The 247,474-nt window shown below is 44.5% G+C and overlaps 2 protein-coding genes across 3 annotated transcripts in view; both read right to left on the reverse strand.

The window, feature by feature from the left end:
* The window catches only part of ZBTB10 (zinc finger and BTB domain containing 10), a gene marked incomplete in the record, with an annotated part of 24,411 nt that extends 23,042 nt beyond the window's left edge, over nt 1–1,369 (reverse strand). The window contains 2 exon segments of the mRNA XM_077492925.1: nt 444–889; nt 892–1,369. Coding sequence (XP_077349051.1) covers nt 444–889; nt 892–1,123 — 678 coding nt within the window.
* Nucleotides 1,370–51,565: 50,196 nt separating this feature from the next.
* On the reverse strand, nt 51,566–211,557 carry LOC143997346 (uncharacterized). Of its 2 annotated transcripts, XM_077492926.1 has the most exons (11): nt 211,490–211,557; nt 205,396–205,459; nt 203,270–203,360; nt 184,435–184,512; nt 153,090–153,204; nt 140,172–140,356; nt 124,082–124,236; nt 120,959–121,121; nt 99,427–99,585; nt 90,030–90,197; nt 51,568–55,016 (listed from the first exon to the last, which is right to left on the reverse strand). In XM_077492926.1, exons 1-11 carry the CDS (start codon nt 211,494–211,496, stop codon nt 54,840–54,842), a joined length of 1,362 nt encoding a protein of 453 aa, XP_077349052.1. In that variant the 5' UTR covers nt 211,497–211,557; the 3' UTR covers nt 51,568–54,839. The 2 variants fall into 2 exon arrangements, with proteins under 2 accessions (XP_077349053.1, XP_077349052.1); XM_077492927.1 differs by lacking the exons at nt 184,435–184,512; nt 203,270–203,360 and having other exon boundaries at nt 51,566–55,016; nt 211,490–211,528.
* Between the last annotated feature and the right edge of the window lie 35,917 nt (nt 211,558–247,474).

Raw genomic sequence — 247,474 nt, forward strand, 5'->3', positions numbered from 1 at the left:
CCCACCCCCCATAAGATGTGACCAGCCTCCAATATCACCCCACCCCCCATAAGATGTGACCAGCCTCCAATATCACCCAACCCCCCCCATACATGTGGCCACTCCCCATAATAAAACGTGACTAGCGGTGACCTCTGTCTTCAATAATTGAGATAACCAGCCCTACCCCTCCCAGGTCCCTGTAAAGTGACCACCTCCTGCAATGTCATGTGATCAGTCCCCAATAATAAATTTGCCCCCCAAACAGGACATGTGACCGGGGTTGATGGGGCAGATTGCACCCCCATTACCTGGTACCGAAAATAAATGCCCCCCCCCCCCCCCCAATATTACACATGAGGTTGGGGCAGATATCAGTGTGGCTGAATAACTACATGATATATATGAGGGTGCCCGTGTGTGCCGGGGCACTTGTCCCCCAAGGTCAGGGCTTGTGGTCTCACCTGTACGGCGGGGTCGTTGAGCCGGTGCTCGGTGGTCTGCCCGTGTCGGACCAGCAGGGCCCTCTTGTAGCTCCGGGTGCCCTTGGTGAGCTCGTCGTGGCCGGCCTGCTCGTTGGAGTGGCACCAGGTACAGGACATGAGGCCGTTCTCCTGGGAGAAGCGCAGCCAGGGGAACTCGTGCAGCCATGATCCCTGGAAGGAGCAGTGCAGGCTGGGGAGAAGGGACTGGGGCCGGGTGGAGGGTAGGAGGCCGAAGCGGCGGGGCCCGTCACCTCCTCCCGGGATCAGGGTGCAGTCCTCGTCCCCCTCCACCGCCTTCCCGCCATCCTCGTCCTCCTCCTCCTCATCATCTTCATCCTCATCACTGCTCTCTCCGCTCACCGAGGGCCCGGTCACCCCTCCGCCCGACACCACCGCCGCCGCCACCTCCTTCGCCCCGGGGTAGGCTCTCCGTCCTCCTCGTCATCCTCCAGCAGGCCCTCCGGCTCCAGCTCCACTTCTACCTCCTCTTCCTCCCCGCCGCCTCCTCCATTCAGCTGCCGGCCCAGAGCCCAGGCCGAGGCCTCCTCCTCCGAGCTGACGCCATTATTGTTGTTATTGTTCCCGGCAACGACGGCGGCGGCGCTCAGACCTCCTCCGCCTCCCCGGAAGGCCAGTGTCCTGCGGTTCATCTCCGCCATGTCACCACAAGCGGCCCGCCCGGTAATATGTGAGGTGACCGGGAGTCCCCCCCGCCGTCCGCCGCGCACAGCCTTCTGGGAGCCGCTTCACCTCTCACACGGCGCGTCCTGTCTTCCCCGTACACAATGGCGCCCACAAACGCCGCTCTCTGCACGGCCGAGGTCGAATGGCAAATGAACAACGGACTGAGCCCACAATGCACCGGGGCGCTGTCCGGAGAGGGGGAGTCAGGGGGGCGGGTGAGGTGGGGGTGGGGGAGCAGCTGAGGGAGGGGGGCGGGGGGGCCTCCTCTATGTACACAGTGCGCGCACACCTCACCCCACTCACAGCGCCGTGCACCCGGACTGAGAGCCTCGAGCAACACACTGCACCCTCAATGAGAGCCCCGAGCAACACACTGCACCCTCAATGAGAGCCCCGAGCAACACACTGCACCCGGACTGAGAGCCTCGAGCAACACACACTGCACCCTCAATGAGAGCCCCGAGCAACACACTGCACCCTCAATGAGAGCCCCGAGCAACACACTGCACCCTCAATGAGAGCCCCGAGCAACACACTGCACCCTCAATGAGAGCCCCGAGCAACACACTGCACCCGGACTGAGAGCCTCGAGCAACACACACTGCACCCTCAATGAGAGCCCGAGCAACACACTGCACCCTCAATGAGAGCCCCGAGCAACACACTGCACCTCAATGAGAGCCTCGAGCAACACACACTGCACCCTCAATGAGAGCACCGAGCAACACACTGCACCCTCAATGAGAGCCCCGAGCAACACACTGCACCCTCAATGAGAGCCCCGAGCAACACACTGCACCCTCAATGAGAGCCCCGAGCAACACACTGCACCCTCAATGAGAGCCCGAGCAACACACTGCACCCTCAATGAGAGCCCCGAGCAACACACACTGCACCTGAACTGAGTGCCCCGAGCAACACACACTGCACCCTCAATGAGAGCCCCGAGCAACACACTGCACCCTCAATGAGAGCCCTGAGCAACACACACTGCACCCTCAATGAGAGCCCCGAGCAACACACACTGCACCCTCAATGAGAGCCCCGAGCAACACACACTGCACCCTCAATGAGAGCCCCGAGCAACACACACTGCACCCTCAATGAGAGCCCCGAGCAACACACACTGCACCCTCAATGAGAGCCCCGAGCAACACACACTGCACCCTCAATGAGAGTCCCAAGCAACACACACTGCACCTGAACCGAGTGCCCCGAGCAACACACACTGCACCCTCAATGAGAGCCCCGAGCAACACACACACTGCACCCTCAATGAGAGCCCCGAGCAACACACTGCACCTGAACTGAGAGCCCCGAGCAACACACACTGCACCCTCAATGAGAGCCCCAAGCAACACACACTGCACCCTCAATGAGAGCCCCGAGCAACACACTGCACCCGAACTGAGAGCCCCGAGCAACACACACTGCACCCTCAATGAGAGCCCAGAGCAACACGCTGCACCCTCAATGAGAGCCCCGAGCAACACACACTGCACCCTCAATGAGAGCCCCAAGCAACACACACTGCACCCTCAATGAGAGCCCCGAGCAACACACACTGCACCCTCAATGAGAGTCCCGAGCAACACGCACTGCACTCTCAATGAGAGCCCCGAGCAACACATCCTACTCCATACTGGGGTCAGTGTGTGAGAACCCCACAATACCTCACTCACCACTGACATCCATCTGCTGACTGCTATGTACACTAATCTGTATGCTGACAGCCTGCTATATATATATATATATATACACACAAACACACACTAAGATCTGTACACTGACAGTCTGCCATGTACACAGTATTTCACAATAGTGAGTACACTCCTCACATTTTTGTAAATATTTTATTATATCTTTTCATGTGACAACACTTAAGAAATGACACTTTGCTACAATTAAAGTAGTGAGTGTACAGCTTGTATAACAATGTAAATTTGCTGTCCCTTCAAAATAACTCAACACTCAGCCATTAATGTCTAAACCACTGGCAACAAAAGTGAGTACACCCCTAAATGAAAATATCCAAATTGGGCCCAATTAGCCATTTTCCCTCCCCGGTGTCATGTGACTAATTAGTGTTACAAGGTCTCAGGTGTGAATGGGGAGCAGGTGTGTTAAATGTGGTGTTATCACTCTCACTCTCCTACTGGTCACTGGAAGTTCAACATGGCACCTCATGGCACAGAACTCTCTGAGGATCTGAGAAAAAGAATTGTTTCTCTACATAAAGATGGCCTAGACTATAAGAAGATTGCCAAGACCCTGAAACTGAGCTGCAGCACGGTGGCCAAGACCATACAGCGGTTTAACAGAACAGGTTTAACTCAGAACAGACCTCGCCATGGTCGACCAAAAGAAGTTGAGTGCACGTGCTCAGCGTCATATCCAGAGGTTGTCTTTGGGAAATAGATGTATGAGTGCTGCCAGCATTGCTGCAGAGGTTGAAAGGGTGGGGGTTAGCCTGTCAGTGCTCAGACCATACGCCCCACACTGCATCAAATTGGTCTGCATGGCTGTTGTCCCAGAAGGAAGCCTCTTCTAAAGATGATGAACAAGAAAGCCCGCAAATAGTTTGCTGAAGACAAGTAGATGAAGAAAATGGATTACTGGAACCATGTCCTGTGGTCTGAGACCAAGATAAACTTATGTGGTTCAGATGGTGTCAAGCGTGTGTGGCGGCAACCAGGTGAGGAGTGCAAAGACAAGTGTGTCTTGCCTACAGTCAAGCATGGTGGTGGGAGTGTCATGGTCTGGGCTGCATGAGGGCTGCCTGCACTGGGGAGCTACAGTTCATTGAGGGAACCATGAATGCTAATATGTACTGTGACATACTGAAGCAGAGCATGATCCCCTCCCTTCAGAGACTGGGCCACAGGGCAGTATTCCAACATGGTAAAGATCCTGAACACACCTCCAAGACGACCACTGCCTTGCTAAAGAAGCTGAGGGTAAAGGTGATGGACTGGCCAAGCATGTCTCCGGATATAACCCCTATTGAGCATCTGTGGGGCATCCTCAAACGGAAGGTGGAGGAGCACAAGGTCTCTAACATTCACCAGCTCTGTGATGTCATCATGGAGGAGTGGAAGAGGACTCCAATGGCAACTTGTGATCATCTGGTGAACTCCATGCCCAAGAGAGTTAAGGCAGTGCTGGAAAATTATGGTGGCCACACAACATATTGATACTTTGGGCCAAATTTGGACATTTTCACTTAGGGGTGTACTCACTTTTGTAGGCAGCGGTTTAAACATTAATAATGGCTGTGTGTTGAGTTATTTGAGCAAATTTACACTGTTATACAAGCTGTACATTGTAGCAAAGTGTCGTTTCTTTTTCACATGAAAAGATAGAATAAAATATTTACAAAAATGTTTGGGGTGTACTCACATTTGTGAGATACTGTACATACACTGAGATCTGTACACTGACAGCCTGCCATATATATATATATATATATATATATATATATATATATACATACATATACATGGATATAACAAGTCTACACACCCTTGGTTAAATGTCAGGTCTCTGTGATGTAAACAAATTATACAAAGATAAATAATTTCAGAACCTTTTCACCTTTAACCACTTAAGGACCGGGCCTCTTTTTTAGAAGGGCAGTTTATAAGTTTAAAAACATTTTGTTTTGCTAAAAAAATTACTTAGAACCCCCAAACATTGTAATTTTTTTTTTTTTTTAGCACCCTAGAGAATAAAATGGCGGTTGTTGCAATACATTCTATCACACCGTATTTGCGCAGTGGTCTTACAAGTGCACTTTGTTTTGAAAAAAATACACTTTTTTTAATTAAAAAATAAGAAAACGGTAAAGTTAGCCCAATTTTTTTTATATATTGTGAAAGATAATGTTACACCGAGTAAATTCATACCCAACATGTCACGCTTCAAAATTGCACCCGCTCGTGGAAAGGCAACAAACATTTACCCTTAAAAATCTCTTAAGGCGACATTTTTAAAAATTCTACAGGTTGCATGTTTTGTGTTACAGAGGAGGTCTAGAATTATCGCTCTCACTCTATTGATCACGGGGATACCTCACGTGTGGTTTGAACACCGTTTTCATATGCCAGCGCTACTCATGTATGCATTCGCTTCTGCACACGAGCTCGGCGGGACGGGGCGCGCTTAAAATATTTTTTTTGTTCTTATTTATTTTATTTTTTATTTTTACACATTTAAAAAAAAAGTGCCACTTTTATTCCTATTACAAGGAATGTGAACATCCGTTGTAATAGAAAAAAAAGCATGACAGGACCTCTTAAATATGAGATCTGGGGTCAAAAAGACCTAATTTTTACACTAAAATGCAATGACAAAAAAAAAATGGTCCTTTAAGAGCTATGGGCGGAAGTGAAGTTTTGACGTCACTTCCGCCCTGCAGCGTCATGGAGACGGGTGGGAGCCATCTTCCCCCACTTGTCTCCATGCATAGACACAGGAAGGATCCGATTGCCTCCACTGCTGCCGACGGCTCAGGTAAGCAGGGGAGGGCACCTGATCGTGGCGGGAGGGGGTGGCCCTCTCCTGTCACCGATAAAAGTGATCTTGTGATGAATCCGCTGCAGAGACCACTTTTATCTTGTACCGGACCGTTGGTCGAACACAGCGATACCAGCGTTATGCATAACAACGATATCCGTCCTCAAAGTGAGAGCATGTGGCGTTTAATGTGACCTATAAACTGTACAACTCAATTGAAATACAAAATGAAATAGGGGGAAGAAGTGAAAAAAAAAAAAAATGTGGTTGCATAAGTGTGCATGCCCTCTTATAACTGGGGATGTAACTGTTCAGAATTGAGCAATCACATTCAAACTCATGTCAAATAGGAGTCAGTACACGCCTGTCATCATTTAAAGTGCCTCTGATTAACCCCAAAATAAAGTTCAGGTGTTCTAGTAGGTCTTTCCTGACATTTTCTTAGTTGCATCCTACAGCAAAAGCCATGGTCTGCAGAGAGCTTCCAAAGCATCATAGGAATCTCCTTGTTAAAAGTTATCAGTCAGGAGAAGGGTACAAAAGAATTTGCAAAGCATTCGATATACCATGGAAAACAGTGAAGACAGTCATCAAGTGGAGAAAATATGGCACAACAGTGACATTACCAAGAACTGGACATCCCTTCAAAGTTGATGAAAAGATGAGAAGAAAACTGGTCAGGGAGGCTGCCAAGGAGACCTATAGCTACAATAATCACTTCCAGCCCAGCCTATAGCAAAATAACTGCCAGGCGCTGGTTCAGTTATCCTGACTGGGTGCCATATGACATCCTTCAGGATAACACCCGCTGCATGCCCGTGGGCACGCATCACGGCGATTGGTGGTGTGGTGTGTCAGTCTGACACACCGCTACACGATCTCAGTAAAGAGCCTCTAACCGAGGCTCTTTACCACGTGATCAGCCATGTCCAATCACAGCTGATCACAATGTAAATAGGAAGAGTCCAGTGATCGGCTTTTCCTCACTTGCTTCTGACAGGTGCGAGTAGAGGAGAGCCGATCGGCGGCTCTCCTCACAGGGGGGTCTACGCTGATTGTTTATCAGTGCAGCCCCCCTCGGATGATGCCACTAGGACCACCAGGGAAGTGGGCAACATGTGGATAGCCAGGTATGTACCCCATGGCCATCCACATGTTCAAATGAATGCCCAATCGGCTTCCTGACGACGCTCAAATGTGAAACACGTAGGAGTTGTGGGAGACATACGGTCCTTGAATACAAGCCAGGAACAGGTCGGCCCAGTGGAGGGAGACTAACACCACCTGCGGAACATCAGTGGCTAGCCCGATTTTAGAACGGTTTTCTCATTGCTGGAAAGGCTTGGTGTCGGCCAATAGACACATTGAAATGTGAGTGCAATAAGTTTTTTATTGATTTTTCCATTAAAGTCAAAACGGTTCCATTTAATTTTGTATAAATATATGGACGTTGAGGAATTGCTAACGGGAGGAATGCGTTGTGGATTGGTTATCCGTTGAATGAACCGAAGGCTTACTGATTGGGGACATCTGGTGAGTGGCCATTCTGCTTGGTGACGGTGGCACAGTTTTGGTTATTTTAGTTGACACACATGGACTTTTGATTAGAAGATGATCGGTGATTAAGAAGGCACAGTTGGAGCAATCGAATTAAAATATCGCACAATAAGGACGCTATATTTTTTGCAATTATAAATTATTGTCTTGTGTATATATTTTGGATAATATGGGGGCACAGTGATTATTTAGTGAATATAAGTATTATTAAGCATACTCTATTGAGAAGGGGGTAGTATAAATAGTGAGTGGGAGGCGCAATCCCCTAAAGATATATATATATACATCATTCACTTACCCTGGTTTTTCTGGGGGGGGGACTAAGACTGGGATTGCAGCTGACCCTCAAGCACAGCAAGGGGGAGGTTGAGCACCGGTACAACTTGGTATTTTTGAATGCCAAATCAGTGCCCACAAATGGGCACTGGCACCAGTATGTACTAAAAGAGAACAGTGATGCCCAGTAATGCCACCCATTAGTGTCAGTGCCACCTATCAGTGACCATTCGTGCCACCCATAAGTACTCATCAGTGCTGCCTTATCAGTGCCCGTCAGTGCAGCCATATCAGTGCCCATCATTGAAGGTGAAAACGTACTTATTTACAAATTATTTTAACAGAAACCAAGAAAAAAATGTTTTTTTTTCAAAATTGTCGGTCTTTTTTTATTTGTTGCACAAAAAATAAAAATCACAGAGGTGATCAAATACCACCAAACAAAGCTCTATGTGTGGGAACAAAACGATAAAAACAATTTGTTTGGGTACAGTGTTGTATGACCACACAATTGTCATTCAAATTGCAACAGTGCTGAAAGCTGAAAATTGGCCTGGGCAGGTAGGTGTCTAAGTGCCTGGTATTGAAGTGGTTAAAGGAGCTGCAGGAATATTTGGCAAGTACTGGCTGTGTGGTACATATGACAACAATCTCCCATATTCTTCATCTGTCTGAGCTATGGGGCAGGGTGGCAAGACAGAAGCCTTTTCTTATGAAGAAAAACATCCAAGTCTGGCTAAGTTTTACAAAAACACATCCGCAGTCTCCCAAAAGCATGTGAGAAAATGTGTTATGGTCTGATGAAACCAAAGTTTAACTTTTTGGCCATAATTCCAAAAGATATGTGCAGTGTTGTTTTTGTGCCAAACATCACCAAAAGAACACCATACCCATCGTGAAGTATGGTGGTGGCAGCATCATGCTTTGAGGCTGTTTTTCTTCAGCTGGAACAGGGGCCTTAGTCAAGGTAGAGGGAATTATGAACAGTTCCAAATACCAGTCAATATTGGCACAAAACCTTCAGTCTTCTGTTAGAAAGCTGAACATAAAGAGGAACTTTATCTTTCATCAGCATGACAATGACCCAAAGCATACATCCAAATAAACAAAGGAATGGCTTCATCAGAAAAACACTAAAGTTTTGGAATGACCCAGCCAAAGCCCAGACCTGAATCTGATTGAAAATACGTGGGGTGATCTGAAGAGGGCTGTGCCCAGGTGATGCTCTCGAAATCTGACAGATTTCGAGTGGCAAATATTGCCAAGTCAAGATGTGCCATGCTGAAAGACTCATACACAAAAAGACTGAGTGCTGTAATTAAATCAAAAGGTACTTCAAAAAAGTATTAGTTTAACCACTTAAAGACCGAGCCTCTTTCTGAGATTCGTTGATTACAAGTTAAAAACATTTTTTTTTGCTAGAAAATTACTTGGAACCCCCAAACATAAAATTTTTTCTGACACCTTAGAGAATAAAATGGCGGTCGTTGCAATACTTTGTCACATCTTATTTGTGCAGCGGTCTTACAAGCGCACTTTTTTGGAAAAAAAATACACTTTTTTGAATAAAAAAATAAGACAACAGTAAAGTTAGCCCAATTTTTTTTTATATTGTGAAAGATAAAGTTACGCGAAGTAAATTGATACCCAACATGCCACATTTCAAAATTGCGCCCGCTTGTGAAATGGCGACAAACTTTTACCCTTAAAAATCTCCATAGGCGACATTTACATTTTTTTACAGGTTGCATGTTTTAAGTGACAGAGATCTAGGGCTAGAATTATTGCTCTCGCTCTACCAATCGCGGCGATACCTCATGTGTAGTTTGAACACCGTTTTCATATGCGGGCACTAATCACATATGCGCTCGCTTCTGTACGTGAGCTAGCCGGGACGGGGCGCGTTTAAAAAACATTTTTTTTCTTATTGATTTTACCTTTTCTTTTTACATTTTTACACAGTTTTTTGTGTAAAAATTGTGTCACTTTTATTCCTATTACAAGGAATGTAAACATCCCTTGTAATAGAAAAAAGCATGACAGGACCTCTTAAATATGAGATCTGGGGTCAAAAAGACTTCAAATCTCATATTTACATTAAAATGCAATAGAAGAAAAAAAAAATTTGTAATTTAAATATTTTAAAAAAAAAAGATCCTTTAAGAACTATGGGTGGAAGTGACGTTTTGACATTGCTTCTGCCCTGCAGTTATAGGGAGACGGGTGGGGGCCATCTTCCCCTCACTCCTCACTCGTCTCCATATCCAGCAAGGTGACAGACGCGATCGCCTCCGCCGCTGTTGGCGGCTCCGGTAAGCGGCGGAGGGCACTGGATCATGGCCGGAGAGGGAGGGGCCTCTCCCTGCTCCGATAAAAGTGATCTTGCAGCGAATCCACCACAGGGACCACTTTTATCTTGTAGCGGACCACCCGCTGAAGAAGAGGATAACGGGGTTATGGCAGCTAGCTGCTGCCATAAATAACAATGATATCCTCCTCCAAAATCATAACGTAAAGCGATCCGGAAGTGGTTAAAATGTCAGGTTTCTGTGATGTAAAAAAAAAAAAAAAAAGAGACAGATAAATCATTTTAGAACTTTTTCCACCTTTTAATGTGACCTATAAACTGCACAACTCAGCTGAACAACAAACTGAAATCATTTAGGTGGAGGGAAGTAAAAATACAAAAATAAAATAATATGGTTGCATACGTGTGCACACCTTTAACCATTTCCGGACCGCCCACCGTCGTTTTTTGTGATGACTTTGAAGGAGGATATCGTTGTTATGGCAGCAGCTAGCTGCCATAACCCCGGTATCCTCTTCTTCAGTGGGCAGTCCGCTACAAGATAAAAGTTGTCCGTACTTAACCACTTCAATACCAGGCACTTTTCGCCCCTTCCTGCCCAGGACAATTTTGAGCTTTCAGTGCTGTTGCATTTTGAATGACAATTGCGCGGTCATGCAACACTGTACCCAAACAAAATTTTCATAATTTTCTTCCCACAAATAGAGCTTTCTTTTGGTGGTATTTGATCACCTCTGTGGTTTTTATTTTTTGCTAAACAAACTAAAAAAGACAGCTATTTTTGAAAAAAAAAAGTTTTTCTTTGTTTCTGTTATAAAATTTTGTTTTCTTCTTCACTGATGAGTCGGCACAGATGGGCAATGATGAGTTGCCACTGATAAGGTGGCACTGATGAGGAGGCACTGATATGTAGAATTGATGGGCACTGATAGGCGGCACTAATATGCAGCACTTATGGGCACCAATAGGTGGCACTGATATGCATCAGTGATGGGCACTGACAGGCGGCATTGATGGGCACTGACAGGTGGAATTGATGGGCACTGATTGGCAGTAAAAGGTGGCATTGATGGACACTAATAGATGGCACTGATTGGGCAGGTACTGGCAGGTATTAATGCTGGGCACTGATTGGCACTGTAATGGACACTGATTGGCACTGTGGTGGGCTCTGATTGGCACTGTGATGGGCACTGGCAGACTTTATTATTGGGGAACTACTGGGTACTGATTGGCACATCTGATGGGGCTGTGCTGATAAATAATGTGCTGATTATCAGCACAGACCCCCCCCCCCCCCGACAGGGAGAGCCGCCGATTGGCTCTCCCTGTCAGCGCAAACCGAGGAATTCCGTTTACTGGCACTTCCTGGTTCTCAAGATGATCTGCTGTGATTGGTCACAGCTGATCACGTAGTAAGAAGCCTCTGTCAGAGGTTTCTTATCAGGATTGGAGATGCGTTGTGTCAGACTGACACGCCGCACTCGCGATTGCCGCGCTCCTCGCCGGCATGTTGTCCTGCTGGACGTCATATGATGCCCAGTCAGGATAACAGAACCACTTCCCGGCCATCATTCTGTTATAGGCCGGGCTATTCTGCAGCTAGCTATGCCCGGAAGTGGGTGCAGATACCTGTATTATACAGGTATCTGCACCCCTCTCCCCCCTGAAAGGTGCCAATTGTGGCACCGGAGGGGGGAGGAATCCGCTGAGCGGAAGTTCCACTTTAGGGTGGAGCTCCACTTTAAATAGTTACTGTATACTGCAGCCAGGCCCGTCACAACAGGACAGGCAAAACAAGCAATTGCTTGGGACGCCGAGCTGGCCTGGGGCCCAAGCCGCGCCGCCGGCCGCTGCTTCCTATAAGCTGCAGCCTGTAGCATGGCCGAGCTCCTCTTCCTTCCTCCTGCAGACTGCGCGGTACAGGAGATTCAGTTTCCTGTTCCCGGCCGGACTGAAACTTCCTTTCAGTCCGGCCAGCCGGGGACAGAAAACTGAATCTCCTGCCGTGCGGTACGCGGTAGGGATTGGGGGTTAAAAAGAATACGGGGGGTAGTAAGGGGGGAGGCAGTCATCAAGACCCATTTAGTAATAAAAATATTAAAAATATGGTAGCTTGCTAACCATAATAAAAACAATTACCATAGCTAGCATAGCATAGGCTTTGCGTGCGTGCGGGGGGGGGGGGGGGGGGGGGGGTTGGGGCCTTCATGTCCATTTTGCTTGGGGCCCCCAAATTCCTTCAAACAACCCTGACTGCAGCATTCCTTAAAGTTTTGGTGCTGATCTTTCATATATGTTCTTTTTGAGTTTGTAATCTTTGACCAACAAAGTAATTAATAGATGTTCTGAAATCCACTAATTAGATAAAGTAGCACAATCCACTCCTTGTCTGTCAGAGCGGCTAGTCTCCAGGCAAATTTGAAATAAAATAAAAAAATCACCGCCACAATTAAGCAGTCATCCATGAATCATTGCATAGATTTTTAAACACTGTATCTATAAATACCTAAAATCTTTTTTTTTTTTTTTTTATGTTTTCTTGCTGCATTCCACGGTACATTGAGAAAAGGAATATATATATATATATATATATATATATATATATATATATTTTTTTTTTTCCTTTTCGCAATGTAAGATACACACACACACACACACACACACACACACACACACACACACACACACACACACACACGCCACTTTATTAGGTACTCCTGTTAAATTGCTTAGTAACACAAATTGCTAATCACGAGGCAACTCAATCCATTTAGGCATCCAGATGTAGTGAAAACGACTTGCTGAAGTTCACACCGAGCATCAGAATGAGGAAGAAAGGGGATTTAGCCTAGGTTCACATTGTTGCGGGTTAGAAATCGTACCGGTTCAGCTGAACTCACTCGATTTCAACTCGGCAATGCAGTCCAACTTCAGGGGGGGCGATTTGACAGACATCTGTGCGGGTTCCGGCACAGATGTCTATACAAATCGAGCCCTGAAGTTGCCAAAAATATTACAGGAACTACTGTTGGGAACCGAAATCGAACGGTGCCATTGTCGTCAAAATAGCCGCCGATTTGGCATGCGTTTTAAAATGTCAAATTGGACCGATGTGAACCTAGGCTTTAAGTGACTTTGAACGTGGTATGGTTGATGGTGCCAGACGGTCTGGTCTGAGTATATCAAAAACTGGTGATCTGCTGGGATTTTCACGCACAATCATCTCTCGGGTTTACAGAGAATGGTCCAAAAATTTGAAAATATCCAGTGAGTGGTAATTGTGTGGAGGAAAATGCCTTGTTGATGTCAGAGGTCAAAGGAGAATGGGCAGACTGGTTTGAGAAGATAGAAATGCAACAGTAACTCAAATAACCACTTACAACCAAGGTATGCAGAATACCATCTCTCAATGCACAACACATTGAACCTTGAAGCAAATAGGCTACAGCAGCAGAAAACTACACCGGGTGCCACTCTTGTCAGCTAAGAACGGGAAACGGAGGCTACAATTCGCACAGGCTCACCAACATTGGACAATAGAAGATTAGAAAAATGGTGTCTGGTCTGATGAGTCTTGATTTCAACTGCAACATTCAGATGGTAGGGTCAGAATTTGGTGTGAACATGAAAGCATGGATCCATCCTGCTTTGTATTAACTGTTCAGGCTGGTGGTGGTGGTGTAAAGGATATTTTCTTGGCCTCTTAGTACCAACTGAGCATTGTTTAAATGCCACAGCCTACCTGAGTATTATTGCTGACCAAGTCCATCCCTTTATGACTACTATCTTCTGATGGCTACCTCCAGCAGGATAATTCACAAAGCTCAAATCATCTCACCACTGACACTGACATGACAATGAGTTCACTGTACTCCAATGGCCTCCACAATCGCTAGATCTCAATCCAATAGAGCACCTCTGGGATGTGGTGGAACGGGAGATTCGCATCATGGACCTGCAGCCAACAATCATGTAAATATGTCAATGTGGACCAAAATCTCTGATGAATGTTTCCAACACCTTGCTGAATCTATGCCACCAGGAATTAAGGTAGTTCTGAAGGTAAAAGGGGGTCCAACCTGGTACTAGCAAGGTGTACCTAATAATGTGACCAGTGAGTATATACAGTGGATATAAAGTCTACACATCCCTGTTAAAATGTCAGGTTTCTGTGATGTAAAAAAAAAATTAGACAAAGATAAACAATTTCAGAACTTTTTCCACCTTTAATGTGGCCTATAAACTGTACAACTCAATTGAAAAACAAACTGAAATAGGGGGGAGAAGTGAAAATGAAAAACTAAAATAATGTGATTGCATAAGTGTGCACACCTCTTATAACTGGGGATGTAGCTGTGTTCAGAATTGAGCAATCACATTCAAACTCATGTTAAATAGGAGTCAGTACACGCCTGTTATCATTTAAAGTGCCTCTGATTAACCCCAAATAAAGTTCAGCTGTTCTAGTAGGTCTTTCCTGACATTTTCTTAGTTGCATCCTACAGCAAACGCCATGGTCTGCAGAGAACTTCCAAAGCATCATAGGGATCTCCTTGTTAAAAAGTATCAGTCAGGAGAAGGATACAAAAGAATTTCCAAGGCATTAGATATACCATGGAACACAGTGAAGACAGTCATCCTCAAGTGGAGAAATTATAGCACAACAGTGACATTACCAAGAACTGGATGTCCCTCTAAAATTGATGAAAAGACGAGAAGAAAACTAGTCGGGGAGGCTGACAAGAGACCTATAGCAACACTAAAGGAGCTGCACGACTAGGGTAGATAAGATCTCACCTGAAACTGACCCCTACCCCTGTCCACCCCAAAATACCTTCTCTTAATTATAAGAATTAACCACAAAAAACATAAGTGGAGTTAAAGTTGCCGAAGTACGTCTTTTATTAAACATACACTTTTTTTTAAATAACACAACATAACCATACATAACATAACCCAGATAGCAATGATTCGAGGTCCCTGACGGTGCCATATCACCAACTTTTTGTGTCTGAGGCATCAGATAGCTGAGTTGCGAGCCCAGCCGCAAAACACTGTCTCAAAACCTCATTCACCCACTGGTCTTAACACCAATATGCATTGTACTGTACAGGCTCAAGGAATCCATACCGCAGATAGGTCCCCACTGTTTTCCCAATAACCACGATTAGACCTCCGTCAAGGACCCCAACCGCCACAGCGACAGAAGTGTAAAAGCCTTATGCCCGATATTTGATGGAGCATACACACGGTCGGACTTTCCGACAACAAGCTTACATCCAACATTTCTGCTGTGTCCGTGGCATTACACTTGTGTGCCCCTCCACACATGAAAAGCACGTTGTATCTTATCCTCCAGACCCAAAAACCATAGGTCAGTACCTACTGCATTAAAGTGAACCCCATCACTTCTAAGGAACTGCCAAGTCTCAGACACCAAATCCAAATGCAGAAATAACCAGACATCAAGACAATGAACTTCCCCACCTCCTTATTAACCTTGATACCATAGAAGCCTTATAAATTTTTTCGACCAATCTGGCCGTCTGCCAAGAGGTGTGTGCCACCACATCCGACCACAGTATGAGCATGTCAGGGAATGAAGTTCAAGGTCTAGAAAATCAAACTTAACATCCCTGATAAGCTCCCTACTGCAGCGGAGACCCAAATCATTGCCCCCCACATGAAGAATCAAGATATCGGGGGCTATGACTTATGGAACTACCTGGCCCCACAGCATCCCTGGGACCCGATCCACTTAATACTTCCCAACTCAGGAGGTAGACCTAACTGCCTGCCATTGGGCCTAACCTCTGCTCTCCTGGTCCCCCAAAAAACACAAAAGAATTTCCCAGGATCCAGACGAGGCATTGCGGGACACCTGCAAAGAAAACAAAATCAAAGTGCACCCCAACAGGAACCAGGAACGAACAACACCAACAGTAGTACAGTAGAAGGAAAAAACCCACCCACATATGCTAGTCTTGAGCCGGGGTCAGCAACCCGTCATCAAACGCGATCTAACATTCGACCACAAGTAGGTGACTGGTAGATTGCATGCTTGCCCCTGCCTTGCCGAACCACAACTGGCTGAGCTGCAGAGGAAAGCCACGAATGCTGGGAACTTGTCAAAAGCCGACAAAGGCACTTTCTGCCCCCGCAGCATGCCCTCTGCTTACGTGCGGCTGCGGGGTATAGGAAGCCTCTGCAGTCTATACAGCGTGGTTTGGGCTGCGGGTCCAGGAAAGTTTCTGCCACCAATGACAACGGGCGGGCAGAGCGTAGAAAGTATCTGCCACTGCTGATATTGGCTGGGGTCTGGCTCTTTCAGTAGGTATCTAATCTGGAGTGCATTGTGCTGACCCCTCCCTCTGTCCATCCAAGGCACTTATGGTTGACATCATGTGGGATGGATGAGAGAGGAGGGCTGACTGGGGTCAGCACAAGCACAGTTAGATCTGCCACAGTAGCTGCAACTCGGCATCAGGTAACAATTTTTGTCATCCCGAGCCCCCAGTGGTGTACTCTCCAAACTCTTCAGTAATGTGTCCCCTGATACCCCAGTGGCATGCCCCCCTGATTCCCCCATAATGTGCCCTCCTGATCTTCCAGTGCCAGGTCATCATTAGCCCCCGTACCATACCCTCCTGACCTTCCTGTGCCAGGCCATCCTGAGCCCTCCATACTATGCCCTCCTGAGCCCCCTGTACAATGCTCTGCTGACCCCCTGTCCTGCTCACCCAAGTCCACTGCCCTACTTTTCCCTGTACACTACCATACCTACTACTAGCCTCCGCACACTGCCCTGCCTACTACTGACCTCTGCACACTGCCCGACCTACTACTGAACTCCGCACACTGCCCTACCTACTACTGACCTCTGTACACTGACCTACCTACTACTGACCTCTGTAACACTGACCTACCTACTACTGACCTCCACACACTGCCCTACCTGCTACTGACCTCTGCCCTACCTACTACTGACCTCCACACACTGCCATACATACTACTGACCTCCATAGACTGCCCTACCGACTACTGATCTCTATACACTGAACTACCTACTACTGACCTCTGTAACACTGACCTACCTACTACTGATCTCTGTACACTGCCCTACCTACTACAGACCTCTGTACACTGTCCTACATACTATTGACCTCTGTACACTGATCTACCTCCTACTGACCTCTGTAACACTGACCTACCTACTACTGACCTCTGTAACACTGACCTACCTACTACTGACCTCTGTACACTGCCCTACCTACTACTGACCTCTGTACACTGTCCTGCATACTACTGACTTCTGTACACTGCTCTACCTACTACTAACCTCTGCACACTGCCCTACATCCTACTGACCTCTGTACAGTACAGTGCGTCCTTTAATGTCTAAAGCTCTGGCAACAAAAGTGAGTACACCCCTAAGTGAAAATGTCCAAATTGGGCCCAAAGTGTCAATATTTTGTGTGGCTACCATTATTTTCCAGCAATGCCTTAACCCTCTTGGGCATGGAGTTCAACAGAGCTTGACAGGTTGCCACTGGAGTCCTCTTCCACTCCTCCATGATGACATCACAGAGCTGGTGGATGTTAGAGACCTTGCACTTCTCCACCTTCCATTTGAGGATGCCCCACAGATGCTTAATGGAGTTTAGGTCTGGAGACATGCCAGTCCATCACCTTTACCCTCAGCTTCTTTAGCAAGGTAGTGGTCGTCTTGGAGGTGTGTTTGGGGGTCCAGATGTTGGAATGCTGCTCTGCGTCCCCATCTCCGAAGGGAGGGGAGCGTGCTCTGCTTCAGTATGTCACAGTAGATGTTGGCATTCATGGTTCCCTCAATGAACTGTAGCTCCCCAGCACTCATTGTCAGAGAAGGGTTCTTTCCAGCTGCATCAGCCATATTGCTTCGCGCATGCGTGGCAGAATGGCGCTCGAAAGCATGCGCATGTGCGGCCTGATGGAACGGCAAACACAATAGCGCACGCCTGATGTGATGCTCTGGTGGTGTTATTTAAAATGGCTTTGGCGCCCAAAGGGGTTACTGGTTTTTCCAGCTTCCCATTTGTATCTGCTTCCTGTTTTCTGCATTTGATTACCCGTTGTGACTTGGACGGTTCCTGACTACTCTGCTATTCTCCTGGATCTGACCCCCGGCCTGCTTAACGGACTTGCCTTGCCTTCTTCAGCGCTTGACCCTCTGCCTGTGACCAGGATTGCCTGCCTTCTCCAGTGTTTGAACCTCGGCCTGCTTAACGGACTTGCCTTGCCTTCTCCAGTGTTTGACCCTCTGCCTGTGACCCAGATTGCCTGCCTTCTCCAGTGTTTTTACCCTTGCTTGTACCTCAGACTTACCTTGTACCTCCTGTATCAGATCCTCAGCCAGTTCCGGAATTCCTGCTAACCTTGGTTCAGCTCAACAGCCATCTCTCAGGAACTCTACTACCTGCTGGTGGCCCGTACCTCTTTGTGTCACCCATTCCCTGTACCACCTCTAGGGGGCGGAGTGTGCTTAGTTGCAAGGGTGAACCTCTCTCGGCATCTCGACCTCGGTAAGTACTCACCTGACAGTACAAACCAACCAGATGTCAGAGGCCGACAGAGCGCGTTCCCCTCTCGAGATCCTGTGCCAGGAGGTCTCAGCACTCACTGATGCAGTCCAGAAACTGCAAGAGGGCTATACCCAAATTGATAGCCGCCTTCAGAAACTCTCTGGACCAACCTTACCCTCAGCCACAGCTCCCGCACCTACCAGTGGGGCCTCCTTCTCTCAGGCTTCCGCAAATCCAACCGTAGTAATGGCGCTCCCCGAGCCCAGGGTCCCCACACCGGAGTGATTTTCAGGCGATCGCAAGAAATACAGAGCCTTCAAGAATGCCTGCTCCCTTTACTTAACTCTTCAGCCCAGGATTTTCTCTTCTGAAGTGGTAAGTTTGTTATCTCCCTTCTAGCTGAAGAACCATAAGCCTGGGCCCACAGCCTGATGGAACAGAGGAGCCCTGTGTTAAAGTCAAGTGATTCTTTTTTTGAGAGCATGGCACAACTATATGATGACCCGCAGTGGACGGCCACAGCTGAAGCAATTTTGCATAATCTGTCTCAAGGGAGTAGGCCAATAGAGGACTACACAGTGGAGTTCCGTAAATGGGCAGCTGATACTGGCTGGAATGAGTCTGCCTTGAAATACCAATACCGTCAAGGGTTGTCCGAGGTCCTTAAGGATGAACTAGCCAGGATAGAAACCCCGGCCTCTCTAGAGGATGTTAGGTGTGACTACAGCAAGTCACCTACTCATCAAGTTATGTTACCGTTTCCCAATTATTATTAGAGTTCTTATCTAAGCAAAGAGACACGGAAAGAAGTTCTCAGTATTTCTGCTCAGAAGACTGCACCCAACTCTGAGACTCTTTATTAACACAGGTCTCTTATATACACAAAAGACAGGCTTCAGGAATGTTGAAACACAACAACAATTTCCATAAAAGGCAATTCTCTAGGCGTCTTCTGCTTTTAGAGCTGATGTGGCAGATGGTCCTTAAGATAAGGTTTCCTCTTATGTGTACGTGACTGCACCCACCCGGACTTAAGGATGATGTGTCTTTAAGATACTGAGAATGAAACAGACAAGATAAGCATTTAGTAAAACATACTGTCAACCATCTTGGTTTTCTTATACCTTGATCCTCACAATTTCCCCCTTTGACATCACCCTTCCCTCTTACCCTGGGTCCACCTGAACAAGTTCTAGTCGGCCTATGTCCAAAGTACTCTCCCTGACCGCGAGTTGTCAGAGGGGTATACACCCATCCCCCTGGATAGTACCAACATCTAAAATTCAGGAAGAGTGGCCTTTCTGAAAGATGGGTGATGTCAAGAAACTAAATCCATCTATCTTATCCAACTTATCAACTTACAAAAGTTCCATCTTTTCTACAGCATTTACCTTGGCTTTCTTGCAAAAACACATAAACAACTTAAAACACAAATAAATGAGAAATATGAATATAAGCACTACTATAATCGTCATTGCTGCCTTCTTGAACCAAGAAAATAACCCTGAGAAACTAAAAGTTCCACCAAAAGGATCCCAGTCACGGCCAATATTACGGGCCTTCTCCTGTAGATCCTTTACTTCCGTGCGGTGTTGTGCAATGATGTCATAATAATCGGGTACTTCGATGCTGGTGTTATGTATCCAAGTACAACATTCATAGTCTTCTGTGGTCTCACAGAGTCCTGTTAATGCTGCACTCATACTTTCAATCGCTAACTCATGTAATTCTATTTGTTTTGTGATGGCTCTGGTCTCTAGATTTAACTTAGTAATGTCATCAGAGTTTTTCTCCAAAATATCATTAATTATTCCAGTATAGTTATTTAGTCGCTTCATTAAGTCTATACCCCATCCTGTCCAGGACGGGAACCAAGCCCATGCCATGTCCTGCTCTAAAAATATTTCTCTTTTGCTACGATATCTGAGGGGATATCTGGGGTGCATACTAGCTTCTAGTAGGTGATCACCTCGTTCATCACCCACTACTCCCATTACTGGTACCAAACTTGCGAGGTAGCACCATCCCTGAGCCCTTCTAGGTATCCAGGTATAACACTTATCCCCACAACAGATGTATATATTGTTTCCTAAGGCTACTGGACTTGAACTGATATTACGTCTATAACGAGAGGTGTATCCATAGAGGGAAAGGTTGGACACTAACCACCTAACCTTATTATCCACAATGTTAGTGAGGAAGTCAGATAATGTCTGGTGTGTACTGGTATTACTGGGGTAGAAGCTTCCATTTAATACGACAATGGACAAGTTAAACTTGCTGTCTTGGCATTCTCTATTTCCTCCCGTTGTGTTCCCTAGGTTGAAACACCAATCAGGGGGAAAGGCGAGGCCATTCGATTTAAACATTACTGTCTTGCTGGTATTTGTTCCAATTATGTTAATGCTACTGTTAGCAAGATCAGTATAATTTATAGGAACTGCCATCAGTGGTATTTTAGCCGTGCTGGGGTGTAATTTACTGCAAACCCAACATTTCTCATATCCTGACTTCCGAGCATAAGCATATTTAAACTTCAGTAATAACATTTTTTTAGAAAATCCTTCATCCTTGCGAATTTCATTCTGTGAGGCAACCAAACTATTGGCCAGGATTACTGAAACAAAAAGAATAAAAAGATACATGTTGTCATTTGCCAACTGGCTCCTTTTTACAGTGTGAAGCGTGGATCCAGGTAGGTTTCCCTTCCAATTTCACTGAGGTTGCTGTAGTCAATAGCACCTGGAAAGGACCCTCGAACCTTGGTTCCAGTGTCTTCCTGGTATGTTTCTTTACATACACATAGTCTCCCGGTTGTAAGTCGTGAGTACCTGTGACAGAATTAGGGTCTGGAAGAGAAGAATACACACTCTTGTGGATTTTAGTTAGACGCTGTTGCAATTGTATCACATATGTAGTTAAACTATCACATTGCAATTGCATACTTTGAGGAAAATATAAACCTAATCTGGGTACACTCCCAAAAAGTATTTCATATGGGGATAACCCGGTTTTTCCTGTTGGAGTGTACCTAATAGAGAACAAAGCTAAGGGTAGACACTCAGGCCATGGTTTATTTAACTTTTGCATGGCTTTTTGTATTTTTAGCTTTATTGTCCCATTTACTCTTTCTACTGATCCTGAACTCTGTGGGTGGTAAGGGGTGTGAAAACTTTGTTGAACCCCTCACATTGCCATCACATTTTGCATTATTTCTCCCGTGAAATGTGTCCCCCTATCCGATTCTATTGTTTCTGGGAGACCAAACCTAGGTATCAGCTCAGTACCGTATATACTCGAGTATAAGCCGAGATTTTCAGCCTCTTTTTTGAGGCTGAAAGTGCCCCCTCGGCTTATACTCGAGTCACCGCTGTCTGACTGCTCGATCAGCGTATCGAGCAGACAGACGGCGGACATTAAAATTCAAAAGCCGCGCCTCCTTCTCCGCCTCCGCCTGTGATAGGCGGAACACTGAATTTCCCAGCAGTCAGTGTTCCGCCTATCACGGACATCCGTTCATTCTCATACTACGGACGAGTATGAGAGGATGTCCGTGATAGGCGGAACACAGGCTGCTGGGAAATTGAGTGTTCCGCCTATCACAGGCGGAGGACGGAGGCGCAGCTTTTGAATCGTAGAATGGCCGCCGAGAAGAGCAGCGATCCATCGGCACGACACGGGACGGAGGAGGCACGGGACAGAGGAGGCACGGGACACCGGAAGGCACGGGACAGAGGAGGCACGGGACAGAGGAGGCTCGGGACGATGGCGGCTCGGGACGGAGGCTTGGGACACAGGTAGGCTGGACACACACACAAGGCTGCACGGACACACACACACACACACACACACACACACACACAGACACACACACACACACACACACACACACACAGGGATGGATGGATGGATGGATGGATACACACACACACACACACACACACACACACAGGGATGGATGGATGGATGAATACACACACACACACACACACACACACACACACACACAGGGATGGATGGATACACACACAGGGATGGATGGACGGACACACAGGGATGGATGGATGGATGGATGGATGGACACACACACAGGGATGGATGGACGGACACACACACAGGGATGGACGGACACACAGGGATGGACAGCCATGTCTCACCCTCGGCTTATACACGAGTCAATAAGTTTTCCAGTTTTTTGGGGGTAAATTGGGGGCCTCGGCTTATATTTGGGTCGGCCTATACTCGAGTATATACGGTAATCAGTATCTTGGCGGTGGCTTTTGCCGTAGCTGATTTCACAGGATAACTTTCTGGCCAGCCTGAAAATAGGCAGATGCACACGAGAACAAATTCAAAAGGGCCGCTCTTGGGCATTTGTATGTAGTCAATTTGCAGTCTCTGAAAGGGATATTGGGCCCGGACCTGATGTTTACGTGGGGTTTTCACTCTCTGTCCTGGGTTATTTAACAGACAGATTTGGCATGCAGCACAGTAGTTCCTTGCAGTACTACTGAATCCAGGGGCTAGCCATCCTTGGCTTACAATCCTATACATAGAATTGGAGCTGACATGAGTGGGCAAGTGGACAGCCGCTGCCATTGCGGGGTATAGAGAAGCGGGTAGACATATTTTTTCTCCCTCTCTCCATACATTTTCAAGGCCTGGTGCAGCTCCCTCCTTAACCCAACGGTCCTTCTCAGTAGTCCCTGCTTGTTCCTGTAGTTCGATCAGCTGCTGCCATGTGGTTTCGGGCATACTCACCTTTACCGTGGCTAAGGTCTCAGGGCTTACTTCCCCTAGAGCTGCCTTCTTTGCAGCTAAATCTGCAAATGCGTTTCCTTTTGCCTCAGTTGTTTTTGCGCTCGTGTGTGCCGCTATCTTCATAATGGCTACTCTTTTAACTTTTTGAAGATTGTTCAGGACTCTTTTGATTCCTTCACCATGTTTAACAGGTGTGCCTGCTGCTGTAAGGTAACCTCTAGCTTTCCATATGTGGCCATAATCATGTGCCACACCGTAGGCGTATGCAGAATCAGTGTAAACGTTCCCTTCTTGTCCCTCTAAGTGTTCTAAGGCTTTTTCTAAAGCTGTTAGTTCCGCTTCTTGTGCAGACATGTGTGCTGGTAGTGATTTTGCCTCAATTACCTGTGTGTCCGTTACCACAGCATAACCTGTGTGATATTTACCTTTGTCATCGGCAAATCTACTACCATCTATGTACAGTGTGTGTTCTGCATTTGCAATGGGTGTGTCTGTGACATGTGGGAACCCCGTGGTCTCTTGTTCCATAAGTTGAAAACAATCGTGTTCATCAGATGTTATGTCATGAAATGAAAGTGTGTCAGAATCCTGAGTTTCTTGTGCTGTGCCTTCACCATTACTCCCCCCTGTGAAATCTGTCTGTAAGGGTAAAAGTTGTGCTAAGTTAAAAGAAGTGCATCGCTGGAAGGTAACATTGGGAGGTAGGAGCAAGGTGCATTGCAGACGCAGCTGCCTCGCCATTGATATGTGTTTTGGCTGAACCTGTGACAAGATGGCGTGTATGTCATGTGTGGTATGTACCACTACAGGATTGTCTAAGACAATTTCTGAGGATTTGTCAATGATAATTGACACTGCTGCGACTGCTCGTACACAGGACGGTGATCCTCTAGAGACAGGATCGAGAGCCGCTGAGAAGTATGCTACTGGCCTTTGTTTGATGTGTTGTTGTGTCAACACCCCTGTTGCGTGTCCCGTGATTTCAGCAATGTACAAATGAAATGTTTTGGTATAGTCAGGAATCCCGATCGCAGGTGCCGAAATTAGTAACTTTTTTAAGGTGCTAAAAGATTTATGACCTGCTTCTGTGAGTACATAGGGTACTATTTTCAAGCAATCATATAATGGCTGCATCAGAGAACTGGCATGTGGTATCCATTGTCTACAATATGACACTATTCCCAGAAACATACGAAGTTGCTTAAAGTTGCGTGGGATATTCATTTGTCTTATGGCCTGGACTCGTTCTTCAGTGAGGTGTCGAGTCCCCTGGGATATACAGTGGCCCAAAAAGACAACCTTTTTCTGGCATACCTGTAACTTAGTTCTATTCACTTTGCACCCTTTTTCAGCCAGGAATTGTAACAATGATAGAGTGGCTTTTAAACAAGTATCGTTATCCGGACAACATAACAATAGGTCATCTACATATTGCAACAATACACAAGTGTCAGGTGGTTGCCATTCCCTATTATTACTTTTAAAGGTTTAGTCAGTGGGGCATCGGACAAAAGACCGTCATAACCACTTATGGGTATGGTGTCACGGGAGGTCATGTGTGGAGGGACTACTGAATCAGATAATAAGCTGCGTGATGCTCCTGTGTCAACTAAACAAGGAATATGTTTACCTTCCACCTTCATCAACATGTGGAGCATTTTATTCTCTGATTCAGCTAGGACTGGGGCAAGTCATGCGGTCGGATCGTCCCTATCGTTGGTACGCCTCTGTCTGTTGTCCCTCGTGTCTCTGTCCGTATTTCCTTCCTGTTCGTCCTTTATTCTTTTCCTACAGTTTCTTTTTATATGTCCCACCTTGTTGCAGTAATAACAGGTAAGAGGTTTACGGGAGGAATTCCCTCCTTCATTGACCCGGGCAACAGTGTTAACTCCCGGTGTCCTTCTGTGTTTAGCTTCTGCTAAATCAGCCTCTATGCCTTGTGCTTTCTGCAACAATGTTCCTCTGTCCCGTATGGCTCTCCATTCGGGAGTACATGCCTTCAATTTGTCACCTATTTGGGGTACTAGTCCTTCCATAAACTGTCGATTGAAAGCCCTAATGGTGACGGGTAAGGCTAAATCTAGACCTTCGTCAGCCATCATGCTTTCCATGTTGAGGTAAAATTCTGTAACAGTCTGACCTGGGGCCTGTTTTATGGGCGCTGTCGAACCCCTTTCCTGCTGTTTCCCTTGGCAAAATTCTCGTAACTGATTAATAAACAGGGGTCTAGAGTCTATATGACGGGGGTGTATTCCTGGTGGATCTGCTGCTGGATCCCCTTGTGGTCTATGTGGAGCAATTTCATTCATAAATTGATTAAACATCGTCAGTGTCATTTTATGTCTACACAAATCTTCCCCATCTTGCCAAGCTGCTTCATGTGTGTCTAGTAATTGTGTCACGAATCTACAGAATGCGGCAGGTTTTGCTACGGGATCAGGAGCATTCTGTATTAATGCCATAAGGGTGTCAGCCGACCAAGGTGTCCATGTCCTCAGAACGACTTGTTGAGTCACTGTAGGTGGCTGTCCTGCTTGACCCGCATTTGGATTATCTACTTGTATTACCCTAGTCCGACTGTGGACTGGAGCTACGGGCTCTGGTCTTTGAGCTCCGCAATGTACACATTCCTGTGCCCAGTCTGTATTCTGGGTACCGCATACTCGGCATACCCATCCTCTTCCTCTTAAGGAAGGATAAAGTTTTGGTCTTTCGTTACCCGGTTTGGTAGTGCTATAAGGAGGTGGAGTACCTTCCGTTTCTACTCCATCCTCGGGAGCTGAAGGGAGACTCTTGAGTCGGACCTTCATGTCCCATCCACCCTGTTCATGACAATACTTCCATCCCTCCTCTTTAGCCCTGTTGGAAACCTTAATTAAACATTGTATTTGTGATACCCATCTGTTCTGCAGGACCTCTCCCTGTCTGTCTCTCTTTATATTCTCCCAACCTTCTACACTTAGCCCATTTTCTCCATCCATTCCAAATTTCTTGAGAACTCTATTCGTGCCCTGTGCCTTGTCCTTCCCATACAACATTGTAATTATGTCTTTAACAGCATAACATTTCTGAGATTCCTCCTGGGGTTTACCATGTGTCTGGCCCATTTTGACAGTCCTGCCTAGGTGACGTTTGGATCACTTACTAAGTGTCTCGTTGCCTTCTCCTCCTACGGTGCCAAAATACTAAAAACCTCTCCTGGATGAGATTTCTGAAATCGAATTACTTTATATGCTAGCCAACTGACAAATATTATGACCAGACTGACGGCTACAACATATACAAGCATTCCTTTTGGTGGCCAAACACATATAACTAGATCTCCGGACTTTGTGGAGACCTTATTCCCTTCCCATTACCATGGAATCTCTCAGCATTCGTTTCTTATTCCTGCTTTATTGAGGCAGTCAGGACTTATACTTTCAACCCGTTTTTAGGCTCATGAATCAAAAAGCGTATATCAAACTTAAGTGTCGGACCCCCAAAGTACTCTTACGAGTTAAAGGCGCATTCCGTTACTCATTGGGATGATATATGTTTCAATTCACACCATACAAACAGGGCTTATCTCAGTCACAACAGACAGATGACAAGGAGACAGACAAGAAACAACGGTAACATAAGTCAAATATTAAATTCAAGACTCGCTTACTACAGAGGTTGGTTTTACCTGAAGAACAATTCAGACAGATCAGGTGGGCACAAATCTAAGAAGCACAGAGTTTATAAGAAAATAAAGCTTTTCTTACCTGCGCAGGTTTTGTCTGTGGTTCCTGATGTGCCCGACCTCTTCGTTCCGTCCTTATGTTCGTTCGCCTCTTGTAGTTTCTTCAGCGAGTCCCTGTTCGGGCGCCAAAATGTTAGGTGTGACTACAGCAAGTCACCTACTCATCAAGTTATGTTACCGTTTCCCAATTATTATTAGAGTTCTTATCTAAGCAAAGAGACACGGAAAGAAGTTCTCAGTATTTCTGCTCAGAAGACTGCACCCAACTCTGAGACTCTTTATTAACACAGGTCTCTTATATACACAAAAGACAGGCTTCAGGAATGTTGAAACACAACAACAATTTCCATAAAAGGCAATTCTCTAGGCGTCTTCTGCTTTTAGAGCTGATGTGGCAGATGGTCCTTAAGATAAGGTTTCCTCTTATGTGTACGTGACTGCACCCACCCGGACTTAAGGATGATGTGTCTTTAAGATACTGAGAATGAAACAGACAAGATAAGCATTTAGTAAAACATACTGTCAACCATCTTGGTTTTCTTATACCTTGATCCTCACAAGGAGTTGATTCAATCAACCACCAAATTGTATAGGCGTATGCGTGAGTGGTGCTCGGAAAGCTTCCAGGGGCCGTGACCTAGCTGGATGCTCCCCAGGCCAATTCCTACCCATCCACGTTTCTCGGCTCCCGCCACCACTTCAGCTCCTGCAGTCATACCTATGCAACTCAAACTGGTCCGTGCTCCTCTTACTCCCGAAGAAAGGCAACGTAGACGCCAATCCAACTTGTGCCTATACTGTGGGGGTGCCAGTCATTTCCTTCGAAACTGCCCAGTGAGGCCTAGTAAGTCTTATCTGCAAATTGCTGTGAATTATCAAGCAACTGGTATTCCCAAGACTTATATTACTCTTTTTATCTCCCTACAGCTAGCGGAAAAGGAAACCTGCCTGCCAGCTATAATTGACTCCGGAGGTTGTAGCTGTTTTTTAGATGTCTCTCTGGCTCAAAGACTGCACATTCCCCTTCAAACCAAAGCACAAAGTCTCCAGGTACATCTGGCCGATGGGTCTCTTCCTCATTCAGGACACATCACTCAGGAAACCAAATCCATCCTCACTACCATGGACTCTGGCCATCAGGAGTTCCTGCGCTTTGATCTCATCTACCCATTTTTCCTGTTATCTTAGGTCTGCCCTGGCTCCAGGTGCATGAACTCCAAATAAATTGGAATACTAAAGAAGTTTCTTTCTCCTCCCAATATTGCTCCCAGCACTGCTTCATCCCTGCTCCTAGTACTTGCTCAGCTGTCACACCTGTGCCTGACAACCTCCAACATGTTCCTTCAGTGTACCTCAAGTTCCAAGATGTGTTTGACAAACAAAAGGCTGATCGCTTCCCGCCTCTCAGGCCTTATGATTGCCCTATTGACCTTATACCTGGCTCTGTAGTCCCTTTTGGCCGCATATTCCCGTTGTCAGAAACCTTTCATCTCCACCAAACAGGGTCATAAAGGACCAACAAAAGGTCAAGGCAATCCAAGAATGGCCAGCTCCGACAGACAAAAAGGGGGTACAACGATTCATACGGTTCGCTAGCTTTTATAGGAGATTTATCGTTGGCTTTTCATCCATTGTGGCACCCAACTAACATGACAACACAACTGTTTCCAATGGTCACAGGAGGCCCAGGAAGCTTTCACCAGGCTAAAATGGCTCTGATGCTCAAACGGGTTGCTGGTTTGACTTCAGCCTCCCGTTTGTACCTGCTTCCTGTTTTCTGCATTTGATTACCCGTTGTGACCCGGACAGTTCCTGACTACTCTGCTATTCTCCTGGATCTGACTCCCGGCCTGCTTAACAGACTTGCCTTGCCTTCTCCAGTGCTTGACCCTCTGCCTGTGACCCGGATTGCCTGCCTTCTCCAGTGTTTGACCCTTGCTTGTACCTCGGACTTACCTTGTACCTCCTGTATCAGATCCTCAGCCAGTTCCGGAATTCCTGCTAACCTTGGTTCAGCTCAACAGCCATCTCTCAGGAACTCTACTACCTGCTGGTGGACCGTGCCTCTTTGTGCCACCCATTCCCTGTACCACCTACGGATTTCTTGTGCATCATCTTTAGAGGTCTTCCTTCTGGGACGACAGCCATGCAGACCAATTTGATGCAGTGTGCGGCGTATGGTCTGAGCACTGACAGGCTGACCCCCCACCCCTTCAACCTCTGCAGCAATGCTGGCAGAACTCATACGTATATTTCCCAAAGACACCATCTGAATGTGACTCTGAGCACGTGCACTCAACTTCTTTTGTTGATCTTCTTATAGCTTAGGCCATCTTTATGTAGAGCAACAATTCTTTTTTTCAGATCCGTAGAGAGTTCTTTGCCATGAGGTGCCATGTTGAACTTCCAGTAACCCAGTCTGAGGGAGTGAGAGCAATAACACCAAATTTAACACACCCGCTCTCCGTTCACACCTGAGACCATGTAACACTAACGAGTCACATGACACCGGGGAGGGAAAATGGCTAATTGGGCCCAATTTGGGGTGTACTCACTTTTGTTGCCAGCGGTTTAGACATTAATGGCCGTGTATTGACTTATTTTGAGGGGACAGCAAATTTACACTGTTATACAAGCTGTACACTCACTACTTTACATTGTAACAAAGTGTAATTTCTTCAGTGTTGTCACTTGAAAAGATATAATAAAATATTTACAAAAATGTGAGGGGTGTACTCACTTTTGTGGGATACTCTATATACACAGTGGGGGTTATTTACTAAAACTGCCTGGTGCAAAATGTGATGCAGCTCTGCATAGAAACCAATCAGCTTCCAGGTTTTATTGTCAAAGCTTAATTAAACAAACTGAAATTAGAAGCTGATTGGCTACCATGCATAGCTGCACCAGATTCTGAGTGCTCCAGTTTCAGTAAATATTCCCCAGTGATCTTGCGCAAAACCTTCAATACCACACCATAATAAGTATATGAACCATAGGTGAAAAATAAATAAATATAGTTGATTATAGTGAATTGAGTGCAATGACGTAGCTCATGCAGTGTTCCAATAGTGAAAGAAGTCTATTAATGATTCCCAAAGAGTCAAAATGCTCACCAACACCTCTGTGCTCCCAGAACTCTCACCTCATAGGCATAAAACATAAGTCTTGGATACCAATCCAATAGGAATCGATAAACGACCCTTCCGGGATCACAGCTGCAGCTCTTCAATAAAGGATTTCGTCCCACATGTAAAGTAGACAAGCCTCCAATAGTGCATTGCCATATAAAACCAACACAGAGATGTAAGTGACAGCATTTTGACTCTCTGGGAATCATTAATAGACTTCCTTTCACTATTTTCACTATTGGAACACTGGCTGAGCTATGTCATTGTACTCTATTCACTATATTCAACTATCTTTATTTATTTTCACCTATGGTTCATATACTTATTATGGTGTGATATTGAAGGTTTTGCGCAAGATCACTGTACATTATATATATCTTTACATGTGTAGTTCTGAACACTTTTAGGTTTTGCAGCATTTCCACTATTTGATTTATTATTGAATTGATTTTTCATGATTACCTGGTAGCGCAGAGGACTATTCATATATTTTATTATTAAATCTTCCCCAGTGCTGTCGGTCTAAGGCCAACCCATGGACATACTCGGGTCAGTGGACAAGATCTTTGTTTCTAGGGGAAAAAGGAAGTGGGATCAGTTGAGTGATGCAGGCGCATGTCCCCTTTGCCCTCCCATTGAAAGCTGTTCATAAATTTACTGTGCAATTATATCTCTTCACTGCCTGGCCTGCCTACAGCTGGTCATTATATAAATTGTGTTATGAGCCATTATCGCCCAGCTCTTTGCACATGCACACAATCTGCCCATTGAGAACATCGGCCATTATTATTTATGACCACACTGTATCATGCACGTTCACATACTTGCTGCAGACCTACCACACCATCAGAGCATGCATGCATTTCTGCTCGTCGTATGTAGGGCAGCCCATTCACTCCAATGGGCTGCCCTACACATCTGAAATGCTCAAAATACGTTTTTGACCCTTTTGAAAAAAAATGCCACAGCCCCATGCACAAAAACAAGTGCTTTTAACCAGGTGCCTGGGGGTGCCATTAAAAATTGGCACTGATGCGTGTCTGCAAAAGGGCAGCTCATTTCCCTGCATTGCAGGAAAGCAAGCGATTTTGTCCTTGTTCCTGCAATGCACCAATGTGATTGTAGCCTAATTGTTCCTGTGGATGAACCGTATTCCACAGGATGGCTGGAAAAGAGCTCACCTATAGGACTGAATAGGGTCATGGCTAATGTTTACTAAAAGAGCAACAAGTGGGATGTTATCAGATGAAAGGCTCTGCGCATGCCAGCCAGGACAATGAAGATAGCTGGAACTGGGACTAAGGTCAATATTTAACATAGCAGGGTTCACTCAGTGGGGTTGGGTTCACTTTTATTGAACTTGTTCCCTAAAGTGGTTATCCCAGTTTGGTTGCTTGACATATAATAATATCATGACCAAACAAACTGCCCAATAGGCATGTTTGCATGTCTTTCACTGGCTTATTTCAACATTGGAGCTGATTATTCCGACTGAATAATGGTGGGCACCCCAAATCACAAGTGAGGGGGTGCTATGCTTGGGGAACAAAACATTTTTATTTTTTCAACAATTTTTCTTTTGGTTTATAATAAATTGAGAAAGGATTAGCTCCTCTGCCAGGTTTTATTGCTGCTGTTTTTGGCTAAGTTTAGATGTGTGGTTGAGCTGTGTTATTACCTCCCCGCCCCCAACCATCCCAATTTAATGCAATAGGTAGCAGATGGGGGTGTTTACATTCTGCGGTCACGATGCTTCACTTCCCACCTGCAGCAAAATCTACCCGACATGCAGCAATCCGTAGGCGGCAAGCCAATGGAATTGGACACATTCAGGCAAACGGGGAGGGGCCAGAAACGCACAGCAATTGCGTGCAATGTAGTGAATTTGTCAGTAAAGTTGGGGTTAAAATAGGTATTGAGGAGACCTCACATCTTCATCACCTGTTAATCACCTCTAAAGTGCGATCCGAAATTGTGCTTCAGAGGAGAGGTAGATTTAGGCCAGCCATACACTATACAATTTTCTTGTATAATTTTCCTTTAGATTTACCAAAACCATATAATATGAGGTCAAACCTAAACACTTTCAATTTGTATGGAATTAGCAGGCCTGGCCCATGCACTACACATAGTTGAAGGTAAATGTTAAGGAATTGAATAAGAAAACAGTATGATGTATGGCCAGCCTTAGACGCATATTTAAGTCTACCTTTTTAAAAGCTATTTTGTTTACCTTTTCTGGAGGTCTCATTCTGGTGGTCACTGGGGCAGAAGATATGGGGGGGGGGGCGTATCTCACCAAAGACAGCAATGAGGATGAAGCCCTTTCCTGCTATATATCAAAATGGAAATATTAAACCTTACCAGTCCTTAGATGTGGTGGCTGTATTAGTTTATTAGTTTTTACTTTTGCTTTATTTTCACATGGCGATTCTGCCAGTGAGACTAAAGCTAGCCATAGATGGTTCAAAATTCAGCTGGTTCAGCAGGGACCGGTCAAATTTCGTTCCATCTATGGCCGTTCTCGTTCGAGAGAAGTTAATCTGATGGATTGCTCTCAAACTGGACTGTTAGAAAACTTTTATTTGATCAACGACTGCAGCCAATCAGCTGCAGTGATCGGTGTATTCTGACAGTGGAGGAGTTCCCGCTTTCAGTGTACAATAGCACAGTGGGAAGAAGCTGAATATTCGCCTTGCCTGTATTGGTGGGGTAATTCGTTAAGCTTAGTGTACACTGCTTAAAAAGTCTTTAAAAAAAACTGACAGTTAAGGCCGAAGCCGCTGTGCTAACAATCCAATGTAAGTACAGCGATCTCCCCTGCTGTTCTATTGTGTTCTAACAGGGGGACAGCCCCCAGCCAGAACACTCCGGTCTGTGCTCTCAGCCATTGGCTGAAAAAGCCGACCGGGAGGCAGTCGGAAGACCTTTTTTGGTCATGCCCCTTTCACAGAAGCCGGCCGAAAGCCCGGGTTTTGTTGGACCAGCTGCAGTACACATGAGCCTAATGTGAGCCGGTTTCCATTGAACCGATCAATGCCGTCTGACATTCAGCCTTTTGGTACAGTAGGGTTGCACCAATACCAATACTATCGGTATGGGTGCCGTTACCAAAGATTTTCACAAGTACTTGTACTCTTGCAAATGCTTTAGTGCCTAATCTGATACCTGTGTTCTCATCAGGGGGGGCGGGCAGCCTCACAGATGATTTGTGCAGAGGTGGGGGCAGTTACAGGCACCAATCTCCCTGTATAGCTTTCAATAAAGCAGCTGACATCCGCTTCTCCTCCTCTCTGCTTTATTAAAAGCTATATGGGGAGATTGGTGCCGGTTACTGCCCCCACCGATGCATGGATCGTACCAACTGTGTCCTGTGTCCTCCTCCGGCTCCCGAGTCCTGCTCTGGTCCCCCTCTGTGCTCCTCAGCTCCACCCTTGTCCTGGATCTGTCAGGATGGAGAGCAGAGGAAGGAGCTGGTAAACATGTCATTTACCAGATTCTTCCTTATCTGAATGAACCGAGTCAGTGATCACTGACTGTCCATTCATAACTGAGTATTGTAATCTGTGTTTACGATGTCTCGGTTTAAGAATGGGGAGCCTCTGTCTCCTGTCCATTCATCTTCAGTGCAGCTGAGGCTGCAGAGAAAGGGACTGGGCAATCTGTGTCCCAAAGCCCCATACACACATCAGATTTTCTGCTGATTTTTGTCTTCAGATTTACCAAAACCATATAATATGAGGTCAAACCTTAGGAGTTTCAATTTGTATGCAATCAGGCAGGCCCTTGCACTACATGGTTTTGGTAAATCTGAAGACAAAAATCAGCAGAAAATCTGATAGTGTGTATGGGGCTTTAGTCCCTTTTTCTGTCTCAAAGTGGAGTTGTCAGGGGTCTGTTTAGACCCTTGATATCTCACCAAAGCCCCCCAACAGGGCTGATAAAGAATACATGAATTAAACAAAAAAAAAAAATTGTAATAAATAAATATTTAAAAGGTTAAATTGTAAATAAAAAAAATGAATCGTAAAAAATAAAATTGTAAAAATAAATAAAATAAAAATAGAAAACTACTGACACAGTCCACGCCTCATCAGTGCCACCTATCAGTGCCCATCAGTGCTGCATATTAGTGTCACTGTCATATGACATTTAAAAAAAGTATAGGTAATCAGTACCAGCGAGTACTTGAAAAAAAGTATCAGTACTTGTACTCGGTCTTAAAAATGTGGTATCAGTGCAACCCTAGTGTATGGGGCTTTAGTTTTTTTCCGATCAGCCCACTGGCTCATCGAAAACATGAACCTTAAATGTCCATTTTTACTGTCCTATGGTGACAACATTTACTCACTGTACTGTATCTGTGGAGAAGCAGTATTGCCATCCTGAGAGAAAACTACAGAAACCTCCCACTTTCATCTTCCCCATAACAGAGGAAAGATGATCTATAGTCTTTAGCGATCGATGTGACAGACCTAGCCAGGGCAGAGGCTTTTGGAGGGGACTGAATGCCAGCCTCTTGCCGATCATGGGCCCTGGCATTTGGGGGAACAGTGCTCTTTGTGAGAAGGTTTTCTTGGATTTGCCCAAAGACTATTCTTGGTTGTTAATTCTGAACAATATATGATCATTGAAAGAGCTGATCACATTGACCTCTGAAGACGGACTGTCTGGTCACCTGGGCTGCTTTAAGTGCTGTGTTAATTAACATGCTAATTATATAGTTGTCTGCTAAGTGTTTACTAGAGGGGAGGGGGGAGTATATAGGAGCTGACCCTACCTTGTTATCTAACCCCTTGTGTTAAAAGTGTATAAAAAGACTCTGTTCTGGTTCTAATAAAGAGTCCATGTCAGCAGCTAAACAAGTGTTGTCTTGTTTTGTGCTTGTGAGCGGTTGGAATATCTGATATCTATATTCAGACTGGGAGGAAGTGGTATATGACGAAAGCACTCAAGCAGAGAGTGCAACGTTTTGTCACAAGCGATAACTGGGAACAATGTTACGGATAAGACTTCAGTACAATCAGGGAGTTATAAACTAAAGCAGCTCATACTAGACATGGGCGCCGTCAATAAATTTGCTTCGTTCTGTTCCGTTTCGATTCGTAATAAAATTAATTCGTACTTCGTATTTCGTGTCCGAAATTCCGTTCTGTTTCGTACGAAATACGAATTGTCATTAACGTGTACGAACGTTCTTTACGATGAATTTAAAGGCAAAAACATTGCTCATTATGCTTATTATGACTTGCAGAAGACTTCTGTGATAGAAGTCAATGTAAATTGCCTGAAGACATCAGTGAAGGACTTTCCTCCTCTCTGGGCAGGCTGCCAAGAAAAGAACAAAATGATACGTTTCTTCTTCAATGGGCTGAACTCCGTGTATAGAAGTTCTCAGTTTAACCATTTAAAGACTAAATCTTTTCTGACACTTGTTGCTTACAAGTAAAAATCCAGTAGGTCTTTCAAACGCAAGTTAGCCCCTTTTTTTTTCGGTCGACCTCTAGGGAGCAGTGACATCAGCAGCGTGACATACAGCAATGACACCTGCACCGTGATAAAGGACTAACTTGCGTTTGAAAGACCTCTGCGCAAATACTGCATCACATAAAATATTGCAACAACCGCTATTTTATTTCCTAGGGTCTCGGCTAAAAAAATATATATAATTTTTGGGGCTTCTGGATTTTTACTTGTAAGCAACAAATGTCAGAAAAGATTTAGTCTTTAAATGGTTAAACTGAAAACTTCTACACACTGAGTTCAGCCCATTGAAGAAGAAACATTGTATAATTTTGTTCTTTTCTTGGCAGCCTGCCCAGAGAGGAGGAAAGTCCTTCACTGATGTCTTCAGGCAATTTACATTGACTTCTATCACAGAAGTCTTCTGCAAGTCATAATAAGCATAATGACTGAGATCCGGAATTCGTAAACAAAAGTTCGTATTCCGTACAGAATTCGGACGCACGGCAATTCATATTTCGGATCCTCCCGAACGTACGAATTTTGAGAAATTCGTACGAATTTGAGATTCGAAGCGCACATGTCTAGCTCATACACGGAGCAAATTTTTTTCCTGCAACAACAGGCTTGGTATTATTTGGATGGTGAGCTGAACTGGATTTCCGCCAGACATATCGTTTGGTGTTGATGCCAAATAATTAAATTTTAGACTCACCTTACCACATTAAACGCACTTTGAAGATTCAAAAGGTGTTATGGTCAGAATTGAATTATATGGCCTCAACACCAAACGATATGTCTGGCGAAACTCAAATACAGCTCACCATCCAAATAACACCATTCCTAAGGTAAAGCATGGGGGGGGGGGTAATATCCTGGTAAGGGGGGTGTTTCTCTGCAACAGGGGCTGGAGCACTTGTCAGGATAGAAGAAAAAATGGATGGGGGAAAAATACCTTCAAATTCTTGTGGAAAGTCTGCTGCCCTCTGCCAGAAAGTTGCCAATAGGAAGAAGGTTTACCTTCCAACATGACAATGACCCAAAGCACACAGCAAAAATGACCACAAAGTGGTTGAAGGAGAAAAAGGTGAATGTCCTTGCACGGTTTAGTCAGAGCCCAGACTTAAACCCCATTGAAAATTTGTGGAATGACTTGAAGACTGCAGTCCACAAACAGTCACCATCAAATTTAACTGAACTTGAGCAGTTCTGCAAAGAAAAGTGGGCAAATACAGTGGTGTGAAAAAGTGTTTGCCTCCTTCCTCATTTCCTGTTCCTTTGCATGTTTGTCACACTTAAGTGTTTCGGAACATCAAACCAATTTAAACAATAGTCAAGGACAACACAAGTAAACACAAAATGCAATTTGTAAATGAAGGTGTTTATTATTAAAGGTGAAAAAAAATCCAAACCATCATGGCCCTGTGTGAAAAAGTGATTGCCCCCCTTGTTAAAACATACTATAACTGTGGTTGTCCACACCTGAGTTCAATTTCTCTAGCCACACCCAGGCCTGATTATTGCCACACCTGTTCACAATCAAGGCATCACTTAAATAGGAGCTGCTTGACACAGTAAGGTCCACCAGAAGATCCTTAAAAGCTACACATCATGCCGAGACCCAAAGAAATTCAGGAACAATTGAGAAAGAAAGTAATTGAGATCTATCAGTCTGGAAAGGGTTATAAAGCCATTTCCAAAGCTTTGGGAATCCAGTGAACCACAGTGAGAGCCATTATCCACAAATGGCGAAGACATGGAACAGTGGTGAACCTTCCCAGGAGTGGCCGGCCGCCCAAAATTACCCCAAGAGCGCAGCGACGACTCATCCAAGAGGTCACAAAAGACCCCACAACAACGTCCAAGGAACTGCAGGCCTCACTTGCCTCAGTTAAGGTCAGCGTTCATGCCTCCACCATCAGGAAAAGACTGGCCAAAAATGGCCTGCATGGCAGAGTTCCAAGGAGAAAACCACTGCTGAGCAAAAAGAACATCAAAGCTCGTCTCAATTTCTCCACAACACATCTTGATGATCCCCAAGACTTTTGGGACAACATTCTGTGGACCGATGAGACAAAAGTGGAACTCTTTGGAAGGTGTGTGTCCAAGTATATCTGGCGTAGAAGGAACACTGCATTTCATAAAAAGAACATTATACCAACAGTAAAATATTGTGGTGGTAGTGTGATGGTCTGGGGCTGTTTTGCTGCTTCAGGACCTGGAAGACTTGCCGTGATAAAAGGAACTATGAATTCTGCTGTCTACCAAGAGATCCTGAAGGAGAATGTCCGACCATCTGTTCGTGTACTCAAGCTGAAACGAACTTGGGTTCTGCAGCAGGACAATGATCCTAAACACACCAGCAAGTCCACCACCGAATGGCTGAAGAAAAACAAAATGAAGACTTTGGAGTGGCCTAGCCAAAGTCCTGACCTGAATCCTATTGAGATGTTGTGGTATGACCTTAAAAAGGCCGTTCATGCTCGAAAACCCTCTAATGTAACTGAATTAGGACAATTCTGCAAAGATGAGTGGGCCAAAATTCCTCCAGGACGCTGTAAAAGCCTCATTGCACGTTATCGCAAACGCTTGGTTGCAGTTGTTGCTGCTAAGGGTGGCCCAACCAGTTATTAGGTTTAGGGGGCAATCACTTTTTCACACAGGGCCATGATGGTTTGGATTTTTTTCACCTTTAATAATAAACACCTTAATTTACAAATTGCATTTTGTGTTTACTTGTGTTGTCCTTGACTATTGTTTAAATTGGTTTGATGTTCCGAAACACTTAAGTGTGACAAACATGCAAAGGAAGAGGAAATGAGGAAGGGGGCAAACACTTTTTCACACCACTGTATTGCAAAGGCTAGATGTGCAAAGTTAGAATAAATCTGTAAGGGGGTGATCCTATTTCCAACTCAGTGATTCTGTTTTTGAATTGTTTTATTTTTTTCTGACATGTGGGTGTTATATCTTTCACTTGGATGTGATAGGTTGCACAAGCAAATACAGTCAGACAAACAAAAACTGTGTCTTGTGTCTGTCTTCATTTCGGGTTGCAAAGCAACAAAATGTGATTATTTTAAATGGGGGGGGGGGGGGATTCTTTTCTATACCCACTGTATATAGACAAGTGTGTAATCTAAAAAATATTTTCTTCCTGACAGAATTTAAAAGTTCCGCCGCCCATGAAAAAAAATGAAAAAACAGCAGCAACTAATACTGTAGCTGCTGACTTTTAATATTAGGAAACTTACCTGTCTAGGGTTCCCACAACATCGGCACCTGAAAGCAATTTTTGGATTGGCTCTCGGGTGTTGCCGCTGGCATTCAAGGTAAGGGAAACCGTCAGTGAAGCCTTTCAGCTTCACAGCTAGGTTCCCTACTGCGCATGCGCAAAGCGAGCTACGCTTTCTAATTGGCCTGGCGGCAGAGGAAGGAGAAGGGGGATCAAACTTCCAAGGGATGGCTCCCCGAAGTGAGGAAAGGTACCTGTCAAAGACAGGTACCCATTCCCCCCCCCTCCCCCTCCTCCTTGAAAGATGCCAAATGTGGCACCGGAGGGGGAAGTAAGCATAAAAGCAGAAGTTACACTTTTGGGTAGAACTTTGCTTTAATTTGCACACAAGCAATTAGTTTGATTTCATGCTTTTCAATGTGACCTGAAAGAAGTAACCCCCCCAAAAAAAAACACAACTGCATATTTGTGATTTATTGCTCTCTGCTTATCTAGATAAAATGGTGCCATAACCAGTGTAAAAGTGCTTGGCAAATATACCTAATACACATAGGCACTAAATATAGTGACAAGCAAAATCTTCTATATCCTGGCCTATAATTCAGAGGTAACCGGGTTAGTCAGCCCTTGGGCTGGGGGGTTTAATTTTACCAACTGCTGCCAGGAGACAGAGAATAAAACATGGAACATATGGCAGATAGCAGGGCTAAGTGGTAGCAGTCTTACAAGAGCTGTTATATACAATTGGCAATTCATTGTACATATTGTTGTCTTTGTGTTTTAGGGAGACGGATATTGAGCTCCAGCCAAATTAGGAAATTTGTTGTTTTAAATTGAATGTGACTCCCAGTTCCATCATAAAGCCTTAAGACAGTTAGCGGAAGAACTGGTCATGGTTCATAATGGTTCTTTTTTTTTTATTATTCATGTTGGTAGAAAAAAGAAAAAAAGACAGCAGCGTGATTGTAATTATATCCCAATCGGATAGATTAGGGTGGAACACAAATGGGTCATGAGCTCGACTGCAAATAGAAAATGTTCCTTGTATCTCTATCAGACAAGCTAAAAGGAAGATTAGCAATAGTGATTGCGACTATAGTAGCTGTTCTTACAGAAGAAGCCACAAATGTAGGGTCACCACAGAGGATGAGGGAAAGAAGCAGCTTAGCCAACACAGCTTAGACTGAGATTTTGCAGACTGAGATTTTCTTTTTTTATATACACAAGGAGATTTTTTTTTGTGCATTTGCTTTTTTATTAATACTAACTATACATGTACTGATGTCTGATCATGTATGGGATACTCTGTTCTTGCTCTATTTTTATCCTATAGGACAGGGTTTCCCAACTAAAGTGCTGCAAGCATTCCCCAGGGGTTCTGCCACTAGGCAGTGTTGCAGGAGACTTAGATCCAACCAACTAATAGTGGCCTTAGTGGTCTTCCTGCTGTGGCTACTGCTGGAAGAGGTCCCAAAGGGTTCTGCCACTGGCCACCTTTGCAGCAGGTTCATGTCTGCCCAACCAAAAGTGTCTTCAGTGTTACCCCTGCTGTGAAATAATGTCTGCCCAACGCTACCACGTATTCCAGCTCCGGGTAACATTGGTTGATATCTGTCCAATGGTACTCTTTGAATTTTGGCATCTTACATCACCATTGTAAGCATGCAGTATGAGATGATGAAAGTAGCTTTGGTTTCTTAAGCTGGCCATACGCTGTGAGTGAATTTCAGCTTATTCATTATGATCTTCAGTCAACCGGTGGCCATGTTGGCACTACTCCATTGTAAAAAAAAAAGTTGTCGGCTGAACAATTCCTGCATCCATATAGATGCAGGCACTGTTCTTAGTATTCCAAAAGCCGCCAAAACCAGCTGTCAAAATACAAATGCCAAAAGAGATTCATCCCCAGTGCATATGGGTCCTTATGGATCAATCCACCTCTCCTAGACCACCATGGATGTATCTATATGTCATTGCTGTGAAAGGGCTTGTTTTGAACCCACAGTTGTGTTTAAAAGTGAGTGTGTATTACTAAAGACATCATCAGCAAATAGATTTTGGGAGTACCAGTACTGGGGGAGCATAAAAAGGACAGACTAGGCTTTTTGGGCAATATTTTCCTGCTAAAATTATTTTAATTTATTACAGGTACTTATATAGCACTGTGTCAGGGCTGGCTTAGCCCTTCCTTCTCTGGGCTGGCTGCTCAGCTGTCGGCTAATTGCCAGCTCTCATCTCTCTCCACAGTTACCAGCTGTTCCTGATCATGCTCGTCTGACCTGCCTACTTAAAGCTGTCCAGCTCACTTCACCTCTGCCTTCACCTTGGTCACATCACAAGAAACCATCTCCTGCAGTTCTGTTTAAAGACTGCCTTGCTGACATCCCTTCTGGCTCCTTATCCTGCTTGCTGTTGCTCTACTTGGATCCCTGACTTCTGGCCTGGCTGATTACCTGATCTGGTTATTGAACTCTGGCCTGGCTGACTACTCTATCCAGTTACTGGACTCTGGCTATGCTTTGACTATGCTTTTTCTATTTACCTTTTTATTTTTATTTAATAAACAAGTGTGATTTAATTGTACTTCTGTCTCGGTCTGATTCATGGTTTCTGGCACACTGTCAATTTACACAGCGCTATACATATATACTGGACATTCACATCAGTTCCCACCCTCAAGGAGCTTACAATCTAAGGTCCCTACTCACATTCATACATACACATAGAAGAGCCAATTAACCTATCAGCATGTCTTTAGATTGTGGGAGGAAACCCACACAAGCACAGGGAGAACATGTAAACTCTGTATAGGTAGTGTCCTGGTTGGGATTTAAACCAACAACCCTAGTACTGCCAGGCTGAAGTGCTAGCAACTTAGCCACTGTGCTTCTAGGTAAGTCACAGACAAAAAGATGTAGACAAAAATGAATGGGCAGATGAATGACAGGATTCTCTTACTCCAATCACAGAACACTTTGCATTCTGGGGAAAAAAATACGACAAATTCCATGAATGGAGGAGGTAGGTGGAAGAGGTGAGCAAGCACTGCAATTCTTCAATGCTCGCAGGGGCTGATATGAACCCCTGCAGTCAGGGGTGTAACTATAGGGGGTGCAGCAGTCGCGACTGCAACTGGGCCCTGTGCTGCAGGGGGCCCATGCAGCCCCCTCTACATATGGCCGGCAGCAGCATAGGCAGCTAGTGGTACCAGTGCACCATGCACAGGGGTGGCTGGAGGTGGAGGGTGACTAGCAGAGCTCCATGCTTGACTATTGCACTGGCTGCTCTTTAGTTGTGCATTCCCCGCATGACCTTGGCTGGCTCCTCAGAGTACCCCTCTCCTGCTCCATGCATTGCCACTCAGTCCGATGTCTGTTCTCCCCAGCCAGAGTCCCCCCCCCCCCCCGAGTCCGGTCCACACTGCACTGCATACTTCTCCCCGGTAAACAAACTTTAAGCACACAGATGCAGTGCAGCCCTATGAGAGCCGGCTTCCCGGGGGACACTGCAGGTTTGTCTGCCAGCCCCCCTCCTCCCCCGTCATACACAGATGATGAAAGGACTTTCTGGGAGATATGCTGATCACCCGTCCAGCACACTGGATGGAGCCCAGGCCAACATGGATGAGTGTGCGGCCTGCAGCTTGGTCATGGTGAGTGAGAGGATCCCATCCCCCACACACCATTACTTACCCCCTCCATCTCCCCCTGGGGACAGGGGCCCCTTCTCATGTGGGGACAGGGATCCCCATCTCCCCTGGGGACAGGGACCCCTTCTCACCTGGGGGCAGTAACTTCATCTGCCCTGGAGAAAAGGACCTCATCTCTTCTGGAGACGGGGACCCCATCCTGCCTAGGGACAGTCCCCCAATGGGGCACCTAAAAATAAAAAATAATAAAAAAATACTACTGATGCCAGTGGTGGAACTACAGGGCTCACAAAGGGCATACCTGTGACCACGCCCTGAAGTTCCACCGTTGGACTCGGAGGGAAGGGCCCTGGCTGGGGTTCAGGGGGGGCCTTCATGGTTTCTTGCATCGAGGCCCTGAAGGTTCTAGTTACGCCACTGCCTGCAGTGCTGAAAGAGCAGCTCTGTGGGGAGGATCTGGCAGGATTGGGGAGTAGATTTCTATACTATGCAGAATCCAGATGAATATGGGACACACTTATACATCAGTTATGTCCCTGGTGCTGTATAGCATAAACAAGAAAAAATTAACTAAACTTCAGCTTTAATTTCCTGAGAGGCTCCCTTTAAGGGCTACACAGCAACTTACAATTTTATATAACTTGGTCCATTCTCTTAATAGTGTATTTTTGGAGTAATCATCTTCTACTTTGTATTTTTGTACCTAAGATTTTTGCAGGGCAAATGTCTTTAAAAATATTTTCTGATAATAGGTTAATTGGCTCCTTTCTAAATTGTCCCTAGTATGTATGAATGTGAGTTGGGGACCTTAGATTGTAAGCTCCTTGAGGGCTGAGTGATGTGAATGTACAAAAATTAAAAATAAGTACATAAATAAAATAAATAATATACATGGTCCACAGCAAAAGAGATTTGGTCTTCTGCATATAAATATATATATATATATATATATATATAAGCAATGGGGGTTATTTATTAAAGGCAAATCCACTTTGCACTACAATGTGCACTTTCAAGTGCAGTCACTGTAGATCTGAGGGGGAAATGCAAGGAAAAAAAAAACAGCATTTTAGCTTGCACATGATTGGATGATAAAATCAGCAGAGCTTCCACTCATTTCAGATCTTCCCCTCAGATCTATAGCCACTGCATTTCCAAGTGCACTTGTAGTGCAAAGTGGATTTGCCTTTAGTAAATAACCCCCAATATTTGCATACATAATAACATTTGTTAATATATATATCGTGAATATACCCAACTTCTATTTTTGTGTATACATAACGTGTAAAATTCATATATTACACATACTTGCCATCACAATGAGGATAGTAATAAGGACTCATTCACGCCAATGGGTTATTCCTGTATTATCTAGGAAGGGAAAACTTTGTGACAGATGGACGCACAGAGTGACCTTCACACCCGGCCATGTACACAGCAGTCACAATCCTGAATCGCACTATTTAAATGATTAGCAATCAGCCAATCAATATGCTCCAGTGAGGACTGCTAAGCAGTTAATTACTGAAATCCAAAATCTTTATCTCTGGTGAGACCATGGCTCTTGTACTGGTCAGTCCTATACTGTCCATTATATTCTACAGATAATCTGAGACAGTGATAGGCAACAGGTGGCCCTGGGCAGAGTCGCATCTCCCCCCCTCCACCCCCAAACACACACCAGATTGACAATAGACACATATGCAGTGCAGATGTTTGTTTGTATGCATTTCATCTAGTTCACCAGCAGGCTTGTGATGGTTACAATTGGGAATTGTTATTATTAACAGTAGAATCTATATGTGCATATAGAATTGCCAGGCATTTGCCTATAAAGTTATGAAATTCCCCAAAAGGCCGAAATGCAAAAATGAGCAGTTCAGGCTTAAAACCCTCAAATGCAGAGCATGTGAAATGCAGCCATTGTGTATTATGGAGAATGTGGAAATGAGCAGCAATAAGCATTGCAGGTTCTCTACAGGAAACAATCATCGGGTCTATGATAAAACTGATTTGCCCTCTTCAAGTGATGCATTTGCAGATGATTTGGCTTGGAGAATGCAATTCTGCAACATTTGTTTTCATATAAATACAGGGAATGTACTGGGGTCTTGATTTCACATGGAAGAATGAAAAATCAAGATGCTAGCTAAAGAGTTTAATGTGACCAGACTCAGGAAACACATGGGTGGTGTATGCGCTTTAACAGTATTTCAGAGGATCTGAAAAAAAGAATTGCTGCTCTACATAAAGATGACCTAGTCTATAAGAAGATTGCCAAGACCCTGAAACTGAGCCAAGACCATACAGCAAACAGGTTCCACTCAGCACAATCCTTGCCATGGTCAACCAAAACTGTTGAGTGCATATACTCAGCGTCATAAATAGACGCATGCTGCCTGCATTGCTGCAGAGGTTGAAGGGGTGGGGGGTCAGCCTGTCAGTGCTAAGACCATATGCTGCACACTGCATCAAATTGGTCTGCATGGCTGTCGTCCCAGAAGCACGCCTCTTCTAAAGATGATGCACAAGAAAGCCTGCAGTTTACTGAAGACAAGCAGACTAAGGACATGGATTACAGGATGTCTTGTGGTCTGATGAGACCAAGATAAACTTATTTGGTTCAGATGGTGTGAAGCGTGTGTGGCGGCAACCAGGTGAGGAGTACAAAGACAAGTGTGTCTTGCTTACAGTCAAGCATGGTGGTGGGACTGTCAGGGTCTGTCAGGGAGCTACAGTTCATTGAGGGAACCATGAATGCCAACATGTACTGTGACATACTGAAGCAGAGCATGATCCCCTCCCTTCAGAGACTGGGCCGCAGGGCAGTATTCCAACATGATAACGACCCCAAACACACCTCCAAGATGGTGGCAACACAAAATATTGACCCTTTGAGCCCAATGTGGATATATTCCTTTAGGGGTGTACTCAGTTTTGTTGCCAGTGGTTTAGACAATAATGTCTGTGTGTTGAGTAATTTTGAGGGGACAGCAAATTGAAACTGTTATGCAAGCTGTACACTCACTACTTTAAATCATAGCAAAGTGTAATTTCTTCAGTGTAGTCAATTGAAAATATATAATAAAATATTGACAAAAATGTGAGGGGTGTACTCACTTTTGTGAGATACTGTATATATCACAAGACAAGCAACCTGCGATTCTCACAGCAAAAAATAGTGGATTGTTCCATTTTTTTATTATAACACTAAAGCCCCGTACACGTGGGCAGAATGTCACGAGACATTTGCTGGTACAAAAATACCGTCCGACATTCAGCCAATCTGTATGTCGGACTGTCTGACAGAAGCCAGCCATTTGGCCAGCTTCTGTCGAATGTGCGTGCTAGAATACCACCAGCAGACCGACTCCCAATCAGAACTCTCAGCCAATGGCAGAGAGCGCTGATCACAGTGTTCTGGCGGGGGGGGGGGGGGGGCAACAACAGCTCAGCAGGGGAGATTGCTGGACTAACCTTGCATTGTTAGTACAGTGACTAACCTTGCATTGTTAGTACAGTGGCTCCCAACTGGAGCTGTCAGTTTTTTTAAAACTGTAGTATGTATCAGGCTCAAGCTCTATTTACAAAGCTGAGAATGTGACCTCCATGAACATTCCCTGGTGGAGAATCAGTCACTCCCATTTAAAACAAATGCACCTAGATGGTTTGTCACAAGAAAACGATGATCAGAGTCACATTCTCTGCTTTATAAATGACCCCTTAAAGCTGGCCCTACACCTGTGGAATTTTGTTAGAAAGTTTCAGAACATTTGTTTGATTATCTAAGAGTTAAAGGGGACGATTTGACATTTGATTTTGACCAAAGTGAGCAAAAAATAAATAAAAAATCCAAGGACAAGGATGGAAAATTTCTGTTGAATCTAATGGGAATGAACAAATTTCTAATTATTGAATTCGCTCCTGGCTGAGAAAAATCGGATCTAGTGTTATGCCATGCACTTGTCAGAGTGAATCTGGAAGTAAAACGTTTGTTTGTTCCAGTAAATTGGATTATATCTCTTCAATACAAAAATCAAGACATTGCCATGATACTCAACCGAAAAGTCATTCATATTGATTTGTGTCCATGGAGGCACCATCAAATGGTTGGATGAGAGATTTTTATACTTTCCAATGAAATGCTACAGGTGTAAATCCGGACTTAGAGTCCCTGGGTGGTTACAGTGAAGCAGTTTCTCCCATTTAGCAGTCAGTTTGAGAAGTGTCATGGTATGATCTTTATCAGTTTCTTCAGAACAGCAGCAGGCAAGAATCTGCAATAAAATACTAACCAGTGGTGAAATTTGGACATGTGCACATAAAAAATGTAAACAACGTACCTTGGATATTCTATTTCTTCTTTCAGTATATTCTGTGGAAGGGACTCAGGAGTTGGTAAAAGTTCATGGGTTAGAGGGTGCATAACTTGGATTGTGTCAGGGCTGGCTTAACCCTTCCTCCTCTGGGCTGGCCGCTCAGCTGTCGGCTAATTGCCAGCTCTCTTCTCTTTCCACAGTTACCAACTGTTCCCGATGATGCTCGTCTGGCCTGCATATTTAAAGCCTTCCAGCTCACTCTTTCCTTTGCCTTCGCGTTGGTCACATCACTAGGAACCATCTCCTGCTGTTTGTTTCAAGACTGGCTTGCTGACAGCCCTCCTGGCTTCTATTCTGCTTGCAGTTGCTCTCCTTGGATCCCTGACATCTGGACTGGCTGATTACCCGATCTAGTTTATGAACTTTGGACTGGCTGAAAACCCGATCTGGCTACTGGACTCTGGCTATGCTTGACTACTCTTTTTCCTATTTACCTTTTTATTAATAAACAAGTGTGATTTCATTGTACTTCTGTATCTGTCTGTTTCATGGTTCCTGACAGATTGCCCTGGGTGCTGACAACTTACACTACACCATTGGCAAAGAATGTATAGGGCCCTGGATTTCACATGGAAGAAAGGTAAATAAAATCAAGATGCTAGCTGAACAGAGGTTAACGTGACCAGACTCAGGAATCACATGGGTGGTGATATTCCTGAGAAATATGCAGAGTAAGGAAAGCAAACTCCTGATTTGTCATTGTAAAACAACGTCTTGCAAATTATAGGCACCCTATGATCAGATCCTAAAGCCCCACAGACACGGGCCGAATATCGGCCAGTTCAACAGAAACCGACTGACATTCTGCCCATGTGTACAGCAGCCTGTCCGGCTTCTGTAGAATGAGCATGGCAGAAAAACATCTGCTGGTCTGCATCCGATCAGCGTTCACAGCCAATAGCTCAACAGGGAGATCTATCTCGGTACTACATTACAGGTTTTCATACCTAAATAAACGAACCATTACGTTCTTTCCTGAAGAAGCCCTATGGTGAAACATGTAGAAAATATGGACGTGACTACAGTAAAATCATTATCATTTATAGGATGTTTTGCACACATCTTCGGCTATGGTTATATTGTATGTACTGTTTTTATGACATTGTTCATTTAATAAAAATTGTATATATTTTTTTTATACATTTTTGATCTATATTTTGTTGCTTTGCACCTTTAAAGTCCCACATCTCCCAAATGTTTCTACTACTACATTGCATACATTGTTAGTACAGAGAGCTTCTCCGGTTTTTTTTTCAGCCCAAAAAAACTCAGAGTGTGCCAGGCGTAAGACTCAAAAGAAGGTGGATTATTCCTTTTTTATTACAACAGTGCAGTCAATTTAAGAAATGTCATTGTATAACCTCAGTTTCTTCTGAACAGCAAGAGGCAAGAACCTGCAAAAAAAAATATAACCAGTTGTGGATTTTGGGCATATGCCAAAAAAAGGTAATAACAAACATCTTGTTGTAAAAGAAATGTATAAATAGCCGCGCTATGGTGTATAAATAATCAATTATTCTAAATAAACAAATTGCGATTGGGCTGCTGCTGACATGTGAGGTACAAAAGATCTTGGATAAAGATCTTGAGTGTTTAAAGTTTACTGCTGGTGAGTGGGGACCCAGGAGGGGAGCACAGGGTGGCACTGGAATCCACACAAACAAGAGTCTACATGTGTATTTTGTATTGAAAGGACTTTATGCAGTTTTGCACTTTATTGCACTTTATATATTTAATTGCACTTTATTTTATGGTTTATTAAGGATATATTTATTGATTATTAATTTGGAGCAGTGCTGAGTATACTAAATTTATAAAACATCTTGTCTTTGCGCTTGGGCTCAACTTAAATATTAAAAAAAAAGTACAGGTTCACTTTAAGAGGACAGATTTCTTGTTGTTGGAAGCATTGTTTACATATAACCTGGCACCATAGCATGTGTATTTTCATGAGAATATGCTGGCAGGAAAGATCATTACTTTTAATTAGTTAACCTTTTGCATGAAAAAAGCATACAGGAGGGCAATAGAAAATACTAGGAATGATCTATTGTATGAAACTAAGAAGAGTTAAATGTCAGATGACACAACTAGGATAATAATCAAATACTCTAACCAACATACAAAAATATGACATGTTATACAAAAATATTGGCATCTGTTATCAATGGATCCCAATGTGGGTAGGTTTATATCTAAAACGCCACCTATAAACTTCAGACGTGCCACCTCGATCAAAGACCATATCATCCACGGTGAATCCAAGGGGGAGGGTAGATGCGACCCTTGCAAACTCACAGGGACATGTGGAGGCTGCAAATTTTGCAGGTACATATGTGTAGGTCACTCATGCAGATTATTATGTGTCATGAGGATAAACACTGCAGTTTGGTTACTTAAGCCCCCCCGATTCCCTCGTGAAGACTGAGAAGAATAAATTCAACACCTTTGCCATCGCCCCAACCTTTGTAACCAGATGTCCTTCCTCATTCTTTATGGGGCCAATATGGTCTGTCTTCCCTTTTTTACTGTTTACACACTAAGGCCGGGTTCACACCGCTGCGATGCGGGAACGCCGCGAATCCGCGGCGTTTTCCCGCATCGCATTACTCCCGCCGGCAGTTCACACTGCCCTATGCGGACGGCTGGGAGTGTCAATGATATGTTAATGACACCCCCAGATCCGTCCGCATATCGCAGTGTGATCTGCCGACTCGCACAGGAATCGGATCGCATGGTGTGAACCCCCATGCGATCCGATTCTGTTGCGGACCAAAAAAAGGGTCCCGTGCGAGTTTGCTGCGGGAGCGATGCGAATTCAGCCATACTATCTGTATGGCTGAACTCGCATCGCTACGGAGATCGGATGTGATTTGCGGTGCGAATCACATCCGGATCTCCCCCCGCAGCAGTGTGAACCCAGCCTTAAAGAATTTCTTGGGATTTTTTTTGCTCTCCTCTGTTATGTGTCTTTCGTGTTCTATCTTAGCCGCCCTAATTGCACCCTTACATTTCTTGTTGCATTCTTTATAATGTCTGAATGCTGATGATGATCCCTCAACCTTGTATTTTTTGAAGGCCTTCTCCTTTGATTTTATATGCATTTTTACATTGGAGTTAAGCCGTCCAGGACTTTTGTTTGCTCTTTTAAATTTATTACCGAATGGGATGCATTGGCTAATGCCCTTATTTAATATGCTCTTAAAGCAAACCCATCTCTCCTCCATGTTCTTTGTTCCTAAGATTTTACCCCAATTCATGCCTTCTAACAAGGTTCGTAGTTTAGGGAAGTTGGCTCTTTTGAAATTCAGTGTCTTTGTATTCCCCTTATGTTTTCTATTTGTGTGATTTATACTGAAGCCAATTGACTTGTGTTCACTGTTTCCTAAATTGCCCCATATTTCCACATCCGTGATCAGGTCTGTATTGTTGGTAATCAGTAGATCCAGTAACGCTTTATATATAGTTGGTACATCTACCACCTGAACCATGAAATTGTCCTGCAAGACATTTAGGAACTGGCGAGCCTTAGACAAATGCGTGGTTCCCTCCTCCCGGTCTATGTCTAGATAATTAAAATCCCCCATTATGAGAACACTTCCTATCCTTGCTGCTAATCCAACTTGTGATAAGAGATCCATCTCCCCTCCTCCCTCAGGTTAGGGGGCCTATAGCATGTTCCCAGTAATATTTTCCCCTTAGCTTCATCTTTTTGGAGCATGACCCATAAAGATTCCGCCTCCTCCTTAGTTCTCTTAGTGATGTCATCTCTCACATTCACTTGTACATTATTCTTGATATATAGGCATACCCCTCCCCCTTATTTACCCTCTCTATCCTTTCGATAAAGGGTATACCCTTGAATGGTTACCAGCCAATCATGAGAGCTGTTGAACCAGGTATCTAAAATTCCCACAAAATCCTTCTTGTACAACAGTATCTCTAGTTCAACCATCTTGTCCGCCAGGCTTCTGGCATTGGTGAACATGCTACGTAGTTTTAGACTGGTCGCATACTATCCTCTTATTGGGTGTTCTGCTGTCAGAATACATTGATCAGCACTTAAAGTGGAAGTAAACTCCCCTATCGTTTTCAGCCAAGGAAGCTGCCATCTTTGCCTCTGTTTAATCTTCAACTGCTATAGTGCTGCACATGTGATTCGTTATGACCCCAGCCATTGGATGGTTTGATATTTGGCTGAGAGCACAGCCAATGTGCAGTTAGCATTCCCGGCATGCCTTTTTTTTTTTAACTGTTTAAATCGATGGGTTTACTTCCACTTTAAGCTGCTGATCAAATGAAAGGCTTCTAGCAGTCCCATTCAACAAAGTCCTTAGTCCATGATTGATCATTAGTTCAACTTCTGTCAAGCGGGAGGGGCCATAGATGGATCAAAATTTGTCAGCTTCCTACTGAACTGGCTGAATTTCGAACCACCAGATTTAGGCCAGATTTAGTATGGATGGAGGAATCTAATGATATTGAACAAGAGAAAACCAAGCTGTCTATGGCCAGTTTTAGGGTAGCCATAGATGGGCATTTTTTTAAACAAATATGGCAAAGATTAAACCTTTATGAATGATCATAACTACATTTGATAAATGCAAAGGATTACTATGTAAAATGTTTTTCCCTAAAATTGTTAATAGTTCTGATTGTGCTGGTGATGATGCTAATTTTGTTCAGATGTCACAGAGGGGTGGGATGTACTAAAACTGGTGCAAAATCTGCTACAGCTCTGCATAGAAACAGCTTCCACTTTTTTTTTTGCCAAAGCTTAACTGAATAAGCTGAAGTTAGAAGCCAATTGGCTACCATGCACAGCTGCACTAGAATCTGATTGCTCCAGATTTATTAAAACATCCCCAATGAATCCATAGCCCCCCATAGTTTTCTGCCATGATTCACTTATTGATAATAACTGTTAATAACCATTGTCTGATGATACTGATTTTACATCTTTTTGGTAGACCAGTTTATTCAATGTCTGAAAGTTTAACAACATGCAATAACAATACTTATGATTGTGTTGCATCTTTATGATATTGCATAAAACAGTATTATATCAATGGACCTACTTAGGAAAATTCTCGCTATTAATCAACTGATTATTACTCAGATAAATTGAAAACAGGCACATTTGCTTGGAGATGGGTTATTAAATCACCATACACATTTTTTGTATTTGATTATTCACATTCAAGAAGAATATTGGGAATCATCACTCCAATATAAACAGTATTTAAAGAAAAGTATTTCCACCAAAAGTCTCCAAGTCAGAATTTTCAGATTAAACTCTTCTTTAGCCCATGAACAAAACCACGTTGGAGGTTATCTTATTCAAAGGTTATCAAAAAATATTTAATGCATTCCTACATTTTACTCTATACTTCCAGTAGACACGATTAGCTTTGTATAAAATGGCACAAATACAATAACTTTGCAATGGCATTAGAAGATATTGGAAATTTGTTTTAAAACAAAATGTATATTTTATGTGAAAAGTGAAAAAAAAGTATGTATGCAACAGATTAAACCATTGTGTCAGCTGAAACAGTACCTAAAGCATAAGTAAACATGAACAATAAATTTATTTTATATGTTTCATTTTGGTCTAGTAAATATACAATTGCAAGCATTTTGTTAAATTTATTTGGTGCAAAAAAAAACCTCTTAGTGCTGCCAGAAATCCAATCCTGCCCTGTTTATTCAGCTGCATTATCTCAAGTATTATCAGCCATAACAAGTTTACTTCAGAACTACAAAACACTTCCCCTTATGTTATGAAGATGATGAGAAGGGGCAGGGGGTGTTCTGCAGTCCTAACGCACTACTAAGGTGAAACTGATTCTACTCTATACATTACAGTGGGTGAACATTGTCTACGTAGGACAGGAAGTGTGTTACTGGCAGGATCACTGGGTTACAATAGAAAAAAGAAGGAAAAAGAAAACAAATGCAGCCAGCACATCTAATTACTAGTAAGATGAGATATGTTTTTCTTGGGTTTAAATACACGTTAAAGTGGTTCTAGAGCCTAAACATTTTTACCCTCCCGGCGGGGATGGCTTCCCCCACCTGCCCCCTTGCCTGAAGCAGACAACTGCATGGCACGAGGGATTCCCCTGTCACCACTGTCTGTGTTGATGGAAATTTCATGCAAATTTCTTCTACAACCACTGTTGTGTATGACATGCCTAAGCAATCTCCTGTCTATTACTTCAATTGACCATCAGAATTTTGTAGATTAGGCAATAAACTGTCAGTTTCAATACAGTTCATTGAAAGATTTAATTGAAAAACAAAAAAAAATCCTATGGAAATGTTATTGAATGTAATCAGATTTTTCCCCAGGTTATATTAAGGCAATTTTAATACTATCTACTAGCAGTCAGTTGAAAATTCCATTTTATGACTTAAGCTGGCCATAGACATTTAGAATCTCGGCAGAGATTCAAACCTTGTAAGATTTTGCATGTGATTGCTGCTGGCGGCTATTATAGCCGCTAGCAGTAATCACTGTGTTCTACCAGTGGGGACAAGTTCCCCCGCCCCCTGCCGAGAGAACACAATGGTTTTGCAGGAGGGATTCCCCAAACAACACTTACTGTGTTGATGGGAGAATCAAGCAATTTCCTTTCCGTCAATCCATGGTTGCAGGAAAGAAAATCACTAATCTATGACCAGCTTTAGGATAGATTGTGATTTTGACAAAAAAATGTAATTGGAGGTTTAACCAGTCTATGAAATTGTGCCATGTGTGGCCAGCTTTATAGAACTTACCAAACCTTGCCCATAATATGTTTTTTTCCCCACTATGTGTAGACAGAATATATTCTTTGACAATAGAACTTCTACCTCACCGTAATCTTTCAAAAAAAAAAAAAAAATGGAGGAGAGGGAAGATAGGCATTCTTTTTTTTTTTTTTAAACAGGGTCACTGTAGAAAATGCCTGGCCCTGTAAAGAAGCATCTATATCTTTATACTTAAAGGGGTTGTAAAGGTTCATTTTTTATTTTCTACATAGGTTCCTTTAAGCTAGTGCATTGTTGGTTCACTTACCTTTTCCTTCGATTTCCCTTCTAAATGTTTTTTTTCTTTGTCTGAATATCTCACTTCCTGTTTCTCCTCAGTAAACTTCTCATCATCATCCGAGCGGTGTTTAGTCAGCCAGAACAGCTTACTGAACAGCTTACTGAGGAGGAACAGGAAGTGAGAAATTCAGAAAAAGAAAACAAAGAAAAAAAAAACATTTAGAAGGGAAGTTGAAGGAAAGGGTAAGTGAACCAACAATGCACTAGCTTAAAGGAACCTATTTAGAAAATAAAAAACAAACCTTTCCCCTTTAATCTACACTCACCTTCATGGCAGCCCATGTCGTGAAATGCTGCCACTTCACTATTTCCCGGCTGCTGCAGGTATTCAACTCTTCCAGATAGGTCGAACACCGGCTCTCTCCATTGCACGCAGTTGTTCCTCCCACCGGTTTGTACATCCTGTAGTAAGGAGCAGTTATTCACACAATAGGGAGGGTGTGAATACTTGCAACAAACTGAAGAGCAAAGATATAGTGATGTTCCAGACCCAGTCCATCGGAAAGGCAAGTAAAGGTGTGCTTCTTTACATTGGCTGGGCTTTTTTTTTTTTAATCAGTGACCCTGTGATGATAGGGTCAACTTAAAGGTATAATTAAATTAAAACTAACATATCAGCTTTAAATACAAAAATGTAATAAAAAAAAGTCCCTATTTCCACTCTATTCATAGAATTATTAAATCAAAGATCCTTCTGTCTTCCCCTCCTCGGTAGTGAGTTCTTTACTGAAAGCATGATCCAGGGTTCAAGCTCGGTGAGCAAAACCCAGGGGGGCAGGTGGGATACACACAATCCATCCCACAATCCTGCACCAGCTCTTTAGTGTCACCAGTGCTGTAAAAAAGCCACGTGAGCTGGTATCGGAATAACAAAAGGATGGAAACTCTCATCTTGCTGTAGGTATATAATCATATATGTCAGGTACATCAGTCTATAATGTTTTAAAGCATGATAAGCAAAAACAAAAAAAATAATCAAGGTGCAAACCCAGAGAAACAGAACACAAGGGCTGATCATACAGACAGAATAGATTTTAGGAGGTTTGCGCATCTCTAGCTGTAACACCATATAGGATACTAGAAAGCTGCTGCCAGGCTTGTTTCCCAGAAGATTCATCCAGATCTCTGTGGAGCTTCAGGCTATTGAAATCGGAGCACAAGCTGTCCACATGACCCTGCATGCGGCGGATTTCATCGTTTTTCTCTGCAATCTAGGAAGAATAAAGACATTTGTTGTTTAATGTACAGAATTACTAACATGCTGTACCATTGTGTGATGTGGGTAGGGTGGTTTATTAATGGACACAGAGAGGATGGCAGCAGTGTAGAATTGCGCATGGATGAGTGACTTGTGATCTTAAAGCACATAAAATGTGACAGTTTTATGTCCAGCTTTGGCTGAAGTCACTGTCACAGTATTTAATGCATTCACCATCCCCAACACTTACAATTATTTTTGATAAACCTAGGCCTGATGTGTGTCACCTCTAAGTTATAATTATGTTTTTTCATTCCCTCACATTTTTTAAACCTAATAACAATGTTTAACAATGATTAAAAAGCAGAATATTATTTTAAACGCAGGGAGTTTCTGAAATCAATTATACCACCAGCACAAACATTACACTACATTTTTGGCAATGTAGATGGAGCACCCTGATGTTTAGGCAGGGTTGCTAGTACATTTACCTGCCAGGTACAATGCCAATGCAATGCCAATGGGACAATGCCTGCCTTGGCCAATTGATAGGAGATCAATTGATTACACCCTAATTATGGAATTGCTGCACTTCTCTCTTCTGTCATTAGATGGCTGGGTATCTGGTGGCACTAGATAAGACAAGGGCATTGCAAGGACATATTAGGAATAGATGGGCATACCTCCCAACTTTTTGAGATGGGAATGAGGGACACCTATCAGCAAAAGTATGCAGGCATAGGGCACACCCCTTGCCACACCCCCTTAAAGGAGAACTGTCTAAAAAAAAGACAAGATTGGTTAAACCCACAAGTACTTTTTATACCACTACTATTCCTTTATATTGGCTTTTGGAATTTACAAATGCAGCAATTTAGAAATCAGATGAGAGATTTAGCACTGGGAACACTTTTTGATAGATACAAAGTGCATTTTATATACAACTATATAGATCAGACCAAAATGAGGGACAAATGAGGAGGAATGAAGGAGAGAGGGACATTGCTTAAAATCAGAGACAGTCCCTCCAAATCAGGGACAGTTGGGAGCTTTGGATGGGGTAGGTCAGGTGATTGGGGTTCTGTGCCACCTGGATGGCGTTCTGGGTGGACATGTGCTGTATTGCCCCGGGCTGTTAGGCCTGAGCCTGAGGCCTATCCTGGGGACATCTGGCTGCTAGGCTTTTTGAGGGCCTATCCAGAAGCAAAAGAGCAGTGCAGGGTTGGAACCGCAGCTTGCAGTCCAACCAAAAGTGAAGGTTTTGCCAGCCAGAGAACATGTCATGGTTGGAGGTAGAGGGGAAGCTGTTGCCACTAAGGGACCATACACCTTGTGACCGGGGACCATTGTGAGTAGCTGAAGCAAGTACCGGAGCAGTACTCTCACCAGCCGGGGACATTAAAGTATTGGGAAACTTCAGCAGGTGTCAAGCCAGGGACCTAGCCAGCGGAGGTGACGCTTGCAGAGCAGTCTTGTGTGCCAAGCCAGGGATTGAGCAGGCCAGTGGGGTGACCCAGCAGGGACACGGGGGCGACGCTTGAGAAACATACTCAGTGAGAGGATTGGAAGAGCTCAGCAGATCCAGTGGGTCTAGGTGATAGAATGGGAGCTCAGTTGAGTGAAGATCGAAAGAGGAGATTTTGCAGGAAGTGAAAGAGTTCATCACAACCTTTGTTAGAAACTGTTCAAGATTGTTGTCATAGGAAACAGCGTGTCTACACACGCAGATGTGGCGTCCGGATGGGTGCCTTTCCTTGCATGGCTGTCTATCTATAGAAGCCTCAGAGAATGCTAATTAATATTGCAACTACTAAAGGATGTCCTGGCCCTAAACCCTCTCTCCCACAGTTCTGTTTAAGAGACAATAAATCTCTTTGCATTCAAGAGGTGTCTGACGCCCATTAATCTACCTTACTTTGCACCCACCATGCCTTGTAACCCACTGTACACAGAAGGATGTCAGCTGTCCCTAACTCTGGAGGTCACCATTAAGCCTGGAGAGTCCTGGGACTTGGCTACATAGAAAAGTCCATACCGTGCTAAGAACCAGCACAAGTAAACTTGAAATAAAAGTCAATAATATATATATATATATATATATATATATATATATAGACATCAAAGCGGAAGTAAACTCTAATGGGTTTACAGGCATACCCCACTTTTAAGTACACAATGGGGTTTATTTATTAAAGCTAGAAAGTGTAAAATCAGACTCACTTCTGCATAGAAACCAATGAGCTTCTAACCCCAGCTTGTTCAATTAAGCTTTGGTAATAAAACCTGGAAGCTCATTGGTTTCTATGCAGAAGTGAGCCTTATTTTGCACTTTACAGCTTTAGTAAATAAACCCCATTGCGCACTTAAAAGAGGGGTATGCCTGTACTTCTTCTTTGTCTCCTTGCAAAGGTAAAGCATAATGGGCTACTATCGCCATACACATACACAACGAATGTTGGCCAGTTTCTATTGAACCAGCCGATGCCGCCCGATATTCGGCCTGTGTGTACGCCCCTTAACTCTATCTAATCCTAACACCAATCTAGGAGGGTGCTACACAATTTCTCTCCAAACAGGTTGAGTGGAATTTAAGTAGGCACATTCTGAGTCATTATACTGTCCAGCACAATAAAAGCAACCAATGCTTCTGATTTCAAACAAGGCTAGTGATTATCAGATGTCACTGCTGTGCTAGGGGGAATAATGAGTACCTCCGGTACTCGTCACACAGGAGATTTTGTGGCCTGTAAGTGGGTCGGGGACAAGAGTGATGGACTGAAAACACTGTGCATGTGTCTCTGCAAGCATCATAGAAACATAGGTTGAGCATTTCAACATTTGCTCATTTGTCATCTTGAAAAAGGCAGCAATGTCTCCAAAATGTTGGTGGTTTTAATGCGGTCCATGTGTTAAATATGCTGTTATATAATCCCTAAGCCTGGCAAGGACCCTAAATACCCAGAATCGTATAGACGCCCAAATTGTAGTAATCCCTAAGCCTGGCAAGGACCCTAAATACCCAGAATCGTATAGACCTATCTCCCTGCTCCAAGTTGATATTAAGATATTAGCTAAGATCCTAGCCTCCCGCCTCAACCAAGTCATTCTGTCCCTAGTCCACCCAGATCAGACAGGCTTTATGCCAGGGAAAAATACAGCAATGAACATTCGTCGTCTATTTATGAATATTCAGGGATCCCACGATGACATGGGGTCGAGGGTCGTGGTGGCTCTGGATGCCGCTAAGGCCTTTGACTCTGTGGAGTGGAACTACTTATGGGAGTGCCTTTCGAGATTTGGATTTGGCCCCAATTTTATTCGTTGGGTTCAACTCCTATACCAATCCCCCAAGGCCAGGGTGTTTGTGAATGGTTGGTTATCGGACCAATTTCCCCTTGAGAGGGGGACCCGACAGGGCTGTCCTCTTTCCCCCATGCTGTATGCACTGGCGGTGGAGCCGTTGGCCATCATGATTCGGGCAGATGCTAATATCCACGGCCTTAAGATTGGTAACCTGGAAGAGAAGATCGGGCTGTATGCCGATGATACCCTCCTATACCTGGCAGACTCGGGTCCTTCCCTGTGCGCTGCCCTTCATTCTATAGAATGTATCGGCGGCCATTCGGGTTTGCGTATTAACTGGTCCAAATCTCAGATCGTTCACGTCTCCACCTCTGAGTCTCCCAAGGGTCTCCTCGATTAAGTACCTTGGGGTGCAGGTGACCAGGTCGCTCACAGACTACACACTCCTTAACATTGAACCCCTATGTACCCTGATCAAGACTAAGACACAGAATTGGGCCAGACTACCACTGGGGGTTATGGGACGCATTAATTTGGTTAAAATGAAACTTTTACCAAAGATACTCTATCTCGTGTGGCATGCCCCCCTATATATACCACAAAAAATTTTCAAAACGATTGAGTCTATTCTTAACTCATTTATATGGGGACACAGCAGACATAAATTATCCTGGAAGCTCCTGAAAAACCCGGCAACGCTGGGAGGAGCTGCTCTTCCAGACTTTCAGGAGTACTACCTTGCCTCACAATTATCCCATTTTTATTATTTCGATAAAAGCGAACTACAACGATATCAGGCACTAATCTGTGGGCATCCTGAAAATCCAGCCCACACCCCCCTTCAGGCAGTACTCAGGGCCCCCTTGACGGGTTGCTCCCCCCGTCATAACGCAGACATGCTGACACATCACCGGAGGGTGTGGGGGGTGGCACTGAAAAAACTTGGGATCCCACGGGTCCACTCCCACACGCCTCTCTGGTTCAACATGCACCTACCTGAACTGCTGTCCATTCCAGATCCTGTGGTGTGGATACGCCATGGGATCTTATATATTTATCAGGTCATGACTAATATGGGAATAAAAACGTTTCAAATGCTCAAAGACGAATTTTCCCTCCCTAACTGTCTCCTTTTTAGATACCTGCAGCTCCGCCATGCCATACAAACCCAATTTATTAGCTCTAACCCATCCTTGGCAGTCCCCTCTATAGTAGATACAGTTACGGGTACTGAGCCAGCTAAATTAATCTCCACCTTGTACTCCGCTATCCGTCTCCCTGGTGTCATGGCCTTGGCCTATGCTGCTAAGGCCGGATGGGAGGTGGACGTTGGGCTTATTGCGGATGAGGATTGGGGTGACATTCTGGGGGATGTGAAATATGTATCCCCCCGGCTGTCAGATCGCCTCACGCAGCTGTATATCATACACAGGACATATCTAACTCCCCAGAAGATAGCACGTTTCAAGCCCATGTACAATCCGGGATGCCGTCAATGTGGTCATACCCCGGGCTCCCTTTATCACCTTCTATGGACCTGTCCCACTATTCAAGCATACTGGATGCAAGTGATACGATTCCTGCACGACCAGATGGGTTCACCTGCTACCCTAGACCCCAAAATGTGCCTGCTCGGTCTGATGCCTAGCTTAGAAGCTGATAAATCTCTTCGCACCTTTTTGCATGAGACCCTATTCCTGGCAAGGAAAGCGGTGGCTAGAAGGTGGATGCAGGCCCTGCCCCCCACAATCCAGTGTTGGAAAAAAGAGGTAAATGATACTCTTCCATATAAGAAGCTGATTTATGTGCATAGGGGGTGTTCACCTAAATACGAAAAGGTCTGGGGTAGATGGTTGGCAGATGGTGAAACGTGTACTTGATGTACTCACCCTTCATCTTCTCCTTTCCCTCCCCCCTTTTTCTTTTTTTTTTTTTTTTTTCTCCTCTCCCCTCCCTCTCCGTCTCTCCCTTTTTCCTTTGTTTTTTTTTATATATACATATATACTATGTGATGGCTCTACCTCTTGTGGGTAGTTTGTTTTATGCTACACGGTTACTGTAATGTATCTATATATGTGCTATTGTTTTGGCCATGTTGGCCTCCGTCAATTTATGTACCAAGCATTCGTACCTCAATAAAGTTGGCTTTTTCAATTAAAAAAAAAATATGCTGTTATAGCAACTAAGACTTCAGTAAAGTTTTATGTTTCAATATGTTTATTGAAAGTTTTTTTCCAAAAAAGACACAGATTGTAGGCAAAGAATGACATCAAAAGGTAAGGTCCATAACACAGATAGAACATATCAGAAAATCAATGACAAAAATAAAGAGATCCAACTAGTATCTCAGTAAAGTTTTGAGGTCTTTACCTATCAGTGTGCTGGTGATTTTTGTATTTTGTATTCGCTGGATCACCATTGGCCATGCAACCTCTTGAAGGAATATAAAGGTATGGTGCTAAATAGATTTTTGTTCAGATGCTCATTTGGGTCATGCAAGAAGCATCAGATGTCTTCACGCTTGTTGTTTTTGGGCAGATATCAGTTCAAGGATGACCAACCTAATATTTGTCAGTAAGCTTTTACGTGACTATCTCAGTGTTACTAGTCGGATGTCTCCTCTGTAACTGTATTTATTTATTATTATAGATTATATTATATATTATTTATTATTTATAGATTTGTGGATTTAACTCTTAGCCCTTGTACACACGGTCGGACATTCTGATAACCAAATCCGATGGATTTTGTCCGACGGATTTTGTCTGAAACTATTGCATACACACGGTCGGACAAAGTTGTCGGAAAATCCGATTATACATAACGTGATGACGTTATTTCGTTACGACGGGACTACGTTCAGGCTAGTAGCCAATAGCTTTGGTCTAGGAATTTGATCTGAGCATGCGTGGCACTTTGTCCGTCGGAGTAGGCTACACATGATCGGAGTATGTCCAATCGGAGCATTTTGTCTGAAAATTTTACGGACAAGTTGGAAAACTTGGTCTGTCGGATACTCCGACGGAAACAGTCCGATGGAGACCACACGCAGTCGGATTATCCGACAAAACGGTCCGATAGGACACATTCCGTCGGAATCTCCGACCGTTTGTACAAGGGCTAAGAGGCAGTCAGTATATAAGAGTAGTACAATCAGCAATCTGCTAAAGTATATCAATTATCCACAAGGACAGTCTTAGAAAACAGACAGATTTGAACTGAAAGGAGAATACAAATAAACCACCACCACCACCACGCATCACCACCAGCAGAAAGCAAAGCTTGCATATGTAATGACTCACTATGATGCCCCCATGTACATATATATTTACAAACTATTGATAGAAACATAAAAGAAGGCCACATACACAATGACTTCACATCAGTATTTTACATTAAATTGAAATCATTCTTAGAGTAATTTTCTTTCAATTGTGCCAAAAAACACTTATGCCCCGTACACACGAGCGGACTTTTCAACATCCAAAGTCCGTCAGACCGAGTCCGTCAGACTATCCGATCGTGTGTGGGCTGCAACGGACTTTAGCTTCGCAAAAGTCTGACGGACTTTAGAAATGAAGCATGCTTCAAATTTTCCCGACGGAACTCCGCCGGACCCGGTCCCCTTCGAAAACTCCGCTCGTGTGTATGCTACTCCGATGGACTAAAACCGACGCTAGGGCAGCTATTGGCTACTGGCTATGAACTTCCTTATTCGAGTCGGGTCGTACGTCATCACGTTCGAATCCGTCGGAGTTTAGTGTGATCGTGTGTGGCCAAGTCCGTTCGGCCGAAAAGTCTGTCAGAACTCCGTCGGAACTCCGGCGGAACTCCTTTGGAAGTCTGTCGGACATAAGTCCTCTCGTGTGTACGGGGCATTATTTGCTACATTTTCCAATATAATCAGAACATACATTGGAAAACCTTCGAAAAAGGACCGCTTTCCAAAACATTGCATTTATATTTTCATGTAATTAATTTTCCATGTTCTAAAGAAGAAAAAAGAAAACAAATTGTTCTATACACAACACTAGTGAAAAAAAAAATCAACAATTCTAAAAAATGCTTCTAGTTTTCTTATACCTATTGGGATATTAGAAAGCTAGAGAGAAATAAATGGCTGGATTGAAAATCGCCTGGGCATCATAACACACATTGTTTAGAATATAATAGATCACATGTGAATTAAAACATGGTGATGAAAGTTAGAGGGAGACAAATAAAACAAAGGATTCATGATGAGATATCCCCCCCCCCCCCCCCCAAGTCCTTTATAAACACATTGAAGGCATCATCTTTACAGGATACATCTGCTGCTGGAGTCTGTTCTGAAATCCACTCAATTTGTTGTGGTACACATTACTTCAGTGGTGCCCTATTAGTTACTGTGTAAAGGAGAGTACTCTACTAAAACAAGGTTTTTGCATGCATTTGCATACATGGAATTGTAACATGGTGCTTTACAAATAGTGTCACAACCGATACAATTCTGACACAACTGTACAGCAATATGACTATTTGTGAAGGGAAAGCGATCACCCCCCGGTCAGCACATGCTGCTGGGATGTTAGCTGGAAAATGATGGTCTTCTCTGCTGATTAAATTTGCCACACACAAAGGGATGTCATCATTCAAAGCCAAGCAGAAGGACCCACACATAATCTTATAATCACTGGTCCAAATCCTTTGGTGGAGGGGGGATTACGGTGTAGGGTTGTTTTTCAGTAGTTGGGTTTGGCCTCTTAGTTCCAGTGAAGGGAACTCTTAAGGCGTTAGCATACCAAGTCATTTTGGACAATTTCATGCTACCAACTTTGTGGGAACAGTCCGGGGATGGCCCCTTCCTGTTGTGCACCAGTGCACAAAGCAAAGTCAGGAAAGACTTGCATGAGTGAGTTTGGGGTGGAGGAACTTGACTGGCCTGCACAGAGTCCACCTCAACCCCATAGAACACCTTTGGGAGGAATTGGAGCGCAGACAGCGAGCCAGGCCTTCTCGTCCAACATCAGTGCCTGACCTAACAAATGCGCTTCTGGAAGAATGGCCACACATTCCCATAGACACACTCCTAAACCTTGTGGACAGCCTTCCCAAAAGAGTTGAAGCTGTTATAGCTGCAAAGTGTGGACAAACTCAATATTGAACCCTACAGACTAAGATTGGAATGCCATTAAAGTTTATGTGCATGTAAAGGCAGGTGTCCCAATACTTTTGGTAATCTAATGTACATGCATACTCATAATATGTTTGAGATGATGACTTCAAACTGAATCTTTTACTGTGCCCATTCAGGGAAAGGTTACATGTTCTCTTGAACAGCCCATCGACTAAAATGTACCTTCCCCCCTGGTCCCCAAGTCATGCTTTTCATCTGTCAGAACCCTGAGTCTAATCCCCCTGTAAGCTCTGTGACAGTGTTCACTACATTCTTAATGAAAAGGGTGATGGTATGGTACAGGTGAATGCAGCGGGGGTGGCGGGGGGTGGGGGGGGGGGGGGTATTAGGAGAACAAGTCACTTTGCTCTTAATAGGAGAAATTACAGTTTCCATTTTAAAGTAAACCTTCCCTAACCAAAACAAGGAGGCTATGATTCTAAGTAATACTACGGTATATGCAAAATAAAATGAAATCATCAAATGTGAGTAGATTAATAACAAACACTCCAAATAAGAAAATATCAAGTGCATAATATGACATAAAGAACAGTGCTAAATTAAACAGTGCAAGTCCATGAATCAGTCCAATCCACTGCAATCATTAAGGAAATGTGTCTGTAGAAAAAAAACAACCACTTTCATTCCTATTTGGGCATTTTCTCACCTTAAAACATGATCCTCATCACTAAGGTCACATATGGGCATATTTTAAGCACAAATACCCATACAGTTCCTGGTGAATAGAGTAAATGTTGAAAAAACATCAAGGAGGAAGCGTGGCTTAGCAATGGCCGAGTGAAGACATCTTCTTGATGTGCTCCTGGCCATAACCTCGGCTACAACGGCATGTTACCTAGCAAAAGACTCTGAACCAGATCGTCAACCCGGAGAAATCGACAGCTTGCTCTACGGAGTGGTATCCAGAGATTTTTCTGGGACCAGTAGCACGCTTCATCAGGCGCCATTACAGCAGACCCACGTGTCCCTTATATCGAGGAGGCCAACACACCTGCCCTGTTCACTCCCCGCTTGACATTCATGAACTGGACCTATCTATGGGGCCGCTTTTCGTTCAGACGTGGCTGGACCCTCCCAACAGATGGGCGGTATACCAGAGGACCTCCGCACTATACTACAGGCCCTCCCTACAAAAACGGACATTGAGGCCCTTATCTGCCGCACTGAAGAGACCAATGGACACGCTATACAGGAAGTGAGGTCGGAGGTACACTCACTCATCAATCAAGTGTTTTCTGGAGAGGCCCAAGTTACCTCCCTGGAGCACCGAGTGATGGTTTGGAACACGCCCGAACAGCTCAGATTGCCACGGCTGTGGATCTACAGCTCCATTTAGAGGACCTGGAGAACCGTAGCTGCAGCAATAATCTGCGGCTGCGGGGCCTTCCGGAGGCCACTGGCGCACAGAACTTGGCGACGACAGAAGGTGGCCATCTTCCAGGACATACTGGGGGCCTCACCCCCCTCTTTAGAGCTTGATAGGGTCCACAGAGCTCTTGGGCCCAAACCCTTAGATCCGGATCGTCCCCGTGTTGTGCCGCCCGCACAGATATACGCACAAAGAACTCATCCTCCGCAAGGCATGGGAGCACAGGGACGTCAATTTAGACGGAGCTACAGTTAAGATACACTCGGACCTCTCCAGGCGACATTGCAGCAGAGGGCCTTGCTGAGGACTGTGCTGGATCTGGCCAGACGAGGAAGCCGCAGTTATCATTGGGGATGACGCAATTTTGTTGCGAAACGCGTAGGGCTGAGCGGTGCGCTACTTATCACCTCGGTTTTGTGACGGGTTCCAGGAGAACGAGTCTGTCCGTGTGCGTCCGGCCGGCGCCACGGACTTAAGGCGCTTTCTTTTTTACACGCTTGTAAGTGTATTTTTATATTTTTAATTTTAAAATAAAAAGGGTTTTACACTATTTTGAGTTTCATCTTTCCCCTATGGTTTTGATGTCCCTGACTCTGAGTCTGTTTGGACTACTGAGTTGAGTGTCCGGGAGTGAGTTTTCTTCACAAGAGTTCCTAAAAAGAGTGAATCCAGGAAGACATCGAGGAACCCCGTTTATCTTGTGGTTGGAAGTGACGTCCATTCCTATTAAGCCCCGTGTGACCCTCTGTAGTGGGGGGTCATTCATATCTGGTAAGCAGTAAATCTTATCGTGTGTTGGTGGTGGATTGAATACAACTACTCCCATATTTGGATTTTCCAGGAAGAGTGTGGTGTTTACTCAGAGGACCCTTACTGGGCCTTACGTTACCCCCCTTTTTGTTTTTATACGGACTCATTGTTCACACATTGGGTGTTTATATTTTATAATAGGTGTGTGTCACTGATTCCTACTATATGTGCCCATCAGCATTTGTGGGTTTTTGGGATCAGGAATCCTAATACTTATATGTTCTGTATCACGTATATGCATATACACATATAGGGTTGTTATACCCCATACAATATTTGTTTTAATATTCATTTGTTTATTTTGCACAAACAGTTGGTTGTATTTACTAATATTCATTTCAACATTTACTTTTATATCATTGCACAAATAGTTGGTTGTATTTGCCTTGGTATCTATTTAGCGCGGCTTATGGGTTTTTTCGTTTTTATTTGCATGTATGTGACATAGCGAAAGCCGCAGCTGAATATCCTCACAGGATTTTCTTTATACATTCACACATTCACACATTCACATTTTTAACCTTAGCGCAGTTATTTTCCTTTTTTTCTTTATCATTGGGGATACCCTCTGGCGGTCACGTTCCGTAAAACAATGACCTCCTTCACCTTGCGCACCCCAACAGACCTGCCAGCTCTCTTCACCTTTTTGGAAATGGACCCTGTGCAGGTCCCGGACTGGCTCTCCATCATCCCACGCCAGACGGGTTGATCGGGCACCACTGCTAACTGGAGCAATCAGCATCCCCGCCCGCAGAGACCAAGCAGGAGTTCCCAGGTGACAACCAGTGAAGGGACACGTGAGTCTTACCAGGGTTTTTTTGACCTGACCCGCTTTATTGGATCACATTGGCTACCAGCATCCCCCCCCCCCCCCAGTTTCTAGTTTCAGTGGCTCCTTCTCGCCGTGTTACCGGCATATGTGACAGATCCCTTACCCTGGAGGGGAGCGCCCCTTAGAAATAGTGTTCATTCTCTCCCATCTCCCTGCTTACCAGGACACATCTTAAACTTGCAAGGATAACTGGGGGATGTCTTCAATATGCCCGCTGTGGGTCTAGTCATCATGGAAGACATTCACCCCCTGCCTATGGCAGGAGATTGAGAAGTTGTGCTACAATTAGATCACCAGAGATTTGTCTTCTAAAGATGACTCTGGAACCAGACACACTATTAATGGAGGGTCTATGAACATGATCATGGGGGTTGTGTGCTGCCCCTCTTGCCCCCCCCCCACTGGTCACATGTGGGGGTCTACTAGTCAGTATCCCCCCCCCCCCCCCTGCCTTTCGCTGTGCATGAGGATTGCTTCCTATAATGTTAATGAACAATGATGAATGTTGGGTGCATCCGGAGGTATGCTTGTGTGTGGCACCATAGACTCTTGTGGGGGCAGGGAATATTTTGGGCCGCGCTTGCGCTACTTGCCTGTGAGACCTAAGTGATAGCGGGTCTGTGGGGAACACTATCGTAACAACCACGGGGGGGGATATGTGCTCTACCACTCCCCGGTGCATGGGGTGACCTATCTGCAATCCCTATGGGCGCCCTGGACTTATTGACACCCCCACATAACCACAAATTTACCTAGAATGTCAGCGAATACGGGCGCCGCTCAGGAATTACACCTCTCTCGCTTGTGGATTAGGGGTCACAGTCTAACAATGACACCCATGCGGAGAGCGAGGGCCATCCTCTACATTTACGATATTCCAGAGGTGGGGGTGAGCTCCCAAGGACAGTCGGACCACCCTATGATTGGGGAATCCAATGCCCCGGGTATCAATCCCACCCCGGGGGGTTGACTTTACACACTCTGGCTTCACAAAAGAGGCAAACTTAATGATGGAACTCATACATTGCCCGAAGTTGAGCCAAGGGATTTGCCCATTTATCACGTTCCATGCCTGTTTAAACCTGTGCGTTCTATGTGTGACCAATGTTCAGCTATTTGTGCTATTTCATGTCTGTTTTTGGTTTTAGTTTGTAGCAAATACATACATGTTGACATATTAAGTTGTAAGTATATAAGTTATATAATCTCACGCAAAAGTCATGGTGGTCAGGGGCAGCCAGCAGGCCCTTCACTGGCTGTTCCTTCCCACTCTCCCACAAAGGCCTGCGCTCGACTACCAGTTTTGAACTGGTGAGCGTTAGAGAACTTTTAGTGCTGTAGTCTTTAGTTTTCCCTCTATAGGGCTGTCTATAATTTTACCACTATATCATTAGGAGGTACACCACAGCTAAAGTGTACCCTCTCTCTTCTTCATATTGTTTTTCCTCTAACCACTACCCCCCTCCCCCACCCCTTTTCAAGACTCCTCCCCCTTCTTACCCTACCCCCCCTCCATCCTTTTTCTCCCTCCTAGTCTTTGACCCTCTCCCTTTCCTCAGACGGGGCAATGGATTCTACAAAAGTAGTATCCCTGAACGCAAGAGGCCTGAATATTCCTGAAAAGAGACGCATGCTCCTAAATGATTTAAAGAGCGCTCATGCTGATGTAGCCTTTATTCAGGAAACACATTTTAAAAATGACAAACTACCTATTCTTAAAAGCAGATTTTTCCCCTTGACATACCACTCCGCCAATCTTGCAGCCAAATCTAAAGGGGTCTCCATACTGCTGTACAACAAACTACCATGGAAATGTCAAGCAGAAGTAATAGACCCTGGGTGTCACTTTGTGTTCCTGAAAGGTCTAGTAGGTGACACACAACTTACCCTGGTGACGTTATACGCCCCAAACGACAACCAAGACAAATTCATCTCACACGTTAAACAAATTGATGGTGTTCACGGAGGGCCAGTTAATCCTAGGGGGAGATTTTAATGTCCCCCTGCTCCCGTCAGCGTATACCTCATCCAGGTACTCTGTGATCCCTCCTTCTCAGAGGGAACAAATATCTAACACCCTACACAAGACCCAATTGATTGATATATGGTGACTGCAACACTCGGGAGAGCGAGATTACACGTTCTATTCCCCGCCACACAAAGTATACTCCAGGATAGATATTTTTCTGATTCCCCATAGCCAATTACATGCTGTAGCCGCCACTACGATTGATCACATCACCTGGTCAGACCACGTCCCCATTTCCATAACTTATATGCTTGAGGGGGGAAACTCAGTTAGGCCCAAATTTTGGCGATTAAATGAGAGTCTCCTACAGATCCCTGAGGTCCTGGTGGAGGTGACGAAAGCCCTAACCCTTTCCAGGAAAACAACACCCAAGACTGCGACCCTGGTTCTCTATGGGAGGCCCACAAAACAGTCCTCAGAGGGATACTTATCAAACACGGAATGTGCATTAAGAGGGAACGGAACGTACAACTATCCAAACTACTCACCACACTTACCTTAGTGAAATCCCGACACAAACATACCCCCACATCTGAACTGGAAAGGGAACTGGGGTTACTACATAAACAAATTACAGACCTACTACGGTACAGAGCTAAGGCAACCCTGCAAATTTGCTGAAAAATGAACTAAGAATCAGGAAATAAAATGTGGGAACTTATTAGCCAGATCAGTTAAGGAACAAAAATCAGCAGCCTACATTCCCCAAATTATACACCCCCATGGTCTAAAAGCTACATTACCGAAACACATATCACGAGAATTCAGGGACTTCTATCACTCATTGTACAACCTACCGAGCAGGGACTCCCCACAAGCGGACATTGACGCATATATAAAATCTTCCCAAATGCCATCCCTGCCCATAGAAGTTCAAGATGATCTAGATTCCCCAATCACCTTAGAGGAGCTCCAGCTTGCCATCAGAACCATGAAACCAAGCAAAGCCCCTGGACCCGACGGATATATCGTTGAATATTACAAAACTCTCCTCCCGATCATTGGCCCACGGATGGTGACATTCTTTAATGCAGTGGGCACAGAAGTTCTACTCCCAAGGGACACCCTAAAAGCCCACATCACTCTGATCCACAAAGAAGGGAAAGACCCAGGTTCCTGTGGGAGCTACAGGCCTATACAGTGCCTTGCGAAAGTATTCGGCCCCCTTGAACTTTTCAACCTTTTGCCACATTTCAGGCTTCAAACATAAAGATATAACATTTAAATTTTTTGTGAAGAATCACCAACAAGTGGGACACAATTGTGAAGTGGAACTAAATCTATTGGATTTTTGAAACTTTTTTAACTAATAAAAAAATGAAAAGTGGGGTGTGCTAAATTATTCGGGCCCCTTGCGTTAATACTTTGTAGAGCCACCTTTTGCTGCGATTACAGCTGCAAGTCGCTTGGGGTATGTCTCTATTAGTTTTGCACATCGAGAGACTGAAATTCTTGCCCATTCTTCTTTGCAAAACAGCTCGAGCTCAGTGAGGTTGGATGGAGAGCGTTTGTGAACAGCAGTTTTCAGCAGCAGTTTTCAGCTCTTTCCACAGATTGTCGATTGGATTTAGGTCTGGACTTTGACTTGGCCATTCTAACACCTGGATACGTTTATTTGTGAACCATTCCTTTGTAGATTTTGCTGTATGTTTGGGATCATTGTCTTGTTGGAAGATAAATCTCCGTCCCAGTTTCAGGTCTTTTGCAGACTCCAACAGGTTTTCATCCAGAATGGTCCTGTATTTGGCTGCATCCATCTTCCCCTCAATTTTAACCATCTTCCCTGTCCCTGCTGAAGAAAAGCAGGCCCAAACCATGAAGCTGCCACCACCATGTTTGACAGTGGGGATGGTGTGTTAAGGGGGATGAGCTGTGTTGCTTTTACGCCAAACATATCGATTTGCATTGTGGGCAAAAAGTTTGATTTTGGTTTCATCTGACCAGAGCACCTTCTTCCACATGTTTGGTGTGTCTCCCAGGTGGCTTGTGGCAAACTTTAGACGAGACTTTTTATGGATATCTTTGAGAAATGGCTTTCTTCTTGCCACTCTTCCATAAAGGCCAGATTTGTGCAGTGTACGACTGATTGTTGTCCTATGGACAGACTCTCCCACCTCAGCTGTAGTTTTCTGCAGTTCATCCAGAGTGATCATGGGCCTCTTGGCTGCATCTCTGATCAGTCTTCTCCTTGTCTGAGCTGAAAGTTTAGAGAGACGGCCAGGTCTTGGTAGATTTGCAGTGGTCTGATACTCCTTCCATTTCAAAATGATCGCTTGCACAGTGCTCCTCGGGATGTTTAAAGCTTGGGAAATCTTTTTGTATCCAAATCAGGCTTTAAACTTCTCCACAACAGTATTACGGCCCTGCCTGGTGTGTTCCTTGGTCTTCATGATGCTCTCTGCGCTTTCAACAGAACCCTGAGACTATCACAGAGCAGGTGCATTTATACAGAGACTTGATTACACACAGGTGGATTCTATTTATCACCATTAGTCATTTAGGACAACATTGGATCATTCAGAGATCCTCGCTGAACTTCTGGACTGAGTTTGCTACACTGAAAGTAAAGGGGCCGAATAATTTTGTACGCACCACTTTTCAGTTTTTTATTTGCTAAAAAAGTTTAAAATATCCAATAGATTTCGTTCCACTTCACAATTGTGTCCCACTTGTTGCTGATTCTTCACAAAAAATAAAAATGTTATATCTTTATGTTTGAAGCCTGAAATGTGGCAAAAGGTTGAAAAGTTCAAGGGGGCCGAATACTTTCGCAAGGCACTGTATCCCTCTTAAATACTGACCTGAAGCTGTTCACAAAAATTCTAGCCACCCGTTTGGCACAACATCTCCAGTCCTTGATATTTCTAGACTAGGTGGGCTTTTTCCCCACTAGAGAGGCAAGAAACAACACCATTAAGGTGCTAAATGTCATCACCATGGCAAACACTAAAAATACCCCTACTGTATTTGTAAGTAAAGATGCCGAAAAAGTATTTGAACGGGTGAACTGGAACTTTATGTTTTAAGTTCTCCATCATATTGGGGTGGGTGAACGGATGCTTGGCTGGATAAGTAGGATTTATTCAAACCCAACGGCACAGCTGAAAGTGAATGGCCTGCTATCAGAACCTTTCCCTATTGGAAACGGCACGAGACAGGGGTGCCCATTGTCACCCCTCCTTTTTGTCCTTTCCCTGGAACCATTCTTGTGTAAAATAAGACTGAACCCCAACATACAAGGACTTACAGTAGGAGATTTTCAGTGTAAAATATCTGCATACGCCGATGATTTACTCTTTTCCCTGATGAATCCCACGATCTCTTTACCTAACCTTCTGAAGGAATTTGACACATATAGTTCCATCTCAAACTTAAAAATAAATTTCTACAAGTCAGAAGCAATGGGCGTCACTGTCCCCCCACTGCTTACTGACCATGCAATCAAACATTAATTTTAAATGGAAAAATTCAGCTCTCAAATATTTAGGAACATATATCCCATCTGACATAACAGGCACATATGCCCTCAACTTTCCACCCCTGCCCAAGTCCCGCTCCCTATTTGAAAATTGGCATAAAGGACTACACTCTTGTTTTGGCAGATGTAACCTAGTAAAAATGTGCATCCTCCCCAAATTTCTCTACCTATCTCAGGCCCCCCCCATACAGACACCTGCCTCCTTCTTTAAGCAGGTACATGCCCTCTTTACCCGCTTTATCTGGGCTCAAAAACAACCCTGATTAAGCCTGAGCTCAAATGTCACTACCGAAACATAACGGGGGTCTTGTGGTACCAGACATTCGACAATACTACCAGGCCTCTCACTTGAGCAGGATATTAGACTGGAGACAGAATGCAGCACACAAACTCTGGACGCAAATAAAACGATCCCAGACTATCATTCCCCTGAAAAGTGTGCTTTGGTGCTACAACTCCCTATCTTCGAGACTGAAATCCCATCCACTGATAGGGACAACGCTAAGACACAGCACTCATATAGCCATGCAAACACTCCTGACGACAGGTAACTCGCCGCTCTATACGATTCTCGGTCACCCGAATTTTACGACTGGCCTGCACACCACAGAGTATGCAAACTTGAGAGATCTGGGATGTGATCAGGCCTCCAGGTTTGTTACGTCGAGTCATTGGCCATCTCCCATGGAACTGATGGACACGACGGGAAGCTAGTGCCTCCTTTTTGGAGGGCAGCACAATTGCACCATTTCCTACACCCACACACTTTTTCTCGCCCATTGATGACTTTTGAAGAATGTGTGGAGTCTGTACCAATATCCCACACACTCTCTAAAATGTACGCTCTACTAAATCCCCCCCCCCCCCCTAAACAACCACGTCTCCTATGCCTGGAAAGATAGGAGGCAGACCTTGATTGTAAATTCTCAGCGACCACTGCTGGCACTGTGAGGGGGATGAGGGCTCATTGCTACACATTTTTAAGGTCCTGCCCTAGATTGGGGAACTTCTGGGGAGACGTATGTCGCATAACACAAAAATTCACAGAATATACAATCCCAGAAGACACGTCTTTCTTCCTGTTACATCGATCAAAGATCTTAGCCAAAATCTACAAAATATGACATCTATTAAACGCAGCCAAGGCACGTATACCCCTTTATTGGAAAGAGCAGTGTCCATCGACTACTGGATATTGGCTCAGGAAAGTTGAGGATATAAATAAAATAGAGGAACTTATACTTGCCACGCAACACAATAGAGAGAAACACAAAGACCTGGAGTCTATGGAACATTTATTCACTCTGAGGGAACAACCCTGCTAGGGTCATAGTACCTCTGGGCCCTGGAATGGTTATACCCCACCTAGCCCTCGCCCTGTCTCTGTCTCTCCTCTCCCCCCTTATCGCCCCTCCTTCCCCCTTCCCCCTTCTCTTATTGTTCCATTATCTACCATTTTTCTACCCTTAATGAACAAAAAAAAAAGGGAGGAATCCTGTCCCTTACTGAAATTTCCATGTACGCTGATATTTCTGAGTATATGCTACACATACCAATAGTATCCATTCTCATGTTAGAGACCTTTAAGAAGAATATGGATGCAACATGATTCATATTGTCAAATACATTGTACTAAATATTCAATGACATGTACATCTCTGTTGTAATGTTGGGATTGCTCCCTATGTTCGTATTTAATAAAAAATATATTTGAAAAAAACAGCAAAAAAAAAACCATCAAACCTGGAACTCCCAACATATGGTAGATGTCATCAGCAAATTATCCCAAAAGTCAATCCAACTGGCTCAAGCAAATCACCAAACCCAATTGACTGGGATCAATATTACCATTCAGGTTCAAGAAAGAAAAACAGAGTAAAAATAATGCTCACTGCTGAATAATTTTATTAAAAAGTAAAAGTTATCCACTTTCTTACTGGGCACTTAAACACCCTTCCTGCCCAGACCAATTTTTAGCTTTCAGCGCTGTGACACTTTGAATGACAATTGCGCGGTCATTCTATGTTGTATCAAAATTACATTTTTATCAATTTTTTCAGACAACTAGAGCTTTCTTTTGGTGGTATTTAATCACTGATGGGTTTATTTTATTTTTGGCAAAAAATTGGAGAAAAAAAACTAAACTACTTCCTAGATTGTTACAAAATTTTGAAAACAGGTAATTTTTCTCCTTCATTGATGTGCGCTGATGAGGCTGCACTGAACAGCACTGATAGGCTGCATTGATGGGCACTGACAGGCTGCACTGATAGGCTGCACTGATAGGAACTGATGGGCACTGATGGGCGGCAGTGAAGGGCACTGATAGGTGGTACTGAAGAGCACTGATTGGTGGCACTGATAAGCGGCACAGATAGGTGGCACTGATGGTAGATGACACTGATTGGCAGCACTGATCAATAGCACTGATGATGAGGCACTTATGGGCATTGATTGGCAGCACTGGTGGGTATTGATAGCTGGCACTGTTGGGCAAAGGTAGGTGGTACTGTGGGCACTGGTAGGTGGCACTGGTGGGCACAGATAAGGGACTGATGTCAGAAGCCGGCAATCGGCTCCCTTCCCCCCACGCTGACAGCATGAGAGAAGGAAAATACTGATTACCGATCTTGTGTTTACATCACATGATCAGCTGTCATTGGCTGACAGCTGATCACATGGTAAAGGGCCATGATTGGCTCCTTACTCTGATCTGTAATCAGCAGAGTCTCACTGACTCGGTGATCACAGAGCGCGCTGCGTGCGGCCCGCAGGGGCATGCATGCTTGGGAGGATGTCCATGGACACCCTCCCAGCAATTAAGGCCCGCGCTGTAGCTCCCCTTTGGGTATAGCGTGGGCGGGAAGAAGTTAAAGTGGTTCTAAAGCCTTCACATTTTTTACTTAATGCATTCCTTGCATTAAGGTAAAAAATGTTTAAGCATCGGCAATCCCCCTCACCCCCCTATTTACCCCTGAGCCCTCATTTGATCCAGTGCTGTGGACGTCTGCAGCTCTTCCCACCCCTAACTTCCATGTCTCATAACATATCGTGAGCCATTGGCTCCCGGTACTGTCAATCAAAGCAAGTGACAAGGGGGCGGGGCAGAGTCCTGCTGTCTCTGTCAATTGACACATTAGCAGTGCTTGATAGCAAGCACGCACCAGTACCCCTTCCCATGGGGCCACTGGACAGAGAGGAGGGGCCAGGAGTGCCTGTGGGGGGACCCGGGAAGAAGATGTTTGCGGCTGCTCTGTGCCTTTAAAAAAAAAAAAGTTTACCTTTACAATCATTTTAAAACTTCACTGTTAGCATTGTTACTCTTATGCCGCGTACACACGACCGGACTTTTCGACAGCAAAGGTCCGACGGAACGAATCCACAGGACAATTCGATCGTGTGTGGGCTTCATCGGACCTTTGCTGTCTAAAAATCAGACGGAACTTTAGATTTAAAACATGTTTCAAATCTTTCCGACGGACTCGAGTCCGGTCGAAAAATATGTTCGTCTGTATGCTAGTCCGACGGACGAAAACCGACGCTAGGGCAGCTATTGGCCACTGGCTGTGAACTTCCTTATTCTAGTCCGGTCGTACATCATCACGTTTGAATCCGTCGGACTTTGGTTCGTCAGAACTCCGTCGAAAGTCTGTCGGGAAAACCGGCGGACCTAGTCCATCGAAAGGTCCGGTCATGTGTATGCGGCATTAGAGCTTTATGTCATATTGTAATTATAATATGTCATATTATGCACTTGATACATCTTTATTTTGAGTGTTTGTTATTCATTCATTCAGATTTGATCATTTTATTTTATTTTGCAAATAGTATTCGTTTTTTTTTAGGACAGATCACTGATTACTTTTGCTTTTTCCAGCTTAAAACCTGGTTTGCAGCTGGTACACAGAATCATTTATTTACATTAATGGAGGCAATGATTCTTGATCTCCATTCGAAAAAACAAAAATACTTATTGCCTGCCTGTTATGCTGGCCCCCTGGCTTCAATACCTTCAAAATAATTAACTGGAAACCAGCATGATTGCCAAGCAACCAACATTTGCAGAATGAGAAGTCAGCAATGGCAGCCTCCATGTTTCTCCCAGGGAGGGTTCTCTTCAAGCTGCTTTAGGAAAATGATCCGAGTATCCTCCCTGGGGGACTTGCCCACAGCACTGTTCAGTGGATGTGAATTCTAATTGAATACTATAGATAAAAAAAGAAAATTAAGTGCTATATTGATGGTTCCTTAAATAGTGTCCCCTAATAAAGCAGTGAGAATAACAGCAATAAAAATGCTGCAATGCTTTATACTAGCAGTCATATCTGGGACAAAGCAGATGCTTAGAATCCTTAATTTACCCTGAAGGTGTACTATATATTCTGCTGGGCGAACAGTAAAAAAAAAAAAAAAAAAAAAAAAAAATGAAACTCTTCCCAGAAATTTTACTCACTATGTAAAAGGTTATTGCAATACAGTGCATTAAAATAGTGGAGAAAAGAAAAACCAAACAAGAACATGAAAGACAGACGGAGCCCTAAGGCCTAGTGGTAGCCAACCCCCCAGAAGACAGACAGAGGCCTATAGCCGGGTGGCAGCCAACCCCCCTTTTCATTGTACTGCAGCTGCCATGAATAGGATTGAGGGGAAACAAGAAATTCAGGTTTACAGACCACACGCTTTTTGTGCTCTGTTTGGCTGGACCCCCAGGCACTGCAACGACATCTGTAACCTGAATTTAACTTTTACTCTACAAAGCCAGTATCTGTATCTGCCAGAAGAACAACAGACACAAAGATCATTAAATCTACTCTGAGATCATGAGCTATAAAGAGAACATAATGCAATCTTAAGGAAATATTTATTTTCTTAATGTTTCGAGCATTTATAAAGAGCCAACAATTTATGCCGTGCCTACATACTATACATTCACATCAATTCCTGCTCTTAAGGAGCTTACAATCTAAAGCTGCCCATCCACTGATCAAAATTCAGCCAGTTCAGCAGGATCTGGATGAATTTTGATCAGTGTGTACAAGTGGAAGAGAATAGATACCCCTAATTATTGCCTCTAAACGTGTTAACTTGTATGTCTGTTAAATACATTGTAGGTCAGGGTAGTGGTCACTGGTGGTTTAGGATCCTGTTGCCGTTTGGCCCCCCATTGGTCACTTTCCATGATTCCTCCCCTCACCCTTCCCTCGCCCAGAGTGACACCCTTATACAGATATACTGAGATGTATGATTTCATGTTTAATATTATTTTTTTTCTAGATTATTCTGTGAATAGTATTGTACATTGCTGCCTCCTGAAGATGTGGATTTTGTCCATGAAATGCGTTGGAGAAAAGTACCAGTATTACATGATACAACTGTATTGTTTGTACTTATGTACAATACAATGGAAAATATTTTATGCATGTTGTCTATGAATATAGAAATACAGTAGTATCTAACACGGTGTGCCCATGTCCCCCATGTTTTAGACTTTTTGTTTCTCTATTTTCTTGATATATATATATATATATATATATATATATATATATATATATATATATATATATATATATATATATATATGATAGAAGTATGGTCCAAACTGCCTAGTGACACCTACAATGATAGGCACCTCATCCCCCAAGAAATTATTTAATACACTTTAGAAAGGGAAGAGGGAAAACGGGGGATTTTTATGCGGTGCTAGGTATGACAGCAGATCTGATTACAATGTGCTTTAAGCTTGTTACCTTACAAGGTTTTCTAATTGTGAGGTTACTATTTTTGATTTAAATTTATCAGTGATGTATTACTAATTTAGTGAATGTCATTTTTTGTTCATATATTAATTATTATTATTGTCTGTTGTTAGTTGCATAATTCCCCTGAGGAAGCAATCTGCGAAACATGTTGGGAATAAGTGCTGTCAGCCTGTCAACCTGTATCTTTGGGATTTCATCTGCTGAGTAACATTGTGTAATTTGTTTTTAATAATCTCACACATCGTATGTGCTGTTGTCATGTTTTTTAATGTATATCAATAAATATTTTTCTATGAATTTTTAGTACATTGTAATCAGATCTGCTGTCATACCTAGCACCGCATAAAAATCCCCCGTTTTCCCTCTTCCCTTTCTAAAGTGTATTAATATATATATATATATATATATATATATATATATATATATATATATATATATATATATATATATATATGTGTGTGTGTATCGCTGGCTCCTGACGAGCAGGCGCTATGGTTTTTTCAAAGTTAACTTTGAAAAAACCACAGTTGGGTTTTGGGGCTAATTTAATCTAAATTTCTGGTTTCAGTACCAGTCTAGCTAGGTTGCACTGGGTTCTCCTTGATCGCAGGTGTCGCTGTCACCGCCGGCAAGGTTGAGAATTGAGTCTGGCTGGGTGTATTGAATGCCATGGTTCTTTCAGAACCAGCCCAGTGGGAGTGTTCTCCTGCTGTGCATTCTGGGAGGTGGTATTGAAGGTACTGACATCACGTGCTTTGGGGTGTTCTGTTCTGTTCTGTTGAAGAGAATATTTTCTATCTGTTTGGTTCTGGTTCTCCTGACCAGCCCCCATGGCCCTCCTGCATTTTCAAGTCTCGGGGCTGGCTAGCCCGAGGCAACACAACTGCAGGGACAGGCCTGAATGGACTTCGGGGCCTATTGATCCAAAGGTGGTCCGGTGCCGTTGCATCCAACAGAGAGGCCCAGCAACTGGAGAAACCCCAGGGGAGGACTCTACAGGAGAAGGCCGTGCGCAAGGCTGGCTTCTCGGAAGGAGCCTGGAGGTTTAGTTGAAGGACACTACATGGATCTACACTCATACGGTATCGCTGGATCGGCAGAGAGATACTAGTACCATATGATAGCTCTTTAAATTTGTCTATGTCCCTCAGTAATGCTAAAGTCTGTGGCAGAGACTTTTCTCAGATATCCTACACTCAAGTCTGTGGCAGAGACTTTGCTTAACACCATACCGCCTGCTAGGCCTAGTGAGAGGAGATCTATCCGAGGGGTTGTAAAATCCAGCTGTGAAAAGGTTGCTTTTCTCTGGATTTTTCCTATAAGAGATTTTTCATTTTTGCAGTCTAAAGTTCCTGAGCTTAATCCTAACTCTCTTCCCTTGTCTAAAGACTCTGTTTCTGGTTCAAATAAATAACTCAAAAGAAGATTGAGTGTCAGTTTCCACATTTCTTTGGGCCATCTACCACGGGAACCCCTAGACGAAGAAGAGGTCAAGAAAGTAACGGTAAGCCCAATAAAACCAGCAGCTCCTTCGGGGGTCAGTGCTACATATATATAGGGATGTGGCACTAATTCTTTTTTAAAAAAAATTTTTAAATCAATTTTTTTAGAAGTGGAATAAACATGTTGGAAAACGTTGCACAATTAGCAGCTGCAGCCACTGATCAGTGATTTCTGACAGCAGTGGGTGTCCTGGCAGAGGTGAAAATATATCTATCTGCCTCATTTGTGGATGGAGGTATTTAGGTATTTAGGTATTTTCATCCAGGTCTCCGCCTCAATAAATAAAAACTTCTCTCTTCAAGTTAAGGGTATATTGTGCTAGTATACATCGTTTACTAGCACATTATGAAAGCCTTACCTTAAAACAAAGCAATCCAGTGGTGCACTGTCACCGCTGACAGGGCTTCCATCTTCACTAAGTCTTCATTCTGGCTTTGCAGGCTCCGGATGTTTAAATGGCCGAGACACGATGATGTCATTCCCGTACATGCGCACGGGAGTCACGGCCGCGGCACAGAGCTCTGAAGGGACAGCATGAGAATACCATCTTTTCAAAGCACATGTCCCAGTGAAGTCACTGGCTGCAGAAACAGTGAATATCACCTAAACGGTGCATGTTTAGGAGATATTTCTTGTACCTACAGGTAAGGTTTATTATAAGCTTACCTGTAGGTACAAGTGTTTAAGCGGTGTTTACTACTGCTTTAATTCCCTATCCCGCATGAATACATACTGTACATACACACACACTAGGGCCACATTAGACAGACACCAGTTAACCTACCAGCATGTCTTAAGAGTTCGGGAGGAATCAGAATGAATCACATGCACAGTGCTTGCTTTCTTATGACATCATCAAGAGATCCTTTGGCTCTTCCAAGTTCAGCCAGTGCACCTACCAATGATGCGCTAGGCACACCCACCTTTCTGAATGAAGGGCTATGTCTCTTGGGATATGCACCTCATAGCCCTTCATTCAGAAAGGAGGGTTTGCCTAGCGCATCATTGGTAGGCACGCCAGTTGAACCTGGGAGAGCCAGAGGGTCCCTCGATGATGTCACAAGCAACATGGTGGTGTGTGGGACCGAGCAGTTGTAGAAGACAAGAGGATTTTAGTGGGAGAACACTGGATTCTCTGAGTGAGTGAATATCTGAAATGTGGACAACAGATCATCTGGTAAGGGGTGTGGGGGCGGATGAAGATCCGCTTTATGTCACTGTGCTATTGTTACTGTGGACAAATCACGAAAAGCTGAAAACAGTAGTTCAATAGTCTTTAATACTGGAGTCTTTAGTACTAAATTACGTAGATCATAGCATGTGTACCTTCAAAGAAAAATGTAAGCTGTATATTTTTTTTCTCCTCATTGCCATGGCAAGATCTATTAGCCCTTGTACACACGGTCGGACATTCCGACAACCAAATCCGTCGGATAAATTCTGACGGATTTAGTCCGGAAGTGGTGTTACATACACACGGTCGGACTAAGTTGTTGGAATTTACGAACGCCAAGAACGCGGTGACGTAAGCTGCATACGACGGGACTAGAAAAGGGAAGTTCAGCACCACGTCCGGCACCCTTTGGGCTCCTTCTGCTGATCTTGTGTTTATCGTGTGTTAGTAGAAGTTTGGTGAGAGACGATTTGCGCTTTTCAGATTTGTGCTTCAGATCGTTACTGCTCTTCAGTTTGTGCTTGTTGGTGCGTATCTGCTTATATCAGTGCGTGTAGTCAGTTAGCATTTGTTGGTGATTGTAGACTATATCTTGGTATATAGTACGCTTTGATTTTCACTGCTTATTGTCTGCTCGTTTCTGTTTTTCAGTTCGTTCTTTCAGGCCTTGCTGTTTATCGGTGCTTTCTGTTGTCCGTTCTGACCAGCCGACCGTTTTCAAGCCATGTTTTGTGTACGTACTCATCGTAGAGTTTGTGCTGTGCAGGGGCTTGGTGTTTTAGCTTTGACACAAGCCTGGTCCTTGAACAGGGCGAGGAGAAGTTCATGGACCAAGAATTGGTTGCTCCAGTGTGACCAGTTCTTGCACATGCCTTTGCTTTGTGAGATGCGGGAGAATAATCCTGATGATTTCAGGAATTATCTCCGGGTGACGGACCCCGTTTTTCACTGTCTGCTGGCTTTGCTGTCCCCTTATATCAGCAGGTAGGATACCTGCATGCGGCAAACCATCACTCCAGAGCATAGGCTCATCGCTACGTTGCGCTACTTCGCGACAGGGAGAAGTCTTCAGGACCTCACGTTCTTGACAGACCTGTTCTGCCATAATTCAGGTCCCGCAGAAGGACTATATGAAGGTAAGTTTTCTCCTTTAACATCACATTCTATGTATTTAATGTTTGCTAATGTGTTGTATTTCTTTCCTCATTCCCTAATTACCATGATTGCAATATGCTATAATTGATATGCTGTGCCCCTTTGTCCTCATGCATGCTGGAAGCTTTTCCAGTTCCTTTTTTTTCCTTCATGCATATTTGCCTTCACTAACTTCCCCAGCATGCTCTTCTGGGGCCATAAACCTATAGCTTAGTCACTTAGCAATGTATTTTGTCAGCTCCATAGTATTGCTTTCCCCTAAACACCCCCTAAAATGTGTACAAATGTTATGTGTGTGCTTAAATTCATGCAGAGTGCCATTTTTATTTTTTTGGTTGGGCCAAACTCATTAGGAACCTCCCTCCCCCCAACTGCTAGGTCAGCTGATAGCAATCCTCTATCTGCTGACTTTACCAAACCCAATACACACTATACCTACCTTTTTTCTGGTCAGATTTATGTATGAATTCACCAAAGCATGTAGTGCAAGGGCCTGCCTCAATACTTTCAAATGCTACAGTTTGAAGTTTTTTTTTCTCCTATTATTATCTTGATAGGTAATAGCAGAATGTCAAAATGTGCTTCCATTTGTTCCTTTTTTTTTGTATTATGACACTTCTTACCTGTCCGGTGGGCTGCCAATAGTGTAAGTAAAGAGGGGCTGGCCAAAGTATCACACATTATTTCTGCATTCAGCTCTCAATGAAGTGGAGAGGGTTACCTGTCCAAAACACCCCCCCCCCCCTCATTCTTTGCAATGGGCCATCAGATGGGGGGAATCTGATAAGGGGACCTTATACTTTAGGCTTTAAATACTCATTTCCAAAAATTTTATACTGATATTGTCCAAAAATGTTTGTTTCTAATCTGCTTGCAATGTTGATGTGCAAAATGACTATTTTTTTTTTCTTGTTTGACTCCAGAGTTTCCTTCAACACCACAGGAATGGCAGACTGTGGCCTCCCACTTTGCCAGCCGTTGGGACTTTCCCAATTGTGGAGGTGCAATTGATGGGAAACACGTCCGCATCTTCCCACCCCCCAAATCGGGGTCCTACTATTATAATTACAAGGGGTATAATAGTATTGTGATGTTGGCGGTGGTGTCAGCGACATATGACTTCCTGTATGTGGACGTGGGGAAAAATGGCCGTATGTCGGATGGTGGAGTGTTCGCACGGACAGAATTATACTGGCGTCTCCAGAGTGGCAGTCTGGGCTTGCCACCTTAAGAGGAGAATGTAGAAGGACTCCCATTCGTTTTTGTCGCGGATGAGGCGTTTGCTCTGGCAAACCATCTGATGCGGCCTTTCCCGATGAGGACCCTCACCCCGGATCAGAGGATCTTTAATGTGCGGCTGGCCAGAGTCAGAAGAGTAGTGGAGAACACTTTCGGGATAATGGTCAGCCGGTTCCGCCTATTTTTGACGCCAATACACATGGCGGAATATAATCTAAATCATATTGTGCTTGCCTGCTGCGTTCTGCACAATTTTTTGAAAAAAAATTCCGTAAACTATGTGGCCTCAGTTGGTCCTGATGCAGACTGCCGGAAAATGTGAACCTCACAGCCCTTGAAGCTGCTCGTCCTGGCTTGACCCCCCCCCCCCCCCAAAGCGCCCGCAAGGTCAGAAACCAATACATGGAGACTTTGTGGGTAGGGGGGCCATTGATATGCCAGACAATGTCTGAAAGGCATTTTTTTAATACATTTTTCTTTGAAACTCCAATAATCTTTGTTTTCATTTACTGCTTGGCTTTGTTTTAGGTGTCTCCTAGGTTTTTTTGTTTTTTTTTGGGCCTTTTTCTACAACAGTGCAAACTCAAGTTCAGAGCAAGATGAGGTGACAGTCTCTTCTTCAGATAATCTTATTATGTTGCGGGTCTGCTACACACACACCTTGTTTTTGTTGATAATGTATGTAGTGCATTACTGAAAAAAAATATTGCTCATTTTCAGCACCATGGCAGAAATATGTGAGGTCATGAAAATGGAGTGATTGGGGAAATGTAAACATCACTGTGGGTGTTATTTACTAAAGCCAAATCCACTATGCACTACAAGTGCACTGCAAAAGTGCACCTGAAACTGCACTTGGAGTGCAAAGTGGATTTGCCTTTAGTAAATGCCACCCATTGCCACAGAAAACAACAACTTTACTACAAATACTGCTTTTGCACATTGAAAAAGGAAGCCACACATTGTTGATAATTTAACATTTTACTCAAAGCACATTCACATGTGCGTTTAGAAAAGGGTTTCACAACAAACCAACATATTTGGTGTATAGAAAACATTATTTTGGGTAACATTTTTCAAACTTGGCATTTTTGTGTAAACAGGCATGTATCAAAGCATAACATACAGAACACAGCAACTTACAAAGTTCAACTTTGAAAAGTGAAGACAATATCAGACATGAGTATGTACAAACTGTGCTGATATTGCCTTCATCGGATGGGGTGTCACCCCATGGAAAAGCCAAATTTGGAAGATGCACACAAATTGAGAATCAAAAAGTGGCCAGTTTCCTCCTGATCCCATGCCTAATGTCAACATGGGCTATCTCCCATCATGGGGTATCAATGTACGTGTTTTGGGGGTATAACCCCTTCATCTCAGCCACTTTAGTAGCAAGGAAGGGGTTGCACCCACAAAACACGTACATTGATCCCCCATGATGGGAGATAGCACATGTTGACACACTGTGTGCATCTTCCAAATTTGGCTTTTCTAAAAATCTAAAAGTGTTTTTGAAAATTTTAAATCGATGCTAGCTAGTTTGGGGTGTTTCACACTCTCCCCAAAACATCAATGATGTTCTTAATTTTTTGGTGTACATCATTGATGTTTTTCTGTATATTCTCGCGATTGCACCCCATTATCTCCCCAATGAGGATCTGGGCACTTTCACTGGTAAAATGCGATTCTTCTTCCACAACATCCACATCACCTAAAAAACAAACAAAAAAAAACACACCGTGTATTATACATATGCAGACATACATTGATTAGCTTACCTGAAGCTGTGGTCTCCGACACTCACCTGTTGTGGTGACAATTTCACCAATTTCGACAATCTCTCCTTCCTCCTCCTCCTCCTCTGCTTCTGGTGTTGGTATTTCCTCTTCTTTGGGAGGTGTGGGGTCCCTGGTGTCCTCAGATGTCTGGAGTCTTCTCTCCCCTATGAGAATGTAAAAAAGGAATATTTAGCACACAGATATTTGAGGGCAGAAATAGGAATATGAAACATTGCTTGGAAGTGTCGTACAAGTTGGCAAAACATTGTTTTTGGAGTGGGCTAACGAATGATGTTTATTACGAACGATTGAACCCATGAACCATAACCCACCTCATAAACCGATCATTCCACGAAGGGATTGTTCCCAGCATCCTCAAACAAGGCATCGTCAAACCTCTACTCAAGAAACCAAACCTGGACCCTCAGGATCCAAACAACCGTAGGCCAATTACAAGCCTCAACACCATTTCTAAGATCATGGAGAAAGCTGTAGTACATCAGCTACAACTTCACCTGGATACTCACAAACTCCTGGACCCGCTGCAATCAGGCTTCCGCCCGGGTCATGGAACAGAAACAGCTCTCCTCAAGATTTGGGATGACGCCCTCGAAGCGGCAGATGACGGAGAGCCGTGTCTCCTCGTACTGCTAGACCTAAGTGCAGCGTTTGATACAGTAGATCACAATACTCTACTCGTCCGCCTCACAGAAGTAGCCGGAGTGCAAGACATAGATCTCCATTGGTTCGCGTCCTTCCTAGGAAATCGGTCACAGACAGTGAAACTAGGAAAATTCCTCTCCGAAACTCGGGCAGTCACCTGCGGAGTCCCTCAAGGCTCTCCGTTGTCACCCGTTCTCTTCAACATTTACATTCGCCCACTCCTTCAAATCATCAGATGCTCAGATCTCTGCTTCCACTCTTACGCTGACGACACGCAACTTTATTTCCGGATCAATGGAAAAAAAGATCACCAACAACAACTTGAAAACTGCCTCAAATCAATAGAGGACTGGATGACCACCAACTCCCTCCAGCTGAACCAATCAAAGACAGAGCTTCTTATCTTACACCCAAATCATAAGCCCGCAACCAAAACCTCCTGGTCTCCACCAACCGTCTTTGGGCAGACTATCTCCCCAAAGACCAAAGCGAAGAGTCTCGGGGTTATTTTAGACGCACAAATGTCAATGGATGCGCAAATAGGAGCAGTAGTCAGTCGATCTCACCATCTGCTGCGCATGCTTCGCAGACTCATCCCTTTTATCCCAAAGAATGACAAAGCAGTGGTAGTTGGAACAATCATTAATTCACGACTGGACTACGCAAACTCGCTTTACATAGGATTACCACAATATCAACTTGCGCGATTACAACTGATCCAAAACACGGCGGCAAGGCTGATAACAGGAAAAAAACCCTGGGAATCCATTTCTCCTTCACTGAGGAGCTTACATTGGCTAACCGTAAAAAATCGGATCACGTTCAAGACCCTTTGCCTCACCCACAAATGCGTGCATAGAGAAGCTCCGCAATACCTAATGGAGAAAATAAATCATTACACACCAAACCGCAGTCTTCGATCAGCCAACAAAAACCTCCTCCTCGTGCCCAAAGCCCGGTATAAATCCAAGGGGGATCGGAGATTCGCTGTCCAAGGGCCTCGGCTATGGAATGCTCTACCAATCAACATCCGCCTGGAAGAAAATCACCTGGCTTTTAGGAAAAAACTCAAGACCTTCCTCTTTTAGCAGATGATCAAAGCTCGCCACAGCGCCTAGAGGCGATTCAGTTCGCATTGTGCGCTATATAAGTATTTCATTCATTCATTCATGAACATGAAAGTGGCCATTTTAAACTGTACAACATTAAATCAAAGCACATGGAGCAGTATGCAAGCAATAATAATAATATAAACACACGACAACTACTTACTTTTTTGAAGAACTCGTTTGAGCCTTCTGGACTGATCCTGCTCCCTCAGTTTCAGGTCTGACTAGCGTTTTCTCAGTTGATCCTTGGATCGTCGTACCCCAAAATTCTTCTGAAGACTCTTCACAACTTTAGTCATGATCTTGGCCTTTCTGATATTTGGGTTTGGGTAAGGTTCATACTGCCCATCATAGTCGTTCCTCTTCAATATGTACACCATCTCCAACATCTCTCCAAAAGACATATTTGAGGCCTTAAATCTTCTCCTCCAGGATTGGCACGTTTCAGGCTTCGGGCTTTCCTAGTCCTCCTCCTCGTTAGTGGAATTATTAGTGCGCACCTGCTGTGCCTCCGCCATGTGCTCTCCCCACTGCGCCGAAAGAGAAGGGGTGGGGAATAGTCTAGAAAGAACGTCAGGGGTGGGAGGAGTTTTACGCATGTGCACTGTGTCGTACGTACGATCTGTGAGCAGAGGGAGAAGCTGACGCGCCGATCGTGCAAACGAAGGTACAATTTTTAACTTTGTACATCACTAGCCTATACTGCTTCTAGATTGAGGCCTGTATTGGGAAAAGATTTAGTCGAGTTTAGCCTGATATTAGGGTTTGTCTTGTGTCTTGCAGAGAATATGGATGGGTTTAACGACCATAGTTTCTTCCCTATGTTCATCAATAAGTACAGGAAGCAGCCCTGTCTGTGGCAAGCTATGCATCCACACTACAGTAACAAATTAAAGAGGCAGGCAGCGAAGGAGAAACTACTGGAGTTTGTGAAGCCGGTGGTCCCCAGGGCAGACACCACCTATTTAAAAACGAAAATTGGTGGCCTGAGGAGTACATATCTGAGGGAGTGCAGGAAGGTGCTGAAGTCCATGCAAACTGGAGCTGCAGCAGATGAAGTTTATGTCCCCAGGCTGTGGTATTATGAGAGGATGCATTTTCTGTCAGACCAGGCTGATGTCAGGGAATCCCTCTCTACCCTTCCTTCCATGCATCCTTCTACGCTACATTCCACCCCTGCTGAGTCTTCCGACGCCCAACCTGGGCCTTCCACTCAGGAAGAACTGGAGGAGCCCAGCTTGAGCCAGGTATAGTATTGCTCTACATATTTTGGGAGTAAAAATGAATGATGTTAACTTGATTTTTGCTCACTAATTGCTGATTTTAGAAAGTGTTTCACATATCAATAGACAGTAGTGGCCAAAAACCTTTGGGCCAAGAATGAAAAATGCTGGGCTCAGAATGATAGTCTTTTCTATTTGTTAACAATTTGCAACAGTCAAGAATCCCAAGTCCCTCCCCTCCGCCTTCCACACAAAAGGGCCAGAAAGGGGGGGGGAATGTGGAGGAGTCAGCTCTGAAGCTCATCGGGTATGCTTCAGTGGCCCTCAAAGCCACCCCCACATATCAAGAGGCCTTTGCCGCCTTGGCTGCCTGCAAACTCCAGCAAATGGAGGAGGGGCAACACCTCTTGTGTGAGAAGCTTATCATACACACCCTCAACAAGGGGTTGTTGGGCCAAATCACAAAAGCAACATACTTGTGTGATTTGGACCATGCTCCTCCTCCTCCTCCTTCTGCCACACCTCCAGCACCACAGCCACAGCCTGGAAGGAAGCGTGGAAGGAAGACCAGAGTGTGATAACCTGGGTTCAGTCTGGTCTGACAGAAGATGCAGCCTCTTGTAGGACCACAGCCTGGGAACATAGATGTCAGATGTTGCTGTTCTGGGTTTCTTGGACTTCAGGACCAGACTGTTCTCCCTCAGATATGTACTCCTCTGCCCACCAATTTTTGCGTTTAAATAGTTGATGTGTGCTCTGGGGGCCAAAGGCTTCGCTAATCTCCCCAGTTTCTCCAGCACTGCCTGCCTCTTTATTTGTTACTGACACCTAAATAAAGGTTTTTTTTTTGGTTATGTGTTTTACTTTAAAAAGGACAGTTTATTTGTGAGTAGGCAGGTACATTTCAAAAATACAAAGTCAAATTAATAACAAGGGACACCAACACCAAACAACCTCCTCTAGATTAAAAAAGAAAACAATAAAATAAAAAGATAATAATGGTGTTGTGGTAAGTTGACACACAAAACACACAAAAAAAATTGCGAAGATGAGCAAACTATCAAAAAAGGAGATGTTGATTAAAAAAACTAACCACCAAATTTAAAACCAAAAAAAACTAAAAAATGATTGGGGAGATGTGATGAATTAAAATATTGTATTCATGAAATGAGGAAAAAGAATACAGATATAAGTTTGGGAGAAGTGTGTGTGAATATGAGCAGCAAAACAACTTCATTCTTGTAGCTTTGTAAATAAAAAGAGAATGCACTGCATTAAAGAATTTTTAACATTGCAGCGTGACGAATGTGCTATATCGATTACAAGCGGTAGTTTTACCTGATCGAGCTCTTCGGTCTCAGAATTTATTGCGAGCATGCTTGGCACCTTGTCCGTCGGACTAGGCTACACACGATCGGAACTGACGGAAAATTTTATAGCCAAGCTCTCAAACTTGGTCCGCCGGATATTCAGATGGAAACAGTCCGATGGAGCCCACACACTGTCGGATTATCCGACAACAAGGTCCGATCGGACATTTTCCATCGGAATATCCGACCGTGTGTACAAGGGCTTACACTAAACTACACTTTATAGTAACAAGACCATGTGTTCACATTAGACCTACTAATGTGACAGCTGATCTGAAATGCAGGTAATGAAAAGCACACAATAGAATTCAAAAATACAGGTACTCACATCAAAAACAAAAGCTACTGGAAGTGTAAACAGGATCCTAAAGCAGAACTAAAATCACTATACTTGCCTCCTCTCTCATGATCTGAAGTACATGAGGGGCAGCCTCACTGGCTGGTATGGAATAACGTAACCCCTGTGCATGCGCAGCTCATTTTTCATGCCACAGAAGACAGGGAGCAGGCAGGTAGGTGTATTTATTGCAGAAAAGTTATTGCATGTCTCTTCTGTAATAAATAGCCTACCTGCATGTATGTATTGTTTTTGTAATGCCTTCTGTTCCACTTTAAATACACTAACCCAGCACCGGGGGGGGGGGCTCAGAAATAATGTATCTCAAATGCTAGAGAATATAAATGAGGCACATCGTTTATATTACAGTTCTGCTTTATTAGCCCTTTAACACAAAAATCTAAGCCTCCTCCCCTATTACTTGAGATACTCATTAACCATGAAGAAAATAGACCCCTCTAAAATACTTGTTCCCTTTATAGGTACGCAGGCATCAACCTATTCTTTTTATTCTTAAGATACATAGGATGGATTCCAGAATGCACTTTTCTATGTGTGAAATGCACACTGCTTTCCATTCTCAGGGAGTGACATAAACAACATTCCAGGGTTCCTGTTGACCTCACATTTGTCCTGACTGGTCATACACGCTAAGCCTCATTTTCCTCCCTTTTCCCAGCCAGGAAGAAGAGTTCAGTGTGCTGCGGGCACATTACCTGTTTATGTAACTGGGAGATGTGCTCCACCAAATGGTTCTTCTCTACACGCAAGAGGGAGTTTTCCTGCTGAAGCCCGGAGTGTTTACTCTGTAAATCTGTCAGTTGCTTGTGCAGTGAACTTCCAGCCATCTCCACAGACTTCCTGCCTTGTTCTAGCTGCAGCACCTGTTAATAGTCAGGTTTAAAAAAAAAAAAAAAACACATTGTTAAAAACATAATGTAAACCCATGCAGTAACCAAAGGCAACGATAAAGGTTTTTAAGTTGTATTCAATTGGTTATGTCAATGGAACATGATTTCTGATTGGTTGGTATGAGGATGCTGCTGCTATAAAATAAAAGTTACAAAGTTACATAGTCAGGTTGAAAAAAGACACAAGTCCACCTAGTTCAACCACAAAAAAAAATAATAATATCATACAATCTCGTATACCCAATTCTATACCTACAGTTGATCCAGAGGAAGGCAAAAAACCCCAGCAGAGCATGATCCAATTTGCTAAAGCAGGGGAAAAAATTCCTTCCTGATCCCCCAAGAGGCAATCGGATTTTCCCCGGATCAACTTTACCTATAAATGTCAGTACCCAGTTATATTATGTACACTTAGGAAATAATCCAGGTCTTTCTTAAAGCAATCCACTGAGCTGGCCAAAACCACCTCTGCAGGGAGTCTATTCCACATTTTCACAGCTCTTACTGTGAAGAAACCTTTCCGTATTTGGAGATGAAATCTCTTTTCCGCTAGACATAAAGAGTGCCCCCTTGTCCTCTTTGTTGACTGTAAAGTGAATAACTCGAAACCAAGTTCACTATATGGACCCCTTATATATTTGTACATGTTGATCATATCCCTCCTTAATCTCCTCTTATCAAGAGTGAATAAATTCAGTTCCTCTAATCTTTCCTCATAGCTGAGCTCCTCCATGCCACTTATCAGTTTGGTTGCCCTTCTCTGCACTTTCTCCAGTTCCCCCGATATCCTTTTTGAGAACTGGTTCCAAAAACTGAACTGCATATTCCAGATTCATTAGTACAGACCAAGAGCAGTCTTTAACAGTATACGTTGGCATGGACCGTAGGGTGAGTACATGGATTGAAAACTGGCTACAAGGGCGAGTTCAAAGGTGGTGATAAATGGGGAGTACTCGGAATGGTCAGGGGTGGGTAGTGGGGTCCCCCAGGGCTCTGTGCTGGGGCAAATCCTATTTAATTTGCTCATAAACGACCTGGAGGATGGGGTAAACAGTTCAATCTCTGTATTTGCACACAATACTAAGCTAAACAGGGCAATAACTTCTCTGCAGGATGTGGAAACCTTGCAAAAAGATCTGAACTAATTAATGGGGTGGGCAACTACATGGAAAATGAGGTTCAATATAGAAACATTTTAAATAATGCATTTGGGTGGCAAAAATATGAATGCGATCTATAGACTGGGGGGAGAACCTCTGGGGGAATCTAAGATGGAAAAGGACCTGGGGGTCCTAGTAGATGATAGGCTTAGTAATGGCATGCAATGCCAAGCTGCTGTTAACAAAACAAACTGAATATTGGGATGCATTAAAAAAAGGATTAACTCCAGAGATAAGACAATAATCTGGCCGCACCTAGAGTATGCTGTCCAGTTTTAGGGCACCAGTCCTCACGAAGGATGTACTGAGAATGGAGAGAGTACAAAGAAGGGCAACAAAGCTAATAAAGCGTCTGGAGGATATTAGTTATGAGGAAAGGTTGCGAGCACTGAACTTGTTGTCTCTGGAGAAGAGACACTTGCGAGGGGATATAATTTCAATTTACAACCTTCCCTGAACAATTTAACTTGAAAGACAGTAACCGGTGTTTAAAGAGGTTTAAAAAGGTTTAAAGAGGTTTAAAAAATAATAATAATTAAAGTCAGCAGCTGCAAACACTGTAGCTGCTGACTTTTAATAAGCGCACTTACCTGTCCAGGGCGCCCGTGATGTCGGCCGCCCGAGGCTGACCCGTCCTTCGGTCTCGGGTCCTGCGCCGCCATTTTGGCTAAGGGAAACAGGCAGTGGAGCCTTGCGGCTTCGTATTGCGCATGCGCAAGTCGCGCAGTGCTTTGTGAAGGGGGCTCGCTGTGTTCTGGGACACACAGTTCCCAGAACACAGCGCGACCCATTACCCAGAAGACGCCGCACGGAGGAGAGAAGACAGAAGATCTCCGCGGAGGAGGAAGAGGCAGATTAGGATGATGTGCCTAGCAACAGGCATTTCTGGTAATTTAAAAAAAATAAAAATTTTTTTTTTTTTTTCAGATTTTCTTCTTATTTTTAATGTATTTTTTTTTCCAGGGTGGCCCTCCACTTTAAAAAAATCACTTTTGCCGTGTTTACATGCCACGTTTTGCCGCGTTTGCATTTAGAATTTTTAAAAAATTATTATTTATTTTTAAAAAAATGTTTAAATAGCAAAGAATTAAAAATGCCTGTAAATTAAAAGTTACCGCGTTTACAAGCTGTTACAGGTGTTTGGCGTTTCAAATGCCTTTGAACATCCGTCCTGAACGCATTTTCTTGCTTTCCAAAACATTCTTCCAAACTCAACTGCCTAGAAACTACTATGACCCTGTGTACATGTACTGATAAGATAACATAGAGAAGAGCCCAGGGGCAGCTGAAAAAAACACTCAACTGCTCCTAAACATACGTTTACCAACAGTAGTGTACGTGAAGCCTAAAAAATAAATTCAAGAAATTTAGCAGTACAGAAAAATTAGGCTTCATGTACACGGTACGTTTTTACATCCTCTGCTGAATGATTTAACTTGACAGATAATAACCCACATTTAAAACATCCGTTTAACGGCATTTTGCCATGTTTTCATTTAGAAGCATTTAAAAAAAAAAAATCTAATTTTTTAGAAGCATTTAAAAAAAATTTAATAAAAAAAAGGTTTTTTTCAAAATAGTTAACAATGAAAAACGCCTGTAACTGCGTTTAGAAGCGTTTGGCACTTGAAATGCCTCTAGACACAGCTTCTGAAACCATTTTTTTCTAAACTCAACTGCCTAGAACAGTGATGGCGAACCTTGGCACTCCAGATATTTTGGAACTACATTTCCCACGATGTTCATGCACTCTGCAGTGCAGTTGAGCATCATGGGAAATGTAGTTCCAAAACATCTGGAGTGCCAAGGTTCGCCATCACTGGCCAAGAAAGACTATAATTCCCCTTTCACACGGACGGCTGTTCTGCCGCAGTTTAGCATGTTTATTTTTTTTCTGTGAAATTCAAGAGTCCAGTCCAGGCACAGCGATCAGCTGCATTTGTACAGTGCAATTACCTGCGTTTATGTGCGTTTCTGTGCAGTTGCGTTCAGCTGCAGATATCTAATATAGTTGTTCCCATAGCAACCCTTTTATTTTTTTTGGTCCCTTGAATCCCTTCTCACGCTGCTATCCGCAGTTGATACAAAAGACTGCGATTACTTGCGGTTATGTGCATATAGCTGCGCTACATCGCACCTGGACGCATTCAATCCTATTTTTTCTATTCACACCGAACCGCATGTAACGAAATCGCAGCTAAACGCTGTCTGTGAATGGGGCCATAGGAAAGCATTGTGTGCTTTTAGCTAAGGTAGAAAACTAGAAAATCCACAGCTAGAAGCACCATTCTATCCCTCCATGTGAAAGGGGTCTAAATGACCCTGTGTACATGTACTGATAAGATAACATAGAAGAGAGTTCAGGAGCAGTTGAAAAAAATGCCCAACTGCTCCTAAACATCTGTCTAGCAGCAGAAGCAGTGTACATGAGGCCTTAAGTTCCTATATTTAGTAATTTAATAAACAGACCTACTGGGCAGCCCTGACGCCATGGTGTTGATTTACTAAAGGCAAATAGACTATGCACTTTGCAAAGTGCAGTTGCTCCAGAGTTTAGCAAATGAGGTTAAGCTTCAGGAAAATAAAATAAAAAATTGAAATTTTGCCTGCACGTGATTGGATGATGGAAGTCAGCAGAGCTTATGCTCATTTACTAAGCTCTGAAGCAATTACACTTTTAGACCCCTTTCACACTGGGTCGTTTTGCAGGCACTATTGTGCTAAAAATAGCGCTTGCAAACCGACCTGAAATAGCCGCTGCTGCGTCTCCTCGGGGCTTTCACGCTGGAGCGGTGCGCTTGCAGGACAGTAAAAAAAAGTTCTGCTAGCAGCATCTTTGGAGCGGTGAAGGAGCAGTGTATACAGCACTCCTTCACCGCTTCTGCCCATTGAAATCAATGGGGCAGCGCGGCTATACCGCCGGCAAAGCGCTGCTTTGCAGTGCTTTGCAGTGGTTTTAACTCTTTCTAGGCCGATAGCGAGGGGGTAAACCCCCCCCCCGCTAGTGGACGAATACCGGCGATAAAATTACGGTAGAGCAGCGCTAAAAATAGCGGCGTTTTACTGCTGACGACGCTCCCGCCCCAGTATAAAAGGGGCCTTAGAATGCAATTGCACTTTGCAAAGTGCACAGTCTATTTGCCTTTAGTAAATCAACCCCCAAGTCTTGTAATTTTAGCCTACAAAAAGACATGTGGTATCATTTTACAATAGCCAGTTAGTTGCTGAGGGCATTTTTGATGTAGATCAACAGCTTGTATAAGGTCTTTAGGCTTTTCCCAGCTGCCAACATAATTATTATGTCTGCAGCAGTGCTGACATTATTATTATTATTATTATTATTATTATAATGCAGGATTTATATAGCGCCAACAGTTTATGCAGCGCTTTACAACTTGAACATGTACACAAACTTTCAGGAGCTAAAGCAGCTGTAACTTTGTTTGCATTTCCCCCCATGGCTGTCAGCTTTACAGCCACCTGATCACTTCTACAGGGAAAGAAGCTGATCAAGCAGAGACTGTGCTCAGTCAGCTTCAAGAGAGTGCAGAGATGATATTAGGGCTCCATTAGTGATCTACTAGTACTTTAATATAAATAAAATAAAAAAATTGTAAATGTCCCCAACTCCACAGCCATGTAGATATAATCCCAACTGTGCACAATGGGGGTTATTTACTAATGGAAAATCCACTTTGCGCTGAAAAGTGCACTTGGAATTAAAGTCGCTGTAGATCCGAGGGGGACATGCAAGGCAAATAAAAAACAGCATTTTAGCATGCACATGATTGGATGATAAAATCAGAAGAGCTTCCCCTCATTTCAGATCTACCCCTTAGATTCAGAGCGACTGCACTTCCAAGTGCACTTTCAGTGCAAAGTGGATTTGCCTTTCGTAAATAACCCCCAATGCATGCTACCATAAACCACACATATTATGTATAGCAGTGCATGCCAAACTGAGAGCACAAAATATTAGAACCATCTTTTACTGTTAACTCTAAACTGATGACCTGTAAAAGCTTTTAGGCTGCTTTCACACTGAGGTGCTTTACAGGAGCTATAGCGCAGCTGGCGCATTTAACCCTTTTTAACCCGGCTGAAAAGTGCTGTAAAAACGATGGTAAAGCGCCGCAATATACTGCTGACACCCCCAACGCCCCAATGTGAAAGTAGCCTAAAATTGATTGTAAAGGTAGAAGTTTTTTTTTTTATCTTAATGCATTCTATAAATTAAGATAAAAAAACCTTCTGTGTGTAGCAGCACCCCTCAGCCCCCCCCCCAGTACTTATCCGAGCCCCATCTCTATCCAGTGATGTTGCATGAGAGACTCGGCTGCCCGGGACTCTCCTCCTCATTGGCTGATATAGCGACAGAGCGCCATTGGCTCCTGCTGCTGTCAATCAAAGTCAGTGAGCCCATGAGGAGATATAGCGGGCAGGGTCTAGCCGGAGCTCTGTGTCTGAATCGATACACGGAGCTGCAGTTGGGCTCAGGTGCCTCCATAGCAAGCTGCTTGCTGTGGGGGCACTCATTCAGGAGGGAGGGGCCCGGACATCCGAAGAGGGACCCGAGAAGTAGTGGATCGGGGCCGCTCTATGCAAAATCCCTGCACAGAGCAGGTAAGTATAACATGTACCACTTTAAGGCATCTTCCATGGACAATTTTGAGTACTGGGAGTTTTAAGTAATCTTTAGGCCTAAAATGTGCATTTTGTCAAGCGTGCAAAAAAAAAAAAAAAGTGCATGTATTGCAGAGATGTACTGCAAATGTTCAAATGTTTTTTTTTGTTTTTTTTCACTGACATACCTTTTAGGATTACAAACACCAGACAGTGACTGGTCATGTATGCACAACCTGGACACCAAAAGATCACTGTCAAAAACCATCAATGTACAAGCTAATCTGGGCAATTGGCAAGTAGAGGGCGTCTACCATAATGATTTATCCTCTGTACAGTGCCTTGAAAAAGTATTCATACCCCTTGAAATTTTCCACATTTTGTCATGTTACAACCAAAAACGTAAATGTATTTTATTGATATTTTATGTGATAGACCAACACAAAGTGCCACATAATTGTAAAGTGGAAGGAAAATGATAAACGGTTTTCAAAAGTTTTTGCAAATAAATATCTGCAAAGTGTAGCGTGCATTTGTATTCAGCCCCCCCAAATCAATACTTTGTAGGGTATTTTGCATTTTGGGTATGTCTCTACCAGCTTTGTACATCTAGAGTGCTATAATTTTGCCCATTTTCTTTGTAAGATAACTCAAGCTCTGTCAGATTGAATAGAGAGCATCTGTGAACAGCAATTTTCAAGTCTTGCCACAGGTTCTCAATTGGATTTAGGTCTGGACTTTGACTGGGCCATTCTAACACATGAATATGCTTTGATCTAAAGCATCTAAAGCATTCTATTGTAGCTCTGGCTGTATGTTTAGGGTCATTGTCCTGCTGGAAGGTGAACCTCTGCCGCAGTCTCAAGTCTTTTACAGACTCTAACAGGTTTTCTTCTAAGATTGTCCTTTATTTGGTTCCATCCATCTTCCCATCAACTCTGACCAGCTTCCCTGTCAAAGAAAAGCATCCCCACAACATGATGCTGCCACCACCATGTGTGTGTTCGGGGTGTTGTGCAGTGTTAGTTTTCCGCCACTCATAGCGTTTTGCTCTTTAGGCCAAAAAGTTACATTTTGGTCTCATCTGACCAGAGCACCTTCTTCCACATGTTTTCTGTGTCTCCCACATGGCTTCTACCAAAACTGCAAATGGGACTTCTTGTGGTTTCTATCAACAATGGCTTTCTTCTTGCCGCTCTTCCTTAAAGGCCAGATTTGTGGAGTGCACAATTAAACCCCCTGGTGGTATTCCCGAGTCTGGCTTGGGGTGGAATTTTTATACCAAAAGCGGTAACCCCGAGCGAGACTCGGGACTGCATCGCTGGATCCAGGAGGACGCTTACTTACCTTCTCCCTTGGATCCAGCGATGTCCCCGCGCTGTACGAGCGGCTCGTCCTCCGCTCGATTCATCATGGAGCCGATCTCCGTTCCCTGCGAGCGTTGCGACGCACGGGGACGGAGATCGGCGCCAAATTCAAAAAGTGAAACACACAGTATACATACAGTATAATGTAATCTTACAGATTACATTGCTGTATGTAATTATTTCACATCCCCTCTGTCCCTAGTGGTTTCTCCAGTGTCCTGCATGCAGTTTTATATAATAAAAACTGTTCTTTATGCCTGGAAACTGGAGATTGTCCATAGCAACCAAAACTGTCCCTTTACATCAAAAATGATTTTAGACCAGCTAGAAAACAGCGATAATAAATTGGAATCACTCGCAGAATTGAGCGATAGCAATTTGTGGAACTGAAAAGTAATGACAGTGACAATTCTGCAACTGAGCAAATTTCAGTGTTTTTGATTTGATTACATTATTGAATAATTTTTATTATTGTTATATTATTATTTGGTACAATTATTTATAGTTATTTATTATATTATAATTTATGATTTCATTTTTCAAACTTTATCATACCCGGGATGTCTGCTAGACTCTGGTTTGGACAGATTTAAGTGAGTTATTGCTAAGAATTACAGGACTACAATATAAAACGCCAAATTTTCATGCAAAATAATTGTACCACTTTTAGCACCTAAAATCCGAAATAATCGTACCGCCAGGGAGGTTAATAGTTGTCCTGTGGACAGATTCTCCCACCTGAGCTGTGGATCTCTGCAAATCTCTGTAAATTGCAGCCCGAAATCGCAAATAGTAGTACAGAAACTAGTTTTTGAAATCGGTGCAGCGCCGCAGATGCGGAGTCGCACCAATTAGGACGGTGCCACTGACATTTTTATTAATCATTTTTTATTATTTTTTTTTTACTAGTAATGGCGGCGATCAGCGATTTTTATTGTGACTGCGACATTGTGGGGGACCCATCAGACATTTTTGACACATTTTTGGGACCATTGTCATTTATACAGTAATCACTGCTATATAAATGCAGTGATTCCTGTGTAAATGACACTGGCAGTGAAGGGGTTAACCAGTGGGTGGCAGTGTAGGGGTTAAGTGTTCCTAGGGGTGTGTTACTAACTGTGGGGGGGTTGGGCTTTCATTTAGTGAACACTGATCTCTGCTCCAATCACATGGAGCAGAGATCAGCGTCACTAGTTGCTAGGCAGAATGGAGAAATGCTGTTTACACGGCATTTCCTCCATTCAGCCGTCCCGTGAGACGATCATGGGTATGCCCGCAGCGATCGAGTCCGCGGGTCCCGCTAACGGACTCACGGGGGTCCCGACCAGCCAGCCCGACCAGCCAGTCCGATGGCAGGGCGGCATTGAAGATTGGACGTTCCTGTACGCCAATATGCCTGCCCGTGCCATTCTGTCGACGTACATCGGCGTGCGCTGGTCAGAAACCGGTTAAACGGTGCCCCGTGAGATCCAAAACTTTATGCCTGACCTGTCTGGTGTGTTCCTTGGCCTTCACGATGCTGGTTGTTCACTAAGGTTCTCTAACAAACCTCAGAGGGCTTCACAGAACAGAAAGCTGAATTTATACTGAGATTAAATTACACATAGGTAGACTCTATTTACTAAGAAGGTGACTTCTGAAGGAAATTGGTTCCACTAGATTTTATCTAGGGGTATCAGAGTAAAGAGGGCTTTTCAGATATTTATTTGTAAAAAAAGAAAATTAAAACAATTTATTATTTGCCTTCCACTTCACAATTATGTGCCACTTTATGTTGGTCTATCACATAAAATCCCAATAACATTTAAGTTTTTTGCTGTAACATGAAAAAATTTGGAAAATATCAAGGGGTGTGAATTCTTTTTCAAGGCACTGTATGACAGACTCGCCATTTACAAGTAACCTTATATCCCATATCTTAATATGTAGGATTTCAGACCCCATATTTTGTTCTTCCTGGTCTGTAAATTTTTTTGTGAAATTCCCGATGATGCCAATAAAAATATAATTTGTCAGAACCTTCAGGAAAATATTGAAACCATTTTTTACCTGTTCCTGTGCTGCAGCAACTTTCTCCTTCTCATCCTGCACCAGTCTTCTCCAGTGTGATAGTTTTAGCTCTAATTGTCTCTCATTCTCTTTCCCTGATACCAGCTCAGAGACCCTTTTTGTAAGGTTCAAACTTTCATTTTCCCTGAGTTGCCGTTCCTAGAAGAATATAAAGGTCATACAAATCTTGCAGTGTATCCAAAAACCTGACAAAATAAAACAGACATAATAGGCACAAAAGATATTGGTCTGTGATTGTAGGTCTCCAGAAACACTAAGCCCTTGTACACACAGTCGGAGATTCAGACGGAATGTGTCCTATCGGACCGTTTTGTCGGATAATCCGACTGTGTGTGGTCTCCATCCGACTGTTTCCGTCAGAGTATCTGACGGACCAAGTTTTCCAATTTGTCCGTAAAATTTTCCGACAAAATGCTCCGATCGGACATACTCCAATCATGTGTAGCCTACTCCGGCGGACAAAGTGCCACGCATGCTCAGATCAAATTCCTAGACCAAAGCTATTGGCTACTAGCCTGAACGTAGTCCCGTCGTAACGAAATAACGTCATCACGTTATGTACAATCGGATTTTCCGACAACTTTGTCCGACCGTGTGTATGCAACAGTTTCAGACAAAATCCGTCTGACAAAATCCAACGGATTTGATTGTCAGAATGTCCGACCGTGTGTACAAGGGCTGATAACTGACTTTTTGTGGGTAGATGCCAAGTGGTAGAATCAAAAACTAAAATCTTTTATTTGTTGGGGACACTGGTGACAAGATAGCTCTGTTAAGGTTCCGGACCCTGGCATCCCAAAAAGACCATTATGATGGTGTTCTACTACAACCTTTGGAGTTAGGCTCGGTTCACACAGGGGGCGACACGACTTGCCGCGCCGCGACCTGACAAGTCGCCCCCGTTCTGTACTACGGAACCGTTCTAAGAGGAGCGACTCGAGTCGCTCTGACTTAGAAAAAAGGTTCCTGTACTACTTTTGGGCGACCTCGGGCGACTTGCATTAACTTCTATACAGAAGTCGTTTGCAAGTCGCCGCTGAGGTCGCGGCAGGTCGCGGCGCGGCAAGTCGTGTCGCCCCCTGTGTGAACCGAGCCTTAGTGGATATGATACAATAACACCATATTTTGCTATGAAAATACAAAATACAAATAGGGAACACAAAACATACTCTTTGGCCTTCATGCCACAAGGTGGCAAGACATGGTAAATGGGCTTCACGAGCCATCATTGTACAAACATGCAAGTTTGTGCCTAAAAACAGAGGAGAGGCCACAGTAAAAGCAAGAAAAGCTAATATATTCTTATGTTTGTTCCCACTTATTTCTTTCTCTCCCATAACGAATCTTGTGAGGGTCTTCCTCTGTATCCTTTGAGCTATTTCTGCATTCAGCATCACATTTGTTACAGGAGTGATCAGCAACATTCCTGTCCAGAATTTCATTTCTACACAGCTAGTTGGCTAAATGGCAATAACATCCATGCACAGTCTCTGCCTAGCTTAGTGTATTTTTGTTAGTGGAAAAGCGTACTGTGTAATTAAGGTTTGCCCACTCCAAGCCTATACATAGAGAACTAAACAGCTAGTAGACGAGGGTGGCAGCATGCCTAATCTACAGTGTCTTGAAAAAGTATTTATACCCCTTGAAATTTTTCACAATTTTGTCATGTTACAACCAAAAACATAAATGTATTTTATTAGGATTTTATATGATAGCCCAACACAAATGCCACATAATTGTGAAGTGAAAGGAAAATGATAAATGGTTTTCAAAATGTTTTACAAATAAATATGTGAAAAATCTGGCCTGCATTTGTATTCAGCCCTCCTGAGTCAATACTTTGTAGACCCACCTTTCGCTGCAATTAAAGCTGCAAGTCTTTTTGACTTCTAGAGAGTGACATTTTTGCCAATTTTTCTTTGAAAAATAGATCAAGCTCGGTCAGATTGAATGAAAAGCGTCTGTGAGCAGCAATTTTCAAGTCTTGTCACAGATTCTCAATTGGATTTAGGTCTGGACTTTGACTGGGCCATTCTAACACATGAATATGCTTTGAGTTAAACCATTCCATTGTAGTTCTGGCTGTATGTTTAGGGTCATTGTCTTGCTGGAAGGGGAACCTCCTCCCCAGTCTCAAGTCTTTTGCAGACTCTAACAGATTTTCTTCTAAGATTGTCCTGTATTTGGCTCCATCCATCTTTTCATCGACTCTGACCAGCTTCCCTGTCCCTGCTGAAAAAAAAAACATCCCCACAACATGATGCTGCCACCAATATATTTCAAGGTGGAGATGTGTTCAGGGTGATGTGCAGTCTTAGTTTTCCGCCACACATAGCATTTTGCTTTTAGGCCAAAAAGTTCCATTGTGGTCTCATATGACCAGAGCACCTTCTTCCGCATGTTTGCTGTATCCCCCACATGGCTTCTCACAAACTGCGAATGGGACTTCTTATGGCTTTCTTTCATCAATGGCTTTCTTCTCGCCACTCTTCCATAAAGGCCAGATTTGTGGAGTGCACGACTAATAGTTGTCCTGTGGACGGATTCTCCCACCTGAGCTGTGGATCTCTGCAGCTCCTCCAGAGTTGCCATGGGCCTCTCGGCTGCTTCTCTGATTAATGCTCTTCTTGTCCGGCCTGTCAGTTTAGGTGGACGGCCATGTCTCGGTAGGTTTGCAGTTGTGCCATGCTCTTTCCATTTTCAGATGATGGATTCAATAGTGCTCCGTGAGATGTTCAAAGCTTGGGATATTTTTTAGAACGTAACCCAGCTTTTAACTTCTCCACAACTTTATCCCTGACCCGCCTGGTGTGTTCCTTGGCCTTCATGATGCTGTTTGTTCACTAAGGTTCTCTAAAAGACCTCTGAGGGCTTCGCAGAACAGCTGTATTTATCCTGAGATTAAATTACACACAGATGGACTCTATTAACTAATTAGGTGAATTCTGAAGGCAATTGGTTCCAGTAGATTTTCGTTAGGGATATCAGACTAAAGGGGGCTGAATACAAAAGCACGCCACACTTTTCAGATATTTATTTGTAAAATAATTTGAAAACCATTTTTTATTTCCTTCCACTTCACAATTACAGTATGTGGCCATTTGTATTAGTCTATTACATAAAATCCCAATAAAATACATTTACGTTTTTGGTTTGGAACATAACAAAATATGGAAAATTTCAAGGGGTATGAGTACTTTTTCAGGGCACTGTATACCTTGATTAAAAAAATCAAAAGTTTAGAGATAATAAATTGAAGGATGAACAGTGGCAACATCCAATTAGGTATAGTCACCAGTGGTGTGTTTTGACACCCGACAGGCTATCAAAATACAGTAGGCACAGTCCATCTGTGCCCTAAAAAATGGATTGAACAATTGGTTAGAATTTTTTTGTTCAGCCTGCAGGCTAAGCGAAAACTATCGATAAGTGTATGGATAACTTACAGTGGTTGTAAACCCTCTCATATACCCAGTGAAGTGAATAGCCTCAGATGATATACAGAGATAAAGAAAATTCTCCAACATAAGTTTTACTTGTTTATCTGCAGCCATCTCTTTATCTCTTCCCTACAGCCCTTCAAAGGAGCACAATTGTGATAAAATCCTTCTGCATCTGTCAGGAGCAGAGAGGAGGGGGTGGAGAGCTGCAGTTACAGCGCCTATACACTATGTAAGAGCTGATTGGATGAAAGGGACACACCCCCTCCACACTGGGAACAGGAATGAAGGAACATGCAGAGCTGTGTTGTGAATAGACAAGCTGTGTGCTGAGTTCCCTCCCCCATCACAAATTTTATCTCATGTGTTCCAGCTAGGAAGCGGGGGTGATGCTTGAGAAAGATACTGAGTGCTAAAGTGGAAGAGCTCAGGGGATCCAGTGGCTAGTGGATCTGAAGTCTAGTGAGAGAGAGACTTGGAGCTCATTGAGTGAAGACCCACAGTGAGTGAGTGTGGGGTAAGGAGAACTGTTTGTGTTGCAAATAGTTGAATACCATTAGTGACTGTTACAAGATTGTTGCCATATGAGACAGCAGTCCCATCTATACAGAAGTGGAAGCCTTCACCTGTTTATCTGTCCACCTATAGAAGTCCCCGAGTCTGCTAATTATCTTTGCATCTACCTAAGGGTGTCCTGGCCCTAACCCTCTCTCCCATAGTTCTGTTCAAGAGACGATAAATCTCTTTGCATTCAAAAAGTGTCTGGCGCCCACCTGTTCATTTTGCATTACACCCACCATTACTTGTAACCCATTCTACACTGAAGGATGTCAGCTCTCCTTGACTCTGGAGGTAACCATTAGGCCTATAAAAACTCAGGATGATGTTCAGCAGCGTGTACAGCAGGAGAGGTAGGTATTGACACTTTTGTTGCAGGTAGATTTTTTGGCCTGACATGGTTACTTTTAGGCTGGGTTCACAGGGAAGACGGCTCCGGCTCACAGCAGGGGTCCGGTGCGTCCCCGTTCACCATTTTCAGGTCCGATTTAAGCCTGAATTTTGGGCTGAATTCAGACCTGAAAAAGGGCCCCTGTGCAAATTTGCACGAGAGCCGCCCTGGAGATATGTGAACCAGCTCCATAGAGAGCCGGTTACAATCTCCTGCTATTGCGAATTTGGTGCAGGGAACCCGCATCCAATTGGCAATAGTGTGAACCCAGCCTAAAGCCATACAATATCAAATTATTAAAAGACAGGATTACAATTTTGCATCATGTATAGGTTTCTACAGAATTGAACTGGACACTATTAGCATCTTGTTTTTAGATACCCATCTCCCCAATTATAATCTATGCTTCTGATATAGGTTTTTCTTTTTGTTCATATTGAAACATGAGTTTTTATTCCGTTCTCATGAGTTATGGCGGGGGATGAATAAAGTCACCCTAACCACTATCGGTCATGAAGCCATTACCACATATTCTTACTTAGGGGAATGATTGTGTCTGGGAATGGAGCAAAGGACAAATAACATGAAGCGTAGGATGAGGTTTCCAGCCCTAGGTATACGATGATGGTGAAACTGATATTTGTGTTTAAGGAAGTGGAGAATTTTATGAAAATGGAGGTGTTTGTCTTTCTGCAGTGGAATGTCATCATGTTATTCCAGCCTGCGTGCTGATAGGAACTGACACAGTCCCAGAGACAAGGGAGATTACTTTTCTGCTTTTGATGTTTCCTCTCCTTTGCTGCTACAACAAGATGGGCTGGATGAGAAAACATGAAAGGAAAAGATTCTACCACAGTAACCCGAAACGCACATTCCTTTAAAAGTAAGATTTTCAACTAAAAATAACTGAGTGCATTACTAATATTGATTACTTTTGTGTTCATCATCTCAAATCACAAAAACTGCAAACTTTCACAAATGAATGCTCATAAGGTTGTCCATCCTACACTGCTTAGTTACCGCAAAACAGGCTAATCTGTGCCACTACTGGGAAACTTGCTATATGTGTGGGTATGTATTCCAAGTATCAGAGGGGCCGATCAATGTTTTTTAAGAATAAAGCTGGCCATTAATGGATCGTTTTTCTTTTACATCAGCCAACCGGACTGAAAAAATGCTTCCAACAAATCATTAGATCGACTTCTGTTGAGCAGGAGTGGCCACACATGAATTGAAATTTGGCCAATCCCTGGTAACCAGCCACATTTCAATCCATCTATGGCCAGCTTATAGTGGTTGTAAAGGCTGAAGGTTTTTTACCTTCATGCATCCTATGCATGAAGTTAAAAAATAAGTTAAAAATCCTTCTGTGTGCTGCTCTCCCCCAGCCCCCCCCCCCCCCCAACACTCACCTGAGCTCCCTCTTGAGCCAGCACTGTCCCGGGTCTCTCTCTCATTGGTTGAGACACTGCTGTCAATCACAGTCAGTGAGCTATTGAGGAGAGACCAGAGGATGGGGCTGAGCCATGGCTCTATGTGCCTTATGAATGCATAGAACAGAGCTCGGGAGCAAGCACGCACCAGTGCCTCCATATCAAGTGCTACTGGGGGCACTGGTCATGAGGGAGGAGCATCGGCGGGGGACCCAGGAAGTATAGGATCGGGGCTGCTCTGTGCAAAACCATTTGCACAGAGCAGGTACTGTAAGTATGACATATTTGTTATTTTTTATTTTTAAGCCATTAATACCACTTTAAATATACTAATCTAATATAGAGTGCCAGTTGTTAAGTAAAATTCCAATAAGCTGTAGGGCACTCACAGCCTTATACATGGAGAGGTAGGTGTACCACATTGTCAGGATATAACCCTAAAGTCTCATTCATGAGGAAATAAGAGGATTAGGGGGGCTTTGTGGTCCCTAATCAGCAACCTAACAAAGATTCATTAGATCATAACAGAAACCATAAAAAGGAAAGTAGGTAGAAGAAAGAGAGAAAGAGGCAGGGCTCAAGTCCTGCGGGAACGCATGGGAACGGAGTTCCTGTACTTTTTCCACAACAGGAACTCAGTTCCTGTTAGCAAGACTTTGAAGTATGCGAGCTGTGTGGCAGGTGCTACACCAGCAGCCACCAACACAGCTCGCAATAGTAAGTGCTGCACACCAGGGGTGGACTGACCATTCAGGCATTGCCAGTAGGGGGCCCCATGACAGCTTCCTCTTCGATCTACCTGTCAATCACAGCTAGCTGACGGGTAGATCAGGTCCCTGCTGCTAACAGATTGTATTTAGTCAGACCTCTCATGATGCGCTCCTCCCCGCCGGCCCCTCCTGATTTTCTGTCTCCTCATCCCCCCCCCCCAGTATCCTGCATACCCACTCTGTGTGTCCCGCTGAATCCCCTCCCCCCTTCTTCAGTGCCATATGATGAGAAAACCCAGAGGAGGAGCACAGCTATTCTGCTCACAGGACATGCAGGGAGAGAGGTGAGCTGAGGGAGAAACATCAGTTTGGGGTGGTAAGCTGAGCACAATACCTGGCAAAGCTTAATGCCAGGAGGGAAGTTTATGTTGAAATATGTGAAGGGTTGGAATAGCCCTGCAGCCCTGTTGGAGCTCTGCAGAGTTTGCAGCCCCCCAAGCTAACATACATCTCCTAAGCAGGAACACATCACTATCTCCCTAAGTATTCTGTCCAAATAATGTGCAGTTAATCTATGACCTTTCCGTTTAACCCTGTGTTATCCAAACTCTGTTCAATGAAAAGTGTAAACTCACCACATAAACACTCTATATACAAAATAACATTCCCCAAAAAAGATCAGAACATGATGTTCACATTTGCATGGAAGCACAATTGAATGAATGCTGATTATTCAGAGAATTACCGTATTTATGTTTATTGAGGATTTTTTTTTTTTTTTTATGTACTAACAGTTAAGCTTCATACACACAATAAGAAAATTGGATGAAAAATACCACTTTTGAAGTGTTCGTGCATATGAGCGTATCATTTTTTTTTTTGGTGGGGGAGTGGATCTTGGCTGGGAGTTCCCATACTTTTTTCCCCAGGACTTGACCCCTGGAAAGAGGAAATATAAGAACTAAAGTCAAAAAGAAATGCAGGGTTAGTCCCCTCAGACCAGGCCTTAATCCCCAGGGTGGTCTAGCAGCTAGGGGGCTTGGAGGTATGCAATCCAGGGGATCCATACTTTTTCAAACTTAGCTTGTTTATCTTTATGGATACTGGTCAGTTTTTCATTTACCATGATCCAGGGTATTTTATGTTTCACCATCGTGACATTGATCACGGGCGATTTCCATGCTCGTGCTTTGGTTATTTTGGCTGCTAGTAAGATAAAAAATATGATAGTTTGAAGATGTCTGAGGATCTCCTCCAACAGTCAGCAAACAGTGCTGTTTTGGTGTCTCTAGGTATTTTCTGTCCAGTCACTGCAAAGACAAGACTGAACACTCTAATCCAGAAACGTCAGACCTTCGGACAGGACCACCATATATGAAACATATCGCCCTCCTATCTGCATCCATGAAAACAAAGGGGCAAGGTGCCCTGGTATATTTTTGTCAACCTTGTTGGGGCGAGGTACCAATGCGATAACACTTTGTAGTTTGCTTCCACAACAGAAGTATTGAGTATGCCCCTATGCACCATGGTTGACCACTTTATTCACACCTCTTCCTCAAGTGTTTTGCCCAGTTCTGATTCCCACGCCCTTTGGTAGGAAGGCTTATTACCTTGGCTTTTGAACAGGGTGTATAACTCGGTTATCCCTCCCGGTGAATCAGTGCCGCATATACACCCGTTCTCAAATAGGGTCCTTGTGGTTTTGTCATACTGATCCTTGTTTAGGGATTGCAGGAAATGTGTTATTTGGCACGGGTAGTAAGTCTCTGATGGGGGCATCTTTAGTGTTTCCTTAAAATAGGCGAGTTGTCTTACCCCTTTATGGTCTATGACAGGGATATGCAATTAGTGGACTTCCAGCTGTTGCAAAACGACAAGTCCCGTCATGCCTCTGCCTCTGAGTGTCATGCTTGTGGCTGTCAGAGTCTTGCTATGCCTCATGGGAGTTGTAGTTCTGCAACAGGTGGCGATCCGCTAATTGCATATTTCTGGTCTATGAAGTGCGCTATCCTGTAAAAGTCTCTGTTGACCCACCAGTAAATTGTTGAATCTGCTGCCCTGGGGGGAAGTGAGGATTATTAAAGAGGGGGGCCACTGAAGTGGGGGGAGAATTTAAAGGATATAATTTGCATGCCGTGTCCCAAAGACCTAGGGAGTGTGATAGAGAGGGACTGCCCAGTTCCCAGCATCACCACAGGGCCAGAGCGGTCCACACGCCGCGGGCCTACAGCAGGGGGCGTGGGCCACGGGCCGCCATGGCGCCACTTCCCCCACATGGAGTAGTAGGCTGCAGGGGAGGGAGATACCCAGTCAGGACAGGGGAAAGCAGGCGGGGTTAGTGGGGGAGAGGGGAGACAGCACATCGGTCGGTAGAGAGCATGGAACGGTACACAGGGCGGCGGGTGAGCGGGCCCCATGGGGAGAAGAACCCGGAGCCAAAATGGCGGTAGTGGTCAGCAACCAGCAAGTCTGAGGATGACCAGGGTGACTCCGAACAGGGGCTCAGCGAGGGGCTTAGCAGCAGGAGGGAGTCAGCCCTCACAAGGACAGAATGACACGGCTTCCAGTGACACTTCACCCGGGGGGGGGCTGACGGCACCACCCGTCATGGAGCAGAGTGACCGGTCCGAGGGGGAACTGTCTGAGGGGGATGAACAACAAGCGGCAGCGATCCCGGCCAGAGCTGAGGCGGTGAGGCAGGCACCCAGAAGGCCCGGTAAATCTACTGATAACATGTCTTTGTCTAATACTTTGAACGATCTGCTTGGGGTGGTCGCAGCAGGCACAGGTGGTACAGTAAGGGGGGCACCGGACCAGCAATTGGCGGCCAGAAGGCAGGCCAGTTCCGGGTCAGGGGCACAAATGCGAGAGTTGTTGGAGGGATTGAAGGCGTTAGTAGGGAGGTTTGACCAGACAGGATCCGACCCCCCAGGTGGCCCTGTGGACTGGCTCAGAGCAGGGGTTGGGGAGGTAAGTGCAGGGGCATTCAACATGGTGGCACAGATGGGGCCAGACACACCGAGGATGGGAGTGGGGGAGAAGGCTCCCGAAAAAGGGGAAAAAGGTAGTAAGGAGCCCGCAGCCAGGGCGGATGTGGTGAGGATTGCGAACGCGGCGAGGTGTACGTGTGCTTCGAGGGTCCACTGGGGGCACACTTAAAGCAGGAGGTCCAAGACAAGATTCACAAGGGTAAGTATGTGCAAATACTTTCGCTGCTGCCTTTGGAGAAATTTAACCTGGATGGGGTGAAGCTGGATGACTCCAAAAAAGAGGACAAGGAAAAAAGGAGGTATCGACTAATTCTGCAGACTTTTGCAAACTGGCTCCAGGCATTCGCCATTATGGCAAGCGTGATTGGAGAGAAAAACCCAGAGCATTGCTCTGAGGTATTTTGTTATCTGGATGCAATCAGGGAGGCTCACAGGGTATATGGGGGGTCCTCTTGGCTGCGATACGATGAGCAGTTTCTCCAGCATAGAGCAGTTCGTACGCCCCTTCGGTGGGATCACAAAGACATAAGTCTGTGGATGCGGCTTATGTCGACAACCAGGGCCCCTTCACAGTTTCTTCTGGGGGGGGGGGGAGTGCAAATACCTTGGGACTTTCAGCCGGGAAAAAGTGGGGGGTCTGCTGGCAGTACAATGAGGGTTCCTGCAGATTTGGGGGCCCGTGCAAGTTCACGCACGAGTGCTCAGGTTGTGGGGGAATGCACCCATTGTCCAGATGCTTCAAAAAGGGGAAGCATCCCAGCGAGCCTGCTCACAAAAGTGATGACACCGGTGAAATGGGAAAGGATGCTACCTTTTCTAAATAGATACCCGGACATAGAGGCGGCCAAATTGCTGATGGATGGCTATAGGGAGGGTTTTCGGATACCGTGTTCCTTGTCAGTGGTGCCACCATTGGCAAAAAATTTGAGATCCGCTTTGGAACATAAAAGGGTAGTGGGGGAGAAGTTAGAAAAGGAAGTGTCGCTAGGTCGCATGGGGGGCGTTCTCGGTGTAACCTATGCAGGACTTGGTGGTCTCTCCATTGAGGGTGGTGCCTAAGAAGGAACCCAAACAAGTTCCGGCTGATTCACCACCTGTCCTTCCCAAAAGGGGGGTCGGTGAACGATTTCATTGACCCAGAGGCCTGCACCGTATCTTACACGTCATTCGACGTGGCAGTGCGGTGGGTCAGGAAATATGGAAAGGGGGCACTGATGGCTAAGTCGGACATTGAATCTGCGTTCCGCTTGCTGCCGGTGCATCCAGAGATTTTCCGGCTGCTGGGTTGTTGTTGGCAGGAGCAGTTTTACGTGGATAAATGTTTACCCGTGGGTTGCTCCATCTCGTGCGCTATGTTTGAAGCGTTTATCTCCTTTTTAGAGTGGGTGGTTAGGGACGTGTCGGGGCTGGATTCGGTCATACATTATTTGGATGACTTTCTGTGCATTGGTCCCCCTGCCTCCGCTGTGTGTGCGATTTTATTATCAAAGTTGCAGCACATCGCAGGCAGATTTGGGGTGCCTTTGGCAGCGGAAAAGACTGAAGGCCCGACGATGGGACTCAGTTTTTTGGGTATAGTTATTGATGCAGAGGCAATGGAGTGTAGACTGCCCAGGGGGAAGTTGGAAGATCTGCAGAACAAAATTCGGGGTATCCAAGGACTGCGGAAAGTTCAGTTGAGGGTGCTGCAGTCGCTAATGGGTAAGTTGAATTTCGCCTGCAGGATAATCCCAGTTCTGCCAACGGCTGGGATCAAGGCACCTAAGCATTTTGTTAGGCTCAACGAGGAGCACAGGGAGGACCTGCGTGTATGGTACGAGTTTCTGGAGTCATACAACGACAGGTCAGTATGGATGTCAGGCCCGGAGTAATTTTGACGTGGAGTTAGCTACGGATGCTGCAGGATCCACAGGTTATAGGGCCTTCTTTCGAGGACAGTGGAGTGCGGGGCCTTGGCCTCAATCCTGAGTGGCAGCTGGGTTTACACGGAACCTAGTACTATTGGAAATGTTTCCAGTAGTGCTGGGATGGAATTATGGGGGGAGGCTTGTCGAGATCTGAAATTGAAACTGAACTGCGACAACATGGGGGTGGTCCAAGTGATCAACCGCATGTCGGCGTCGTCACTGCCGGTTATACGGCTGTTGCGTAGGGTGGTTTTGAGGTGTCTGCATTTAAACATTTTCATCTAAGCTGTTCACATTCCGGGGGCAGACAATAACCTGGCTGACACACTGTCTCGATTTCAGTGGGACAGGTTCAGAGAGCTGGCCGTGGGCGCGGAGAAGGAGGGACTTCCTTGCCCGGACTGGATTTGGGAGCTGGCATTGGGAGTCGCCGCGGGATGGATTCGCCGGTCTGTGAGTGAGGCTACGTGGGTGTACTACAACAAGGTTTGGCAGGGGTGGTCATTGCTCGTACAGGAGGCCGGTATTGGGATGGACAGGGAGGTAAGGTTGTTGGTGTTATACTTTGTGGCCCAACACATGGAAAGTGGGGGTTCAGTATCGGCCATCGAACGAAAGATGGCGGGCATGTCCTTCCTATTCAAGTTGATGGGGGGGAAGATGCAACAAAGGATTTCTGGGTGAGGCAGGCACTAAAGGGTTTTAAGAAAGGTCACAAACAATTGGATACGAGGCGCCCTGTCATGTTTGCCAATCTGCGGGCTATTTGTGGGAGGTTGGGAGTGGTGTGCACCTCTAATTACGAAGTGCGTTTGTTCACAGCAGTCTTTTCACTTGCATTCTATGGGGTGTTTAGGATAGGGGAGTTGGTGAGCCTGTCCCAGGGAATGGCAGGAGGTATTTTGGAGAGGGAAGTACCTTTGGAGGAGGATAGGGTGTGTTGTAGGCTTCGTAGGTCCAAGACGGACCAAAAAGGTAAAGGGGTGGACATATGGCTGTTTGCACTGCCAGGTTCTGAGGTGTGCCCGGTAGGAGCGGTGTGGGAATTTCTGAAGGTCGGAACACCTGGGGGAGGACATTGTTATGCCATGAGGACGGGTCCTACTTATCCAAGTTCCAGTTTGTTTCAGTGTTTAGAAAATGCTTGACAATGGCGGGCTTTGACGGGGCACAGTACGCTTCACACTCCTTCCGCATTGGGGCGGCTACCGAAGCTGCCAGATGTGGGTTGGATGAGGTGGTGGATTTTTAGGTGGGAATCAAGGAGGTCTCATTCTTATATTAGGCCCCACATGGTGATTGAATAAAAATAAATAAATAAAGGGGAGGGGTGAGCAGTAGGGGTTTATGAAGGAATTGTGTCCATATGTATGAAGGCATAATGGGTATTGCTACCTTTTTTGTTATCATCTCGTTTCAGATGGAGGTCCACAGCGCCTCGTCTGGATCATTGGGCACTCTTATGTGTGTTGGGGGGCCAGGAGAGGAGATGCTAGGCCCGATGGCCGACAGTTGGGCATTTCTCGGAGGGAAGCTTATTTGCGATGGTTGAGGGTGCCGGGGATTAAATGGGAGGGGGTAGCACGGGATGTGATGCGGTAAGCTAGTCTGGACAGACTGCTGGATGTCTTGGTATTACATACGGGGGCAATGACTTGGGGTTTCACCCGGTCAGGAATCTGATCGCCGGCATCAAGGCAGATTTTTTGCAGTTCAGGGAGTCTTTTCCGGACACGGTGTTGATATGGTCGGACATCGTGGCAAGGACAGTTTGGAGATGGGTCAGGTCAGTGGAGATGATTCAGAAGATGCAGATTCGTGTAAACAAATTGGTGGGGCGGTTTGTGGTCAAGCATGGAGGTATAAGGTTTAGACATATGGAGCTGGAGAAGAATGTTGGGCTTTACTTGAGGAAGGATGGAGTTCATCTTTCTGATGTAGGGAGCGACCTATGGACACTGGGACTAAAGGACAGGATTTAAAGGGCTTTGATGGTGGGTAGGAGTCCTCAAGAGTAAGGTAGTCCCCCTTTCAGGCTGTGGCGGTGTTGCTTGTTGGTCTCTGATGGTGGCGGTAAATGTACGTGAGGAAAACGGGGTGTGGGGCTCATCTCAGGATCAGCCCCTCCGATGTATTCCAGCAAGGGGGCTGGAATTTGGTAACGGTGGCACTGCGGGGCAGTGAGTGTATACGAGCGTTACAGCTGAAGGTTAACAGGTTTAAAATAGTCCCGCAGTGGATGGTGTTATATTCATATAGAAAAGGTGGGTCGCCGTCAGAGACCAACAGACTGGGTTAAAAAATTTATGATGGGTGTGGTTTATATGGTTGATGTTTATATATTTATATTGGAGTTATTTTGGTTGAATTGTTTTAATAAAGGCTGTTATGGCCAGTTATACTCCAAAAGCAAGGTGTGGTCTCAGTTATTTTAGGGGAGTAATAAGGGGAAGGGGAGTATAGGTGCATAACAGTTAGAGATGGGGGTCATTTGTCTTAGCCCTTGTACACACGATCGGAGATTCCGATGACCAAATCCGGAGATCTGGCTTTAATTAAAATAAAGATTATTCATGAGATCACAAGAAATAATAAAGAAAGAAGTTTGTGTGAATATGAGCAGCAAAACAACTTAATTCTTCTAGCATTATAAAAAAAGAAGAGAATGCATTGAAAGATTTAAAAATTATCTGTGCGACGAATGTGTAATCTCCATTACGAACGCTAGTTTTGCGAGACCAAGCGGGTCCGTCTCGTACTTAATTCTGAGCATGCATGTTTTTTTTCACGTCGGAATTGCATACGCACGATCGGAATTTCCGATAGAAACTTTTTCCGTCTGAAAAATTGAGGACCTGCTCTCAATCTTTTGCGGGTGGAAATTCGGCCAGCAAAATTGCGATGGAGCATACACACGGTCGCATTTTCCAACGAAAAGCTATCATCGGTCTTTTGCTACCCGAAATTCCGACCATGTGTATGCAGCATTACAGTATGCATTAAAAAACAGGGGTTTAGTCTGCACACATTTGCAAATGCATGGGTAATCTACAGGCCCCAGAAGGCACACTGTTACCTGTAGTTCCTATCTCTGACTAATGAGAGACTCCACAATGGAAGCACATGCATTCTGATGGGATAAATGGAGGGCAGATGAGCTGGAGGTAGCCCACCCCTCCTTAAAGGTACAGGGACATGCTGCACACCCAGCATATAGCACCATAGCTACAAAGGGGGCAGTGCGTTGCCTGACCTAAACAACAAGCATACAAAAAGTGAGCAGCTGCCCCATCTATAACTGGACTTACAGCAAGGAGCATTGGAGGGCAACAAAATGAGAAAAAACAACCAAGGAAAAAATCCAAGCTCTACTTACTGACCAGCTTGAGACCAACCAAATTAACCTGTCTAACAGTATGCATTAAAGACAGTAGAAGATAGTAACTACAGGTAACAAGGTGTCTCCCGGGGCCTGTAGCTTACACATGCATTTGCAAATGTGTGCATACTAAACCCCTGTTTTTAATGCATACTCTTAGGCCGCGTACACACGCGGGGACTGTTCGCCCAACTTTGTCCGTCAAACAGTTTCAGCAAACAGTCCGCTCAAAATTAGCATGGACGGACATGGCCACACACGACGAACGAACAGTTTGCTGAAACCGTGCGCGATGACGTGAACGGCACGTACGACGGGACGAAAAATACGACGTCCTATACACTGCATTATAACTTTCGGCGTGTAAATCCTTTCTGAGCATGGGCGGAACTTAGTTTGACGAACAAGCCTACACACGAGGGGACTGTTCGCTGAAACAAAGTTTCAGCGGACAGTTTTTCGGAAATTCCGAAAAACCTTGTTCAGCGGACTGTTCGCTGAAACTGTCCGCTGAAAGCCCACACACGAGCGGACTGTCCGCCGAAACACTGTTCAGCGGACAAAGTTGGGCGAACAGTCCCCGCGTGTGTACGCGGCCTTAGACAGGTTCATATGGTTGGTCGCAAGCTGGTTGGAAAGTAGAGCTTTGATTTTTCCTTGGTTGTTTTTTGTCATTTTGTTGCCCTCCAATGCTCCTTGCTGTAAGGTTAGTTATAGATGGGGGCAGTGGCTCACTTTTTGTATGCTTGTTGTTTAGGTCAGGCAACGCACTGACACCTTTGCAGCCATGGTGCTATATGCTGGGTGTTCAGTGTGTCCTTGTACCTTTAAGGAGGGGTGGGCTCCCTCCAGCCCTTCTGCCCTCCATCTATCCAATCAGAATGCATGTGCTTCCATTGCGGAGTCTCTCATTAGTCAGAGATAGGAACTACAGGTAACAGGGTGCCCTGCCAGGGCCTGTAGCTTATGCATGTATTTGAAAATGTGTGCAGACTAAACCCCTGTTTTTAACGCATACTGTTAGACAAGTTCATTTGGTTGGACGCAAGCTGGTCGGTAAGTAGAGCTTGGATTTTTCCTTGGTTGTCTTTTGTCAATTCTAGAATAGGTATGGGGAATGTGGGAAAAGAACATGTAATCTTAACTGGATGGGTTAAGTCCACGCCATACATCAATCAGATTGTGGTATTGCAACATTTTAGCCAGTTTTGACCCAACTTTAGGGTAGTGTCTAGGAGAAGGTGAGGAACACCTAGTTTTGTCAAAGATAGAGTCCAGGGCTACATTGGAGTCTCCCCCAAAAAGCACCATTCCCCCCAAATCTGGGGACACAGCATGCAGTAAAGTACAAAAGAAGGACAATTGACCTGAGTTAGGGGCATAGTAAGCAATTAAAGTGACCAGGGTACCCTCCTGATGCCCAAATAGAACTAGGTAGCGTCCTTTTGGTTCGCAAGTCCTCTTTTCTAGTGAAAAGGAGACCCGCTTGGAGAAGCAGACTGCCACTGCCCCTGTTTTACCCGGACCGTTCGTTAGGTAAAAATGGGGTTAATTATGGTGCAGAAAGCTTGGGTTGTAATTCGGTGGGAAGTGCATATCTTGGAGGAAAAGCACATCTGCGTGTGGGGATTTATAATGTTGAAAGGCCATCCTGCGTTAGACTGTGGAATTCAGCCCCTGAACATCGTGGGTTATAAATTTAATGGGGGGCTTAGTTGCAGAGTTCACCATGGTGCATACAGGAAAATTAAGTCTCACTTACCAGCGTCCCCCAAGATTACAGTCAAACTCCCCGGTTTGTAAAGCCCTCCTGCAGACTGAAGCTCGGTATCAAGGGGACCACAAGCATGGAAACAAGAACAGAAAAAGAGAAGAAAAGGGAAAGTACAGAGAGAAAAGAAAGAGAAGCTCAGAACACTATCAAGATTAAAGCGTTCCTGTGTACAAGAAAACGGGACAGATTATTAATTGTCAGAACAGTTGCTAAAACAAAATGAACAAATAACCCTAGGGTAAACCCCTTGTGGTCGACAAATGTCATCCCGGGCTGAGGGAAAGGCCCAGTAGTATTTTAAATTCTTGGCTATAAGAGGTTGTAACAAGAGCTTCATTGCTCTGCGTTTCTGAACAGTGGCTGGTGAAATGTCTGCGAAAATCTGGATGTTGTGGTCACGCAGCTGCAGATCAGCTATTTCCCTGCCTCTGGCAATTACATGCTCCTTCCCGCCATAGTAATGGGGCTATCCTATGATGTCTCATGGCAAGCCATCATCTTGGGGGCTCGATGGGCTCTGTCCAATTTCAACTTGTGGGAAGGTATATCCGGGATCAGGTGTAAAATAAGTTCTTTAATTATAGTTTCAGAATCTGTGAAGGACTCTGGGATGCTACAGGCCCTGAAGTTGTAGCGGTGAGATACAAATGTCATGCTGGAGGTATTTAAAACAAATGCATTGTTCATATTGTTTATGCATATTTGATTCACTATTGCTACAGCATACTTACTGTCTCCGCATCTCAATTTTGGCGTTTTATCCAATAAATCCAGCCATAGATGGGTCCCTCCTAAATGGGCTTTGAACTATGTATGGGCAGGCTGACTAGCATGTCAGATTTTTAGAATGCGATTATTTCCAGTGGTTATAGCCACTAGCAATAATCACTGTGTTCTAGCAGCAGGGATGGCTCCCAGTGCTCTCCCACCGGGAGAACACAATAGCTCTGCGGGAAGCATTCGAATCAAGCTAATTTTTTTCCTTGCAACTTGTGGCTGCAGGAAAGAAAACTGTATCATCTATGGCCAGCTTAACTTTTTACTGGTTCCTAGCAATCTGTGAGATGATTGAAAATTGCTCACTGGAGACACAGTACACTGTATCGACTGGCTATGCATAGAAAAGGATCTTGTATATGTAACAAGTGTGCTGGACAGTCTCTGGGTGGAGTTAATTTGCACTAAAATAGCAAATCTGGCCTGATTAGTGGAACCACCCAAGACAAGATAAATAAACCGAGGGCGTGAGAAAGTGAGCCTACAAATGAAAAGGCAAGCATGAAGGGTCATAAACTGTTTAATGCCCTGTGGCATCAAGCAACAAGATTATTTGTTTATTATTATAGGTGTTGTTTTAAGTACACACTGTACTATAATGATTTCTCAGTTGAGCTGTTGCAAGGCCAAAAGCTATTGCTCTTCTGATGTTGAGCATTACTTAAATAAAAAAGTCTGTTAGCCAGTCAGTGCTGGTTATCACACACAGAGCTTTTCAAATTGTTGGAAGATCTCCTTGAGAGTGACGAAGGAGAAAGTAGAAATTACAGAATGAGAGTTGTGGTCACCAAAGGAGAGAACCATAGAAAGACCGTAGCTGTTGCAACTCACTTAAGACAATTATGTATTACTCTGCCATCAATGCTGTCAACATTGGGGAGATACTGTATCTGGCCACTTATGGCCACCTATATTACATGTATACCCAGATTTCACTGGGTTTACACAAGAATCTGAGTTTTAAAGCTGATTTGTAGCCGCATCAAAGTTTATAAAAATACACCGATCAGCCAAAACAGTATGAAGACCCATTTAATATTGAATAGGTCCCCCTTTTACCAGCAAACAGCTCTGACCCACTAGACCTCTGAAAGTATGCTATAGTATCTGGCACCAAGTCAGCAGCAGATCCTTTAAGTCCTGTAAGTTGCAAGGTGGGGCCTCTATGAATCAGACTTGTTTTTCCAGCATCTCACAGATGCTCAATGAACTGAAATTAATTGAGATCTGGAGAATTTGTCAACCTCATTGTTGTGTTCCTCAAACCATTCCTGAACCCTTTTTTGCAGTGTGGCCAGGTGCATTACCCTGCTTAACCACTTCAATACCAGGCACTTAAACACCTTCCTGCCCAGACCAATTTTGAGCTTTCAGCGCTGTCACATTTTGAATGACAATTGCGCGGTCATGCTACACTGTACCAAAATGAAACTTTTATCATTTTTTTTCCCACAAATACAGCTTTCTTTTGGTGGTATCTGATCACCTCTACGGTTTTTATTTTTTGCTAAACAAATAAAAAAATAGTGAAAATTTTGAAAAAAAATGTTTTTTTTTTGTTTCAGTTTCAAAACTTTGTAAATAAGTACGTTTTCTCCTTCACTGATGGGCACTGATAAAGCGGCACTGATGGGCACCCATGATGTGGCACCAATGGAGTGGCACTGATGAGGTGGCATTGATGGACACTGATATGTGGCACTGATAGGCGGCACTGATGGGTACCGATAGGTGGAACTGATGGGTGGCACTGATAGGCGACACGGATGGGCACTGATAGGTGGCACAAATTGGCACTGATAGCTGGCACGGATGGGCATGGATGGGCGGCACAGATGGGCATGGATAGGCGGCACAGATGGGCATGGATGGGCACTGATAGGTAGCACAGGTGGGCACTGATAGGCAGCACAGGTGGGCACTGATAGGCGGCACAGGTGGGCACTGATAGGCGGCATTGTATTATGTTGTACTGTACTAATGGATGCCAATCAGTGCCAAACAATAATGCATGCCAATCAGTGATGCCCATTGTGGGCACTGATTGGCATCCTTTGTGGGCACTGACTGGCATCCCTGGTGGTTTAGGGAGGATTACCTTGTCCTGGGCATCCCTGGTGGTCTGGTGGCGTCCCTGGTGGTCCAGTGTGGGCATCCTCGGTGGGGGGGGGGGCTGCGCTGATAATCGATCATCATAGACCCCCCCGTCAGAGGAGCAGCTGATCGGCTCTCCTCTACTCGCGTCTGACAGACGCGAGTGAGGAAAAGCCAATCACCGGCTCTTCCCATTTACACTGTGATCAGCTGTGATTGGACACAGCTGATCATGTGGTAAAGAGTCTCCATCGGAGACTCTTTACCGAGATCGTAGTTGCAGGGTGTCAGACTGACACCCCGCAACAACGATCGCCGCGATGCGCGCCCCCGGGGGTGCGCAGCGGCTCAAAATCCTGATCACATCATATGACGTCTGATCAGGATTATGAAACCACTTTGCAGCCGTCAATTGCCTATAGGGCGGACGGCAAGTGGTTAAAGAAGCCACTGCCTTCAGGATATACCATTTCCATGAAGGGGTGTACTTGGTCAGCAACAATGTTTAGGTAGGTGGTACATATCAAAGTAACATCCACATGAAAGGCAGGACCAAGTTTTCCCAGCAGAAAATTGGCCAAAGCATCACAGTGCCTCCGCTGGCTTTTTTCTTCCCATAAGGCATCCTGGTGCCATCTCTTCCAAAGGTAAGCAAAACAGATGCAATCAACCATCCACATCATTCCAACATGATTCATTAGACCAGTCTACCTTCTTCAATTGCTCTGTGGTCCAGCTTTGATGTTCACATACCCACTGAAGGTGCACACGAGTCAGCTATACAGCCCCATACACAACAATCTGCGATGCCCACTTTTTCTGATTTTAACACATCAACTTCGAGGACAATATGTTTACTTGTTGCCACATACAAGGGGTCTTCAAAAAGTTTCTGCACTTTTTTATATTTATTAGAGCTAAGAAAAGCATGAAAACTTTTTGAAGAACCCTCATATATCCCATTGAGATCCAGATGCCATTGTAACAAGATAATGTTATTCACTTTACCTGTCAGTGATCTTAATGTTATGGCTGATCAATGTATATTACACACACACCTTATACCTGCTCAATATAATAAGTGAAAAGCAGGAGAATGTCAGTGGTCACTGCCTGCAGCATTCCTTGTAAGACAGGACACTGCAGCAGCCACGGGAACACCTGCAGCTCACATCAGCATTACAACATATCAGCATAATGCTATCAGATCCTAGGGTGGATTGTGCATTCTATGCATTAAGATAAAAACCTCCTGTGTGCAGCAGCCCCCTTCAGCCCCTCTAATACTTACCCGAGCCCCACCTAGATCCAGAGATGTTGTAGGAGTGTCTTGGCTGCCCGGGACTCCCCTCCTCGTTGGCTGTGACAGCAGCGCTGCGCCATTGGCTCCCACTGCTGTCAATCAAAGTCAGTCTGCCAATGTGGAGAGAAAGGGGGTGGGGTAAAGCCGCTGCTCCATGTCTGAATGGACACAGGAAGCTGTGGCTCGGCTATGGTGCCCCCACAACAAGCTACTTGCTGTGGGGGCACTTAACAGGAGGGAGGGGCCAGGAGCACCGAGGAGGGAACCGAGAAGAGGAGGATCCAGGCTGCTCTGTGCAAATACACAGAGGAGGTAAGTAACTAAGTATGACATGTTTGTTATTTTTAACTAAAAAAAAATGAGACTTTAGTATCACTTTATTGGTTGGGCAGAATATGTGTACAGTGGGAAATGCTATATGCCCTCCGCACTGCTTATAGTTACCTTCCATTTACATCCCCTACTCTCCATTTGCTTGCCACAGCCAAATACCTGGTACATTCAAGTATGGGTGAAGGTGTCTGTTTACACAATTCAGTAGCTCAAGCTACAATTTACACACACAATGAGCAGTGAATCACGCCCCTCAAACTGTATACAGATAGATCTGCCTGACAAACAACTACACAACTAGACAACGGAATATCTAATTGAAAACAAGCCTTGAGAATTCCACCTAGCTGTGTCCTCCTTACGAGAAGGGTTGACTAAGGGATGTGCAGAGAGGTTTTTGGCCACTTTTAGTTACCTACCTCTTCAAGTTGTTTAGTGGTTTCCGATATCCGAGCTAGAAAGTGGGCATTTTCTTTGGTTAGACGTCCACAGTCTTCTGCCAATTTGTTCCTCAAATATTTATCTTCATCAGCTGCCAGCTGCTTTTCTTTCAGCTGAGTACGTAATTTTTCTGCTTCTTTGCTAAAAACAGTACATTAGTATGTTAGTTCAAAGTTAGTCTAAAAGTCTGAAGACCCAGGAGTGACCCATCTATTTTCCAAGCCAGAGTGTATGACATCATCATACTGGGCATGCAACATCATGCTTACCTAGGCAGTTCTGGAGCCTCCACACATTCCTGAGTGTAGGAGACTTCCCATGGCCACTGCAACCACAGAATAATGTGTGGAAGTTGCCAATTATCTTTTAAGAACAATATCAGCGTGAACTTCATCCTGCCACCCTCTGCTTCACATTATAGGGGCGATTTTCAAAAATTGGAGCACTCAGAATCTGGTGAAGATGTGCTTAGAAACCAATCAGCTTCTAACTTTAACTTGTTCCATTAAGCTTTGACAATAAAATCTGGAAGCTGATTGGTTAGTATGCACAGCTGCACCGGTTTTAGTAAATCTCCCCCATGTGTCTTCATTTGTTAAATACGTTGTTCTGAGTGGAAGGATGTGACAGTGAATGGACATTTTTACAAGAAAAACATCTAAAATACAGAAGTTGCCACAACCAACTTATCACAAGCTTTGCTGGACAACCTAATGATTCACCAGCCAGGAACAATTATGCAGTCAATGAAATCAGAACTCCTGACCTGCATACTTGTTTTGGGTCATTGACTCCGAAGTAGACCTTTACCCCTTTTCTAATGTTCTCCTCTCATGCCTCCTCCCCCTCCCTATAACATACCTCCCAACTTTCTGAGATGGGAATGAGGGACACCTATTCGAAAAATACTGTAGGCATAGGACACACCCCCTGCAACACCCTTAAAGGAGAATTATACATAAAAAGATTGGTTAAACCCACAAGTGCTTTTTTTCCCACTACTATTCCTTTATATTGGCGTCTGAAGTTTTCAAATGCAGCCATTTGGAAAATGGATGAAGAGGGACAAATGAGGAGAAATGAGGGACAGGGGCACTATGTTCCAAATGAGGGTCAGTCCCTCAAAATCAGGGGCAGTTGGGAGCTAGGCTATAACACAATTACTAACAAAAAAAAAATATTTTAAATGTAAATACTTTTTTTTTATCCTAAATTTCCAGGTCCTTAACTCTTGCCTAGCTGAAGACGACTCAGACCTTGTGCATCCCTTACGGCGTTTCTGCACATTCCACCTGGTTGCTCCCACCCTGTCCTCTCCTCCACCTGGCTGCTCCCACCCTGTCCTCCCTGCCACCTGGCTGCTCCCACCCTGTCCTCCTCTCCACCTGGCTGCTCCCACCCTGTCCTCCCCTCCACTTGGCTGCTCCCACCCTGCCCTCCACTCCACCTGGCTTCTCCCACCCTGTCCTCCCCTCCACCTGGCTTCTCCCATCCTGTCCTCCCCTCCACCTGGCTGCTCCCACCCTTTCCTCCCTTCCACCTGGTTGCTCCCACCCTGTCCTCTCCTCCACCTGGCTGCTCCCACCCTGCCCTCCACTCCACCTGGCTTCTCCCACCCTGTCCTCCCCTCCATCTGGTTTCCCCTATCCTGTCCTCCCCTCCACCTGGCTGCTCCCACCCTTTCCTCCCTTCCACCTGGTTGCTCCCACCCTGTCCTCTCCTCCACCTGGCTGCTCCCACCCTGTCCTCCCTGCCACCTGGCTGCTCCCACCCTTTCCTCCCCTCCACCTGGCTGCTCCCACCCTGTCCCCCTCCACCTGGCTACATCCCCCCTGTCCTCTCCTCCATCTGGCTGCTCCCACCCTGTCCTCTCCTCCATCTGGCTGCTCCCACCCTGTACTCCCCTCCACCTGCCTGCATCTACCCTGTCCATCCCTCCACCTGGCTGCTCCCACCCTGTCCTCCCCTCCACCTGACTGTATTCACCCTGTCCTCCCCTCCACCTGGCTGCTCCTACCCTGTCCTCCCCTCTACCTGGCTTCTCCCACTCTGTCCTCCCCTCCACCTGGCTGCTCCCACCCTGTCCTCCCCTTCACCTTACTGCATCCACCCTATCCTCCCCTCCACCTGGCTGCGTCCACCATGTCCTCCCCTCCACCTTACTGCATTCATCCTGTCACCCCCCCCCCCCACCTGGCTGCAACCACCAATACTTTTTCAAGACACTGTGTATTTATATGTGTGTGTGTATCACCACATTTCTGCATCTAAAATACTGCCATTACTGTCCATTACTCTGGGACAACAGGAATGCTGTCACTGGCCACTGGCAGTGACAATCTGGTTCTGATAACAGGCGACGTAACAAGTGACAAGCCCCATCTGAAGGCAGGCGACGGTGGTAAGTGACATGCTCAGGGCTCCCACTGATTCTTCATTATGATGAATTGAACTATTTCATTTTATATTACAATGTAATAATAGAAATAATGCGCTTCAATCATCCTGACACCATATTAACCATAGTGCCGTGCTGATTGAAGCACCAACACCAGCCATTTCCCCGATAAATTTCCCACACATTTTTTTGCAGTGTTCCCTCCAAGATTAGACTCTGGATCTACATCTGAATTACATGCTGCCAAAGTTTAGAAATAGGAGGGAATGTTCGAAAGCATAAAATTGCATTCTTGAGTATCGCATGCCATTGAAAATGTATGTGTATTGACAAAAAAAAAATTCCCATTCCTCAACAAGAATTGAGCAGGTATCACTGTCCAGTTGGCTGTGAACTAAGGTAAATCTGGGGAGGCAAAAGTAAATAATAATGAATAAGACTTAGATATAGTACAGGTTGGAGGCAAAGAGGATATATATAACTGCTCAAATTCTGTAAGTGGCCAATGAATAGCAGTTTTCGGTATCAGAAAGTGATAAAAACTCTGTAATTGAAGATAAAGGAACCAAAGGCCCCTCATCTGGCCATGCTTAGCTTGAAATTGTAAAATTGAGAGAAATGTATCTTCTATAAGCTCCTATACTTTTATTCTGAGTGGTTATCCTTAAAAGCCATAATGCAATTTCATTTTAATAAAACATACCGCAGCTGGAAAACAATCCGCTCCTGCACAGACTGAGCTGTAGCTACATACTGCTCTTCAAGCTGAAGTATGGTGGCTTGTACCGATAGACATTCAGACCTCTTCTCTGTCAGTTGTGCCTCCACAGTTTCATGTTGCTTTGTCTGTTCCTGAAGCTAAAGCATGAAAAAATCCAAATTTAGATAAAGCTATCAAGACCAATGTACTGTTTAATTTCTTATTTTTACACAAAAAATAAAGATTTATTATAAACTTAGCATTTTGAAGGAAGTCTGCTCAATATTAATTTTGGACCTAAGAAGGTCTGTAAGAATGTAAAAATATAGAAAATAAACTGCTGCAGAAATAGGTCTCTTTCAGATGGGCAGTTAGGGGATGGTAAAAACAGGCTCCTGCTCTTTCCATCCAAGATAATGTCCAGGCTCTGGTGGAATGTGCTGTAATTCCTTCTGGAAGTATTTTATTTTGTGATAGATAAGTATGTGTTATTGCTTCTTTTATTCATCTAGCAATGGTGTTTTTTGCACAGGAAAATACATATACTTATGTGCGCTCTATCAGCTGGATGGAGAGAGTGGGCAGTTAAAAAACTCTCTGTAACAGGGAGTCCATGTTTGGAGGTTCATATGCAGCACAAGATGTAATGGTGGTCTCAGGTGACCTGACTGTGGATGGCTGCAGGCTCGTGACAAGCTAGAACCAGCTCTGTAGAACGCCAAACATAAAGGAGAACAGTGCCATCTAAGCCCTTGTACACACGGTCGGATTCTGTCCGTCGGATCTTGTCCGAAACTGTTGCATACACACGGTCGGACAAAGTTGTCGAAAAATCCGATCTTTCAGAACATGATGACGTAATTTAGTTACGATGGGACTACGTTCAGGCTAGTAGCCAATAGCTTTGATGTAGGAATTTGATCTGAGCATGCGTGGCACTTTGTCCGATCGAAATTCTCTACACATGATCGGAGTATGTCCTATCGGACCAGTTGGTCGGAAAATATTTCCAACATGTTGTAAAATTTGGTCCGACGGAAACAGTCCGATGCATACCACACACAGTCGGATTAATCCGACAACACGGTCCGATAGGACACATTCCGACGGATTCTCCGACCGTGTGTACTAGGGCTAAGTGAAACAATAATAAAACATTTTATTCTAAGACAGACAACTGGGAAATCACAAGCTCGTAGACATTACAGCACATGTAAAATGATTTAGGAGGTTCACCCACTCCTGGGGGAAGGAGGTAGGCTCGCAGATGGACAAACGATTGCCCGATGAAGGAGCCCCTGAGCCATTTGTAAGTGTCGGGAAGTGCTGGGAGCCATCAGAGCAGCCAGGATCATCAGCTGCCTCTCCAGCTGCAAGCCTACCGCAGGGGTGATTGAACCTCCTAAATCATTTTACATGCAGTGTAATCTCCACGATCTTGTGAGTTCCCAATTGTCTGTCTTGGAATAAAATGTTTTACCATTGCTGCACTTAGATGGCGCTGCTCTCCTTTGTGTTTTGGAATGGTGTTTTTTGGAAGACCATTTATCTCTTTTGGGTCCTGAGAAGAAGAACATTGCTGACATCTATCTCTATTTTTTTGTTCCTTCTAGACTATGAGGCCGCGTACACACGGGCGGACTGTTCGCCCAACTTTGTCCGCTGAACAGTGTTTGGGCGGACAGTCCGCTCGTGTGTGGGCTTTCAGCGGACAGTTTCAGCGGACAGTTGGACGGACAAGGTTTTTCGGAATTTCCGAAAAACTGTCCGCTGAAACCTTGTTTCAGCGAACAGTCCGCCCGTGTGTAGGCTTGTTCGTCAAACAAAGTTGCGCGCATGCTCAGAAAGGATTTTCACGCCGAAAGCTATAATGCAGTGTATAGGACGTCGTATTTTTCGTCCCGTCGTACGTGCCGTTCACGTCATCGCGCACGGTTTCAGCAAACTGTTCGTCCGTCGTGTGTGGCCATGTCCGTCCATGCTAAGTTTGAGCGGACTGTTTGCCGAAACTGTTGGACGGACAAAGTTGGGCGAACAGTCCGCGCGTGTGTACGCGGCCTCAGGCACTTTATTGCATCTAGCCTGTAATAAGTTTCCTCTTTTTGTTGGAAGCATTAGCAGACGGATGTTAAGATGATGGCCTGGGATCTGTGGAATGCTGAAGAAATATTAGGCAGAAAAGCTGGGTCTAGCTTCAAAATGATCTTATCCACAATGGTATGGTTCCAAGAAAGAAATTGTTTGGATTTTGCTAACTCTTCAAACAGATACTAGGAACACCAGCAGAAGTCTTTTGAGAGTTAGGATTTAATTGGGCAGTCTTCAATGGATTCAAAAGGAGGCTTCAAGAATCCTTGTAGGATCGTTGATAGATCCCAAGAATGAAAATTCCTTGAAGGTGGATAGTTTACCTCTAGCGATGGCGTATAGTAATCTATTGACCAAAGGATCCTCTGCCAACCTTGTGTCTAGGAAACAGGATGGTGCTGATACTTGTACTTGAGGGTACTGAATGATAATTTTGTATCTGCTCCTTCTTGTAGGAAATCTAAAATAGTTGGAATGAAAAATGTATCAGTCCTTCTACCCAGGCATCAAACTTTTTGCAATTTTTTTTGTCTATCACCAGGGTCATCTTTTCCTCCTAGCCAGCAGAGTGGCAATAACTTTTTCCGAACATTCCTTGTTTTTTCGTAACACCCTTTCAGTAGCCAAGCCATCTGTGGTTATTCGGGCTATGTTGGTTTGAGACCATAGTCTCCCTGGGCTCTATGATTTCTCGTTTAGCCACTACAGCATTGATTGCTTGACCTGCAGGCGATTGTGGACTGATGTCTCTAATGTCGTCATGCTTCCATCCCATTGGAAGAGGAGGAAGTTTTGTAAAGGTCTTCCAATTCAGGCATTGTCACGTACCTGAAGGGAGACTGAAATGACAAGATCGGCCTCTGAGAGTGGAACAGTGGGAGCCGAGGGACGGAAGGAACACGAGTGCCTGCAGATGTAGACCCAGAAACTTGTAGCAGAGGATGCGACCTTGGGAAGGCAGAGTGACCATCAGATTAGGAAGGGCAGCCATGGATCAGCTGAGTTTAAAGAGGCACTCTGCTTGGACTGCGGAACTGGGACATCAGGTGATGTAGAGTTTCTGGCAGGCTTGCAGCAGGAAGTCGCAGCTGGTCACAGTACCGTAGTCGCAGACACTCGGATGGCAGTGTTGAGCCAAGCATGGAACAGGAGCGAGGTCACTAAGATAGCCAGGTTCGGTAGCCGGCGGGCAGCAAGGTATCAAGGCATTAGGCAGAAGCAAGGTCAAATGGGAAGCTGGGATCAGGAACCAGTAATTAGGAGTAAAGCAGAGTCCAGAAGCAGGGTCAAGGAAAGCCAAGTTGAGCAACAGGTATCAAGCAGGAACGGACCAAAAACAACGTATGCTCTGAAGCAAGTACAAGACAGAAGCTATTGGCTACTGGCTATTGAACTTCCTTTTTCTAGTCCCATTGTACGTGTTGTACGTCACCACGTTCTTAACGATCGGACTATGGTGTGATCGTGTGTACGACAGTTTCAGCAGAACTCAGTTGGAAAAACTTTCGGAGTTTATTCCGACGGGAAAACCAGTGGTGTGTATGCAGCATAATGGTTTTCTTACAGGCATGCAGGTGTCAAAGTGAATCCAATCCTTCCACCATAGACATAAGCAGCTGGCAAAATCCTACCCAGGAAGTAACCAATACAGGGGAGGAGCTACATGTGGCGTCACCTGCGGCCATCTTTTTGGTGTACTGTTTGTACTATGAGCGCTCATCATACGCACTTATTATAAGTGCCAGACTTGTAAGTTCTTTTAATCCTTTTTAATAAATTCTATGTAATAGCAGAGAGCACTAGATGTTGCGTAATTGTATTCCTACATATACATTACAGATGGATTCCTATTGTTGTTGCTGATTGCCCATTGGAGGAATTGTGTCACCATATTGGGAAAGGTGCATTGAGACCACAATGGTCATAATATGGAGGTGAGCGGCTGCTTGAGTGTGTGGTGGAGAGATTGGATTCACATTGACACCTGCATGCCTGAATTGGAAGCACTTCCTCACAGTGGTTATTAATACATGGACTTTTAGAGTTTTTCAGTTTTATGGACTTATGAATTTCTTGATGAATTGATTTTATATTTTATAATTTAATATTTGTTTATGCTGCACTATTCTGGTTATTATATTCTTTTGAGGTGTTGTGTTTTGACCTTAGAGTGTTCAGCTTGCAATATACTAGTTTAAATGAAGGGATTTGCGCTGAATATACATTTTATTATTGTAAAAGTCTTGCATGGGATTGGGCCCATGTAGCCTCTGGGAGGATTGCTGTCATGCACCTAGAAATAATAGGTCCCGAAAGTGTCTTTGGTTGTTAAGTAAAACGTTGTGACTTCTTTCATTAACTTCTGCATTTTTTCTTTTGTCAAAAAGATTTTTTGGTCAATGGATACACAGAGCGTAGCTCTGGATCGAGCCCACATAAGTGTCCCCATAGTAAGTTGCTTGCTATGGGGGCACTCGGTGGGGGGAGGAGCCAGTGGGGAACTGAGAAGACGAGGTTTCGGACTGCTTTGTACAAAACTATTGCACAGAGCAGGTAAGTATAACATATTTGTTAGTTATTTAAAAAAAATTAGGTTTCCAATCACTTTAAAAATTTGCAAAAAAAAAAAAAAGTGTCTCCTGACACAACCAGCTCAGCAAATGTATGTATATCACTGAAAATGGTGAAGAAAATACAAGACCTTTTGCTATACAGATACTCAGTGACAGGAGAAGGTCATCCAGTGCCCAGGGTGAAGATGAGAATCCATGCCACCGATCCCTGCGCACCAAGCCCAAACATGGGGCTAACAGTGAAGAAAAAAAATTCTCTAGGTTGGTGGTGTCACTGAAAGGAAAACATGTCCCTGCATCTGTGGTGTCACTGGAAGGAAAAAAATACTGTGTCATTGGTGTTGCTAAGAGCAAAAATGATGCTGAATCAATATCAGTTGGGAAAAATGTCCCTGGAGCATATTGTATGTATTGGGCAGGTCTCAGGAGTCCAAATTGTCCAAATTGTGTTCTGCCAGGCCTCCCATTCAGGCTCCAGTCAGGATTCCTAATATCCAAACAATGGCCCCTGCTTTCACTTTTCTCGGCCTCAGAAGTGTGACTCTGACCATAGGGGCATTTTAAACTGACAGGGAAATCAGAAGAGGAGTCTCACTTGGAATTCCGGTGACATTTCTGACTAAAGTGATTGTAAATTCTTACATATACCCAGTGAAGTGACTAGCCATAGATGATACACAGAGATTAACCACATGCCGACCAGGCCATAGCCGAAAAACGGCTACAGAGCGGTCGGCTTATGGACGCCCTCCCAGAATCTTGCTTCCGCGTGCCTCCTGGGACAGCGGCCTGACAGCAGCCATTTACCACGTGATCTCTCCGTCAAATGACGGTGTCAAGTCCGGGTTCTTCTCTCCCCTCCCCATACCTATTGGTACAGTGTTTCAGCGGAGAGGGGAGAGATCAGGTGCAGCAGGTGCTGTGGGCTGGATGTGTACTGCCCACAGCGCTTATCTGTGCCCATTCAAGCCATCTATCCATCCCATCCATGCTCAGAAATACTCTCCCATCCATGCTCAGAAATAATCTCCTATCCATCCCATCCATGCTCAGAAATACTCATCCGTCCATCTCATCCATGCTCAGAAATACTCATCCATCCCATCCATGCTTAGAAATACTCATCCATCCATCCCATCCATACGCATCCATGCTCAGAAATACTCATCCATCCATGTCCAGCAATACTCATCCATCCATCCTCAGCAATACTCATCCATCCAAGCTCAGCAATACTCATCCATCCATGCATGCTCAGCCATCCATACTCAGCAATACTCATCCATCCATGCTCAGCAATACATATCCATCCATCCATCCATCCATACTCAGCAATAATCATCCATGCTCAGCAATACTTATCCATACATCCATGCATCCATCCATACTCAGCAATACTCATCCATCCATCTATGCTCAGCCACCTATACTCAGCAATACTCAGCAGCACTCATGCATCCTCAGCCATACCCAACTCAGCCATACCCACCCAGCCATACCCAACTCAGCCATCCCATCCATACTCAGTCATACCCAGCCATCCCATCCATACTCAGCCATACCCAGCCATCCCATCCATACCTAGAATTGCCCAGCCATCCCATCCACACTCAGCCATACCTAGCCAGCCATCCTATCCAAACCCAGCCAACCCATCCATACTCAGCCATCCCATCCATACTCAGCTATATGATATGCCTCAGATTATACGTTGGGTGGTTTTCTTTCCAAAATGGGGTAATTTTTTGGGCATTTCCATTGTCCTGGTGCTCCAGGGCCTTCAAAAGTGTAAGAAGTAGTCAAGAAATTATATGTGTAATTTATGCTCCAAGAACACCTGATGGTGCTCCCTCAATGTTGGGCCTCTGTATGTGGCCCACGCTGTGCAAAAGTCTTACACATGTGGTATTGCCATACTCAGGAGGAGTATTAGAATGTGTATTGGGGTGTAATTTGTGGTATTCATATGCTGTGTTTGAGAAATAACCTGCTAATATAACACTTTTGTGAAAAAAAAAGAAAAGAAAGAAAAAACCTTGATTTTTGCAAAGAATTGTGGGAAAAAAATTACAACTTCAAAAAAACTCACCATGCCTCTTTCTAAATACCTTGGAATGTCTACTTTCAAAAAAGGGGTAATTTGGGGGGTATTTGTACTGTCCTGGCTTCTTAGGGTCTCAAGAAATTAGCTAAGCCATCAGTACTTCAGGCGTGATCAATTTTCAGTGATTTGCACCATAGCTTGTGTACTCTATAATTTTCACACAGACCAAATAATATACACTGATTTGGATTATTTTTACCAAAGATATGTAGCAGTATAAAATTTGGCAAAAATGTACGAAGAAAAATTCTTAAAGGGGTTGTAAAGGTTCGTGCTTTTTCACCTTAATGCATCCTATGCATTAAGGTGAAAAAACACCTGGCACCCAGCCCCCCCAATTACTTACCTGAGCCCGTTCACCTGCTGTGTACGTCCCCCGGTGTCCTCTTCTCCACGGAGTCTGGCAGATTGATAGGATAGGATATATAGGATAGATTGACAGCAGCGCAGCCACTGGCTCGCGCTACTGTCAATCACATCCATTGACGCGGCCCTCTGTGTCTATGGACGCAGCGTGTATGACAGGGAGCACACCCGCAAGCAAACCCCCTCGGGATAGAGCGTCCCAGATGTGGGTTAGCTATTGCAGGGAGGAGCCAAGACGGCCTCCAAGGGACCCCAGAACAGGAGGATTGGGGCCACTCTGTGCAAAACGAACTGCACAGTGGAGGCAATTATAACATGTTTGTTATTAAAAAAAATAAAAAAAAAAATAAAAAAAAACAAACCAATACAAACCCTTTAACCGCTTCCCACCCGCCCTATGGCCGATTGACGGCCTTAGAGCGGGCGGCTTCCTTCGCCTGGCCGTCCCTGAACGGCCTGGTGTTTACTTCCGCAATGCGCGCCGCCGGGGGCGCGCATCGTGGAAGTATTGTATTTGCCGTGTCTCCCGGAGACAGGCAAATACAGATCGCCATGAACGGCCAATCATAGCGGCCATTCACAGCGCGATCGCAGCTGCCAATGGGAGATGATCTCATATGTAAACATATGAGATCATCTCCCATTGCCGTGTCTCTCCCTCCTCACACAGAGACAGCGTGTGAGGAGGGAGAGCGATCTAAGTGTCAGCCCCAGTGCAGCCCCAGTGCCAGTCTCAGCCTCAGTGCCTGTCTCAGCCCCAGTGCCTGTCTCAGCCCCAGTGCCAGCCTCAGCCCCAGTGCCAGCCTCAGCCCCAGTGCCAGTCTCAGCCCCAGTGCCTGTGTCAGCCCAGTGCCTGTGTCAGCCCCAGTGCCAGTGTCAGCCCCAGTGCCATCTGTCAGCCCCAGTGCCATCTGTCAGACCAGTGCCATCTGTCAGCCCAGTGCCATCTGCCAGTAGTGCCAGTGCCGCCAGTGCCACCTGCCAGCGCCTGCCGTCAGCCCCAGTGCCGTCAGCCCCAGTGCCGTCAGCCCCAGTGCCGTCATCCCGTGCCGCCCGCCAGTGCCGCCCGTCAGCCCCAGTGCCGCCCGTCAGCCCCAGTGCCGTCCGTCAGCCCCAGTGCCGTCCGTCAGCCCCAGTGCCGTCAGTGCCGTCAGCCCCAGTGCCGTCAGCGCCAGTGCCGTCAGCCCCAGTGCCACCTGCCAGCACCAGTGCCACCTGCCAGTGCCATCCATCAGCCCCAGTGCCGTCAGCCCCAGTGCCGTCAGCCCCAGTGCCGTCAGTGCCGCCAGTGCCAGTGCCACCTGCCAGTGCCACCTGCCAGCGCCAGTGCCACCTGCCAGCGCCAGTGCCATCCGTCAGTGCCATCCGTCAGCCCCAGTGCCAGTGCCGCCAGTGCCACCTGCCAGTGCCACCACCAGTGCCACCAGTGCCAGTGCCGCCAGTGCCACTTGCTAGTGCCACCTGCCAGTGCCACCTGCCAGTGCCACCTGCCAGCGCCAGTGCCACCTGCCAGCGCCAGTGCCATCCGTCAGCCCCAGTGCCGTCAGCCCCAGTGCCGCCAGCCCCAGTGCCAGCCCCAGTGCCAGTGCCACGTGCCAGTGCCACGTGCCAGTGCCACCTGCCAGCGCCAGTGCCACCTGCCAGTGCCACCTGCCAGCGCCAGTGCCACCTGCCAGCGCCAGTGCCACCTGCCAGCACCAGTGCCATCCGTCAGCCCCAGTGCCGCCAGCCCCAGTGCCACCTGCCAGCGCCATCTGCCAGCCGCAGTGCCATCTGCCAGCCCCATTTGCCAGAGCAATTAGCCAGAGCAAATAGCCAGCACCATCTGCCAGTGCCAGCCCCAGTGCCAGCCCCAGCCCCATCTGCCCGCCCCATCTGCCAGCCCCATCTGCCAGCCCCATCTGCCTCCAGTGCCATCTGCCTCCAGTGCCATCTGTCAGTGCCACGTGTCGTCAGTGCCACGTAGGGTCACTTTGTGGGCATTTCCATTGTCCTGGTGCTCCAGGGCCTTCAAAACGGTAATAGGTGGTTGAGAAATAAGATTTGTAATTTATGCTCCTAGAACGCCTGATGGTGCTATTTCAATATTGGGCCTCTGTATGTGGTCAGGCTGTGTAAAAGTCTCACACATTTGGTATCGTTATACTCAGGAGGAGTAGTAGAACGTATTTTGGGGTGTCATTTTTGCTATGTACATGCTATGTGTTGGAAATATCTTATAAATGGACAACTTTGCGTAAAAAAAAATGCGTTTTCATTTTTTTCCACATTTTCCCAAAACTTCTGAAAAAAAAATGAACCATTCAAACGACTCATTATGCCTCATAGATTATACGTTGGGGTGTTAGCTTTCCAAAATGGGGTCACTTTGTGGGCATTTCCATTGTCCTGGTGCTCCAGGGCCTTCAAAACTGTAATAGGTGGTTGAGAAATAAGATGTGTAATTTATGCTCCTAGAACGCCTGATGGTGCTATTTCAATATTGGGCCTCTGTATGTGGTCAGGCTGTGTAAAAGTCTCACACATTTGGTATCATAATACTCAGAAGGAGTAGCAGAACGTATTTTGGGGTGTCATTTGTGGTATACACATGCCATGTGAGAGAAATAACCTATTACATTGAAAATTTTGTGAGAAAAAAAAAAAAAAATCTTCATTTTGCAAAGAATTGTGGGAAAAAGATGACAACATCAAAAACCTCACCATGCATCTTAGTAAATACCTTGGAATGTCTACTTTCAAAAAAGGGGTCATTTGGGGGGTATTTGTACTTTCCTGACTTATTCGGGTCGCAAGAAATGAGATAGGCCACCAGTACATCAGGTGTGATCAATTTTGTGCGATTCGCACCACAGCTTGTAGACTCTCTAACTTTCACAAAGACCAAATAATATCCACTAATTTGGGTTATTTTTACCAAAGATATGTAGCAGTATAAATTGTGGCCAAAATTTATGAAAAAAAAATTATAATTTGCAAAATTTTATCACAGAAACAAAGAAATATGCGTTTTTTTTCAAAATTTTCGGTCTTTTTTCATTTATAGCGCAAAAAATAAAAACCCCAGAGGTGATCAAATACCACCAAAAGAAAGCTCTATTTGTGGGAAAAAAAGGACACAAAATTCATTTGGGTACAGTGTTGCATGACTGAGTAATTGTCATTCAAAGTGTGAGAGCACCAAAAGCTGAAAATTGGTCTGGGCAGGAAGGGTGTTTAAGTGTCCAGTAAGCAAGTGGTTAATTTGAATTTTTTTTATAACAGAAACAAACAAAAAATTTTCCTGAATTTTCAGTCTTTTTTCATTTATAGCACAAAAAATAAAAAACCCAGCGGTGATTAAATGCCACCAAAGGAAATCTCTATTTGTGTGAAAAAAAGGACAAACATTTCATATGGGTACAGTGTTGAATGACTGCGTATTTGTCATTCAAACTGTGAGAGCGCTGAAAGCTTAAAATTGGTCTGGTTAGGAAGGGGGTTTAAGTGCCCAGTTGTCAAGTGGTTAAACAAATCCTCCTACATAAGTTGTATCTGTTTCTCTGCAGCCATCTGTCTTTCATATCCATTCAAAGTGCAGAATTTACACATGATCTCTCAGAGCTCATTTACACTTGCTTCCACTTCAACACACAATAAAGCACCTACCACTTCAACATGCTTTTTTGATGCTTCAGTAATGCTTCAGTGATGCTTTTTTGAAGCTTTAACCTCCCTAGCAGTAATCCCGAGTGTGGCTCGGGGGGAATTTTCATTACCAAAAGCGGTAACCCCAAGCCACAATCGGGATTGTATCGGAGTATCCTGGTACAGGTTACTTACCTTGTCCCCAGGATCCTGCGATGTCCCCCCGCTGTGTCCTCCGCCGGATCCTCCGCCCAGTGTATTACTGTTCTGGGCTCCGTTCCCTGCGAGCATCACGATGCATGGGGGTGGAGCCCGGCAGTAAATGAAAAAAGTACAAAACACATACACACACATAATACACTGTAATCTGTAAGAATACATTACTGTATAAAATAATTTCACATCCATTTTGTCCCTAGTGCTTTGTCCAGTGCCCTGCCTGCACTTTTATATTATATATCCTGTTCTTTCTGCCTGGAAACTCGAGAATGTCCATGGCATCCAAAAAGTGTCCCCTTAAGCCAAAAGCAATTTTAGACAAGCTAGAAAACAGCGATAGTGAATTAAAATCACTTGCAGAATTGAATGATAGTGATTCGTGGGGAAATTCACCATCAGACACTGAAAAAGATGACAGCGACAATTGTGCGACTGAGCAAATTTCAGTGTTTTTTTTTTATTATTTAAATAATTATTTATAGGTCATTATTTATTATGTTATAATTTACGATTTTGTGTTTAAAACTTTGTCATACCCGGGATGTCTACTAGACTCTTGTTTGGACAGATTTAAGTGAGTTATTACTAAGAATTACAGGCCTACAATATAAAATGCCAAATATCTATGCAAAACAATGTACCGCTTTAAGATTCAAAAATCTGACAATCATACCACCAGGGAGCTTAATGGAGCTTTGCAAATGTCCTGTGTGTGTGCTGTTTTTCTATTTGTTTTAAAGGGGCCCAGTAGAACCCTGTTCAGCAGATTCCCAGCTCATTGGTACCCTCGTTCAGCAGATTCCCAGCTCATTGGTACCCTCGTTCAGCAGATTCCCAGCTCATTGGTACCCTCGTTCAGCAGAGTCCCTGCTCATTGGTACCCTTGTTCAGCAGATTCCCAGCTCATTGGTACCCTCGTTCAGCAGATTCCCAGCTCATTGGTAACTCCAGCTCTTCTGACCTGCTGGCATCCCCTGCCCAGTAGTAATTTCCAACTCTCTGTAGTAACTTCAAACCTCTGGTTTGCCAATCCTCCCTCTCTCTGGTCCCCGTTCACCTCCCACTATATTACTCCCATGCTGTGCACCACATGCGACATTGCTAATTTCTCGTGCTCTGGTTCCCCAGCTCTGCCGCTCAGTCCTCTCTCTCCTGTCCCCGCTTACCTTCTGCTATAGCGTTCCAATGTTGCACACCACAGGTGTCGTGACATTTGTCATAGACACTTCCAGAATATATACACATGAACCGGAAGTGACTGCTGATGATGTCTGGTATCCTGGGATATCTCATACCTAGCTGAATAAAAGCCTCTCAAACGCCGCAGGTGCCGCAAGCGAGCGTTGTCATAGACTTCTATGGAGGCTTTGGAGACGCTTTCAAGCACCAAGAAAGCGTCGTGAGGTATAATTTTTTAAGCAAAACGCAACGTGTAATCAGGACTGTAACGTAACAATTGTATTTAGTGATAGGTGCTTTGATTGGCATTCAAAGTGCTTTAAATTTTGAAGCTAGTCTAAACAAGCCCATAAGGCCCCTTTCACACTGGGGCGGTGCGGGCGTCGGCAGTAAAGCGCCGCTATTTTTAAAGGCGGTATGCGGCTGCTAGCAGGGAGGTTTTAACCCCCGCTAGCGGCCGAAAAAGGGTTAAAATCGCCCGCAAAGCGCTGCTGCAGCGGCACTATGCCGGCGGTATAGCCGCGCTGCCCCATTGATTTTAATGGGTAGGAGCGGTTTAAGAGCGGTAAATACACCGCTCCTTCACCGCTCCAAAGATGCGGCTAGCAGGACTTTTTTCAATGTCCTGCCAGCGCACAGCTCCAGTGTGAAAGCCCTCTGGCTTTCACACTGGAGTGAAAGGGGCCGGTTTTTTCAGGTGCTACACAGGCGCTATTTTTAGCGCTGTAATGCCTGAAAACCGCCCCAGTGTGAAAGGGGCCTAATGCTCTTGATTGAAACAAGTACACTAGAGCACTAGAGCTTGCAGAACTATAAGTCCCATCTTGCCTCTGCCTTTGCTTGTAACTGTCAGCCTTGCAGTGTCTCATGGGACTTGTAGTTTGGCAATAGCTGGAGAGCCATTAGTTGGACACCTGTGTACTAGACCAGAGGTCTCCAAACTATGGCCCTCCAGTTGTTCAGGAACTATAATTCCCACCATGCCTAGTCATGTCTGAGAATGTAAGAGTTTTACAATGCCACATGGGATGTGTAATTCCACAACCGCTGGAGGGCCGTAGTTTGGAGATCCCTGCACTAGAAGGATATGCTTTGTTCATATTTCATGTGTCAGGTTTACAACCACTTTAAATTACATATTTGGTATAATAGGTATACATGGGAAGTTTTTAACGGGATTTTTGGCGGTGCTTAAATCATGAATAATATTGAGAATCAATTAAAATTTAACACATTTTATTTATACAAAGTTAAAAACATTTTTTTTTACTTAAATGTATAAATAAAATTTGTTATATTTTAATTGATTCTCGATATTATTCATGATTTAAGCACCGCCAAAAATCCAGTTCAAAACTTCCCATGTATATCCATCTTATTCAGGGATGTTGGTGCCTATGTTAATGCTAAAAAAATATTTGGTATAATATTTTTAGATTTTTTAAAAAAATTCTATCTATAAATAATCTATGGTAAATGCAGCCCCCATATTAACTACAGAAAAACAGTTATTGTACATTATGTGCTCATTGTGTTAAACATTCCCTGGCACCACGTTATCTGTATAATAAATGATAAAAGCAGTGAATATTCCGCTTGTTGTTGCCATAGCAAACCCATACAAGTCGACTGATTTATTTTTCACCTTTCTAATGGTTACAATTTTGAAATTTGCTAATAAAAGATATTTCACAGCTTGTTTTTCAATGAGTGTTAACTAACAACAGGCTGTAATATTTTTATATTGAGATGAAGGTCTCTTTAGAGGTAAATCAGCCCCTTATATAATTATCCTATCTCAGCACACATCCCTTCCTGGGCTAGACTAGTGATGTTAGGTTGTTGGGCAACATGCTGCAATGACTGCTAGGCATGCACGTTTCCCTTTCCCACCAAATGGGGTTAATTTCTAAGAAGACCTGCATGTTTTTTTGTTGGCAAACCTACAGCTACTGCTGCCTAGCTGATTTGTCATGAGCTTCCTGATATCTTAGCAGGCCAGCAGGCCACACCACTGACCAGGCCCTCCCTATTTTTTGCAGAGGGGATGCCAGGCACAATCTTCTTGCCTGATAACACACTTTGGTTGACTTTCACCCTTTTAACCCTTTTTATTCTGAAATAGCATTCTTTTAGATTAGGGGCCTCCAAACTTTCTAAACAAAGGGCCATTTTATTATCTTTCAGACTTTAGAAGGGCTCAACCATGGCCACTGGGATTAGAAAATGCCCTGGACTTGGTAACAATGCTCCATCAACTAGTGTCAGTGAGAGGAATAGTGCCCCATCATTGGTGTGAGAGTAAGAGGAATCGTGCCCCATCATTGGTGTCAGTGAGAGGAATTATGCCCCACTGTTAATGTCAGTGGGAGGAATAGTTCCCCCGGATAAAGGCAAGCAAAGGGCTGCATCTGGCTCCCGGGCCGCAGTTTTGGAGACCATCATATTAAATCTAAAAAACCCAAAATCCTGCATGTTGCTTCCTTCCACAACCATTGCAGCAATCTTGGCAGATCCTTGTCATGTGGCATAAGGTGGGGGTCCCCAACCACCGGGCAGTGGCCTCTCTGCAGCAGGCCAGTGAGCGGGCGGAGGACAGCGAGTAAAAATATAATATCATCTCTCACTACCCGCAGCAGTTCTGCCCTCACTATGCAGCTGCAGGCAGCAAAGTGATTACATCATCTCTCACTACCCGTCCTCACTCTGGGAGCCATGTGCTGAAAAGCTGGGGAGAGACTGCCAGATCTGCTGTCACTGTTGCCTGCCAGCAAATTACCTTTACATTTAAAAAGTGACAAACTGCATCTAGTATTTTTTAGTGGCAGACAACAGTGGGAAGCTTCAGCTAGTGGCAGGATAGTGACATTCCGCATCTGGTGGCAGGTGACGTGTCAAGTGACAATCCGCATCTGGTGGTAGGCAACATGGCTAATGATGTGGCAAGTGACAATCCACATCTAGTGGCATGTGACAAGCTGCATCTGGTGACAAGTGACAAGCTGCATCTGGTGGCAGGCGACGGGGCAAGTGACAATCCGCATCTGGTGGCAAGTGAAAAGCTGCATCTAGTGGCAGGCAACTTGGCAAGTGACAATCCACATCTGGTGGCAAGTGACAAGCTGCATCTGGTAGCAAGTGACAAGCTGCATCTTGTGGCAGGCAAGTGACAAGCTGCATCTGGTGGCAAGTGACAAGCTGCATCTGGTGGCAGGCGATGTGACAAGTGACAAGCTTCATCTGGTGGCAAGTGACAAGCTGCATCTTGTGGCAGGCAACTTGGCAAGCGACATTCCACATGTGGTGGCAAGTGACAAACTGCATCTAGTGGAAGGTGACGTGGCCAGAGACAAGCTGCATCTGGTGGCAGGCAACGTGGCAAGTGGCAAGCTGTATCTGGTGGCGGGTGATGGTGGCAAGTGACACGCTCTGGGCTCCCACTGATTCTGCATTATGATGAGTTGAACTATTTAATTTCATTTTATATTACATTGTAATAATAAAAATATTGCCATTGCCCTGACAAATTGCCTGTGAACCCCCCCCCCCCCCCTCCAATTCCGCAGGGGCTGTAGTTTATTGTGTCAGTTTACAATGCGGTGCACATACATGGAATTAAATACTATAATGGTATCACTTGAAACCATTTATACTATTACTAGCAGGGCATATGTGCAATTTCTAGCATGTTTCTAAGCACTGGATTCATTTTAGCATATTTCACTTTCTAGATATCACATTTAAAAAAAAAATACAATGCTAATTTATAGAAGATAGCAAATCATGCTTAATCATCAATTTCATCCTCATTTCTCAATTAAATTTCTAATTTAGCACAATATTCCTAAGTATCCCGTATAATAATAAGTAGATGGAGCCATTTGTGCCCTCACTAGCACAGAATGGATCATTGTGGTAAGGAGACAGAAGTCATTACTTGTGTTTGCAGGAGGCGGAGTTCCCTCTCTTTCTCCTTCACACTCCCAATGGTGTTGTGCAGCTCATGAAGAATGCTCTTGTGTTGCTCTTCTTTATATGTGAAATCTTGTGTGGAAACATCTGTCAGTTTCTTTACTTGTGTTGTATCTTCCACCAGAACCGTCTTCTCTCTCATGTTGTTATCTAAACGGAATAAAGACAATTCATCTGCAAGTACCTTCTCAGCAACGCCAAACATTGATTCTGACCATTTTTATTAGACGACAAACATCCGGGACTTGTGAATAATTAATAATGGCGCAGCATGTTGGGTATTGCATAAACTTGGGACAAATGTGAGAAAAAAACTTCAGAAGGCAGAGAGTGATTTCTATTAACCTAAAGCGAAAAGTTGGCTTTCTATGTACCCAAAGATATCAGATGTAGGCTACGTAATCTAGAGCAGGCATCCTTGGAGAACATTTAGGCTGGGTTCACACAATCTTTGGATGCGTCTCACAGCAGGGGTCCGGTGCGTCCACATTCACTGTTTCAGGTTCAAGTTCAGCCCCAACGTTTGGCTGAACTCGGACCTGAAACGGACCACAAGAAACGGACCACAAATTCGCACTGGAGCCGCAGCGGAGATATGTGAAGCGGTGATGTGTCAAATGCTGCCCCCCATCAGATAGTGTCCGCCCTGTACTGCGCTTGCGCAGTACGGAGAATAAGGAGACGCCGAAGGTCTCCGAAGATGAACGGCGCCTGCACCGTGAGTCCAGGTTCAAGCCCCACCATCCAAGTGGAGATAGAGTTAGAATAAAAAATAGCCGAGCAAAGCGAGGCCGTGCCCGAAGGGTGGCGAGCGGTCCTGTTACCATGTGCTACCGTATGTCCACTTGGATGGTGGGGCTTGAGAGCTCCAGAGAAGACAACCCCCATCCAATTTGCAATAGTATGAGCTTGACCCCTGTAAACTCGTGTAACGCATTTAGGCACGTCAAGCACTTGGGCATAACTAATTTAATTGGCCAGGTTCAAGGTCTCCCTACCTCTAGACCCGAGAGCTTTTCTGTTGGCTGTTTTGGAAGAACATGACTGGGAATTACATACTAGAGAAGTCATTCACAGAGTTTTATTCCAGGCCCGGAAACTGATTATGTTTCATTGGAAGTCGGAGAGTTCCCCCAACGACCAGGGAATGGATTCACAATATAGGGGAGGTATTGCGTATGGAGAAACTTGTGTAGCAACATAGGGGAAGTCCACTTAACCGGTAGCCGACCAGCCGTCGCAGTTATACTGCGTCAGCTTGGCACGGCTGAGCAAATCGCCGTAGGTGTACGACAGCTCTTTAAGAAGCTATTACAGGCGCAGGCACCCACAGCGTGTCCCCAGAGCCAATGCACGTGCCCCGGGTGCGATGTTTGACGGGCACCTGCGATCGCTCATGACAGAACGAGTACAGGGATGTGTGTGTGTAAACACACACATCCCGGTTCTGCCAGGGGAGAGGAGACAGATCGTGTGTTCCTACTAAGTAGAAACAACGATCTGTCTCCTCCTTTAGATCGCCCCCTAGTGTTAACCCCATACCTGGCAGTGACATTTACACAGTAATCAGTGGCTATTTTTAGCTCTGATCACTGTATAAATGTCAATGGTCCCAAAAAAGTGTTAAAGGTGTCCGATCTGTCTGCCGCAATGTCACAGCCCAGATAAAAATCGCAAATCACCACCATAACAAGTAAAAAATATATATATATATATATTAAAAATTAAATGAATCTATCCCTTATTTTGTAGATACTAGAACTTTTTTGCAAATAAATCAATATACGCTTATTTTGATTTTTTTTTTTTTACCAAAAATATGTAGACTAATACATATCGGCCTGAACTGATGAAGACATTTTTTGGGGGGAGATATTTTTTATAGCAAAAAGTACAAAATATTGTGTTTTTTTCAAAATTGCACCTCTTTTCATGTTTATAGCGCAAAAAATAAAAACTGCAGAGGTGATCAAATACCACCAAAAGAAAGCTCTATTTGTTTGGGCACAACGTTACACAACCATGCAATTGTCAGTTAAAGCGACACAGTGCCGTATCGCAAAAAATGGCCTGGTCAGGAAGGGGGCAAATCCTTCCGGGGCCTGAAATGGTTAAATACAAGAGAATATGGGCACCGTGGTTAGATGTTCCGGGGCTTGCCTCAATGGATCTGATCACGATTAGATTACTCTATGTTAATGTTGTTTAAAGACCAGTATGTTAGAGATGATGCAAAAGTTTTCATATAAATGTCTGACGTTTCTTATTGATATGTCTTTGCGTGCTGTGGATGCATTGCACAGTTCTGTAATGTAATGCTGTTACTGCCTGTATACCAATATTTTCTAATAAAAACGTCTTGTTGGATAAAAAAAAAATTTTTATTGGCCAGAATAATAATATATTCAGGCCATTGAAACAAATTACCACCCAAGCACTAAACAAGCCTAGCACTTAAAGTATAACCAAAGTCAAACCTTTTTTTGTTTTTACGTTTTGGATAGAGTGGAGAGGGATTAGAACACCTGTCAGTTTTAGAGAGTTTTAAAGAGATTCGCCCTCTCTATTTATCCTGTTTACCATAATCATTGAAAATTAAAGTAAAAGTAAATCTCAAATTTTGGGTTGTGCCTAGAAAAGTAATAGAGGAGAAATCTTCCAATGGGGGGTCCCTAAGGAATTCTCTCACTTCCTATTTGGATATGGGACAGGAAGTGAAGAGAAATCCCCGTAATGGGACACAGATAGCAGGGGGAAAAAAAACGACAGGGGTTATAACCCTCCATAGCTCTATCTGAAATGAAAAAAAAGTTTTGCCTATAGTTCTTTAACCACTTACGGACCGCCTGCCGCAGTTTTACATTGGCTGTTTGAAAGAGGATATCGTTGTTATGGCAGCAGCTAGCTGCCATAACCCCAGTATCCTCTTCTTCAGTGGGAGGTCCACTACAAGATAAAAGTGATCTCTGTGGTGGATTCGCCGCAAGATCACTTTTATCAGTGGTGAGAGAGGGGCCTCTCCATCCCGCCGTGATCCGGTGCCCTCCGCCACTTACCAGATCCGCCGGCAGCGGCGGAGGCGATCACAACCTGTCTCCTGTCATGTATGGAGACGAGTGAGGGGAAGATGGCCCCCACCTGTCTCCATACAATTGGGTGGAAGCGATGTCAAAACATCACTTCCACCCACAGCTCTTAAAGGGCCATTTTTTGAAATGACAAATATTTTTTTTTTATTGCATTTTAGTCTAAATATGAGATCTGAGGTCTTTTTGAGCCCAGATCTCTTACTTAAGAGGTCCTGTCATGCTTTTTTCTATTACAAGGGATGTTTACATTCCTTGTAATAGGAATAAAAGTAACAATTAGAAAAAAAAAAGTGAAAAAATAAAGGGTATAATAAATAAGAAAATGTTTTTTTTAAACACGCCCCTTCTTGACAAGCACTCGCATATGAAAACGGTGTTCAAACCACACATTTGAGATATTGCCGCGATTGGTAGAGCGAGAGCAATAATTCTAGCCCTAGACCTCCTCTGTAACTCAAAATGGAGATTTTTAAGGGTAAAAGTTTGTCGCCATTCCACGAGGGGGCACAATTTTGAAGCATGACATGTTGGGTATCAATTTACTCGGCGTAATATTATCTTTCACAATATAAAAAAATTGGGCTAACTTTACTGTTGCCTTAGTCAAAAAAGTGTATTTTTTCCAAATAATTGCACTTGTAAGACCGCTGCGCAAATACAGTGTGACAGAAAGTATTGCAACGACCACCATTTTATTCTCTAGGGTGTTAGAAAAAAAAAATGTATGATGTTAACTAACTGTTAGTTAGTAGAACTAACAGTAGAACTATTAGTTCTACTAATAGTTTTTAACTTGTAAACAACAAATCTCAGAAAGAAGCTCGGTCCTGCCAAAATCCTGCTGCTCCTGGATGCATTGGCTGTGGGTTTTTTTTTCCTGCCTCTAAACTCCTCTAAATGCCTATGTTTTCATGGACCCATAGTCTAACATACAGGGGCATTTAGAGGCAGCCAAAAAATGACAAATGCCCCTAAGAGAGGCAGAAAAAACATCCAGTGGGCATGAGGCCTTACACGGATCAAATCTTGACCGATTCAGCAGGAACCGGCCGAGATTCGAGGTATTAATGGGCAGGCTGAATGTACAAAGTTGATCGATCGATCAACTTGGGAACAACCAGCCTGCTGGATTAGCTCCCGATTATTGCAAGCGGCTGCTATAGCCCCTAGCGAAAATGACTGTCTTTTCCTCCCAGCGGGAGGCCTATAGGAGGCCATGGCATGAACCTCTACTGTAACTTTTAATTGGCACGCTTTTAATGGAAGCTTAATCAACATTTATTTATTTCCTGACAATCGTTACAGAGGATTGTGGGATGAGATTCCCCAGTCTCTGTGATCTCATTGCTGCTTTACCTTCTTTTTTTGGAGGGACACAGTAAGGAATTAGAGAACTTCCTTATTAGGGTAATGAGGGTAACTGGCAATCTCACCCGATAATCTATTGTTAAACAATAGTAGAGGAATCCCCACTGGGAGTGGGGTGCATGTACTCCAGGACAGGAAACCATGGCAGGAGCTGTGTTCCTAGTGCCGTTAGACAGAAGGAGCCTGCTGCTGCTGATAAAGTATGAAACAGCTTTAAATAACAGTTAAGGTTTCAGGAACAGAGAGGAATGGGGAAGTAGGTTAGCTTTAAAACAGGCTTAGTTTCAAACTTTTTAAACACACAAGCAGTTTTCCTCTGTATTTAGAATCTTATTGCAGGAAATAGCACATTTTTTTACCCTGGCCTTATAGAGTTACCCTGGCCTTATAGCCTAAAGCGGTGGCTATGCCACTAATGTCACCCAGATGGCAGGAACAGTGCACACACATAGACCTCTTCTCTGGGGCTTAGCTGCAGGGATTTGAATGAGGTACATCGCCCGCTTCTGTGATGCTGGGAGTGAACCCCTAACAGCTGTTCTGCCTCGGAACAGACAGTTGGGCAGAACAGGTCAACCCTAACTGGGACTTTTTTAGCCAGGCTTCCAGGGGGGGGAAGGTGGAAATGGCCTACAGGAATGCACATTAAACATACCTCTCAACTGTCCCGCAATAGGTGGGACTGTCCCGAGATTCCATTAAAATTCCAGCATCCCACAGACCCAGGCTAAATCTTGCACTGAGCTCCACTAATTCCCATGCTCTGATCTGGCTCCAATTCCCCTGCAGTGCAGCCAGCTTCTCCTTCTATCCATCCAGGGGAATCTACAGTGCCTGTACCCAACAACCACAACCCCCCCCCCCATGCCCTCTGTTCTAATTTCCACCCACCTGTGTACCTACCCTGCTGCTCCGATCCCCCTATGTGCAGGGCCGTTTTAAAGGCAGGGCAAAAGGGGCAGCTGCCCTGGGCCCTGTCATTGTTGTGGGGCCCAAAGCAGCTGCCTCATACTTGCCAACCATCCAGGTTTAAATTCTCTCTTCCCTTGAGGTTTTGGTCCTGTGCTGTGTCTACTAATGCTGCCCAGCTCTGCCCTATTGTTGTGTACAGATGACTCACCTGCAGACCCTATGTTTACATGTAAATTACTGGCATTCATATATAAATAGCGGTTTCATTCATATGTAAATAGTGGCGGCCAGCAGACTTGATATGTACATCACGCCCCCTGAGGTCATATCCACAGTAATCTCTAGCAACCAATCAACAAGCAGAAATCATGTGCTGTAACCTCTAGTAACTAATCAGTGAACCGTAATGTGTGCTGTAACCTCTAGCAACCAGTCAGTGGGGGTTATTTACTAAAAGAAAATCCACTTGATGAAGTGCACTTGAAAGTAAAGTCGCTGTAGATCTGAGGGGGACATACAAGGAAGATTAAAAACAGTATTTTAGCTTGCATATGATTGGATGATAAAATCAGCAGAGCTTCCATTCATTTCAAATCTACTCCTTAGATTTAGAGCTACTGCACTTCCAAGTGCACTAGCAGTGCAAAGTGGATTTGCCTTTCCTATATATACCCCAAGTGAGTGGTAATCATACACTGTTACCTAAGAAAACAATTGCAATAGATGCCTGATCTGATTCAGTAAACTGATTTTGAGTTTCGCTGCTATTTATTGTATGTCTCAGAGCAGGTGCAGATCAAAACTGCATGGGGGGGCCCCAAGAAAAGTTTTGCCCAGGGTCCAATCAGTATTAAAGACAGCCTTGCCTATGTGCTGCATCCCCTCAGGGGCACAGAGGTTCAGGATGTTGTATTTACTGACCCCTTCTTTTACTGAATGAACACAGTGATTGATTGGTACTGAATGCTCCTGTGCTCAACAGAGTTTACCATGCTTCAGTTTGTGAATGAACAGGAAGCCGCTCAGCACAGAGCACTTCCTATTCATTAACTGTCTAGTGCAGCTGGCCTGCAGAGAAAGGGACCAAGGAATCTCTGTCCTTATTCCCTTTCTCTGTCTCAAAAGTGAAGCACCAAATACCCCCAACAAGGCTGTTAAAAAATAAAAAAAATATCAATGAAATAAAATTCTAAAAACTGTAAAAAAAAATGTAATTAATAAGGGTCTCTGAAGAATGATCAGCATTCAGATTGCTCTTCAGAGGGCATTTGACAGGTGGTAAAGACATGTTGTATTGCCTCCTCACTGCCAACTTTAACTTCTTCACCCCCCCCCCCCCCCACACTAGCATGCTGCAACCGTGTGCACTGCACGCAGTTGTGGGGGCACTTGCAGAGAAACTCCATTCACTTGAATGGGTAGCTCTTGAAAGGGGGTATAATTCATGCCATGGCTGTGGGCCGCTTGACTGCGTAGGCTAGTTTCTTAAAAAGGTGAACTGACCTTTTAATGCATTGCATTGGCTTTTATATAAATCTGTGAATCGGAGAAAAAGCATTTTTTACCAAAATGCACATACTTGCTTCTTCTTCTTCTTATACACGATTTATATAGCGCCAACATTTTACACAGCGCTTTACATTGTATAGGGGGTACAACACAATTACAGTACAGTTCAATACAAAAGGTACAGGAGGGCCCTGCTCATAGAGCTTACATTCTAAAGAGAGGGGGTGGTGCTTCTTTATACTATGTACTATGTAGATAAACATACTAAGCATAGAAGCACAAAATCATTAACATACTTTTATATAAACCAATTCTAATTACTCTACTTAACCTCCCTATCCTATACCCACCAGTACTCACCTTACATCAGCAGGCAACCTGCACCAGGAGATACAACGTTCTTTGGGCTAGGCTAAGCTCCGGTCCTGTCCTGAGCCAAGTCCTGCATATGCGTGACAACTCCCTGTAGGTCGCAACTTGGGCTGGTTTGCCCACTAATCAATAAAGTACAAGTGAATATAGCTAAGATGGGGAGGGAAACAAGGGCTGCTAGGATTAAGTTATGTAAATGTAGCACTCTCTTAGGTTGCTAATAGGGTTCAGTATATTAAGTTTTTGCTCCTCTGTAGTCCAGTGGAGCAGGGTTTGATTATTGTTGGTTGTTCTAGATTCTGCTGGCAGCAGGATCGCCTACTTCCCCCTGCATTCCAGTAAGTTCTGGAATACAGTGGGCTGGGAGAGGCAGACCTTGGGCTGAATATTAATACAGCCTCAGCTAATACCTGATTGAAAGAGTGACCAGCAGGGGGCTGGGGTGTGCATAAATAACCTGGCGCTTAGAGCAGAAGAGTCCTTTGCCCTGGTGGAGAGAGACCCAGCCTGGAGGGGCTGTCTGCCCTCCTGGTTTAGCTGCTGAGGCCTGGAGGAGATTGTTTGAGGTCCTATCTCAAGGAGAACTGGAGGCCTATTGCTAAAGTGTGGAGAACAGTCAAGAGGAAGTCTGTCGAGGATCTGGCTTGGAGACTCATGAAGCAGGATCTGGCTGATACTAGAAGAAGGTGTCCATGGATAGTATACAGGGACACAGTAAGTAGAGGTCAGAGAGGGAGAGATCATAGAGAGACTGATGCTGTTTACCTCTTCTTGTAGAGACTGCTCCAGAGGACAGACTCTGGGCTGTTTCCAGTGTGGGATCCCCCCGGAGCTGTATGTTCACATCCTCTGCTCTATAGGCCTATCTGGAGAAGGTTAACTGCTACTACAAAGAGTCCTCTGTTAAAGTTGCACTAGTCCTGGAGTATCCCAAGGCTCACCATATACCCTATCCAAGTTTTCCACAATAAATCGCAAAAAATACACTTTCTATCTGGTTATTTGGTGAAGAGACTTAGAAACTGCTGTGTTTGCATACTGTGATTACCCTGTATGACAACTATAAAGCACCTTTGATAGAAACTGCTGTGTGTCTGGCTGTCCTCCATCCAATAAGGGAATAGAACCTCAGATGATCAAAAACAAAGAAAAAATCCCAGCTCAATTTACCAACCAGCCAACAACTTTGCAAAATATGTGCAAACTAAACCCCTATTTTTAATGTGAACTTTTAGACTGGACAATTTGGTTTGTTGCAAGCTGCCTTGTAAGTTGAGCTGGGAATTTTTCTTTGTTTTTATTTGACATGCGTCGCCGTTCCATGTGCTCCTTCCTGTTATGGCCAGTTATAGGTTGGGACAGTTGCCGTTAGTTTGTACTGTCGGCAGTGGATGTGCGTCCATAGAGGGCGCAGGAGCACCCCCCCCCTCTCCTGCACTGCCCTATCACAAATGGAAAGATTCATGCATTGCATGAATCTATCTATAGTCGCTGCTGCAGCCCCCTATTCAGGTGTCCGGCCCCTTGTCGGGCACTGGGCATCTGAATTACAGTGGCGGGGTTTCTTTGGAGCTGACGGCTCTAATAGGCGTCCTGATTAGAGCCGTGGGCTCTAATAGGCTTCCAAATTGGTAAACAGCGGGCGCAATGCTGTGCGTTCGCTGTTTACATAGTGTTTTGTTAGAGAAGCGAATACATTGCTTCCCTAACACTGACCCGCCTCTCAGCCAATCAAGTTGCCGGGTCTGTGTTACCTGTCATCTTATTGGCTAAAATCACAGGCGCTGTGATTGGATGCCTACCAGGCATCCAATCATTGCAGAAGACAAGAGGAGGAGCGGGCGGGAGAAGACATCGGGGTCGGGATGAAATGGAGGACAGCGCTCGCCGCCTGCTGCTGTCACCTGATGCCCACCCGAGACAAGGCAAGTGCCCAGCGGGGGGCACAGTGGCGGCACTTTGGGCACAGTGGCAGCACTTGGGACACAGTGACAACATTTGGGGCACAGTAGCAGCACTTGGGGCACAGTGGCAACATTTGGGCACAGTGGCAGCATTTAATGGGCACAGTGGCAGCATTTGGGGCACAGTGGCAGCATTTAATGGGCACAATGGCAACATTTGGGGCACAGTGGCAGCATTCAATGGGAACAGTGGCAGCATTTGGGGCACAGTGGCAGCATTTGGGGCACAGTGGCAGCATTTAATGGACACAGTGGCAGCATTTGGGGCACAGTGGCAGCATTTGGGGCACAGTGGCAGCATTTGGGACACAGTGGCAGCGTTTGATGGGCAAAGTGGCAGCGTTTGATGGGCAAAGTGGCAGCGTTTGATGGGCAAAGTGGCTGCGTTTGATAGGCACAGTGGCAGCATTTGATGGGCACAGTGGCAGCGTTTGATGGGCACAGTGAGGTTGCAATTGATGTTTTTTTTTTTTTTCAGTTTGTTTGCGCCCCCCAAAATTTTTGAGCACCAGCCGCCACTGACTGTTGGTAAATTGGTGCCGTTGTGCACTGGACAGCTTTGCTGCTATTGTGCTATTGCTGGGTGTCCAGTGTGCCCCTGTATCTTTAACCACTTTCAGACCGGACCAATTTGCTGGTCAAAGACCAGACCACTTTTTACGATTCGGCACTGCGTCGCTTTAACTGACAATTGCGTGGTCGTGCGACATGGCTCCCAAACAAAATTGACGTCCTTTTTTTCCCACAAATAGAGCTTTCTTTTGGTGGTATTTGATCACCCCTGTGGTTTTTATTTTTTGCGCTATAAACAAAAATAGAGCGACAATTTTGAAAAAAACGCATTATTTTTTACTTTTTGTTATAATAAATATCCCCCAAAAATATATAAAAAAACATTTTTTTCCCTCAGTTTAGGCCGATACGTATTCTTCTACATATTTTTGGTAAAAAAAATCGCAATAAGCGATTATTGATTGGTTTGCGCAAAAGTTATAGCGTTTACAAAATAGGGATAGTTTTCTAGCATTTTTATTAATAATTTTTTATTATTATTTTTTTTACTAGTAATGGCAGCGATCAACGATTTTTATTGTGACTGCGACATTGTGGGGGACCCATCGGACATTTTTGACACATTTTTGGGACCATTGTCATTTATACAGTAATCACTGCTATATAAATGCAGTGATTCCTGTGTAAATGACACTGGCAGTGAAGGGGTCAACCAGTGGGTGGCAGTGTAGGGGTTAAGTGTTCCTAGGGGTGTGTTATTAACTGTGGGGGGGTTTGGCTTTCATTTAGTGAACACTGATCTCTGCTCCAATCACATGGAGCAGAGATCAGCGTCACTAGTTGCTAGGCAGAATGGAGAAATGCTGTTTACAACGGCATTTCTTCATTTGGCCGCTCCGTGAGACGATCGCGGGGATGCCCGCGGCGATCGAGTCCGCGGGTCCCGCGACCGGACTCACGGAGGTCCCGACCAGCGCGGGAGCGTGCCACCGGCGGCGCGCTCCCGATGGCAGGGCGGCAAATTTAAAGGGACGTACATGTACGCCCATTTGCCTGCCCGTGCCAATCTGTCGACGTACATCGTCGTGCGCTGGTCGGCAAGTGGTTAAGGAGGGGTGGGCTCCCTCCAGGCATACCTGCCCTCAATATATCCCTTATTATATACTGTATGTGCTTCTACTATGGAGGCTCTCAAAATTTATAGAGTTAGGACTTCAGATAATACTGGTTTAGCTCTACCCCCGTAAGAGTAGCAAATGTCAGGGTTCCCCACCGCTGCACAGCCAGTCACATAGCATTTCCTTCTTGCATCCAGACACAGAAAACAGTCTTTTGGTTTGTTTTTGTTGTTTTATTAGGGGATAATACCTTGGATGGAGTAGGGATTTCAGGATGCCTAACTTGACAATGACAACAGAACCAGGAACAACTTCCTCCCTATTTACAGCTTCCACTTGTTCCTCCTGTACAAACTCTTGATCCTTTGTACAGCTCTGCTGGGTTCACTTCTTTAGAAACAGTTTTTTTGTTAGCTTAGTAACAGCCTCTTACAGGCTAAGAACTCTCAATCCCTTGAACATGTGGAGTGAACTGCTTCCTGCAAAACCTTCTGCTTCCCTGTAAACACTAATTCCAGCTCTACTCCTCTCAGAAATGCTAGCCCACCTGGCTGCAGCTTCACCAGCCCACCTGGCTGCTTCCTCTTCCCAGTCTTCCTGACTGACACACTAGAGACCCAGGGTAAGGCTGGAGACTTAAGCACACCGTTGTCTTCAAAAGAGACCTGATGCATGTGGCAGTCTCTCCCCTTGTCTGTCCCTGGACGGTGCTGATCTACTCACTCTGTCTCTCTTTACTCCTGCTGCCTCTCTGGAAAGCTTCCTCCCAACCGCCTCCTGTGTTAGGTTCCTTCCAGGCCAGCCCAAGCTCTGGCCCGAGGTAAAACCCCTCCCCGGCAGTTGTCCCTCAAGGGTCACCGACAGACTCCCTCAGCACTATTTCTCCATCTTTCACCCCACTCCCTTCCTAGGATGACCCATGTCAATTTAAGGGCTCCTTAGTCCCCTGCTAGGCCCACTTCCTGGGGATTGGCTAAGTGCCCCTAAATATACAGAACAGCTCCTCCTCACCTTAGCCCACTAGTTCCAGAATGTTCTCCAACTTTGCAGAGCCGGGGGGAAGTACCAGTGGGGTTTCTGTACGAGTCATGCTGGCCTAACCTCTAATAACCCTGACCCAGATTCCATGGCTCAAGCTAAGCCCTGTGCCAGACTATAGTTTTCCTGTACTATCACTAGTAGCATACTAGAGGGTGCTACACTGGGGTGCCTTGTCGTGGCCTCTGCAGCTTACACGTGTATTTGCAAATGTGTGCAAACGAGATCCCTATTTTTAACGTGAACTGTTTGCCCGGGTTCACATATATGCAAATTCGATGCGGGTTTCTCTGCATCCAATTCCCATGGCAGGCGAGTGTGACCAGCTCTCAATGGAGCCAGTTCACACAGGTCTGGGGAGGCCACGGAGCGAATTGCAAAAGGGTCCTGTGCGTGTTTGGGTCCGGTTCAGGTGCAAATTCAGGCAAAAATTCAGATCTGAATCTCACCTGAACCGGTGAACAGACACACACCGGACCCCAGGCACGAACCCACGGCCACACATATGTGAACCCAGTCTTAGACAGAAAAATGTGGTTTGTTGCAGGCTGGCTGGTAAGTTGAGCTGGGAATTTTTCTTTGTTCTTGTTTGATACGCATCGCCCTTCCATGTGCTCCTTGCTGGTAAGACAGTTGGCATTTGTTTGTAACCTCAGATGATATAGCCAGTCCAGTCTGGGGTGCGCTACATACAAATATAATTATCCTGCATTATTTATTTACATTACAACTATTTTATTAGCCTGCAGATAAATGAACTACAGCAGTAAATTTGGCCAAAGCTGAAAACAGTGAGAGAATGTAACCAGGAAGGTCCTTTTGTCACACATGCTCCATGTTGGAGAAACACATATCATGGACAGAGACAGAGACAGAACAGGTGGCCGCTGAGCCCCCCAGACAGGTGGTGTTTTGTTACCTTTGTGCTCAGGACACACCCTCCATTTAAATAGGAGACGGAGAGGAAACAAAGAAAGGAGCATTTACATAATGGGAATACCTGAGACATTTTGCAGGTGTCTGCGCTGTGCCTCCAGCTCTCCTTTCACAACACTGATAGAGTTTTCCTTCATAGCCAGTTCCAGCTGCATGGTGCTTATCTGAGATTGCAACTCCTACAAGACACACCCAAAGAGATTAAAGTGTAACTATCCTGTATCTGAGCACCACAAACCAAAAACACGATTCAGTACATTTTTAAAACGCTATTGTTCATTTTTAATATGCAAAGAAAACTCACCAATCCATGGTCTCCTTGCTTTATTTTGCAGAAAAATCACTCTGAAAAACACCCCCCTAGCATTTCTGGCCGTAGTCAGAAGGTGTGCTTAGCTGAGAAAACCCCCTCCTCCCCTCCATAAGACTAATGCGATGTATGACATAATTTGCCTAGGCCTGGAAACCAGGCAGTAACTGAAGAAATGTTGAAAAAAAAAGTTTAAAACTAGTAAAAAGAATATACTTTGGAATCCCCTACTCACAACTCATTGGACTAGGAATGAAAGATGACTTCTGGACCAAGATAAACTTATTTGGTTCAGATGGTGTCAAGCGTGTGTGGTGGCAACCGGGTGAGGAGTACAAAGACAAGTATGTCTTGCCTACAGTCAGGGGTGGACTGACAACTCATGGGGCCCCCGGGCGATAGAAGATTATGGGGCCCCCAGGCAATCAGAGATTATGGGGCCACACAGTAGATACAAACACACACAGTATACAATTATACAGTATACACAGACATGTTTCTATTGGCTGAGAAGGTACTGGAGAGGTGGGACAGCTACAATCTCAGGATTTTTAGACCAAAAGGATGTCGGTAAGAGACATTTCAGAGACAGATTTAAAAAAACAAACACAATTTTTTACATACTTTCCCTAGTTTTACTGAGGCTGGCAACCCTGATGGGGCCCCCTAGTGGCATGGAGCCCTCGGGCAGTGCCCGAGTAGCCCAATGGTCAGTCCGCCCCTGCCTACAGTCAAGCATGGTGGTGGGAGTGTCATGGTCTGGGGTTGCATGAGTGCTGCCAGCACTGAGGAGCTACAGTTTATTGAAAGAAACAATGAAAGCCAACATGTGCTGTGACATACTGAAGCAGAGCATGATCCCCTCCCTTCGGAGCCTGGGCCACAGAGCAGTATTTCAACATGATAACGACCCCAAACAAACCTCCAAGACAACCACTGCCTTGCGAAAGAAGCTGAGGGTAAAGGTGATGGACTGGCGAAGCATGTCTCCAGACCTAAACCCTATTAAGCATCTGTGGGGCATCCTCAAACGGAAGGTAGAGGAGCGCAAGTTCTCTAACATTCACCAGCTCCGTGATGTTGTCATGGAGGAGTGGAAAAGGACTCCAGTGGCAACCTGTGAAGCTCTGGTATACTCCATGCCCAAGAGGGTTAAAGAGGAAGTAAACTCTGATGGGTTTACTTATTCTTTATTTCCCTGCAAAGGTAAAGCATAATGGGCTACTATGCATCGTGGCTCCGGCGCTGTGATTGGCCAGAACCGCGATGACGCCACGCATTTCGCCATTAGCAGCGGCATGCTCAGTGCGCCTGCGCGCCTCTGTCTACAGAGCATGTGCCGTAGACAGCAGTACCTGTCTTTTTGCAAATATCTCCTAAACCGTGTGGGTTTAGGAGATATTTCTTGGACCTACAGATAAGCCTTAATCTAGGCTTACCTGAAGGTCGAAGTGGTCTGTAAGGGTTTACAACCACTTTAAGGCAGTGCTGGAAAATAATGGTGGCCAAACAAAATATTGACACGTTGGGCCCAATTTGGACATTTTCCATTAGGGGTGTACTCACTTTTGTTGCCAGTGGTTTAGACATTAATAAATTAATAAAATATTTCCAAAAATGTGACAGGTGTACTCGTTTTTGTGAGATAATGTATATACCTAGAATACTAGACTAACAGTCTCACCAATAGGTGAGAGGGTGGTGTTGGCGATTAAAAAAACAAAACAAAAAAAACAGGGTGTGCATGGCTGTTCTCTGGCTAAGAATGTACATAAGAAAGCTGATGGATGTGCAAGTATGATCTAATCATCTCACAATACAATGTGGCTCAATTTCCAACTTGAACAGGAGTCATCATATAGCACGAGAATAGAGGGGGAATATCTGCTCAACATGCTATGCACTGTCATGGGGTCAGATTAAGAGGCTAACAACATTGGTCAGACAAGTCTCTCTAACCTGCATGACGGCTTTCTTAAATCTGAGGTCTGCCAGCCTAGACTGGTTGCTCACAGCCATGAGAATTCTACCTGATTCAGATAAGAAAGTTCAAATCAGGAGACTATGGACAATGAAGAATGATTACACACCAAATAAACTCTCAGGCCCTGTTGACACCTGAGCGTTTTGGAATCACTGCAGAATTGCACGATTCTGATTGTGATTCCAGAATCGCAGCAAAACTCAAGACGTGGTTGTGGTCAGGGGCAGACTGACCATTGGGCCACTCGGGCACTGCCCAAGGGCCCCGGGCCACTAGGGGGCCCCATCAGGGTTGCCAGCCTCTGTAAAACCAGGGACAGTATGTAAAAATCTGTGTTTTTTTTACATCTGTCTCTGAAATGTCCCTTACCGGCATCCTTTTGGTCTAAAAATCCAGAGATTATAGCTGCCCCACCTCTCCAGTACCTTCTCAGCCAATAGAAACATGTCTGTGTATACTGTGTGTACATGTATGTGTATACTGTGTGATTGTATACTGTGTGTGTGTATACTGTGTGGCCCCATAAATCTCGGATTGACTGGGGGCCCCATAATCTTCTATTGCCCGGGGGCCCCATGAGTTGTCAGTCCACCCCTGGTTGAGGTTTTTTTTATGGCACCTCAAACACGGTGTGATTTTGCTGGGATTGTCAATATTCAAGATGAATGGCACCGCTCCAAATATGCACCACAAGATCGAGCAAAAAAAAGAACTGCAATGCTGCAGCATCGTATTGTCTTCTGTTTTCAATGTCAGCATAAAATATAAGAAATAGAAACTCTCATGTGTTTCCCAGAACTTTCTAAAGAAGAGACAATATTTGCTTAGCCTAGGGGCACTAAAAGTGATATTAAAGGCTTTCTTTTTCTGGTTTTGCACAGAGTAGCCCCAATCCTCCTTGTCTCAAGTACCCCACCGGCAATCTTGGCCTCCCTCTCCTGCCACGTTCCCCCAGAGCAAGCAGCTCGCAATGGTGGCACCCAAGCAGGCTTGCTCCCAAGCCAAGGCTCCGTGTGTCTATTCATACACAGAAACGTGGCTCGTCCTGCCCCCTCTTCCTGCCCATTGGCTCACTGGGTGTGATTGACAGCAGCTAGAGCCAATGGCTCCCACTGCTGTCTCAGCCAATGAAAAGGTAGTCCCTGGAGAATCAAGGCTCTCGTGCACATCGCTGGATCGAGATGGGGCTCAGATACGTATTAAGGGGGTTGGGGGGCGTTGAACACAGAAAGTTTTTTACCTTCATGCATAGAATGCACAAAGGTAAAAAAAAACTTCAGCTTTTATAACCACTTTAAATACCACTTTAAATTGTTAGTTTACATTTACCATAAAACTGCCTACTCAGGTAAAGGGTGCCTTAATACTGTATATCAGGGGTCTCCAAACTTTCTAAACAAAGGGCCAGTTTACAGTCCTTCAGACTTTGAGGGGGCAAGACTGTGTTGAGCTGGAGTAGAAAATGTCCCTGCGCCAATTGGAGTAAATTATGCCCCATCGTTGGTTTCAGGGAAGGAATAGTGCCCCATCATTGGTGTCAGAGAAATAGTGCCCCATCAACTGTGTCAGTGGAAGAGATAGTGCCCTATTGTTCATATCATTGACAGGAATCATTGACAGGAATTATGCCCCATTGTTGGTGTCAGTGAGAGGAATAGTGCCCCAATGGCGAGATGAAGGCAAGAAAAGGGCCACATCTGGCCCCCAGCAGCACCAATGGTGTATATGATGCAACCAATTTCAGCTCAGTGTTTCCGCTAGTTTGACCCATGGGGTACTTCTAACAAGTGTGACAAATAAAAAATATTATTTAAACCCTTACCACAGATTTTCTAGCACGTTGGAAATCCTGTGTTATAATGAGCAATTTGTGTACATAAATGCTCATAATAACACGGCCCTATGCTGCCATAATGATTTGCAGTACACTGATATTTCCTGATTCAGCTGCATTAGAAGATTTGTTTGATCCAGTGAGAACAGGGCAATTAATAAATTGGGTAATTGGGATCTATGAGTTGATCAATTCTGTAGTGACAATAATTGCTATTATAGGGATGCAAATTGTTGCCTTTATTTGCTGCAGTAGTCAGAAGGAATACTATGGGGTGAAATACAGAGACTTTTATATACAGAGCTGTTTGGTACAGCATTCTACATGCACACAGAAGACTACATGCACAATATTCAGAGACTGGAGCACTTACTATGGAAACTGACGGGTTACATTTGGCAGTGCGCAAAGCTATAAAACCCTCTTCCTCCTATAACAAACCATTTATGGTTAGGCTGCACTTGTATAACTGCTGTTTCATTTTGGTTGCTATTATCTGTCCTCTCCTACAGTAGCCTCGCAGTGTTTACGTAACTATGCTTAGGTTCCAGACTGAAATGCATTTGCAGATGTCTTTACAATGTTATCTTGTCCGCTGAACAGAGTATAGTGATGCATACTGTACAAAGGCTCAGCCCGCATTCACCAGAGACTTTTTGTATCTCACATCAGACACACCCAAGCTTTTCAATGAAGACACTGGGTACAAACAGATCTAAAGAGACAATGCAAAACGAAGGAAACGGGGCAGCACTGACTTCAAGGTTCAATGTGTATAAAACAATTATATTGATGGCTTTTGAACTGCTGCCTCATTTTCGGATTCTGTTGAAAGGATTCCAGGCAGGATTAAACAGAAAATGCATTCAGCTGCTGTGTTTACTAGATAACATTAGTAGACGGGTCACTTAATTTACCTAAAAGCTCATCTCCTTCGAGAAAAATGTTTTAAAACCTCCAAATACTTACCTAAATTCTGGTTCAATGACACACCAGGTTCCAGGTCTTCTTTCTTTTGCTCTCCAAGTCTTCTTTCTTCTGCTCTCCAAGTCTTCTTTCTTCTGCTCTCCAGGTCTTCTTCCTTCTGCTTTCCAGGTCTTCTTTCTTCTGCTCTCCAGGTCTTCTTTCTTCTGCTCTCCAGTACTCATGTTGCTTCTTAGTGACATACGCACTGCCCCATTACAGGGTCCTTCACAGGGTCTTGCAGAATTCAGCATTTATATCACCCAAGATGGGAACAAGACTGGTCAGCTTGACTTTTATAGGTGTCTGGTGTAAACGTTGGGGAGGCCTTTTTATTTTTCTTTCCAGAGGTTGAGCTTTAAACATACCTGCCATTTAATGTAACCGCTCTGGGCCTGGGAAATTATTTAGAACCCCCCAAACAATTATAACATTTCTAGAAGCAAAGGCCCTGGAAAATGAAATAGAGGCAGTTGAAATTTTTATGCTGCATGATTTTTGCTCAACTATTCATCACATGTATATTTGTTGTAAAAATATGTTAAAATTAATTTTAGTAGACACAACCATAATATAATACCCAATTGTTAGGTAAAATAAAAGAGATGGGGCTGTGTCGAGTAAACTGATACCAAACCAGACTCGAAATTGTGTCCACCCACGATATACTGTAGTGAATAACTATGGAACCTAAAATCTTTCATAGGTGACACTTTAAAAGTCTTTAAGGCTGGGTTCACACTGAGGTACAGAGCAGCAGGGGTCTGGTGCGTCTCTGTTTATCGTTTCAGGTCCGATTTCAGTCCGAATTTTTGTCTGAATTGGGACCTGAAATGGACCAGAAGGCACACAAGAATCCTGTGAAATTTGCTCCGGAGTCGCTCTGGAGATCTGTTAACTGGCTCCATTGAGAGCTGTTCACAATCTCCTGACATGCGAATTGTATGTGGGGAAACCCACATCTAATTCACAATAGGGTGAACCCAGCCTAGAGATTATAATTTTAGAGTTAACCGTGAATCATGGACCTAGAAGTATTGCTCTACCTCCAACGTTTGCGACAATACCTCAAGTGTGGTCCATCGCTCTTTACATACATGTGCGGGCCCCATGCACATGTTTGTATTTGCATGTATGCGCGGAGTAGATGGAGGTGCTTTTACATTTTTTCAATTATTTTTATTTATTTTAATACAATTCATTTTTTATACTTTTTTTTTTTTTTTTGCTATCACAATTGCACTAACATGCCCCCTGGGTGATAGTATGGGCAAGTGGAAAGTCTACTTCATGGTGCCCCAAAACCTCCCCTGCCCTTAGTCAAGCGCAAATCACACTTGATTAACTGCTGCCCTAGCTACAGAACTGAAGCCGGAAGTGACAAAATGCTTCTCACTACTGGCTTCATTACACACAAAGGAGATCAGGAAACAATCAGTCTCCTCCTGCTCTCCCTGTTGGGGCATTTTACCACAGTACTGACCCTTCTCTTTAGGCCTCATGCACACTGGATGTTTTTACAGCTGTTATTTTTGGCTTCAGGCCAGTGGCGTAACTAGAACCTTCAGGGCCCCGATGCAAGAAACCATGAAGGGCCCCCCTGAACCCCAGCCAGGGCCCTTACCTCCGAGTCCGGCGGTGGAACTCCAGGGCGTGGTCAGAGGTATGACCTTTGTGAGCCCTGTAGTTCCACCGCTGGTATCAGTCGTTTTTTTAAAATTATTTTTTATTTTTATTTTTAGGTGCCCCATTGGGGGACTGTCCCTAGCAGGATGGGGTCCCCGTCCCCAGAAGAGATGAGGTCCTTTTCTCCAGGGCAGATGAAGTTACTTCCCCCAGGTGAGAAGGGGTCCCTGTCCCCAGGGGAGGTGGGGGTCCCTGTCCCCACGTGAGAAGGGGTCCCTGTCCCCAGGGGGAGATGGAGGAGGTATGTAATGGTGTGTGGGGGATGGGGTCCTCTCACTCACCATGACCAAGCTGTAGGCCGCACACTTATCCATGTTAGCCTGGGCTCCATCCAGTATGCTGGACGGGCGATCAGCATATCTCCCAGAAAGACCTTTCATCATCTGTGTATGACGAGGGAGGAGGGGGGTTGGTAGACAAGCCTGCAGTGTCCTCCAGGAAGCCGGATCTCATAGGGCTGCACTGCATCTGTGTGCTTGTATGGAGCAGGAGAGGGGTACTCTGAGGAGCCAGCTAAGGACACAGGTCATGCGGGGAATGCACAACTAAAGAGCAGCCAGTGCGATAGTCGAGCATGGAGCTCTGCTAGTCACCCTCCACCTCCAGCCACCCGTGTGCATGGTGCACTGGTACCCCTAGCTGCCTATGCTGCTGCCGGCCATATGTAGAGGGGGCTGCATGGGCCCCCTGCATCACAGGGCCCGGTTGCGGTCGCGACTGCTGCACCCCCTATAGTTACGCCCCTGCTTCAGGCATTTTTTTCTACAGCCAGTAAACTCCCCAGCATGTTATCCTGTGTCCATACACACATAGGCTTTTATCAGCAGTTTTTGGCAGGTGCGTTTTCTGGCTGAACAAAAAACTAGTGGGTTTGGAGAGGAGTTTTTAAGTTGTAAAAATTCTCTAACTTGAAAAACTTGGCTATTCTGTGGTTATGAGCATTTTTGAGCCATAAACCTTTGTAGGAGTATAGTTTTTCTATAAAATGCAAACGCTAAAAAAAGCTAATGCAAAAACTCTGCAAAACGCTAAAGTTGAGGTTAGCGTAAAAGTGATCTGGACAGCTGTAGAGCCGCCCAGAACACTTTAACTGAACAGTGATTTGCAGCATGAAAAAAATGATATCGCATTCATGGCTGCCCCTGTAGCCATGAGCTTGCTTTGACCACTTAAAGTCCAGGACATTTATAAACAGCCTAAAGATGGCAAATGGTAAATGCTCATTTTCCCAGCAGCAATATATTCCCCTTTTGTTTCTTTCTAGCCATACCACTCAGCCTTCAAAAGTGAAGATGATTTTGGGTACCTCTGGGTATACAGAAGCATAACTCACTTCATGTGAAAGCACTGGTGTTTGGTGTCAGGCTCAGCTACATGGTGGCAAGGAAAGCCTTCATTCCTTCATTTTCAGGACTGACTGAAGGGACTTTTCACAAGACTCTGACCCTGGAAGCAAACAGATGCGTCCAGGATCAGATATCTGTCCCTGGATGTGCAAATACATGCAAGGAGCAAAGGCTGTTATTGCTTTGTACAGGCTGAGTGGCCACAGCTGTCCACATACACTTGTGATCCCAGCCACAAGAAATCCACCTTTTCTTGCCACTGGAATCTGGTGTATTCCCCAATCTGTTGTATGCATTTGGGGAAAGACCGATGGGGCCCCCCTTTTACAGCAAGAGGTCACCACAGCATCACGGGGACTGGTCAGAGGGCTATCACTGAGTCACTGAGAGAAGGACACCAAGTGAACACAATCCATATCACTCCCATACTGCACTTATTCCAAACCTAGACTGCACCTATGCCAACCCTATCCTGCATTATATTGAACCTTTACCGCATCTGAACCACATCTACTTTGAACCTGTGCTGAGGCTATAGTGTACCTATACTGCATGCAGGCTAACTGGGACTGTCATTAAGGGCACTGACACTCTTAAAGGGCCCCAACGATAGCCAGCAGTAGAACATTTCAAAGAACTGCCCCTCCCATACTAATTATTCTGAAAGTCACTTTTTTTCCCTGCCACCAACTGCTAACATCCTCCTTTTTTTGTTGAGTGCATACCCAGTCAGCCTAGGACTAGCATTGTCACCATAAATGTGCTCTGGCAGTATAGTCCCAGCACTCGGTAGATTAAACTTTAGTATTGCTCACAGCTGTACCTAAGGTGGCCTTGCTACTGTTTATGTTGATCTGGATGCCAAATATCATCCTTTGCCTAGTTATTACTGTTAATCATTTTGTATGCTAAACTCTGTTATTACCATTGTTAATCCATTTTATGCTTACCTAGTTACCAACCATATTGGGTGAAAATAAATTAAGTGTGCCTTAGCTGGTTTGGTGCCTGTTTTCTTTGAAAAAGCACTTCTATTGGGTACTAAGTTTTACTTTTAGTGATTTCCTGTGATATTGTATGTCTTATGCCCTGTACACACGGTCAGACTTTCCGACGGAAAATGTGCGATCGGATCATGTTGTTGGAAAATCCGATCGTGTGCGGGCTCCATCAGACTTTTTCCATTGGAATTCCCGACACACAAAGTTTGAGAGCTGGATCTAAAATTTTCTGACAACAAAATCCAATTTTTTTAAATTCCAATCGCGTGTAAACAATTCCGATGGACAAAGTGCCACGCATGCTCAGAATAAATTACGAGACGAAAGCTATTGGCTACTGGCCTCTTTATAGACCCGTTGTACATGGTTTACGTCACCTTGTTCTGAATGGTCGGATTTTCTGACAACTTTGTGTGACCGTGTGTATGCAAGACAAGTTTGGGCCAAAATCCGTCTGAAAAAATCAGATGGATTTTGTTGTCGGACTGTCCGACCGTGTGTACAGGGCATTACACTCAACCTGGTGTGTCAGAGAGCCTGAGGTTCTAGGGAAGGTTGAGGCAAAGAACAAGGGTCCCATCCTATCCAGTGGCTCATATGGCTCATATGTACTACACAGGATAGACTGAAACACTTTATGCACAATTCACAGTGCAAAGAGGGAAGAACAAAGTGAAAAATCTCTTTCTGGGTAAGTTACATTTCCATCAAGATGGAACGCTGTATTTGAAAAAAATATATAATTTCCATCGTCCAAATCATTTATTTTGCTGTATCTATAAAGGCCCATTCATCGAATCAAGCATCAGACTGGACCCATGATCAGGCCTTTTATGACCAACCATACTGTAACATGACAGGGCACTGAAATATGGGCTCTTTTACATGCTAAGCCTGGTCAAAGCAAACAATCTGGAAGGCCGCTACGCTGCATTTTTCCATCTCAGGCCAATTGTCACCTGCTCATCCTTTGTGGGGCAACCTCGGATTCCCTCATCTTCGTACAATGCAGGACGCGCAGCTTTGGCCACGGTATGGGGTTAAAACCATTGGGGATGTTATGCCTACAGGTATTCTTTTGAGCTTCTCGCAAATGTCTCAGAGGTTCGGTCTACCGGGCTGGATGTTATTTCAATACTTGCAGCTGCGTCATGCTGTTGGAGCTCAGTTCCCTCGGTCTCCTACTATTAATGTGGATCCTATTGAGGAAATGCTGACTCCGGGGGATCTAGATAAACCACTATAGTCCCTCTATGGCATCCTTCTTTGCACTGACATACCTGGGATAGCAAAATTATGGGACTACTGGAAGGGAGATATGCCCTCCTTGGACAGGGAAGACTGGGAGGATAGCTTGGAACAGGGCCCGAAAATTTGTATTTTCGCTAGGCACAAGTTGATTCAAGTTAAAATTCTTCACCGGGTATACTATACCCCCAAGAAACTACATAGAATTATCCCTGAGAGGGAACCAATTTGTCCTCGCTGTAAACTCCAACAGGGTCCCTACATACATATGTTCTGGGAATGCCACGTGATTGTGTCATATTGGCAGTTTTTTTTTGCTGAAATAAATCTTGGACTACAACTCACCCTAGTACTCACTCCGTCTCTGCCATTACTGGGAATCCCTGATGATGAACAATGCTCCCATCATTCTAAGCTTCTCATAACGTATCTCTTGTACTATGCAAAAAAATCAATTCTACTGAAATGGGCATCCTCGGCCAAGCCGGAGGTGTCTGCCTGGGAAGCTATGGTTAATGCAGCTTTACCCCTATATAAAATGACCTACTCCAACAGGGGCTGTAATTGGAAATTTGATAAGGTATGGTCTTCTTGGACCTTGACTTGAGTTCTTCTACAATGGTGTGTTTTGTTTTGGCGCTGGACATAACTTCTCTAAACTTGGATGTTTCACAGGTAGCAATATACTATGTACTGTTTTGATTTAAATATTGTGATCGCTTTTGTTCTTGCAAAGAACTGATAGTCCTATATGTTTATGTACTAAATGTATTACCCTTATGTGATTTGAAAGTGGACAAATACTGTATCTCTATACTGCTATGTAACATGCAATTATCAATAAAGCACATCTGTTTGTTAAAAAAAAAATATGTACATACTATACGAAGCTGATGACTCTGGAAGCTGGATATCACTGTGTCTACTTCAGGGATTCCCAACTTCCAGGGGCATTGGCCAGGTATGGTATATACATAGTTACATTGGCCCAAGATAGACCAATAGACCAATGTAACTATGTACAATAGACAATAGACCAATGTAACTATGTACAAATATACCATGTCTGGAATTCATCTTTAATTCCACTATGTGAATTAAAAGCTGTATCTACAACATATTAAGAGATTAATAGGGAGCAGATGAGCTTCTGTTTTTTCTACAGGCCTAAGCATATCTGTAGTAGAGGTCTTTAAAAATGGATAACAAGAAGAATTTACTAAAGGAGAGAAGAGTTCCATGTGTATCGGCACTCCCTTTCTCAAATACTCTCCAACATATTGATCTGTACATTTTTTTTACTTAGTCATGACTAAAAATTATGGAACCCCTGCATTTCTATTTCTGAGAATACACCACTTCGCCCAGAAAATTGTTGCAATTACAAATGTTTAGGCATTCTCATATTTATTTATTTTGTTTGTATTGGTATGACAAAAAAAAAGCGTAGAAACAAAAAGCCAAATCTGACATTCCACACAAAACGGCAAAACAATTTGCAATTAAACTCACCCGTATCAATTATCAGGTGCGGACAATATAGAAAACACACTGGCAACCAGTTAAAATGATGAAAATGTACTCAACCTTTCTGTTGTGCGTCTCTGTGTGCCACACCGAGCATGGAGAAGAGAAAGAGCAGCAAATAATTGTCTGAGGATTTGAGATTTGATTTGAGATTTTGAGAACAAAAATTGTGGAACAGCATGGACAATCTCAAAGTTACAAGTCCATCTCCAGCAGTGGCGTACTAAGTGGGGGGGCAGGGGGGCGAGCCCCCCCTGGTGCCACACACTGGGGGGGTGTCAGGCCAGCGCCCCCGCCCTCCGCAACTAAAGAGGAGACAGCGCCGTGCCTCGGGTTCGCAGCCCACACAGAGAGAGCCCGAGGGGCACTGGCAGTGGGCGGCATTGCAGGGGGGGGGGGTCGAGTGGTGTGACATCTGCCGGCTCAGTGATCCGGGACCTGGCGCAATAATCCCCTTCTCTCTGTGGTCGCGTGGCGCTGCCGTTCTGATCAGTCTCGGGCAGCGGCTGTCACTCACAGCCGAGCAGAGTGAAGCCGCCTCCCCCTCCTGCATGCACAGCACTGTGTAGACAAGGAGGGGGAGGCGGCTTCACGCTGCTCGGCTGTGAGTGACAGCCGCTGCCCGAGACTGATCAGAACGGCGCGACATGAGTCACGTGACCACAGAGAGAAGGGGATTATTGCGCCGGGTCCCGGATCACTGAGCCGACAGGTGACACTCCACTCGGGTGCTGCTCGCACCTCCCCAGAGATTAAATTCCAGGCGTGTCGATTTCACTGAGCCAAGAGGTTTGGTAAGACTGTGGAGGGATTAGGAAAACTGGCAGACCCCCTAGACAGACTGAACAGCTGCATGCTGCCCTGGACAGTATATGTGTGCCCTTAACTCTGTTACTGCTTGCCATCTGTAAATATCAGCAACAACAACTCAAAATGTGATTGCAGGTTACAATGTAGTCCTTCCTTACAGAACTGTGTCTGAGCAATGCCACTGTAGGGGTTTCTTTACTGTGGTGGGTCCTGCACTGTAGGGGGGTCTGCACTGTAGGGGGGGTCCTGCACTGAAGGGGGGTCCTGCACTGTAGGGGGTCTGCACTGTAGGGGGGTCCTGCACTGTAGGGGGGTCTGCACTGTAGGGGGGTCTGAACTGTAGGGGGTCCTGCACTGTAGGGGGTCCTGCACTGTAGAAGGGGTCCTGCACTGTAGGGGTCCTGCACTGTAGGGGGTCTGCACTGTAGGGGGGGGGTCCTGCACTGTAGGGGGGGTCCTGCACTGTAGAAGGGGTTCTTCACTGTAGAAGGGGTCCTGCACTGTAGGGGGGTCCTGCACTGTAGAAGGGGTACTGCACTGTAGGGGGGGTCTGTACTGTAGGGGGAGATTCGGCACTGTAGGGGGGTCTGTACTGTATGTGAGGATTCTGTACTGTAGGGGAGTCTGTACTGTAGGGGGGTCTGCGCTGTAGGGGGAGGGGTCTGTACTGTAGGAGGGTCTGCACTGTAGGGGGGGTCTGCGCTATAGGGTGGAGGGGTCTGTACTGTAGGAGGGTCTGCACTGTAGGGGAGGATTCTGTACTGTAGGGGGGTCTACACTGTAGATGGGGGTCTGTATGGTAGGGAGGGGGGTCTGCACTGTAGTGGTCTGTGTAACATGCAGAGGGTCCAGAGCTGTGAGGGGCTGTGTAACGTAAAGGGGTGCAGGGTGCTGTGTAATGTGAAGGGGTCCAGAGGTACAAGGGCTGTGTAATGTAAAGGGGTCCAGAGGTTCAGGGTGCTGTGTAATGTAAAGGGATCCATAGGTACAAGGGCTGTGTAATGTAAAGGGGTCAGGAGGTTCAGGGTGCTATGTTATGTAAAGGGTCCAGAGGTACAAGAGCTGTGTAATGTAAAGGGGTCCAGAGGTGCAGGCTGCTGTGTAATGTAAAGGGGTCCAGAGGTGCAGGCTGCTGTGTAATGTAAAGGGGTCCTTAGGTGCATGGTCCTGTGTAATGTAAAGGGGTCCAGAGGTGCAGGGTGCTGTGTAATGTAAAGGGGTCCTTAGGCGCAAGGTCCTGTGTAATGTAAAGGGGTCCAGAGGTGCAGGGCGCTGTGTAATGTAAAGGGGTCAGGAGGTTCAGGGTGCTATGTTATGTAAAGGGGTCCAGAGGTGCAGGCTGCTGTGTAATGTAAAGGGGTCCAGAGGTGCAGGGTGCTGTGTAATGTAAAGGGGTCCAGAGGTGCAGGGTGTTGTGTAATTTAAAGGGGTCCAGAGGTGCAGTTGTGCAGAGGGGGGGTACACAGTAGTGACAAAAAGATATTGAAGGATGCAGAGGTATGCAGGGGACACAGTGGGTGTTTTTACATTTTATGGTGGGGGTGTGCCCGATATAGGATCGGCCCCGGGTGCCAAATGCTCTAGGTACGCCCCTGATCTCCAGAGACCTTATTGTTCCTGTGTCCACTGTGCACAACATTGTCAGGAAATTTAAAGCCCATGGCACTGTAGCTAATCTCCGTTGACGAAAGAGACAAAATCAGCAAAGATTGCAACAAAGGATTGTTTGAATTGTGGATAAAGAACTTTGATCAACTTCCAGACAAATTCAAGCTGACTTTCAGGCACAGGGTACAACTATCTCAGCTGGCACTATACAACACCATCTGAATGAAAAGGGACGCTATGGTAGGAGACCCAGGAGGACCTAACGGCTGACACAGAAACATAAAAAAGCCAGATTGGAGTTTGCCAAACCTGAGGAAGACAAAATCCTTTTAGGAGAATGTGCTGTGGACAGTTACATAGTAACAGATGAAAAAAGATTACAGCTTTTGGTAAGGCCCATCATTCTACTGTTCTCAGGAAAAAGAAATAAGGCCTTTAACCACTTCCCGACCAGCGCACGACGATGTACGTCGACAGAATGGCACGGGCAGGCATATTGGCGTACATGTACGTCCAATATTCGATGCCGCCCTGCCATCGGGAGCGCGCCGCCGGCGGCGCGCTCCCGCGCTGGTCGGGACCCCCGTGAGTCCGGTCGCGGGACCCGCGGACTCGATCGCCGCGGGCATCACGGAGCGGCCGAATGGAGGAAATGCTGTATAAACAAAATTTTTCCATTCTGCCTAGCAACTAGTGACGCTGATCTCTGCTCCATGTGATTGGAGCAGAGATCAGTGTACACTAAATGAAAGCCCAACCCCCCCACAGTTAGTAACACACCCCTAGGAACACATAACCCCTACACTGCCACCCACTGGTTAACCCTTTCACTGCCAGTGTCATTTACACAGGAATCACTGCATTTATATAGCAGTGATTACTGTATAAATGACAATGGTCCCAAAAATGTGTCAAAAATGTCCGATGGGTCCCCGACAATGTCACAGTCACAATAAAAATCGCAGATCGCCGCCATTACTAGTACAAAAAAAAATAATAAAAAATTATTAATAAAAATGCTATAAAACTATCCCTATTTTGTAAACGCTATAACTTTTGCGCAAACCAATCAATAATCGCTTATTGCGATTTTTTTACCAAAAATATGTAGAAGAATACGTATCGGCCTAAATTGAGGGAAAAAAATGTTTTTTTTAATATTTATTATAACAAAAAGTAAAAAATAATGCGTTTTTTTCAAAATTGTCGCTCTATTTTTGTTTATAGCGCAAAAAATAAAAACCGCAGGGGTGATCAAATACCACCAAAAGAAAGCTCTATTTGTGGGAAAAAAAGGACGTCAATTTTGTTTGGGAGCCACGTCGCACGACCGCGCAATTGTCAGTTAAAGCGACGCAGTGCCGAATCGCAAAAAGTGGTCTGGTCTTTGACCAGCAAATTGGTCCGGTCTGAAAGTGGTTAAAGAAAAGAATACAGTCCCTACAGCCAAACCTGGTGGAGGTTCACTGATGTTTTGGGGTTGCTTTGCTGCTTCAGGCACTGAATGTCTTGACTGTGTGCATAGCATTTTGAAGACTACCAAAGAATTCTGGGGAATGTAGAGCCTAGTGTCAGAAAGATGGGTCTTCGTCAGAGGTCATGGGTCTTACAGCAGGACAGTGACCCCAAGCACATATCAAAAAGCACCCAGAAATGGTTTAAGAAAAAGCACTGGAGAGTATTGAACTGGCCAGCAATAAGTTCAGATCTAAATCTCAAACAGCACCCATGGAGAGATCTTAAAAGAGTTGGGAAAAGGACCCCTTCCAATCAGAGAGACCTGGAGCAGTTGGCAAAATAAGAGTGGTCCAAAATTCCAGTAGAGAGGTATAAGAAATGCATTGATGGTTACAGGAAGAGATTGATTTCCATTTATTTTTTTCAAGGAGTGTACTAACAAATATTACATTGAGGGTGCCAATAATTTCTCTTATATTGACAGACAGTCACAGATCCTCTCTGTAACAAATGGGTTATTAGCCTTATCCCTAGGAGAATACTAGGCAAAGTTGTAACACAACACTCAGAACTCTTAGGGTCCTTTCACACGGGGCGGATCAGTTCTGATCCGCCCCGTGGATGTCCGTTTGCTCAGCGGGGATCACTCCGCCGATCCCCGCTGAGCAGGGAGATGACAGGTCTGTCTCCGCACACTGTGCAGGGACGGACCTGTCACAGCGCCGCTCTCCCCTATGGGAGATCGGATGACGACGGACCGCAGTGCCCGTCGTCATCCGATCCGATCCGCAGACGGATGGAAAAATAGCTTTTTCCTCCGTCACACTTTTTCGGATCGGAGCGGGTCGGATGTCAGCGGACATGTCACCGCTGACATCCGACGCTCCATAGAGCTCTATGGAGCACCCGTTCAGGTCCGCCTGAAAAACTGACAGGCGGGCCTGAACGGGACGTTAGTGTGAAAGGGGCCTAAGTCCCGCCCAGGGGGGCAGTCCCTCGGGCTACAACCCTCCACCCTGCAAAGCAGCATCGACATAATGCTCCTCTCAATGTAGCACTCCCCCGACACATCTCCCATGGACTCTCTTTTCTTTCTTCCCTCCTCTCTCTCCCCTTCTCTTTCTTCTCGTCTTTCAGTTTCTCTTCTTCCCTTAACGTCTACCTTCTTATCTTCTCTGTTCAACATGCTTCATGCACTTAGTTGATGTAGATATCGGACAGACAGAGAGTACCTTAGTTCGGGTGGTTACTTTGATAAATATTGTACTTTATTTAGCCTTAGGATCTGTCAGCATGAAAGGTTATCCATTATACCCCGAAAAGTAGCTTTTGGACTACCCTTCACATCCTTATTTATCGGGGTCATTATGTCATTACGTTTGTGACCTGAATACGTTTATTATCTATGCTCCACCCCATTTTTTTATTTTTTTTTGTTTTGCTTTTTGACCTTATGTCTGTCCATCACAATTTGTAACCATCTCAATGTTGTCCGTATATGTTGAATTGTTCATTAATAAAACTTTTGTTAAAGAAAAAGCGTAGCCAAGCATAGCCAGAGTCCAGTAACCAGATCGGGTAGTCAGCTAGGCCAGAAGTCAGTGATCCAAGTAGAGCAACAGCAAGCAAGATAAGGAGCCAGAAGGGATGTCAGCAAGCCAGTCTTTAAACAAACCGCAGGAGATGGTTTCTAGTGATGTGACCAAGGCGAAGGCAGAGGTGAAGTGAGCTGGAAGGCTTTAAGTAGGCAGGTCAGACGAGCATCATCAGGAACAGCTGGTAACTGTGGAGAGAGAAGAGAACTGGCAATTAGCTGACAGATGAGCTGCCAGCCCAGAAAAGGAAGGGCTAAGCCAGCCCAGACACATCCGCACTTGTGTTGCATTGGGAGAGCAACAGGCTTCCCCTGTCTGCATAGAACTAGCAGACCAACTAGTGCAAGGCCTTAAGTATGTCTGTGACGTGGCCCTGGATACTCTCCCCCTTTTATCCAGAGCCTCGGTGTCAGCTGTGGTGCTGAGACGCCTAATTTGGCTAAGATGCTGGTCTGCTGACCAGGCATCCAAAAAAGCCCTGACGGATCTTCCCTTCCTTCCTTAAAAATGCCACCGGTGGTAAGAGCACCCTACTCCCACAGGTCAGGAAGGCTAAGGAGCCACGCCGTAGGCAAGGGCCCTCTTTTTCTGCTCACAAATGGCTTTTTTCGTCCGCCTGGAGCTTCGACAAAACATCCCAAGCCCGACAGGACGCCCACGGAACTGCAAGCCTAACAAGCCTGCGAATAAAAGTGCTACCACATGAAGGTTTGCCTTCGGGAGTTTGCAGCCCGGTGGTCCTCCCGGTTTTCCAACCAATGGGTCTGCGATCTGATTTCCACAGGCTACAAGATAGAGTTTCTCTCTTGGCTGCCAAACAGATTCTTCCCCTCAAGCATACCCGTATCCCCAGTTCGCCGGGAGGCCCTGTTGGGGGTGGTAAGGGATTTGCTGAATCGCGGGATGATTGTCCCGGTTCCGGACTCAGAACACTTCCAGGGATTCTACTCAAATCTGTTTGTGGTTCCCAGGAAGGAAGGGGTATGTCCGATCTTGGACCTAAAAGCCCTCAATCACTTTGTGAAAGTGCAGAGGTTCAGAATCGAATCAGTTTGCTCAGTAGTCGCTGCACTCCATCAAGGGGACTCCCTGGTGTCCTTAGACATCCAGGATGCGCACCTGCACATACCCATATGCCTTCGGCATCAAAAGTTTCTGCGATTTGCAGTCGGAGAAGCCCACTACCAGTTTGTGGCTCTTCCTTTTGATCTAGCATCAGCCCCCAGAGTCTTTACCAAGGTATTGGCTCCAGTTTTGGCATTGCTGCGACAACGTGGGATCGCAATCGTGGGATACCTAGACGATCTCTTCCAGAGAGCATCTTCCACCTCAGAATTAAAGGAGGATGTGGCGATCACCATGCAGACCCTGCAAGAATTTGAGTGGCTGTTGAACCTCAAAAAGTCGGTGATTGTGCCGACCCAGCATTTGGAGTACCTAGGCTTGCTGTTGTACTCCAGGGAAGGCGAGAGTTTTTCTCCCTTCAGACAACTTGCATACTCTCAGGTCCACGGTAAAACTGCTGACAAGTGGTCATCGCTCCGCTTTTGCATGCGAGTACTGGGGCTCATGGTAGCCTCCTTCGAGGCAGTACCTTATGCCCAGTTCCACACCAGAGTCCTGCAGAAGGAGATTTTGACAAAATGGGACAAATCTCAGTTGTCCCTGGATCGACAGATCCAGGTGAGCCAGTCAGTCAGAGACTCACTGATCTGGTGGTTGATGTTGATGATTGCAAATATGGTGATTCAGTCCGGAAAATCGTTCCTTCCTCTGAAATGGACGGTGATCACAATGGACGCCAGTCTATCCGGCTCGGGTGGAGTGATGAGGGTTCAGTCAGCTCAAGGCTACTGGTCGATGGAAGAATCTGAGTTGCCGACCAATCTGCTCGAATTGAGAGCGATCAGGCTGGTGGGCAGAGCGACAGGTACCGGCCCTGTCGGCCATTTACATCCCGGGAGTGGAGAACTGGCAGGCGGACTATCTGAGTCGACAGATGCTGGACCAAGGAGAATGGGCATTCCATCCAGAGATATTCTGGTTGCTGTGCCTGAAGTGGGGCACACCAGACGTGGATCTGCTGGCCTCCCGTCTCAATCGGAAGGTTCCAAGATTCGTGTCCAGGACAAGAGATCCATAGGCCGACACGTCAGACGCGCTGGTGGCTCCATGGGATCAGTACCAGCTGATCTACGCCTTTCCTCCACTGAAACTGTTGCCGCTTCTGCTTCACAGAGTGGAAGCCGAGGGGTTCCCAGTAATACTGGTTGCCCCAGATTGGTCTCAGCGTCCCTGGTACGCAGGCCTGGTGCGTCTGGTGGTAGACACTCCCTGGCAACTGCCGTTGCGAGAGGACCTTCTGGCTCAAGGTCTGATTCTCCATCCTGCTTTACCATCACTGGCTTTAACGGCATGGCTATTGAGAGGCGGGTGTTGAGGAACCGGGGTCTGTCGGACTCGGTGATTCCAAATATGTTGAGAGCACGGAAATCTTCTTCTCGGAAGATATACCATCGTACCTGAAAGGCCTACATCTCCATGTCTGTGGAGAAAGGATGGCACCCGCGCTCCTTTTCCATATCCAGGATCCTGCTGTTTCTCCAGCAAGGAGTAGACAGAGATTGGCATTAAGCACCATCAAAGGGCAAATTTCAGCCTTAGCTGTCTTTTTTCAATGACCCCTGGCATCGCACTCCTTAGTGAGTACCTTCGTCCAGGGGGTACGACATGTAGTCCCACTGGTGTGTCCACCGTTACCCCCTTGGGATTTGAACCTAGTGTTGTCGGCGTTTCAAAAACCGCCGTTTGAAAATATCAGGAAGATTCCCCTGTTGATTCTTTCCCAGAAACTGGTCTTTCTAGTGGCCATCACATCGGCCAGGAGAGTTTTCGGAACTGGTGGCCTTGTCCTGCAAGTCGCCCTATCTGGTTATCCACAGGGATAAGGTAGTGTTGCGTCCGCAACCATCTTTTCTACCGAAAGTGGTCTCGGCTTTTCATATCAATGAGGACATTGTATTACCATCTCTGTGTCCTAAGCTGAAGCACCCTAAGGAGATGGCCCTTCACACTCTGGACGTGGTTAGGGCTCTGATGGTGTATTTGTCTGCACAGCACCCTCCCCTCCTTTTATCTTTATGTTATACTGCTTGTTGACATACTGATGCTGCTTTGCAGGATGGAGGGTTGTAGCCTGAGGGACCGCCCCCTAGGCAGAACTAATAGTTCTGAGTGTTGTGTTACAACTAGTATTCTCCTAGAGATAAGGCTAACAACCCATTTGTTACAGAGAGGATCTGTGTCGGTCGGTGAATTACAGAGAAAAGGATTTTACAGTGAGTACAAAAAATCCTATTTTTGTTCAGTTCATTTTTGGACATTTGCGTGGAATGTGTCAGATTTGGCTTTTTGTTGCTCCATTTTTTTTTTTGTGCCATACCAATACAAACAAAAGGAATAAACATGAGAATTCCTAAACATTTGTAATTGCAACAATTATCAGGCCGAAGTGGTGCATTATCTGACAAAAAAGGCATCGATGCCAATATTTTTGGCCATGACTGTACAATATGATGGCAAGTTGTAAAGGAATGGTGATTGGGGTATGGATTTTTCCATCGGCCACATTTAGTATCTCCTCATTTTAAAATGGTATCATGCTTTTCAATTACACCAAAGTCATTTAAGTAAAAACATGTTTTAATCGGTAATTGAGTCATTTATAAAGATATAATGTCCAGTGTCCTGTAACAATAACACCAGCACTATATTAAATGTCTCTACTTAGACAAAGATTTACTGGTACTTCAAATAATCCAGCCTTACTATTATGTCTCCACATTCCAATATACCGTCATAAGCACAATAAGATGTAATGCTGCAATAATGAAAGTTATTTCCTTCAGACATAAAGAGACTGCATGTGATGGTATACGGGCTTTGAAGAGTGATTTCATGTAAGTACCATGGATAGCAGCATAATAACCTCAATGGCTTTTTCCTTTTGGCACTTGAATAATAAGACAAGTGTACTGAAGTGCAGACGCTCTCCAGGCTGGATCATATCAGTGGAACGTTTCTGTCTGAATAAAATGCTATACATGTAATGTCTTCTTGTGATTACTTCTACTACCGAGGAGGACTCCGAAATCCATTCACCATGTCACATATAAATGTAAGTTGTTTGTAAAAGGGAAGAAATGTAATGGAGATTTGAAAGACTGACCTAAATATAAAAGGGCATCATATATTACAATCTCATTGTACAATCCATTATGTTTAGATAGAACTGTACAGAATTCTCAAAGAGCGCCGTGGAAGTAAAACCCGGATAAGGCAGATTGGAGAAGTTGGGACATTTCTTTGTTAAATCTGAAGATTTTAATGTTGGTCTTGCATTTCATATTTTTTTAGTTCAAATTAAATGTTTTGCCATCTCACCTTAAGGTATTATTAAAACCTCAGATTTTTAGCTTAAATGAGAACTACAGGCAAACTTTTTTCATTTTGGATGAAGGGGGTATATGGTACATGGTACAGCCGGCACATATCAGGAATATGAAATGTTGGGTTTACATATTCTTAAAAGAAAATTAACTGTAACGATGACCAAGCAATGCTGGAATTTTGGCAAATTCTTGCTGAATTAGTCGAAATTCAAGCGGAGGGTGGCCCTCCAGCTGTCAGAATACAATATCCAGCAGCGCAGACTCCTTCATCCAAGCTGTTTAGGATAAATGGAAGAATTTATAAGATTTCTCACATTCAACCAGTGGGCTAAATAAGAGCACTCTTTGTGTATATGGCTCTTTGTGTATGTAGACTTTGAATACCTTTTAGCAGTGGGGGCTGGTGCTCAATATTTTGGGGGGGGGGGGGGGACAGCAAACTAACAACAACCCCCCTCGTGGGAAACGGGCAACGACGATCAGCCCACACCCCTCCGCGTGCGAGAGACATGCGGTGGCGATTATCCCCTCATGAGAGGGACAACGTGAATGTGGCAATCAGATGCCTTACCTTAGGAGGCGGGGGAAGGAAGAGCTGGGACCGCTCTGACCGCTTCTCCCCTCTGCCTGGTGGGGACAGGCCATGTATGATGTAGCACACAGAGAGACATTCTCCTCCAGGCCGAACAGGAAGTGTGTCCTTAGACACGATTGGCCAGGGAGTCCTAAGGGGCTTCCTGATTGGCCAGGAAGAGAATCAGGAACAAAATAGCGAATATTAAGTCACACAACTGGGTGGGCTCAGGGAGCATTGCTCTTTTCCCCCAAGCCAACCCCTTTTTTTATGCCAATTAGAGTCTCAGGCTCTAATCATGTGCTTCAAAAAAAATCCCATTGAAATCCATGTGTCCGGCACCCTGCATGTAGATTAGGGGCTGGGCACATGGATTAGAAAGAAGGAAGTACCCCCTGTGTGGGACTTTAATGGCAACAACACCACTGATTTATGATAAAAGAATGTTAATTGATACATATAAAATAGATCAATCACACATGTGATGATCAGTTAAAACCAAGACAAAACAAAAAGAACACATAGTGAATTAATTGCAAGCATACAAAAATGTATTAGGATAGTGTTACTCTCCAAAGTCCGAAAAAAACTTGGTACCCAATGGGTTTCAGGCTCAAGCCCTTCATCAGGGATTTGGATAGGAGAATGTATATTCAAATATTTGTCAAAAGGTAAATAAGAAAATGGTGCAATGTTCGATGAGCAATGCAAGCAGGAATCACAAGGATCACTGCAGAAGATGGCGTCAATGGAGACCTCCTGACACTACCCTCAGAGGTATCTTACAGAGGCCCCCACACTAGTTGGTCACAAATCAAGATGGTATATGGCATACAACGGGATAAGCAGAGGGACATGTAGTAGATATGATGAATATCAAAATATGAGCCTTGGTGCGGCCTTTTTGGTCCTTTAAACAAGCGGTCATCACAAGTAAGTGGCCTACACTCTCTTCCTGTGATTGCCCATTGTGGGTTTTGTCTGTCAGGTTGCTATTCTCCCTGGCAGTGCGCATGGATTAGGGGGACAGTGCCCCTGCACCCTGCATGGATGGGCCGCCAGTGCCTTTAAGTCTAGTACAATTTTTTTTCCCATTTAACCCAGCAGGCTGAACGAAAAAAAAACTGAAGAGCTCGAAAGGAGCCCCTGTACTAACTATCTGATGTTAATACATCGATCTCCCCCACTGAGCTATTGAGTTCTGACAGGGGGGTGGCCCCCTGCCAGAACACACTGGTCTGCCCCCCCCCCCCCCCCCCCGCCAGAACATACCAGATGTTGATCAGCAGACCTTTTTTGGTCATGCCCCTTCGACAGAAGATGACCAATCGACTTCTGTCAGACTGGCTGCCGTACACATGGTCGAATGTCTGCCGGTTCATATTCGGCCTGTGTGTACAGCCCTTTCATCTTGATATACCTAGAATGTATTTCTCTGCTTTAAAATGAAAATTCTATTTGCTTTCAGGCCTGTATCAGTTTTGTACTTGTATATTGTGGAAAAATGTGCACATCCAAAGCCCAACGATTAATCCCAGGCAGCCCCCTAATGCAAAAATCCAAATGCACACAATTTGTAAGGTAATTTAAAATGTTAACTTGTGCACACACAAAGTGTCAGAAAGAAGAGAATTTGATTAATTGTTGTGTAAATGGCAGTACTGCACAGCAAGCATACAAAAATAAATCATGTAACAAAAAATACAGCCCGGCTTTGAGTAATTCCATTTTACCTAGCAGCTGCCACTCAAAGGTTGATTGACCTTACAGCTTTTAGTGGTAGACATAGTAACAGAGATCGCAGAGTAACAGTCCAAAAGGTCTAATACTAATACATGCAGGATGATGATCAGGTCATTATTCTATGATGATCACAAAGCCATTAGCTCCATCCAGGCTGCCCAGGAGAATTCCAGCACACGAGAGTGCTGTATACACACAGGAATTCAATCTTCCATTAGCCAGACATTACAATAAATAGGTGATAATGTGGAAAGCTTAGGTTTCAGACCACAGTACAATAAAATGCTTGCAGGGAAAACCCTACTTAAAGTGAACCTGTCAACCATTTTAAACATTTCAAACTTAAAATCTCTACCAAAAAGCAAGCATCACCAGCTACAGGCTTATACCTTTATGGGCCAGAAAACTCACCTATGTGTGGTCCTTTGTGCTACTAAGGGCCACACTCCCCAGGCAACTTGGCTAAATCTAGCCAGACATGTGTAGATTTCTCTTGTTCAGCCTCGCACAAGAGAAATCAGTCCATTGCCTATCCATGCTAAACAGCAATCTTCACTGCTAACTATTGTAATCAGAAAGCCATAACACCAGTGTATATATAAACGAACAGAGATTGCATCTGACAGCTTTTAGGCTGATCATTTTTTGCCCTGCACAGTACATTTTTATGTAGCGCAGGCTCCTCACGAGCATGCGCTGTATGTTTTTGAAAATTAATATTCCTGACACCACAGTTGGGTTTCAGGGCTAATTTTGCTAAATTATGGTTTCAGTACCAGTCTGGCTGGATTGCATTGAGTTCTCCTTGGCCGCAGGTGTCGACGTCACCGCCGGCAAGTGGTAGAACGCAGTTTAGCTGGGTGTATTGAGTACCACGTTTTCTCTGAACCAGCCCAGTGGGAGTGTTTTTCTGCTGTTCACTCTGGGAGCTGGTATTTAAGGTACTGACATCACGTGTTACGGGGTTCTGGTCCAGAAGATATTTTCTGTCTGTTTGGTCCTGGTCCTCCTGACTAGCCCCCATGGCCCTACTGGCCTGGGGTGCGGATCCATGCAATTCCAAGTCTCGGGGCTGGATAGCCCGAAACGAAGTAACTGCAGGGACAGGCCTGAATGGATGTCGAGGCCTGAGGATTCAAAGGTGGTCCGGTGCCGTCTCATCTAAGGAGAGGCCCAGCAACTGGAGAAGCATCCAGGGGAGGATTCTTGAGGAGGAGGCCATGCACAAGGCTGGTTTCTCTGAAGGAGCCTGGAGGCTCAGGTGAATGACACTTTATGGACTTACATTCATACGGTATCGCCAGACCGGCTGAGAGATACTGGTACCGTATGATAGTTCTCTAAATTTGTCTATGACCCTCGGTCACGCTCAAGTCTGTGGCAGAGACGTTTGTCAAGTAATTCACGCTCAAGTCTGTGGCAGAGACTTTTCTCTTTTTTTTTTTTGAGTTTCAAAAAAGTTTATTGTAATTATAGATGATACAGATGTATAAAGACAACAAAAGACCCAAGCTGAAGTCGGTACATAAAACGTGAAACTGTTACAGAAGACTAATAGACCACTTGCGGGCGTGCATTATACAAATAAAAATTGCACATTAGACTGGGTTTAGTAGACTCTGTATAGAGAAACTGGGTATTAACGGGTTCAAGGGGGCCCAATGAGGGGCACCGATCCCGAGCCTCCCCCCAATCGGTCCACACACCCCAAATGGGATCCTGTTGTGCGCGGAGTGACTGGACAAAGGGTACCCAGGGAAAGCGAGGTTTGGGGAGCTGGACTTGTGGGAGTAGGGGTATAACAAATAACGCGGAATTTATCGGAAGTGTCCAGGATAGTATTGGAAATTTGTTTCCTGCGCCATTATCTAGGTTATCTTCAGCTTAGTTTGGCGGAAGGATACTGAAGGTAACTTCCAAGCGTGGGCTAGGGTAATCTTGGCCCCCAAGAGGATGAAGTGAATGAGAGAGCTGGTCAATTTAGGAACCTTTGGAATTTTGTTGTTAAGGAGGGCTATAGTAGGGTCTTTTTGCACCGCAAAACCAGTGGTTTAATGGATGAGGTTGAAAATTCTGTTCCAGAACCCTCTTATTTTGGGGCATTCCCAAAGGGTGTGGAGGAAGGAGCCTATAAGGCCACATCCCCTGAAGCATAAAGGAGAGGACTGCGGGTAGAATTTGGTGAGTCAGGTGGGGACTAGGTACCAGCGGGAGATGACCTTGAGGTCTGCTTCCACAAGGGCAGTGTTCAGGATACCTTTGTATGATTGGGCAAAGTTTGTGTGCCAAGTATCCAGATCCCATTCAAATTGTAGGTCATGCTCCCACTTTAGCATATAGGCTTTTCCCTGTGGATCAGCTAATGCTGAGTAGATAAGGAAGATTGCTCCCCTGACGCCCATGTCCGAGGAGCACCAAAGTTCGTATTGAGTAACAGAGAGTGGATTGGCTGAACTTTTCCAGACATGACGCAGGAAATGTAACAGTTGGTAGTAGCGAAAGGTTTCGGAGGAAGGCATGTCCAATTTGGAGATGCAATATTTGAGCGGGATGGAACCGTAAGGCCGCGTACACACGCGCGGACTGTTCGCCCAACTTTGTCCGTCAAACAGTTTCGGCAAACAGTCCGCTCAAACTTAGCATGGACGGACATGGCCACACACGACGGACGAACAGTTTGCTGAAACCGTGCGCGATGACGTGAACGGCACGCACGGCGGGACGAAAAATACGACGTCCTATACACTGCATTATAGCTTTCGGCGTGAAAATCCTTTCTGAGCATGCGCGCAACTTTGTTTGACGAACAAGCCTACACACGAGCGGACTGTTCGCTGAAACAAGGTTTCAGCGGACAGTTTTACGGAATTTCCGAAAAACCTTGTCCGTCCAACTGTCCGCTGAACTGTCCGCTGCGAGGGGATGCCAAGGTGAAACAAGGGAACAATTTTTATGAAGGGTGTCACAAAGGGACATTGAATGAGATAGTGTGGGTGATAAGATCGGGGGACAGTCCTTGTGCGGTCTCCAGACTAGATAGTCCAGTGTGTGGTTGGGGGTCACCTGTCTTTCTATGTCTACCTAGTCCTGTTTTGGCCCCTTGGAATAGATTGCTGAGAATTGGCAGAGTTGGGCAGCCTGATAGTACCACCATATGTGTTTTTTTCCTTGCTCTAAATAAAACCTTCTTATGCCGCGTACACACGGTCGGAGAATCCGTCGGAATGCGTCTTATCGGACCATATCCTCAGATAATCCGACTGTGTGTGGTATGCATCGGACTGATTCCGTCCGAATCTCGGCCGGACCCAATTTTCCAACATGTTGGAAACATTTCCCGACCAACTGGGCCGGTTGGACGTAATCCGATCATGTGTAGAGAATTCTGATCGGACCAAGTGCCACGCATGCTCAGATCAAATTCCTACATCAAAGCTATTGGCTACTAGCCTGAATCTAGTCCCATCGTAACGAAATTACGTCATCACGTTCTGAAAGATCGGATTTTTCGACAACTTAGTCCAACCGTGTGTATGCAACAGTTTCGGACACAATCCATCAGACTAAATCTGACGGACGAAATCCGACGGATTTGGTTGGCAGAATCTCCGACCGTGTGTACAGGGGCTTAGAGAGGTGATTCCCCTTGCCCCCCCCCCCCAAATGAAGCGGATGATAGATGCTTGTAGTTTGTCCAGAGCACACTTTTTGATGGGTATAGGGAGGGACCGGAACAGGTACAGAAGTTTGGGTAATAGTGTCATCTTGACCTAGTTGACTCTACCCAGCCAGGACATTTTGTACAAAGACCATTGTGTAATTTCGTCTGAGAGCTTCTTGAACATGGGGGGTAGTTGTGATGGTACAGGAGTTCCATTTTTGCAGTCCAAAAGTACCTGAACTTTCTCCTAAGCCTCTACCCTTCATTAAGAGACTGTTTGTTTTATCTTCTAAATAAATAACCCAAAAGAAGATCTAGTGTCAGTTTCTGCATTTCTTTGGGCCATCTACCATGGGAAACCCTACACAGAGACGAGGTCAAGAAGGTAATGGTAAGCCCAATAAAACCAGCAGCTCCTTCGGGGGTCAGTGCTACATTTAAATCAACCTTCCATGAGGCATCAGACATGTAGTAGCTTGGCCAGCTTGCACCCACAAGACTGTGCATAGCTAGAAAGCACAGATAGCCTATTCCTTCAATTCTACTAATGGGTTCAGCAGTCCTCACTACAGCTGATTTTGGCAGAAAATTTTGTAAAATAGAATTTGCTTAGGCTATCCATGCTGGTAGCTAGTTATTGTTCTATCATATGTTGGTTCGCTGCCAAAAATTATATCAAATATATATTAAATTACGTTGTAATTTACCTTTCTTAGCGCCAATCCATAGCAGCTTATGAAGCCCATCCAGTTTGTTCCTAGTGTTTTACAGGAAATGGAAAGTGGTGTGGGCATCAAAACTTTTTAGCTGTGCACTGTCCCTGTGGGTCATATTAGGTGGGGCAACTACCACATGTAGGAAATGTACATTTTGAGGTAAGTTTCGTTGAGTCAAGTGGTCCAGAAGGGCCACAATGGCTTCAATTTTGTCCGATTCCTGCTGAGTGGAAGTGTTGTCATCTTAAAGCAAAACTAAACCCTTTTTTCCTTTACAGCCAAGGAAGCTGCCACCTTAGCCTCTGTTTGATGTTGCTCAGTTATCACACCAGCCGTTCAATGGCTTGAAAGCACAAAACAGTTGTGACAGAACTCACAGCATGCCTTGAATGCAACTGTTTTGGAAAACAGTGACATTGACATTGATGGGTTTAGTTCTGCTTTGCCCAATGACCCATCTGACATTCCCTTGTTCCAAAGACAGCACTTCTGTGGCCATCAAGGGCACTCTTATAGGACACGAGGCAGACCGATGGATGGGGTTTAACCTGTAAATCAGTGACTTCCATCTCCTAGTAACAAAGCAAGGCTAAATTAGAGGGCCAGAGAGAAGGCATTTGTGTCCAATGGCATCAGAAATAAAAACGCCAGTAGCTTTAGTTGTAGAATGCTGCGTTAAAAATGCAAGTTTTAAGCTTTTTTGCATAAGCATTTTTAAGTGTTTTTTAGTGTTTGCGGGTCTTCTTTTTTTTTCTTTTCAGCAAAACTATACTTCCACAAAAGCTTATGGCTTACAAAAAACTCATAAACGATGTATGCATGAGGCCTAAGGTTCCGTTCACACTGCCACAACTTGTGAGCCTCCAAGTTGCGTGACGTGTGAAATTCTATTTTAGTCAATGAGAGCTGTCTTAATTAGCACTACTGAAGTCGCTCCGACTTTAGAAAAGGTTTCTGTACTACTTTAAGGCGACTTCTATCCGACCTGTGCCCATAGACTTTAATGGAAGTTGCCTCCAAGTTAGATCCTCATCTTAATTGATGTGATTTGTATCCAACATTACACACACACTCACACACACACACTCTGTCACGCATAGAGAAGCTCCGCAATACCTAATGGAGAAAATAAATCATTACACACCAAACCGCAGTCTTCGATCAGCCAACAAAAACCTCCTCCTCGTGCCCAAAGCCCGGTATAAATCCAAGGGGGATCGGAGATTCGCTGTCCAAGGGCCTCGGCTATGGAATGCTCTACCAATAAACATCCGCCTGGAAGAAAATCACCTGGCTTTTAGGAAAAAACTCAAGACCTTCCTCTTTTAGCAGATGATCAAAGCTCGCCACAGCGCCTAGAGGCGATTCAGTTCGCATTGTGCGCTATATAAGTATTTCATTCATTCATTCATTCATGTACACACATACTGTATATGGAACTCACTATATCCGCAGACGAGAGTTGAGCTAGTACAGAGAAATAATGCGCTGTGAACAGTGGAGATAGCCTGTTAGGATCAGGAATGGAAGCCAAATACGTCTGGTTGCTATGGAAATTATGCCACTGAACAGCAGCCATGCGGCGTCATTTACTCTAATTACTGGGCGAGAAGGCGAGAGGCCCGGGGGTGACCACTACACTTTAAAACACCAACAGGCCTATCCCTGGTTGACTGTGATAATCTATGCTCCATCTTCGCACCCTAGTTCATCTCTATGTTCATTTTCCTGGTCTTGTTGTGCCCCCTGTGAACACATGGCTTGCCATGTGTCCGCTGCGGCGATCCGGTGGCTCCGGGTTGGCATCCTTGGGAGATTCTGTCTGGTGATTCTTCAAATCGATCCCCTGAGGAAGACCTTATGGGCGAAACATGTCGGGATAAAAACATTGTATCATCACTTACCTTTGAAATGTCCCCCATGATGTGATAAAATGACTATCTGCTATGTTTTTTATGTCACACAAATTTTAACAATGTATATATAAAATGTGTTAATTTTTAAAGACAAAATCTTTATGGATATTTATTTGTCTCTGGCACCATTAAAAATCCCACCTCTGGGTACATCGGGCTTAGTTTCGCTTTAATTTATCAGCCATAGTTAATAAAATAAATAGGCATATTTATAAAGACTGCAATATATACTTGATCAATCATCACTTTACTTTTTCTCAGCTATTCCAGAATGCATTTTACCACTGTTTATAAAAGTCCTATGAAGGGAAGCCCCATGCATTCTCACAGTAGCACGTTTTTACCATGGGTGGGTGCGGGAATCGCTGCTATTCCAGCAGCCGCAGCCACACACATGAGTGTGAACCAAGCCTTATACAGAAAGGTTGAGTGACTTCAGTAAAATACAAAGTTCCCTCTAATGGGTATTCAACAAATTTCTATTATTAATATACAAAAAAAGAAAATGAATTACAGCATGCATACTAAATCTCAAAAAAATTAAATAAGAACAATATCTCAAAATGTGCACTCTCTAAAAAGACAATACTTTCCCTTAAGCCCCAGTTCACACATGCGGTGCGGGAAATGCAGCAATGCCTGTGTATTTCCTGCACCACAATCAAATTGCACCAAGTTTCTATCCGCTGCAGGTGTCAATACAAAGTTAACGACTCCCCAAAAAGATCATAAAACACAGTACGGTTTGCCTGCACCAGATCTCATGGTAAAAAACGACCATGCAATACTGTTGCGGAGAGGCTCCAAAAAAGAATGAATAGGCTCAAATTGCACCGCACTGAATTGCAATTGCAGTGCAGTTCCTGTGCGATTTGCATGCGAATTATAGTGTGAACTGAGGCTTAACGTTTTAAACAGCAATTGTACTGCCCATATCTATTCTCTTATTGTGATAAAATACATGGAAAGAATACCAACCTTTAACTCCGCCACCTTCTGTTCAGCTTCTGCAGTCAGCCTTGGTTGGTTATGCGTAACTTTTCTTGCCTGTTTCCTTGTACAGTCTTGTTAAGGCAAATCTTAACCAGTTCATTTACAAGTCTCCACTCTGTGTGTACAGACTAGAATAATGTTTAAGCATCACCCTCATACTTATTACATTAAAAAAGAAGAGAACTGCAGATGCTAGAACATGTTTTTTAAGCCCTTACAATGAACTACATTTATTTGCTCCCCTTTGGTCTGTTAAAGCCAAAAGCCGGGTACAGAAAATCGGTCTGTTCAGCAGGAACCAGCCTACTTTCAGTCAGTGTGTACTCTTGTTCAAATGATCGGCTTTTATCGAAAGGTCATACTGAAAAACCAGCATTCAAACAGTGCTTGCAGCCAATAGCTGTCCCCGCTGTCAGAATACAAGTGTGGCAGAGGAGATCCCTGCGTCTACATGGCTTGTGTGGATGCGGGGATCTGTCAGGTTTTTTCATTAAAGCGGTAGTAAACCTGCACATAAAAAAAAAACCCTGCAAGGCAAAGGTATAATGAGCTAGTATGCAGCGCCTACTAGCTAATGATCAAATACTTACCTTAGATCAAAGCCCCCATATCACTGCCCGGCCCACGCCGAGGGAGCTGACATCTTGCCCTCGGCGTGTCTTCCGGGTTCGCGGCTCCGGTGCTGTAAGTGGCCGAAGCTGCGATGACGTCACTCCCACGCAAGCGCGCAGGAGTTTTCTTCCCAGCAAGGTCCGGCAACTCTGCCGGACCTTCATGTGTGGCATTCAGAGTGCATGTGCCTACTGACGTCAGCGGCTGCATGCATAGGGAATATCTCCTATACCGTAATTTTACCTACAGATAAGCCTTATTATAGGCTTACCTGTAGGTAAAAGTGTAAAATTTGAGTATACAACCGCTTTAAATTCGCAAGTTGAACAACAACAACAAAAAAACTGTGTATGTATACCCTGCTTAAAGCAGAGTTCCATCCAAAAGTGGAACTTCCACTTATCTGATTCCTTCCCCCTCCGGTGCCCCATTTGCCACCTTTCATGGGGAAGCGTGTACCGGTTTTTTACCGGTACACTGTCCCCACTTCCGGGAGATCGGGCAGCGGCGAAGTACATCAGCAGCTTGGCCCCCCCTCCTCCTCCCTCCCCTTCTGCTGGGCCAGTGAGAGAGCGCAGCGCGCCTTGCGCATGCACAGTGGGGATCCGGCCATCCAGTGGAGGACGAAGATTTAATCTAAATGAGGACACAGCACAAGGAACATATTATACAGAAGGCAAGTAATGTCTCTTGGGTTTATTTTTTATTTTTTTAGCTTAGACTTGAAGTGGTTGTAAACCCTTATATATACCCAGTGAATTGACTGGCCTCAAGTGACACAGAGATAAAACAAATCCTCCTACATACGTTGTCCCTGTTTATCTGCAGTATTTTCTTTTTTACAGCAATTCAAAGTCCAGAATTTATAAAGTTTGTCTGAGATGTCAGAGAGAAGGGACACACACAGGAACAGAGCTGAGGCTGTCAATCAGCTAGAGCTCCCTCCCTGTCACCATTTTTTCTTAGCATCAGGAAAATTTGTCAGAAGTGATTCATGCTGATAGCAGAGGAACAAAACAGCAGAGAGAAAGTGATAAAACTTAAAGTGATTGTAAAGGATTGTTTTTATTGTTTTTAAATAACAAACATATCATACTTACCTCCACTGTGCAGCTCATTTTGCACAGAGTGGTCCCGGACATCCTCTTCTGGGGTCCTCCGGCGGCTCTCGCGGCTCCTCCCTGCATCAGATAACCCCCTAGGAGAAGAGCTCTCCCGAGGAGGTTACCTTGCGGGCTCGCTCCCGAGTCCAGCATTTGTATCCACAGACACGAATGCTGGACTTGGCTCCGCCCTCCCGGAGCCCACGTCATTGGATTTGATTCACAGCAGCGGGAGCTAATGGCTGTGCTGCTAACAATCTATCCAATCAAGAGCCGTGACACCATGAAGAGAGGGACAGTGTGTCCACGCCAAGGAGATGAAGGGGCTCAGGTAACTAAAACATGGGGCTGGTGACTGCCAGTTGTTTTTTCACCTTAATGTATAGGATGCATTAAAGTGGTTCTGCACCTAAAAAAAATAAATATTAAAAGCCAGCAGCTACTAATATTGCAGCTGCTGACTTTTAATAAAATCACACTTACCTGTCCCAGGGTCCAGCGATGTCGGCGGCAGATGACGAGCGATCACTCGTCTCTCTGCTGCCACGCCGCCATCCTCTATCAGGGAATCAGGAAGTGAAGCGTTGTGGCTTTGCTTCCCGGTTCCCTACTGCGCGTCTCTTCTGGTCCCTGCTGTGTCCTGGAAACTGTGTGTTTCCCAGAACACCATGGGGGGGGGGGCGGGGTGTCTGCGGGGGTCTGCGGCGGTCTGTCCCGGAAGTGGGTGCAGATACCTGGATTATCCAGGTAACTGCACCCCCCTCCCCCCTGAAAGGTGCCGATTGTGGCACCAGAGGGGGGGAGGGATCAGATTAGCAGAACTTCCCCTTTAGGGTGGAGAACCGCTTTAAGGTGAAAAAACAGGAGGGTTTACAACCCCTTTAAAGCGGAGTTGCACCAGTGGAAAAAAAAAATTAAAGTCAGCAGCTATAAATACTGTAGCTGCTGATTTTTAATATAAGGACACTTACCTGTCCAGGGAGCCTGCTATGTCAGCACCCCAGCCGATCTTTGGATCGACTCTTGGATGCTACCACCGCCATTCCTGGTAGGTGAACCAGGCAGTGCAGTACTTTCACAATGTGCAGCGATTTTCCCTGGAAGTTGGAGCAGATACCTGGATTTGACAGGTATCTGCTCCCCCCTCCCCCCTGAAAGGTGTCAAATGTGACATCGGAGGGGGGGAGGAATCCGAACAGCGGAACTTCAATTCCTGGGTGGAACTTTGCTTTGAATGAATGAATGAAATACTTGTATAGCGCACAATGCGAACTGAATCGCCTCTAGGCCTATAGGCGCTTTAACTGAGACAAGTACACACTATAGATATGCTTTATTTATATTTCATGTCTAAGGTTCACAACCACTTTATCCGCTTTCCGACTGGCTCCTGCACTTATACGTCGGCAGAATGTCACGGCTGGGCAAAGTAACGTAACCGTACCTCACTTTGAATTTGCCGCTGGCGCCTGCCGCGAGCTCCGTGACCATGCCCGTGGATCCCGCGGACTCGATGTCTGTGGGGATACCCGCAATCGTGTCACGGAGCTGAAGAACGGGGAGATGCCGGTGTAAACACAGCATCTCCCCGTTCTGCCTAGTGACAGGACACTGATCGTTTGCTCCCTGTTATCGGGAGCAGCGATCAGTGTCGTGTCACTGCTAGCCCATCCCCCAGACAGTTAGAATCACTCCCCAGGACACACTTAACCCCTCCCCGTCCCCTAGTGGTTAACCCCTTCCCTGCCAGTGATATTTTTACAGTAATCAATGCAATTTTATAGCATTGATCTCTGTATTAATGCCAATGGTCCCAAAAATGTGTCAAAATTGTCCGATGTGTCCGCTATAATGTCGCAGTCATGATAAAAATTGCTGATCACCACCATTAATGGAAAAAAAAATATATTAATAAAAATGCCATAAATCTATCCCCTATTTTTTAGATGCTATAACTTTTGCGAAAACCAATCAATAAATGCTTATTGCGATTTTCTTTTACCAAAAATATGTTGAAGAATACGGATCAGCCTAAACTGAGGAAAAAACATGTTTTTTTATATATTTTTATTTATTATAGCAAAAATTAAAAAATAATGCTCTTTTTTCAAAATTGACGCTCTTTTTTTGTTTATAGCGCAAAAAATAAAAACCGCATATGTGATCAAATACCACCAAAAGAAAGCTCTATTGGTGGGGGAAAAAGGACATCAATGGGAGCCATGCCGCACGACCGCGCAAATGTCAGTTAAAGCGACACAGTGCTGAATCGCAAAAAGTGCTCTGGTCTTTGGCCAGCAAAATGGTCCGGGGCTTAAGTGGTTAAAGCGCGCTTATAAACCCCCATTAATCCTAACAGTCCAACTTTATTACACTGGCTAACTCTGGTCACTTTTATGTATTCTTTAGAACTGAAGAGTAGATTAGAGGCTTTATGGAGGAGTCACAAGATGTTCTGTAGGTCAAGTAATATACAGCCATCTCTTTGTTCTCTGCAGACTTGTAGAGAGAGGGAGCACTTAGGTATAAAGCAAACAATCCATCCCAAAAGGTATTGGTAGCTGCAGTTAACAAAACAAACAGAATATTGGCATACATTAAAAAGGGGATCCACTCCAGAGATAAAACGATAATTCTCCCGTTCTACAAGACTCTGGTCCGGCCGCACCTAGAGTACGCTGTCCAGTTCTTTGCACCGTTCCTCAGGAAGGATGTACTGGAAATGGAGAGAGTACAAAGAAGGGCAACTAAGCTAATAAAGGGTCTGGAGGATATTAGTTATGAGGAAAGGTTACGAGCACTGAACTTATTCTCTCTGGAGAAGAGACACTTGAGAGGGGATATGATTTTAATATACAAATACCATACTGGTGACCCCACAATAAAGATAAAACTTTTTTGTGGAAGGAAGTTTAACAAGACACGTGGCCACTCGTTAAAATTAGAAGAAAAGAGGTTTAACCTTAAACTACGTAGAGGGCTCTTTACTGTAAGAGCGGCAAGGATGAGGAATTCCCTTCCACAGGCGGTGGTCTCAGCAGCGGGCATCGATAGTTTCAAAAACTATTAAATAAGCACCTGAACGACCACAACATACAGGGATATACAATGTAATACTGACATATAACCACACACATAGGTTGGACTTGATGGACTTGTGTCTTTTTTCAACCTCACCTACTATGTAACTATGTATGACCTCGCCTTAGTATTCATTACTATGATCTCTTAACAAGGATGAAGAATAATGGGAAGAGCCTGTATGAAAAGGCACACCATTCCCTGTGCCTAGGACAGTATAAATGCTAAATGTGCTTGTCTAACAGAGTTTTTTTATGCCGTGTACACACTTTCCGGCAGAAAAGGTCAGATGGAAGCATTCCGTCAGATATTACGATCATGTGTGGGCTTCATCAGACTTATTTCTTCAATAATTCAGACGGACCTAGAAATAGAACATGTTTCAAATCTGTCTGATGGAATCAATTTCTATTGGGAAAACGGTTCATCTGTATGCTGGTCTGACGGACCAAATACGACGCAAGGGCAGCTATTGGCTACTAGCTATTGAACTTCCTTTTCTAGTCCCGTCGTACGTCATCACGTTCGAAACTAACGGACTTTGGTCCGTTCATGTGTGGGCACCTCCGTTTGGTCAGAAGTCTGCCGGAACTCCGTCGGGAAGACCGTCTGACCTTTTCTGCCAGAAAGTCTGGTCGTGTGTACGCGGCATAAGATTTCCTCTAGTGAAGAAGATATTATCTCACAGTAAGCAGTGCAGCGGCCGATGTAAATATTTTCTACATCTCTGTCTACATCCATTTGAACCTATTCAGTACTAGCTCACCTTATTCTACATAATAGGCGTGATGAATGGAGAAATAATGCTTTGGTATGCAAATTATTCCTGAAGAAGCTGTGCACTGGATAATGCATATTTAGTAGCACCTGAAGCATATACAGTGCCTTGCGAAAGCATTCGGCCCCCTTGAACTTTTCAACCTTTTGCCACATTTCAGGCTTCAAACATAAAGATATAAAATTTTTATTTTTTGTGAAGAATCACCAACAAGTGGGACACAATTGTGAAGTGGAACGAAAACTATTGGATTTTTTAAACTTTTTTAACTAATAAAAAAATGAAAAGTGGGGCATGCAAAATTGTTCGGCCCCCCTTTCCTTAATACTTTGTAGCGCCACCTTTTGCTGCGATTACAGCTGCAAGTCGCTTGGGGTATGTCTCTATCAGTTTTGCACATCGAGAGACTGAAATTCTTGCCCATTCTTCCTTGCAAAACAGCTCGAGCTCAGTGAGGTTGGATGGAGAGCGTTTGTGAACAGCAGTTTTCAGCTCTTTCCACAGATTCTCGATTGGATTCAGGTCTGGACTTTGACTTGGCCATTCTAACACCTGGATACGTTTATTTGTGAACCATTCCTTTGTAAAATTTCCTGAATCTTTGGGATCATTGTCTTGTTGGAAGATAAATCTCCGTCCCAGTTTCAGGTCTTTTGCAGACTCCAACAGGTTTTCATCCAGAATGGTCCTGTATTTGGCAGCATCCATCTTCCCCTCAATTTTAACCATCTTCCCTGTCCCTGCTGAAGAAAAGCAGGCCCAAACCATGATGCTGCCACCACCATGTTTGACAGTGGGGATGGTGTGTTGAGGGTGATGAGCTGTGTTGCTTTTACGGCAAACATATCGTTTTGCATTGTGGGCAAAAAGTTCGATTTTGGTTTCATCTGACCAGAGCACCTTCTTCCACATGTTTGGTGTGTCTCCCAGGTGGCTTGTGACAAACTTTAGATGAGACTTTTTATGGATATCTTTGAGAAATGGCTTTCTTCTTGCCACTCTTCCATAAAGACCAGATTTGTGCAGTGTACGACTGATTGTTGTCCTATGGACAGACTCTCCCACCTCAGCTGTAGTTCTCTGCAGTTCATCCAGAGTGATCATGGGCCTCTTGGCTGCATCTCTGATCAGTCTTCTCCTTGTCTGAGCTGAAAGTTTAGAGGGACGGCCAGGTCTTGGTAGATTTGCAGTGGTCTGATACTCCTTCCATTTCAAAATAATCGCTTGCACAGTGCTCCTTGGGATGTTTAAAGCTTGGGAAATCTTTTTGTATCCAAATACGGCTTTAAACTTCTCCACAACAGTATTACAGACCTGCCTGGTGTGTTCCTTGGTCTTCATGATGCTCTCTGCACTTTCAACAGAACCCTGAGACTATCAAAGAGCAGGTGCATTTATACAGAGACTTGATTACACACAGGTGGATTCTATTTATCACCAGCAGTCATTTAGGACAACATTGGATCATTCAGAGATCCTCGCTGAACTTCTGGAGTGAGTTTTCTGCACAGAAAGTAAAGGGGCCGAATAATTTTGCACGCACCACTTTTCAGTTTTTTATTTGCTAAAAAAGTTTAAATTATCCAGTAGATTCACAATTGGGTCCCACTTGTTGGTGATTCTTCACAAAAAATTTAAATTTTATATCTTTATGTTTGAAGCCTGAAATGTGGCAAAAGGTTGAAAAGTTCAAGGGGGCCAAATACTTTCGCAAGGCACTGTACAACAGCGGCATGATGAAGAGGGCAGTAAAGTGCTTTAAATATGTAGAACAGGTGCAAGAAAGTACACAAGATTATTCACACCTGTTATTCATTCTTACAATGCACAAAATCAATGATATGAGAGGGGTATTTCTAACAACTGTAGTTTTCCTGAGAGGAAGGGGTTTCAAACTTTTTATTTTGTTAATGATGCTGTTTTTTACTTATATCTCCATTTGCAAGGATCATGCACCCGTACAGTAGGCCTGGTGGTGTAGGATTAGGGGATGCACCATTAACAAGCATATGGCTGCCTTTAGACCCCTTTCACACTGCCGCGCCAATAGCGTCGGCAGTAAAACATCGCTATTTTTAGCGGAGTTTTACCATCGGATTTGCAGTGCATTTCGGCCACTAGCGGGGTGCTTTTACCCCCTGCTAGCGGCCGAGAAAGGGTTAAAACCACCCGCAATATGCCACAATATCGGTGTTTTGCCAGCGGTAATGCAGCGCTGCCCCATTTATTTCAATGGGGAGCAGCGGTGGAGGAACGGTAAACACACCGCTCCTTCACCGCTCCAAAGAAGCTGCTGGCAGGACATTTCCTGACGTCCTGCTTGCGCACCGCTCCGGTGTGAAAGTCCTCTGGCTTTCACATTGGAATGAATGGAGCAGCAGTTTGAGGGCGGATTGCAAGCGCTATTTCTAACGCTATAGAGCGCCTGCAAACCGCCCTCGGTGTGAAAGGGGTCTTACTCCAGTCTTCTCCAACCCTTTAACTATGAAAAAGTCCTTTGAAAAAAAATCAGGCTGTCAAGGAACTCCTTCACAAATTATTATATTTATAGTTCATTCTACATTTCACACTGAGGTGCTTTACAAGAGTTTTTTGTGCTAAAAATAGTGCCTGAAAACTACCTCTTCTGCAGCCCCAGTGTGAGTGCTTGCAGGACAGGAAAAAAAGTCCTGCAGGCAGCATCTTTGGGGCGCTTTAGGAGCGGTGAATACACTCCTAAAACGCCCCTGCCATTGAAATTAATAGCCAGTGCTGCCGAAGTGCCCTTTTTGCAGGCGCTTTTAACCCTTTTTTGGCCGCTAGCAGGGGTTAAAGAGGAAGTAAACCCTGATGGGTTTACTTCCTCTTTTTTTCCCTGCAAAGGTAAAGCATAATGGACTACTATGCATCGCATAGTAGCTCATTATGTGTCACTTACCTGACACAGGAGCCAGCGAAGTCGCCGCTGATCCCTGTAGTCCGCGCACGTCCATCTTGCTGGTGGCGTCTCGCAGCTCCGACCAATGACAGCGGCGAAGCCGCGATGACGTCACTCCCGCGCATGCGCACGGGAGTCGCGTCTCGCAGCTCCGACGCTGCCATTCGGCGAAGCCGCGATGACGTCACTCCCGCGTATGCGCACGGGAGTCGACAAATTAGGCAAATCCATTCTTGGACTTGCCGCATTTAGTGCGCCTGCGCGCCGCTGTCTACGGCGCATGCGCCGTAGACAACGGTGCCCATTTTCGGGCAAATATCTCCTAAACCATATAGGTTTAGGAGATATTGCTTGGACCTACAGGTAAGCCTTAATCTAGGCTTACCTGTAGGTCAAAGTGGTTTGAAGGGGTTTACTTCCTCTTTAAAAGAGCCCCACTAGTGTCCGAAAAGTGCCCCTAAAATGATGGTAAAGTGCCGCTAAAACTAGCGGCGCTTTACCGTCAATGCGGCCAGCGCCTCAGTGTGAAAGATTGACTAGAGAGTTGTAAATACAAAAAATAAACAAAATAATAGTTTTGCATATTTAGTGTATTAGACATCAAGAATAGATGATTTTGTAACATCCTTCCACCGTAACAAAATAATTTTAGCAATCCGTAAATGAATCGAATAAAAAAAAATGACAGGAAACACGCAAAGTGAAAATTTACGTTTTCTTTGACATTGGAAGTATGCAGAGAAATGCCCTCCTTCATTAAAGTGGTTTTAAAGACTCATGCTACGCACAAAGGTAAAAAACCTTCTGTGTGCAGCGTCCCCTCAATACTCACCTGAGCTCCTCTCAATCCAGCGATGTGAACGAGAGATGAACTTCTCCCAGAAGTTCATTATTCTAATTTTTTTTATTTTTTTTTGCTTGACTTTTTTTTTCATCACACAAGGAGACAAAAAAGTCTCATGTGTGCTAATGTTTAGGTGACAGGTTCTCTTTAATGAGACATGCAGGGTCTGCAAGAGATTGCATGTCTCCTCTGGGTGTCACTGAATGTCTTGCATTGCCATACATCCCCTCCCAGCTATGCTAGCCAGGGACACTAAGAGGCTGAACCCGGAAGTGAAGACATCATACACATAGCTTTCCAGGTCACTGCAAGAAGGGGAGGAGAGCGAATGTGTGTCCACTCTTCTCCCTCCCCTCCACCTGCAAGCACCCGCCATGTCAGTCCCCGGGCCGCAGATGGGCAAGCAGAGCATACATGAATACATGGCAGGGGCGGTACTGGGGGTGTATGGAGGCAATCAGGCTGCAGCGCAGCCGGCCAAATGCATCCATCTGATGCATTTGTGCCTATCAGTTTTACATACAATCTCGATGACTGCAGTCACTGACCACGCTGTCAGGTCCGTACAATGTACAGACCTGGCATCGAAAGGGTTAATGGTCTTTGTAGTGCTCCCGTACATTGGTGATCAGTGTAGTGTTCCCTTACATTGGTAATCAGTGTAGTGTTCCCTTACATTGGTGGTCAGTTTAGTGTCCCCTTACGTTGGTGGTCAGTTTAGTGTTCCCTTACATTGGTGATCAGTATAGTGCTTCCTTACATTGGTAACCAGTGTAGTGTTCCCTTACATTGGTGGTCAGTTTAGTGTTCCCTTACATTGGTGGTCAGTTTAGTGTTCCCTTACGTTGGTGGTCAATTTAGCGTTCCCTAACATTGGTGGTCAGTTCAGTGCTCCCTTATTTCCCCCTCAAATGATGCCAGCTGCCATGGAGGGGGCAATCACAGCATGTGGTACCCCACAAGAAATGCGGGGCAGGTGACCCAGTTGACTGCACTTGCACGCCACCTGTCAGGCGGGTTAGTAGTGCCAAGTGCCAGAACTTCTTCTGGCACTGGGCTCAGGAACTCAGCCCAGATTTGGGGGATGCCAAGGTGTTGTTCAAATTTCAGGAAGGTTCTGCCAAATCTGGGGACAGTTAGGAGGTATGGATTTGTACCAGGAGGGGGCAGAGGATTTGTGTTTGGAGGGGGAGCCTTTGTACTAGGAAGGGGGATTTGGGTGAGAGGATTTGTGCTAGAGCTTGGAAGAGAATCTGTACTGGTGTGGGGGATTTGGGGGAAGGAGGATTTGTGTTAGAGAGGACTAGGGGGACTAGATGATTTCTCAGCAGTCCCCGAATATTTTAAATAAGTTCTTCTTTAAAGCGGAGTTCTGCCATTTTTTACATTTTTTTTAAAGTCAGAAGCTACAAATACTGCAGCTGCTGACTTTTAAAATATGGACACTTAACAGTTTGACAGTTGACTTGACCGTTAACAGTTTAGCCACACAGTGAAGTGCCCCTCATTCTCAAGTTCTAATATTGGAAGGTATGGTCACTGGAACCATGCTATTGGCTCTGTCAAGTGACACTAGTACCAACTATGCAGTTACCATCAAGATGGAGCCATGGCTCAATAATAAAAAAAATTATAGCAAACTCTGGAGGAACCCTATAGTCCCACAGAACCCCAATTGAGAAAGACTCCGGTACACTATAGTCTCATGCAGGGGTCTCCAAACTTTCTAAACAAAGGGTTCGTTTACTGTCCTTCAGACTTTTGGGAGGCTGGACTTTGACCATTTGTTTTTGTTTTTTGGGTCATTCCTTCTGATCAAAATTTGTTATTTCAAATAAATTCATAACTTCTGAAAAATTTGAATTCAAATTCGTATGTTCCATTTGATTAGATGCGGTATTCGTAAATTCTAAAATCCAAAAATTCTAAAAACCAAAATAATAACTAGCTAACTAATAATAACTAACTTTTAAATTATAGGTATTGGAATTTCCTTTTAAATTTGGCTGTTTATGAACGTAATGAATACGAACTTATCCGAAGTTACGAATTATTCAAAATAACGAATGCCGCCTCTAAATGAATGGAACGTAACAAATTAATAATAATAATAATAAATATATTATTATTATTATCGTTATTTATTATTATTAATTTGTTACATTCCATTCATTTAGATGCGGCATTCGTTATTTCGGATAATTCGTAACTTTGGTTAAATTTGTATTCGTTATGTTTACTAACAGCCAAATTTAAAAGGATATTCCTATTCCTATAAATTAATAGTTAGTAATAGTTATTATTATTAGTTAGTTATTATTTTAGATTTTCACATTTTTAGATTTTCAAATTTTGGATTTTTGTTCTTTTGAATTTTTGGATTTTCATTCTTATTTTCGAATTTACAATTTTTTGGAAAAATTTGTTAAATGGGTTTTTGTTAATTTTATTATTTCCGAATAAGCAAATTTGTCGAATTTCGTCAAAAAAAGGAACTGAATGAAACAAATTGCATATGTCTAATTAGGGGGAATTGTGCCCTACCGAAGGTGTGATTGGAAGGAATTGTGTCCCATCAGAGGTGTGATTAGGAGGAATTGTGCCCTATCGAAAGTGTGATTGTGAGGAATTGTGCCATATTGGCGTGATTGGGAGGAACTGTGGTATATCTTTGGTGTCATTGGGAGGAATTCTGCCCTATGTTGGTGTCACTGGGTGGAACTGTGCCTCTTTCTTGGGGTCAGTGGGGGGGATTATGCCCCATTGTTGGTATCAGCGGATGAAATAGTGCCCCAAGGGCCTGATAAAATCGAGCAATGGGCCACATCTTGCCCTTAGGCTGCAGTTTGGGGACCACTGGTCCAATGTGTTGCTATGGACACTCTTGTCTAGTCAGGTATTACAGTTAACTAGTTAGTTGCACATTCACCTGTTTGTGACAGCTTGAAGCCCAGGAGTAAAAAGCTTAATGTTACAAGTTACTCTTGTACTGATCCATTTTCTAAATTAACTATATACAGTATCTCACAAAAGTGAGTACACCCTTCACATTTTTATAAATATTTTATTCTATATTTTTATCTGACAACACTGAAGAAATTACACTTTTCTACAATGTAAAGTAGTAAGTGTACAGCTTGTACAACACCCCTTTCATACAATAAGCCCACTCAGATCCTCCTGTCCGTTTTTCAGACGGATCCGAGCGGGCCATTCATTCACACCTATGGGCAGGCGGATGTCAGCGGAATGTATCCACTGACACCCGTCTGCCATTTGATCCGCTCAAGAAAGACATGGTGATACATCTGCCACCTGTCTTGGCGGATCGGATGAGATCTGATGAAAACAGACATGCTGTCCGTTTTCATCCGATCTCCCCATAGAGATCAGCGGGGCCCTGTCAGGTTCCTCCTCGCTCCGTGATCAGAGATGGACCTGGCATCCGCTGGCTCAGCGGAGATCAATGAAGAGATCTCCCACTGAGCTGGTGGACTCCGCTGAATGGGTCCGCCTCGTGTGGAAAGGAGCTAACAGTGTAAATTTGCTGTCCCCTCAAAATAACTCAACACACAGCCATTAATGTCTAAACTGCTGGCAACAAAAGTGAGTACACCTCTAAGTGAAAATGTCCAATTTGGGCCCAAAGTGTCAATATTTTGTGTGTCACCATTATTTTCCAGCACTGCCTTAACCCTCTTGGGCATGGAGTTCACCAGAGCTTCACAGGTTGCCACTGGGGTCCTCTTCCACTCCTCCGTGATGACATCACGGAGCTGGTGGATGTTAGGGACCTTGTGCTCCTCCACCTTCTGTTTAAGGATGTCCCAAAGATACTCAATTGGGTTTAGGTCTGGAGACATACTTGGCCACTCCATTACCTTTACCCTCACCTTCTTTAGCAAGGCAGCATTCATACGTCTATTTGCCAAAGACAACCTCTGAATATGACACTAAGCACGTGCACTAAACTTCTTTGGTTGACCATGGCAAGGCCTGTTCTGAATGTAACGTGTCCTGTATGGTCTTGGCCACCGTGCTGCAGCTCAGGGTCTTGGGAATCTTCTTATAGCCTAGGCCAGGGCTCAAAATGTTAAGTCCTGAGCTACTAGCCAGACCTTAAGGGTTAGTTAGCACCAGTTGTCCCAAACAAACCCCAAAGATACCCCGCCCCTAAACACACTATCATAAATTATCTCACACTAAAATATTTTATGCAGAATTAAGTTACAAAACTAAATATTAACAAGAACTTTATCAGTGCCTCTCAGCACAGCCTTACCTGTGCCTGTCAATACAGCCTCACCTCTGCAGGTCAGTACAGTCTCGCCTCTGCCCATCAGTACAGTCTCACCTCTGTCCAACAGTACAGTCTCACCTCTGCCCGTCAGTACAGTCTCACCTGTGAATGTCAGCACAGTCTCACCTGTGCAGAGGAAGGGTCGAGCTGGCCAATCATCAGAGGGCGGGGATTGCCCACTGTAAGGCCGCGTACACACGCGCGGACTGTTCGCCCAACCTTGTTCGTCAAACAGTTTGACAAACAGTCCGCTCAAAATTAGCATGAGCGGACTTGACCACACACGATGAACGAACAGTCCGCTGAAACCGTGCGCGATGACGTGAACGGCACGTACGACGGGACTAGAAAAACGACGTCCTATACACTGCAATGCAACCTTCGGCGTGTAAATCCTTTCTGAGCATGCGCGGAACTTAGTTTGACGAACAAGCCTACACACGAGCGGACTGTCCGCTCAAACAAAGTTTCAGCGGACAGTTTTATGGGATTTCCGAAAAACTTTGTTCGTCAGACTGTCCGCTGAAACTGTCCGCTGAAGCCCACACACGAGCGGACTGTCCGCTGAAACACTGTTCAGCGGACAAAGTTGGGCGAACAGTCCGCCCGTGTGTACGCGGCCTAACAGCTTACATTTGAATTGCTGGGTTGCCAGCGCCCTTCACGTTACACAGTCCCGCCTCCTTGCCCTGCGTCGCTCATGTCAAACCATGCCTTAAGGGTTACTTGCCACCAGTTGCCCCACCAAACCCCTGCCCCGAAACACGCCCTCATAAATTATGTTATGAAATGACACCTAAATGTGTTATGCAGAATTAAGTTACAAAACTAAATATTAACAACAACCTTATCAGTGCCCTCAGCACAGCCTCACCAGTGCCCGTGAATACAGCGTGACCAGTGCCTGTCAATACATCATGACCAGTGCCCGTGAATACAGTCTCACCTGTGCCCATCAATACAGCCTCATCTGTGCCTGTCAGCACAGTCTCACCTGTGCCCGTCAGTACAGTCTCAACTGTGCCCATCAGTACAGTCTCACCTGTGCCTGTCAGGACAGTCTCAGCTCACCCCGTCAGTACAGTCTCACCTGTGCCTGTTAGTACAGTCTCACCTCTGCCTGTCAGTACGGTCTGAAATCTGCCTGTCAGTATAGTCTCACCTGTGAAGACAACAGCTTCCATTTGAATTGCTGGGTTCCTGGCATGTGTCACGTCACACAGACCTGCCTCTTTGCTCTGCGCCGCTCACGTCACACAGTCCTACCTCCTTGCCCTGCGCCGCTCACATCACACAGTCTCGCCTCCTCACCTGGTGCCTCTCGGCATTAGACCAGTGTTCTGTATATCAAATGTGCCAGATGAGGAGGCAGGACTGTGTAACGTAAGCAGCGCTGTGCGAGGAGGCCAGACTGTGTGACATGAGCTGCGCAGCTGTTATAATGGGCAATCTCCGCTCTCTGATGATCGCCCAGCTTGACTCTTCCTCTCCTCTCTTCCCCTGGCTTCCCCCTCCTCCGAGGCAGCCCACGCTCGCCAACCCACATTTTCCACTCGCAATATGCGAGTAGGTGAGTGGAAAATTTGAGGTCTGGCCTAGGCTATCTTTATGTAGAGCAACAATTCTTTTTTTTCAGATCCTTGGAGAGTTCTTTGCCATGGGGTGCCATGTTGAACCTCCAGTGACCAGTATGAGAGAGTGAGAGCTATAACACCAAATATAACACACCTGCTCACCATTCACACCTGAGACCTTGTAACACTAACGAGTCACATGGCACCGGGAAGGTAAAATGGCTAATTGGCCCAATTTTGAGGGGACAGCATATTTACACTGTTATACAAACTGTACACTCACTACTTTACACTGTAGCAAAGTGTAATTTCTTTAGTGTTGTCAAATGAAAAGATTAAAATATTTACAAAAATGTGAGGGGTGTACTCACTTTTGTCAGATACTGTATATATGGTTGTAGCAAACTTTTCTCAAATTCATACCTTTTGCTGGTTCTGAAATAATAGCTGTTTGTTTTACCATGTCCTTTCCTGAATTGATTTCTGAAAGGGAGGGCCTGTCTTCATTATAATAACTAGGTGCAGTCAGGGCTTGCGCAAGGATGTTTGACACTCCAGGCAAAATCTAATTTTGCTGCCCCCTCTTGGCTCCGCCCCTGAACCCACTCCCTTTACATCAGTGTGACAGGAGCTGGTGTCCTGTCGGATAGTGTCCGCTGTGTACTGCGCTTGCGCAGTACGCAGGACAAGCAGATTCAGAAAATAGCCGAAGATGAACGGCGCCTGCGCCATAAATCCAGGTTTTTGCCCCACCATTCAAGTGGACATAGAGCTAGAATAGCTAGCCCTATGTCCACTTGGATGGTGGGGCTTGCACCTGGACTCACGGCGCAAGCGCCGTTCATCTTCGGAGATTTTCCAAATCTCCTTCTGCTCCGTACTGCGCAAGCGCTGAGCCTGCACAGTTCACAGCGGACACTTTTCGATGGCCGGACTGTATATGTCACAACACCGGCATGAAGCAAAAAGGAAGCTCTGGACAGCCTGGACTATAGCCTTTGTTAGTAAAAAGTCCAACAGATACAAGCCACAGCAAAAAATGGGACAAATGAGCTGACGTGTTTCACACTTAACAGTGCTTAGTCATAGACAGGAGCCGACGCTAGACAAAGCATGTGGCTGCAGTAGAGAGCACTGATCATAGAGGTGCGCAGGGGATGTTTGCTTCCATTCCATCAGGACATGTCCTCCAGTGCTGCGCTTTTATAATGACACTACAGAGCGGCTGCCTGAATAACATGCAGCAAAGGCATCCCCCTAGATGTGCACACTTTATCCCAGCAGCTCCCACTAGAGGTTATAACATTTATTACAGAGGTATTTATAATTACAGCACCGAAAACTTACATAGTGCAGAGACAGAGATTAGGGAAACCAGCGGCCGGGTGCCCTAGGCAGCAGTGCACCCTAGGCGCCTAGTGGTAGCACAGGCCCTGGGTGCAGTTACCACGTTGTCATGAGAAAAGCTGCAGTGTCTGCATCGTTTTGGAAGGAGATGAACTCTACAGTATCTCACCAAAAGGTATCTTCTATCCAAGGGATGCCAGAAATGTTACTTGTATCTCAATGCAGACCTCTGGGAAAAGCAGCAAGCTAATTATCAAGTAGAAATAGATTTATGCTGTACAAAATGTTATTTTTAGCAATTATATAAATATTTTAGCAAAAGTTATCATGACCTGGGGCTCCCACTGTAGGTGTGGTAAGGTAAAGTGTTTGTCCAAGGCAAGATGGCCATAGAAGCAAAATTATGCTGTAAGCCTTGCAACAGTCTGCACATGGCTGGAATTACACTCTTTACCCTCTAAGCCAATGGATTTGTTCCACCCCCTTCCTAACCCTGTTAAGTGACTAAGCCTTGTCAAACTAACAAGATCAGCCATAGTCACATAAAACACACCAGGGCTGGGGGTGGAGAGGCTAAAAGGAACAATTTGCCCACATCTGTGTCAGTACACCTAACAATGACAATCAGGAATGTAAAGCAAACTGTCACTCTACTGTGCTAGATCGGTTCTAGGTGTATGTAACCATAGTGGGTGAACCACAATCACACAATACAAGAGAAAAACGTCTCCAATCCCTTTTTTGGATGTCAAATTTGGACGACAAGGTCGCTGTGTCCCAATATGACATCTGAGTGCCCCCCCTAAATTCCTTACTAGGCCCTTATCCAACATGCAGCCTGGCAGGGTCAGAAGGGGAAGGGGACAGGCGTGAGGGCACCCCCCCTGAACCAATTCAGACCACATACCCTCAACATGTGGGAGTCCCCCTGGTAAAGCACCCTGTGTCCATGTTGATGAGGACAAGGGCCTCTTCTCCACAACCCTGGCCTGGTGGTTGTGTGTGCCAGAGGTGACTTATTGGAATGGATGACCCTGCCTTAGTTTATTTCAACAGTGGGGGGGAAGCAGAGTGTCTGTTGGTGGGAGCCAAGTTACAGAACAGTCTGGTGTTGGGATTTTTTATCCGTTTGGGTCAGCAGGATTTATTCATCATGACTGACAATGGATATACATCAGGGGACATTAATTTAATACCGCATACTCATTCACATGAGGGTGGGGGCCTTTAAAGGGGGCTTTCAGCTTTCAATAAGTCACCTCTCGCACCCCCAGCCCTGGATTTGGTGGATAGGGGTCTGATATGGATTGGGGGGAAAACCAGCATGCCATTTCATTTTTTTTAATTGAGTCATGGTTGTTCGGACATGGGGGCGGGTGCCAGCTCCTTAACAACCCATGAGTCATCCCGGCAGCTGACAGTAAACATCTGTTTACATCCGTTTACCTCCATTCAGGTCCTTTTAAATGGAACAGGACAGAGATTGACTCCATTTAGAAAAATGGACCCGAACAGATGCGGATGTAAACGGATAAACAATCGTTTGCCCAACAGATGGATGAAAAATGGACAGATGGAATACCCGTGTGAAAGGGGTTTTAGGGAACAGGAATTGTAATATGGGATGACCATTTCCATTTAGCCTATGAAGAGAAGTGGAGTAGGAGCACCAGGAACACCTCTATTCTCATCTTAAGGGGAGGAAACAACACTGAGTGCATAGAGTTATCCAGCCGGTTTAATTGCTGATCCTCCAACAATTGCTGTGTCTGGGGGAACACCCTAGACATTGGATCATCTCCTGTTCTGCAATTTTCTGTTAGTGCTAAAAATCGCAAATCATTTTATATATCAATGTCCGTACAAACACTAAAATTACTGTTAAAAATACTTCTATTACTCTACAGTATTAAAAAAAATTTAAATAACATATAATGACAGGGTGAATAACATGCCTCTCTTCTTCCTCTACTACACTTGCCAAGCTAGCTCTCCAGAGAAATAGGGATTGTCACTACAGTAGATGACATGGTGTCTTGTGATCTCACATCCCCAGTGACGCCTCCTGGGTACAATCCAAATACAACAACAATAGCGCCACCTGGTGACAGGCAGAAGAAAAGAAGCAAGAATGGTACACAATAGAACACTGATGCAAATATAATTAAATTGATTTTATATAAACAAAACTCAATTTAGGTTAAAAAAATAAACAAAAATATAAATCCCACTGAACAAATATATTTGTTGTGCTGTAAAGGATATAAGAAAGATGCTTCCAGTTCTAGTAGATAAACTTGTTTCTGGAGATTCTTTATGTATTCACTTTCAATAAATAAAAATGTCTCTGTATTTCTGGGAAGAGGACATGTAAAAACAATGGTGATAACAATCATGACATTTTCAGTCTTATTTTTCTTTTTTCTATGCAAGGCAAAACCAGGTACCCGCTCCCCCTCCCCCCAAAAAGTGCCAAATGTGACATCGGAGGGAGGATACAAACAAGCGGAACTTCCACTTTTGGGTGAAATTCCGCTTTAACCTACCTGATTGTTATGCCGTGTACATACGATCAAACAACCTGGTGGAAAAGTTCGGCGGACTCGAGTCCGCCAGACAATCCCCCCGTGTGTGGGCTCCGGCGGACTTTTTTTACCCAAAAGTCCGGCGGACTAAGAAAGTAGTTTTGCACCAAAATATGTTCGCCGGATTCACAGTCCGGCGGACAATACGGCCGTGTGTGTGCTAGTCTGGCGTACTTTTGAAATTAACAGACTTTTCCCGCCCGGAGAAAAGTCCACTCATTTTGAGCGCAGATCCAGGTAGCCGGGACTAGCGAAGGAAGCGTCGCTGGCCCCATCACCTGGTATGGACTTAAAGGGGAAGCCCTACGCTGAAAAAACGGCGTGCCCCCCCCCCAGGTCAATATCAGACCCTTATCCGAGCACGTAACCCAGCCGGTCAGGAAAAGGAGTGGGGACGAGCGAGCACCCCCCCCAAGCCGTACCCTGCCGTGTCCCCTCAACATGGGGGGTGCTTTGGGAAAGGGGGGGCCGCGCGGCCCCCCCACCCCAAAGCACCTTGTCCCCATGTTGATGAGGACAAAGGCCTCTTCCCAACAACCCTGGCCGTTGGTTGTCAGGGTCTGCGGGTGGGGGGCTTATCGGAATCTGTGAGTCCCCTTTAATAAGGGGGCCCCCGGATGCCGGCCCCCCACTCTATGTGAATGAGTATGGGGTACAATGTACCCCTACCCATTCACCTGTGGAAAAAATAAAAAAAACACAACATACAAGGGTTAAAATAGTTTATTGCACAGCTCCGGGGGTCTTCTTCCGTTTTCGGGGGTCTTCTCGCCGGACTCCTCCGCTATCTTCTGCTCTTTTGCTAGCTCTTTTACTAGCGGAGGAGCCCGGCTTTCTTCTTCGCCGCCACCCTTTTCTTCCAACTTTGGGGGTCTTGTCCCCCTCTTCGGGGGTCTTGTCCTTATTAAAGGGGGCTCACAGATTCCGATAAGCCCCCCTGCCCGCAGACCACGACAACCAATGGCCAGGGTTGGCGGGAAGAGGCCCTTGTCCTCATCAACATGGGGACAAGGTGCTTTGGGGTGGGGGGGGGCGTGCAAAGCACCCCCCCATGTTGAGGGCACGCGGCCTGGTACGGCTCAGGAGGGGGGGGGGCGCTCGCTCATCCCCACCCCCTTTCCTGACCAGCTGGGTTGTGTGCTCGGATAAGGGTCTTATATCGACCTGGGGGGGACCCCCACACCATTTTTTCGGTGTAGGGCTTCCCCTTTAACTCCATACCAGGTGATGGGGCCAGTGACGCTTCCTTTGCTGGTCCCGGCTACCTGGAGCCACGCTCAAAATGAGTGGACTTTCCTCCGTGTGTGTGGGCAAGTCCATTCATTTCAAAAGTACGGCGGATAATCCGGCGGAAAAGTCACGTGTGTGGGCAGGTCCACTCGTTCGGACAGTCCGACGGACTTTAAGGCGGTTTGTCCGCCAGACTAAGTCCGCCGGATAGTCTGATCGTGTGTATGCGGCATAAGTGTTTCTTCCGATAAGCCAGTTCGAAAAAAAAATCCTGGCTGTCAGATGATGAAGCTTCTTGCTAGTACTTTTATATTAGCAATTTTAACATTCACATAGCTTTGTGGACCAAAATAAAAAAAAATAACAACCTGACAGTTCCCCCCTTCCTCACATAGAACCCCCATCAGCTGCCACCAAGAGGAAGAAATGGGAGAGAAGCAGCAACTGGGCACACAGGTAAGTATTTGGGGGTCTAATTGTTATTTCCTTTATGGCAGCTGCCAAGGGGAGCGATGGACCTAACGTGCATTTTTACTTTGGTCCCCTTTTAATCTTTTACAGATGTATCGTCTAACCTGGCAACTGTCTTATCCATCGTAGACGTCAAATCTTTAGATGTCAGGGATTTTCTTAGTATGTCTAAAATAAACAAAGAAAAATATTAAAAATCCATTATGGTAACATCTTTATTACAACATATAACTTCAGGACTATTCAGAATAATGAATGTAAAGTGCTATTTTTGCTCCTAATTAAAAATTTTTACATGTCTGTAAACGGTTTTATATTAAAATCCTTGTATTACTTGTAAAAAAAAAAAAGAAAACAACTTTATTCTGCAATTAAATATTTATTACAGACTTCATCTGTCATACCCAGTGTACAAATCATGCTGTGTTTTCTAATAAACAAAAATCTTGAAGCTGCTGACATGCCTCTTTGGCAGCCTGTGTATTATGGTGTGCATTGTGTTAAGGCAGCCCAGTCACAGTGCATGGCCTACCCAGTGCTGAGACATACTTATCCAGTGCCCTGGGTGAAGAGGACAAACTGCACCCCCCTTCCCCCCAAGCACAGCTCAGGGGGCCGCACCAAAGAAAAATGGCTCCTGCAGCAAAATGGTACCAATGGTTGTGGTACGTAGCAGCGAATTAATTAGTTTTTTTGCCATGCACATTCGGTCTGCCCTGAAATATGGGGCTACCAGTGGTGAAGGAGGAAAGGCCCAAGCATCAGGGTAAAGAAATATGCCATTGCACTGGTAGTGTCAATGGAAGGAAAAATGCTCCTGTGTTGGTGGTGTCTATTGGGGGGGAGACACAGAGCTCACGGGCTGGTGGAGTCACTGGGTGGACATAATGCCCCTGTGCTGGTGGTGTCACTGGGAGGAAAAAATGCCCCTGTGCTGGTGGTGTCACTGGGGGAGGGGGTGGGGGAGACGACACAGAGCTCACAAGCTGGTGGTGTCACTGGGTGGACAAAATGCTCCTGTGCTGTTGGTGTTACTGGAAGGAAAAAATGCTCCTATGCTGGTGGTGTCACTGAAAGGAAAAAATGCCCCTGTACTGGTGGTGTCACTGGGAGGTAAGAATGCCCCTTGTGCTGGTGGAGTCACTGGGTAGACGAAATGCCCCTATGCTGGGGGTGTCACTGGGTGGACAAAATGCCCCTGTGATGGTGGAGTCACTGGGTAGACAAAATACCCCTGTGCTGGTGGAGTTACTGGGTGGACAAAATGCTCCTTTGCTGGTGTAGTCATTGAGTGGACAATATGCTCCTGTGCTGGAGGTGTCACTGGGTGGACAAAATGCCCCTGTGCTGTTGGTGTCCCTGGGTAGACAAAATGCCCCTGTGCTTGTGGAGTTACTGGGTGGACAAAATGCTCCTGTGCTGTTGTAGTCACTGTGTAGACAAAATTCCCCTGTGCTGGTGTAGTTACTGAGTGGGCAAAATGCTCCTGTGTTGGGGGTGTCATTGGGAGGAAAAAAATGCCCCTGTGCTGGGGGTGTCACTGGGAGGAAAAAATGCCCCTGTGCTGATGGTGTCACTGGGGGAGGGGAGTGGGGGAGATGACACAGAGCTCACAAGCTGGTGGTGTCACTGGGTGGACAAAATGCTCCTGTGCTGGTGGTGTCACTGGGAGGAAAAATGCCCCTGTGCTGGTGGTGTCACTGGGAGGAAAGAATGCCCCTTGTGCTGGTGGAGTCACTGGGTGGACAAATTTCCCCTGCGCTGGTGGTGTCACTGGAAGGAAACAATGCCCCTGTGCTGGTGGTGTCACTGGGTGGGGAAGGTGTCAATGTAGGTGGGGAAAAAATACTGCTGCTTAATCCAGGCAGATCTGACACACCTGTCAATCAGGCAATGGAGAACAAATCAAGGGCAAGTTCCCAGTATTGCTGATAAAGAGGATGCAGCTAGCTATGGAGACCCCCATACCCCACAGGAAAACATTGTTCTCGAGTCAGTTGCCCTCCTCACTTGTTCCTACCCTGGGTCTACAAATGCACACTCATGTACTTATGCTCTTACATTGACCTTTTTTGTAAAGATCCACAATTTTCAGTTACACCATCACAGAAATAGAAATCTTCAATGAATAAATCAGTTTCTCCTCATGGCCCAAATCCCATCTACCATATCATCTCTTCTAGAACAAACCCCCCAAATCCCCCCTCCTAGCACAAATCTTCTTTCCTCACCCCCCTCCCAACACAGATACCCCTAAATCACCACTCCTAGCATACCCCCCAAAATGTCCCCTCCTAGAAAAATTATTACCCCCTGCTGCCCCTCAAATTAATATTAATAACAAATAAATTCACCCTCCTCCCAGGACAAATGCTGAACTCCCACCCCACCCCCCTCCCAGCCAACACAGATCTCCTTCCCCCAATCTCCTCACAGTGCCCTCCCACTTCACATGATACCACAGTTCCCAGGCAGCCGCCCCTCCTGCCCACCTCTTGTTCCAGCCCTGGGCAGCACTGCTGAGGAGGCACTGATGAGGAGGACTGATGGACACTGATTCGCAGCACTGATGAGCACCGTTGGGGCTGCACTGATAATCAGGACAGTATTCCCAGTGCCCATCAGTGCTGCCCATCAGTGCAGCCTATCAGTGCCCATCAGTGCAGCCTTATCAGAACATCAGTGAAGGAGAAAAATTACCTATTTGCAAAATTTTATAACAGAAACTAAGAAAAACTTTTTTTTTTTAAATGTTGGGTCTTTTTTCATTTGTTTAGCAAAAGATAAAAAAAAAGTGAAACATTATAAAAAAAAATCCATATGAGTACAGTGTAGCATGGCCGCGAAATTGTCATTCAAAGTGTGAGAGTGCTGAAAGCTGAAAATTGGCCTGGGCAGGAAGGGGTATAAGTGTCCTGTAGGTAAGTGATTCAAAATGCACTGGAAAGCCTCTGGTGTGGATCAGCCCTAAATGAATTGTATGTGTATAATCCTAAGTACTTTAGGTGTACATTTCACCGCAATTTTGTGGCTGCGATTTTAGGGAATGCTTGTGTAAACTTCAGGACTATGGACCTCAACTCACATCAAAGTCAGACCAAAGTAGAAGTCACACATACAGTATCTCACAATATTGAGTACACCCCTCACATTTTTGGAAATATTTTATTATATCTTTTCAAGTGACAACACTGAAGAAATGTCACTTTGCTACAATGTAAAGTAGTGAGTGTACAGCTTGTATAAATAACAGTGTAAATTTGCTGTCCCCTCAAAATAACTCCACACACAGCCATTAATGTCTAAACCGCTGGCAACAAAAATGAGTACACCCCTAAGTGAAAATGTCCAAATTGGGCCCAAAGTGTCAATATTTTGTGTGGCCATCATTATTTTCCAGCACTGCCTCAACCCTCTTGGGCATGGAGTTCACCAGAGCTTCACAGGTTGCCACTAAAGTCCTCTTCCACTCCTCCATGATGACATCACAGAGCTGGTGGATGTTAGAGATCTTGTGCTCCTCCACCTTCCGTTTGAGGATGCCCCACCAATACTCAATAGGGTTTAGGTCTGGAGACATGCTTGGCCAGTCAATCACCTTTACCTTTAGCTTCTTTAGCAAGGCAGTGGTTGTCTTGGAGGTGTATTTGGGGTCCTTCTCATGTTGAAATATGGCCATGCGGCCCAGTCTCTGAAGGGAGGGAATCATGCTCTGCTTCAGTATGTCACAGTACATGTTGGCATTTATGGTTCCTTCAATGAATTGTAGCTTCCCAGTGCCGACAGCACTCATGCAGCCCCAGACCATGACACTCCCACCACCATGCTTGACTGTAGGCAAGACACACTTGTCTTTGTACTCCTCACCTTGTTGCCACGACACACACTTGACACCATCGGAACCAAATAAGTTTATCTTGGTCTCATCAGACCACAGGACATGCTTCCAGTAATCCATTTCCTTAGTCTGCTTGTCTTAAACAAACTGTGGGCTTTCTTGTGCATCATCTTTAGAAGAGGCTTCCTTCTGGGACGACGGGCATGCAGACCAATCTGATGCAGTGTGTGGCGTATGGTCTGAGCACTGACAGGCTGACCCCCCCCCCCCCCACCCCTTCAACCTCTGCAGCAATGCTGGCAGCACTCATATGTCTATTTCCCAAAGACAACCTCTGGATATGACGCTGAGCACGTGCACTCAACTTCTTTGGTTGACCATGGCAAGTCTTATTCTGAGTGGAACCTGTCCTGTTAAACCGCTGTATGGTCTTGGCCACCGTGCTGTAGCTCAGTTTCAGGGTCTTGGCAATCTTCTTATAACCTAGGCCATCTTTATGTAGAGCAACAATTCTTTTTTGAGATCCTCAGAGAGTTCTTTGCCATGAGGTGCCATATTGAACTTCCAGTGACCAGTATTTAACACACCAAATTTAACACACCTGCTCCCCATTCACACCTGAGACCTTGTAACACTGAGTCACATGACACCGGGGAGGGAAAATGGCTAATTGGGCCCAATTTGGACATTTTCACTTAGGGGTGCACTCACTTTTGTTGCCAGCGGTTTAGACACTAATGGCTGGGTGTTGAGTTATTTTGAGGAGACAGAACATTTACACTGTTATACAAGCTGTACATTCACTACATTACATTGTAGCAAAGTGTAATTTCTTCACTGTTGTCACATGAAAAGATATAATAAAACATTTACAAAAATGTGAGGGGTGTAGTCACTTTTGTGAGATACTGTATATGAATGGTACTCATGGGAAATCATGGGGTACAACTTGCCATGTGACAATGCAGTCCCAAGTCACAGGACAAGTCGCACAAGTGTGAAAGGGGCCTCACAGGGGCGTGTACTAAAGCATACACCCCTGAGAGGCCGTGTTTACCCTAGTGGGTGTGTATAGGTGTTCCATGCATCCCCATGGAGACAGTCCTATTCATGTCAATTGGGGCGCATTGGCATGGGCTGCACAGCCACAGCTCCAATACTGACAGCGTGGGTGTGAACACACACTATTTGAGTATGGGGACATGCACCCACATGGATGTCAGTTTGGGATCAATGGCTGTGTCAGTGCAATGGGACTGTCTGCATGCGGATGCCCAGAACACCTGTGAAGATATACACCAGATATATACCTCCCAACAATTTTAGATGGGAATGAGGGACACCTACTAGCAAACGTACATAGTCATAGGACATGCCCCCTGTCACACCCCCTTAAAGGAAAATTAACCGAAGAAAATGTTAAATAAATCCACAAGTGCTTTTTATTTACCGCTACTATTCCTTTATATTGGCTTTTAAAATTTACAAATGCAGCAATTTATAATTTGGATGAAAGTTTTAGCACTGGGAAACACTTTTTGAAAGATAAAAAGTGCATTTTATATACAACTCCAAAGATCAGAACAAAATGAGGGACAAATGAGGAGGAAAGAGGGACAGAGGGACAATTCTCCAAATCAAGAACTGTCCCTCGAAATTAGGGACAGTTGGGAGCTATGCAGATTGCACGGCACATTTTCACTGGCAAGTTGTACACTTACAGAGCACTTGAAGCACAAGTTCTAGTTAACGCTTTTCCAATTTGTAGCAAAGTTGCATGGCAATTTTTTAGCAAGAGCAAAGTTGCAGTATTGAGTATACAGCAAGAGCTCTGCAAGGCTACAGCATGAAAATTCAGCCACAGTGCCCCTTGGGGTATCGCACAACATAACTGAACCAGAACTTGCAGCAGACTTGCAGAAAGTTTGCAAAGAAAGTTGATCTGGAGTCATGAAATGCGGATTTGCTGCAATTGTGCAACAAACTTGTGAAGAATGGCAAGTCCAGCAATAGCTTAGCCAGTCATTTTCAAACTTGAAGCACAATTGTTTGTTATCTGGGGCAGTACATGATGCCCCCCCCCCCCCCCATGGGTGTACACTTCAGTATGCACTGTGTGAATGAGGATAACACTCAGCATTCCATTCAGGAAATACACATCCCTGTGACAGTGTGTACAATGACACATGCACACATTACAAAGCCTGCCCCTCATTGTCTCTGGTCAGGCAGACAGCCAGGCAACTAGTATTTCCATGAGGGGAGTCCATCACCTCCCCTCAGCTGAGGTGTACACCCGCTGATTCTCTACTTGTTTTATCTTCATTCAGCTGTGAGCCCATCACTGTCATCTCACTCACCCGACATTCTGCCTCCCAGCACTCGCAATAGCTTCTGCTATCACCATGACAACAGTACACAGAGCTCTCCCTACACGAGCACCAGGCAGAGGGCGGAGTCTGAGGCTTTAGTAGCCATTTTGGAAATGGGCAATCTTAACAAATAGCGAGGATGTTTCTGACAGTGAGGGGAAGTGAATTCACATATTTATTAGCATCTTTGCACTTCATATTATTCTGTTAAATACACCTCATAGGGGCGCCTTGTAAAAACAGAGCAGATGTTGTAAAAATGTGGAGCTTTGTTGAACTTGTCCTCGTTCAGGAGCCATTTTTGTGGAGTGTGTGTGTGTGAGGGCTGGGATCCCCCATGCCAAATAGATATAAAAATCTTTATTTTTTGCTAGAAAAGTACTTAGAACCCCCAAACATTATATATTCTATTTTAGCAGAGACCCTAGAGCAGGGGGGTCTTCAAGCTACTGCCCTCCAGTTGTTCAGGAACTACAAGTCCCATCATGCCTAGTCACGTCTGTGAATGTCAGAGTTTTACAATGCATAGTTGCCAACTGTCCCAAATTTCCCAGGACATTCCCGGGATTAGGACCCTTGTCCCGATTTAATTTTGTCCCAGGAAATTCGGTTATTCACAACTTTTCACAGCCGGCCGCCATTTTGAAGAAGACCAGAAGGCATGGCTATTTTTCACAATAGAGATGCTGCGGCGCCACCCAGCCCCGCCTTGCTGCCAGCGTCTGTGAACTGTAATGGAAAGGGGCAGAAGGTGGGTGGCGCCGCAGCTCAATCTCTTTCCGTGCGGCAACGACGGTCTGGATGTCGGGGGCCAGTCTGGATGTCGGGAGCCAGTCTGGATGTCAGAGGGGGCAGTCTGGATGTCGGGGGCCAGTCTGGATGTCAGAGGAGGCAGTTGGGATGTCAGAGGGGGCAGTCTGGATGTTGGGGCCAGTCTGGATGTTGGGACCAGTCTGGATGTCGGGGGGCAGTCTGGATGTCAGAGGGGCCAGTCTGGATGTCGGGGGCCAGTCTGGATGTCAGAGGGGGCAGTCTGGATGTCAGAGGGGGCTAGTCTGGATGTCAGAGGGGGACAGTCTGGATGTCAGAGGGGGCAGTCTGGATGTTGGGGGCCTGTCTGGATGTCAGAGGGGGGCTAGTCTGGATGTCAGGGCAGTCTAGATGTCGGGGGGCCAGTCTGGGTGTTGGGGGCAGTCTGGATGTCAGAGGGGGGGCCAGTTTAGATGTCAGAGGGGGGGCCAGTCTAGATGTCAGAGGGGGACCAGTCTGGATGTCGGGGGGCAGTCTGGATGTCAGAGGGGGGGGCCAGTCTGGATGTCAGAGGGGGGCCAGTCTGGATGTCAGAGGGGGGCCAGTGTGGATGTCAGAGGGGGGCCAGTCTGCATGTCAGAGGGGGCAGTCTGGATGTCAGAGGGGGGCCAGTCTGGATGTCAGAGGGGGCAGTCTGGATGTCAGGGGGGGCAGTCTGGATGTCAGAGGGGCACCAGATGTACGGAGGACCAATGGGGACACCAGATGTATGGAGGACTGATGGGGACACCAGATGTTAGGAGGACTGATGGGGACACCAGATGTAAGGAGGACTGATGGGGACACCAGATGTAAGGAGGACTGTTGGGGACACCAGATGTAAGGAGAGGCTCCGCTGATAGAGACACAGATGTGAGGAAGGCTGCTCTGATGGGGCACCTGATGTAAGGAGGGACTCTGCTGGGGGCACCTGATGGCATCTGGTGGCAGGCAACGTGGCTAGTGACACACTCATGGCTCCCACTGATTCTGCATTATGGTGAGTGTAATGATGTAATAATAGAAATAATGCACTTCAATCATCCTGACACCATAACAATCATAGTGCCAGGATGATTGAAGCGCTACCACCAGGTATTTGGAGTATCTTTATCTGCTGATTGTCAAACTCTGGAAAACACATATTGCTATTGTAGTGTAGGATCTGGGGCTGCTGTCCCTCCACCCCCCCTTTCCCTCTCCATCCTGCATTCATCTTAGACTCTAACCATACCCCTTTGAGCCACGACCATGTAAGCCACTATTTTACGTAAACCATGCCCATATTTCGTGCCACATTTTCCCCTTTTCCTGTGCCACGCCTATAACCACATGCCCCGCCCCCTAATTATAATACAATTCCGCCTACAGCCAAAAAAGTGTCCCGGAATTTTTTTTTACAATGTTGGCAACTATAACAATGCCTCAGGGGATGCGTAGTTCCACAACAGCTGGATGGCTGTAGTTTGAAGCTTATGTCACACTGTATTTGCGCAGCGGTCTTTCAAACGCAATTGTTTTGGGGAAGAAATACACTTTAATGAATAAAACAAAACAATAAAGTAAGCCCAATTTTTTTATATGTTGTGAAAGATGATGTTACACCGCGTAAATAGATACCTAACATGTCACACGTTAAAATTACACACGCTTGTGGAATAGCAACAAACGTCAGCACTTAAAAATCTCCTTCGGCGACGCTTTAAATTTTTTTGCAGGTTACCTGTTTAGAGTTACAGAGGAGGTATTGCACTAGAATTATTGCTTTTACTCTAACGATCACGGTAATACCTCACATGTGTGGTTTGAACACCGTTTACTTATGTGGGTGCGACTTACGTATACGTTCGGTTCTGCGTGCAAGCAAACAAGGGATGGGGCAGGTTACCTGTTTAGAGTTAGGCCGCGTACACACGGGCGGACTGTCTGCCCAACTTAGTCCGCCGAAACACATTTGAGCGGACAGTCCGCTCGTGTGTGGGCTTCAGCGGACTTTTTCAGCGGACAGTCTGACGAACAAAGTCTTACGGAATTTCCGTAAGATTGTCCGTCCAAACTTGGTTTGGGCGGACAGTCCGCCCGTGTGTGTGCCAGTCCGCTGTACTTTCGAAATGAGCGGACTTTTCCCGCCCGGAGAAAAGTCCGCTCATTTCGAGCGGGTATCCAGGTAGGCGGAGCGCGCGACGGAGACATCGCGGGCCCCGCCACCTGGTATGGACTTAAAGGGGAACCCCAACGCCGAAAAAAATCGGCGTGGGGGTGCCCCCCAAGGCCACAACAGACCCTTGTCCGAGCACGCTACCCGGTCGGCCAGGAAAGGGGGCGAGCGAGCGCCCCCCCCCCCTCCTGAGCCGTACCAGGCCGCGTGCCCTCAACATGGGGGGTGCCTTGGGGAAGGGGGGGCCGCGCGGCCCCCCCACCCCAAAGCACCTTGTCCCCATGTTGATGAGGACAAGGGCCTCTTCCCGGCAGAAGAACCGAAGAGGGGGACAAGACCACTGAAGTCGGGAGAAGAGGCCGGCGGCGGGGAGGAAGAAAGCCGGACTCCTCCGCTAGCAAAAGAGCTACAAGAAGATAGCGGAGGAGTCCGGCGCGAAGACCCCCGAAGACGGAAGACCCCCGGAGCTGTGCAATAAAATATTTTATCTCGTGTGTTGTGTTTTTTTTGGTACTTTTATTTTACAGGTGAATGGGTAGGGGTACATTGTACCCCATACTCATTCACATAGGGTGGGGGGCCGGTATCCGGGGGCCCCCTTATTAAAGGGGGCTTCCGGATTCCGATAAGCCCCCCGCCTGCAGACCCCGAAACCAACGGCCAGGGTTGTCGGGAAGAGGCCCTTGTCCTCATCAACATGGGGACAAGGTGCTTTGGGGTGGGGGGGGCGCGCGGCCCCCCCTTCCCCAAGGCACCCCTCATGTTGAGGGCACGCGGCCTGGTACGGCTCAGGAGGGGGGGCGCTCGCTCGCCCCCCTTTCCTGGCCGGCCGGGTAGCGTGCTCGGACAAGGGTCTGTTGTGGACTTGGGGGGCACCCCCACGCCGATTTTTTTCGGCGTTGGGGTTCCCCTTTAAGTCCATACCAGGCGGCGGGGCCAGCGACGTCTCCTTCGCGGGCCCTGCCTACCTGGAGACGCGCTCGAAATGAGCGGACTTTCCTCCGGGTGTGTGGGCGAGTCCGTTCATTTCAAAAGTAGAGCGGATTGTCTGGCGGACTTAGTCCGCCGTATTAGTCCGCTCAAAAAGTGCCGTGTGTGGGCAAGTCCGTTCATTCAAAAGTTTGGACGGACTGTCTGTCGGATTGTCTGACGAACTTAGTTGGGTAGACAATCCGCCCGTGTGTATGCGGCCTTACAGAGAAGGTCTTGCGCTGGAATTACTGCTCTTTATTTTTACACTTTTGTCTTTTTTTTATCACTTTTATTCCTATTACAAGGAATGTAAACATCCCTTGTAATAGAGATAAGCATGACAGGCCCTTTTTATTGAGAGGTCTTGGGGCAAAAAGACCCTAAATCTTTTGCTTACCTTTAAAAGCCAAAAAAATAAAATGCCATTTTAACGTTAAGAATAAAAAATCCTGTCTATCTGCCGAGTACTGGAAGTGACTCTGGCCCCCCAAGGGCATAGAGCCAAGTGGCAGCTATCTTGCTCTCACTCGGTTTCCTGCCTAGCCATGAGCCGCACCGAATCGGACCTCTCCCTCCGCCTATAATAGTGACCCCTTGGCGAATCTGTCACTGGGATCACTTTTATCTTAAAGCTGACTGCCTAATGGAAAAAAAAAAAAAAAAAACAGGGTTATGGCAGCTAGCTGCTGCCATAACCTCAGTATTTAACCACTTGCTTACTGGGCACTTAAACCCCCCTCAGTCCCAGACCAATTTTCAGCTTTCAGCGCTGATGCACTTTGAATGACAATTGCGCGGGCATACAACACTGTACCCAAACGAAATTTTTATCATTTTTTTCCCACAAATAGAGCTTTCTTTTGGTGGTATTTAATCACAGCTGGGAGTTTTATTTTTTGCTAAACAAACAAAAAAAGATGCAAAAAAAAAAAATCATGTTTAATATTTTGATATAAAATTTTGCAAACAGGTAATTTTTCTCCTTCATTGAAGTGCGCTGATGAGGCGGCACTGATAGGCTGCACTGCTGGTCACTGATGGGCTGCATTGGTGGGCACTGATAGGCTGCATTGGTGGGCACTGATAGGCTGCACTGGTGGGCACTGATAGGCATAGTTAAGGCGGCACTAATAGGCACAGATAAGGCGGCAACGATGGGCACAGATAAGGCGGCACTGATGGGCAAAGATGGGCACGGATGGGTGGCACGGATGGGCACTGATAGGTACCACTGATAGATGGGACTGATGGGCACTAATAGGTGGCACTGATAGGTGGCTCTGATAGGTGGCACTGCTGGGCACTGATGGGCGGCACTGCTGGGCACTGGTAGATGACACTGATGGGCACGGGTATGTGGCACTGGGGTGCAGCACCTTTGTTGAGGCAGATTGTGGGCACTGCTGGGTGGCACTGTGGGCACTGCTGGGTGGCACTATGGGCACTGCTGGGTGGCACTGACGGGGGCACTAATTTTTTATTATGTATAGTTATGAGGGGGCAGGTGGGCACTGGCAGGGGGCAGGTGGGCACTGGCAGGGCTGGCCGTGATTGGGACTGATGTCCCGATCACGGCTGCCGGTGATCGGCTTTTTTTTTTTCTCCTCGCGCTGTCAGCACGAGGAGGAATAATAGCCGATTACCGGCTCTGTTATATCACAGAGCGCGCCGCGCCCCTCAGGGAGCGTGCTGCGCCCCTCAGGGAGCGCGCAGGCCGCTCGTGCACGTAGTCCCGGAAAAGGAGATCCGCGCTGTAGCCGTCATTCGGCTATAGCGCGGGTCTCAAGTGGTTAACTTCAAAGTAATTATTATTATTATATTATTATTATTATACAGGTTTCATATAGCGCCAACAGTTTGCACAGCGCTTTACAACATGAGGGCAGACATTACATTTACATTACAATTTGGCACAAGAAGAATCAGAGGGCCCTGCTCGTTAGAGCTTACAATCTAAAAGTGACGTACATTTACAGTTAGGCGTTCGGCAAGGAGAGTTCAACAGAGCCCGAGTGGAAAAGTGAGTCATGGGGCTTGTTCACACATGTATTGCCAAGGGGGCGGTAAAACCAAGTAGTTGAGCTCTAGTTTTACTGCCCATCTGAACAGTGACATGCAGCCACACATGGCTGTATGCATTCTGGGGCTGTGATGCTGTGCTTCACAGACACAGCCAGAATTATACAGCATGTTACCTTTTGCCACTGAATGGGACTAATGCATGTCTATAAGGCTGCCCCTCAATCACGTGTAGTGCATGCAATTGCGGTACGCTAATTTAAAAGGTTAAATTAAACGGTGAGGAGGTGACATATTGTCTTTTTACCACTTATCAAACGCCTCTGAAAAGCGATCTGAGGAGAGACATCTGGGGTCATTAAAGAGAAACTGTTGGCAAAAATGCATCACAGAAGTTTTTTTTTTTTTTAATAAAAAAAGTTTAGTAAAAAAAAAAGACAATTCCAAAAAAGTATAAAAAATTAAAATTCCACCCAAACACTCAATTTTTTTTCCCCTACCCCCTATAGCGTTAGAAATAGCGCCTGCAATCCGCCCTAAAGAAGCTGCACCATTGTGTGCAGTGTGAAAGCCCTGAGGGCTTTCACACTACAGCGGTGCGCTGGCAGGACGTCAGAAAAAAGTCCTGCCAGCAGCTTCTTTGGAGCGGTGAAGGAGCGGTGTGTTTACCGCTCCTCCACCGCTGCTCCCCATTGAAATCAATGGGGCAGCGCTGTAATGGCGCCAGCAAAACGCCTCTATTGGGGAGTATTGCCGGCGGTTTTAACTCTTTCACGGCCGCTAGCGGGGGTAAAAGCGCCCCGCTAGCGGCTGAAATGCGATGCAAATCCGCCGCAAATCCGGCGGTAAAACACCGCTAAAAATAGCAGTGTTTTACCGTCGACGCTATCAGCGGTGTGGTGTGAAAGGGCTCTTAAGTGTCCTTATTTTAAAAGTCGGCAGCTGCAGCATTTGTAGTTGCTGACTTTGAATTTTCTTTTTTTTTTCAGGCAGAACTCCGCTTTAAGTAATTGCATATGAATACAGGCATAACCCACTTTTAAGTACACAATGAGGTTTATTTACTAAAGCTGGAAAGTGCAAAATCAGGCTCACTTCTGCTTAGGAACCAATGAGCTTCCAGGTTTTATTACCAAAGCTTAACTGAACAACCTGAGGTTAGAAGCTCATTGGTTTCTATGCAGAAGTCAGCCTGATTTTGCACTTTCCAGCTTTAGTAAATAAACCCCATTGTGTACTTAAAAGTGGGGTATGCCTGTAAACAATCTTTCTTGGAGACAGTTGTACATTTTTATTGTTATCTGTTTCTGCAAGGTTCCCTCTAGTGGTGGTTAGTGGAACTACATTCAATTAAGAAATCCCATTTCTGCTAGGCATTGTCTACTGGCAGTTGACTTATCACTTGGGAGCTTTTTCATTGTCATGAAATTGCTATTGTTTCACATGGATCAGTTTGATGACACTTACTTCAGTTTAGCCTAAAAACATAATTGAAATTATGGGGAAATTCAACAAAGTCAGGTGATGTGATTTTGTTTGGTTTTAATGGAGTTTTACAAATAGGGCCTATAAAATGTTAAAGCGGAGGTCCACCCTAAAGTGGACCTTCCGCTCATCGGAACCCTCCCCCCCTCCGGCGCCACAATTGGCACCTTTCAGGGGGGAGGGGGGTGCAGGTACCTGTACAGTACAGGTATCTGCACCCACTTCCGGGATAGCTCTCTGCGGAAAGGGGCGTATGTTACGCCCCTTTCCGAAAGTCCCCCGCTGCCTGCTGGGAAACACACAGATCCCAGAGGCAGCGGGTCCATCCTTATTGCGCAGCGCGACTCGCGCATGCGCAGTAGGGAACCGGGAAATGAAGCCGAAAGGCTCCACTTCCTGATTCCCATACCCAAGATGGCGGCGGCAGCACCCGAGAGACGATCGAGAGATCAGCTTCCGGTGCCGACATCGCGGGCGCACTGGACAGGTAAGTGTCACTATTTTAAAAGTCAGCAGCTGCAGTATTTGTAGCTGCTGGCTTTTAAAAAAAAAAAAAACGTGGACTCCCGGCGGACTCCCGCTTTAATTATACATAGGTTTAGAAAGTGGACAGTATGTGATACTACAGTGAGGGAAAAAAGTATTTGATCCCCTGCTGATTTTGTATGAATAACAACATAAATATCCAGAAAAAGGCATTTATAAAAAGTTATAAATTGATTTGCATTTTAAAGAGTGAAATAAGTATCTGATCCCCTATCAATCAGCAATAAGTATTTGATCTCCTATCTTCTATACAAGTGTAGCACTAACCCCCGAAGGAGCTGCTGGTTTTATTTGGGCTTACCGTTACCTCACCTGCTCGCCTCTCTGTCACAGGGGTCCCGTTGGAAAGTAGCCCAAATGATGTTGAATCCGAAACGTAGTCCTTTTTTTTAACATTTATTCAGGATAAACACAAAAGTCCTTTAATAGAGGGTCAGAGGATAAAGGGGAAGTTCAGGTACCTAGTAATTGCAGATTAGAGGTATTGGTCAGATCTAGAGGACGAACAGCTCCACAGACTGGATCCAGCAACCACTGGATAGGCCCCTCTCACTTGACCTAGCAGCCAATGAGATGCTCAACACTGTGGCAGATGTCTCTGCCACAGACTTGTCAATTAAACTAAGAAATCTTGAGAGTTTAGAAGAACTACCATACAGTACCAGTTTATTTCAGCCGACTCGGCAATACTGTATGGGTGTTGATCCGGGTTGCGTCCTCTGAGTCTCCAGGCTCCTCCAGAGACACCAGCCTTGCGCTCAGTCCTCTACTAGAAAAATCTTCCCCTGGATCCTCCAGTTTTCTTGGCTTCTCCCCGCAGGCGAGACAGCACAGGACCACTCCTGGATCAGTAGGCCCAAAGACTTTTCTGGGCCTACCCGAGGCGCAGGACCATGCGACACAGACCCCAGGCCAGGAGGGCCATAAGGTCGGGATAGCGGAAAATAACCACCAATATGGCGTCAGTACCTTAAATACCCTCTCCCAGAATGCAGAGCAGGGAAGACATTCCCTCTGAGCTATTTCCGAGCAAGAGGTAGTATTCAATACATCCAAAAACATAGAAAAAAGCTGCGCATAAAATTAAACTAAAATAATACAGTGACAAAAAATAAACAGTGAATTGCACCACTTGATCATCATAATGAACATTAAATCATAACGATAAATATATATATAATACGTGATGACTAACCAATCTCCATATGAGGAGGATGGTAAGAAAAAAATATATATGACTAAATAAAAAAGTCCAGTGAATTAAGTGAAAGTGATGACATAAAACCGGGAAAAAAAATTACCGGAAGGCAAGATATAGAGCCTGTAGTATTAGATCAGCATCCAGACATCAGATCGAAAATGGCAGGAATCAGCTGTGACTACACTCAGGGCAAGTCAGGTGATCCAAACTCAAAAGGCAGACCAGCAAGCAACGATCACGGTATATGACATGTGTAAATTAGTCCAGGGGTTCTATTCAAGACATTTTCACAGATGTCTCCTTTCTCAACATGTTTCACACATCCAACTTCATCAGAAGAAAAAGATGAAGAAAATTAAAACTTCAGTTCTGGGTATTCACATACAGTTTTTTCTCATGCCTGGGATAGATCCAGTTCTCCTCCTTAATGATAATCCAGGTGTCCCACCAGCCGTGGGGTCTGACTCTTAGCCATGCATTGTCTTTTCCTATGCACACACATCCCAGTATTTAAGCACTCTCATACTGCAGCTCCAGGATGGAAAAGACAATGCATGGCTAATAGTCAGACCCCATCATCACTTTCACTTAATTCACTGGACTTTTTTTATTTAGTGATATATATTTTTTTCTTACCATACCTCCTCATTTGGGGATTGGTTAGACATCACGTATTATATATATATTTATCGTTATGATTTAATGTTCATTATGATGATCAATTGGTGCAATTCACTGTTTATTTTTGTCACTGTATCATTTTAGTTTAATTTTATGTGCTGCTTTTTTCTATGTTTATGGTCACGGTGTTTGTATATATCTTACAAATTTGAGCTGCAGCTATATATTTTCTTGATTTAATTCACCAATTCACTATTTAGTTTTTAGCGCGGTATTTTACCCCTTTTTTCCCAATTCAATACATCCAGCCTGCTGCATTTCCACACTTACCTGCGGTGGCAGCGACACCTACGGTCAAGTGGGAACCAGTGCAACCCAGCTGGACTGGCACAGAAACCAGAACCTTTAGGAAAAATTAACCTAAGCCAAACTACAGCTTTAGGCAACTAAATTGAAAAAAATAATAATAGCATCTGCCCCTTAGAAGCAGGACGCTACACAAGTAACAAACTGAGATTAAGAGCACTCTCTTAAAGGGAGTGCTCCTAATCCCAGCTTGTTACCAGTATAAAAGACACCTGTCCCAGATGCAATCAATGAAATTCCAATCGCTCCATCATGGCCAAGACCAAAGAACCGTCCAAGGATGTCAGGGACAAGACTGTAGACCTACACAAGGTTGGAATGGGCTACAAGAACATTGCCAACCAGCTTGGTGAGAGGGGGACAACAGTTGGTGCCATTATTCGCAAATGGAAGAAACACAAAATAACTGTCAATCTCCCTCGGTCTGGGGCTCCATGCAAGATCTCATCTCATGGAGTTCCAATGATCATGAGAACCGTGCGGAATTAGCCCAAAACTACACGGGAGAAGCTTGTCAATGATCTGAAGGCAGCTGGGACCATAGTCACCATGAAAACAATTGGTAGCACACTGCGTTGTAAATGACTGAAATACCGCAGCCCCCGTAAGGTCCCCCTGCTCAAGAAAGCATATGTACAGGCCCGTCTGAAGTTTTCTAATGAACATCTGAATGATTCAGAGGAGAACTGGGTGAAAGTGTTGTGGTCAGATGCAACCAAAATCAAGCTCTTTGGCATCAGCTCAACTCGCCGTGTTTGGAGGAGGAAGAATGCTACCTATGACCCCAAGAACACCATCCCCACCATCAAACGCGGAGGTGGAAACATTATGCTTTGGGGGTGTTTTTCTGCTAAGGGGACAGGACAACTTCACCGCATCAAAGGGATGATGGACGAGGCCGCATACCATCAAACCTTGGGTGAGAACCTCCTTCCTCAGCCAGGGCATTGAAAATGGATTATGAATGGGTATTCCAGCATGACAATGACCCAAAACACACAGCCAAGGCAACAAAGGAGTGGCTCAAGAAGAAGCAAACTAGGGTCCTGGAGTGGCCTAGCCAGTCTCCAGACTTTAATCCCATAGTAGGGAGCTGAAGGTTTGAGTTACCAAACGTCAGCCTCAAAACCTTAATGACTTGGAGAGGATCTGCAAAGAGGAGTGGGACAAAATCCCTCCGAAGATGTGTACAAACTGGGTGGCCAACTACAAGAAACGTCTGACCTCTGTAATTGCCAACAAGGGTTTTACCACCAAGTACTAAGTCATGTTTTGTGAAGGGGTCAAATACTTTCACTCATTAAAATGAAAATCAATTTATAGCTTTTTTGAAATGCATCATTTCTGGATTTTTGTTGTTATTCTGTCTCTCACTGTTAAAATAAACCTACCATTAAAATTATAGACTGATCATTTCTTTGTTAGCCCCTGTACACACGGTCGGAGATTTCGACAACCAAATCCGTCAGATTTTGTCGGTCGGATCTTGTCCGAAACTGTTGCATACACACAGTCGGATAAAGTTGTTGAAAAATCTGATCGTTCAGAACGTGATGACGTAATTTCGTTACGATGGGACTACATTCAGGCTAGTAGCCAATAGCTTTGATGTAGGAATTTGATCTGAGCATGCGTGGCACTTGGTCCGATCAAAATTCTCTACACATGATCGGAGTATGTCCGATCGGCCCAGTTGGTCGGGAAATATTTCCAACAAGCTGGAAAATTTTCAGCGGAATCAGCCCGATGCATACCACACACAGTCGGATTATCCGACAACACGGTCCGATAGGACACATTCCGACAGATTCTCCGACCGTGTGTACAAGGGCTTAGAGGGCAAACATATACAATCAACAGGGGATCAAATACTTTTTTCCTTCACTGTATATGAAACATACTTTGAATTCAGATAGTTGGATTTGTAACTAATGAAAAAATTCAGTTCTTTCTGTAAAGAAGGCTGTTTTTCTGTTATGTGTACTATGTGCTTTGCTGTGAAGAATGAAATAAAAAAAAAACTATGAATGAAAAAAAAAAATCAATGTTAACAGCTGATAGAAAGAGGAAAATGGCTTCAAGTGCCCTGATGACACTTTTTTTCCACTAGGGGTCACTAGAGCTTTTAACTAATGATCCCATAAATTAGTCCTAATTTCCTGCCACTGTTTATAGTATGAAATAAATATTATTTACAAGGCTTTATTAAAGAAGATGCCCCTTTTACCAGTCTATCCCTAAGAAGTGAAAAAATCCCTTTGCTCCTACACAGAGATCACTATTGCTGAAAAGATGTGACATCACCTACTAGCATATTATATCCATCTAGTTTTATATAACAGTCCTATGAATACATGTCATTATAATGTACTGCCTTGTTATCTTTTCCATGTTCTGATGGACAAACCGAATATTATTTGCAGTTGGTTGTTGACCTCTCTGATTTCAAAATAATCCTTTGTGTTCGCTCAGGAGAATATTATAGTTATAAAAATCTCCAGAGGAGTGCTGTATAGTCAGTAGTAGTCAGTTTAGCGGGAATGACAGATTATATTGCAGAAGAGATGCTTCAAAGGACTCCTGGGATTTGTGCTTTAAAGGCACCTCCAGCAATGCTGATTATCTGTTGGCTGGAAGCTGGACTGATATATCACACGCTGGCTTATAGATAGAATAGGGAATTGTTGCTGCATTTGTGCTGCTCTGCTATACGTTTTAGTAAATGCAGCATGTCTTAAACTGGCCATATGCTAGTAGAATTTTGTTTGAAAATGTTAAATTTTTGAATGTTTGTTCGATTGGTTAGTGGGGTCAAATTGACATTTGTTGTGGACCTCAGTGATGAGAAAATTTGAAGGAGCAGGATGGAATTTTTTTCTCAAATTAATTTCTAACAGCCTATGTCAGGGGTCTCCAAACTCTGGTGGCAGATGTGGCCCTTTGCTTGCTTTTATCTGGACCTTGGGCACTATTCCTTCCCTTAATGTGAGGCACCTTCCCTACACTGACATCAAAGATGGGGCACTATTCCTCCCATTGACACCAACAATGGGGTACTATTCTTCCCAGTGACAACCAGAGATGGGGAATGAATTCTGTAACTGGCATCAAATATGGGGCACCATTCCTCCCACTGACACCAGTGATGGGGTGCCATTCCTTCCATTGGCGTCAATAATGTATTTTTATTTAACTCCCACTGGCCAAGCCTATGACATTGTTTACTCCCACTGGTCACAGTCTGCCCCCCCCCCCCCCAATATTTGAAGGGCAGTGTACTGGCTCTTTATTTTGAAAGTTTGAAGATGCCTGGCCTATGTGGTTTTCGTTTAGGAAATTCCATTGGTCTTGAAACTGAATGCTAAAAAGAAACAACGTTTCTAAGTACTTAAACGACGACTTCAAGTCTCTGTTGGCATCATCTGATGAGATATTTTGTAGGAATATAACATTCATGTGTAAATATACCAGTCTATGGCCAGCTTTAAGCTGGGGCTATACATGGATCGAAATTTGTCTGGTTCAGCAGGGACCGGCCAATTTTCGACCCATGTATGGACAGGTTGTCCATACATTGGTTGCACCCAAGTTGATTGATCGCTTTACTTAGGTACAATCAGCATGTAGAATTTTTTCACACACAGTTACTGTCAGTGGCTATAGCCGCTAGCAGTAACCATTTTAGTCTGCTGGCCATGCATGCCTCCTACTGGCAGAATTCTTATCTATCATATCAACTATGGCCAGCTTTAGTGAGCTAGATTTTTCCACCTACAGTGCCTTGCAAATGTATTTACCCCCCTTGGCATTTTTTATGTTTTGTTTCCTCACATCCTGGAATTAACATGGGTTGTTTGAGGATTTGCATCATTTAATTTACAGAACATGCCCACAACTTTGAAGGTTTTTTTTTATTATTGTGAAGCAAACAACAAATAGGAAAAAATAACAGAAAAAGTCAATGTGCATAACTATTCGCCCCCCTAAAGTCAATACTTTGTAGTGCCACCTTTTGCGGCTATCACAGCTCCAAGTCGCTTTAGATAAGTCTCTTTGAGCTTGGCACATCTTACCACTGGGATTTTTGCCCATTCCTCCTTGCAAAACTGCTCCGGCTCCTTCAACTTGGATGGTTTTCGCTTGTGAACAGCAATCTTTAAGTCTGACTACAGATTTTCTATTGGATTGAGGTCTGGGCTTTGACCAGACCATTCCAACACATTTACATGTTTCCCCTTAAACCACTCAAGTGTCGCTTTAGCAGTGTGTTTGGGGTCATGGTCCTGCTGGAAGGTGAACCACATCCTAGCCTCAAATCACACACAGAATGGTACAGGTTTTGCTCAAGAATATCCCTGTATTTAGCACCATACATCTTTCCCTCAACCCTGACCAGTTTCCCAGTCCTGACTGCTGAAAAACATCCCAACAGCATGATGCTGCCACCACCCTTTTTCACTGTGGGGATGGTGTTCTTTGGGTGATGTGATGTGTTGGATTTCGCCAGACATAGCATTTTCTTTGATGTCCAAAAAGTTCAATTTTATTCTCATCAGACCAGAGCACCTTCCACCATACATTTTGGGAGTCTCCCAAATGCCTTTTCGAAAACTCGAAATGTGCCATTTTGTTTTTTGCTGAAAGTAATGGCTTTCTTCTGGCCACTCTGCCATAAAGCCCAACTCTATGGAGCTTACAGCTTATTGTCATCCTAGGTACAGATACTCCAGTCTCTGCTGTGGAATGCTACAGCTACTCCAGGGTTACCTTAGGTCTCTGTGCTGCCTCTCTGATTAATGCCCTCCTTGCCCGGTCCGTGAGTTTTGATGTGCGGCCATCTCTTGGCAGGTTTGCTGTTGTGCCATGTTCTTTCCATTTGTTTATGATAGATTTGATGGGGCTCCTAGGGATCATCAAAGATTTGGATATTTTTTTATAACCAAACCCTGACTTGTACTTCGCAACGACATTGTCCCTTACTTGTTTGGAGAGTTCCTTGGTCTTCATGGCAGTGTTTGGTTAGCAGTGCCTCTTCCTTAGGTGTGGCAGCCTCTGGGGCCCTTCAAAAAGGTGTGTATATGAAATGACAGATTATGTGACACTAAGCCCCTGTACACACGGTCGGAGATTTCGACAACCAAATCCGTCGGATTTTGTCCGTCAGATTTAGTCCGTCGGATCTTGTCCGAAACTGTTGCATACACACGGTCAGACTAAGTTGTCGAAAAATCCGATCATTCAGAACGTGATGACGGAATTTTCGTTACGATGGGACTACGTTCAGGCTAGTAGCCAATAGCTTTGATGTAGGAATTTGATCTGAGCATGCGTGGCACTTGGTCCGATCAAAATGCTCTACACCTGATCGGATTAGGTCCGACCGGCCCAGTTGGTCGGGAAATATTTCCAACATGTTGGAAAATTGGGTCCGATGGAGATTCGGACGGAATCAGTCCGATGCATACCACACACAGTCGGATTATCTGACGACACGGTCCGATAAGACGCATTCCGATGGATTCTCCGACCGTGTGTACACGGCATTAGATTGCACACAGGTGGACATCATTTCACTAATTATGTGACTTCTGAAGGTAATTGGTTACATCAAAGCTTTTTATGGGCTTCATAACAAAGGGGGTGAATACATACACACATGCCAATTATCAGTTTTTTATTTCTGAAAAATAGTTTTATGTATATAGTTTTTCTAATTTTACTTCATCAACTTAGACTATTGTGTTCTGATCCATCACATATAATTCAGATTAAAAAAACATTGAACTAAAGGCTGTAATGTAACAAAATAGGTAAAAAGCCAAGGGGGGTGAATACTTTTGCAAGGCACTGTATACCATTCAGTGTAAAGCAAACAAAAGCAAGTCACAAACAGCTGAAAGTGATTTCAAAAGCAAGCCCCCTTTTCATGTCTGTACCTGAAAGCATGCTGTGTTTAACCCCTTCCTAAATTCAACATCTATCTACATTAAAGTGGAACTTTATTCAGAAAGTTAAGTCCTGCTAGATGACTTCAGGCTGGCCCGTTGTGCAGTTATAGCCATGGAAAGCATTAAAAATAGGTGCCTATGCTGTTTAAAATCTAGTAATACACTGCCTCACTCACCCTGCTCTGCACATGCTCAGTTGCTCTCCATTTTTAGCCACTGACGAGTTTGTAGAGGTCGATTTACTTACTGGCCTAAAGCGGAATTAAACCTGCTAACCTTTATAGCCAAGGAAGCTGCTTCTGTTTGATCTGCAGTTGCCATGGTGCTGCACATGTGATCAGATATGACACCAGCCGTTTGATGGTTTTGAAAGTTTGGTTGAGAACACAAGCAAATGTGACAGGTAGCAATCCCAGCATTCCAAGAATGTAACTGTTTATTGAAACCGTTAAATCAATAGGTTTAGTTGCACTTCATGATTTACTGCTGTTCGGGGGCTCTGGGCTTCAGCAAAATGGCAGCCTCCAGCAAGAAAAAAACAAAAGCAATGCTGGAGGCAGTTTACAGCACACACTAATGTTGGTGGCATAATGTGTTATGTATGTTCCCTGCTAAAGAACATTATTTTTTATCAAGTTGTTATGGGTAAAGTTCCACTTTAACTCCTAAGCTGCCAATAATATGGTAGTTGAACAGAGCATTCAAACCTTCAATTCCATTAACAGAAAACATAAAATGGTGGTTTCGATCAACTGTTAGGAGAATGTTTCCAAAAATCGCTTTCAACATAGTTTCATAGATTTTACCCATTTTGATTTGATCTTTCAATAAACTACAGTATATGGAAGCTGTCATATCATTGTCCAGTTTTGAGTGCACATTTGAGAAAATTCTGGTGGTCAATCAAACCCTTGTGTGGTAGATTCCTTAGATACTGGTGGCTACTTGTGTTTCCATTTGCAATTTCCAGTGGTCCGTGTGCAGGACCAACTTAAAGTGGTTGTAAACCCTCCTGGAAAAAAAAAAAAAAAACACCCTGCAAGATAAAGGCATAATGAGCTAGTAGGCATAGCCCATTGGGTGCCATGGTTCCCTTCAACTACTTTTAGGCCAGACATTGAGCAGCAGTCACCATTTGAAGGTGTTATTCTAGATCAAGTTTCAAGCTGGTTTGTATGTCCTGTTTTATTTAGGACACTAGTATGTACAGTATCTGTACAGTATCTGTACTCCCCACATCTTTATTTTAGGTTCACATCTATGTGGTTGCGGTTGATGCGTTTTTCAGGCACATTTTGTGGTGCATTTTGCATTTTTCAACCAATGTTTTTTTTTCTGTATATAGCTGGTTACTAAGGAGCAGGCAGAGAAGCCGGCCACCGCATCCTTAACAACTGATGAGTCATCAGCTGTCAGTGGGGTTCTCCGCTGACAGCTGAATGCAAAAAAAAGAATTGTCTGCAAAAAAAATCAGAAAAAAAACTGTGTGGGATCCCCCCGCAGGGTGTCCCCCCCAAATCTATAACAGACCCTTATCCGATTATGCAGCAATGGTGCATTGTTGATTCCTTTAAATAAAGATTTTTATAAATAAAAGAAAATTGATTCAAGTATGTATTCTTGACTCAAAAAAGAAACCTTTCATTGCACTCAGCCTCTTCCAAATCACTTTTTTTTTTTCAGCTGATCCCACATTCTCTTGGGGATGACAACTTTCATTCTCCATGGTCCCGCTGTATGTAGAAAGTAGCCATCCTCTCTTGTTTTCTCTCAAAATGGACTATGGGGTTTGTAGTGTGCATGCATGCATAGATCTGTGTATATGACTGTAACAAGCATGTGCTGCTTGTTTCAAACAAATGGAAGTGAGGGGAAAAAGTGGGGCCTGGAAGCTCATGGACGACGTAACAAGGAGGCAGAAAAACACAGTAAGAAACAATTTCATGAAAAACAGATTATGGGACTAGCAAGAAATGGATGTGTATAGACTATTTTTGAAGAATAAGCTTATCGTTTTGTGTCACTTTAAAGCCATGATATAGAAATTGTCAGCGTTAAAAATACATAGGAAATGGTTAAGTAGAAGCTGTCTAGGAATTGAGAATGAATAAAAAAGGCTCCTAAGCCAGTTACACATACATTTGTGTCTATTGAGAAAACACTCTTTCATATCAGAGTAAGCTGTAGTTTAGAGAACATATTCCTTTGATGTCAAGTAAGTCTTGAATAATCTACAGCCTAGGGCTGTGCTTTCCTCCCATCTGTGCCTGAAGCGGATAATACATCAACTAGATGCTCCGAGAGACTGTCAGGTACAAATTACTGTGTCAGCCAATACATACGATAATGATCGCAGAATTTAAATAACAAACAGAAGAAACAACTGCAAAAGTTTATTAAAAACACAGACACACATACATTTCCTGGCAACAATAGAATAAAACACAGAGAAAGTGAAACAATTCTTCTAAGGCTTCATTTGGACATGTGGTTGAGGGGTCTGAACAAGTACGCGGTTAGCAGTGGCAGGCGGTGTTTTTTTTGGGAAGTGGGCCGCAAACAACCAGTCATCTTCCCTGAGCGGCAGTAACCTCCCCCCCCGCACTTACCCCATCATGGCGGGTGGCAGGCAGCGTGGTGCAGTAGCTTGGCTCCGAGTGTTCTCTACTCCATGGCAGCTTTCAGCTCCTTCCCTCTTCCTCCTAGACATCCTTTCAGCCAATTGGGTGATCGGTGTCAAAACCCACTTCCTGATTGGCCAGGAGGAGGATCAGTGTTACAACAGAAAATATTAATTTGATGTTGTAACATACCTGGGTGAGCTCGGAGTGCACTCTCTGCGACCGAAGCTTACCCAATAATGAAGCATATTAGAGCCTCTGGCTCTAATCGCTGCTTCAAAAAAACAGCTCCTCCGCATTGGAATCCATGCATCGGAGTGTCCTGAAAGGGGCCAGATGGTTGGATAGGGGAGGCAGTGATCGACAGGGAGGGGGGCAACCTTATTAGACAGGCCACCCCTGTGATTGAGCCACATTTTTGCCGCCACCAACTACTCCCACTTAAGCAACAATAAGCAGTGAATGGGGTGTTTACATGCTGTGGGCATGATGCTTAGTTTTAACACCTGCAACAAAGTTTACCTGACATGTAGCACTACACATGCAAGTGAATAGGGAAACACCCTGCAACTGCATGCAATGCACATGGATGCAACCCTTTTGTTGGCAAAAACGGGGTTAAAACAGGCAGTGACGAGGCATCACATCACTTCCTCACTGCCTGCAAGTGTTCTTTAGAGTGCGATCCGAATGTGAATCAGACTTCAGAGGAAAGGGAGATTTAGATGCATGTCTAAGGGCTCATTTACACTTGCTTCGGCTTTAACACACATTAAAGTGCCCACAGCCTCAACATGCTTTTTTGATGTGTTTTTGATGCGGTTGTAGTTCCATGGTGCTTCAATGATGCTTTGATGATGCTTCGATGATGCTTCAGTGGTGCCTCGAGCAAGCTTTGTCATAGACTTCTATGTAGGCTTTGGAGACACTTTGAAGCACCACTAAATCGACATGGGGTATCAATTTTGAAGCAAAGCAAAGCCAAAGCAAGGTGTAAATAGGACTTTAAGCTAACCATTTGCTTTAATGACAGGGGCTTTGACTGGCATTCAGAGAGCTTTAACAAAGTGTGTCCGAAGCCTTGTTTTGAAGTATAAACTAGCCCTAAATCTACCCTTAGAGTAAAGATAAAGCTCAGGTTTGCCACTACCAAGCTGTGTGGTGTCATTGGTTAGGAAGGTTTGTATATTGGAGATGTTGCGGAGGTTTAGGTGGCAAACTTTGGACAGTGATTAAAGTGGGTCTGAAAGGAGAGTTCAGAGTCCAGGATTACACCTAGCACCCTGGCATACGCGGTCAGGTTGATAGTTGTGTCTTGATCTTCACAGAGAAGTCAGGCGAAGAGGCATGTGGAGGAGGCAATATTATGAGCTTTTTTTGGATAGATTTGAGTTTGAGGAAGTGGTGTGACATCCAGGCTGATATGTCTGTTTGTAAATTAGCGACACGTGAGGAGACTGATGAAGTGAGTTGAGGGGTAGAGAGATAGATATGGGTTGTCAGGCTAGAAATTATATTGAAAGTCATGGGAGCAGCTGACCCAGGGAGAAGGTCTTGATTGAGAACAGGAGAGGTCCAAGAACAGAACCTTGGGAGACCCAGATGGAGAAAGGAAGAGGAGAGGAGGAAGTAGAATTGTAAGTGACACTTACAGTGTAGTGGTATAGATAGCAGCCATTGTGCTATGTGCTCCTGTACCTTTAAGAAGGGGTGGGCTCTGCCCTCCATCTATCCATGAGAATGCATGTGCTTCCATTGTGGAGTCACTCATAAACTAGTGATAGGGCTACAGATACCAGGGTGCCTTGGCGGGGCCTGTAGCTTACGCATGTATTTGCAAATGTGTGCAGAATAAACCCCTGTTTTTATCACATACTGTTAGACAGGTTAATTTGGTTGTCTGCGGGTTGGTCGGTAAGTGAGCTTTCCTTGAAATTAACCTTGGCTTTTTTTTCTAACATATGTTGCCTTTCAATAGTGCTTGCTGCAATGGCCAGTTATAGGTGGGGGCAGTGGCTTTTTTTTGTAGGATGAGGACCAACAAAGTGTACAATCAAAAGGCGTGGAGTCTTTTGATTAGGAAGGAGCTGTCAACCATACCAAAGGCAGCTGAAAGGTCCAGAAGTTGGAGAACAGAATACTATCCATTGATATGGATGTTTATGACCTTATTCACACATGTGCATGAGCCCTAAGACAGCCCATTTACTATAAAAGGAGGAGGTCAAACCAGCCTTATTGACAATGTGTTTTATCTGTGATACCTGCACCTTTTTTTTGCAGTACAGCATAGTACAGTGCGCAATGGACTGAATAATCAAAACTGAAGAAGCTGTCCATTTATACCAATAGTGAAAGTGTACTGTAGGGCTTGTAGGTCTTCACAAGTCTGTGCACACAAGTGTCTAAACACCATGTTTGGATGCACACAGTGCACAGCTTTGTGTACATCTGAATACATCACTATAATAAGCTGAAAGCACAAACGCATGGGACTTTTAATTATGCCAACTGGGTATTTAATTACTTTTTCAAAAATCATAATAAAAAAATAAAAAAATGTAATGCTACTTTATTAAGAATTGTTTAAAGCTTATAAAACAGAGAACTAGAAATATTGACAGTGACAATCAAACGCAATAGGTGTCATGGACATTAACATCAGTCACATATACACTATATTACCAAAAGTATTGCGGCGCCTGCCTTTACATGCACATGAAATTTAATGGCACCCCAGTATTAATCCGTAGGATTCAATATTGAGTTGGCCCACCCTTGCATTCTATGCATTAAGATAAAAAGCCTTCTGTATGCAGCAGCCCTTCTCTGCCCTTCTAAAACTTACCTGAGCCCCATCTAGATCCAGCGATGTTGTGGGAGAGTGGGGCCAGGAGAACCGGCGAGGGACCCGAGGAGAGGAGGATCTGGGCTGCTCTGTGCAAAACCAATGCACAGAGCAGGTAAATATAACATGTATGTTATATTTATAGAGAAAAAAAACAAGTCTTTACAACCACTTCTGAGACACTCCAATTCTGAAACACTCCGACTCTCTAATATGCTCTTTAAGATGTTCTTCCATCTCTTCCTTTGTTAATACCACTTACTTTGCCAGCTTTTGATGCCTTGTCCCAACTTTTTGGAGATGTGTTGCTATCATCAATTTCAAAATGACCTTATTTTTTGTTAAAATAGTACATTTTCTCACTTTAAACATTTGATATGTTTTCTATTTTTTATTGTGAATAAAATGACTTTATTCGATTTGCAAATGATTGCAGGTTTTAGAGCATCACATGCTCTCATGCAGATTTCTTTTCAGGGAAGGCATTGTATATTTCAGTGGGACAATGCTAAACCACATACTGTATCTATGAGAACACCATGGCTTCATATTTATATTAATTTATACAGTGCTCATAATTAAAACATTTAAGCACATGTGTAGAAAGCAAAATTGCTCCCAGAAAACAAGTGAAAAAAACTGATACAAAAGGCCTCCAAACATGACAAGGTCACAATCAAAAATCCATGTAAATATATGTGTGCAGGCCAATGGTATATCGTCCTAAAATTTCTACCACCATACAAATATCTCCAAATGTGCTAAAATCACAATTATAAATCCATTTAAATGTTTCTTTAACAAGATGTGTGTATAGTCTGTACCTTTCAGCACCCCACATCTAAATCCTAGTTTGGCCCAGCTTTTGATGCAGTTAAGGGGCCATGGCAAGCAAGGGTGTCATCCATTATATTCCAAATGAAGAAAACTAATTTAAAGCGGAAGTAAACCCATCCATAAAACAGTTTAATTTACGGGCCATGCCGGAAATGTAACACTCCCATTGGAGTTAAACCATCCAATGGCTGGTGTCATGACTGATCACATGTGCAGCATCACGGTAGTTTTATATTAAACAGAGGCAAAGATGGCAGTTTCCTTGGCTGAAAATGATAGGGGGGTTTACTTACACTTTAAAATTGAAAAAAAATGTCCTAGCATCAAAAATTTTTTTTTTTAAGAAAAACCTTGATCAGCTTGAACGTCATCAAATATTACAACCTCCCACCAAAAAATTATGTATGTGAGTTATACTTGTATTTAGTAGAATTTTCAATGTTTGGAAAAAAAAGGCAAAACTTGAAAATGATCCAGACTGAAATATACTGACAACTAGATGCAAAATGCACATTGGAGGAGTATTGGGAATAGGGAACTCATCCTGGTCTTACATGAAAGGGTTAGAGGCAATTACTACAACAAAAATTCTGCCTTTAATTTTCTTTCCTAATAACATTAAAATTAATATGAAAAGCTCTTATGTTGGAGGATTATTACACTGTAAAATGAAGACAAACACGCACAGACATTAAAATGTCCAAATAATTTATACTGTGTTATGTAAGTTTTGTGGTTTTTTTACATTTCATTTAACCATTTGACAATATGAGATTGGATATTATATTAGGATGTTTATAAATGGAACCGAATGAATGCATTCACTTGGATTTGTTGGCTAAAATAAAATAAAAATTGATAAAATTAAATAAAAAAGAACTTTCAACTATTTCCTTACTGTATCCAAAACGAAAAACTTGTCTGTGACAATGCACATCAAGTATTCCTTAGTTCCAATCACTACACTCTGGTGCTAAATTACCTATAGCCTAACTCCAAGGTATCAGCACCTCAACCTTTCACCTCCACTAACTGATCACTAATATAAAAAAAACATAACCAAATGTCCATTTTACCTACCTGAATCCACGATCATGTGACGCTGCCATTCCATCTCTTCCCTCTTCTTCTGTTTTCTAATGGTCTCCTTCCACTGGCTACCTTATGTGGCCACTTCTAAGTGGAAGCAACACTTCCAGTAGCCACGTCCTCTATAATAGGCTCCAAAGGCAGAAGAACTCATGGGGGCAGTGAGGGAACAGGTACCCAAGAAGATAACAAGCTGAAAAAATGCCTGGTCTCCAGTGCAGGATATTTGCTCATAAAGAAAATGGTGACTTTGATCCATTTTACTGCAAGATGGTGGAAGCTATCTACAGAACTGCTAAATAAAGACGGATAAGGGAATTTTTACCTGACCCATCAAGGGACTTGCAGGTAATAGATCATTAGTTGGTAGGGATGTGAAAGAACTTATATCTGCACCCAAACTCTTACTCATTTGAAAACCTCCAGACTGAGCAGGCTGAGAGAAAATGTAATCAAGGTATTATCCAAAAATATTGATGTCATTTCAAATACCCAAGCCTTTATATTATGTTCCTGTAATGCCTGTCACAACATGACTTAGATTGGGAGAGGAAGGGTTAGTACTCTATCAATGATGCTACATGCCGTAGTTCCTGATTGGTTTAATCTGTTATTTGAAGCACAGGGTTGTTTCACTGTGCACTTCTTCTTTATGGAACAATTCTTTATGTTCCAAAGTGATAGTGACTCCAAACACAGTCTTTGTCCTAAGTTGCCAGTATCTTAAACCTGGATTCTACTTATGCAGACCTCCCTTGCAGCTGAGGGAGTAAAATAAAGGCACTGTGGGTCTATGGACTCCATTGTGACATGGTGACAGTGCTGTTTGAACCAGTGCTGTCACATGAATAAGTCACGTGCTCATCCATACCCAGGAACACCAGGTATTTCTTTTGGCTGTTGGCACGGAACTAAACTGTAAGTGTACACTGAAGGGGGCTGAGGAATTAACCAGACACTGTTGCTTTGCCCTCAACAGGTAAAGCACAAGTTTGTTTTAAAGTGGCTCCGTCTGGCTGGAGAAACAAGTATAATAGGTATTCTACTGGAGGGAACTTTCTTCTGGATGGTTTTTAATTGACTAAAGCTGGGAATAGAAGGTCACTTTTTCCTTACAGATTCCTCCATGCACACAAGTGTGGTAGATGGCGGAATCCACCCCCCCGCCAGAACATTGTATTCAGACAGAGGCTCTGGCAGCTGCTAGAACACACCGATCACCGGCTGCAGACACTGATTGACAACAGTTTTGCAGTGTGTCCATTCAACAGAACAGGCATGGCAACACAGATTAAAATTCAGCTGGTCCATGCTGAAGAAAACATTGCATTTCGATTTGCCTATGCCCAGTTTAGCAAATCCTTTTTAGTAAAATAAATAAATCAATGAACATACAGTATGTATTCCATGTATGGCGCAACCAGATTATAAGTATAAGATTAAAACATGAAATTCAGAGGCAATCTGCAGGTAAGGTTTTCATTTTATATGTAATTACACTAATGTTACTATTAAACCTTTGTTATCAGTATCCACACTATCATTGGCACATACTGTATATAATCTACAATTTCAGTGAAATGTAGGATCCCCCTTTTTGGCATCCAACTGTTGTTAATCTTTGGACTGATGATCTACATGTATTTCTTGGTTTCAATAAAAAGTGAGAATCTCTGTTCTGACTAGACAGAGGGTTCCCAAACAATGAATGATTACCCTTTTTTTACTTAGAATTCTCAAGTAACTTTTGTTCATGGATGTTTGCAATATGTCACAAGAATATGCACTGTAAATAATAATGGTCAGGAACGCCACATTTTATTTCAAAAACTTTTATTATAGCAAAATCTATAAACACCAAAAAGAAGTTTAGAAGAAGCAAGTGTAGCAAAAGAGAAGTATGGGTTTACCTGATTGTAATTCTTACTTATATATTGAACATAGGTAAGGGGGAAATTGCCCACTGGACTACTTGTTTCTCTAGAAGGAAGTTGGCACAGGTTGAGAGGGTGACCTCTGCTTTCTTTCTCATAATCCTCTGCTATCGAAAATATGAATTCAATATCATCAACTACTTACAGTATCTCTGATTAGGCAGCTTTTGATTAACAGGAAGTACTTGGTAGTACTCAGGTAAGACTATTTTATGAGAGTGCAGAACACAAGCAAATATCATTAAAAATAACTGTAAAAATATACTTTTATATTATATATATATATTTTTACAGTTATTACTTACGCTCTGTGTGTGACTATTTTTGTATTGCACATCATTAAAAAGACCCATACTGTCTTTTAGCTATTAGAATTACACATTTTTTCCCTCAGTTTCATATTATTACATGCTGTTTATCAGAATATAAAAAGTACACAAAAAACAAACAGAGAATATAAAAACACACAAGAAAATTACACAGGAAACAATCATTTACGAAGCAACAAAAAGTGCAGGTGTGCACTATTTAGTCTGGATTTCCATGGGGTGTATTTTATTGATCCAATTAGTGGTACCGAAATGATTAAGCAATTCTAGAACATTTTTCTTAAAGAGGTAAATCCACCCAAAATTATTAGCGCAGATTTGGATTGATGCCACAAGTTCGGTCATTAACTGGTTTATAAAATATTTCAGGGATTGAGAATGGAGGCTCTCTCCCAAAGATGCCAACTCTAGTTTCTCACTATAGCTGCAAAATATCCAACTCAGCCTCCAGCAAGCAATGCCATAGCTTTTCTTAACTATATTCCTATAAAACACCTGGGAGAGAGTAGATGACAAAGTTTATTGGCAAGAAATGTCATGGCTGTTTTGGGCATGTGCAGCTGAGATTTCTGAAAGCCAGATTTTCTCTTTTGGCCCCTTGTACACAAATGGTCTAATCAGGTCCCTCTTTCAGTTTTCCAGGCAGACCTAATCGGATGGCCCATCCATGCCTATGGACCATCAGGTGTAAACGGACTTTTGTCCACTTACACCTGCCTACCTCTGGTCTGATCTGGTCTGCTAAAAAAAGGAAAGGGATCCACCCTTTACTCTAGGTGGATTGGATTAGAGGGCAGTCGGGTTTATGGACAGCGGAGTCCATTTACTTCTGATCACCCATAGATCCGAGGAGGCTTTGTCCATGTCTGCTCTGCAGAACCTGAGTGAACACAGACTTTTAATCTGCCCACTCTGCTCTGATCAATGGACAGATCCCTTGATGGTCAAAACGAAGTCCACCCAGTGTGAAAGCGGCCTTGGAGTCCTCAAGCTGTTGGCAGGGGAGTGAGGATTGTATTATACATTCCAATCTGTTTAAAGGATTGTTCCACTGATATATTCACTACATATCTTAGAGGCTATCAGATCTTCCCTCCAAGATTTCTAGATCTGTTCCCCCTTGGAGGATCACTACTTTTAACATATTCTCCATGATATAAAATAAATAAAATCTCCAATGCAGAAAGAGTGAAACACACTTCATAATGACCATGCCCACGGAAAGCAGGGATCTCATACACAAATATGGTTTGCTAGTAGAATAACAAACTCCAAAACCAAGTAGGGGTTTTGGTCGCATCAGAACTGATTCTCTCTACATATGAAAGCAGCTTAAGTATTTCAAATGCAGGTCAGAATGAGGTCAACTGACAGAACAAGCAGCGACAGATATCCCATTGGAAGGATTAGTGTGGATTCCAGATACAGAAATACCAATGGGATTGAGAAAACATCCAATACTAGGGGAGACATTACGAATAACTAAAAGAGTATTCAGGAAAACATCTATTTCAAGAATTCCCAGTCCGCTCCTTCCTATCCTTGGTACCCCAGCATTTCTACCGGGAATGACAGATCCAAAGTTTAAAACAATACAAGATAGAGGTATGAGTAGAATTTGTCATTTCTCGGTAGGCAACCGGTTAATGACTAAAAAAGATATTGAAAAAGGAATGACATTAGGACTAGACCCTTTCAGAATGAGGCAATTAGAAGCCTTTATTAGATCTAAATCAAAGGTATACGTAGAAATAAGGGCATTGACTGAGTTTGAAGAGATCTGTTTGAAAGGAGAGGAACTGAGACATCTGATGTCTTATTTTTATAGTATGTTAATAGAACAGGAGACTTCACAAGATTTGCCCTTTTTACAGGCTTGGGAAAGAGATTTAGGGACTACGTTTTCCCCAGAACAAAAGGATAAGATGCTGTTGTTTAATCAAAAGGCCTCGATGGCAAGCAGATATCAAGAAGGGGGATACAAGATCCTTACTAGGTGGTATAGAACACCAAAAGTGTTACATCAAATTTACACCCAGATATCAGAGACATGTTGGAGATGTCATGGAGCAGAAGGAACATTATTACATATATTTTGGGAATGTCCAAAAATTAGAGTGTTCTGGGAGATGGTAGCCGATACTATTGTAAGGATTACAGGAATTGACCTGGGAGATAAACCGGCAACTTTTCTGCTGCTGGACATCCCAATGGCAATAGAAAGATTCAAAAATTCTTTGCTGAGACATTTATTGATAGCAGCAAGGGCATGTATCCCGGTTCTGTGGAAAAAAAGCAACCCTCCAGCTAGAGCACAGTGGTTTCAGAGAATTGCAGAAATCCAACAAATGGAAAATTTAACAATGACAATGAGAGATCAAGACGAGAAATATCAGAAGATCTGGGCTCCATATCTAAATTATAGAGAAAGTATGATGTGAAACATTTCGAAATATGATAGAGCAGGCGGGTGGTGGTGGGGGGGGGGGGGGGGGAGTGAGGGGGGGGATTATAGTGAAAATTCAAACTTTTTTTTTTTTTTTTTTTTTTTTTCTTGTTTGTATATTTATTTATTTATTTTTCTGGGAGGGAAGGGTGAGGGAGGGGGGAGGATGACATGGAATTGAGGTATGGATTGAAATATTATAAGACTGTTATAGCTGTTAAAGAAGTTGTAGATGTAAAACGAAATGTAATGTGAAATCTATGGAAAGAAAAGATGAAAAAATAAAGAATTTATAAAAAAAAGAATGAGGTCAACTGCAGGTCGAATGTACCTGTCAGTGGATTTTTAATCATCTCAAAAGTGCCTCAAACTGATGTCAGCTCATCAACACAGACCCCAAGAGTGTTATAGAGCTGAAAAATTTATTTTGGGTGGACTTACATGTCAAACACATAATGATCGATTGACAAACTCATTAGTTGTCAAGCGCCTACTATATATAGCAGCAAGTTCAGTTTAAAGCTTATTTTGTATAATGTCAATGTGAATAACCTCCTGCATACAGTATATGGAATGCCAATGGATAATAGATTTGTTAAATATTTTTTTTGTATGGATTTTATATACTTTCTAAGTTATCTGAGCATCAACAGAAACTAAGTTGAAGACACAATAGTAAAAATGATACTGAGGTCCTTATCAATCAATACACTGGAGCCATTCTATATCTGTAGGTGGGTGTAATACTCTGCATAGTTTTTTCCCTAAAAGGACCACTAAGCCTAAAACAGAATGGCATTAAGTGAAAGAGTTACTAGCATACACAACTGTGCATGCAGAATTACCTCCGTACTTTTACAGAGATATTTGGCATTTATGGCATTTGCTGTGCCATTTATTGCTCTCCATTAGCTGCCATTTTAGGCAGAAAAGAGGCAACACAATGACACTTTTTAGTAATCTTCTGTAGTTAATAGACAGGATATCAAAAATATTGTTTCTCACTTAACCATATGCATTCAAAATATCCTTATTTGTCATTAAATCCTGAAACCTATACATATTAGCCCGAGGGAACTCTCAAACTGGCCATTCATGTGGTAATTTGATTGACTGCTTTGAGAGTTAAACAAAAATGGAATTGACAGTTTAATCACTCAAAGGCATAAAATGGTGGTCACCTGTAAGAAGATGGAACTGGAATGGGATTGAAACTGATTCTACTGAACCTGGAGAAAAAAATTGATAACTTCAGGCTAAATTACTGTAACTTTTTTATGTTTTGGATATAATATTTCAATAAACTATATTGAAGCTGTGAATTCAGTTTTGACTTCACAATCAACAAAAGGATGGTGGTCAACTGAACTAATGGGTGGTAAATTACTTTGTTTCCAGAAATTCCCTTCATTTGACCAAACGCATTTGATCATTTCTGGTAGATCGTAAGTGGTTGAAATTAACCACATAGCCAGATTAAAATGAATATGGCTTTGCTCATGTAGAGCAAAGCAATACGTTCACGTTAATGCAGACCCCCGCAGACATATTTACTAACTTTTTTCACCCCCTGCCACTCTCTTTAGCTAACCGGAACCTTGTATAAATTCATGGCCGGAGTTGTAACTTACACAAGGCCAACCAGTGCTGTTACACAGAGAGTGACATGCTCTTCCATACCCAGAAGTACTGGATATATCCCTCTGCTCCCAGTGGGAAACTGAATGGCCAGGGAATTAAGACAAATATATGCTGCTGGAAATAAGGTGAGGGGATTAAAATAAATCGATTACTTTTCCTTGATGGGGTGAAGTACAAGGTTGCTTTAAAAGTTATATTACATAGAAAAGCTTGAGGTTTATGCTTATCGCCACTTTATTCATATCTGGGGTAATGCATCTGTTAGATTTTGCATTAATGTTAGGGGCTAGAAACTGATAATATGCTGCAAATCACACAAATATGGCAAACATGAAATATTAGCTTCATCAGGCTAGTGCAAGTTGGACTATAAAGGCAATGTGTAGGTGCTCTAAGTTCCATGAAATTTTCAGTAATAAGGCGAAGTAAAGTGCAATTTGTGTGCAGGGTACTTTCCATGTGAACTGTCTAGATGTACACTATATCAAAGTATCAGGATGCCTGCCTTTACACGCACATAAACTTTAATGGCATCCCAGTCTTAGTCCAATATTGAGGCGGTCCACCCTATGCAGCTATAATAGCTTCAACTCTTCTGGGAAGGCTGTCCACCAGTTTTAGGAGTGTGTCTATGGGAATGTTTGACAATTCTTTCAGACGTGCATTTGTGAGGTCAAACATTGATGTGGACAAGAAGGCCTGGCTCACAGTCTCCACTCTAATTCATCCCAAAGGTGTTCTATCGGGTTGAGGTCAGGTCTCTGCACAGGCCAGTCAAGTTTCTCCACCCCAAATTCACTCATCCATGTCTTTATGGACCTTGTTTGTGCACCGGTGTGCAGTCATGTTGGAACAGGAAGGGGCCATCCCTACACGGTTCCCACAAAGTTGAGAGCATGAAATTGTCCAAAATGTCTTAGTATGCCGACGCCTTAATAGTTCCCGTCACTGGAGCTAAGGGGCCAAGCCCAACCCATGAAAAGCAACCCCACATCATATTCCCCCCTCCACCAAATGATTTGGACCAAAGCTTTAGGCAGGCTGTCGTAAACCTTGTGGACAGCCTTTCCAGAAGAGTTGAAGCTGTTATAGCTGCAAAGGGTGGGCCAACTCAATACTGAACCCTACGGACTAAGACTGGGATGGTGTTAAAGTTCATGTGCGTGTAAAGGCAGGCGCCCCAATACTTTTGGTAATATAGTGTATATTAAAGTGCTAAAAATAAACATTGCAAACAAATTCATTAACCAACAGTTCCTGTGTGGCTAAAAAAATGAACACTGAAAAGAATCAGTAGAGCATTGCTTCTATTTGCAACATGAGCATATGTATTTGGGTTAGTCAAGGGTTTATTGTGATACATCTCCAATAGTAGTCACAGGAGGCAATAAGATGGGGAAGCCACATACATCTGCAGTCTTCACCCTTATGTTTTCCAATTTGTGCAATCTACTGCATGTTATCAAAGAGGGGCCCAAACTGGTTTGCGTTCATATTTGAAAAAAAGTTTTAGTTTCCAGTCTGGTTACTACTGTACTACTGTTGCCTGATATTAAATAATCAGAGGATTATATGACACAGGTACCTGTCAGAGTGGCTGTCAGATACCTGTATGTACAGGCTACAAATACTGCCAGTGCAGACTACATTAGGAGGTAGAGGAGAACTCATAGATTCAAGGGACTGTACACCTATCACATATGGGTTCAGTGCTTCTAGTGCCATCTTCCAAAGAAGAAGATAAGGCTGTAGTGAGGAATTTGAAGTATGCTATAACAAATTCAGACAGATTAAGGTATACATATTAAGTGAAGCAGTGATTTTAACTACTTTAATACATGACTATATGTATGAAAATATTTATAAGGTGGCAATAGGTTCAGTACTGTCTATGGCACATATAGATTTTAATTTTCCACAGATTTAGCTGGTAAGTTTTCTTTGTGCCCTAGCTTTGAGGGTGCATTGATCTGTGTTTACTCAGCTCAATGCAGATGGTGTAAGTTAGCCCTTATGCCACGTACACGCGATCTGACTTTTAGACAGACTAGGTCCAACGGTCTTCCCGATGGACATTCAGCGGGTGTCCAATGGACTTTCTGAACGAACGGACTTGGTCACACACTACCAGATTAAGTCAGTTCGAAAGCACGTTCGTTTTGAAGGTTATGACGTAAATAAGACTAAACAAGGAAGTTCAATAGCCAGTAGCGAATAGCTGCCCTTACGTCATATTTGGTCCGTCGGACTAGCACACAGACAAACGGTTTTCCCGATTTTTAGTCCGTTGGACTTGAGTCCGTCAGATAGATTTGAAACATGTTTTATTTCTAGGTCCGTCTGACTTTTGGGAAAAAAAAGTCCACTGGAGCCCACACACAATCGAATTGTCCGACGCATTCTGGTCTGCCGGACCAAGTCTGCTGGAAAGTGCGATTGTGTGTACGCAGCATTAGTGTATTAATACTTGCAAACAATTTTGGAATCATATGCTATCCATTCCACTGTCTACAGTTAAGACCTAGTTATTTGGTAATATGCCTTGAACCTTTTGAATCTACCTGCAATGCTCCTGGCACCACACTGGCAGTAAATCGACATGTCTTGGCTGTTTCAGCGAATGTCAGTTAGGGGTGCTATGAACAATACAGAACTAACTATAGTTGTTACTATTTAATGAAATAGAACAATGTCTAACCTAACTCATCTTCTTCACTAAGTTGGATGTTATACATAAAAAACATCTTCCGGGACTTCAGCAATGATACAAAAGTGATTTTACAATGTAAGTATATGGCTTGTAAGATCTCTGAAAAATGGCAACACCAAAGTTAAACAACAGAGCTGCTAAGTTTCTATGTACCACTTTATATAAATTGTTCAGAAATGAAAGGGCACTGGACATCATCAAGATGATGTCCAAAATAGTATATAAAAGAATATTGCTATGTGGGCTTTCATTTACTTTTCTTCTGGATTTCTTATTTTTCTAATCTTGCTTAAAAGAAGAATGGATTTCCTTTGAGGCATTATGTGGAAGATTATTCAGTTTATAGTTGTGCGTTAATCAGCAAAAAGCTTTAATAAGAATGAGCACAACTAGGTGTCTTGCCTGTCCCTCCTCTTTATTATTTGTCTGTATAGAGACCATTGGCTTCCAAGGGGCAGTAATCATAGGCAATGGATGATCATGATTATGCCTGCATAGTAGGGATCAATGATCTCCATGGAGGAAAAGACAGCCCATGTTAATAGGTGCTCTGCTTTGATGGGTGGGCAAGTTGTAATCTTTTCCTGCCATAAAAAAAACAACAACATAATGGATATGAGACAGTCAAGAAACCACTTGTGTGCACACATTTTAAGTAAAAGGGTCAGTGACACAGCAGAAATGAACAGGCTTCCAAATCTCCCTGTGAATTTAAGGCCCTCTCTAGTGCAAAAATGATGTACTGCAACTTAAAATGGTTCTATATCACAAATATAACACTATTCAAATTGGTTACTTGATTTACACATACTGTATAACACTTATCACTAATCATTTATAAATATGCCCAACAATAATACATAACGTAAATATCCATCAATGTCATCTTATATTCTCATGAAGTTCACTTCATCAACAAATCACAATTATCTCTTTAACTGTTAAATCACAGTATAATTATTTTAAATGGATTAGAAAAGCTAAACTGTACTTATGTGCATGTGTACAGTTATTTGTATTCTTCCTGAACGGTACATAACTCATATTTTATTCACAGTATAAAAAGACAACAGAAAGAGTTGTCAGACTAAAATGATATAAAATCATATAAACCAGTTTGCTGTAAAACACCGGGCAGTGTACCCACAGCAAAAGTGGAAACTATGGTGCAATAAAAAGAAGATATTATATAACATCACTAACAGTGCTTCATGAATGGCTGTCCAATCAATGGGCCATGTAAACTAGAAATAAGAGCAGCTTCTAATATATCAGACAGTACAAAACAGTCTTCAGAAAAAGATATAAACAAAGTACCCAATATCATACTGAAATAATAGCTTAGTCCTCTATGGGCACTCACAGCACACTCAAAACTTCAGGTAGTGAGATTTAGCCAACAACTATACTACATAAATGTATCCCTACTGGAATAAAGGTAGCCATAAATGGCTGATCATAGCAAGAGCCCTGAAATCTTTTAAAGTTGCTTGAGATAATGAGGGTATTTCTGAGTTCAATTTCAATCCTTTATTCATCCTTGAAAATGGATTAAATGATCAAAAATTGTATGCATGCAGCTGTCATCCTCAGAAGACTATAGTGCTGGTACGAGTGGCTGGAGAATCAACAGATATCTGTTCATGGCCACTCTTAAGATCACTGCATTTAAAGCTGTACTCCATACAGGTATAAAAGACACAAAACAGTGCAGCTCTGCAATCATTAACACATTAACTGCATGTGTTTAGTCTTACAGAAAGGAAAACAAGATCTTTAGTTTTTACCATGGGTTATTGTATATGCATCAACTTTCAATTGTTTGGACACTGGCAAAAACTAGAAGAATTCAGGGACATCTCCCTATATAATTCCTCCCACTCCCAGCTAGCATCAGTTTTTTTTACTAGTGTCATTAGGCGATAGACCTATTCTCTCCATTGAGAGAAGCTTACCCTTTTCTATAGAAGTTTCTCTCTCTCTCTCTCTCTCTCTCTCTGTCTTTCTCTCTTTCCTATCAAGCTCCCTGGCTGCATTATAACCACTGGGGCTCCTGTATTTTTACCAGACCCTGTTGGATTGAAAAAATCATGGTGGCCTGTAATGTTGCCAAAATGCACTGGATCCTGCTGTAGGCACTCCCAGTAGCATGTAGTGAGACATGCAGAGTAAGCCCCGGTGCTTTCCAGGTCCAGGACCATGGTCTGCCAGTGGTAAAGCCCTGTCCCTAAAGACTACTTTGGGGTATGCCGATCATGAAGGGTGAAACCAGGATGGGGTGTGTTGCTCTTTTAATTCTGCCTATACAGCTTCAGTGGTAAGTATATGGCAGAAGCCCTTTAAACATTTATGCCCAGGGTGATGTGGATTTATTTAAACCCCCACTGCGGTGTGTGGTAGAAGCAGGGATGCTGGTTTAATCCAAATCTGGTGCCATTTACTTGCATTGGCACATAATTACACAGTGGTACTGAGCCAGCATAACTTTCCCAGAGCAGCACCCTAATGAGTTTGCTTGACACTATGTCTGTGCAGCCATATTCTGAAAAAGGTTGCTACCTCTTTCTGTTTCTGGGCACACCTTTTGACCATCAGCAGCTCCTTTCTCTTTCACTGGCACATACAGTGGTCCCACCGTGTTACCTTGGTATACAGCTGCCTACAGTGCTTGGCACCGTGGCCTTCCCCTCCCTTTTTACAGTAGCTGAATTTGTGAGCAACCCTCTAAACACATTTCAGAGAGCATGGCAACAAGGTCAGATGGACTTGCTAGCTCAGGCTCAGTACTTTGCTGAAACAGAGATTGTAGTTCATTCACCCAATGCCCTAATATGCTGCATTTTGGTGGTTATTACCAGTCTTACTTTGCCTTTCTCTGGCCATTCTGCTGGCCTGTCACCATCTTTCTTATTTTATGTACAGAGGAATTTTTTGTCACAATGTAGCATCTGAGAACTTATTTGTAACGAGGGAGACAACTGTGCCCCTTAAACCTCCCTTATTGAATCAATAGTTGACTTTTCCCTTAATCCAGACACATTACTGAAGAGGAGGTAGTAGCCAAGGATGATTTCTCTCCTTCTAAGGAATCAGATTAGGATGACATAATTTTGACAGAGATTTTATTCAAGCTTATGGATTTCACAGTTCTCCTTTTGACGCTGTACTCTCCTGCTTAGCATTAGAGCAACCTGCTCACAGAACCAGCTAAGCCTTTCCTGGTTCTCTTGCTGATTAAGCCTGCCTTAAATAAGGACTAGCCTCACCTGCAAAAGATTTTTATTCCTCCTAAACACCTTGTTCAACAATATCCTATCGAGAAGAATTTCCTGTGAAATGAGGCAGTTTCTACGGTAAATGTTGCCATTTTCTTGTCTTAATAAGACCCTCACAGCCCCTGTGGAGGATAATCC

Source organism: Lithobates pipiens, unplaced genomic scaffold, assembly GCF_037356315.1.
Source record: "Lithobates pipiens isolate NorthernLeopardFrog02 unplaced genomic scaffold, aLitPip1_a1.2 Scaffold_19, whole genome shotgun sequence".
In the NCBI taxonomy this organism is placed as follows: Eukaryota; Metazoa; Chordata; class Amphibia; order Anura; family Ranidae; genus Lithobates; species Lithobates pipiens.

Coding starts and splice junctions, on each gene's coding strand:
- LOC143997346 (XM_077492926.1), bottom strand. Junction 184,513..203,269: donor AACTGGAAGCATCTTTCTTA/TATCCTTTACAG, acceptor CAAGACTGTACA/AGGAAACAGGCAAGAAAAGT. Junction 55,017..90,029: donor TCTCCCAGTTACATAAACAG/GTAATGTGCCCG, acceptor TATTCTTCCTAG/ATTGCAGAGAAAAACGATGA.